General features: G+C 45.3%; 2 non-coding genes across 2 annotated transcripts; both read right to left on the reverse strand.

Annotated features, from left to right (window-relative positions):
* Positions 1 to 266,559: 266,559 nt before the first annotated feature.
* Positions 266,560 to 266,632, reverse strand: trnar-ucg (transfer RNA arginine (anticodon UCG)). Its single transcript has one exon. It is a non-coding gene; the product is annotated as a tRNA-Arg (tRNA).
* Positions 266,633 to 268,759: 2,127 nt separating this feature from the next.
* Positions 268,760 to 268,841, reverse strand: trnas-aga (transfer RNA serine (anticodon AGA)). The gene has a single exon. It is a non-coding gene; the product is annotated as a tRNA-Ser (tRNA).
* Positions 268,842 to 288,358: the final 19,517 nt, after the last annotated feature.

A 288,358-nucleotide genomic window follows, 5' to 3' on the forward strand; every position in this document is an offset into this window, starting at 1 on the left:
CTCACCTCCTCTCTCTCCCACCCTTTCTCTCTGTCAACCCCTCTCTCTCCCACCCGCATCCCTCTCCTTCACCCCTCTCTATCTCTCTCTCCCCTCTCTCTCTCCCCTCTCTCTCTCTCACCCATCTCTCTCTCTCACACCCCTCTTTCTCACCTCTCTTTCTCACCCTCTCTCCCTTTCACGCCCCGCTCTCACACACTCCCTCACTCTCGACCCGTCTCTCTCTCACCCTTCTCTCTCACCCCTCTCTCTCTCGCCCCTCTCTCTCTCACTCCATGCTCACGCTCACCCCTCTCTCACCCCTCCTCCCACACCCTATTTCTTTCACCCCTTCTCTCACACACTCCCTCAATCTCACCCCCTGACTCTCTCACCCCATCACTCTCTCTCACCGCCTCTCTCTGAACACGCTCTCTCACTCCTTTCTCTCACCCCTCTCTCACCCTCTCTCACCCCATGTCTGTCTCACCTCCTCTCTCTCCACTCCCCTCTCTCTCATCCTCTCTGTATCTCACACAGCTGCTCTCTCAACCCTCTCTCTCTTGTTCACCCCTCTCTCAGCCCTCTCTCTCCCTCACCCGGCTCTATCTCTTGTTCCCTCTCTGTCTCTCACTCCTTCTCTCTCTCACCCTCTCACAGTCTCACCCCTCTCTCTCTCTCACCCTCTCTCTCAGCCCTTCTCTCTCTCTCACTCATTTACCTCTCTCTCACCCCCTATCTCCCTCTCACCCCTCTCTCAGCCTCTCTCTATTACACCTCTCTCTCTCTCACTCTCAACCCTCTCTCACCTCTCTCTCTCTTACACACACACTCTCTCTCTCGCTCTCACCCTTCTCTCTCTCACACCTCTCCCTCTCTCACTTCTCTCTCTCTCTTCCACTCCCCTCTCTCTCACCCTCTCTTTCACCGCCCCTCTCTCACACACTGCCTCTCTCTCGACACCTCTGTCTCACCCCGTCTCTCTCACTCCCGCCTCTCTCTCTCACTTATCTCTCTCACTCCGCTCTCTCTCATCCCTCTTTTACCCCCTCTCTCTCTTACACTCCTCCCTCTCTCTCACCCCTCTCATACTCTCACCCCTCTCTCTCTTACACTCCTCTCTCTCTCCCTCTCTCTCCCTTCCCCTCTCTCTCATCCCACTGTCTCACCCCTATCTCTTACATCCCTCTCTATCTCTCTCACCACTTTCTCTCTCACTCCTCTCTCTCTTTCACCCCGTCTCTCACACACTCCCTCAATCTCACCCCCTGTCCCTCTCGCCACCTTTCTCTCTCCCCCTTTATCTCTCCCCCGTCTCTCACCCCCTGACTCTCTCACCCCTCTCTCTCTCACCCCCCTCTCTCTCACCCCTCTCTCAAAACCCTCTCTCTCACTCTCTCTCTCCCCTCTCTCTCTCACACCCATCTCTATCTCACATCTCCCTCCCATCCCATGCTCTCACTAACCTCTCTCTCTCTCACCCCTCTCCTCTTTCACTCCCTCCACACACTCCCTCTCTCTCGAAACTTTTCTCTCTCACCCCTCTCTCTCTCTCACGCCCTCTCTCTCACTCCTCTCTCTCTCACCCCATGCTCTCGCTCACCCCTCTCTCTCACGCCTCTCTCTCTTTCACCCCCTCTCTCACACACTCCCTCTCTCTCACCCTCTCTCTTGCCCGATCACTCTCGCCCCCTCTCTCTAGCCCCATGTCTTTCCTCTTCACTCTCTTCCCCCTCTATCTCTCCCACAGTCTCTTAGAACTCCCTCTCTTACCCCCTCACTCTCTCACCCCATCAGCCTCTCTCCCCCCTCTCTCTCTCCCCCTCTCTCTCCCACACACTCTCTCTCTCATCCTCTCTCTCCTACCCACTTCTCTATCTCTCCATTGCTCTCTCCTCACTCTCTCACTCACTCCCCCTCTCACTCAGTCCTGCTCCCACTCACAGCCCTCTCTCACACAGCCCCTCTCTTACCCCTCTCTCTCACCATTCGGGCTCGCTTTAACCCCTCTCACACTCTCCCCACACTCTCTCTCTCACCCCTCTCTCTTTCTCATCCCTCTCTCTCACCTCCTCTCTCTCGCCATTAACGTTCTCTCTCACCCCCTCTCTCTCAGCCCCTCTCTCTCACCCCCTTCTTTTCCTCACACCTTCTCGCTCTCGACATTCTCTCTCTCACCCCTCTCGCGTCTCTCACCCCCATTCTCTCTCTCTCACCTCCCTCTCTCACACGTTCTCTCTCCCTCGCCCACTACACTCTCCCACTCTCTCTTGCCCACTCTCTTTCGGGCCCACTCTCTACTTCTGCCCCCCTCTCTCTCGCCCACTCTCTCTCACCTCTATCTCTCACCCCCTCACTATCTCTCACCCCTCTCTCTCTCTCACCCCTCTCTCTCTTCCACACCCTCTCTCTCACTCACGCCCCCTCTCTCACCCCTATCTCTCTCACCCTCTCTCTCTCATCCCTCTCTCTCTCACGACCCTTTCTCTCTCACACCCATCTCTTCTCACCATTCTCTCTCTCACACACCCCTCTCGCACTCTCGTTCTCACATCTCTCTCTCTCACTACTCTCTCTCTTTCACCCCCTCTATCCCTCACCCTCTCTCTTTTTTATCCCCCTCTCTCACACTCTATCTCTCTCAGCCCCCTCTCTCTCTCACACACGCTCTCTATCTCCCCCTCTCACTCTCACCCTTCTCTCTCTCTCACCCCTCTGTCTCACCCCACTCTCTCAACCGTCTCTCTCCCTCACCCTTCTCTCTCTCTCACCCCTCTGTCTCACCCCTCTCTCTCATCCCTGTCTCTCTCATCCCCCGCTCTCCTCCCCCTCTCTCTCTTTCACACCCCTACCTCTCTCACCCCTCACTCTCAGCCCTCTCTCTCCCTCATCCGACTCTCTCTCACTCCCTCTCTCTCAACCCTTCAATCTTTCACACCCTCACTCTCTCTCCCCTTCGCGCTCTCTTCCCCCTCTCTCTCTGCCCCTCTCTCACCCCCCTCACTCTCTCCCCACACTCCCCTCCACCTCTCTCTCCCCACTGTTTCTCAACTACTCTCTCTCTCTCATGCCCTTACTCTCTCACAGCCTCTCTTTCTCTCTCTCTGTCAACCCCTCTCTCTCCCACCCGCATCCCTCTGTCTCTCACCCCTCTCTCAGCCCCTCTCCCTCTCACTCCCCTCTCTCTCACCCCCTCTCTTCCTCACCCCCCTATCTTCCTCACACTCTCCCTCTCTTGCCCACTATCTCTCTCGCCCAACCCTCTCGCCAACTCTATCTCACCCACACTCTCTTACCCCCTCACTCTCTCACCCCGTCAGCCTCTCTCCCCTTCTCTCTCCCACACCCTCTCTCTCTCTCATCCTCTCTCTCTCACCCACTTCTCTATCTCACCCCTTCCCTCTCTCTCTCTCTGCATTTCTCCCTCCCTCTCTCTCTCCCTCACTCTCTCACTCTCTCCCCCCTCACTCACCCCTGCTCTCACTCACAGCCCTCTCTCTCACACCACCTGTCTTACCCCTCTCTCTCACCATTTGGCCTCTCTTTCACCCGTCACACGCTCTCCCCTCACTCTCTCTCTCACCCCCCTCTCTTTCTCATCCCTCTCTCTCTCACCCCCTCTCTCTCGCCATTCCCACTCTCTCTCACCCCCTCTCTCACCCCCTTCTCTTCCTCACACCTTTGCGCTCTCGACATTCTCTCTCTCACCCCCTCTCGCGCTCTCTCACCCTCATTCTCTCTCTCTCACCTCCCTCTCTCACATGTTCTCTCTCCCCTCGCCCCCTACACTCTCCCACTCTCTCTTGCCCACTCTCTTTCACGCCCACTCTCAACTTCTGCCCCCCTCTCACTCTCTCTCTCTCGCCCACTCTCTCTCACCCACTCTTTCTCTTGCCCAGTCTCTCTCTTGCTCACTCTCTCTCTCAGCCACTCTCTCTCACTGCCTCCCTCTCTCACACCCTCTCACTCTCTCACCCCTCTCGCGCTCACTCTCACACTTTCTCTCTCGCCCACTCTTCTCTCTCACCCACTCGCTTTCTCACCCACCCTCTCTCTCTCGTCCAGTCTCTCTCTTGCCCACTCTCTCTCTCGCCCACTCTCTCTCTCTCGCTCACTCTCTCTCTCAGCCACTATCTCTCTCACTCCCTCTCTCTCTCACACCCTCTCACTCTCTCACCCCTCTCGCGCTCACTCTCACTCCCTCTTTCTCAGTCCCTCTCTCTCACACACCCTCTCACTCTGACACTCTCTCACTCTCACTCCCTCTCTCTCACGCCCTGTCTCTCTCTCACACCCCTTCCCTCTCACACCCTCACTATCTCACCATTCTCTCTCACCCCTCTCACACCCATCTCTCTCTCCCCTCTCTCTCTCTCACCCCTCTCTTTCTCATCCCTCTCTCTCACGCCCTCTCTCTCGCCATTAACGTTCTCTCTCACCCCCTCTCTCTCAGCCCCTCTTTCTCACCCCCTTCTCTTCCTCACACCTTCTCGCTCTCGACATTCTCTCTCTCACCCCTCTCGCGGTCTCTCACCCCCATTCTCTCTCTCTCACCTCCCTCTCTCACACGTTCTCTCTCCCTCGCCCACTACACTCTCCCACTCTCTCTTGCCCACTCTCTTTCGGGCCCACTCTCTACTTCTGCCCCCCTCTCACTCTCTCTATCGCCCACTCTCTCTCACCCACTCTCTCTCTCACCCATCCTCTCTATCCCCCAGTCTCTCTCTCGCCCATTCTCTCTCTCAGCCACTCTCTCTCTCACTCCCTCTCTCTCTCACACCCTCTCACTCTCTCACCCCTCTCACGATCACTCTCACTCCCTCTTTCTCAGTCCCTCTCTCTCTCACTCCCTCTCACTCTCACACCCTCTCACTCTCACTCCCTCTCTCTCACGCCCTGTCTCTCTCTCACACCCCTTCCTTCTCACACCCTCACCATCTCACCCTGTCTCTCTCACCCTTCTCACACCCATCTCTCCCCTCTCTCTCTCACCCTTCTCGCGCTCGCTCACCCCTCTCTCTCACCTCTCTCTCTCGCCCACTCTCTCTCCCGCCCACTCACTCCGCGCCCTCTCTCTCTCCCACACTCTCTCACCCACTCTCTCTCACACACTCTCTCTCTCGCCCACTCTTCTCTCACACCCACTCGTGCTCTCACCCACCCTCGCTCTCGCCCAGTCTCTTTTGCCCACTCTCTCTCTCGCCCAATCTCTCTCTTGCCCACTCTCAATCCCTCTCTCTCTCCCACACACTCTGTCGCCCACTCTCTGTCACTCACTCTCTCTCTCGCCCACTCTTCTCTCTCACCCCACTCGCACTCTCACCCACCTTCGCTCTCGCCCAGTATCTCTCTTGCCCACTCTCTCTCTTGCCAACTCTCTCTCTCGCCCACTCTCTTTCGCCCACTCTCTCTCTCTCAATCCCTCTCTTTCTCACACCCTCTCACTCTCACACCCTCTCACTCACGCCCTGTCTCTCTCACACCCCTTCCCCTCTCACACCCTCACTATCTCACCCTGTCTCTCTCACCCCTCTTGCACCCATCTCTCTCTCACCCTCTCTCTCACCTCTCTCTCTCGCCCACTCGCTTTCGCCCTCTCTCCTACATTCTCTCTCGCCCACTCTCTCTCTCTAACCGCTTATCTCTCACCCCTCTCTCTCTCACTCACTCTCACTCTCCACTCCCTCTTTCTCAGTCCGTCTCTTTCTCAGTCCCTCTCTCCCTCATTCCCTCGCTCTAATATCATGTCTCTCTCTCACACCCTCTCTCTCTCACTCCCTCACTATCTCACCCCGTCTCTACCCCTTTCTCTCCCCCCTCTCTCTCCCCCCTCTCTCCCCCTCTCTCTCTCTCACTTCTCACTCTCGCCCACTCTTTCTCGCCCACACTCTCTCTCACCCACTCTCTCTCTCACCCCAGTCTCTTGCTCGGCCATTCTCTCTCTCGCCCACAATCTCTCTGCCCACTCTCTCTCGTCCGTTCTCTGTCTCGCCCATTCTCTCTCACCCCCCTCTCTCTTTCTCACCCTACTCTTTCACTCAACCCTATCTCTCTCTCTCGCCTCTCTCGCACCCCTCTCTCACCTCTCACTCACGCTCTCACTCTGTCCGCCTCTATCTCTCTTTCAAACCCCTCCCTTCCTCACCCACTCATTTCTCACCCCCTCACTCGCTCTTCCCATCACTCTCTCTGCCCCGTTCTCTCACCCCCTCACTCTCTCCCATCTCTCTCTCCGCCTCTCTATCTCCCACACACGCTCTCCCTCTCACGCACTTAGTCTCTCACAGCCCCTCTCTCTCTCACTCCTCTCTCTCTGTCACTCCCTCTCTCTCACCCCCTCTCTTACCCCCTTTCTCAGCCCTTCTCCCTCTCACACCTCTCTCTCTCAACCCTTCTCTTCCTCGCCCCTTCTCTTCCTCAGCCCCTCCCTCTCTTGCCCACTCTCTCTTGCCCACTCTCTCGCCTACTCTCTCACCCACTCTCTCTCTCAAACCCCCTCTCTCAACACCCTCTCTCTCTCGCCCCTCTCTCTCACCCCTCTCTCTCTTACTCCCTCTCTCTCACACTCTCTCACTCTCACTCCCTCTTTCTCAGTCTCTCTCTCTCACTTCCTCTCTGTCTCACACTCCCTCCCTCACACACCCTCACTATCTCAACCTGTCTCTCTTACCCCTCTCGCACCCATCTCTCTCTCACACTCTCTCTCACCCACTCTTTGTCTCACCCTCTCTCTCTCTCGCCCACTCTCTCTCTATCGCGCTCTCTCTCTTTCGTCCAAATTCTCTCTCGCCCACACTCTCTCTCGCCCGCTCTCGCCCACTCTTTCTCTCTTACCCACTCTCTCTCTTGCCCACTTTCCCACCCGCCCACTCTCCCTCGCCCACTATCTCTCTCGCCCACTCTCTCTCGCCAGCTTTCTCTCTCGCCCGCTTTCTCTCTCTCGCTTATTCTCTCTCTAACCCACTCTCTCTCTAACCCACTCTCTCCCGCCCACTCTCCCTCGCCCACTATCTCTCTCGCCCGCTCTCTCTCTCTTGCCCACTCTCTCTCTTGCCCGCTCTCTCTCTCACCCACACTCTCTCTTGCCTACTCTCTCTTGCCCACTCTCTCTCTCGCCCACTCTCCCTTCCCCATCCTCTCACTCTCTCCCACTATCTCCCTCTGCCCCCCCTCACTATCACCCACACTCTCTCTCACGTACACTCTCTCTCGCTCTTGCTCTATCTCTCTCTTGCTCTTCCTCAGTCATTCTCTCCCACTTTTGCTCATCTCCTCTCTCTCTCTCACCATCTTCCCCCTCTCTTGCTCCCCCTTTCTCCCCATCATTATCCCCTCTCCCTTCCCGTCTCATATCCCCTCTCCTCCCCTCTCTCTCCCCATCCTCTCTCTCTCTATCATCCCTTCTCTCGTCCCCCTCTCTCGTCCCCCCTCACGTCCCCTTTCTCTCCTGCTCTCGTCCCCTCTGTCCCCCTCTCGTTCCCTCTCTCCCACTCCCTCTTTCTCTCGCCCCCCGACTCCCTCTCCCCTCTCTCTCTCCCCATATCTCTCTCACCCCTCACTCTCTACCCTCTCGCTCACCCCTCTCTCTCTCTCCCACTCTTTCTCTCACCCCCTCACCCTCTCACCTCCACTCTCTTCCCCCATTCCCTATCTCGCCCAATCTCTCTCACCAGTACTCTCTCTTGCCCACTCTCTCTCACCCCCACTCTCTCTCTCCCACTATCTCTCCCTCCCCATCTCTCTCACCCCTCTCTCTCTCCCTCTTTCTCTCACTCCCTCACTCTCTCACCTCCACGCTCTTCCCCTCATTCCCTATCTCGCCAACTGTCTCTCATCCTCCACTCTCTCTCACCCACCATCTCTCTCTCCCCATCTCTCTCACCCTCTCACTCTCTACTCTCTCTCTCGTCCCCTCTCTCTCCTCCTCTCATCCCTTCTCTCCCTCTCTCTTCCCCATCTTTCCCTCTATCGTCCCCTCTCTCTCCCCCCATCGTCCCCTCTGACTCCCCCATCGTCCCCTCTCTCTCTCCCTCTCTCATCCCCACGCTCTCCCCCTCCCTCTCCCTCTCTCGCCCCAATCTCCCCTCTCTCTTGCTCATTCGTCCCCTCTCTCTCCCTCTCTCATCCCTGCTCTCTCCCCCGCGCTCTCATTCTCTCGCCACCACCGTCTTCTCTCTCTCCCCATATCGTCCTCTTTCTCTCACTCTCTCTCCCTCTCTTGTCCCTTCTCTCTCTCTCTCCCACTCTCGTCCTCCCTCTCTCCCCCATCGTTCTCTCTCTCTCTCTCGCTCTCTTATCCTGGCTCTCTCACACTCTTGTCCCCCCCTCTCTCTCTCCTCTCTCTCCCACTCTCTCCCTCTCTCTCCCCCCATCGTCCCATCTCTCTCCCTCTCGTCCCCCTCTCTCCCCCATTGTCCCCCCTCTCTCCCCCTCTCATCCCCTCTCTCACCCCCCATCGACCCCTCTCTCACCCCCCATCGTCCCCTCTCTCACCCCCCATCGTCCCCTCCCTCACACTCTCTCTCCCCCTCTACCCCCATCGTCCCCTCTCTCTCCCCTATCGTCCCTTCTGTCTCCCCCCATCCTCCCCTCTGTCTCCCTCTCTCATCCCCTCTCTCTCCCCACATCTTCCTCTCTCTCCCTCCCTCTTCCCCACTCAATCCCTCATTCGTCCCCTCTATCTCTCCCATCGTCCTCTCTCCACCCCATCGTCCCCTCTCTCCCTCTCTCGTCCCTGTCTCTCCCCATCGTCCCCTCTCTCTCCCTCTCTCGTCCCCCTCTCTTCCCCATCGTCCCCTCTCTCTCCCCCACCGTCCCTTCTCTCTCCCCCATCCTCCCCTCTTTCTCTCCCATCGTACTTTCTCTGGCTCTCTCGACCCCTCTGTCTCCCCCATCGTCCCCTCTCTCTCTACCTCTCTCATCCCCGCTCTCTCCCCCTCCCTCTCCCTCTCTCGCCCCCATTCTCCCCTCTCTCTCCCTCATTCGTCCCCTTTCTCTCCCTCTCTTATCCCCGCTCTCTCCCCCCTCCCTCTCCCTCTCTCGACCCCATTCTCCCCTCTCTCTCCCTCATTCGTCCCCTCTCTCTCCCTGTCTTATCCCCGCTCTCTCCCCCACTCTCCCATTCTCTCGCCATCACCGTCTCCTCTCTCTCCCGGTATCGTCCTCTTTTTCTCCCTCTCTCTCTCTCTCTCGTCCCTTCTCTCTCCCCAGCTCTCGTCCCCTCTCTCTCCCCCATTGTTCTCTCTCTCTCCCTCTCTTATCCTGGCTCTCTCCCACTCTTGTCCCCTCTCTCTCCCCATCATCCCCTCTCTCTCCCCCTCTCTCCCTCTCTCTCCACCCATCGTCCCCTCTCTCTCTCTCCCTCTCGTCCCCTCTCTCACCCCCCATCGACCCTCTCTCACCCTCTTTCCCCATCTCCCCCCCATCGTCCCCTCTCTCTCCCCCATCGTCCCTTCTCTCTCCCCCCATCTTCCCTTCTGTCTCTCTCTCTACGTCCCCTCTCTCTCCCCACATCATCTTCTGTCTCCCTCTCTATTCCCAACTCAATCCCTCATTCGTCACCTCTATCTTCCCCCATCGTCCCCTCTCTCTCCCTCTCTCGTCCCCTTTCTCTCCCCCATCGTCCTCTCTCTCACCCTCTCTCTCCCCGTCTCCCCCCATCGTCCCCTCTCTCTCCCCCAAAGTCCCTTCTCTCTCCCCCATCCTCCCCTCTGTCTCCCTCTCTCGTCCCCTCTCTCTCCCCACATCTTCCTCTCTCTGCCTCTCTCTTCCCCACTCAATCCCTCATTCGTCCCCTCTATCTCCCCCATCGTCCTCTCTATACCCCATCGTCCCCTCTCTCCTCCCCTGTCTCTCCCCGTCGTCCCCTCTCTCTCCCACTCTCGTCCCCCCTCTCTCCCCCATCGTCCCCTCTCTCTCCCCCATCGTCTCCTCTCTCTCACTTGCTGTCCCCTCTCTCCCTCATTCGTCCTCTCTATCTCTCCCTCTCTCTCCCCCTCACTCCCTCATTCTCCCCTCCTCTCCCCCCATTGTTCCGTCTCTCTCCCCCATCATCCCATTTCTCTCCCCCATCGTCCCCTCACTCTCCCTCTCACTCCCCTCTCTCTGCTACATCGTCCCCTGCCTCTCCCCCATCGTCAACTCTCTCTCCTTCTCTCGTCCCCCTCTCTCCCCTCCCATCGTCCCCTCTCTCTCCCCCCTCGTCTCCTCTCTCTCCCTCTCTCTACCCACTCCCTCCCCCTCACCCACTCTCTCTCGCCACTCTTTCTCTCGCGCACACACTCTGTCTCGCCCAACCTCTCTTTCGCCCACACTCTCTCTCGCCAACTATTTCCCTCTGCCCCCTCACTTACTCTCGCCCACACTCTCTCTCGCGTACACTCTCCCTCGCCCACTCTCTCTCTCGTCCACTCTCTCACCCCCACTCTCTCACTCCCACTCTCTCTCTCGCCCACTCTCTCTCTCGCCCACTCTCTCTCTCGCCCACACTCTCTCGCCCACACTCTCTCGCCAACTCTCTCTCTCACTGACTCTCGCCCACTCACTCCCTTGCCCATCTCTTTCTTACCCACACTCTCTCTCGCCCACTCTCTCTCGCCCGCTCTCTCTCTCGCCCACTCTCTCCCACACACTCTCCCTCTCACACACTCTCTCTCTTGCCCACTCGCTCTCATCCACTCTCTCTTTCTTGCCCACTCTCTCTCTTGCCCGCTCTCTCTCACACACACTCTCCCTCTCACACACTCTCTCTCGCCCACTGTTTCTTTCTCGCCCACTCTATTTCTCGCCCACCCTCTCTCTCGCCAACAATTTCTCTTGCCTAATATCTCCCTCTGCCCCCTCTCTCTCTCTCGCCCACTCTATCACTCTCGCCCACTCTCTCTCTATTGCCCACTATGTCCCTCTTCCCCCCCTCACTCTCACCCACACTCTCTCTCTCTCGCCCACTCACTCTATCTCTCGCCCACTCTCTCTCACCCACTCTTTCTATCTCTCGCCCACTCTCTCTCACCCACTCTTTCACTCTCTCACTCTCTCTCTCCCACTCTTTCGCTCGCCCACTCTCTCTCTCGCCCACCCTCTCACTCTCGCCCAGTCACACTCTCGCCCACTCTCTCTCACCCACTCTCTCTTTGACCCAGTGTCACTCTCAACCACTATCTGTCTCGCCCATACTCTATCTCGCCCACACTCTCTCTCGCCCACTCTCTCTCTCGCCCGCTCTCTCACTCGCCCACTTTCTTTACTCCCTCCTACTCTCTCTCTCGCCCACTCTCTCTCTCACCCACTCTGTCACTCTCTCCCACTCTCTCTCTCGCCCACTCTCTCTCACCCACTCTCACTCTCTCCCACTCGCTCTGTCACCCACTCTCTCTCGCGCCCACTTTCTCACTCTCTCCCATTCTATCTCTCGCCCAGTCTTTCACTCTCGCCCAGTCTCACTATCACCCACTCTCTCTCGCCCACACTCTCTCGCCCACACTCTCTCACGCCCACTCTCTCTCTCGCCCATTCTCTCACTCTCGCCCACTCTCTCTCGCGCACACTCTCTCTCGCCCACACCCTCTCTCGCACATTCTCTCTCTCTCTCGCTCACTCTCTCAATCGCCCACTCTCTCACTCTCTCCCACTCTCTCTAGCCCACTATCTCCCTTGCCCACACTCTCTCACCCCCAATCTCTCTCTCGCCCACTCCCTCTCTCTCACCCACTCTCTCTCACCCACTCTCTCACTCCCACTCTTTCTCTAACCCACTCTCACTCCCACTTTCTCACTCACACGCTTTCTCTCACCCACTCTCTCTCATCCCCTCTCTCTCTCTCACCCACTCTCTGTCACCCCTACTCTCTCTCTTGCCCACTCTCTCCCTCTGTCCCCTCTCTCACTCTCGCACACTCTCTCTATCGCCCACTCTCTCACTCTCTCCCACTCTCGCTCGCCAAGACTATCACTCTCGCCCACTGTCTCTCTCTCACCCACTCACTCTCACACCCACTCTCTCCCTTGCCCACTCTCTCACTCTCTCCCACTCTCACTCTCGCCCACTCTCTCACTGTCGCCCACTCTCTCCCTCTGCCCCCCTCACTCTCTCCCACTCTCTCTCTCGCCCACTCTCTCTCTCTCCAACTGACTCTCTCTCGCCCACTCTCACTCTCGCCCACTCTCTCTCACACACTCTCTCACCCTCTCCCACACTCTCTCGCGCCCACTCTCTCTCTCTCTCTCGCCCAGTCTCTCTCTCGCCCGCTCTCTCTCTCTCGCCCACTCTCTGTCTCGCCCACTCTCTCTCACACCCTCTCTCTCTACCCCACTCTCTCTATCGCCCACTCTCTGTCTTGCCCACTCTCTCTTTCGCCCACTTTCTCACTCTCTCCCACTATCTCTCTCGCCCACTCTCTCACTCTCTCTCTCGCCCACTCTCTCACTCTCGCCCACTCTCTCTGTCTTGCCCACTCTCTCTCTCCCGCACACTCTCACCCGCCCATTCTCCCTCCCTCACCCACTCAGTCTCTCTCGCCCACTCTCTCTCACTCTCACTCTCTCTCGCTCACACCCTCTCACGCCCACTCTCTCTCTCGCCCACTCTCTCACTCTCGCCCACTCTCTATCTCTCACCCATTCTCCCTCTCTCGCCCACTCTCCCTCGCCCACTCTCTCTCTCTCCCCTAATCTCTCTCTCACCCACTCTCTCTCTCGCCCACCCTCTCTCTCGTCCACTCTCTCTCGCCCACTCTCTCTCACCCACTCTCTCACTCTATCCCACTCTCTCTCGCCCACTCTCTCTCTCTCACCCAATCTCTCTCTCGCCCACTCTCTCTCGCGCCCACTCTCTCTCTCTCGCCCAGTCTCTCTCTCGGCTGCTCTCTCTCTCTCGCCCACTCTCTCTTGCCCACTCTCTCTCTCTCTCGTCTACTCTCTCTCACACCCTCTCTCTCTGCGCCACTCTCTCTTTATCGCCCACTCTCTCTCTCGCTCACGCTCTCACTCTCGCCCACTCTCTCACTCTCGCCCACTCTCTCCTCGCCCACTCTCTCTCTCGCCCACTCTCTTACTCTCTCCCACTCTCTCTCTCTCTTTCCCACTGTCTCCCTCTCTCACACACACTCTCTCGCCCACTCTCTCTCTCGCGCCCACTCTCTCTCTCTCTCCCACTCTCTCGCTCTCACGCACTCTCTCTCTCTTGCCCACTCTCACTCTCTCCCATTCTCACCCTCGCCCACTCTCTCACTCTCACCCACACTTTCCCTCTGCCCCCTCACTCACTCTCGCCCACTCTCTCCTTCTGCCCCCTTTCTCACTCTCGCCCACTCTCTCTCACTCGCACCTGCACCACCCTCACTCTCTCCAGCCCTTCGCTCTCACTTACACCCTCTGTCGCTTTCTCCCCTCTCTCACTTATCCCCGTCTGTCGCTCTCTCTCGCTCTTGCTCTATCTCTCTCTTGCTCTTCCTGTGTCATTGTCTCCCTCTTTGGCTCATCTCCTCTCTCACCATCTCCCCCTCTCTTCCTCCCCCTTTCTCCCCCTCATTGTCCCCTCTCCCTCACACTGTCTAATCTCCCCTCTCGTCCCCTCTCTCTCCCTCTCTCTCTTCCCCTCTCTCGTCCACTCTGTTGTCCCCCTCTCGCATCCCCTTTCTCTTCCCCTCACATTCCCTCGCTATCCCCCATCGCCCCCCCTCCCTTGTCCCCTCTCTCTCCCTCTCTCATCCCCGCTCTCTCCCCCTCTCTCTCCCTCTCTCGCCCCCCATCATTCCCTCTCTCTCTCCCTGTATCGTCCCCTTTCTCTCCCTCTCTCTCTCTCTCTGCCTCCCTTGTCCCCTCTCTCTCCCCCCATTGTCCCCTCTCTGTCCCTCCCTCATCCCCTCTCTCTCCCCCACTTTACCCCTCTCTCTCCCTCCTTCGTCCCCTCTCTCTCCCTCCCTCATCCCCTCTCTCTCCCCATATCGTCCCCCTCTCCCTCTCTCTCCCTCTCTCTCCCCCCCATTGTCCTCTCTCTCTCTCTCCCTCCCCCTCGTCCCCCTCTCTCTCTCTCATCCCCTCTTTCTCCCACTCTCTCTCACTCTCTCACCCCCCCATCATCCCCTCTCTCTCCCCGTATTGTCCCCTTTCTTTCCCTCCCTCTCCATCTCTCGTCACCCTCTCTCTCCCCCACTCTCGTCTCCTCTCTCTCCCCCCAAACGTCCCCTCTCTCTTCCTCTCTCATACCCGCTCTTGCCCCCCTCTCTCCCTCTCTCGCCCCCATCGTCCCCTCTCTCACCCTCATTCATCCCCTCTCTCTCCCTCTCTTATCCCCACTCTCTCCCCCTCTTGTCCCCGTCTCTCCCCCATTGTCCCCTCTTTCTCCCTCTCTTCCTTCTCTCTACGTCTCTCTCCATCTCTCTCCTCCATTGTCCCCTCTCTCCCTCTCTCGTCCCCTGTCTCACCCCCATCGTCCCCTCTCTCACCCTCTCTCTCCCTCTCCCCAATCCTCCCCTCTCTCCCCCTCTTGTCCCTTCTCTCTCACCCCCGTCACCTCTCTCTCCCCTATCATCCCCTCTCTCTCCCTCTCTCCCCTCTCTCCCTCCCCTCTCTATCCCACTCACGTCCCCTCTCTAACCGTTTGTCCTCTCTCTCTCTCCCTCTTGTCCCATCTCTCTTACCCTCTTTCTCCCCCCTCGTCCCCTCGCTCACCCCTCTCATCACGTCTCTCTCCCTCTCTCATCCCCTCTCTCTCTCCCCCTCTCGTCCCCTCCCTCTCCCTCACTTGCCCCCACTCTCTCCCACTCTCGTCCCCTCTCTATCCCTCATTGTTCCCCCATCGTCATCCACACTCTCTCCCCTATCACCCCCTCTCTCGCTCTCTCCCCCTCTCCCTCACCTCTCTGTCCCACTCTCGTCCCCTCTCTACCTCTCTTGTCCCCTCTCTCTTCAATCGCTCCCCCATCATCCAATCTCTCTCTCCCCCATCGACCCCTCTCTCTCCCTCTCTCCCCCACCGTCCCCTCTCTCTCCCTCGCTCGCCCATCGACAACTCTCTCTCCCACTCTCATCTCCTCTCTCTCCCCCCTCGTCCCCTCCCCTCTCCCTCACTTGCCCCCACTCTCTCCCACTCTTGTACCCTCTCTATCCCTCATTGTTCCCCCTCCCTCTCTCGTTCACACTCTCTCCCTCATTCGTCCCCACTTTCTCCCTCTGTCTCCGTCTCTCTCCCCGCCATCGTCCCCTCTCCCTCCCTCTCCCTCCCCTCTCTCCCCTCTTGTCCGCTCTCTCTCTCTCTGTCGCTTCCCCTCTCTCTCCCCCATCATCCACTCTCTCTCACCCCATCGTCCCCTCTCTCTCCCTCTCTCCCCCATCGTCCACTCTCTCTCCCTCTCTCGCCCCTTCTCTCTCCTCCCCCATCGCCCCTTCTCTCTCCCTCTCTCTCCCCTCTCCCTCCCCTTCTCTTTCCTTCTCTCGTCCCCTCACTCCACTCCTCTCATCACCTCTCTCTCTCCCTGCGCTCTCCCCCCATCGTCCTCTCTCTCTCCCCACATGGCCCCCCTCTCTCTCCCTCTCGTCCCCTTGCTCCCCATCACCTCTCTCCCCCCCATCGTCCCCTCCCTCTCCCCTCACGTCCCCTCCCTCTCCACCCCTCTCGTCACCTCTCTCTCCCCTCTCTCTCCTCTCTCGTTCCCTCTCTCTCCTCCTCTCATCCCCTCTCTCTCCCCTTTCTCTCCCCTCTCTCACCCACTCCCTTTCCCCCCCTCTCTCTCTCCTTCCCTCGTCCCCTCTCTATCCCTCTCTCGTCACCTCTCTCCCCGTCTCCTCACCTCTCTCTCCACCCATCTTGTCACCTCTCTTTCCCCTCTCTCGCCCCTCTCTTGTCCCCTCTCTCTCCCCCATTGTCCCCTCTCTCTCCCTCTGAACCCATCGTTCCCTCTCTCTCCCCCATGGTCCCCTCTCTCTCCCTCTCTCGTCCCCTCTGTCTCACCCCATCGTCCCCTCTTTCTCCCCGCCATCGTCCCCTCTCCCTCCCCCATCAACCCCCTCTCTCCTCACCGTCATCCCCTCTCTCTCCCCCTCTCTCTCCCTCTCTCGTCCCCCTCCCTCTCTTCCCCTCTCTCTCCCTCTCTCTTCCCCTCTCTCTCCCTCCCTTGTCCCCTCTCTCTCCCCTTTCCCCTCTATCACCCCCTCCATTTCCCCCTCTCTCTCCCTCCCTCGTCCCATCTCTATCCCTCTCTCGTCCCCTTTCACCCCCCTCTCGTCCCTGCTCTCCCCTTCTCCTCACCTCTCTCTCCACCCCTCTCGTCACCTCTCTTTCCCCCCTCTCGCCCCTCTCTTGTCCCCCCTCTCTCCCCCATGGTCCCCTCTCTTTCCCCCTCTCGTCACCTCTCTCTCACCACATCGTCCCCTCTCTCTCCTCCCATCATCCCCTCTACCTTCACCCCATCGATCCATCTCTCTCCCTCTCTCTACCCCTCTCTCTATCCCCCTCTCTCTCCCTCTCTCTTCCCCTTTCTCTCTCTCCCTCTCTCCCTCCCTTGACCCCTCTCTCTCCCTCCCTCTCCCCCTCTCTTCCCCTCTCTCTCCCCCTCTCGTCCCCTCTCTCTCCCCCCATCATCCCCTCTCCCTCCCCCCATCGATCCCTCTCTCTCCCTCTCTCTTCCCCCTCTCTCACCCCTCTCTCTCTCTTCCCCTCTATCTCTCTTCCCCTCTCTCTCCCTCCCTTGTTCCCTTTCTCTCCCCTTTCCCCTCTCTCGCCCCCTACATTTACCCCCTCTCTCTCCCTCCCTCGTCCCCGCTCTATCCCTGTCTCGTCCCCTTTCTCCCCCCGTCTTCCCCGCTGTCCCCCTCTCCTCACCTCTCTCTCCACCCCTCTTGTCACCTCTCTTTCCCCTCTCTCGCCCCTCTCTCCCCCTCTGCACCCATCATCCCCTCTGTCTCACCCCATCGTCCCCTCTCTCCCCCCACCGTTCCCTCTCTCTCCCCCCATCGACCCCTCTCTCTCCCTCTTTCTCCCCCCACCGTCGTCCCCTCTCTGTCCCCCTCTCTCTCCCTCTCTCATCCCCTCTCTCTCTCTTCCCCTCTCTCCCTCTCTTGTACCCCCTCTCTTCCGCAATCTCTCTCCCTCTCTTCCCCTCTCTCTCATTTCCCTTCTCTCTCTCCCTCTCTTCACCTCTTGCTCCCCTCTCCCCCCTCCCCATCATCCCCTCTCTCTCCCTCTCTCGTCCCCCTCCCTCCCCCATCTCTCCCACCACTGTCTGCTCTCTCTCCCTCTCTCTACCCCTCTCTCTATCCCCCCTCTCTCTCCCTCTCTCTTCCCCTTTCTCTCTCTTCCCTCTCTCCCTCTCTCTTCCCCTCTCTCTCCCTCCCTCTCCCCCTCTCTTCCCCTCTCTCTCCCCCCTCTCGTCCCCTCTCTCTCCCCCCATCATCCCCTCTCCCTCCCCCCATCGATCCCTCTCTCTCCCTCTCTCTTCCCCCTCTCTCACCCCCTCTCTCTCTCTTCCCCTCTATCTCTCTTCCCCTCTCTCTCCCTCCCTTGTTCCCTTTCTCTCCCCTTTCCCCTCTCTCGCCCCCTCCATTTCCCCCCCTCTCTCTCCCTCCCTCGTCCCCGCTCTATCCCTGTCTCGTCCCCTTTCTCCCCCCGTCTTCCCCGCTGTCCCCCTCTCCTCACCTCTCTCTCCACCCCTCTTGTCACCTCTCTTTCCCCTCTCTCGCCCCTCTCTCCCCCTCTGCACCCATCATCCCCTCTGTCTCACCCCATCGTCCCCTCTCTCCCCCCACCGTTCCCTCTCTCTCCCCCCATCGACCCCTCTCTCTCCCTCTTTCTCCCCCCACCGTCGTCCCCTCTCTGTCCCCCTCTCTCTCCCTCTCTCATCCCCTCTCTCTCTCTTCCCCTCTCTCCCTCTCTTGTACCCCCTCTCTTCCGCAATCTCTCTCCCTCTCTTCCCCTCTCTCTCATTTCCCTTCTCTCTCTCCCTCTCTTCACCTCTTGCTCCCCTCTCCCCCCTCCCCATCATCCCCTCTCTCTCCCTCTCTCGTCCCCTCCCTCCCCCATCTCTCCCACCACTGTCTGCTCTCTCTCCCTCTCTCGTCCCCTCGCTCCCCCATCACCTCTCTCACCCTCTCTCTTCCCCTCTCGCTCTCATCCCCTCTCTCTCCCCCTCTCGTCACCTCTCTCACCCCTCTCTTGTCTCCTCTCTCCCCTCCCACTCCCCCTCTCCCTCCCTCTCTCTCCCCCTCATCCCCATCGTCCACACTCTCCCCCTTTCATTCCCCCTCTCTCTCCCACATCGTCCCCTCTCTTTCTATGTCTCGATCCCCCCTCTCTACCCCTCTCGTCCCCTCGCCCCATCACCTCTCTCCCCCCAACGTCCCCTCTCTCTCCCCTCTCGTCCCCTCACTCCACTCCTCTCGTCACCTCTCTCTCTCCGCTCTCTCTCCCCCTATCGTCCCCTCGCTCCCCCCTCTCGTTCCCTCTCTCTCCCCCTCTCGTCACGTCTCTCTCCCCTCTCCCGTTCTTCTCTCGACCCCTCTCCCTCCCTCTCTCTCCCCCTCATCCCCATCGTCCACATTCGCTCCGCCTCTCGTCCCCCTCTCTACCCCCAGCATCCCCTCTCTCACCCCATCCCCCTCTCTCCCCTCTCGTCCCCTCTCTCTCCCGCCCCTCTCTCTCCCTCTCTCGTCCCCTCTCTCTACACCCTCGTCCTCTCTCTCACCCTCTTGACCTACCTCTCTTATCCTCTCTCTCCATATCTCACTCCCCCTCGGTCTCCCCCCATCGTCCTCTCTCTTTCCTTCTTTCGTCCCTCTCTCTCCCCCTCTCGTCACCTCCCTCCCCCATCACCTTTCTCCCCCCATCGTACCCTCTCTCTCCCCTCTCGTCCCCTCACTCCACACCTTTCGTCTCCTCTCTCTCCCATCTCTCCCCTCTCTGTCACCTCTCTCGTTCCCTCTCTCTCCTCCTCTCATCCCTCTCTCTCCCCTTTCTCTCCCTCCCTCCCTTTCCCCCCTCTCTATCCCTCTCTCGTCCCCTTTCTCCTCCCTCTCATCCCCGCTCTCCCCCTCTCCTCACCTCTCTCTCCACCCCTCTGGTCACCTCTCTTTCCCCTCTCTCGCCCCTCTCTTGTCCCCTCTCTCTCCCTCTCTCCCCCTCTGCACCCACCATCGACCCCTCTCTCTCCCTCTCTCTCCCTCTCTCTCCACACCGTCATCCCCTCTCTCTCCCCCTCGCTCTCCCTCTCTCATCCCCTCTCTCTCTTCCTCTCTCTCTCCCTCTCTTGTCCCCTCTCTCTCCCTCTCTCTCTTCCCCCCTCTCTCTCTCTGCCCCTTTCTCGTTACCTCTCTCTCCCCTCTCTCGTCCCCTCTCTCGTCCCCTCTCTCCCCCCCTCGTCCCCTCTCTGTCCTTCTCTCGTCCCCTCTCTCTCCCCCTCTCGTCCCCTCGTTCCCCCATCACCTCTCTCCCCCCATCATCCCCTCTCTCTCCCCTCTCGTCCCCTCACTCCACTCCTCTCGTCACCTCTCTCTCCCCTCTCTCCCACCTATCATTCCCTCTCTCTCCTCCTCTCATCCCCTCTCTCTCCCCTTTCTATCCCCTCTCGCCCCCTCCATTTCACCCCTCTCTATCCCTCTCTCCTCCTCTTTCTCGCCCCTCGCGTCCCCTATCTAGCCCACTCGTCACCTCTCTCTCCACCCGTCGCGTCACCTCTCTTGCCCCTCTCTCGCCCCTCTCTTGTCCCCTCTCTCTCCCTCTCTCCCCCTATGCACCCATTGTTCCATCTCTCTCCCCCATCGTCCCCTCTCTCTCCCCCTCTCGTCCCATCTGTCTCACCCCATCATCCCCTCTCTCTCCCCACATCGACCCCTCTCTCTCTCCCTCTGTCTCCCCACTGTCGTCCCCTCTCTCTCACCCCTCTCCCTCTCTCTTCCCCTCTGTCTCTTTCTTCCGCTCTTTCACTCTCTTCTCCCATCTCTCTTCCTCTCTCTCTCCCTCTCTCTTCCCCTCTCTCTCCACATCTCGTTACCTCTCTCTCCCCTCTCACGTCCCCTCTCTCCCCCCCTCTCGTCCCCACTCTCTTCCTCAATATCTCTCCCCTCTCTTCCCCTCCATCTCTCACTTCCCCTTTCTCGATCCCTCTCGTCACCTCTCTCTCCCCTCTCTCCCCTCTCTCTCTCCTCTCTCGTACCCTCTCTCTCCCCCCTCCCCATCATCCCCTCTCTCTCCCCCTCTCGGCCCCTCTCTCTCCCCCATAGTCACCTCTGTCTCCCTCTCTCTCCCCTCTCTCCCTCTCTCTCACCCCCTCTCTCTCAATCATTTGTCCCCTCTCTCTCCCCCATCGTCCCCTCTCTCTTCCACCCTCGTCCCTTCTCTCTCACTCTCCTCCCCTCTTGCTCCCTCCCCACTCTCTCCTTCTCTCTTCGCCTCTCTATGCCCCTCTCGTCCCCTCGCTCCCCCCCTCTCATCACCTTTCTCACCCTCTCTCTTCCACTCTCTCTCTCGTCCCCTCTGTCTCCCCTTCTCGTCACCTCTCTCTCCGCTCTGCCGTCCCCTCTCTCCCCTCTCTCGACCCCTCTCCCTCCCTCTCCTCCTCTCTCTCCCCCTCTCTCTTCCCCTCTCTCTTTTTTACCCCTTCTCCCCCCTCTCGTCCCCCCTCTCTCTCACAATCTCTCCCCCTCTCTTCCCCTCTCTCTCTCCCTCTCGTCGCCTCTCTCTCGTCCCATAGTCCCCCCTCTCTCCCGTCCCATCTCTCTCCCTCTCTCGTCTCCTCTCTCTCCACCCTCGTCCTCTCTCTCGCCCCTTATTGTCCGACCTCTCCTACCCTCCCTCTCCCCCTCTCTCCCCCCATCGTCCCCTCTCTCTCCCTCTCTCTTCCCTCTCTCTTGTCTGTCTCTTCCCGCATCGTCTCCTCTCTGGCCACCCATCGTCCCCTTTCTCTCCCTCTCTTCCCCCATCGTCCCCTCTCTCTCCCTCTCTCTCCCCTCTCTCTCCCTCTCTCTACCCTCACTCTCCCCACATCATCCCCTCTCTCTCTAACCCATCGTCCCCTCTCTCTCCCTCTCTCGTCCCCTCTGTCTCCCCCCATCATCCCCTCTCTAGCCTCCTCTCGTCCCCCCTCTCTCTCTCCTCCCCTCTCGTTCCCACCACTCTCTCTCCTCCTCTTGTCCCCTCTCTCTCCCCCATCGTTCCCTCTCTCTCCCCCTCTCGTCCCTTCTCTCTCACCTCCATCCCCTCTCTCGCCCCCATCATCCCTTCTCTTTCCCCATCCTCCCCTCTCTCTCCACCTCTCGGCCCTTCTCTCTCATCCAGTCCCTTTCTCTCTCCTCTCGTCCCCTCTCTCTCCCCCCATCGTCCCCTCTCTCTCCCGCCCATCTTTCTCCCGCTCTCGTCCCCTCTCTCTCCACCCTCGTCCTCTCTCTCTCGCCCTCTCCCCCTCTTGTCCCACCTCTCTTTCCCTCTCTCTCCCCCTCTCACTCCCCCTCTCTCCCCCCATCGTCCCCTCTCTTTCCTTCTCTTGTTCCTTCTCTCTCCTCCTCTAATCCACTCTCTCTCCCCCATCGACCCCTCTCTCTCCCCTCTCTCTCCCCCATTGAGCCCTCTCTCTCCCTCTCTCTTCCCCTCTCTCTCTTCCCCTCTCTCACTTCCCCCCTCTCTCTCCCTCTCTTGGCCCCTCCCTCGCCCACCTCTCCCCTCTCACTCCCACTCTGTCTCCCCCCATCGTCCCCTCTCTTTCCTTCTCTCGTCTCCTCTCTCTCCCCCTTTCGTCCCCTCGCTCCCCAATCACCTCTCTCCCCCCATCGACCCCCTCTCTCCCCGCTCGTCCCCTGACTCCACTCCTCTCGTCACCTCTCTCTCCCCTCTCTCTCCCCTTTCTCTCCCCTCTCTCGCCCCCTCTATTTCCCCCTCTCTCTCCCTCCCTCGTCCCCTCTCTATCCCGCTCTCATCCCCTTTATCCTCCCTCTCATCCCCTGTCTCCCCCTCTCATCACCTCTCTCTACCCCTCTTGTCACCTCTCTTTCCCCTCTCTCGCCCCTCTCTTGTCCCCTCTCTCTCCCATCGTCCCCCTCTCTCTCTCTCTCTGCCCCCACTCTCCCGCTATCGTCCCCGCTCTCTCCCGCATTAGTCCCCCTCCCTCCTGCTCTTATCCTCTCTCCCCCGTTCATTCGGCCCATCTCTCTCCACCCATCGTCCCCTCTCATTCACCGCAACGTCCCCTCTCTCCCTCTCTCTCCCCACTCCCACGTCGTCCCCTCTCACTCCCCCCTCTCTCCCCTCTCTCCCTTTCTCTCTCCATCGTCCCCTCTCTCTCCCTCTCTCTACCGTCTCGCTCCCCCTCTCGTCCCCTCTCTCACCCCCCATCATCTCCTCTCTCACACCCCATTGTCCCCTCTCTCTCCCCCTCCCGTCCCAATTCCTCGTTCGTCCCCCCTTTCCCCCCGACCCTCTCTCTCCCTCTCGCCCCCTCTCTCTCTCCCATCGTCCCTTCTCTCTCCCCCTTTTGTCCCCACTTTCTCCCTGTCTGGTACCCTGATTCTCCCACCATCGTCCCTACTCTGTCCCCACATTGTCTCCTCTCTCTCTCCCTCTGGTCCCCTCTCTCTCCCCCATCGTCCCCTCTCTCTCCATCTCTCATCCACTCTCTCTCCCCCATCGTCCCCTCTGTCTCCCTTCACTCTCTTCCCCATCATGACCTCTCTCTTCCCCATCATCCCCTCTGTCACGCCAATCTCTCCCCCGTCGTCCCCTCTCTCTCCCCATTGTGCCCTCTCTATCCCACCATTGACCCCTCTCTCCCTCTCTCTCCATTCTCTCCCCTCTCTGTCCCCGACTCGCCACTCTCTCTCCCTCCATCGACCCCTCTCTCTCCCCTCTCTCCACCCCTCTCCATCCCCTCTCTCTTCCTCTCTCTCTCTCCCTCTCCATACCCCCTTCCCCATCGTCCCCTCTCTGTCCCCCATCCCCTCTCTCTCCTCCCATCGTCCCCTCTCTCTCCCCTCTCTCTCCCCTCTCTCCTCTCTCTCTCTCCCCCCTTGTCCCGTCTCCCTCCCTCTCTCCTCCCCTCTCTCTCCCTCCCCATCTCTCCCTATCGCATCCCATCTCTCTCCACACTCGTTCTCTCTCTCTCTCCCACTCTTGTCCCACCTCTCTTAACCTCTCTCTCCCCCCTCTCTCCCCCCTCACTCCCCCCTCTCCCTCCTTCGTCCCCTCTCTCTCCACACTCATCCTCTCTCTCTCCCCCCTCTTGTCACCACATCTATTACCCTCTCTCTCACCCCTCTCACTCCCCCTCTCCCCCTCTCATCCCCTCTCTCTCCCCTCTCTCGTCCCCGATCTCTCCCTCTCTCTCCCCGTCACCCCCATCATCCCCGCACTCTTCCCCTCTCGTCCCCCCTCTCTCCCCCATCATCCCTTGTCTCTCTCCCATGCACCCCTCTCTCCCACTCTCGTCCCCTCTCTCTCCCCCTATCGTCCCTTCTCTCTCCCACCCATCCACTCTCTCCCCTCTTGTGACCTCTCTCTCACCTCTCTCCTTCCCTCTCTCTCCCTCCCCAACGCCCTCACTCGACCCTCTCTCTCCACCCTCGTCCTCTCTCTCTCCCCCTCTTGTCCCACCTCTCTTACCCTCTCTGTCCCCCCACACTCCCCCTCTCACTCCCCCACTGTCCCCCCATCGTCCCCTCTCTCTCCTTCTCTCGTCCACTCTCTCCCCTCCTCTCTTCCCCTCGCTCCCCCATCGCATCACCGCTCTCCCCCACAACTTCCCCCCCCTCTCGTCTGCTCTCTCTCCCCCTCATGTCACCTCTCTCTCCCCTCTCTTGTCACCTCTCTTCCCCCTCATCGCCTCTCTCTCCCTCTCTCTCCTGATCACCCCCACCGTCCCCGCTCTCAGCCCTCCTCGTCCCCTCTCTCTTCCACCACCATCCACTCTCTCTCTCCCCCCTCTCCGCCCCTCTCTCCCCCTATCGTCCCTTCTCTCTCACACCCGTACACTCTCTCTCCCCTCTCGTCCCCTCTCTAAACCTCTCTACTCCCCTCTCTCCCTCCCCCCTCTCTCCTTCTCTCAACCCTCTCTCTCCACTCTCGTCCTCTTTCTCTCCCCTCTTGCCTCACTTCTGTTACCCTCTCCCTCCCCCTCTCTCCGCCTCTCACTACTCCACTCTCCCCCATTGTCCCTTCTCTCTCCATCTCTCGTACCCTATCTCTCTCCCCTCTCGTCCCCTCGCTCCCCCCTTTCATCACCTCTCTCCTCGTCTCTCTTCCCCTCTCTCTTGTTCACTCTCTCTCCCCCTCACGTTACCTCTCTCTCCCCTCTCTCGTCCCCTCTCTCCCCCTCTCATCCAATCACTCTCCCCTCTTTCGTCCTCTCTCCCTCCCCCTCTCTCTCTCTCCCATTCTCGTCCCCTCTACCTCCCTCTCTCTCCCGTCACCCCCATCGTCCCTGCTCTCTCCACCTCTCGTCCCCTCTCTCTCCCCGTCATCCCCTCTCTCTCCCCCCATCGACCCTTCTCTCTCACCCCCATCCCCCCTCTCCCCTCTTGTATCCTCTCTGTCCCTCTCTCCTCCCCTCTCTCTCCCTCCCCTCTCTTTCCCTCTCTCGTCCCTTCTCTCTCCACCATCGTCCTCTCTCTCTCCCCTCTTGTCCCACCTCTCCTGTCCTCTCTCTCGCCCCTATCTCCCCCCTCACTGCCCCCTCTCCCCCATCGTCCCCTCTCTCTCCCCCTCTTTTCCCCTCACTACCCCCTCTAATCACCTCTCTCCCCTCTCATGCCCTCTCTCTCCCGCCATCGCCCCTCTCTCTTCCACATCGTCCTCTCTCTCATCCCCAATCGTCCATTCCCTCTCGCCCCATCCCCGTCTCTCCCCTCTTGTCTCCTCTCTCTCCCTTTCTTCTCCCTCTCTCGTCCCATCTCTTTCTCACACTCGTCCTCTCTCTCTCCCCCTCTTGTCCCACCTCTCCTGTCATCTCTCTCGCCCCTCTCTCCCCCCTCACTGCCCCCCTCTTCCCCATCGTTCTCTCTGTCTTTCCCCCTCTCCTCCCCTCACTACCCCCTCTCATCACCTCTCTCCCCTCTCTCTTCCCCTCTCTCCGTCTCTCTCCTCCCTATCACCTCACTCGTCCCCTCTCTCTCCCCCTTTCTCCCTCACTCCTCCCCTCCCTCTACCCCCATCATCCACTCTCTCTCCCCCTCTCTCATCACCTCTCTCCCTCTCTCATGCCCTCTCTCTCCCGCCATCGCCCCTCTCACTTCCCCATCATCCCCTCTCTCACTCCCTATCGTCCCTTCTCTCTCACCCCCATCCCCCTCTCTCCCCTCTTGTCCCCTCTCTCTCCCTCTCTCCTCCACTCTCTCTCCCTCCCCTATGTCCCCCTCTCTCCTCCCCTCTCTCTCCCTCCCTCCTCTCTCCCTCTCTCGTCCAATCTCTCTCCACACTCGCCCTCTCTCTCTTCCCCCTTGACCCACCTCTTTTACCCTCTCTCTCAACCCTCTCTCCCCCCTCACTCCCCTCTCTCCACCATCATCCCCTATCTCTCCTTCTCTCGTCCCCTCTCTTTCCCCCTCTGATCCGCTAGTTCCCCCTCTCATCACCTGCTCCCCCCTCTTCCCCCCTCTCTCTCGTCCCCTCTGTCTCCCCCTCATGTCGCCTTCTCTACCCTCTCTCATCCCATCTCTCCCCTCTCATCCCGTCTCTCTTCCCCCATCATCCCCTCTCTCTCCCCCATCATCCCATCTCTCTCCCTCTCTCGACCCCTCTCTCTCCCCCTCTCGTCCCCTCTCTCTCCCCCCATCATCCTCTCTCTCCATCTCTCGTCCCCTCTCTCCCCTCCTCTCTTCCCCTCGCTCCGCCCCATCATCTCTCTCCCCCTCGCTTCCCCTCTCTCGCTCGTCCCCTCTCTCTCCCCCTCATGTCACCTCTCTCTCCCCTTTCTCGTCCCCTCTCTCCCCCTCTCATCCCCTCTCGCTCCCCTCTCTCATCCCCTCTTCCTCCCCTCTCTCTCTCCCTCTCTTATCCCGTCCCTCTTCCCCCATCATCCCCTCTCTCTCCCCCTCTCCTCCCCTCTCTTTCCCCCTCTCGTCCCCTCTCTCTCCCCCTATCGTCCCTTCTCTCTTAGACCCGTCCACTCTCTCCCCTCTCGTCCCCTCTCTCTCCCTCTCTCGTCCCCTCTCTCCCTCCCCTCTCTCTCCCTCTGTCAACCGTCTCTCTCCACCCTCGTCCTCTCTCTCTCCTCCTCTTGTCCCACTTCTGTTACCCTCTCCCTCCCCCCTCTCTCCGCCTCTAACTCATCCACTCTCTCCCCATCGTCCCCTCTCTCTCCTTCTCTCGTCCCCTCTCTCTACCCCCTCTCGTCCCCTCGCTCCCCCCTCGCATCACCTCTCTCTCCCTCTCTCATCCCCTCTATCTCCCCAATCATCCCATCTCTCACTCTCTCTCCCACTCTCTCTCCCCCTCTCATCCCCTCTCTCTCCCCACATCGACCCTTCTCTCTCACCCCCATCCCCCCTCTCCCCTCTCGTCCCCTCTCTCTCCCTCTCTCCTCCGCGCTCTCCCTTCTCTCTCCACCCTCGTCCTCTCGCTCTCCCCCTCTTGTTCCACCTCTCTTGCCCTCTCTCTCGCCCCTCTCTCCCCCCTCACTCCCCTCTCTCCCCCATCATCCCCTCTGTCTCCCTCTCTCGTCCCCTCTCTCCCCCTCTCATCCCCTCATTCTGCCCCTCTCGTCACCTCTCTAGCCCATCTGTCTCACCTCTCTCGTCCCCTCTCTCTGCCCTCCATCTCGTCCCCTCTCTCTCCCCCCTCTCTCCCCTCTCTCTACTCTCTCGTTCCCACTCTTTCCCCCTCTCTCTCCCTCTCTCGTCCTCTCTCTCCCTCACTCTCGTCCGCTACCTCCCCCATCTCGTGCACACTCTTTCCCTCTCTCTCCCCCCTCTCGTCCCCACCTCCCCCCTCTTGTCCCCTCTCTCCCGCCTCTCGTCACCTCTCTCTCCACCCCTCATCACCTCTCTCTCTCCCTCTTGTCCCCTCTAACTCCCCCCCCCATGGTCCCCTCTCTCTCTCTCTCCTTCTCTCTCCCCCTGTGCCTCCATCGACCCCTCTCTCCCCACCCCCCATTCGTCCCCTTCTTTCCCCCTCTGGCACCCTCTCTCTCCCCCCATCGTCCCCCCTCTCTCGCTCTCTCTCCCCTATCTCTCCCCCCATCGTCTCCTCTCTCTCCCCCTCTCGTACCTTCTCTCTCACCCCCGTCCCCCCCTCTCCCTCTCTCGTCCCCTCTCTCTACCTCCCACATCCTCTCTGTCTCCCCTTCTTGTCCCATCTACATTACACTCTCTCTCCCCCCTCTCTCCCCCTCTCACTCCACTTGTCTCCCCCATCGTCTCCTCTCTCTCCCCCTCTCGTCCCCTCACTCCCCCCTCTCATCACCTCTCTCCCCTCTCTCCATCTCTCTCCCCTCCCTCTCACCTCTCTCGTGCGCTCTCTCTATCTCCCTCTCTCGTCCCCTCTCTCTCCCCCATCATCACCTCTCTCTTCCCCATCGTCCTCTCTCTCTCCCCCATCATCCCTTCTCTCTCACCCCCGTCCCACCTCTCTCCCCTCTAGTCCCCTCTCTCCCTCTCTCCTCCCCTCTGTCTCCTCCCCTCTCTCTCACTCTCTCGTCCCCTCTCTCTCCGCACTCGTCCTCTCTCTCCACCTCTTGTCCCACCTCTCTTACCCTCTCTCTCCCCCTCTCTCCCCCGGTTACCCCCCGCTCTCCCCCATCGTCCCCTCTCTCTCCTCTTGTCCCCTCTCTCCCCTCCTCTCTTCCCCTCACCCCCTCTCATAATCTCTCTCCTCCTCTGTCTTCCCCTCTCTCTCCCTCTCTTGTTCCCTCTCTCTCCCTCTCTCACCCCCCTCTCTCTCTCCCTCTCTCGTCCCCTCTCTCCCCCCTCTCGTCCCCTCATTCCACCCCTCTCGTCACCTCTCTCTCCCCTCTCTCTCACCTCTCTCGTCCCCTCTCTCTCCCCATCTCATCCCCTCTCTCTCCCCTCTCTCGTCCCCACTCTTTCCCCCTCTGTCTCCCTCTCTAGTCCCCTCTCTCACCCTCCATCGTCCCCTCTCACTCCCCATCGTCCCCTCTCTCTCCCTCTCTCTTCCTCTCTGTCTCTCCCATCGACCTGTCTCTCTCTCCCATCGTCTCCTCTCTCTCCCTCTCTTTCCCCTCTCTCTCCCCCATCGTTTCCTCTCTCTGGCCCCATCGTCTCCATATCTCCCCCCGTCGTCCCCCTCCTTCCCACCATCGTCCCATCTCCCTCCCCCTCTCATTACCTCTCTCTGTCACACTGTCTGTCTGTCTCTCTCAGCTCTCCCTCCCTCTCTTGCCTTCTCTGTCTCTCTCGTGCCCTCTCTTTCATCCCTCTGTCTCTCGTTCGCCTCCCCTCTGTTTTGCTGTCCCTCTCTCTCCCACTCTCTCTCTCTATCCCTCTCTCTGTCCCCTTCCCACACTCGTATCCTCTCTCTCTTACTCTTCCTATCTCTCTCTCACTCTTCCTCTCTCTCTCTCTTGCGCTCTCACCCTCTCTCACGCTCTCTCTCTCTCTCTCTCTCTTGCTCCCCTCTCTCGCTCATCTCACTCTGTCTCTCACTCGCTCACTCGTGCTCTGTCTGTCTGTCTGTCTCTCTCTCTCTTCCTCTCTCTCAATCCTCCCTCCCTCTCTCGCCTCTTCTCTCTCACTCTTACTCGATCTCTCTCTCTGTCATCTCTCTACCTCTCACTTGCCCCATTTCTCCATTTTGCTCTCCCCTATCTCTCGCTCCCTCTCCCTCTCTCGCAGCCTCTCTCTCACTCCCCCCTGTCTTTCTCTGTAGCCCTCTCTCTCTATCCCGCCCCCTTCTCTCTCTCTCTATTAATCCTCTCTCATAGGATCATCTCTCTCCCTCTCTCTCTCGCTCTCTCTCTCGTATCTGCCCCTCTCTCCCTCCATCTTGACCTCTCTCTCTCTCGCCCCCTCTTTCTCTCGCTGTCTCTCTCGTGCACACTCTCTCCCCCTTGCTCACCTCCTTTCTTCATCTCTCTGCGACTCTTTCTCTCATTATGGCTTCTCTCTCTGTCATCCTCTCCCTGTCGCCATCTCTCACTCCCCTCTATCACTCTTTCCCTCTCTCTCTATCGACACATCTCTCCCTCCTTTGCGCTCTCATCCCATCTCACTCTCGCTCTCGCACCCTCTCTTCCTCTATCAACCCCGTCTCCCTCTCTCATCTCTCTCTCTCTCTCTCGCTCTCCCTCTCTCTCTCTCTCTCTCTCTCGACCCTCCCTCCCACTCCCGCCTACTCTTTCTCTCTACCCCCCTCTCTCTGTCTCTCTCTATCTCTCTCTTTCACGCCCCCCTCTGTCTCATCTCTGTCACTCGCTAGTCGCCTCTCTCTCACTCTCACCCCGTCTCTCTCACAAACTCTCTCCCTCATTCCCACTCTCTCATCCCCTCTCTCTCGCTCTCGCAACCTCTTCTCCTCTGCCACCCCTCTCCCTGTCGCTCTCTCTCGCCCGTCTCTCTCTCTCCCCCCCCGCCTCTAACTTTCCCTTGCTCACTATCTCCCTCTCTCTCACCCATTTCCTCCCTCCCTCCCCCTCTCTCTCTGTCTCGTCCTCTCTTGCCCCTCACGCTCGCTCTCACTCTCTCTCTCTCTCCTGCCCTCCTCTCTCTGGACCACCCCCCACACACTCCCGTCTCCTTCTTGCCCTTGTTCTCTCTCACCATTTCTCTCTCTTGCCCTCGCTCTGTCTCTCATCCGTCCCGTCTCTCTCTCTCTCCCTTTCTCTCTTGCCCCCTCCCTCACCCCTCTCTCAGTCTCACACTTTCTCTCGCCCACTCTCTCTCGCAACACTTACTGTCATTAACACCTCCCGTGTATCTCTCTTTCTTTTCCTCACCCTATCTCTCTCTTGCCCCTCTCTCTCCCTGCCCCTCACTCTCTCTCCACCTTCTCTCACTCTCGACCCCGCTTCCTCGGTGACTCTCTCTCTCTCTCTCCACCTCCTTCTGTTTCTCTTCGGCTGAATCTCTCTCCCTCCCTTCCTGTCTATCTGCCACACACTGTCTCCCTGGTCCTTCCCTTCCCCTCTGACCCAGAGACTGAGGTGTTTGTGGTGAGGCTGAGTGTGCGATGGTGGGGATGGGATATGGGAGAAGGGGGGGAAATGTGGTAGAGATGGAATTGCAGAAGGGAGACAGAGGCGGCAAGAGAGAGAGAGTGAGGGGGAGGGGAGAGGGAAGAATGGACGCAGGTGGAGAAACCAGTTTTGGGGGTGTTGTGAGAGAGAGGGATGAGGGAGAATGAAGAGGAGAGGTGGTGGAAGATAGAGAGGGAGAGAATTAAGGAGGAAGAGTGGGGGAGAGGAAATGGGGAGGCCAGGTTGGACTGGGGGGGATCAGAGGGAGTTAAACCCAGCTCCTGAGCTCAGGGCGCGGTGCCCTCCCATTCCCTGAGGACAAGGACTTGGGGCTGAGTCTGTCTCTCTCCAGCTCAGCTTCTCCAACACAAAGACACACAACAACATCGGTCACTCTGCTGCTCGGCACGCTTTAATCAATATTTTATTGTTTACAAATGGAAGTGATGGATATAGTCAGTGGGATGGTGCCTTTTCTCACCGGCCGCTGAGTTGTGAGAAACATTGAAATGTTTCCCTGTCACCCCCCTGTGGGATAAAGATGGACAAACCAGCGCTACCCTCAGTCTGTTACCATAGCGACAGGCAGGTCCATCGCTGAAACACTGAACTGAAATGAGAAAATCCCGGATGGATTGATTAATGAGGGAATTTGATGGATGGATGGATTTGGGTGAAGGGATATTTCAGCAAATTCTTCAGCTGCTGCCTGAACTTAGTCTGGGTCACGGCATAAATTGCGGTGTTTGTACAGCAACTGAGGAGCTGCAGCATGAAGCCCAATTCCTGCACAAAGACTTCGAGATACACAGACCGATGCCCAATCAAATACATCCGTTTCCATATCGTATAGAGCATTAACGTTGACCATAACAGGATGAAATTGGCCGAGATCACAAACAGTAAAATGATGGATTTTTTTCGGTTTCTCATTTCAGTGTCAGACTGACCGTCCCCATTGGTGTGAGCGCGGAGTCTCCTGCGGGCTCTGCTGGTCACTAAAATGTGTCTGACGGTGAGAACATTGAGCAGCAGAATCAGGAGAAATGGGACACACGGGTTTAGAATGTAGTGGAGGAACTCGATTGTGATCCAAACCCTGGAGATTCGAACAGCGGCTATTACAAAACAAAACCGGGGGTCGTTCCACAGCCAATACTGAGCCGTGAGCATAAAATACCAGGAAATGTTCTTTAAACAGCTCAGCACAGTCACTGCTCCCAGAACCACAGCCGCCGTTTTCTCACTGCAATATTTACTTTTCAGCTTCTGGCAACAAATGGCCACAAACCGATCAAAGGTGAAAGTGACGGTGAACCAGACAGAGCAGTCAGTGGCTGCATAAAGCAGGACGGCGTGGATATTACACACGGGGACGGAGTACTCCAGGAAATAAAACTGTTCCCGATAAACAATGGGAATGTGTCTCAGGATCAGGTCGAGGATAATGACCAGGAGATCCGCTGCTGCCATGGCCCCCAGGTAACGTCTGACACATGGAGACAATCCACAATCTTTATAAAGCAGGACGTAGATGGTGACTACGTTAACTGTGAGGAAGGAAAACAAACCCATTATCCATCGGCCTGGAGGCAAAGGGACCCAGTGAGATTTTCAAATGTGTCCCTGTATTCAGGGATTTATTAAAATAATTGGAGCTGGAATAACAAATGGGAAGGTTGGAATTACTGACAAAAATGTGACATAAACCACAAGAATCCCTTTTCCCCCAAAATGAGACACATCCATCAGGACAGATGGTTTCTAGAACATTCCCACACACTCGATCACTCGAGAGCAGACACAGGTCACTCCTTCCCAGTTCCTAATATGGAGGGTGGAAACGTTGCTGTCCTGAAGGATTCTCTCCCAGTTTCCTGAAGACAAACGGAGTTTCGGAATTTCTGTATTTTGGTCTAAATTGTGGTCGATCCTGTGTCGGGAAGAAATGTAAACGCAGGGAAAACGTATTCACCCCTTTAACTGCCTGAGGGGCCTTCGGAACAGTGTCTCCTTCTCCCTGGAACGGGATCTCTTCCCTCGGGATCTTATCGTTTGTTCAATTCACCAACTTCTGGCCGTTCACAAACAATGTCAGGGACAGAACGTTCCGGGGAATGTCAGTTATAGAATGTCAGGGACAGAACGTTCCGGGGAATGTCAGTTATAGAATGTCAGGGACAGAATGTTCCGGGGAACTCCTTGACCTATCCATGACCTTCCCCATCCTCTCTGACCTATCACCTCTCCCCCACCTCCGTCTCTTGATCACATTCCCAGCTCCCTTACCCCAGCCCCACCTCCTGCACCAGCCCCAGCCCCCTCCCAATTATCTCTCAGCTCCCCAGCCCACAAGCCTCATTCCTGATGAAGGGATTATGCCTGAAACGTTCATTCCCCTGGTCCCCGGATGCCGCCTGACCTGCTGGGCTTTTCAAGCACCACACTCCCAGTCAGGAAACAGTCCGACACCGTCATACTCACAGGATCAGGCCTGATGGGTAATTTAGATTAGATTAGATTACCTACAGTGTGGAAACAGGCCCTTCAGCCCAACAAGTCCACACCGCCCCGCCGAAGCGCAACCCACCCAGACTCATTCCCCTACATTTACCCCTTGAACTCACTCTACGAACAATTTCCCATAGCCAATTCACCGAACCTGCATATCTTTGGATTGTGTGAGGAAACCGGAGCACCCAGACGAAACCCATGCAGACACGGGGAGAATGTGCAAACTCCACACAGTCAGTCGCCCGAGGCTGGAATTGAACATGGGTCTCTGGCGCTGTGAGGCAACAGTGCTAACCACTGTGCCACCACGCTCACCCATAATGTTTCATGAAGCCCCATCACCATCCCTGGGTATATCCTGAGCCACCGGCAGGATAGACCCACCAGTGGTGGGGACACACTGGGATACAGTCAGGGAAGGAGTTACCGTGCAAATCCCCAACATTGATTCCAGAACCCAGGAAATCTCATGGTAACAGATCATGGTCAAGGAAGTCGCCTGAGGATGGTTGTCTCCTGCACCCCACCCCTCCTCTTGGAAACAAATCAGAGGAAGCACTGAGGGTGATAAGGTCCCAGACCATCCTCTGGGTGTGGGACTTCAATGTCCATCACTAAGAGTGACCCCACAGGCCCACCGCTGCCTGAGCAGGGACAGGCTTGAATACACAACAGCCAGACTGGGGGAATCATTCTCACCAAACTCCTTGTCCCAGATGGATCTGTCCTTGACAGTATCTGTAGGAGCAGCCAGCACACAGTCCTGGCGGAGGGAAAGTCTCAGCCTCATACTTGACATACTCATGATTAGTGTGTTGCTTGAAAAGCACAGCAGGTCAGGCAGCATCCTAGGAGCAGGAAAATCACCGTTTGGGGCAGCAGACCTTCATCACGAATGAGACTGCGAGCCTCCGGGATGGAGAGATAAATCATATGACGCGTACTGCTCACTGTGTGATGTGGCACACCCTCCTGTGAAGTAGTACTTACTTCTCAAGGACAGAGCACATGGAAACTGGCCATCCATGAGGCACTGTGGGCTAGTAACAGCTGCAGCATCAATGGCCTTCCCTTCATCATAAAGTCAGAAGTGGCCTATTTTGAAACTGATGGTTTCAAAATATTCAGCACCATTCACAACTGCACCGATACTGAAGCAGGCTATTCAGCCCATCAAGAGTTATAAATAGGAACAGAATGAGGCCATTCAGCCATTGGAGGCTGTTACTCAGCGATTCGAAAAGAACTTTTAATCTCTCATACCTGTTACACAGGAAATGGAAGGGAACATTCAGCACTTCAAAGCTGATAGACGGGAATACGGGGAGGTGTGCAGACCACACCAGCGCATTGATCTATAAACCCAGACTAGAAATCTGTCCAGGATGGGGAGCTGTGTAGACCACAGCAGTGCATTGATCTATAAACCCGGACTAGAAATCTGTCCAGGACGGGGAGCTGTGCAGACCACAGCAGTGCATTGATCTTTAAACCCGGACTAGATATCTCTCCAGGATGGGGAGCTGTGCAGACCACAGCAGTGCATTGATCTATAAACTCGGACTAGATATCTGTCCAGGATGGGGAGCTGTGCAGACCACAGCAGTGCATTGATCTATAAACCCGGACTAGATATCTGTCCAGGATGGGGAGCTGTGCAGACCACAGCAGTGCATTGATCTATAAACTCGGACTAGATATCTGTCCAGGAGGGGGAGCTGTGCAGACCACAGCAGTGCATTGATCTATAAACCCGGACTAGATATCTGTCCAGGATGGGGAGCTGTGCAGACCACAGCAGTGCATTGATCTATAAACCCGGACTAGAAATCTGTCCAGGACGGGGAGCTGTGTAGACCACAGCAGTGCATTGATATATAAAACCCAGATTAGATATCTGTCCAGCACCGGAAGCTGTGCAGAATTCCGCAGTGCACTAATGTGTGAACCTGAAAGAAATATCCTTCCAGTATGTGGAGCTTCACGGACACTATCTATAAACCTCAACCAGTTAGTCTGACCACCACAGGGAACAGTGCAGTAATCACCGTGAATTAATCTGTAAAAGAGGAGCATTTACCCTCACCGCATGTAGGACTGTGTACACAACCCCAGTGCATTGATCTGTAACCCAGGAGCAGTTACCCTCCCAGCATGTAGGACAGTGTGCACCACCCCAGTGCATTGATCTGTAACCCAGGAGCTGTTACCCTCCCAGCATGTAGGACTGTGTACCCCACCCCAGTGCATTGATCTGTAACCCTGGAGCAGTTACCCTTCCAGCATGTAGGACTGTGTACACCACCCCAGTGCATTGATCTGTAACACTGTGTGAGATCCCTGCCCAGTGTGGGGAAACCTGCAGCCCATGCTGGAAGTGACAGGATGTGCAGCTCACACCAATTTACAGCTCCATATCCCCATTGGGCCATGAAGAGGTGGTGCTGTCGGTGTGAACATCATTGCCAGAGAGAGATGGCGAGGGAGTCAGTTTAAACAATAACTAATAAGAGGGGTTTGGGAAATAGACAGTGAGGGGGAGACTGAGAGACAATGTTATGGAAGGATGTGTTCCCAGGTTTCAGAATGCTGAAATGAAAACATTTTAACAGCATCCTGTAACATAAGCCAGTGTTTCCAGTAATGGTAGGTGAACATGATATTGTTGGTGTACAGATGATGCAGAGTTTTGGATGAGTATTTGTTCTTCAGCTTTGTATCTGGGTGTAGGGTCAGCAGAGTCTTTGACTCATTGGGCTCAATCTCACAATAATTTGTCTCAGTGCAGTTTCATTGACTGTGACAGAGGGATCATCCGCATTAGGCCGAGCTAGTTTCCTGGTGCTATCATATCGAACTCACCTCATTAACTACCCACCCCATCCCATGGTGTCCCTCTCATTCAATACCAGCCCGATTCTTCCACCCATCATGACTGGAGGTACTCACTATCGACCGGGTGCCCCTGGATATTCCGTGATCCCTGGCACTGGGGTCATCTTTAAAAGGCCAAGGGGCACATGGTTGAGCTTTCTCAGTTTGGAGCTGCCCTGCACAGTTTACCCCGAGCAAGGGAGATAAGGGACAATTACACCACGGTTTGTCGACAGGGGCACGGAGGTCCTGGTGGATGGGCTAGTACAGAGGGGGGCCATTCTCTTCCCAGAGGGGGCCACACCACCTGACCCACTGAGCATGGTCTGAGCTCCCCACCCAGCTCAGTGCAGTATCTGGGGTCTGAAGAAATGCCCAGCAATACAGGACAAGCATCAACAACCATCCCCACTCTGTCAGGACAAGGGTCACCGTATTCTCTCTGCTCCCTCATACTCACTGTATATCTGTTATAGCACTGACCCCCGAACAAGGCTCATGGTCCACCACACTCACTGCCGCATGCTGCACCTTCTCTCTCTCTCTGTCTATGTCTCTGTCTTTGTCTGTCTCTGTCTATCTCTGTCTCTCTGTCTCTCTCCCCCTCCCTCCGCTTTACCCCCCCTACACTAATAACATTGCATGGATACAGCACTGTGGACTGACTCCCCTCAGACCCCTCACCATGACCCTGTTCCCCACCTCTTCCAGCACTAACAGCAGGACCACACATCCCGATCCTTCCTCCCTCCACTTCTCCCATTCCAGGAGAAACGGCCTGGAATAGGACAGAAAGGGCCTATCCGGGTGATGGAGTATCCGATATCCATTCCCTCACCCCCTCCCCCCGCCATGTGGGGAGGACCCTGGTACGAGCCGGACAGGACCAGGACGCCTCGTGTGGAGATTCTGAAACATCCACGTCCCACCGACCGAGTAAGGAGCAATGTTCAGTGAAGGGCGATTCTCACTTTAAACCCACTGACAGCTCCGTTTCCCCCCCGGCACAACTTGGAAGCCGTGGCCCTGATGCCATCTCCCTTTTGTGTCGAGCTGGTACAAATTGAATCCCCACGGTCTCGGTGGGCAGGAGGGTGGGCTCACAACACATCGTCACCACCACCTCCCAGGAAGGGAGCACCGAGACTCCCTCCTACACCTCCCCCTGTAAACAGCTCAGATACTGAAACTAATCTGTGATAGTTACTGCTCTCCCCACTTGTCTTGACATCTTCAACAATCTAGGATCATATACAGGCAGCGCCCTCTGCTCCTGCACTCCCTTTATAACGATACAGCCTGTATTAAACTGCCTTTCAATGTCTTTCCTACCACAGTCCATCACCTCACACTGCCCTGCATTGATCCCCATCTGCCTTACACCTGAACACTACTCCAACGTGTCACTGTCGTGTTAGAGTTCCGCACTGTTCTCCATAGACTTCAGAGTTCTTCCAGTTTCGGTGCCACCTACAAACATTGAGATTGTTATAGTGTCACAGTCCCCATGAAAGAACTGAAATCTTGCCACACTCGCGAGTGTGAGCAAGTGAAATACTGATATATTCCTATGGACAGGGTCGAATAATGACATACTGTCAATGGAGCAACAAAACTCCTGACACATACGAGACAGAGTAGATGAAATATTGACAAACCACAGAGCAAGAGAAATCTGATAGGTTCCACTTATCTATATTCATCAGATTATAATGTGATGATGTTGAAAGTGTGTACTGTACCTTTTAGAGAGGGTGAATGCTGTTCTGAACTGAGAGTTTACAAGCACCTGCGATATGAGAGGATGGCAGACCCAGAAACAATATATTGCTATAGAGCTGGAGTCGGGTAATAAGCAGTTAAGAGAAAGGAGGTCCCAGAGTTGTGAATAGTTCATGTAAAATGTTCACTTTCAGCTTGAAAAAAATAAATTGATGTTATTATTTAAATAGTAGAATTTGGTAGGTCTGTCACTCATATTTTAACAGTTTACGAGGCGAACTTATGTTTAGTTTAACTTACCAGATGAGCTTCATGCAGTGTCCTCACAATTCCCGTGTGTGTATCTGTGTGTCTCTGTGTGGGGCAAGACTGTCAGTCTCCGTGGTGCTTAAAGTGATGCAATGCCACCCTCTGCTCGCCTCCCCACGCCACTGCACAGGCATTGGCAGAGGGTGAAAACCAACAGGGATTCATTCAGAGAGGGGGAGGGAGAGGGCTCACCGCATCATCCAAACTGATGTATTATCCATGGACTGATGTAAATGTCCTTTAAACATTGTAACTGTCCCTGCTTTCACCACTTCCTCTGGAAGTTCATTCCACACACAAGCCAGACTCTGTCTAAAATAATTACCTCTCATGACATTTGTGAATCACTTTTCCTCGCATCTTAAAATATCCCTCAGTTTTGAATCACCAACTCTAGGGAAAAGACATCAGCCTTTCTGCTTATCTGTACCCGTCACGATTTTGTAAACTTCTGTGACGTTACCCCTTAATCTCATACTCTCCAGTGAAAAAAAGGCCCAGCCTATCCAGCCTCTCCTTATAGCTCACTCCCTCCATTCCCAGCAACATCCAGGTTAATCTCTTCTCAATCCTCTCCAGCTTAATAGTATCAAGGTCAATAATATCAAAGTGAATAGTCAAGGTGTTTTCTAAGGCTACGGGGGGTCCAAAACTAGAGGACATAGGGTTAAGGTGAGAGGGGAAACATTTAAAAGTGACCTAAGGGGCAACGTTTTCACCCAGAGAGTGGTGTGCCTATGGAATGAGCGGGCAGGGTGACCAGATTGGACACAGTATTCCAGAAGAGGTCTCACCAATGTCCTGTACAACCACAGCATGACATCCCCATTCGGATACTCAAAGGTCTGACCAATGAAGACAAGTGTGTTAAACACTTTCTTAACAACAAGATCTATATGAGATGCAAATTTTAAAGAATTAAACCTGACGGCCTAGGTTTCTGTACTACAGCATGGCCAAAGGCTCTACTTTTAATTGTATAGGTCTTGCTGTTGTTTCATTTACCAAATCCAATTGCTCGCATTAATCCAAACTAAACTCCACCTGCCACCCCTCAGCCCAGTGTGTGATATTAATACCACGTCACTGTGCCCCTTCAATTTTAAAGTTCCCATCCCACTCCAGGAGGCCTGCACACTCCAGCCTTGAGTTTCACAAAAACCCTGAGCTTGGGTTGCCTTGTGTGGTTTGGGGGAGGAGGGACAGATTACACACACAGTCAGTGGGGAGGAGGGGCTGGAGAGTTATCACTGGCCTGGTATCATTTCATGGCTTTCGGAAGTGGGCAGTCGCACGTTAGAGGTGGGTAATACCGCTCGGTGCTTTGGGGCCAGAAATTAAGCTCTTCCTTCGTCTCTGGTGTTCAGTAATAAATATCCATTTGAGACCCTTCATTGGGCAGAGCGTCTCTGCAGGATTTCTTTCCCTAATATTGCAGACGACAGATCATAGCAATTAAAGCTGTTCATAGTTAATTTCGATGGAACAGCACGTGCACTCAATATACGAGTTAAGACAAATATTTTGCATTTGTTTAACAATACAAAGTGATTTCTTGTAACTCAGAAATGGCAACATGATTATAATAAATAGGAGAAAGTAAGGATGGCAGATGCTGGAGATCAGAGCTGAAAAATGTGTTGCTGGAAAAGCGCAGCAGGTCAGGCAGCATCAAAGGAGCAGGAGAATCGACGTTTCGAGCATAAGCCCGTCTTCAGGAATGAGGCTGGTGTGCCAAGCAGGCTAAGATAAAAGGCAGGGATGAGGGACTTGGGGGAGGGGCATTGGGAATGTGATAGCTGGAAGGAGGTCAAGGTAAGGGTATTAGGACAGACATTGGCCTATCGCAGCTACACTGGCACCACCCCCCACCTTTTCCTCCGCTACATCGATGACTGTATCGGCGCTACCTCGTGCTCCCACGAGGCGGTTGAACAGTTCATCAACTTTACTCACACTTTCCACCTCAAATTCACCTGTACCGTCTCAGAATCCTCCCTCCCCTTCCTAGCCCTCTCCATTTCTATCTCGGGCGACCGACTCATTACGGACATTTTCTATAAACCGACCGACTCCCACAGCTGCCTAGACTACTCCTCCTCCCACCCTGGCCTCTGTAAAAACTCCATCCCATATTCCCAATTCCTTCGCCTGGGCTGCAACTGCTCCCAGGAGGGCTAATTCCAATACCGAACAACCCAGATGGCTCCTTCTTCAAAGACCCCAACTTCCCCTCAGCCATGGTTGACGATGCTCTCCATCACATCCCCTTAACTTCCCGTGCCTCCGCCCTTGAACCCTGCCCCTCCAATCACCACCAGAACAGAACCCCATTGGTCCTCACTTACCACCCCACCAACCACCGGATACATCGGATCATCCTTCATCATTTCCGCCAACTCCAACAGACCCCACCACCCGGGATATATTTCCGTCCCCACCTCTATCAGCGTTCCGGAAAGACCACTCCCTCCGCCACTCCCTCGTCAGGTCCACATTCCCCCACAAACCCAACCTCCACTCCCGGCACCTTCCCCTGCAACCACAAGAAATGCAAAATTTGCGCCCACACCTCCCCCCTCACTTCCCTCCAAGGCCCCAAGGGATCCTTCCATGTCTGCCACAAATTCACCTGCACCACCACACACATCATTTACTGCATCCGCTGCACCCGATGTGGCCTTCCCGACATTGGGGAGACAGGCCGCCTACTTGCGGAACGTTTCAGAGAACACCTCTGGGACACCCGCACCAACCAAACCAACCGCCCCGCGGCTGAACACTTCAACTCCCCCTCCCACTCCACCAAGGACATGCAGGTCCTTGGACTCCTCCATCGCCAGACCATGGCAACAAGACGCCTGTAGGAAGAGCACCTTATCTTCTGCCTGGGAACCCTCCAACCACAAGGGATGAATGCGGATTTCTCCAGCTTCCTCATTTCACCTCCACCCACCTTACATCAATCCCAACCCCCAGATTCAGCACCTCCTTCTTGACCTGCAGTCTTCTTCCCGACCTCTCCACCCCCGCCCTATCACCCTTACCTTAACCTCCTTCCACCTATCACATTCCCAACGCCCCTCCCCAAGTCACTGCTCCCTACCTTTTTTCTTAGTCTGCTTGGCACACCAGCCTCATTCCTGAAGAAGGGCTTTTGCCCGAAACGTCGATTCTCCTGCTCCTTGGATGCTGCCTGACCTGCTGTGCTTTACCAGCAACACTTTTTTCAATTCTGATTATAATAAATCCACACCGAGCTGAAAGCGGGCACTAAAATATGTCTCAAAATCTGGGTATGGTAGTGTAGTGGGTAGTGTCCCTGCCTCTCAGTCAATGCTCTGAATTTAATCCAATTCCTGAACTTGTGTGGTAGTGTTCCTAGCTCTGGACTAGAAGGCCTGGATTCAAGTCCTGCCTATTGCAGAGCTATGTCACATCATGTCAGAACAGGCTGATGAACAAACACACAGGAGAATAATGTTCCAGCTTTATGGGTATTGCTGAGTGATGCTAGCGTCCCTACCTCCGGGCACAAAGGTCTAGGCGTAAAGCCCACAGAAGTGTCTCAGGATACATCTGAATAGACTGATTAAAATGGATTTAGAATTGTGACCTGATGGAGAAGGAAGAGGTGTCAGTATTGAATTTCAGGATTTAGGCCCAGTATGACTGAAAGTACAGCCATTCGTGTTGATTGGAGGCACATTTCGCAGCAGGAAAGGTTTATAAAATCAGAATGGTCATGGATAGGGTGAGTAGTCAGGGTTTTTTTCCCCAGGTTAGGAGTGTCAAGAACGATAGAGGATTGGTTGAAAGTGAGAGGGGAAAAGTTTCGATGAGGGCTAAAGGGCATCATTTCACACAGAGGGTGGTGTGTGTATGGAATGAGCTGTCAGAAGAGTTGGTGGAGGCTGGTACAACTGCAGCATGTAAAAGGCATCTGGATGCTGACAGACCTGCCGAGATTTTCCAGCAATTTCTGTATTTCTTGAAAAAATGCTTTTAACACAGGTATTCTATTTAAATTAAACATTTTTATTTTGTAATGACACAGGGACATATAAACATATCTTCAAATCGACCAAGGCCATTTTCTGCTCAGGATATGGCTCTGTGTATGACAGCAGCAATGATGCACCCACATGGAACAGGGAATGTGATGGAGACATAGTTTGGACAATGTACAAGGAGACATCACATGGTCCAGTTTGGGAGAGGATGACATTACTGTGTGAGTCAACTCAGAGAGGTAGAAAATGTCATATACCCGAGAAGGAATGGCCTATTACACTCTCTCTCCTTCATTGTTCCTCATCACAGCAATGTGTGCGAGCTAACAAAAAAAACCTCTACAGTCATCGTTACCATTCTTATTTTTATGGAATCCCTGCAGTGTTGAAACAGGCCCTTCGACCCAACAAGTCCATACCAACCTTCCCAACCCATTTCCCGATACTTACCCCTGACTAATTCACCTAATCTAGAAATCCCTGAACACGACAGACAATTTAGCATGATCAATCCACCGAACCTACACAGTTTGTGGTAGGAAACTGGACCACCCATTAGAAGCTCACACAGAAAAGTGGGGAATGTGCAAACTTCACACATACAGTCACCCAAGGCTGGAATCGAACCGAAGTCCCTGGTGCTGTGAGGCAGCAGTGCTAACCACCGTGCTGCCCTTTGGGTGATCACTGACCAGAATTCACTGGAATCTCCTCTCTGCCTAAAGCAAAGGGAATTAAGCCAAATCCAACTGTCCCAGGATGGAATCCCATTGCTCGCAGCTGTGTGAGTAAAATATCTTCAGAAACTAAATTGCGTTGTGGACAATCTCACAATTTTCCCTTTAGACATGAGTTCCAATAATATCTGAACAGAGTTCGTTCAAGTTAAAAGTGTGTGTGTGTGTGTAGAAAGTGAAATATTGATTATATACTTGCAATACCCAAACCGTTTACCATTCATCTTTCCATCACAGTGTGAGTAACATTGCTCTGAATCATAAATGTGCTATTTGAGCAGATTAAAGAAACTAGCCTGACTTGTTCCTAAAACTGACCCTGACCCAGTCTCAGACCGATATGATCGGCCATATCACAAACCTGGTGACATTTAACATTTATTGGGAGCAGTGGAGGAGTGGGACTAGAAAAGGAAACAGTGACCCCAAAACCCGTGAACTATAGACCGCTGAGCCTGATGTCAGCGGTGGGAAAGTTGTTGGAGGGGATTGTGAGGGATAGCATTTACATACATTTGGGAAGCCAAGGGCTGATCGGGGTAGACAACGTGGCTTTCTGCATGGGAAATCATGTCTCATTAATTTGGTTGAGTTTTTTGAAGAGATAACAAAGAAGATTGATGAAGACAGTTTGGTAGACATTGTCTATATGGTCTTCAGCAAGGTGTTCATTTAAAGAACAAAGAGCAAAGAAAATCTAAAGCCCAGAAACAGGCCCTTCAGCCCTCCAAGCCTGAGCCGATCCAAATGTACTGTCTAAACCTGTCACCCAATTCCTAAGTATCTGTATCCCTCTGCTCCCCACCTACTCATGCATCTGTCCAGACGCATCTTAAGTGAATCTACCGTGCCTACCTCTACCACCTCTGCTAGCAACGTCTTCCAAACGCCTACCACCCTCTGTGTGAAGTACTTACCGCGTGTATCCTCCTTAAACATTCCACTTCTCACTTTGAAAGCACGACCTCTCGTTATTGAATCCTTCAACCTGGGAAAAAGTTTGTCTCGATCCACACTGATTCCTGAAGAAGGGCTTATGCCCGAAACGTTGATTCACTTGCTCCTCGGATGCTGCCTGGCCTACTGTGTTTTTCCAGCACCACATTTTTCAATTCTGTCCACCCTGTCGAGACCCTTCATGATTTTGCAAACCTCAATCAGGTCCCCCCTCAATGTCCTTTTTTCTAGTGAAAGTAAACCTAACCTACTCAGCCTCTCTTCATAGCGAGTATTTCATTCTGATTGGTAGACAGATTAGTAAGGTTCGGTCACATGGGATACAGAGGAAGCTAGTCACAATTGGCTTGAAGGAAGAGGGATATTTTTCAGACTAGAGGCTTGTGAGCAGCAGTGTGCTGTAAGAATCAGTACTGAGTTCACTGCATTTCATCATTTATGTCAGGGTTTTAGATGTGAATATTGGGGCCATAGTTAGTAAATTTACAGATTATATCAGAAAGGTGGTGTAGTAGATTATCTCAGAGTATAACGAGATCACAATTAGATGGAACAAAGGGGCAAGGAGTGACAGATGAAGTTTAATTTAGATAAATACGAGGTTTTGTAGTTTGGGAAGGCAAATCATGGCAGAAATTATACACTGATGTTAAGGTCCTGGAGAGTATTGTGGGAAAAAGGGACATAGGACTGCAGGTACATTGTTCCTTGAAAGTGGAGTCGCAGGTGGACAATGTGGGACAGAACACATTTGGCACATTTGCCTTAATCAGTCGGAGCATTGAGTATAGGGGTTGTGGTGGCATGTTGTATCTGTACAGGATGTTGGTGAGGCCACTTTAAGAATACTACGTACAACTCATTGTCTGCAGAAATGATTTAGACACCGATGTTCCAGGACTGGAAGTTTGAGCTTCGTGGAGAGGTTGATTAGGTTGAGGTGCTTTCTCCTGGAGTTTCAGAGGCTGATGAGTGACATTATAGAGGTTCACAAAACCAGCAGTGGCATGGATATTCTAAACAGCCACGTTCTTCTGCCCAGTGTAGGGGAATCCAGAACAAGAGGGCATAGGTTGGAGGAGAAAGGGCGAATGATTTCGAAGGGACCTGAAGATAAATGTTTCACACAGAGAGTGGTGTGTGTACCGAAAGTGCTATCAGAGGAAGTGGTGAAAGCGGTTACAATCGCACATTTAAAAAGTATATGAAAGAAGTGGGATATTGGTCAAATGCTGGCAAATGGGACTGGATCAGATTTGATATCTGATCGGAGTGAACAGGTTGGACTAACGGGTCTGTTTCCGTTCTGCAAGACTCTCTGATTCGATAAGGAGGATGACGAATAATTCTGAAAGGCCCTTTCAAGTCGGAATCCTCTTCACTGGAAGTTTATTGTGCCTCCATGCTCACATTGATTGAAAGCTGCATTAGTTAAGTATTTGACAGAAGTGTGAGTCATGCATAATGGGATATAGACAGGAAGGTGGGGCTGAGACACCAACCTGATCAGCCAAATCTTAGTGCCTGGTGGAGAAGGCTCAAAGTATCTAATGACCCACTCCTGCTCCTCAGTCCCATGTTTCTGTGTTCCATTCAGCCCATCAAACCTGCTAGACAGGAGCACTTAGATGCTACTTACTGCTATAAACTGGTGCACAGAAACACAGACAATTCAGCCCTTCAAAACTGTCCCACAGACTTTGAGGTGATTTGGGAAGTGTAATTGGAAAATCCGGGCACGGGTATGGAAGAAGCCTCTCATCTCTCTTTACAGAGCTTCCCCTCTCTGCAACTTGTGCTTCATTTGTTGGTCATGTTTAGACCCAAATTCACTCGAAATACAGCCCCCATACCTCACCCAGAGATGGCTCACAGAATCCTCTGGTCTCCCTGACTGCAATATGCAACAACAGAGCATTCATGAAAATAACACCCACTAACTTTCCAATAACAGAATTGGAGAACATCAGAAACAGGGGCAGGTCGTTCACTCCCCAAGCCAGCCTTGCCCTTCACTAAGATCATGACTGATCTGCTCTTGGTCTCAAATCCTTTTTCATACACAATTCTTCATAGCCCTCAACTCTCTGACAGATCAATATCCATCTAGCTCCTCTTCAAATACTTTCAGTCATCGAGCTCCCCAACACTCTTGAGAAGAGAAATCCTGACATTCAATCCCACCTGTCTGAAGAAAACACGTGCTGCTCCTATATCATGGCTTATTGATGTGAACAAAAGAGGTTGAGACAAGGGTTCAGGTAAAAATGACTGGCCCTGATATCAAGCAATGGTTGACTTCTGTTGACATCAAGGAGCTTAACAAAACTTGACTTAATGGGAATCAGAGTAAACTCTCCAGTGTTTGGTGTCAAGCATGGCACAAAGGAAGATGTTCATCATCTCAGTCCTGGGTCAGCTCTGTGAGAGATCCTCAGGGTAGCTTCGTCTCCACAAACATCTTCAACTGCTTCATCAAAGTCTCCCCACCCCCACCCTCCCCACCATAAGATCAGAAGTGGGGATGGTCACTGAAGATTCCACAATGTTCAGAACATTTTGTCCCCCCTCAGCTCCTGAGTTGGTCTGTGTCCGTGTGTAGCAGGTCCCAGACACACTCAGGCTTGTGCTGTTAAAGTGTCGGGAACATTCCTGTAACAGCACTGCCTGACACTGCACATTGCCACAGTAAAACAAGAGTTCATTCAGCACCTCACGCTAGTTTCACAGGAATATGAGGAAGTCATTCAGCCCATTCATATTATTGGATTAGAAGAGGGACAGCCCACTTAGTACCTCCGGCCTATTATTCAGGAAGAGAAGGAGTCTAGTGTGATGGACCACCAGAGCCCCTCGAAAATATTTGAAGGCAGTAGCGTAGACTCTACATTCCCTTTAAAATAAGAAAATATTAAAGTGTCTGTTCCAGATGCAATGTGACAGCAGCAAGAGAAAATTCAGAGAGAGTAGCAGTCAGGAGACATTCCCCAAAGCTTCCAACTCTGTGGAGAACCCAATAGTTTCTGATGTTACTGAGAAACCAAAACCCAGAGATCCTAATCTGTGAGAGCTGGCCACACCCATTCAGGCTGCATTAAAATTAACCTAAGGCCTCCCCGAGCTGTTACCCAAGTGTCTTAACTAACCAGCTTGGTAATGATTGTTCAATCTCTCACTTAAAAGAATCCAGGACAAAATAACCTCTTAAAGCTACAGCATCATCAGACTTGTCAGTAGATCGACCTTTCAAACAGGAACCAGGGATAACCCAGTCAGGCGCTTGGCCTTGTCCAATCGGACGAGGAAGATGCCAATCAGCCCCTTGAGTCACTTATACAGGAACAGCAGGAGGCCATTCCCACCTCAATGCACTTACACGGGGGCAGAATGTGGTAATTGATTCTGATTCCTGATGAATGTCTTATTCTGAAACGTCGATTCTCCTGCTTCTCGGATGCTGCCTGACCTGCTGTGTTTTTCCAGCAATCAACGCTCTACTCTGATCTCCAGCATCGGCAGTCTTAAGTGTCTTCAGATTGATGCTCTAACATGATGAACAATTGGAGCAGAGGCTGCACAGACAGACTGCTCCACGTTGTTCCTCCTGGCTCCGTTGCTCATGATACACATGTAGGACTTTAACATGGTGAGAAGGGAAGCCATATGTCTTGTGTGAAGTCTCAAGAAGGCACCTTCCATCTCCGAGAAGCCAGCCTGGTGTTCTCTATGTAGGGCGGAAGATGGTGGGAATGTCTACCTGTTTCAGATGGAACGTATTGTGGCTGCTGTTGGGGATTGTGAACAACATGACATTCAGTACAGGGTTCACACGCCGACTGCACAATAACGTGGGGAGAGTTAGTAAAGGCATATAAACTATTCGGAAAGCCATGTTAGATTGATGAATGGACTCTCTATTTTCAAATAATGGTGATCTTGCTCGTGTTGATCTTGTCTAGTGCACGTCTTGTACAGTGTAACCTGTATGCCTTACTCGGTCCAAGTCTATTTCCACCCTATGATCTGTCTGGCCATGTTTACTATGACCTGCCCCCACTGCTCATAAGCAAAGTGTTTCCCTGTACTGAGGTACACGTGACAATAAATCAAACCAATCAATCCTGGGTAAAGTATGGAATTTCTCACACTACCAATGTGTCTTTTGGAAATAAGTGATCGCTGCCACTCCTCGTGTTTCAGCGTCACCATTTCTTCGTCTCTCACAGTTCTACAGGTTAAACACTTAGCTTCTTTACTCTATCCTCATGTTACCATCACTGGTATCTGTGGTAAGAAGATCATTCCTTACAAAGGACATCAAATCTGTAGAGAGTGCCCCAAATGCTCTCTCAGCAAGGCTCTACAACAGCAGGAAGATGACATTACTTATGTACTCGAATCATCTTACAATGAAGGACAGCATACCATTGACTGCACCCATTACTTACACAGGGTTTGATTCGGAGCAGTCAGCATAGACTTGTGAGTGGGAGATCATGCTTCCCAAATTTGTTTGCGTTCTTTGATGAAGTGACCAGGAAGGTTGATGAGGACAGAGCGGTAGACATAGTCTCTATGGATTTCAGTAAGGCCTTTGATAAGGTCCCACACGGCAGGCTGCTCTGGAAGGGGACACCACGTGGAATGCTGGGGGAACTGACAAATTGGATACACAGTTGGTTTGATGGTAGAAGGCAGAGAGGGTTTAGTGGAAGGATGCTTGTCAGACTGGAGGCTGGGTCCATAGCTGTTTGTTATCTATGAATTAGTTGAGAATGTACAAGGCATGATTAGTAAGTTTGCAGATGACACTAAAATAAGTGGGAGCATGATCAGTGAGGAAGTTTATCAGAAATTGCAGCAGGACCTGAATCAGGTGGAGAAATGGGCAGAGAAATGGCAAATGGAATTTAATATAGATGCGTGATGTCTTATATTTTGGGAACTCAAATCAAGGTAGGAGTCTCATGGTGAATGGAAGGATCTTCAAGTGTGTAGTGCGCAGAGAGTCCTTGGTGTTCAGGTGCACGGTTCTCTGAGAGTGGAGTCACAGATAGGCAGGGCAGTGAAGAAGGCTTTTCGCACACTAGCCTTCATCAGGTAGGACATTGAGTATAGAAGTTGGGAATTTATATTGCAGTTACACAAGACTTTGGGAAGGCTGCACTGAGAGTGTTGTATTCAGTTTTGTCACCTTGTTACAGGGAGGATGTTATTAAATTAGAAAGAGTGCAGAAGAAATTTTCAAGGACGTTGCCAGGACCCAATGGTCTGAGTTATAGGGAGGGTTTGGACAAGCTAGGACCTTTTCTTTAGCATGTAGAAGACTGAGGGAGTCCTTATAGAGCTGAATAAGATCGTGATGGTAGGGTTAATGCTCTCAGTCTTTGTCCAAGGTTTAGAGAATCGAGGACGAGAGAGGATCAGTTTAAGGTTAAAGGGGAAGGAATAAAAGGGAATCTGAGGGGCCACTTCTTTACACAGAGGCTGGTACATGGATGAGCTGCCAGCAGATATGGTTGAGGGGGTTACATTAACAACATTTCAAAAACATTTGGATAAATATGTGGATAGGAAAGGACTGGAAGGATACGGGCCAACTGCAGGGAATTGGGGTTAGTGTGGATGGACATTTACAACGTAGAGTCGAAACTCCTCTGTTAATTAAAACCAAACACCCAGAAAAGCTGGCCTCACCTCGTAGTCGATTAAAATATGAGTGACACAGATCTACTACATTCCACTATTTAAACAAAAAATTGCAAGTTAGTTTCTTAACTTTAATAGTGAACACTAAACAACAGCTACTCACAAATACAAGCCTCTCTTTTCTTAGCTACTTACTATCTGACACCGACTCTGGAAAAACATTCTGTTCCAAAAGCCAACATATTAAACATTACAATCTCAAGACCACACAGTCTCTATCTTACCCGCAGTGTTCACTCTTCTAGCTGCTGATCTTCCTGGGTCATTTTTTATTGCAAGTAAGTTTAACATGAACATGTATCTTTGATAGAGAGTGTTTGAGGTGGCCAGTTAGCACTCCTGCTCGACAGCAGTTACTCTGCTGTTGGATGGCAGTGGCTCCCCCTCTAGTGTTCCAAATGCTGGGTTTATATACTCCCCATGATACAACAATTCTCATAATTTGATTGCTTTCCAGATGTCCAAACAATAATATTCAAGTTCCGTTGGCTTCTGGTATCCTGAACGTTATTTAAAATCTTTGGTTGTATTTGAATTGTTGTCAAAACAGCAACCAAAACTCAGGTCTCCATTTCCCAGCTAATTGTGACATATGGAACAATCAGACATTTAGCTGGCATCTGTGCTGTACTTTATATTCAACAAAACCCGTTCTGTCTTAAAGTGACTTTCATGCTTTCGACTTCATAAGACCTCCCTCCTTCAGAAAACAAAAGAACCATCAGAATGAAAAGATGGTTTCGTTTCTTTTCCTCTAATTCTTAATCCCATTATTATGAAATACAAAAGTATTAATCTCAATTATGTCATTCATATTAATTTTGTACACCTATTTAAACCGGAATAAGTCAAATCTTATCTAAACTTTTTCCTTTAAATCCGCGATAACACATCTGCTATCACATTTTAGGACCCACAGCATGTACATTTTGTAAGTTTAAAGTTGGTGTGATAAGACTCCAATGAAATACTCTCATATTCCGGTCTTTAACTATTCAAAAAAACGTGAGAGGTTTGTCGTTGTCCACAACCATCTCCGACAATTTATTTGTCTCATAAACATAAAATATTGTCAGGTCAGTGCAAAACTTGATCATTCTTTTTCAATAATGGAGAATGTTGTATTTTCTTTCTGGTGGATATTGCGTTTTTCGACAAGTAGCCAATTAGCTACTCAAATCCATCATAACCTTTCTGTATCAATACATCTCCAACCCCTAAATCCCTAGAAGCAAATAGAATTTTCAAAGGGTTTCAGAATATTTGGTATAGCTAAAACTGGTGCGGTGATTAATCCTGCTTTAAAATTCTCAAATACTTCCTGGCATTGTTCTGTCCACCACAATTCTGTTTCCTTCTTTACTAAGTCCATCAGCGGTGCCAATACGCTGCTGAAGTTTGGAACAAACTTCCGATAGAATCCAATCAGTTCCAAAATTTGAAGCACGTTTTTCTTCGAGGACGGTCGTGGAAATTCCTCAAAGCCCTTCGTCTTTGTGTTCCATGGGGTCAACCTTCCATGGCCAATGTAATGTCCCAAGAACGTCAGCTCTGCCTTCGCGAATTCTGTTTTCTTTAAGTTTAGTACCAAGTTTGCTTCTTGGAATGGTTCAACATGCTCTGCCAACAGTAACGTGAGCTTTCAATCACTTGCTAAAGGTCACTACATCATACAGATAAACTACGCAATTTGTTCATCTGACCACACCTCTGTTCCTGAGTCACGAAACCTGGCTTTGAAGGGAATTCCTATCTCTGGTGGCAATACTAATACGTCATCCCCAAAGGATATCGTCAAAATTTCAGAGTTTTTATCTGCCACGTGCTTCATTCTATGCTGTGCCCTTTAGGTGCTGTTTAGCTAACTCACCTACTCCATCTAATCTCTCCCTCACCTCACATTCATAATCCGAGTGTGAGATCTCTGACTTCAGTCCTGTCAATTTATATTCAAATAATTCCACAGGACCTCTCACTTCAAATATTAACGCAAAGGAAGTAAACTGAGTAGATTTATTTCGGGCAAATAATTTTTCTCCAATGGCAAAAAATTTAATGAGACTCCTTCATTCCAATCATTCCGGTAATCCTGACAGTACACTGTTAATATGGTCTTCAGCGTCTGATGCTAACTTTCCAAGACTCCCTGGAATTCAGGATGGGACGCCCTTGATTTAAACTGCTGTATGCCTAAGCTATCCATGACTTCCACAAACAGCTGATTGGTAAAATGAGACCTTGGTCTGACTGAATCTCTCTGCGGAGCCCACAGTGAGTAAAGAAAGCTACCAACTCCTCCACCTCCCTTTTTACCTTAATACTCCATAATACAATTGTCTCTGGAAATCTGGTAGACACAACCATTATGGCTAGCAAATATTAGTTTCCACTTTTATTTTAGATAGGTGAGCTACACAACTCATCATAACCTACGTGAAATGTTCTTCGAATGCAGGAATTGGTAACAAAGGTTCTGGCTTTATTACTGCCTGTGACTTACCTACCATTTAGAATGTTTGACATGTACGTCAAAAAGTAACCACGTCCGTGTGCATTGCAGGCCACTAGAATTGCCTCTGTACTTTAACCTGAGTCTTCTGTCCACCTAGGCGACCGCCTGCAGTTAGTTTATGTGCTACCCGTAACACTGCACGCTACCTCTAAAACAATCTGGTGCACTTCGGCACATTTCCCTTCTGCACTAACCTATCGGGGTCTCCATTTTAATTTTAACATTCTATCTTTAAGTTAACAACGTTCGACAATATATTTTGATTCCTTTTCTGTGTGTGTGCATGTGTATGTGTGTGTGAATGTGTGAGTATATATCTGTTGTAAGTCCATTAGCCTTTCAGGACTAAACACCTCTGCCTGATCCTCTGCCTGTTCAGGTTTTTCCTGCACCGTGACATCAAACAGGGGGTCAGTTCACTGCACATCAACTCCTTTGGCTTTTTATTACGGGTTTCCTTCCTGCTCTAACTTATGACAGTGGAATCTTGTTACTATACAGTCTGGAAAAATCCTGGGTATTTTTCTTTTAACTCCCGAATTCCCTAGTTTTCCTTTTGCTTTCTCCAATACAAGGGGTGCCACTCCCACCTTGGATCCTGTTAAATCGTTCAAAAGAATAAACTGTATTCCTGAAAATGACACTCTGTTACTGACTATCACTGTTACTTCCCCAAACTTGATTTGGCATTCCATCCTGATGTTACACAAGGGAATACTTAATTTCTAACCCCATTCCACAAATTGTTACGATCTTGATTAATATGTCAGAAAGAGTGAAAATACTTTCATCTCTCACTATTAGAGGCCGAGAGAAAGTGAGGGCTGCAGATGCTGGAGGTGAGAGTTGAAAAGTGTGGGGCTGGAAAAGCATGGCCAACCAGGCAGCATCCGAGGGGCAGAAGCGTTGACGTTTCAGGCATAAATTCTTCATCAGGAAAGTGGGAGGTGGTGTAAGGGAGGGGGAAGGGGGCCGAGAAATAAATAGGAGAGTGGGAGTGGAGCTGGGTGTAAGATAGCTTGGAAGGCAATAGGTAGACGCAGGTGGGGTGTGATGGTGATAGGTCGGAGAGGAGGGTGTTGTGGATAGGTGGTAGCTCAACTAGAACCCTCAAACTAGAACCATCATCAACGTTGACTTCACCAAATTCCAAATCTCCCCTCCCCCAACATCTGCCAGATTGAACCATTTAATCTAACACTGCCCTCTTGAACCGCCCGAACTGGTCAGCTTCCTTCCCACCTACCGACTCCACCCTCCCAACCGACATATCACTATTACTCCCACCTACATCTTCTTATCGCCTTCCCAGTGACCCTCCCACCAGCCCAGCTACTACCCTCGTATTTATCTTTCAGCCCACTTGTCCCCCCACCACATTCCTCACAATCGGTTTCTGCCTGATATTCCATTGTTCTGCTTTTCGGATGCTGCCTGATCTGTTGTGCTTTTCCAGCGTCTCACTTCTCAACTATTAGAGATTGAGCAGATCCCATATCTCACAAAATTATAACTTCTTGTCCTTCTCCCCCTGCTCTTTCTAAGCAAACTTTATCTAATGAGGCGAATTCGTTCAGAGATCAGGTACCGATTCCATACCCAGACCCTGCCTCGGCTGTACACTCTCCTGCAGCTCCTCGCTCTACTTGGGGTCTCCTTTACCAGTTTCACTAATGCCACTGGCTTAGCCTCTTCTACCGCATCTTTCCCCAAAGTGCCTTCCTTCAACGACCATCACAGTGTGTCCCAGCTTACTTCAATGAAAACACCTTTTCCCAGTGCCCTTCTTAAACCATCAGCACTGTCATTTTATGTGTTCCACTCCCTTATACTGAGAACACCTGAGGCCTTTCACCTCCTTTCAACTCCTTTGGGCTTCTTTTTTCACCTGTGGTAAACTATTGTGCGCTACTGTTCGCTTTGTAATGTGTGAACTTCCCTTCTCCCAATTTCTATCCCTCATAGCATGATAATTCTCCTGGAAGCTAAATTTCATCTCATGCACCAATGCATATTTACCTGCTACTTCTGCCGCGCCTCTCGCTTCTTGAACTTTCTGTTCATGCACATGAATTTTTACCATCTCTGGAAGTGAGTCTTTCAACTCCTCCAGCATAATAATCTCCCTTCGAGCCTCACAGGTCTTATCTATTTTAAGTCCAGCACCCATCTATCAAAATGACTGTTGTTAATTCTTTCAATCTTAACATAAGTCTGACCTGGTTTCGTCTCTATTTTTATAAACCTCTGTCTATAGGCTTCTTGTACCAATTCATAACCAATCAAAATAGCCAATCTCTTGATCCCTCATCGGACAGCGCTGCACATACCTCAACAGCTGTGCCCACCAGCTTAGTCTGAACGAGCATTACCCACAAGTTCACTGGACACGTCATCTGCCGAGTCATTTTTTTCAAATGAAATAAAAAAGGTTTTGACATTTTTCTCACCGAAATATGGCAAGGCGCTAACATAGTTGTATACATCCCGACGTTCTCCCTTCATCTCCATCCTGTTAATTTAACTTTCTTGTCTAATTCCCAACTTCTGAATCTCAAATTCTCTCTCTCTTTCTTCTTCCTCTCCTTCACTTTTTCTCTCTCTCTGTTTCCATCTCTTTCTTTATCTTCTAACTTCAGTTGCCATATTTGCAATTTAAGTTTTTTCTAACTCGACTGCACTTGTCTGTTCCTCTGACACATCAAAGTGCTTGACCAACTCCATTACAATTTCAGCTTTCCTTCTGTCCCTGGTTAAACCCAATTCCAACCTATTTGCTAATTCTAAAAAATGTCCTCCTTTTGTCTTTCTAACTTTCTTGGCAAATTTGGGAACCTCTTTAGTAATGTTAAAAGCCTTTTCCCTCACTTTTAATTTAAACCACCACCAGTAAACAAAATTAAACAGATTTTCCGACCGGTTTTATTTGAAGATCTAGGTCACTAATTGCAACGTGTTGGAATTTGCTGGGACATTTTGTACCCGAAATCTGTTCAAATCTGTCCAAGTCCCATACGGCAGGGCCCCAAACTGTGGAGACAGCTATGTCAAGCACTTCTGTTAATTAAAACCACAAACCTAAAAAGCTCACCTCACCTCTTAATGTGTTAAAACATGAGTGACAAAGAACTCCCAAGTTCCACTAATAAAAGAAAAATAACAGTTTGTATGTATGCAAGTTAGCTCGCTGTGCTTGAAGGTTTGTTTTCTGACGATTCGACACTATGACAAGGTAACATCATCAGTGAGAGTCTCTGCTGAAGTGCTTGTGGTATGTTGCGCATCTCTATTTATAGGTCTTGGGTTCTTAAGATGGGTGATGTCGTTTCCAGTTCTTTTGTTTTACAAGAGAATGTAGATGGGATCTAAATTGATGTGTTTATTGATGGACTTCTGGTCAGAATGTCATTCCTCTAAGAACGTCCTTGCATGTATTAGTATGTGTGTGCATTGTCCCAATCAAAGTGGTGCCTTTCTTTGCCTGTATGTATGGAACATAGTGATAATGGGTCATGTCTTTTGGTGGCCAGTTGGTGTTCATGTATCCTCGTAACACGACAACAGGACAGTTTCAATGGCGGAAGAATGATTTTATATACACTGTTTAAATAATGTGTGTGTGCAGATAAGTAACATTTTTCATATGTGCACAACACATTCTAAATGAACAACGAAGACACAGTTAACAAAAAGTGATGCATATGATGTATACAATTTATAAAACATTAAAACATCATTTGATTCTCATCTAAAATGATATGTTCCCCTTCCCTCAACGTTCCCTGTTTTTCTGGAATTCTCCACTCCAATCTCTCATTCTTATCAGGATGTGTTATAAATTCTTGCTTCTGGTGTCCCAACTTATTTCAGTTAATCCCCTTTCTACCAGAATTCAATACATTGGCCTGTTGGATACTTTCCAAAGCTAGTGTCTGTCATATTATTGGAGATAAAAATTCTGGCATCAGAGCCAGCATTTGAACACCTTGCTCTGTTGTACATGCACTATACAAAGGACCACAGCACACAGGAATTGCCAAAACATTGAGGAATGTGCATCTACTTCATTCGATGATCTAGTTTTCTCATTTTTCACATTTCCTCATCTATGTTGTCTCGCTCTTTCTCTCTTTTTATCTAGTTAAGAAATTTACCAATTATTCTTTGCGTCTCCTCTCTCAAAGCTCCTTCTTTCGGTTTATATCTGTTGGTCTCTTCTTGATGTAACGTGATTATAATTGAACAATGTAACTACAATGACATGTGGGAGGAGCTGGCCAGAGTTAATTGGAAGGGGACCCGAGCTGGGCAGACCATGGAACAGCAAAAGCAGGAATTTCTGGGAATATTTCGGAGGATATCAGAAATTCTCCCAAAGGTGATGAAACATACTCATGGCAGGACAAGGCAACCATGAGTAATAAGGCATCAGACCAAAAGAGGAAACATACAATGTGGTGAAGATGATTGGGAATCCAGAGAATTCATTGGCTCGGAAACTACATAAGGCTGGCATCACTGACACTACAGAGCTCTTAATCATGGTCAGGGAGAGAAACAGAGGAAACACATTCACTTTAAACACAGAAAAGGGTATTACTCAAGGAAAAGGATTCAGATGAATTAAACAATTGAATTAAAAACAGTTAATTGGTTTTGCAGAATGTGTCAGATCGAAAGCATGACCCAGGAAGAGACCCACAGCAGAATGACAGTATGAAAATGGAAGTGTCACCACATCAGAAACCAGAGTAGGTCACTGAGTAAATGACTGATGGGTGAATGGGTCTCGATGTGAACTAAGGGACAGACAGCAGAATTGCAATGCAGATATTGCAGCTCAAAACTGCGTATTTATGTAGTGCTGTAGACTACAGCAGCAGGAGAAGCAGAACAGCATTCAACCACAACCTGTAACTTTTAGCCTCGAATAATCTCCCCAGTCTGCCATTACCATCAATATGATCTATGTTTCAGTAATGACTGTGAGTGAACATGACTGGGTCAGAACCACGTGAACCTGAACCTGACGTGAACCCATTAAAGCTACCGCATTTGACCAACAGATCTGATCGAAGCTCCGCAATCCTGTCACATTCTGTCATAAATGGTGATGAATGATTAAACAAATGACTGGAGCAAAGGGATCCACAAATATCCCCATCCTCAGTAATCGAACAGCTCTGTACATCAGTGTAAAAGACCAGGATGTGGTAGCTGCACCAACCTCAGCCAGAAGTGTGGAGTTGATGATCCACCTCACCCTCGCCATGATACCCACAGAATCACAGATGCCAGTCTTCAACCAATTCACTTTGCTGTACGTGACATGAAGAAACAGCTGAACACAGTTCGTACGAAAAAGGCAATGGACCCTGACACCATTCTTGTTATAGGACTGAAGACTTATGCTGCACAACAAGCAATGTCCCTGGGGAAGCTGTTTCATTCCAGCTCCAACTCTAACATCGCCCTGGTAATGTGGAAAATTACTCAACCATGTCCAGTTCCTAAGAGGATTATAATTACAATCTGACCAGTTACCTCCCCCTCAGTCCCACCACGACAGTCAAATTGGTGGGAGTTCTTTTTGACAGAGTTATCAAGCAGCACAGAAATAACCTGCTCAGTATGATTTCAGGTAGGTCCCCATGTAGAGATGGTGCTGCTGTGGAAAGGTCACTGGATTACTAATCCAGACCAGGCTAATGCTCTGGCAGCTGGTGTAAGTTAAACACAATTGACAAAATATTAAGATGCAAAATCTGGTGTCCATAAACAGTGATCTTCAAGCCAATGTCGATTGTACACACCAATTTGCTTCACAAATGTACTTTCAGAAAGTGAATCTCCTGTCCTTTCCTGTTCTGCCCTAAACGTGACTGCAGACACACAAACATGTGATACACTCTTCAATGGTCTCTGAATCCGCCAAACAAGGCATTCTATTGTATCAAACTGTTCCGAGATCTAAAGGATAAAACCGGACAGAACACCCGGCCCCAGCCTCAGTATCGGAAAAAGGGAATGAGAAACACAGTCCTGTTGACCCTGCAGAGACCTCCTTCCTAACATCTGAGAGCTTGTGACAACATTTACAGACTACATAGAAACATCCGGAATGGAGTAGGTCATACAACACATTGAGCCTTCCCCATTCCAGTTCATGTTCAAATATGTACACAATGCACTTTTTCCACACACTGTACACATCACTTAATGTGATTAACTGTGGGAAGCTATAAAGTAGGAAGTGCAGTAGTCCATTTGGTCTGTCGAGTTTGCTACCTAATTCAATATAATGATACATGACCCTTTATTTCCATATCATTCTCCTTCTCTCCCACCATTCCTTTACTGTCTCTAAATCCTTATTTATATTCAGTGTCTTGGCTTTCAGGTTCGAGTGCATTCCCCAGGTTCACCAGTCACTGAGTGCAGACATTTATTGTCATCTCATTGCAGAATGGTCTGTCTGTACCTAATACTGTGGACCCTTGTTTTAGACACCACAGCCAGGGGAATTATTATCCCTGCTTCCAATCCATCTCACCCTGTCAGAGTTTTATAGATCTCACTGAGATCTCCACCCATTTTCCTAAACCCCATGGAATGCAGGCCCAGTCACCCCAAACTCTGCTCCCACAACAAGCCTGTCATCCTAGAGATCGGTCTGGTTATCCTTCACTGCTCTCCCTCAATGTCAGGTTTGTCCTTTATTATGTACTGAGACCAAACCTGCAGAATACTGCACAGTGTTTGAGATAGGGTCACACCAAATCCCTCTACAACTGCAGTAGGACACCCTGACTTCTGGACTCAAATCCCCCTGAAATGAAGGTCAGCACATCATTGATCTTCCTATCTGGTTCTTGCTCCTGCAATATTGCTTTCAGTGACTGGTGTACAGGGAGATCTAGATCCTTTGCAATGTTACAGCTCCCCACTTGGTAGGTCTTTGTACACTGGGCAGCGTGTGAATGCCATTCCCAGTATTGCCTTGTGGGTTCAGACCTCACTGTGCTGCAGGGACCTCGGAGGGCCGCGCAGAAGGAAACAACAAAAAGGCCCATACGTTGCTTTTCAGATCAACATGTTTCAAACAATCCCTTTTCAAACGAAAAGCTGCCAATCTCTTGTTCCCACAAAGGGCACACCGTCACCTCTACCCACCTTGCTCTCCATCTGCCACGTATTTGCCCATTCACTCCACTTGTCTTAGTCACCTTGAAGCTTTTTTACAACCTTCTCACCCACTCACAATCAAACATCCTTTAGTTCTCTCAGTAGGTTGGGATATATTGTATTTGATTCCGACAATCAAATGTTTAATGGGTATTGTAAACAGCTGGGACCTGAGCACCGATCCCTGTGATATCCCAGCAACCTTCCTCTGTTTTTTTAAAAAATAATATTTATTTCCTGAATCTGGGTGTGACTGGCTGGGCCAGCATTTATTTCCTGTCCCTGGTTGCCCCTTGAGAAAGTGGTGGTGAGCTGCCTTGTTGAACCGCTGCAGTCCACTGGGGATTCAGTGTTGGTAACACCATTGAATGCCAAGGGCAGTGTTTAGATTGTATTTTAGTGATGATGTTCACGGTCTGGCATTTGTGTGACGTGATATTACTTGCCAATTGTCAGCCTGGATAATGTCCAGATCTTGTTGTATTTGAACATCGACTGCTTCTGTATCTGAGGAGCAACAACCATTGCTGAACATTGTGCAATCATTGGCAAACATCTCCACTTCTGACCTTATAACAGAGGCAATGTCATTGATCAAGCAGCCTTGAAGATGTTTGGGACTTGGCCACTGCCCGAGGGACTCCTACAGACTTGGAGCTGAGTTGACTGACCTTTATCAACCATGACCATCTTCCTACGTGTCAGATATGATTCTAACCAGCGGGGAGTTTGCCCCTGATACACATTGATTCCAGTTTTGCAAAGACCCCTTGATACCACACTTGGGCGAATGCAGCCTTGATTTAAAGGGCTGTCACCCTCAACCCACACCTGGAATTCAGCCCTTTTGTCCATGTTTGAACTACGGTAATGAGGTCAGGAGCTGCGTGGCCCTGGTGGGGCCCAAACTGGGCGACATTGACCAGGTTATTGCTGAGCAAGTGCTGCTTAAAAGCACTGAGACCTTCCACCACTTTACTGATGATCGAGAGTAGACTAATGGGGTGGTATTGGCCGGATTGGATTTGGTCTGCTTTTTATATACAGGAGATACTTGGGGTAATTTTCCATGTAATCGGAGAAATGTTGTTGTAACGGTATTGGAACAGCTTGGTGAGGGCAGTGACAAGGTCTGGAGAACAAAATTTCAGTACTATTGCCAGAATGTTGTGTGGGTATGTACCCTCTGAGGTATCCAGTGTCTCCAACTGAATCAGGATATCGTGTGGAGTGAATCAAATTGGCTGATGACTGGTAACTGAATTGTTGAGGGCCACTGGAGGAGGCTGAGATGGACCATCCACTCAGCACTTCTGACTGAAGATTGTTGGGAATGAGTGAATGTTATCTTTTACACTGAAGTGCGAGGCTCTTCCATCATTAAGGATGGGGATACTTGTGGAATCTCCTCCTCCGATGACTTGTTTAATTGTCCATAACTATTCTCTACTAGAAGTAGAAGGACTGCAGAGCTTAGATCTGAACCGTTGCTTGTGGGATCAATTAGCTCTGTCTATGACGAACTGCTTATGCTGTTTGGCACACAGGTAGTCATGGTTGTTGACTTCATCAGGCAGACACCTCATTTTCAGGTATGCCTGGTGCTGCTCCTGCCCTCCTGCACACTCCATTGAATCAAGGTTGATCCTCTGGCTTGATGGTAATTGGTGTGAGGGGGCTATGCCAGGCCATGAGCTTGTGTGGGAGTACAATTCTGCTGCGATTGATGACCCACAACATATTATGGAAACCCAGACTTGAGCTGCTAGATCTGTTCAAAGCCTGTCCTATTTAGCATGGTGACAGTGCCACCTAAAATGGTGGAGGTTATTCTCAATATGCAGGTGTGACTTTACCACCACAATGACTATGCAGTGGTCAATCTTACCCGATACTGTCCTGGACAGATACTTCTGCAGCTGGCAGATTAGTAATACTGTGGTCAAATATGGCTTTTCCCTCTGATGGGTTCCTTCACCACCTGCCGCAGACCAAGTCGAGAAGTTATATCCTTTCGGACCCAACCAGCTCAATCAGTAATGTTGCTGCCGAACATTGCCGAACCAATGTCCCTTTTTGTGGACATTGACATCCCCCACCCAGAGTACATTTTGTGCCTTTGACACCCTCAGTGCTTCCTCCAAGTGTTGGTCAGCATGGAGGAGTACTGATTCCTCAGTTGGGAGAGGCTGCTACATGGTAATCAGCAGGAGGTTTCCTTTCCCATGTGTAAACTAATGCCATGAGACTTCATGGGATATTGAGTCACTGTTGAGGACTCCCAGAGCAATTCACTTCCAACTGTATCCCACTGTGCCACCACTTCTGCTTTGTCTGTCCTGCTGGTGAGAGAGGAGATATCCGGGGAAGGTGATGGGGAGTCTGGGACATAGTCATACTCACAGAATCAAACCTTAAATACAATGTCAGGCTGTTGTTTCACGTGTCTTTTTATTTCTATTCACTGTTTCCTGCCAGCTGTCCCATTCTAGAAATATGTCCATATATTCGCCCCAATCCACTAAGATTTGATTTTGCAAACTGGGCTGGGAGCTTTACCAAAATTTTTCTGAAAGTCCATGTGTTTTACATCCATTGCTTCTCTTTCATTTGTCTCCCCGTCTGTTTCTCAAACATAATTCCCATTTTACAAATCTATGTTAGTGTTGTCTATGACCATTACTTTCAGTCCCAATAATTTCTCCCAAACCATTTACTTACTATGTTCTATGTTCCATGCACTATTTCGTTTTCCATACCAGACTCGGTTTTCCTGGTATTGTCAGAAAGTTCTGTGAAGACAGAACTGAAGTTGTGGATTCATAGTTTTGCCATTTCACTGTTTCCCATTTTCCATTCTCTGGTTTCATACTGGAAAAAACCTGCACTGTTTTTTTTCTTACTTCTCGCATTGACATAATTTGACAAGCTATAACAGTTCACTCTTATAATCATTGTGAACATTATCTTCAGAAACCCATCAATTCTTGTCTTAAGCTGCTCAATCATTGACCTTCCACATCATATACTCACAGGAGCATAGTCTCTGTGGAACTGGGGTGAGGTGGGGGAAGGGGAAATGAGAAAATTGTTGAAGTCCACATTGATGCCCTGGGGTTGAAGTGTTCTGAGGCCGAAGATGAGGCTTTCTTCCTCCAGGCGTCTGGTGGTGAGGGAGCGGCGGTGAAGGAGGCCCAGGACCTCCATGTCCTCGACAGAGTGGGTGGGAGAGTTAAAATGTGATTCGTAACTGCCCGCTGGGCAATTAGTAATGGGTAATGAATGCAGGTCCAACCAGTGATACCCTCAACCCGTGAATGAGAACTGCAAAAAACCTTCACTCCTGCTCTCCCTACCTGACATATGCTTCCCTCTTATCCATGACCAGACACTCAATTTCTCCCGTCCTCCAGCATTCCTTACACCTATCAGCCTTACCCTTCACCCTAACAGGGACAGACTGTCTCTGTGATTTTGACATCTCCTTTTTGAAGGCTTCCCTCTTCTCAGCTTGCCCCGTAACTGCGAATATCTGTTCCAATCCAGTTTGGAAGTTCTTGCTAATATCATCAAAATTGGCCTTCCTCCAACTTGGAGCGTTACCTTTTAGACCCAGTTCATCCTTTTCCATATGTATTTTGAAACTAATAGATTATGTGTCTCAAAGTGGTTCCCCACTGATAGCTCAGTCTCCTGCCCTGCCATATTTCCCAAGGGGAAGGTGACGTTGAGATCCTTCTCTGTGATGGAGAGCATTGATCAAGCAGCTGCAGCGTTGTAACTGGGATTGGGGTCAACATTGTCTTCGTCTCATTGGGCTGGATCGAATCATAATTTAACTCAGGGCCATTTTCATTGAGTGTGACAGAGGGATTGTCTGCACAAGGTCGATTTAATTTCCTGGTGCTACCTTATCGAACTCACCTCATTAACTACCTACCCTACCCCATGGTGTCCCTCTCATTCAATGCCAGCCCTATTCTCCCACCCATCATGGCTGGAGGCACTCACCATCGCACTGATGCCCCTGGGTATTCCGTGATCCCTGGCACTGTTGCCATCTTTAAAAGGCCAGTTGAGCTTTTTTGATGTAGGAGCTGGTTTGTACAGTTTACCCCGAGCATGGCAATTAAGAGGCAATTACACCACAGTTTGTCGACAGGGGCACAGAGGTCCTGGTAGATGGGCTAGTACAGAGGGGGAACATTCTCTTCCAAGAAAGAGTAACATTATCAGACCCACCGAGCATGGTCTGAGCTCCCCACCGAGGTCAGTGCAGTATTTGAGGTCTGAAGAAATGTCTAGCAATACAGGACAAGCATCAATAACCGTCTCCGCTCTGTTAGGATACGGGTCACCTTATTCCCTCTGCTCCCTCACACTCACTGTATATCTGTTGCAGCAGCGACCCAGAACAACATTCATGCTCCACCACTCTCACTACAGCTTGCAGTACCTCTCCCCATCATTCGCCCCCACCACACACACACTAATAACACTGCATGGATACAACACTGTGGACTGACTCCCTCCAGACACCTCACCATATCTCCCCCCACCTACACCAGCACTAACAGCAGAGGTACCCACTCGCACCCTCCCTCCCTCCGTCCCTCCCTTTCTCCCATTCCAGGAGAAACAGCCTGGAATAGGACAGTAAGGGTCAAGCCGAGTGGTGGAGTGCCCGATATCCGTTCCCTCACGTCCACCCTCCCCCTGCAATGTTCGGGGGAACCTGGTACAAGCCGGAGAGGACTGGGACGCCTCGAGTGGAGATTTTGAAACGTCCCAGCAACCGAGTAAGGAGCAATGTTCAGTGAAGGGCAATTCTCACTTTATACCCACTGGCAGCTCCGTTTCCCCCGGCACAACTTAGAAGCCGTGGCCCTGATGCCATCTCCCTTTTGTGTCGAGCTGGTACAAATGGAATCCCCATGGTCTCGGGGGGCAGGAGGGTGGGCTCACAACACATCGTCACTATCACATCCCAGGAAAGGAGCACGGAGAGTCCCTCCTACCCCTCCTCCTGTAAACAGCTCAGATACTGAAACGAATCTGTGAGATTTAAACTCTCCCCACTTGTCCTGACATCTTCAGTAACCTGTTCTCAAATACATCCTGGCCCTTTGCTCCTGCACCTCCTTTATAACGGTACACCCTGTTTTGTATTGTCTTTCAATGTCCTTCCTACTAAAGAGCATCACCTCACACTGTGCTGCATTGATCCTCATCTGCCATACACCTGAACAGTACATCAACATATAACTTTCCTGTTGGAGTTCCACACCGTCCTCAACAAACTTTACAATTCTTTCAGGTTTGGTATCTGCAAATATTGAAATTGTCCTACAGTCACACTCCACTTAAAAATACTGACACACACCAAACAGAGCGAGTGAAATATTGACACACTCTACAGGTCTATATTACTGTCAATGTATAGAGAGTGCTTCTATGTGTCTGTATTCGTGTCTGTATCTGTGTGGGTTGGGTCTGGCAGTCTCTGTGGTGTTTAAAGTGATGTAATATCCCGGATATGTGTTCTGAGTAAGGATCACTCGATCCAAAACGTCAACTTTCATTGTTGTCCAAAGATGCTTCCAGAGCTGCTGAGATTTATCTTGTTTTCAATCTCTGTTGCACCCCCACCCCGATCCCCCACCCCCAACGCCACTGTAATCGTGGTGCTAAAGTGTGTAAACGATCAGGGATTCAGTCTGAGAGGGAGAGAGGGAGGGCAGCAGCTCGCAGCAAAATCCAACCTGATTTTTTATTGCACTAAACACACACACACACACACACACACACACAGACACACATATACACGTGGACACACACTCACGCACATGCACACACTCGGTTGGTTTGGAGAGGATTGTCATTGTACTTAGGCCCGCAGAGTGGAACATGTTCGTGTGGAGAAATGTCTCCGCTCCTTCTGTAATGTGGAAATGTTTTGTCACTGGGTAGTATTTCCAACACACAGTTTACACATAAAGCATATTTCCATTGCAATTATATCCAAGCAGTTCCGAGTGAGCCACTTTCCAAGGCGATGAGAGTAATTTTAATGCACTTCCTGTAACTTGGAATTTTTAATGTTTTACTCTTACAAGTAATCTTACATTTGAGAAAGGATTGAAAAGACCTAAACTAGACCAGCAGAGTGTTGGTTTGTATCACTTTTAGAAAAGAGGGAAATGGAGAGGAAGGGAGAGTGGTTGTGACCCAGTTTCAGTGATTCACACCAAAAACAAGAACAGTTCCCATTGCACAGAGATGCAGAGATAGAGATCCACAAACTAACGCAGGAACACATGTAACTACCACAGAGAGCTACACATGCAAACAGAGGTTAACAGAGACATATATAGACACATAGGAATAGACAAACACGAACAGAAATATGCATACACATACTTGGACATGCAAACACACATAGACTCATCGAGTTATACAGGGTATTTGCAAATAGGCCTTTCGGCCCATAGAGTCCATGCTGACCATAATCCCAAGCTAAACCAGTCCCACCTGCCTGCGCTTGGCCCAGATTTGTCCAAATGTTCTCTTATTCTTGTACATAACCAAATGCGTTTTAAATGTTATAACTTCACCCACAATCCATCACTTCCTCAGAAAGTACATTCCCTTCACGAACCACATGCATTGTAAAAATGAATCACCTCACAGGTGCTGATCAGGTGGACCCAATAAATTTGTAGGAAGCTAAGGAAGTGATTGCTGGATCCCTTGCTGAGATGTTGTCATCATCAATAGCCACAGGTGAGATGCTGGAAGTCATGAGTTTGACTAAAGTTTTGCTATTAAACAAAATGGAAAGAAAAAGCCAAGAACTATAGATTGGGGAACCTGACATTAGTGATGGGCATGGTGTTGGAGAGAATAATGAGCTACATGATTTAAATGCATTTGGAAAGGCAAGGACTGATTAGGGATAGGCCAAAGTGAGGACTGCAGATACTGGAGATCAGAGTCTAGATGAGAGTGGTACTGGAAAAGCACAGCAGGTCAGGCAGCATACGACGAACAGGAAAAGCGACGATCTGAACAAAAGCCATTTATATAAATCGTGAAATGGGGGTGTGCGTGGATTATCATGTCACACTAATTTGATTTTGTTTTTGTTGAGAAGTAACGGACAGGATTGATTACGGCAGAACGCTGGATGTGATCTATATGGACTTCAGTTAGGCATTCGACATAGCTCCCCATGGAGACTGGTTAGCAAGATTAGATCACATGGAATACAGGGAGAATTACCCAGTTGGATACAGAACTGGCTCAAGGGTAGAGGACAGAGGGCTGTGGTGGAGGGTTGTTTTGCAGACTGGAGGCCTGTGACCAGTTGAGTGCCACAGGGATTGGTGCTGGGTCCGCTACCTTTCGTCACTTATATAAATGATTTCGATATGCACATAGGACAGTTAGTACATTTGCAGATGACACCAAAATTGGAGGTGTAGTGGCCAGCAAAGAAGGTTACTTCAGATTACGACGGGATCTTAATCAGATGGGCCAATGGGCCGAGGAGTGGCAGACAGAGTTTAATTTAGATAAATGTGAGATGCTGCATATTGGAAAGGCATATCAGGGCAGGACTTATACACTTACTGGTAAAATCCTGGGGAGTGTTGCTGAACAAAATGATCACAGAGTACAGATTTATTCTTCCTTGAAAGTGGATTTGCAGGTAGATAGGGCAGTGAAGAAAGTATTTGATATGTTATTGATCAAGTGCATTGTGTATATGCTTTAGGAGACTGGACTGCGACTGTACAATACATTGGTTTGGGCCACTTTTGGATTACTGTATGCAATTCTGGTCTCCCTGCTCTGTAGGAAGCATGTTGTCAAACTCGAAAGGGTTCAAGAAGGGTTTACACTGCCATGATTGGAGGGTTTGAGTTTCAGGGAGAGGCTGAATAGGCTGAGCGTGTTTTCCCTGGAGAATCAGAGGAGGAGGGTTGATGTTAGAGGTTAGTAAAATCATGGGTACAACGGATAGATTGAATAACCAAAGTCTTTTCCCTTGGTAGTGCAGTCAAAAACTAGATGGCAAAGGTTTAAGGTTGGATGGGAAAGACAAAAAAGGGCTCTAATGGGCAATATCTTCATGTCGAGGATGGTCCATGTGTAATGAGCCTCCAGAGGAAGGTATTGAGGCTGGCACAATTACAACATTTAACAGGCATCTGGATGGACAGATGAATGGGAAGGGTTTAGATGGAAATTGACCAAATGCCGGCAAATGGGAGGAGAATAATTTTGGCTATCTGGTTGCCATGGACATGTTGGACCAAAGGGTCTGTTTCCATGCAATACAGCTCTATGACGCAATGTCTTTTAAGAGACTTCCTCCTCTTATCTTAAAACAATCCCCCACTCGAGGGAAAAGACACCTACCATTCAACGTTACCGATACCTCTTATGATATTAGAAACCTCTAAAAGGTAAATTCTCAGCCTCCTACGCTCCAGTAGAAAATGTCCGAGTCTGTTGAGCCTGTCCTTATATGCAAACACTTCATTCCCCCCAATATCCTGATAAATTTCTTCTGAACTCTCCCGAACTTGATAATATTCTCGATATAACAGGGCGACCAGAACTGCATAAGGTCCTATAGGACATGCCTCATGGATGTCCTGTGCAACCTGAAAATACCGTCCCAACACCTGTACTCAAAGGACAGTCCACTGCTATTCGTCATTTATGTAAATTATTCGAATGAGAACATAGGAGATATAGCTAGAAAATTTGCAGATGGCATCAAAATTGGAGGTGTAGTGAACAGTTAAGAACGTTACCACAGAGTAAAATGGAATCTTGTTCAGATGGGCCAATGGACTGAGGAGTGGCAGATGGAGGTATATTTAGATTAATGTGAGGTGCTAAATCTTGAGAAAGCAAATCAGAGCATGACTTATATATGATAAAGTCCTGGACAGCGTTGCTGAACAAAGAGACCTTGGAGTACAGGGTCATATTCCCTTGAATGTAGAGTTGCAGGTAGATAGGATAGTGAAGTAGGTGTTTAAAATGCATTCCTTTATTGTTCAAACCAGTGAGTGCAAGAGTTGGGAGGTCATGTTGCGGCTGTGCAGGACCTTGGTTAGGCCACTTTTGCAACATTGCGTACAATTCTAGTCTCATTCCTATCGGAAAGATGTTGTAAAACTTGGAAAATTTCAGAAAAAATTGACAAAGATGTTACCTGATCTGGAGGATTTGAGCTGTAGGGAGAGCCGGAATAGGCTGAGGCTGTTTTTTTCTGAATCATTAGGGGCTGAAAGGTGAATTATAGAGGTTTATAAAATCATGACAGGCATGCATTGGGTAAATAAACAATGTTTTTTTTTCCCGGGGTAAGCGAATCCACATTTAAAGGGCATAAGTTTAAGAAGAGAGGGGAAAGATTTAAAAGGAACCACAGTGGCAATTTTTATGCTTCGAGGGTTGTATGCGTATGGAATTAGTTGCCAGAGGCTGGTTAAGGTAAAGTATTTAAAAAGAAACATCTGGATGAGTATATAAATAGGAAGGGTTCAGACGGATATGGGCAGGGGTTAGCAAAATTGACAAGCTGAGGTGAGGGTATCTGGTCGACATGGACAAGTTGTACCGGAGGGTCCGTTTCCGTTCAATACATCTCTATGACTATGTCTATACAATGAAGAACATCAAGTGAAGCACCTTCATAACCATCCTGTCTACATATGAAGCAAACTTCAAAGAATTATGCCTGAAACCCCAGGTTGATCTGTTCTACAATATCAATGGCTCAACATTTAAATGTATATGTGTTTTTTTTGTTTGTTTTACCAAAGTACAATACCTTGCATTTATCAATATTAAACTCCACCTGCAATTTAGCCCAGTGAGTGAGAATACTGGGGAAGAAAGGCTGGAAAATAATCAGTTACCTTGTATCATTTACTGGTTTTAGGAAGAGGGCAGTCACACGTTAGAGATGGGAAACAGTGATCGGTGTTTCAGGCCAGAAAGTAAGCTCTGTTTTTGTCTCTGGTGTTCCGTGTTGATATTTATTCGAGATCCTTCATAGTGCAGTGTGTGTCTGCAGGATGTCATTCCCTCATATTGCAGCCTACAGATAATAGCCATTTAATCTGGAAATAATAGACAAGTACTTAAAGATGTTCATAGTTTATCTCGAAGGCAGAGCACATAAACTCGACATCCTCCAGTTGAGGCAAGTACCTTGCATTTTTTAACAACGTTATTATTTTAACTGGGTAATTCAGTGGAGTGAACCAGATTTCAATAAATCCATACCGATCTGGAAGCTGGAATTTAAAGTTAAAAATTTGGGCATGGTTTAGATTTTGTGCAGTCGGTAGTATCCCTGCCTGTGAGGCAGAGCTCTGGATTCTATTCCAATTCCTGAACTTCCCTGGAAGTGCCCCTAGCTCGAGACCAGATTGTCTGGATTCAGGTGCAGCATGTCAGAATAGGCTGATGAACGAACACACAGGAGAGTAATGCTGCAACTTTTGGGGCTACTGTGGAGTGGTGGTAGTGTCCCTACCTCTGGCCCCTATAGGGCCAACTGGAGGCCAACTCATCCAACTAGAGGTGTTGAATAATATGTCTGAACGCATTGACTAAAATGATTTTAAAATTGTGGTTTGATCGAGATGGAAGAGGTGTCAGTATTGAATTTCAGAATTTAAGCCCCGGATGCCTGTAAGCACAGACCTTGGGTGGGAGACATATTTGCACCTTCTAGAGGTTTATAAATTCATGAAGTGCATGGATAGGGGGTGAATAGTCAAGATCTTTTCCCCATGCTTGGAAGTCCACAATTAGAAGGCATAGATTTAATGAGAGAGGGGAAATATTTTAAAGTGACGTCGGGGCAACGTTATCACTCAGAATGTGGAGCGTGTACATAATGAACTGTCAGACGAAGTAATGGAGGTCGGTATAATTACAACATTTAAAAGGAACCCAGATGGATATATTGACAGGAAGGATTTAGAATGAGATGTTCCAATTGCTGGCAAATAGATTAGATTCCCGACAGTGTAGCACAAGTCCACACCAACTCTCTGAAGAGTTACCCACCCAGAACCATCTCACCACATTCACCCCGACTAATGCATCTGACATTATGTGCAACTTAGCATGGCCAATTGACATAAGCTGCGCAACTTTGGACTGTGGGAAGAAACCCACGCAGACACAGCTAGAATGTGCAAACTCCACACAGTCAGTCAGCTGTGCCAGCAATCAAACTCAGGTCCCTGGTACTGTGAGGCAGTAGTGCTAAGCACTGAGCCACTGCACCACCCCAAGTAGGGCACGATTACTTTCAGAAATCAGGTTGGCATGCACGAGTTGGTCAAAAGTGTTTGCTTCGGTGCTGCACAACTCTTCAGATTCATCAAGCCATTTGATCATGGTCCCTGTGTAATCTTCACTGTCCACTACATAGCCAAACTTGGTTTCATCCACAATCTTTCTAACCACGCCTTCTTTAATTCTCATCTGAATCATTTGTCTAAATGTCAAAACAAAAATGGATTGAGCAGGAGTCCCTGTTGAACACCACCGTGCAGTGTCACAAAGCTGGTCCCTTTTCTCTAAAAGCTTCCTTTTCTCAAAGATACTGTGCCCTTAATTTTTTTTTCAGAGGCGACGGAAATAGTTCTCGGCTCCAAGGTGATTGGTTTGGTACAGAGATTGAACGGTTTTGTGATTAAAGGGATAATGAAAGGGGAGTGGTCAGCTCTCGAGGTGAGCAGTTCAGTCCAGAACCAGTTTGCAGTTTATCTCTGTGGACAGGCTCTCTCTCTCTCTCTCTCTCTCTCTCTCTCTCTCTCTCTCTCTCTCTCTCTCTCTCTCTCTCTCTCTCTCCCTCTCTCCCCCTCTCTCCCCCTCCTTCTGCCCTTCTAACTTTAACGTGCAATCATTTGTTCCATTTGTACTGTTTTTAAGGGGGGTTTGCTTCTTGGGATGGTTGTGTACTTCCAGAAGAGCTAATTAAGTCTAGCTTGAATAGATTGAGTTCTGTAAGGGTTCTTTATTCTGTTCTTTATGTTTCATTGTATAGTTTTGTGAATATTTTTTGTCTATGTTAAATCCTGATAATTTTCACTGTGCATTTACTGAAACAAATTACAAAGTTATAGTCTGCGTTGCCTGCTCAAGAATATTTTGAGTGGTCTGGCCTAATCCATAACAACAGGCCTCCAGTCCGAAAAACAACCGTCCTCGATAATGCTGTCTCCTGCTATTAGGACACACACACACATACACAGACACGTACATGACACACATACACATACACACGCACCCAGACATACACACACAGACACACATTCCTGAAGAAGGGCTTATGCCCGAAACGTCAATTCTCCTATTCCTTGGATGCTGCCTGAACTGCTGCGCTTTTCCAGCAACACATTTTCAGCTCTGATCTCCAGCATCTGCAGTCCTCACTTTCTCCTCGAAGACACACACAGAGACACACACACACACGCACAGACGCACATACACAGATACACACACACAAAGACACGCACACAGAGACACACAAACACATGCACACGCACAGACACACACACCCACAGACAACACATACACACACACACACACACACACACACGGACGCACAAAGAGACATACACACACACACACAGATGCACACGTGCATGCGCGTGCCGCACGCACACACACATCTTAGAGTCTAGGATATAACTCGATAAGTTATGATTAAAGATGGGTTCAAGGATTGTTGTGAGAGGGTAGTAGAACTGGCTTGAAAAACATGTCATCCATGATCAATAGTTCAGTTGACTGGATCTTTCCAAATGGCCTTTTTACTGCTCTAATTTTGTACGCACTATGGTACGTGCATTCGTCTGTGTTAGTGTGTGTATTTGCGGGTGCATGTGTGTCTGCGTGTCCGTGTTTTGGTGTTTCTGTGTTTTTGTGAGGTTGAGTGTGTCTGTGTGTGCACGTCTGTGTGTGTCTTTGAGTTTGTCTATGTGTGTCTGTGGATGTATCTGTGTGTGTCTGCACATGTTTGTGCTCCTCATTACTTTTAGTAATGGAAATATCAATGTACATTTTTGTAATTTCTACACTGTTTGTCATTAACCTTTACATCATAGCTTGAAGAACTTTGTTTTAGTCATGAATTTGTTATTTTAACAGAGAAGGAAATCTACATGACTTCTTCCTCGGACGACCCTGACCCAATGTGTGACCTATATTATAAGCCATATCATCAAACTGGTAACACCGATAATTTGCTGTGACCAATAGAGGAGTAGCAGTAGAAAAGAAAACAGTTACTCAACAACCCAGGGAACTCTGGACCTGTGAACCTGACATCAGTGGTGGGTGAGTTGTAGGACGGGATTCTGAGGGATAGCCAATTGCATGCATGTTCAAAGGCAAGGCTTGATTGGGAAAGTCGCCATGGCTTTTTGCATGAGAAATCGTGTCACACTAATTTGACTGAGTATGTTAAAGTGGTGACAAAGCAGATTGATGAAGGCAATGTTGTAGATGCTTTCCATATAGACTGGAGCAAGTTCTTCGACAAGATTCTGCATATTAGGCAAGTGAGCAAGGTTAGGTCACATGGGAACCAGCGCACCCAAGACAATTGAATAAAAAATTAGATTGAAGGAAGGCGACAGAGGTTGGTAGAGGGTTGCTTTTCAGACTGGAGGCCTGTAAACAGTAGTGTGCCAGAAGGATCAATGCTGAGCCCACTGCTTTTCGTTATTTATATAAATGATGTGGATGTGACCATAGGTGGTAAGGGTAGTAAGTTTGAAGATTACACCAACATTTTTGGTGTTGTGGGTAATGAAGAAAATTATCTCAGAGTGCAATGAGACCTCGATCAGACGGGCCCATGGGCTGACGATTGGCAGATGGTGTTTAATTCAGATAAATGTGAAGTGCTGCATTTTGGGAAGCAAATCGGGGTACTTAATAGAAATGTATTGGAGGATGTTGCTGAGCAACGAGATGGAGAGATGTAGTGCAACACTCCTTCAAAGTGAATAGTATAGTGAACAAGGTGTTTGGCATGTTTGCCTTCATTTGTCAGATAATTGAGTTTCGGAGTTGGGATGTCATGTTACAGCTGTACAGGATGTCAGTGAGGCCACATTTTGGAATACTGTGTGCAGTTCTGGTCTCCCTGCTGTACGAAGGTTGCTGTGAAACTTGAAAGGGTTCAGAAAAGATTTATAAGGATGTTGCCAGGTTTGGAGAGTTTGAGCTGTAAGCAGAGGCTGAATAGACAAAAGCGGTTTTCCCTGCAGAATCACGGACTTAAGGCTGACCATATAGAGGTTTATAAAATCATAAGGGGCATGGATTTTGTAAATAGACAAGGTCTATTTCCCAGAATAGGGGATTCCAAAAATAGAGGGTATAGGTTTAAGGTGCGAATGGAAATATTTTAGATAGAACGTAGAGGATTTTTTTTCATACAGAGGGAGGTGTGCATATGAAATCATCTGCCAGAGGAAGTGATGGAGTCTGGCATCTTGATGGGTATCTGAATAATGAGGTATAGAGGAATATAGAGGAATATAGAGGATCAGATTGGGATGTCTGGTCAGCACGGACAAATTTGCATGCTATATGACTCTTATAAGAGGGATGAGGAGACATTCTAAACAGGCATTTCATGTGGGAATTCTCTTCCCCACAAGTTTGAGATGCTTCTTTGCTTACTTTGATTCAAAGCTGAGTTAGTTGAATATTTGGCAGAGAAGTGAGTCATGGATAACGGGATACAGTCAGGAAAGTGGGGCTGTGACCATAACCTGATCAGCCACAATCTTAGTGCCTGTTGGAGAAGGCTCAAAGTGTCTAATGGCCCACTCCTGCTCTTCAGTCCCATGTTTCTGTGTTCCATTCAGTCTCTCAAACCTGCTAGACAGGGACAGTTAGAAGCTACTTACTGCAATACCCGAGTGCACAGAAACACAGGAGACCATTCAGCCCCTCAAAACTGTCACACACAATTTGGGCTGGTTTGGAAAATGTAATTGGAAATCCCAGGTTGGTTATCAAAGAGGTCGCACATCTCTCTTTATAGAGCTTCCCCTCTCTGCAACATGTGCTTCATATGTTGGTCATTTTGTAGACCCAGTTTCACGGTGAATACAGCCCCAACACCTCAGCCAGAGATGGTCCAGACAATCTGGCAACATTCAATAACAGAGCTTCCAGGAAAATAACACCTTCTGCTTTCCAATAATAGAATGTGAGTACCCCACAATCAGGGGTATGTCATTCATCCACATGCCCCCCTCCCCCCCGCAAGCATGTCTTCACCCACAATAAGATCATAAGGTATAATATCCTCTTTCATGTCCAGTTCTTCACAGCCCTCAACTTCGATTGGTCAAAAAGCACTCATTACCCCCACACTGTGACCTATTGATATGAGTAAAAGACGTGAACACAAGGGCTCAGGGAAGAGTGACCGGCCCTGACATCAAGGCATCATTTAACTAAGGACAGTCTCAAGGAGCCTGAGCAGGATTGCGCTTAATGGGAATGAGTTGGAAACTTCCCTGGTTAGAGTGATTTAAAGCATAAAGCACAATGATTGTGGTTTGGGTACAAAAATCCATGTAGTCCTAAACATATCTGCAAAACATCCTCAAGGTAGCTTCCTCAGCGCAAACATCTTCAGCTGCTTCATAAAGATTAGAAGTGAGGGTGTTCATTGAAGGTCACACAATATTCAGGAAAAATGTTCCCCTTCAGCTCCTGAACTAGTCTGTGTCCATGTGCAGCAAGATCTGGACAACATTCAAGGCTTGTTCTGTTGGAAGTATCGGTAACATTCTTGCAACAGTGCTGCTGGGCACTGCACATTTCCACAGTTAAAAGGAAGAAAATATTCAGCGCCTCACGCTGGCTTCACAGGAACATTAGGAAGTCACTGAGCTCAATTGGCGAAGTTTATAGATAGCCCATTTAGTGCATCCAACGAATTATACAAGAAGAGGAGGGGTCACGTGTTATAGCAGACCGCAGAGCTCCTCAAAAATATTTGAAGGCTTGGCCTAGACTCTATCAACAATGAAATGTTCTGATACAGTAATAACCCATAAACATGTACTTGGCAAAAAGGAAAGATCAGACACAGATTGTCAGATGCAGTTCTCCAATCTAGGAAGGAAAACAAATCCACTGAAGCTTCCAACTCTGTGGTGACCCCAATAGCTTCTAACGTTACTGAGAAACCAAAACACTTCCTGTAATGTGGCTGCCAGAACTGCACACAGTATTCTATCTATGGCCTAACCAATGGCATGTTTAACTCATAATATGTCGCCTCGATGAAGAAACACAATGCCTACAGTCCCGTGTGATTTCTTAACTGGCTATTATACTGTCCAGTCACATTCAGGGATGTTTGGAGAAACACCCTCTGATCTCCCTAGTGTTCTGCTATTTATTGAATTCTCCCTTGTCTAGTTCCTTCATCCAAAGTGCATCACATCCTATTTATCAATGTTCCATTCCATCTGCCATTGATCTGACAATTCCACCTGTATCTTCCCGTAACATAAGGCTTTCCTCCTCACTGCCAACCACCTGGCTAATCTTTGTGTCAAACACAAAATTACTTATTACGCTCAGCCCCCACACCCCACCACCCCCTCCATATTAATATTTACATCATTTATGAATACCACAAATAATTAGATACATTACACTTCTCGCTGTGGTACACCACCAGACACTGGTGTATCGCTACAACCTTCCGAGTGACTTGGGACCACATAGCTGTTTTCTAGTCCTCTAGCACCTCCCTTGTGTGGTCAGATTCGATTAAAACATTTAGGTCAGGACATTTCCTCTCTTGTCTCCAACAGCATCCTGCGATACAACTCATCTGGACTTTCCATCATCCAAAACCATTAATCCCAACTTGCATCTTATATAAATCTGCTCGAGAACTTCCCAGTCCATCTTCTTGAATTCTGTACCAGCATCTTCCTTTCTCAAATAAAACAGATGTGAAACTCTCATGTCACAGTCTATCAATGTTCCCCGGTTTCACATACTGATTACCCCATTGGTTTCGATATGGGTCCGAATTTTTTCCTGGTTATTCTGTTCAGCTTGTTTTTGTAGAACATCTTGGGTTCCCCCTAACTTTGCCTGCTGCACTTCTCCATGCCCCTGTATTAGTCAGTCTGCTGTGGGTGAATTTTCTAAGTTCCCCTGAGATCACCTCTCATTCTTTGAAACAGTACAGAACACAGGTATAATCTCATCCACACTGCATGCAGTCTGTGCAGAACGCCTTTACTTCGATATTCCAATTTCCGTTAACTGAAGGCCAACTTCACTTTTACCTTTCCGTTTCCAAAGTTGCCCCTGAACCACGTTGGTTCAATTTTATTTACTATTCACTTTCTGAACTCTTAAACATCCACCTGAATATCTAACTATATCACATCCAATAGTTCTCCATTGTCTCGCCCTACAAGAAACATCTTCAAACCATTTCAAAAAAAGTTTGTTAACAGTGATTATTCGGGTGAGATCCAAGATGGCGGCGATCAAGTAGGTCAGCCCTGCTGAGCTCTGCACCAGAACCCAGACAAAGTTTTGCATTCACATCTTTTTCTTCCCTATTGTGGTAAAATCGGAGGTTTTTGATCCCCAGTATTGCTCTATGCCATTTTAAGTGAGTAACGGAAAATAACTAAGGGAAAAGGATCATGAGGATCACAACCAGCAGAGCACTTCAGCAATGGATACACCCGCGGCTGTGACGTCGGCCTCTGCGAACGCTCCAGGAGATTAATCTGTGGAGTAGAGCCTGGCCTCAGAGTTCAGAGCCTGCGACAGAAGATTGATTCAGCGATGGAGGAGACCTGAACCAGGCTGGAACTGATCTCAGCCAAGCTGCAGAAGCAGGATCAGGAGACCCAGCGTCTCGGCCCATGCATCGTCGAGGTGGAACAGCGGATCGCGGCTTTGGAAACCATGGCAGAATCCTCGGCGGGTCGTGTCGAAGCCTTGGAATGGTAGCTAAGGGACTTAGTAGAGTAGGTCGACGACCTCGAAAATCAGGGCCATCAGAAGAACATCAGCCTGGTCGGGTTGCCAGAACGAGAAGAAAACGGCCAGCTCGTCAACTTCTTTTCATTTCTCTCACTTACCGCTGAATGAGAAAGTGGGTTTAGCGATGGTGGGGGTGGTTACATTTTGTTTCACCCGGACTGCCTGATGTCAAAGTATGGATGGGACGGATTTAATTTTCTTGTTGTAAGACGCATGCAACTTTTGAAAACATTGTTTTGCCTGGATTTGATGAGCGGATTCAGCTCGGAAGAGCCAGGGGGGATTTATGGGTAATATGTACACCCTCTGTAGGAAGGGGGGATCTCTCCACTTATTAGTGTTATATGTTGGCTCATTTTAGAAATATTTGTGAGAAGTTTTGCTTTGGCTGTTATTGTAGTTATAGTTTCAAGTTTGTATGAACTGTTTACTGCTTTCACTTGACGTGCTATAAATGGGGTTCTTCTCCCAGTGGGTCATGGGCTGCTTCGGATAGATATGGCTAACCGCTTGTTTAATGGTGCACGTGGAACCTCAAGGAGAGTCACTCACTCATTAAGAGAAGAAGATACTTTCAAGCCTCAGAAATGTAGCCTTGCTGCAAGAAACACATCGAACTGATAAGGAGCACTTATAGTTACAGCAGGGAAGGTTCGGTCTGGTGTTTATTTCATCCTTTAATTCGAAAAGTAGAGGAGTAGCTTCACTCATTCATACAAACCTTCCACTTCAGTTGTTTGACCAAATTAACGACGAACGTGAGTGGTTTCTGATCCTTAAAGCTTTAATACATGGAGAGGAATATGGGACATTGTATAATACTGCCGCACCACACCCCCTCAAATGCGCTCTCCAGGTTGATCACCCTTGGGGAACATTGTACAATTAAAAAGGGAGACTTTAACCGACTTATGGACCCTGAAGTGGATAGGACGTCAAGGGGTCTCACGGGTATTTCCCAGCCATCAAGGCAGCTGGTGGACCTGAACAGGGATCTGCGTTGGTGGACGTTTGAGATGTCTTCACCCTGAAGGCAGGGGCTTCACCATTTTTCTAACCCACGTAAGTGCTATACCATGATTGACATTTTTTTGCCCCATTGGACTTTTTAAATTCGATGCTGCCCTGCAAAATTCTGATCATGCAGCAGTGTACGTGAATGTTAAGGCCGATGGCGATGGGACAGGCTCGCAGCACTGGCGCATGGGTCCTTGCCTCCTGAAAGATAGCAAATTCATTGAGTACTTTTCGCGGGAATTGAAGTTTTTATTGGGACATTAACTTGGGTATGGCCAATAATCCATCTGTGTTCTGGAAGACTGCCAAGGCCTATGCAAGGGGTTTGATTATTTCTTACTCGGTGACTCGGAAGCGGCAGAGGGGACAGCAGTAGCGTATGCTCAAGGCTTGGCTGAAGGCAGCTGAGACTGCATTCTTTGACAGACTGTCTGTAACTAAGTTGCAGCAGATTACAGTGCTCTGGGCTTCTCTGAAAACTGCGCTCACCCAGACCGCAAAGAGGGAGATTTCCTTTGCGAAACAGAGGTTATTCGAGTATGGTGCTAAACTGAGAAGGTATTTGGCGCACTTGACCAGAAAGAAGAGTGCCCCCAATCTATTACATCCATTAGAGAGGGTGCTGGTACTATCACCTGCCGTCCCAAAAGGGTTCATGCAGCATTCAGAAAGTTCTACTCTGGGTTGCTCCAGTCAGAGGATTGTGCGGACAGATTGGTGAAAACGGAGTCATTTTAAGACCCTGGACCTCCCAGGTATAACTTCAGAGCAGGAGTCTCTTTTGAATGCCCTGTGACATCCAAGAGATACAGGATGCGATAAAGCAGCTCCAGAGTGGCAGACCGATCGGCCAGATGGCTTGTGGAGTGAGATTTATTAGGAGTTCATAGACATGATGGCTGGACCAATGTTGGATATATTCAATTATATTTGTGGACAGAACTGCCTCCCATCCTCTCAGAGAGAAGCAAACATGTCTCTTATTCTCAAGAGAGGGAAAGCCCCAGAGGATTGCCTATTCGTATAGGCCTATACAGTTATTAAACGTGGAATTTAAAATTTTTTCGAAAATACTAGCGTTGAGGCTGGAGAAGATCTTGTCCTTCATTTTGAAAGAGGAACAGACACGTTTTATTAGGAGTCACAGGTGACCTGTTAATATTAGGAGAGTGCAAAATATTGTTCAGGTGTGCCAGCAAGGTCGATTCCAGGCTTGGTAGTCTCGCTGGATGCAGAGAAAGCATTTGCTTGGGTGTAGTGGCCGTACCTCTTTTATGTCTTGGAGCTGTTTTGCCTTGGAGGTGTCTATGCCTGTTGGATGGCAGAATTATATAGTGACGCAACAGTGACAGGAGTTATCACTAATGGTATAAGGACTAAAGGTATAATTTTAGCCTCGGCAGAGGTGCCCCTTTCGCCGTTATTATTTGTATTGGTGATTGAGCCGTTGGCAGAGGCCACCCAGAGGGGTCCCAATATAACTGAACGGGTGGTAGGGTCAGGAAGGCATGACATCATCCTTGCAAAGATGACGTTCTTCACTCTCTACCTAACCTGATAATATCTTTGCCCCGTTTTAAAGAATTGATTGATTTATTTGAATCTATCACTGGGTATAACATCAATTTTATGAAATCGGACGCCATGCCTGTTGGGTGTTATTCGAGTACCTGATCATGGGGGGTGCAATCCGATTCCCTTTCAGATGGTCACAAGAAGGATTCCTCTATTTAGGTATTTTTATCACACCGGCCTTCTGTCAATTATATAAAGCAAACTTCGTGCAAGTGCTCAAGAAGATAAGCCAGGACCTTCGGCTCTGGGAAGACATTCCAATATCCTGGTTAGGTAGAATACCTCCGGTTAAAATGAATGCACTTCCTCGTTTCTTCTATCCCATGCGAATGGTCCTTTTGATGCTCTCCAGGTCGGTTCTATGGAGGCTTTACAGTTGGTTAAGCTTGTTTACCTGGCACCACAGGTGGCCTCTTATGAAGCTCGCCAAATTGTAGCTTCTGCAGGAGATTAAGGGTGTGAATTTTCTGGACTTTAAGAAATATCAACTTAAGTTCCCTGCAATCGGATGTGGCTGATTGAGCTTGCAAAGACCTGCGGTCAGTTTGGCTGCACATTGAGACATCCCAGGCAAAATGTTCCCTCATTAATCTGTTGTTCATGGACAAGACGAGGATTGTTATGAACCATTGCAGAAATCCAATTGTCCATAAAATAGTTAAAGCCTGTAAAATGATGCGACAAAGTGAGGGCAATTTACAAAAATAATCTTCTCCTTTTATTCCCATTGTAGGATTGGCAGGATCCCAGCTGGGATTGATGGATTATGGCTTTCGGCTCTGGGAGTCCAGAAGAGATTCCTGTTTGAGAGAATTATTTGACGTGGTGGTCATGGTGGTTTTAGAGCAGCTGAGCCAGAAATATGAGTTATCTTGAAGGGGCCACTTTCGTTACTTTTAGATGAGGAACTTTAGACAGAAAAAATGACTACATTAATGGTTAGTCCCCATAGGTCGGAAATGGAGGGAAGAGTGCTTCGTCCACAGGTGCTCTCTCGGTCAGCACCCTCTATCATTTATTAAGAGGTAGTGTCTCAAATGATATAGAGCGGCTGCATGGAATCTGGGCTCAGGAATTGTGGGTGGAGATCTCACCAGAGGAGTGGGAAGATATTTGGGAAACCGTAAGGAAGATTTCAATTTGCAATAGGATGTAGGCTATGCAGTTGAAGGTACTCCGCAGGGTTTAATTGACACCCGAGTAGCCTGTCAAATCTAAGACAGGAGAGTCCCCAATGTGCCCCAAATGTTCAATAGATGTTGGTACACTTACGTATTGCTTGTGATCATGCCACAAGCTTCATTGGTATTGGTGCACTATAGCAAGTGTTTTGGAAGGGGTTTTGGGAACCGAGGTCAAGGCAAATCCGGTGCCCATCCTCTTGTGTTCGCTGAATCCTCCCTCTTTTGACTTGCATGGGAATAAATTGTTCATTATTCTTTCATTTCGTGCGAGGAAGAGCATTCTGATAAACTGGGTTTCAGGAAACCTCCCAGGACTCTGATCGTGGTGTAGGCTAGTTATGGAGCCCATTCCCCTCGACTTCCTTATGAGTATGGGCACCCAAGAAATGAACATTGTCATAGGACGTGGCGGCCCTATTTCAACCATATACACATGGTTTTATTGGCTATATTGGTCAGGACATTTGTGTAACAGTGAGGGCTCTGAGAGGAAGAATTCTGAACAAATACGGGTATGGCAACTCATGCTACCGGTGATGGGGAGCTTTGGTAGGATTGTGCTGGGTGTTGTAACTTCATGTAATTTAATTTATTTTGCCTTGGTTCAGCTCGGTTTAATCTATGTTTTGTTTTGATTTTGTTTTGACATCAGCCCATTGATTTTGTGCACAGGGAAGAGAATGAGTCCATTCAGCCACTCATGCTTCTTACACAGCAACCAGAGTAGGTCATTTCACACCATGTGTCAATTATACAGGATTGGAGGGAATGAAGAGAATATATAGATGTGAAAGCTTATCACATTCACGATGGAATATAAAGTAGCGAGAAAACTGCTGGAATTTAAGAAAATTATTAAAATCGATTATTCAGGAAATAATGAAAGCACATTTACAAAGGGAAGCCACAATCCATCAGAATCAACATAATTTTACAAAAGATGAATCATATTTTCATTATTTATTTGAGTCTTTAAGAATGTGACAAGCAAGCTGCATAATGAGGATCCTGGAGATGTAAAATCAGGACTTGCAGAAGACATTGAATAAGGTGTGCACAAAAGATTAATCTGCAGAATAAGATTGCATATGGTTAGAAGTAATTTATTCGCTTGGATGTAGGATTGGTGAAACAAAGAATTGCATTGAGTTGGAATAACTGATTCATTTACTGTTTCCAAAAATACTATAGGGCTCAGTCCCCAGGCCCCAACTATTAGCAATAAATACTATCACCTATTTAAGGGGATGGACATGCTATAATCAGTTTTTCAGAAGACGCTGACTCAGTTGAGAAATTGTAATGAATGGTTAAGGATAGGTTGCAGATGAAACGAAACAATGAAAAGTATGCGACCGTTTTGGTCAGTGTAACAGAAAGGCAACTTACTATCCAAAGAGAGGGAAACTACGTAGTGCTTAGGTACAGAGGGATCTGGTATCCTCATCCATATCGCAAAAGACACAGATGCAGGTGTAGCAGATAATGAGAAAGGCAACTGCAAATTTGGTATTTATTTCTGAAAGAATAGATTATAAAGCGAGGGAGGTACTGATGCAATAATGCCAGGCATTTGTGAGTTCGCAATTGAGTAATGTGTACAGTTTTGGTGTCCTGACTGCAGGAGGGATGCAATTACCATGGAGGCAGATCAGAAGAGGTTTACTAGACTGATTCCAGAGATAAGGAGTTTGTCCTCTGAAGAGAGATTGAACAGTTCAGGCCTATACTCTCTGGAGTTTAGAAAAATGGGAGGAGAAATCACTGAGGACTGGACAATGCTAACGGTGATTGATAATGTCGACATGCATTGGGTATTTCCTCATGTGGGGCAACCTACAACAAGAGATCACAGGTTTAGGATAACTGGAGAGGAATTAAAGCAGTGATGAGAGAACTTCTATCAAAGCATTTTAAATCTGTGTAATTCACTGTTCCAGAGTGCAGTGGATGCTGGGATATTGAATAACCGAGGGGATATGGAGAGTGGGCCGGAAATTGGGACTGAGACCGAGATGACATCAGCCATGATTATATTCGTTGGTGTAGTAGGCTGACATCAGATATGATTGTATTCAATGATGGAGCTGGCTGACATGAGATAGGATTGTATTCAATGGTGGAGCAGATTGATATCACAAAGGATTGTATTCAATGATGGAGCAGGCTGACATCACATATGATTGTATTCAATGGTGGAGCAGGCTGACATCACCTTTGATTGTATTCAATGGTGGAGCAGGCTGATATCAGACATGATTGTTTTCAATGGTGGAGCAGGCTGGAGGAGCTGGATTGCTGACTGAGGTTCCTCGTCTTTCTTCAGTCCTTCGAACGTGTTACACAGGAATAGGGGAGGGCTGGTTATTGGAGAGAAAGCAGGCACTCCGGATAAATCAGATTTAATCAGTTTAACACAATGTAACCAGTAGGGTCACACAGTGACCAGCGCAGGGTCTTCAGCTATTTACCATCTATATCAATAATCTAGAGGAGTGGAACAAATGTACTGTAACTAAGTTTGCCAATGGAAATAATGTAAGCAGGAAATTAAATAATCAATGGAAGTTGTAGAGTCTGTAAATGGATATGGACAAGTTAATCAATGAATAAAAGTTTGGCAGGTGGGATTTAACGTCATATATAATCTGTCATTTTCTTCAAGGAAGAACGGCAGGCAGTATGTTACTGAAAAACAGAGGGATTACAGGACTCAGTGATACCATGTGTACTGAAGGGTTTACTCTGAGCCGTGCAGATATGGCATGTGTTGCTCCATCACCCTGATCGTCTGCTGCCTGATGTTCCCAGCGGGCCTATTGCTCTCATCCACCATATATATCCTCCGTCACTGAATGATGACCCTGATGTTGAGATCGGAGAGATGATGGAGCTGTCACCCACTCCTGCCTGGAAAGTTCTGGAACATAGAAGCTGAATGAAACTCTGACCCAAAAACTTCTGGTAGCACGGTCCTCCCCTGATGAGAAGCTGCAGGTCCTGTTGAAGGAAGTGACACAGCTCTGTGACCAGCTCCTTGTTCCGTCAGGGTTCCCTCACACTCTGCTCCTAGGTTAATTGGAGCTTGGGAAGCTGTTCCTGGAAGACCGGGGGTGGATCCAGCAGATCCCTTTCCCCAGACACACTCACTGCGTGGTTTCAGAGCTTCCCCCCTCAGCTCTATTTATTGTTCATGTTACAGAGCCAGATGCTGTTACTATCGTCCCCATCCTCCATCCAACTCTGGATCATCAAATGCTCAGGTCTCTCTGAATGTCTGAGGCAGCTGACAGCACAACCTTCAGCAAACCATTCCCAGCACCTCCACTAACATTCCAATAACAGGAGTCAGTCCGGAGCCCCTCAGTTACAAATTCGCTGCCTGGTACTTAACAATAATACTCGAGGGGCTTCCTCGTGTAACCGACCACATGATCACCTGAGAGGGACAAATACAGATGTTCAGTGAACAGGCACAGACCAAGTTTCAAAGACGTTTCTCAAAGGTGCTGGAACCCCCTGTCCACCATGGAGCACTACATGGGACAGACCGGGAAGTGAACAACAGCCCAACACACACTCTACTGTTCATGGAGCACCACACGGGACACACCAGGAAGTGAACAGCCTGAGACACACCTTTTCATTGTTTCTGAGCTTCACAGGGCCAGCTCTTGATGCATTAAGGATCCAAATGGGACCCACAGCCGAGATGTATAGAAGAGCATGAGCCGTGCACTTTGCACATTGTTTCTGAACTTCATAATTACGTTCCCGGGGATTCAGGGATATTAGCACCAACGGTCAGGTTAAGGTGCAGAAAGACGGATACTCGGGTTATATTTGGATGATTACTTGATCAACAAGTTGAACAAGTTGAATAAACATGGCTCTTCTCAGAGAAATTGGGTTAGGCAGCAGAGTCAGACGCTGGCGGGTACAATAACAAGAGTAAAAACATAAAATAAGTATGCTGACAGATCAGCTCAAATGGTCAGTTATGCCCGAAACCAATTCAACCTCACAGAATCAGACATCATAATCCAGATGAGGTATCTATTCAGCGTGAAGCACTGAGCAGACAAGGCGAGTGCACCGCTCAATCCAACTCAGCAATCTGTAGACTGTGCAGACCACATCAGCCCACGGGGAGCTGTGCAGTGAATAACTCTGTAAACCTGGAGCAGTTACCCTTCCAGCATGTAGAGCTGTGTACACTATCCCAGTGCATTGCTCAGTAACACTGTGTTTGATCACTGCCCACTGTCGGGAAAATTGCAGCTCATGCTGGAAGTGACAGGATGTGCATCTCCCATCCATTTACAGCTCCATATCTTCATTGTGCCAGGCGCTTTAGAACATCGAGTCAAGAGGAAGGATGAAGCTGACATAAGGTTGAGGAGGCAAGGGTTAGACACTGAAGAATGAACTCGGGAGAGATAAAAGTGTGCATGATAAAGGCTTGGCGGGTAGAATTAAGGTAAAACCTAAGACGTTCTACACTTATGTCAGGAACAAGAGGATGACCAGAGTGAGGGTAGGGCTGATCAGGGATAGTGGAGAGAACTTGCGCCAGGAGTCGGAGGAGGTAGGGGAGGTTCTTAATGAATGTTTGCTTCAGTATTAACTAATGAGAGGGATCTTGACGTTTCTGAGGACAGCATGAAACAGGCGGATATGCTATAACAGGAGGGTGTGTTGAAAAATTTGAGAAACACACGGATAGATAAATTTATTTGGCCAAACAGGATATGTCCTCGGATACAATAGGAAGCGAGAAGAGATTGCTGCGCATTTTGAGATGATCTTTGCATCCTCACTGTCCGCTGGAGTCGTGCCAGATGACAGGAGGCTAGCAAAAGTTATTCCCTGGTTCAAGAAAGTGAATAGGGATAATCCTGGGAATTATTGGCTAACCAGTCTTACATCAGTGACGGGCAAAGTATTGGAGAGGATTTGAGACAGGATTTATGAATATTTGGAAAATTATAAATGATTAGAGACAGTCAGCATGGCTTTGTGAGGAGCAGGTCATAGATCTCATTGAATTCCTTAAAGATGTGACAAAACACGTTGATGAATTAGAGCAGTGGATGTGGTATATATGGATTACAACAAGGCATTTGATAAAGTTATCCACGGTAAGCTCATTCACAAAATAAGGAGATATGGCATACAGGGAGATCTGGTTGTCTGGATGCAGAATTGGCTGGCCCACAGAAGACAGAGTTGGTAGTAGAGGAACAGATGCAGCCTGGAGCTTGGTGACGAGCTTGGTGATCTGTTATGGGACCTCTGTTCTTTGTGATTTTTTTCACAAGAGAGTTGGATGACGAATTGGAAGGGTGGGTTCATAGTTTCGCAGATGTCACGAACTTTGGGGGAGTTCGTGATTAGTATGGACAGTTGTTGTAGGTTGCAACAGGTCATTGACAGAACTGAGCTGATGCGTGACAGTTCAAGATAACTCTGGAACAGCGGGATCTTGGGGTCCATGTCTATAGATCCTCAAAGTTGCCATCCAGGTTGGTGCTGTTGTTTAGAAGGCGTATGGTGTGTTGGCTTTCACAGCCGGGGAGATCAGTTTCAGAGCTGTGAGGTTATGTTGCAGCTCTATAATCCCACTGTTAAACCCACTATGATGAAGTTGAAGGCTGTTCTGCATTGAGAGCTTGCAAATTCTTGTCATATGAGTAGCTAATATTTTCAGTGTACTGGACTGAAACTATGTAACATCTGGCTGTGAAACAGATATGTTGGGCTTTGGTTGCTCTTTTGGCAACTATTCTAATTTAACCAATCAAGTTGAAATTATGTCCACCTATACTAAACCCAATCGATTTTAAATTTATTGTTTTGCCAACATCAAACCAAGGAGATGAGCTGATGCAGAGGGAATAAAGAGGCACGCATTTTGGAAGTTAGACAGAGAATAAACTACCATCGTGATAGTCTGCCATGAACAACATTCTCTGTGCAAATACATTTTTTTTGGATGAAAAGCCCTTGCATTAAAAGACAAAGTATGAACCAGGGAGATATTCTGTGGAAAGAAGGAGGGCACTGGAGATTACAGCCACTGTCTGGTTTATGTAATTTTAATACAGTTTTTCTTTAATTTGAAGAGTATATTGTTAAAGGTGGAGGAAGGTAACAAACAGTTCAGAGAAAGGAAAGCTTAGAGTTGGGAATAACTGTTGTTGTTCAATGTTCACTTTTAGTTTAAGGAATACATTGATATTATATTCTATTAAGTATTGGCATTTGCGAGCTCTCTGTCACTCGACTTTAACAGATTATGAGCGAGGTGAACTTTTCTGAGTGTTTAGTTTAATTAGCAAAAGGGTTCATCGCCGTGTCATAACACCACACTTGTAATACCATGTTGTGGTCACCTCATTAAAGGAAAGAGGTGGAAGCTATACAGAATTTGCAGAGATTTACCTATGGAACTTCAGTAAGATTGACACAAGCCACACAGAGTGAGTGAAATATTGAGAAAGTCACCACGTGAAAAATAAACACTGGCAGCTTCTCAATGTTTATATAAACATCAGTGTGTCAGTGGATGCAGTGATGACTGGGTATCTGTGTGTGCATGTGCATCTGTGTATCGGCATTTGTCTCTGTGTGTCTGTATTAGTATCTGTGCTACTGCATCAGTCTCCGTGTGTGTCTGTGCATCTACATTCATCTCTGTGTGTCTCTGCATGTCTGATTTTGTCTCTGTGTGTACCTGCGTTTCCGCATTCATCGCTGTGCGTCTCTGTGTGCCTGTATTTGTATCTGAATGCATCAGCATTTCTGTATTCCTCTCTGTGTGTATCTGACTGTATTCACATCTGTGTGTATCTGCACGTCTGTATTCCTCTCTGTGTGTGCCTGTGTGTCTCTGTTCGTCTCTGTGTGTATCTGCGCTTCTCTGTGTGTATCAGCTTGTCTGTTTTTGTCTCTGTGTATATCGGTGTGTCTCTGTTCAACTCTGTGTGTATACGTGTATCTGTATTCGTCTCTGTGGGTATCTGTGTGACTTTATGCGTATCTGTGTGTAACTGCATGTCTATATTTGTCTTTCTAGGTATCTGCGTGTCTGTATTCATCCCTGTGTGCATATGCGTGAGTGCATTCATCTCTGTGTCTGCGTGCCTGTATTCATCTGTGTGTATCTGTGTGTCATTAAATTCGTCTCTGTTTGTATCTGCGTGTCTCTATGTGTATCTGCGCGTCTGTGTTCGTCTCTGTATCCGTGTGTCTGTATTCGTCTCTGTGGGCATCTGTGTGACTCTATTCATCTCTGTGTGTATCGGCGTGTCTCTGTGTGTATCTGCATGTTTGCGTTTGTCTCTGTATGTATCTGCGTGTCTGTATTCATCTTGCGAGCATCTGTGTGTCTCCATCCGTCTCTCTGCATATCTGCTTGTCTTTGTTTGTATCAGCATACCTGCATTCATCTCTGTATCTGCGTGCCTGCATTTGTCTCTATGTCTATCTGCATGCCTGTACTCATATCTGTATCTGCATGTCTGTGTTCGTATCTATGTCTATCTGCATGCCGGTATTCATATCTGTATCTGCATGTCTGTGTTCGTCTCTATGTCTATCTGCATGCCTGCATTCATCTCTGTGAGTATCTGTGTGTCTGCATTCCTCTCTGTGTGTATCTGTGCGTCTAGGTTTGCCTCTGTGTGTCTGTGTTCATCTCTGTGTGAATCCTTGTGTCGGTATTCATCTCTGTGGGCATCTGTGTGAGTCTATTCATCTCACTATCTGCGTGTCTGTATTCGTCTCTATATGTATCTGCGTGCCTGTATTTATCTCTGTTGTGTATCTGCCTGTCTGTATTTGTCTCTGTGTGCCTGTATTTGTTTTTGTGCGTCGCTGCACATCTGCATTTGTCTCTGTGTGTTTCTGCATGTCTGTATTCGCCTTTGTGTGTATCTGAGTTTCTGTATTCAACTCTCTGCGTCCCAGCGTATTGTGTTAGTCTCTGTGTATATCCGTGTGTCTGCTTCATCTTTTTATGTATCTGCGTGTCTGTTTTTGTCTTTTTGTGTATTTTCGTGTCTGTTTTCATCTCTGCGTTTTGTCTGCGTGCCTGTATTCGTCTCTGTGTGCATCTGTGTGTCCATGTGCAAAGAGGATCTGTCAGCCTCTCTGGTGTTTAAAGTGATGCAATGCCCCCCTCTGCTGGCCTTCCCACTCCTCTGTGTTGACAGCACCGCATGGTGACAACCATCAGGGATTCAGACTGGGAGGGAGGGGGAGGAAGGCATCTCATAGCGACATCCAAACTGATAGAAACATCTGCACACGCACACACGTACACACACAGTTTGGTATGTGAAGGATTGTAATTGTACTGAAGACCCTCAGAGTGGAGAATGTTCATCTAAAGTAATATCTATACTCGCTCTGCAATGTGGAAGTTATTTGTCTTTAAAGATGATTTTTGATACAGAGTGCACAAATTAAAGAGTATTTCCACCGCAAATGCATCCAAGCAATTTCGACAGAACGATTTGTAAGTTGATGCAATGAAGTGATTGCACGTTCATTTACTTGAAATCTTTTATAATACACCCCTACAAATTATAAATGAGAAAAGATTGAAAAGTCCTGGAACTGACCCAGTGGTGATGGTAATATCTCAGGAACGCTATCGCTAGGTATCAGACGAAACTGCTCTGTGCTTCCAAAGACATTATTTGAAAAACCAAACAGCCACGCAATGTGAGAGATTGATAGTATTTGATGTCCTCTGAGAGAGAGAGAGAAAAAATCTGACACTTGTGCAGTGGCATGGGGAGGCCAGCAGAGGGTGACATCGTATGACTCTACACTTAACATTGACAAGGTAAAAACGATGACTGCAGATGCTGAAAACCAAATACTGGATTAGTGGTGCTGGAAGAGCACAGCAGTTCAGGCAGCATCCAACGAGCAGCGAAATCAACGTTTCGGGCAAAAGCCCTTCAGTAGAGATAGGGGAAGGGGGGAGGGTGTTGATCTCAGTTTCTGTGGATTTACCACAAAAACCACAAAGGCTGCATTTCCCAGAGATGACGACAGAGATCCACACAAACATACATAGACACATTAAATACACAACACATATAGATACAGATATGAACACCTACACGCTAACACAGGCATACTCCCGCACACAGAAAAAAAATTTCTTTAAGATAGAGATGAATACGTTTTTCATTAATAAGGGAATCAATTGACCAGTTCGTGAATGCAAAAGGTAGCGGCTGAGAAATATTTCACCCTTGATTAAACGGCACAGCAGATGCAATTGGCTCAATGGCTTAATTCCACTCCCATTTCCTATTTTCTGAAGTGATTCATTGTTGAAGGTCGAATTCAAATGCAGATAACATGGTCAAACGTAGCATTCTTGGCCGTGTGGAGGAGCAGACGGACCTTTAGCGCCCACGTCCATAGGTATCACCAAGTTTCCACTCAATTTGATAGGGGTGTTAAGAGCAGTATGGTGAGTTGGTTTTCATTAGCAGGGAGATTGAGTTGAAGAGCCAGGAGATTATGCTGTAACTCTATAAAGCACTGGTTAGATCACACATGAATTATTGTGTTGAGTTCGGTCACCCCATTATGGGAAGAAATTGGAATCATTCGAGAGGGTGCAGACAGGATTTACCAGGATGTTGCCTGTGCTGGAGGGCATGTCTTTTGAAGAATTTCTGAGTGAGCTAGGCTTTTCTCATTGGAGTGAAGAAGAATGAGAGCTTACTTAATAGAGGTGTGCAAGATGCTGAGGCATAGACAGAGTGGACAACCAGAGACTTTTTTTCCCAGGTTCGAAATGGCAATCACGCAGGGGCATAATTTTAATGTGATTGGAAGGAGGCCTTGAGAAGATGTCAGATGAAGGTTGTTTACACAGGTAGTTATTGGTGCGTGGAATGCACTGCCAGCGATGGTAGTAGAATCAGATACATTACGGATATTCAAGCAAATCTTGGATAAACAAATAAATGATAACAAAAGGAAGGGTATGAAGTTTACTTTAATCTTAGACTAGGATAAAAAGGTTGGCACAACAATGAAGGCTGAAGGACTGTACTGTGCTGTACTGTACAACGTCCTAATTTCCTACACTCTTGTGAGCATATGGTATCTGGAATTAATCTAACTTCGATTGAGGCTAAATGTGTTAATTATTTGATTGTCAAGTGTTATAGGAATTGTGGACAGGTTTGAGAGTTTGAATGGTCTATACCTGTTTCTAATTGTCGAGTCCTTGTTTCAAAAGAGTGGTGATTGGCTTGAGGGGGAGACATTTAAAGAATGAGGGCATTCCCATTTCAGACTGAGACAGGGATCCTCCTTTCTCTTTAGGGCTGTGTGATCTGTAGTGTTCCCATGCCCAAGGAGCAGTGAAGACTGGGTTACTGAAAACATTCCAAGGTTGAGTTCCATAGATCAGTGATAAACAAAATAACCCATGTTTATTGGGAACAGACTGGAAAGGGATGTTTAGTTGCAATCACATGCAACCCTGCTGCTCTTAACCCATGTCTTCTTCTCTCATCAAACCCTCGTTGCTTTTACAGAGGGAGAGGAAGTTCCCATTAAGCCCGTCAGCAATGAGGCACGTGGAGACCTTTCTGCCATTCTATGGATTTACAAAGGAAGATGGTAAAGTCATTCAGCCATTTGAGCACGTTATACAGCACAGGAGTAGGCTATCCAACCTTTCTCGGCTGCTACACTGGAGAAGGGAACCCTGGGTAACTCTCAGGATATAGACAATAGGGATTGATGTTTATTTTCAGTTTGGTAAATTTTAACTTGGTGGAGTGCCTTAGAGATCAGTGCAAGATCAACAACTATATCGAACCTGTCAATGATTTGGATGTGGGGACTGATTGAATTGGAGCTCAATTAGCAAAAGACCAAGATAGTCAATCAATCAGGTGTCAAATGGAGGTAGAGAGTTTGTAATGGGATAGAGACAGGGGACGTTAATGTGTAAAACTACAACAGAAACAGTCTAACCTGGGCGAAAGAAATTTATGCTGTGACAAAAGGTTAAAAGAACAGTAAACTACTTAAAAAGGAGAGAGATCACTAAACTCAGTGGTGCAACGGGATGTGTGCATCCTCGTACAAACATCACACAAGGTTAGTATACCGATGCAGTCAGTGATTAGGAAAGTATATGGAATGATTCTACACAATGGAACGGCTATCAGAACACTTTATTGCATCTGTACATGAGTTTTCTGTGGCCACATTTGATGTATTGTGTGTAGTGATGATTCCCTAAACTGACAAACAAATATACTCAATTGATTTAGAAGCTCTGTTAGATGTTTCACTGTACTTGTTCCTGGAAAGAAGACCTTATACCGTCATACAGCAAAGAAACAGATCTTTCCGTTCACCTTGTCCATGACAACCAGATGTCCTCTATTAATCTTGTCCCATTTGCCAGCATTTGGCCCATATTCCTCTAAACCTGTCCTATTCAAGTACCCATCCAAATGGTTTTTAAATGCTGTAATTTTCCCAGCATCCAACACTTCATTTGACAGTTAAATCCATACACTCCGAGAAAAGGTTACCACTTTTATCTCGTTTAAAGCTTTTCCCCTCACCTTCAATCTGTGTGCTCTAGTTTTGACCTCCCCAAACCTCAGAAAATGTCCTTGGTTATTTACCATTTCCCTGCCCCTGATGATTTTATAAACCTCTACCAGAGCACTTCAGGCTAAAGAATGAGAGATTTTCATATTGTACGATATAAGATCTTGGGGAGAGTGTTTCAGGTGCAGGGCTGATGGACATTTCCTCTGGTATGGGAAACTAGAAGTAAGGATTCAAATTTAAGAGAAAAATGCATTAATTTTAACACAGATAGTGCAAAAACATGAATTTATTGGACACAAATATGAGGACATATCCAAATACATCTTCAAATGACAGCTTATAAATTGTTCCTACATGGAGCAGGGAACAGGGACGGATTCATACAGTCACGAGCATGTTCAAGGAGGCTTCACATGGTCCAGTTAAGTGGTCAGATAACATTATTGTATATTTCAGCTAAATGTTGGAGAAGATGCAACCTGCTAGAAAAGTCACGGTTTATTGCTTCCTCTCTTACCTTGTTCATTCTCACAGCAACATATAAGAGGTGAAAACTCAAGAGTAATCTTTAGTACTCATGAAGTTTTCCAGTTAAGGATTCTTTGGAATCTCCACACTGCCTGAAGCAAAGGGAATTCAGACAAATCCAACCGTTCCAGGAAGGAATTCGATTGCCAGCAGCTTGTGTGAGCAGAATGACCTCGAGGCAGAATACAATTTAATATTTCCTTTTGTCTTGAACTTAAATTTTGCTTTGAAAAGCTCTTTCAACCTGATATTCTGCAGAGGTTTTTTCTGTTTGTCTTGATGCATGTGTATGTGTGTGTCTATGTGCACTTGTGTGTGTGACACTGTGAGTGTCTTTTTGTATGTGTCTGCGTATGTGTATATTTCTGTGTATACAAATTGTTTCTCAGTATAGATTGAAAGATACATATTAATGCACATATCTGTCCACACTGCTTGCCATGTATCTTTCCATCATAGCTGAAGCAAGTTTGCTTTGGTAAATTACTTTTTTCCAAATTAAAGATATCTACCTGCCTTGTGCCTAGCAAATAACCTGATCTAGTCTGAGAACTATATCATTGGCCATATCACCAAACTAGTTACATTTAAAATGTGTCATGACCAATGGAGGAGCTGGAGTAGAAAATGAAACAGAGACCTCGCCAAAACCAGTCTGAACAGGGATGAAGAGAAATTCACAAAGGGCTGTTTGAGTGGGAATGCTCTTCCCCAGAAGTTTGTGGTGCCTATGTGTTTGCATTTATTCAAAGCCATGCTACTTAGTCATTGCATGGTAAATGGCAATGAACTACAGACAGGAAAGTGACGCTGAGACCACAACCTGATCAGCCCCAATCTTAGTGCCTGGTGGAGAAGGCTTTAAGTGTCTAATGACCAACCCTTCTCCTCAGTCCCATGTTCCTATGTTCCACTGAAACTCTCAAACCTGATGGACAGGAACAGTTGGAGGCCATTTACCCTCGTAACCTGGTGCACAGAAACAGCAGAGACCATTCAGCGGATGAAGACTGTCACACACAGTTTGACACTGCGTTGGAAAATATCCTTAGGAAAAGAAACGTTCGGTGACGGTGTGAAACATCTCATTCCTCTGTCTTTCCAGAACTGTCTTCATTTCTTGGTCATGTTGCCGATTCAGATTCACTGTAAATACAGCGCCCATATCTCACCAAGAGATGACCCACCAAATCCTCTGGTCTCCCTGACTGCAACATCCAATAACAGAATTTTCAGGAAAATAACGTCCCAATAACAGAATGAGAGAACATCAGATAGCGAATACATCATTCAGCCCTTCTGGCCTGTCTTTCCCTTCATCATGAACATAGCTGATCTTCAAAAGCCACAACTCCTCTCTAATGCTCAATCCCTGCAGTCCTCAACATTCTGATGCCTCATATTCCATTATGCTGCCTTCCAAATATCTTAGTGATCTACTTCCTCAACCTGTCTAGAATACAGAAGTCCCGATAGTCACTACCCTCTGTGAGAAGGAAACACTCCTCACAATCACACCGTGACCTATTCACACCAATAAAAGATATGAACACGTGGTAAGAGCGACTGGCCCTGATATCAAGGCAGGACTAAACTGTGGATGGCATCAAGGACCCTGAACAGAATTGAATGTAATGGGAATGAATTGTAAATTCCCCAACTGGTTAGAGGCATTCAGAGGACAAGGCAAGATGCTTGTGGTTTGTGTGGATCAATTATTTCAGTCACAGGACATCTCTGCCTGCATCCTCAAGGTAGTTTTCTTCAGCTGTTTCAATGTCTTTCCCACATCTTACAGTTAGAAGTGGAGACATTCTCTGAAGATCACACAATATTAAGAATAATTTGTTTACCTCTCCACTGCTGTAGCAGTCCCTGTCCATGTGCAGCAAGACGTTGATAGCATCCAAACTGTGTTGTTAAAGTGAGGGTAACACTCCTGTAACAGTCTTACTAGAAATGTCTCTTTCTAGTGTTCCACAGTTAAATAACAAGAGCTCATTCAGCCTCTCAAGCTGGTTTCAACAGAGTATATTCAACGCATTGAAACTATTAAGTGCGAACAGGGATAGCCCATTCAGTCCCTCCTGCCTATTACACGAGGAGGGAAGGAGTGTCATCAGCACATCCGCGGTGTTAAACAGGAAACAGGAGTTGCCAATCAGGTCTTTGAGGTAAAAATAATGACTGCAGTTGCTGGAAAACAGATTCTGGATTAGTGGTGCTGGAAGAGCACAACAGTTCAGGCAGCATCCAAGGAGCTTCGAAATCGACGTTTTGGGAAAAAGCCCTTCATCAGGAATAAAGGCAGTGAGCCTGAAGCGTGGAGAGAAAAGCTAGAGGAGGGTGGGATGGGGAGAAAGTAACATAGAGTACAATACGTGAGTGGGGGAGGGGATGAAGGTGATAGGTCAGGGAGGAGAGGGTGGAGTGGATAGGTGGAAAAGGAGATCAGCAGGTAGGACAAGTCCGGACAAGTCCTGGGGACAGTGCTGAGCTGGAAGTTTGGAATTAGGGTGGGGTGGGGGAAGGGGAAATGAAGAAACTGTTGAAGTCCACATTGATGCCCTGGGATTGAAGTGTTCCAAGGCGGAAGGTGAGGCGTTCTTCCTCCAGGCGTCTAGTGGTGAGGGAGCGGCGGTATTCTCGTGCTAGCCATTACCATCCAAGAAAAAAGAGTCTCGCAATCCAGCCTCTTTAATATCTGATTATATTATATGTCTGAATTAAGTCACCTCTCAAAATCTCTCAAATGAAAACAGCCTCAAGTCCATCAGACTTTCCTCGTAAGACCTTACCTCCATACCAGGTAAGAACCTAGTAAAGCTCCTCTGAACCCTTTCCAAAGATTCCACCTCCTTCCGTGAATGAGGTGAGCAGAACTGTATTCAATAGTCCAAGTGCAGCTGCACCAGGGTTTTGTACAGCTGCAACATGACACAACGTTTCCGAAACTCAATCCCTCTACTAATAAAAGCAAACGCAACATATGCCTTCTGAACAACCCTACCAAACTGGGTAGCAACTTTCAGGGATCTATGTACATGGGCACTGAGGAATCTCGACTCATCTACAGTACCAAGAGTCTTACCAAGAGACCAATACGCTACATTCCTGTTGCTCCATCCAAAATGAATCACCTGACATTGTTCCGCATTGTATTCCATTTGCAACCTCACAACCCAGCCTCCAAATTATCTCTGTCCTACTGTAACCCACAACCACGTTTGGCACTATCCACAACTCTAGCGACCTTAGATACATCTGCAAATATACAAACCCATCTTTCTATGCCATCATCCAGATTGTTTATAAATATGACAAACAACAGTGGGCCCAAAACAGATCCTTGCAGTACACCACTAGTAACTGAACTCCAGGATGATCATTTCCCATCAGCTACCACACTCTGTCTTATTTCAGCTAGACAATTCCTGATCCAAACCGCTAAATTACCCTCAAGCCCATGCCGCCTTATTTTTTGCAATAAGCCTATCGTGGGGAAACTTACCAAACGTTTTCCTGAATGTCATGTACACTACGTCAAACATTTTACCCGCATCCACCTATTTGGTCACCTGCTCAAAAATATCAATAAGGTTTGTGAGGTCCGGCCAACCCTTCACCAAACCGTGTTGACTATACCTAATCAAATTATTCCTTTTAAGATGAGTATAAACACTATCTTTTTAACAATTTCAACACTTTACCCACAACCAAAGTAATGCTCACTTGTCTATAATTAGACTCTACTCCCCTTCTTGAATAAGGGAACAACATTTGCTATCCTCTAGCCTCCTGCGCCATTCCTGTAGACAATGACAACATACATATCAAAGCCAGCGGCTCTGCAATCTCCTCCCTGGCTTCCCAGAGAATCCTAGGATAATTCCCATCCGGGGAGTTATCTATTTTTACACTTTCCAGAATTGCTAAAAACTCTCCTTTTGGAACATTTATCCTATCTAATCTACTGACCTGTATCTCAGGATTAACGTCGACAGCAACTATTTTCTAGTGTGAATACTGATGAACAAATTCACGTAGCACTTTTCCTATCTCCTCTGACTCCAAGCACAAATCTCCACTACTATACTTGATAGGCTGTAATCTTACTCTAGTCATTTTTGTTTATTCCTGATATAGTTATCGAAAGCCTTCGGGTTTTCCTTGACCCAATCTACCAACGACATCTCATGTCCCCTCCTGGCTCTTCGATGCACAGGATATTCAGAATTAAAAACCACGACATGGATAACACAATGTGCAAGGCCATGGGAAGAACATCAGTAGAAATATAGCTCATTATGTGCTGATACAGAGATTTTTGCCCCAGTAACCACCCGCCTTTGTTATAATAATGATACATAATTTTAAAGTGTTAAAATAAAACATTCGGCCCATCGAGCTGACACTTATCCTCGCAAGAGCATTGCATGCAGCTCCCCCTCCTACACAATTCCTCTATCTCCCATAGTTAAAGCAAATAGTTGCACATGAACAATTTTTCATGTTCAATTAGGAGGTATCAGAAACACCTGGACGAAACACTTGCAAACACGGGAAGAATATGAAAGCTCATTACAGGCGGTGGCCCAAGGGTGGAATTGAGCGCAGGTTCCCAGTTGCTTCGAGACAGCAATGCTAGCCACCGTGCCACCCACCCAAATATGCCACTGTGCTAGCGTATACGTGGGAACTTGGAAATCTTAAATACGAAAGGAAAATGTTGGTGAAACACAGCTGAAGAGTCAGTATCTTGAGAGTAAAAGAGAGTTAACATATTGAGACGAACATGATTCTGCTCTGAAAAAGTCATATCGGTCTCAGAACGTTAATTCTGTTTCTGCTCAGATGCTGCTGGACTTGTTGAAGTTTTCCAGCACTTCCAGCTTCCTTTTGCTTTTGCAGTGTGGATACTTTTCTGATATGAAAGGGAACAGTTAATCTGCCATTTCAGTTAACTCTTGTATTTGGTTATAATCATTGAATGAAAAAATGAAAACTTTTTACTTAACAGAGTCCTAAATATTCATAACATTTTCCGTGTCATAACTCACCATGAAAATATTCAATTCAGTGGCCAGGAATCACTTGATCAATCCTCAAAAGGAAAACAGTTGAATAAAGGACCCCAATGATTGCCTCAATATCACTAGGGTCGTAGTCATTCAGCAAGGTCTTACATTTCTGAAACTTTAGATGAAACTGTGGAAACATAAGATAGATTGGTACAGGGCATAGTCATCCACGGATTTCGGAAAGAACTAGCATGGGCAGATTTTACGTGTGAAACACAATCACTCTGGAAATGGCGACATAGAGCAGCCTACTTGAATCTCTTCTGTCCAAGTGATGCACATACGCACAGAGCTGCACATTCCAAGATGTTTTAACAACTGGTAGTTTAGGAACAGCAAATTAGTTCCTAGTCAGGATGGCATGTAACTTAGAAGATAACTTGTAGAGATTATTTTCCCATTGTTCCCATTACCAATGCAGAATGTTCTCTAATTCCCATTAATCACAGTTTTGCTCAGCATCCTTGATTCCACGCTCAGTCAAGTCTTGCTTCGATTGAAAGGGAAGTCTCTCTGATCTCACCTCAAATTATATTGGAAGATCAGTTGAAAGAACAAGGAGCAAAAGGCAAGAATACTGTTTGTTTGAACAATATCCTCACCACATACAAAAGATAATTGATGCATGGAGTTCCAATTCATTCCCAAGATGCTTGTCCTGTTGGTGATGAGGCTGTTTGGTTAAGTGTTGTGATAAAGGGACCGGAAGAAACTCCACTCTAGCAACAGTTAACAAAGCCATCCTGTTCACGGCGCATCAGACTGTGGCAAACATTCTGTTTTCTGTTGCTGTCGCGCAGTGATCATTTCAAACGCACCATTCACTGATGACATGTAGTAGCACGGAAGTCAGCAATTTCCAGCATTTAGTGTGAGAGCAAAAAGCAAAAGAGAGAGTCAGGGAAGGTGGGAGTGATAGGGAAATGGTGTGATATACAGTGCGTGAAGTGTGAATGGAGATGGTCAGTGGAAGGGTATGTCACAGCAGAAGGGGCAATGCAAGGGAAGTAGGTGGGTAAGGAAAAAATAGGAAGGAGAAGAGGTGGTGCATCAGAAGGTCCATTTGTGGCAGGGAAAACCATGCAGTTGGAAAACTGAGATTGATGGCCAATCAAACATCACTGTTAAGGAAAATTGGGATCTGGTTTCCTTTGAATATGAGGAAAATGTTTCTCATACTTCTTATATTAACGGTATTCTTGTTCATATTGAAAATCCACGCAATGTTTCTGTACCTCCATCAAGTGCAGAAATTTTCCTTTCTCTCCAATTCATTATCTCAACATCATGTCACGTTATGTCACGAAACAATATCCAGAAAGGTAGGTGTTTTGTTTTTTCTATGAATTTGCTTCCAATTCAATGTAGAAATGAGAATGTGTTTTGATCTTCTACTGCATGCTTATAATGCAGAATTTAATTGAATCTTTATCCTCATCACCTTAGTTCTTTCAAACAAACTTCATGAATGAGCCTGCGTCCATCCTAAAGATTAAAACAAGTTCCCTGTACTCTGACGGGATTGCAGCGAATGTTATTTAAAATGAGCTGCAGGCCCATATAAAATGGAAATGTTGCAGTGCATCATGCCAAAAGCGACTACAAGGTTAATGATGTACAAGCCTTATGAATGATACATGCAGAGGGCCGGAGTATAAAAGCAGAACTCGGTTCCATATCCAAAATACTCTTTGTGGCTCTATTTCCTGCATCATGCTACAAATTCACCAAAAGAGGGACAACTATAGACTGGAATTATCAGTACTTCCTCTGCAACAACAACTTTAGAACAGGTAGAAAATCGAGCTGTGTTTCTGATATTCATACACGTTGATGATAAGAATGTGGGAAATGGGGGTGGGAGTTAGAGCATGATAAACAATGTTGTGGATGACACAATGATTATTCCGGTGGTTCAGAGTGAGGACGAAAGTGTTAGTTTACAGGAGGGTACAATCGGATTGTTCCAATGGCCAGATCAATGACCGAAACACTTAACACTGCTTTACATGAGATGCTGCACATTGAAAGAATAACAACAGAAGAGAGTACTCAAACCATGAAGCAAGGCTAGATTTGCTTTTGCTTTACTTTGGAGCAGAGAAGGTTCTGGTGAGAACCTGACAAAGGCGTATAACAGCATGAGAGGTATAGACACAGTGAACAGACAGCAGCTGTTCCCCTTAGTCAAACGGTTAAATACAAGGGGATACACGTTTAAAGTGAAAGACAAGAGATTGAGTGAGGATTTGTGAAATCTGTTTTGAATCCATCGGGTGATATGCTTCTGGAATGCATTGCCTGTGAGGGTGGTTGAGGAAGGAAACAGTACAAACTTGGCAAAACACTTGTATCAGCAGTTGATGGTGCCAGATTTGATAGGCATCTTCTTTATTTTACGATTCCATGATATATTGTGAAGCACATGGTAATTGTTGGTTTGTTCCATTGAACTGTGCTCAGTAAGTGGGGAGATTACAAATCAGCATCACCCCATGGAGCATCAGCACTTCCCAATCCGAGGACAGCCCGTTCATCCCTGAAAATATCCAAGCTAATTCACATGCTCAATGTAAGTTTTGTTCAATAAGCCCACCGACATTATTCCAGCTGTATGACAACATTAGTTTAAGGACACCAATAACATACAAACAAACTTTCCTTCATCGTTATATAGACTTCTAGTTGCAAAGTTGTTATTTCTCTGCAGAATACTAAATTCCTTGCCATATATTCGCTTTGACAAAGAGTCAGTTTTCCTGCGTTTTTCTGCTAGCTGTTCATTAGAGTACAGCGGTTTGTTTAACACTACATCCACCACCAGTAATACTTACTCCCAGCTAAACTGGCACATGAGATGCACAGCTGGTACTCCCTCCCAAAAGCCACTTGGAATGACCAACACCAACTGGGCTGGAACTTCTCAACGGCAATTAATATTGCATTGCTCATTAAAATCCAAAATGAATTTTTGAAAAATCCAATTTCCTCTTAATAACTGAACAATGTAACCATGTTTATTGATCAGATGAGCTTGTTGCGGACTTTGAAATAGTGTGATGCATTTGCAGACACCATTTCGTGAATACATTGAAATAAAAGGCCAACTGACAGCCCAGGTCACGAATAACACAAGTTAATGCAGCATTTAATCAGCAGCTGAATGAGCACAAAATGCCAGAGCAGAGTCGGCCATGCACCTTCAGGTAACTTTCATTAATGTAGTTTGGTGTTTTCTGATTGATGTAGACATATTGCGCTGAATGGCCTGTTTGTGTGCCACATAAGACTCTATCACTTTACTTCTTGAAAACAAGAAATATCTCACTATTTCCATAGCTTGTGAGCATCAGTTGGTGAAGAATATAATCTCCAAGGTCACATTGCATCCTGACTTGAATCGGAACCATTTTCCCTTCACGATCACTTGTTCAGAATCCTGTAACTCTCTCTGAAACATAAATGTTAGTCGTCCTGCACCAAGTGAACCACTGGAGTTCACTTACACATTATGAGTGGAAATTAAACATAGGCAACAGATTTACTAACAAAACTCACCTGACAACAACAACTGAAAGGAAGCTGCACTATTGAGACATCTATTCGACCTTATCTAATTTCTAAAGCAGTTTCAAAGGAGTTTTTCCCTTGTTTAAAAAACATATTTGGAAAGTTGTGTCCATCAATCTGAAAGGAAAAGTCTTCATGTTCATGAGAGTGGTCTCCTAATTTTTCGGTCGCTGAAGACAACAAAAAAGTAGAAACTGGCACCAGGCATAAGTCTTCCTTCCTTGTCCGTACAACGTTAGTTGGTCATACTTAGTCAAGAATCTGCCTGCCTCTGCCTTAGGAATATTCAATGTCCTAGCCTTCATCGCTCTCTGGGAGGATAGTTTCACAAACACGCAACACTTTCAGAGGGCTGAAACAACCCACATCTTATGAAATGAGATATTCTTCAGATTTACTTTCCATCCACTTATTGTAATCTCTCATATAAACTGAGGTATTATTTCAGAACTCAACTTAAAAAGACTATTCGGAATATTCTGAGGTTAAACAAGATCACATATTGTCCAGCTAAACTCCAGGAGATCCAGGGCCAGTCTGGTCAATATTTCCTCCTGAAGTACAATTCTTCACAGGAGTCAGTTGAGTGAATCTTCTCTGGACTGCTTTGCATGTCATTGTGGCCATAGCTCTTTCGATGTGGTCTCACTTCTTCTGAATGAATTCTGTTTCAAAAGAGTTTCAACATTTGTCTGGCCTCTTTAAAACCTTGATGTACACGACATTTTTGTGTGATCCAGGTGCCTGATTCCTCTGTGCCTCAAACCAATCTCTCCATTTTAATAATTCGTGCGTTTCCATTTAACTTCCAACATAATTCAACACAGATACATTTCCAATCTATGCTCCATACACCAATATTTGTTGTTCATTTGACCAATTTATACCTCTTCATTAACTTCTGTATTCTTCATATACAAATTTGAAAAGTAAAAATATTACATTGTCAAGTCCATTGGAATGTGGCGACAGCCTATGTCTTTGACGAAATATTCCGTTTGTACTATGGAAGAATTCAAACATTTGAAATTGTCTGTGTCCTCTCAAGCAGATTCACATGTTTATATTCTTCCATAATGCAAACAGAATATTTCGTCAAAGGCATAGGTTGTCGCCATAGTTCAGTGGAATCCACAATGTCATATTTTTAGTCCATGTCCAAGCTATAAATTAGCGACAATGCTAAAGTGTTTTGCAGTCCCATCACTCAGTTCCCATCACTGAGATATGGACAAATGGTGTAGAATCTGTGTGGGTGTAATTAAGAACCAACAAGGGTTAAAAAGGCAGAAAACAGCGAGTGAGGATAAAATGATCATGTCAGTATGGTAGCTAGTGACATGTGATATTCTACAAGGCTCAGTGTTGGTATGACGACTTATTACTTTGTAAATTAATGGTCTAGATGAATGTTCTAAGGGCATTCTGGTTAACTTTTCAGATGATATAAAGATAGATGGGGAGACAGGTAGCATTGCAGAAGTGGAGAGGCTGCAGAAGGGATTAGACACCTTAGGAGAGTGGGTGAAGAAGTGGCAGTACGATGGGGGTAAGTGTGAGGTCATGCACTTTTGTAAGAGGAATACAGGCATGGAATATTTTCTAAAATCTGGAAAAAATCTTCAGTCTGAAGTGCAAAGAGACTTGAAGTTCTCGACCAAGATTGTCTCAAGGTAAACTTGCAGGCGAACCAATTGTCAGGAAACTTTTATATCATGACTTTTATATCTTTTATATCAGTGTGTCTTAAAATCTTATATTCACCAAAAGAACTGAGTCGACTCATAAACAACACCATCTGTTTATTGAACACAATTAATATTAGAACAATAAATTGGACTATAATGTAATGAAACACACTACAAACTACCTTTTGCTTTAACTTGACTTTGTATGATCTTATACCACCCCAACAGAACGTTGCCTGGCTCCACGTGCTGATTTCTTTTTCTTACGATGCACTTGGAGATATCTTCTGCTTTGCTGGTTATTCTCGGTTTACTGCACTAAGTTTGGTTTTCTGGTAATTCTCATTCTTCAGATTCTTCACCTCATTTTGGGAGGATATGGAAGATCTGTCAACAGAATGACTATGTTGGATAACTCTGATCAATCAGACCCAACCAGGGGGCGACACATTGAAGGCCCAAGGGAGGCATCCCGTTGTCCCATTCAAATTCAACTCCAGGTTTGTACTGCAAGGTCTGTAGCTGTCAGGTTTGTTTACAAACCGTCTGTGGGTACCTGCAGCCTGTCTGGATTCTGCAGCATGTGGATTAGCACAGACAGTTTACTCAAGGCCGGGATCAATTTCCCAGCATGCTTTAATCATTGTTCATTTTTGTAACTCCATGGTAATTTGTTATTGTCCATCACAATTTCATTATTTCAGGTGGCAAGGCTGGTCACGAAGGCAAATACAATGATGATATTTATTTTGAGTGGGCTGGAATATAAAAGCATGTATGTAATTCTGAGACTCTATAAGGCTCTAATCAGACCACATTTGGATTGTTGTGTGATGTTTTGGGCCCCATATCTCAGGAAGGATATACTGCCCCGGGGCGTGTTCAGAGGCAGTTCACAGGAATGGCCTCAGGAATGAAAAGCCTAACATATGAGATCTCTGGGATTAAACTCGCTGAAGTTGAGAAGGATGAGGGGATCGAATTGAATCATGCAAAGTAATAACTGGCTGGCCAGAGGAGATGTCAGAAAGATGCTTCTATTCTTCGGAGAGAAAGGACCCAAAGGCGTAGTATCATAGTTAAGGGAAGACCTTTTATATCGGAGATAATGAGAAAGGTCTTCAGCCAGAGAGTGATGAATCTATGGTAAGGATGGAAGTGTCCTTCCTTAAAGGACATTCGTGAACCAGATGAATTTTCCCTTACAATCGATTCATGATCACCATCAGTCTCTTAATTCCACATTTGAATTCAAGCTGCACCATCTACCATGGCAGAATTCAAATCCAGGGCATCAGAACATTAGCTGGGTCTCTCGCTTAAAGGTTCACCGATGACACCACTGGGTCACTGCCTTGCCCAGTCCTCCAGAGTGTGACTAACTTGTGTAATGTGATTTTCCTGAGACTTTTCCCTCAAGCTATTATTGATTTCCGTGTCAAATCATGGATGATTTTTCTCCAGTGCGCAATTCCTCTTCCTCTCACCAATATACTTTCATCGAGAGGTCATTTAGTATCTCGTTGTGTCTTTACCTTTTTTTTTATCTGTCCTGCCCTTGATAGTTTTGTTTTTTTTTCCTGGCCAGTCCACCCAAGCCAATTCCTTCCTTCACCCAATATAAATATCATTGCTCAATACTAAAACCGCCATATGTGACTCTGTCCTTATACAATCAATCTGAGTTTCAAACTGCAGAATGTTGCTGTCACTGCTTCCAAGGTGCAGAAAAATCGACATTTATTGCAAAAGCCCTTAGTCAGCAATAAGAATGGGATCCATGAGGGTGGAGGGATAAATGGGAGGGGTTGGGGCTGGGGAAAGGTAAATGAGAGTGTGATTGTTGGATGGAGGTGTGGGTAATGGTGATACATCGGAGGGGAGGGTGGAGCAGATAGATGGGAAGGAAGATGGACAGGTGGGCATGGTGGCTCACAGTACCAGGGACCAGTTTCGATTCCAGCCTCAGGCGACTCTCTGTGTGGAGTTTGCACATTCTCCAACATGTCTGCATGAGTTTCCTCCGGGTGTTCCGGTTTTCTCCCGCAGTCCAAAGATGTCCAGGCCAGGTGAATTGGCCATGTTAAATTGCCCATAGTTATAGGTGCATTAGTCAGAGAGAAATGGATTACTCTTCGAAGGTTTGGTACGGACTTGTTCGACCAAAGGGCCTGCTTCCACTCTGTAGAGAATCTAAAAAAAAACCCTTTCGCACTTTAAATAAAAAGATGGGATGGATCATGAGGGCGGTGCTAAGCTGGAAGTTTCGAACTGTGATAAGGTTGGAGGAGGGGAAGTGTGGAAACTGGTGAAATCCACATTGATGCCATGGGGTTGGAGTGTCCCGAAGTCGAAGATGAGGTGGCAAGGGAGTAGCGATGTATGAGGCCCTGGACCTGCATGTCCTCAGCAGAGTGGGAGGGGGAGTTGAAGCATTCGGCCACGAGGCAGTGGGGTTGGTTGTTGCGGGTGTCCCAGAGATGTTCTCTGAAGTACTCAGCGAGTAGAAGTCCTATCTCCCCAACGTATAGACTACCACATTGGGAGCAACGGATACAGTAGCTGACATGTGTGGAACTGCAGGTGAAACCTTGATTGATGTGGAAGGATCTTTAGGCCGGGGGCGGTGGTGGGGGGGAGAGGAGTGGGCACAGGTCTTGCATTTCTGTGGTGGCAGGGGAAGGTGCCTAGACAGGAGGGTGAATTGTTGCGGACCTGACGAGCGCTACCTATCTTTTATCCTGCATCCTGCATTCATATTTGATTGTCCAGAACGAATCGCTTCACGCTTTTCCAGGTTGAAATCCACCTGCCACTTATCAGCCCAGTTATTCCAATCCATGTCCGAGTGCAAACTACAACAACCCTCCACACTACCCACAATTCTACTGACCTTTGTTCCATCAACAAATGTAATAGCCCACCCTTCCACTTCTTCATCCAAATCATTTATAACAACCACAAACAGCAGAGTTCCCAGAATCGCTACCTACAGAACACCACTTTGCACCGAGCCGCAGACTGAATACTTCCCATTACTACCACATAGTGTCTCTGTGGGTCAGTCAATTCTGTATCCAGTCAGAAAGGTTTCTCTGTATCCCCAGCCTCCTTACTTTCTGAATGAATGTACCATGGAGAGCGTGCTCAAACACCTTTTTAAAATCCATGCAGTCTGCATCCACTGCTCTACCTTCTTCAATATGTTTGATCCTATCCTCAATGAGTTCCATAAGGTTTGGGAGGCATGACTTGCCCCTCACAAAGTCATGCTGACTATTTCTAATCAAGCTATGATTTTCCAAGTAATCATAAAGTCTGTCTCTCAGAATCCTCTCCATTACTTTGCCCAATACTGATGTAAGACTGACTGGACTGTAATTCTCAGGATTATCCTAATTCCCTTTCCTGAACAAGGGAGTAACATTTGCCACCCTCATTCATCTGGCACTACTCCAATGGAGAGTGAATACGCAAAGATCATCGCCAAAGGCACAGAAATCTCTTCCCTCTCTTCCTGTAGCAACCTAGTGTGTTTCTCCTCTGGCCCAGGGGATTTATCTATTCTTATGTTTGTACTTCCATTAGTCTGTACTTCATCTGAAATTGTCTACTCCCTGTCCAACCAACTGATTGACTGTTTTCTATTTCAGGGCTATATACCGTGCTGCTTCACTGAGCATGTATGGTTCCCAATATCCTGTGAACCATGGAATGGAAAATATGGGAAGGCATGAATGCACTCGTAATGAAGGGATGAAGCCCAAATCTTTGACTCTCTTGCGCCTCAGATGTTCCCTGACTGGTTTTTCGTTTTCAGTGCCACACGTTTCGACTCTGATCTCCAGCATCTGCCGTCCTCATTTACCCTATTACTGACAGCTGTCCCCTCTGCACACTGAGCAGGGATTTAATCAGCAGAATCTCATTGTATGTGGAGCAGACTGCCCAGTTCTGGAAAATTGCATTACATTAATACATTTATTAAAAACGAAATTACATTTCAACAAATACTAATTCAGTCCCAGAGTTACAGTTTTGGTTCATGAATTGGGCAGCTTGATAAGGAACAGTGAATGACTGAAGAACTCCGAGGTACAGATTAATCCAGGTGTTATATTCCAGGGTGGATGTGCTTTACCTTAATTCTGGGAATGTTATCGGACAGACAGATGTGATAATGGAACAAGATGACATGTGGAAATGTGACATTGCTGCCATTACAGAAATGCGTTTGTGGGAGGTCAGGGCTGACAACTCAGTATGATGTGGTGTGGTACAAGAACTATAGGCAGGACAGGAGAGGGGTAAAATAGGAGGTGGTGTTGCATGATGAGTTATGGAGTCAGTTACTACAGTAAGGAGGGCCAATATCTTGGAAATATCTTCTAATGAGGCTTGGTTGTTAGAGCTCAGGATCATAACCATGGCAGAGGCACTGCTGTGGATATATTATTGACCTCCCAGATAAAAGAAAGTACAGGAGCAGGTATAAAACCAATTTACTGATGCGTGTAAAAACAATAATAGGTTTATTATATACAGGCATTTCATTTCCAAGCATTAATTCGGGCAGTGATAATATTTTAAGAGGGGGAAGATGCCTTGAAATTTCTTCCAGAAATTCTTTGTATCATCATGGAGCTGATACAACAATGGGTGCGATAGTGATGTTCCTCACTGTGGGGAATGAAGCCAGTCAGGATATTGCAGGCAGGATTGGGAGAGCATTATATGGCCAGTGACCATGACATCATGCATTTTATGTTTGGTAAGGAAAAGATTTTTTAAAATGCACTATCAGGTAAATAAAAGGTTTTTGGATTGGGGAGACCGATTTTATGAAAACAATATGACGGAAACTGTGCTGCTGGGTGAAACTGTAGCAGAACACCATGTGGTGGGGGGGTTGGGGGATCACTTGATCAAAATGAAATTAATGAGAGTGTCCGCGCAACGTGTTACACGAAAGATGAAAATTTGGAAAACAAGCCCAGAGAACCTCGGGTGTCATAAAAAAAATCAGAACAGAATTAAAAACGAAAGAGACGCTTAAAGAAGGTACAAAGTGAGCAGGTCAATGGATGCACTAAATAAATATAGAAAGTTTCGGGCTAATCTTAAAACTTCAGTAGAAGAGCAGAAGGGGAATCGTGATAAAACATTAATGGGTAAGATTAACAAGAATCCAAAGACATTATATCAGTTTATTAAGAGGCAGAGGGTAACAGCAGAAAGAAGGTGGGGGGGGGGGGTGTATTAGAGACAAAGGGGCAACCTGTGCACGGAGACACAGGATATGTTAACCACGGGCTTCATATCGGTCTTCAGTTGGGAGAAGCAGTTCCTGGATTCAGGGAGAGTGACAGTGTGCCCCTTGAATGATTTGATACAGAAGTCAAGGAAGAATTGGATGTTTATTTAGGTTAAAGAGTGGACAAATCCCCAGATCCAGGTGAGCTGTAACTTAGGCTGATGTGGAAAATGAGGGAGAAGAGCACAAGCTCTGACATTTTTTTATTTTTCTCTTGTCTCTGGCCACAGCGAAGGTGTGATGGGACATGATAACAAATTACGTTGGCACAACTCTCACACAGAGTGCTAGAAATAAGACATGGGAATAAAGACCATCAAGTCTCCCAATCGTGAGACTGAATTAATTGTAGAAAATTTTGAAGGCTGGTGAGGTTAGATCATTAAACATCTTGAAGGCTGAGGCAGACTGATTATTAAACAAGGGTTTGTTATCGGGAAAATGCAGTCAAGTAGAATGGGGATTATCAGAATAAATATAATGGAATTAAACAGAAAAGCAGACTCAGTGCACGGATAGCAAGAATGTTGCTCCAAAGTCTAATGCCATTCTTTTTCCAACAGCCCTGTGTTCACTGGAACGAAACCTCTCTCCCTTTGGAGTGAGACACAGTTTGGAATGCAATCGACGGATTCAAGGATTTCATAAATGCAGTAGTAATAGACAGAAAGGACCAGGGGACTGCAACAACGCAGATTGGCTGTTGGGGTGAATATTTGGCTCATGGCAGTCACCACCAGCAGGAGGAAGACTCAGCAAGACACCCTCCAAGTACAAGTAATAACGTGCTCTGGAGAGCAGGTCGTCATGGGCTTGGTGTCAAGGAATGTCTAAGGCACAAACATCGCATTACTGTAGTGTCTCCCTTCTTCCCGAAACAAAAGTAAAGGTGGAGGAGTGGAGAAAATGCAGTTGGTAGCAGAGTAAGTAGTAAGTCGTTAGCTTGCGAGGCTTCAGACAGCAGCAGCTCAGAAAAAAAGTACAGGCAAGTTCAAATAAAGTCATTTTAATTTATTATTACAGCAGTCAAGATGGCAGTTAGGCAAGTTGCACGAACATCCTGTGGGATGTGGGATCTCAGAGAGATTTACACCGTCCCTGTTGACTACACATGTGGACAGTGCACCCTGGGAGACCATGTTTGGGAGCTGGAGCTGGATGCACTCAGGATTATCAGAGATGCTGCGAACTTCACATATAACTGCTTTAGTATGGTGGTCACGCCCAAGATGCACACTGACCATGTTTCCGTTATGACTAGAATGGCACAGTACCACATAAATATCCATGCCCTGAGTTCATCAGTCTTACCTGTCTGCCCTGTTGCATTTAAATAAACACAATTTAATCCAACAGGTAGTCCTTGCTCTCTATCATGTTACAGGCAAAGAGTAGGTTTGGAATGGCAAAGGGAGTAGGCAGAGAGTGCAGCTATCCCCTGTGGCTACTCCCCACAAAAATAAGTATACCACTTCTGACACTGTTGGAGGGAATGACCGTTCAAGGGAAAGCAGCGGTAGCCAAATTAGTGGTACTACCACTGGTTTTGGAGCATAGCGGGAAAGGGTAAATTTAAACAGTGTCTTAGAGATAGGAGAGTCGATTGTTGAAGGGACACTTTGGAGATTCTGAGGCCTCAAACGGGAATCCAGCAAGTTGTGCTACGTCTCAGGTGCCAGGTTGCACGAAGTCTCCGTGCGGCAGCAAAACGTTGTCAAGGGGGAGGGTGAGCAGCCAGAAATCATTGTGCACGTTGGCAGCACAAATGATACACGTAGATATCGGAATAAGGTCCTCCAGAGTGATTACAGAGAGCTAGGGGAAAAGTTAAAATCCAAGACCTCGAAGTGGTAATCCCCTGATTACTTCCTGTTTCATGAGATCATGAAAGTAAGAATAGAAGGATATGGCAGATACATGCATAGCTAAATAATTGGTGTAGGGGGAAGGCATTCAGATTTTTAGATCATTGGGGTCTTTTCTGTGACAGAGTTGACCTGTTCAACAGGGCCAGGTGGCACATGCACTGGAGGGGGGAACAATATCCTGGCAGGCAGGTTTGCTCGTGCTCCAAGGGAGGGTTTAAACGAGATTGGCAATGGGTGAGATCTTCAAGAGCAGGGAGGCAAGTGCGAGGCTGGAAAGAAATATAGTAACCAGAAACAGTAAATTGAAAAGACAGGTCAGGCTGGAACACAACAGGGAGCAAGAATGCCTGCTTTTATTTAATTGCATTTATTTCAATGCAAGAGGACTGACAGGTAAGGCCGAAGAACTCAGAGCATTAATAGCTTTGGGGGACTGGGATATTACAGACATTACAGAAACATAGCTAAGGAAGGGACAGAACTGGCAGCTTAATGTGCCAGGGTATAGCTGCTTTAGGCAGGACAGGGATGGTGGAAAGTGGTGGGGGAGTTGCATTTCTGATGAAGGGGAATATCACATCAGTAATCAGAGATGAAGTAACTGAAGGATCAAACAACGAGGATTTGTCGATTGAGCTAATAAATAGGAAGGTGTATGGTGATGTTATAGGGGCTGTACTATTGGCCCCGAAATAGTCACCAGGAATTAGAGTAACTAATATACTGGCAGAGAGGTGGGATATGCAAAAGCAAAAGGATTGTCATAATTGGGGATTTTAATGTTTATAACATTGACTGGCATTGCCAGCGCGTTAAGGGATTTGGTGGGGTGGAATCCGTTAATTGCGCCAGAAAATTTCCCTCAAGCAGAATGTTGTTTGGCTTTCTCGGGAAGCGGCAAAATTTGACCTACTCTTAGGAAATAAGACAGAGCAGGTGACGGAGGTGACAATGTGGGAGCACTTTGGAACCAATGGCCATACTTCTATTAATTTTCATATATTTATGCTGAGAGACAAAACTGGTCCACCGCTTCAATTTCTAAATTGGGGTAAGATGAATTTAGATGGAATTAGGTAGGAGTTTGCAGGGGTTTGCTGGAATAGTTCGTTGCCGGCAAAGGGACCTCTGGCAGGTGGGAGTCCTTTGAACGTGAGATACTGGAGTTCAAGGTCTATTTGTTACTGTGGAGGTGAAAGGAAAGTTGGCAGGAATGGGGAACTCTGGGTGACGATAGATATTTAGGCTTTGACCAGAAAAATAAAGCAGATCCGTTACAGGCAGCTGGATCAAGTGAATCCCTGGAGATATATAAGGGAAACAGGAATCTACTGAAGAAGGAAATCAGTAGTGTGAAAAGGGGACATGAAAGAGCCATGGCTGAGAAGATTAAGATGAATCCAAAATGGTACTTTTGTATATTAAAGGAAAAACAATAACTAGCTAGAAAATAGGACCCCTCAAAGACCAAAGTGACAGGTATGTGTGGAACCATAAGAAATGGGCGAGATCATCAACGGAAATTTCTCCTCTGTGTTTAACATGGAGAAAGGCATGAATACTTAGGAACTTGGCGAAGTTCATGGTGATTTCTTAGGCACAGTCCATATCACAGTGGAGGAGGTATTCGACGTACTAAAATGCTTGAGGTTGGATAAATCTCACGTTCCTTACCAGATATATCCAAGAACACTGTAAGAGGCTAGAGAAGCATTTGCGTGGGACCTGAATGATGATTTTGATCACCATTAACTAGAGTTTAGATGCTGGAAGGCTGGAGGATATCAAACATTGAGCCCTTCTTAAGAATGACTGGAAACAAAGCCTTGAAACTCTGAACAGTGAGTTTAACATCTTTTAAAATTGAGAAAAGTTTGAAGGATAACATGTACATTAATTTGGAAAGACAAGGTTTGATTAGAAATATTGAGAATGGCTTTGTGCGTGGGAGATCATGCTTGTAAAATTTCGTTAAGTTATTTGATGACGTGACCAGGAAAGTTGACTAGGTTGGGGCAGTAGATGGCGAAAAGTGTGGCACTGGATAAAACACAGCAGGTCATCAGGAACAAGAGAATCAATATTTTGGGCATAAGCCTTTCATCAGGAATGTCCAAAACATCGATTATCTTGTATCTCGGATGTTGCCTGACCTGCCATGCTTTTCCAGTACCACACTTGTGGACTCTGATCTCCAGCATCTGCAGTGCTCACTTCCTGCTAGGGTGGTAGATTTAGTCAATATGGATTTCAGTTACACCAGGACAAGATAAGGCTTTTCAAACGTGGGAGCCTGATATACAATTACAGGAGAAGGCCAATCAGCTCATCGAACGTATACAATTGTACCGAGATTTTCTCATGGAGAACCAGTATCCTGTTATGCAGCAATAGGATCAGTCTATTCAGCTACTTCAGGTCAATAACACAGAAAATAGGAGAGGCCACAAACTGACTGGGCTCTGGGAAATGTTGGAATAACACGAGTCTATTTAGCTCCTGAAATCTGCCCTTCCCTTCAGTAAGGTCTTGGCTGACCTCCTCTTGGCAGCAATTTCTCTTTCATGCCCAAATCTTTGTAGCCCTCGACTCTCTCAAAATTAATTGACACCCTCCTCAACCCCTCCCAATCATTTCAGGGATGCAAATGTCTGGGATAGAGCGGCACCAACAATCACTATCCTCTGAGGGAATGAAAGAACCCCCCACACATATACCTTGGCCTATTTAAATGAGCAAAAGATAAGAACACAGCGTCAGAGTGACTGACCCTGACATTACATCAAGATTTGAATGAGCAAGGTTTCAAAGGGTCGGAACAAAACTGAACTTAATAGGAATCAGTTGTAAATTCCCCATTGGTTGCGTCATTCAGAACACAATGTGGCTGATGGACATCAATCCTGTCAGTCCCTGGATATCTCTTCAGGTGATCCTCAGGGTAGCTTCATCAGCACAAATATCTTCAGCTGCTTCATCAATGTCTTTCCTTCCGTCATTCAATCAGAAGTGAAGATGTTCAGTGAAGATCACATAAATCATCAAAACCTGGACAATATTCAAGCTCCTGCTGTTAACGTGCAGGTAACATTCGTGTGTCAGCACTGCTGGACCCTGAACATTTCCAAAGTATAGAAAGAGGAGCTCGATCAGCATCTCAAGATGGTTTCATTGGAATGTGAGAACGCCATTCAGCCCATCGAAACTATTCGATAACAAGAGACACAGCCCATTCACCCTCTGTTGTTACTTATGCAAGAAGAGATTTTTTTTTAAATCTGCAAATGTTGGAATTCAAAGTAGACAGTCAGGACGCCGGAACAACACAACAAGAGAGGCAGCATCAGGAAGTGATAAGTCAACGACTTGAGTCAAAGCCTTCTTCAGGACTGTCTGTGTGTGTGTGTGTGGGGGGGGGGGGGGGGGGGGTTTAAGGGGATCTACATTTAAAGAGGCGGGGTGGGGGAGTTAGATACAGGATGGTGAGGTGGGGATAGGTGAATAAAAGTAGAGGTTACGCCCGGGTTAGTCGATGGGAGGAATTAATCCAGTTGGGAGATGGAAGAAGGGATGATCAGAGGAATGGACGGGAGGAGAAGTGACTGGGAATGTATTTGGGGATTTGGAGGGGAGATTATTAGAAATTGGAGAACTCAATGTTGAGTCACTCGGGTTGTAGGCTGCACAGGCAGAAGATGAAATGTTGTTCCTCCAATTTGCGGTTTGTTTCAGAGTGGCAATGGAGGAAGTCAAGGATGGCCACGTTGGGAAGGGCGTGGGAGGAGAAATTGAAATAGGCAGTGACTGGAAGGTCAACTCAGCCCTTGTGGGCCGAGCTGAGATGCTTAGCAAAACATCCCCTTAGTTTACCGCTTGGGATCACCGATGTAGAGAAGACCACATTGGGAGCACCAGATACAGGTTGGATCCCAACACCTGGCACATTTTCCACAAGGACCATGCCCTTCGCTAATCTTTGGTGCATGCCACACTCCCCACCACCCCTCCAATCCCCACTGACAACTGCCCCTGCAAACATCACCTGTTGGCACACAATCTCTCTCACCTCTATCCAGCGCCCCAAACAGACATTCCAGGTGAAACAGAGATTCACCTGCCTCCCTTCCAACCTACTGTACTGCATCAGGTCCTTCCGATGTGGTCTTCTCTACACTGGGGAGACCAAACATAAACTAAGGACACTTTTTCCCAACCATAACAGTCGGGCCCAAAGGGGCCGACGCGAGCTCCCAATCACCAACCATTTCAATTCCCCTTCCCCTACTCTCCCCACACCGACCATTGCCTTCTGTTTTTATCTGCAGCTCACCCTACCCCACCCCCAATCCTAATGAACGGTTATACCGGAACTATTGACTTCTCCACCTCCTTATGCTGCCTGGCTTGTTGTGTGCTTCCAGCCTCCTGTTTGTTTGTTATTACACAGGACGATAAGGAGTCTGGTCAGCACAACACGCTGGTTAGCAGCTACCATGAGTCACCCAATAATGAACCTTTTCCCTGGGATGAACAGGAGAACATGAAACCCCTCAAGGGGTTGACACACGAAAATAAGAAACCATTCAGCCCCTCCAAACTGTTACACTGAAATGGGAGGATGTCATTGATGCTGCAACACGACAAACAAATGAAGCAGAGACTGCACAGACAGACAGGCCCAAGTTGTTCCTCCTGGCTTCATTGCTAATGCTACACATGTGTTACATTAATGTGGTTTGCTGATGGAGAGGAGCACATCGGATGGCGTGTCCCAAGTCACAAGGAGGCATCTGCTATCTCTGAGAAGACAGACTCGTTTTCTGCATGGAGATCAGAAACTTTTGGGAATGGCCAACTCAATAAGAGTGTAGCTGCTGACATATTTGTGAACAACATGATGCTTAGTGCAGGGCCTCACTTCAACTGTACGTTGAGATGGTGAGAGTTCATTCAGAATCTGCAGCTCTCTCACAACCAACATGGGATCTCCACAGAGTATATAAACGATCAGAGAGTCATAGAGTTTAACAGCAGTGAGACAGGCCCTTTAGCCCAAATTGGACTATGCCAAACAAAATGTCCACTCACATTAACTCCATTTCCCTGCATTTGACCCATATCCTGCTAAACCTTCCTATCAACGCATCTGTACACATATGAATACATATACTGCACGAAAACACGTTATATTTCACGCTATCATTGTTTTGTTATGGGAATAATCAATCCTGGTTCAAAACGCTCAAGTTTTATTGCAATCATTTTTTAATCTTTTGCAGCATTACAGATTAAACACTCATTTCCTTCACACTCTCCTCATGGTACCATCACTGCAGGGATTAGTCTGGTCAAACTCCTTTACACTATCTCACTGTGGCAAGGAGATTATTTCTTATAATGGAAAGAAAATCTGTTCACAGTGCCCCACGTGCTGTCTCAATATCTCTCTACAACTGCAGGGAGGTGTCTTCACGCCTATACTTGAATCATTTTTCAATGAAGGACATTATACAATATCCTGTGCTGATTACTTGCTGCTCTGTCTGAATTCTGTCAGTGACTCATGACCAAGGGCATTCAGCTCCTTTTCACCAAGAGCAATTCCCATCATCTCACCTTCTCAAAAATACAAAATGAGAAGGATGGTATGTTTTGCTAAATCATTACTTTGCCTTGCAAATCGCTATACTTCCAGCACAGCCACGCCAACAGCAACATCATTACTGCCATTGGAGATGTTTGAAGATGCTGAAGAGGCAATGGTCTAGCTGTATTATCTCCAGATAACTATTGGAGCGACACAGGTAATGACTCAGAGCACAGATTCAATTCTCAACGCAGCAAATATTGGAATTTGAGTTCAATAAAATATCACGAATTAAGAAACAATGAAACGATTGTCAGAAAAACCTACCTGGCAGACTGATGCCCTTCAAGGAATGAAATGTATCACCTTCACCTGATCGGGCTTACATGTGAGTCTCGACCCATAGCAATGTGGTTAACTCTCGGCTGCCGCTTGAAATGTCCAAGCCCAACCACTCAGTTATATCACTCACTATAAAGTCTCAAAGAAATTAAACCAGATGGAACTAAGCATTGAATGCTTACAGCCCACAGACTGCAGTGGGTCAGGAAGGCAGCTCACCAACAGCTTCTCAAGGACAACGTGGAAAGGGAATTACATGCTGTCCCAATATCCCATTCATGAATTTTTAAAAAGATGATTACATTCAGGAAAGGAATACAACGGGACATAACTCAATTCAAACCGTGACTTTGATGTATACCATACATGGACAGGATTTTCGTTACAATGGCAACAGGAAAAAATTAAAATGATTAATCATGATTTTGATTTCCACTCCAGCTGGTCATCAACAATTCCTCAATTTGCTTCTTTCTCTCTATCTCTGTCTTTCTCTATCTGTTCAACTCCCACCTTGTCCCATTTACAACAGACATCCCTGTCACCAACATCATTCCCACTATTTCCCAGTTGTGTGCAGTTCTGATGGATGGTCATTAGATTCGAAATGTCAATTCTATGTTTCTCTCGATGCGAGGCTGCTAAAACTGCTCGGTTTCTCTGGCACTTCATCTTTCTCCTGATCTCTCGCGTCATTTTTTTTCCCCCAACGTTTAGTGTTGTCATTGGATAGGTTATCTTCATCGCTGTTAAGGGCACAGTTGACCTCACTAAATGTCCTTTACTGTGAGGCCATTCCTGAAGGCAGTATAGAGTAAAGCACATTGTTGTGGACCTGATGGCATATTTATCCACATCCGGTAATAATGTTAGATTTCTTTACCAAAGGACATCAGTGAAATAGATTAACTTATTGACAAAAGTGGGGTTATATTAGTGCAATTCGTTTTTATTTCCAGTTCCTATCATTTGAGTTTAAGTTCTCTCATCATCTGAGATAGGATTTGAAACAATGTCTTTAGTGTATACCCTGGACCACTGAATGATGTGGCCAGCGACATTACTATTCTGACACAGTGTCCCTGACATGAATGTACTTTAGAGACAAGAACAAGGGCATGATGGAAACTTTCCATGTATAATTGTGTATTTATCAACTGAACAAATGTCAATCTGTGGAATAGGGATAACAAGGAGCTGGTGGTGGGTCTGTTTGTTGATGGAGAGAATGTGAAGACATAAATCAATTAAGGGCGAATAGATACTTCTGGATTGTGAACAGTCTTGTCCTCAGATGTGTGTGAGGGCGTGGGTGTCGGCGGTTTTGAAATTTGTGGTAATTAATGGATTTGTATTTGAAACTGAAGGCAGTAGTTTCCAACTTTGCCAAATATAGTCAACAGAAATAGCACTGAAGTTCACCGTGACTTATGGAATTAATAAATAGATAGAGAGTGGAGACTTACCAGGAACACCAACAATAGCAAGCATGGGATAGTAACCAGCCTGAATAATCACCAGTACACTGTATATCTGAAGTGGTATGTTCCAATACCAGGAAACATAGTAAAGACCCTCGGATAAACTCCTGTCCATTGTTGCAGCATTCCATCCTCGGGTTCTCAGATTCTGAGCCATTGGTGCAGCATTCCAGTCTACTGTTCTCAGATTCTGAACCGTTGTTGGAACATTCCAGTCTACTGTTCTCAGATTCTGAACCATTGTTGGAACATTCCAGTCTACTGTTCTCAGATTCTGAACCATTGTTGGAACAATCCAGTCTACTCTCAGATTCTGACCTCTCCTCTCCCCGTCTCTGCAACTGCTGATTCCTGTTAGTGTTGCAGGTGATGCATCTGCTGCTACAATGGGATAAATCACTGCAAGAAGCAACTTACTAATAGAAGAGGGAAACAATCCAGCGACATCATTAGGATCCATGGAAACTGACATCAATCACAGTCACTGAACAAACAGATCCAGTTAACCCCTTTCAGTCTGGTACAAATAACAATTGGACTTGATTTAATGTTGACATCACTGATTATTGATCACATCTCCCATCACCAATTGCTCTCGTAAAGTTAGTTATGAGGGAGAATGATGGATGTTTCCTTATCACAGGCTAGATATTTCTGCTGTGTTGTCCGTTTGCAATGCTGTAACCACCTGAAAACTGCCCTCCCAACACAGCCACCCACAAAATACGCAATCAAGATGTAGTTAAAGTGCTGATCTCTCCTCAACTAGACCAGACGCCAGCCAATAGATTCTCAGTGAGAATATTTGCCCTGACCATACACAGGAAGTGTGGATCTGTCTGGACATTCTTCGCATTGCTCTAACAAAACAATGTGGAACCTTCAACACATAATTTAATTCAGATTTGTTTTGTGTAAACTCACAAACGCTTGAATACACTTTATTGGCTTCAAAGCAGTAAGACTTACATTTATTGAATTCAGTCCAAAGCCATATGTGGCATGTTGTCACAAAACCGGTCCTTTTAGAAGGTTATGTTGTCTTTATTTTTATAAAGAGGGACTAAATGAACCAAGAGTCCAACATGTCTGAACTTTGAAAGTTTAATTGGGATCTCTTTGTTTTTTTCTAACAGGTAATGCATCAGCCAGAAGGCTTTCTAGTCTTTAACAAGAAACTTGTATGATCAAGAGGACATGGCCAACTCTCTAACTGAAGAGGTCTGATCAGTTCTGGGGTTAGTTCAGTCAGGGTCAATGTTGGAACTGCATGCTCTCCCCCTCCTTCTGTCCTTCTGACCTTACAACCTGTAAGCTTTTGTGTCAGTTTTACCCTTGGTACTGAGGGGTTTGCTTATTTAGATTGTTGCTAGTGTTTTGGAACAGGATCCTAAAGTCTGGATAGCCTGTCCGGTTTATATAGGATTAGTTATTCAGGTATTCTATTTTGGTTTCTTGTGTATCATTTGGTAATTTGGTCAAATAACAAACTGGAACGCCAATATCAAATAACAAATGCTATTTGTTTAAAACTCAGCAGTCTGACCAGCTAATTGACTCAAGGAAGATCCACTCTACACGGGCTTTTAAGAAATAACAAAGTTACGGTCTGGGTTAGTTCCGTGGGCTCGGGCCTGTTCCATAACAGAGTGGGGGCCAGTTGCGGGATTTAAGCAGCGAGTGGCAAGTATTAGTGTCTCCTATTCCGTGTGTTGATTTGGTGGGGACAAAGATCTTTAGATAGCAATGACTTTTGCAGGAACCAAGGATGGTTTGGAGGTGGAAGAAGTGACCTTGGGATTTTTAACAGAATGCACATAAGTCCAAGCTGCAGGAATTAGTAGACAAGCTTGCGTAGAAGCTACCTCCTAATGTGAGGAAAGATGAGATGATTGCAGCAGTAGCTCAGCATTCCAATTTGCTGGAAACTCCATCAGGATCTGTAGAGATGAGCAAACTTCAATTGCAAATGACGCAGTTTGAGTTAAAAGTGGAAATGAAGCATTTTGAGTTACGGCTAAAATCAGAAGTGCATGAAAGAGAATGAATAGGTTTAGCAGAGGAAAGAAAAAAACAATGAATGTTCTTAGCAGGAGATAAAGATAAATAGAGAGAGTTTGTGCTTCAGAGATGGACACTTAAGATGGAAAGTCAGCTTAAATGGATGGGGATGAAGGGGGAAGGTGAGCTTCGTGAAGATGAGCAAAACCATGGTATTCAAAAACCTGGTGAGAAACGTTTTAAATATATTCATGCCTTGCCTAAATTCGATGAGTAAGATACGGAAAACTTTTCCATTTCATTTGAAAAAGTCGCCAAACAATTGCAGTGGCCAGTGACCATCTGGGTTTTGTTGATCCAAACAAAACTTGTTGGTTGAGTTCGGCAAGTATTCGCAACACAACACTATCAGATGTGGGATCTGGGGTGTATGAGGAGGTAAAGAAAGTTCATATGAGTTTGTGCCAGAGTCCGATAGACAACGTTTCTGGAATATAAGGAGGGATCCTAATCAAACATACATTGAGTTTGAAAGGATCAAACAAAGTAATTTTAATAGCTGGAAAAGAGCTTTACAATGCTCGAGAGAGAAAATTACTTTGGAGGAGTTCAAAGATTCACTGCCTGACATAGTGCAAACACATTTAGAAGAACAGAGAGTTAAAACGGCAAGGCTGGAAGCTGAAGTGTCTGATGATTATGAATTGGTCCATAAAACATGGTTTGGCTTGTAGAATCAATTTCAGTCCATGAGGGATAGAAACTGGGGCAAAGAGAAATCCTCACGTGGGAGGGAAAGGTAGATCTCGAAGAGGGTTATAAGGATAACTTCGCACAGGCTAAAAAGGAAACACTTGACGGAAACAAAGACGTTAAAAAGGTTCGGTGTTTTCATTGCAATAAATTAGGTCACATGAAATCACTGTGTTGGTGGGTTTAGGAAAAGAAAATACAGATGCAGGAAAACAGGATAAGCTTGGAAGTTTTGTTGGAGTGGTAACAGAAAGCACAGTGGAAGCTATAAAGCTGCATCAGAGTGTATAAGCTGATCAGAGGTTTGTTAAAGATGAAGTGGCAGACCTGCTTAGAAAACATACCTACAAATGGAAAGTTTACTGACATAGGGCATGTGAAGAGAATGCAATATTAAGGGACACAGGATCCTCTTAGTCCGTGATACTGAAGGGTCAGGAGATATATACTCCAGAAGGACTATTTCCAGAAAAGGTACTGCTAAAGGAAATTCACCTTGAGACAAAAAGACCATAATAATGTAAAGCGAGGATAGAGTCTCCAGAAACGTGTGTAGAAATTGTGGCATGAGTATTGGACAAACTCTCAGCCCTAGGAATACAATCTATCCTTGCAAAACATACAGCTGATTCACTGGTAGGAGGACTGCGTACTCTGGTTGAAAAGCCAGTGGAGACGCAGGTAACTGAAGCAATGCAGGAGTCTTATCCTGGAAGTTTCCTGAGAGTGGGTAACGAAGACCCAATGTGACCAGTTGAAACAGGAGATATCAAAAATGTAAAGTTAAGGAAGCTGAATTGGCATTTAACAAGACTTTGTTCAATCACATAGTTGTGAAAAAATCTATTGAGTAAACAGGGCATCATGCAAATATTTTAGTTCATTTAAACTAATTGAGTTACAGCAGAAAGATAAAAGGTTAAAGCAGTTTTATCAAAAAGCATATACATTAGGAATTTTGAATGTATCCCTGAGTGTTATTACACTAAAAATGATGTCCAAATGAGGGAATGGAGAATATTGCAAACTCAAAAAGATGATAATTGGGCAGAAGGGGGGGTAGATATAGGATTGATGTTAGGGGTAAGTTCTTCACTCAGCGAGTCGTAAGTTCATGGAATGCCCTGCCAGTAGCAGTAGTGGACTCTCCCTCTTTATGGGTATTTAAGCGGGCATTGGATAGGTATATGGAGGATAGTGGGTTAGTGTAGGTTAGGTGGGCTTTGATCGGCGCAACATCGAGGGCCGAAGGGCCTGTACTGCGCTGTATTCTTCTATGTTCTATGTTCTAAATCGTATTGCCAATGGGATACAGAAAAGAGGTGATGTGAATGCTTCATGAGCTACCACCAAGAAGTCATTGAAGAGTGAGGAAAACACAGGCTGAAACACAGAGACATATTTACTGGCCTGGACTGCAACAGAATGTAGTTGAATTTTGCCAGACGTGTCATACAAGTCAGGTAATTGGAAAAAAACGCAAGTGATAATAAAACCTGCGCCTTTCTTAACTATTCCAGCATTTGAAAAACCTTTTACAAGAGTCTTAATTGATTGGCTAGGTCCCCGAACTCAAACAAATACTGGATACCGGTATTCGTTACCAACAATGGATGTATCGAATAGATTTCCACAGGCCATCCCAAGCTGCAGTATCACAGCTAAAAGAATTGCAAAGGAATTACTCTTTTTTAAAAAAATAGACACAGACTACCAATAGAGATACAGTGTGGTCAAGGTTCAAACTTCACATCTAATTTATTCACTATGTCTTAGGAATAAAGCAATTCAAATGGACTGCATGCAATCAAACCTTGCAGGGAGCGCTAGAAAGGTGACATTAAACATTAAAGACCATGTTGAGGGCTTAAGACCAGGACTATCGGGATGATTAGGATAAGGGAATGCCATTTGTGCTTTTTGTGATCAGGGATGCACCAAATTAACAGAGCAAATTCAATCCATTTGAATTATTTTTTGGACATTAATTGATTGGATCATTAATATTGATTAAGGAGAAAGTAGTAAATCAAAATTCAAATGCCACACATTTGGCTTAGGTCTCAAGTTTTAGGAAACAATTAATAGTGCTGGGGAGTAGGCTGGACAGCATTTAAAAGTATTGCAGCACGCAATAAAGCAGGAAGCGGACAGGAAATTTAAAAAAGCAATTTTGCGAACGGGGGTAAGGTATCACTGTGACTTTCATTTATAGGTCAACCATGAAAAGCAAGGTTTGTGGACCTTATCAAATACAACGGATATAGAGTGAGGATAACTACTTGATAGGGACTCCAGAAAGAAAGAAATCTCACGGGCGTATGTCATGTGAATATACTCAAAATGTACTTTGATAGGGAAGGAAAGCCAAAGGACAAGTTGTTAATGTATATGGCACAGAAGTAAGAAACGAAGTCAGAGGATTCTGAAACGGACATTCCTCAAATTAAAGTGGACAATGAGGTACTTGTCTAAAATTGGGATGATTTATTGATTTACCTTCATGAAAAACATTGAAATGATCAGAAAGAGTTATCACTATCACATTATGCAGATATTAACTTGGAAGTAATCACCTAATTGTGCAAAATGTAACTATAGGAGATGCTGCTACAATTAACCAACATCCTTACAAGCCTAATCCTCTAAAGTTGGCACAGGCTCAGAAGGCGATTGAATGCAAGCACTAAGGTGACATAATCAACATGTGTTACAGTGACTGTAAATCACCTATAGTCATGGTGCCAAAGCCAAATGGTGCCCAACAATTATATGTGGACTATCGTAACGTCAATGCAGTTAAAAAGGTTGATATTCAGTTCCACGGTTGGAAAACTGTGTTGAAAATGTGGGACAAGCAACTTACATTTGGTATGTAAAATGTGCCGGCCACATTACAGGGACTAACCAATATGTTGCCAGATTATCCAACCTGTGGTTTACATTGATGACCTTGTGATTTTTAGTGACTCATGGAAGGAAAACTACAGCACCTATCAGACTTGTTCGATCGACTTCGGAAGGCAGGCTTGGTGGTAAACTGAGCGAAAAGTGAATGTGCCAAAGCAAACGTCACCTTCCTTGGCCATGCTATTGGACATAGATGAATGGTGCCATGGAGATTTAAAAGTGATGGTAACTGGGACATTTTGCATCCTGTTGACAAAAGGAGCAGTTCCTGGGATTAAGTCGATTTTATCGAATGTTTGTGCCTCATTTTCGCAGTGTGACTGCTCCACTCACTGAATTGTTAAAGAAAGGCAAGAAGTTTCAGTGGACAGAGGACTGTCAGAAGGCATTTGACGGAATTTGAAATATGTGGTAACCACTGCCCACGATCAGACACACCTGAATATGCAAAACCATTCAAGGTGGATTTAAATGAGAATGATGTGGATTTCGGTGTTGGACTCCTGCAGGAAGATGACGAGAAGACAGAGAGACCTATTGGGTATTCCTCCAAGAAGTTGAATGTTCATTAGTAGAAATATTCAACAGTTGAGAAAGAGACAGTGAGCTTTGTGTTGGTATGACAACATTTCAGTGTTTATATTAACAGTAAGGTATCGGAGACAACCATTTACACTGATCATAACTCAATGAAGTCTTTTTTGAGAAATGTTAGGAAAACTGCGAGACTGCTTAGCTGGAGCCTGTTGTTACAGCCATTCAATTTGAAAATTGTGCACGGGGCAGGTCTTGAAAACATGATTTCCAATGAATTGTTGAGACTTGAGTGACAAATGGAGGCACTCAATGATGGAAGGACCACACACTGAAACAGGATGTAATTGTGCATGTTTACATGTTTATAGTAAACGAATGTACATGCTAATTGTAGAGTACAAACTACTATTTTTGGGAGTTTTGAAAACTGAAGCCATCTTGGATATTGAAGATTCTGTTTTATATTGGGGGAGTTGTCACACAGGTGGTACCTTTACAAGGTTATGTTGTCATTGAATTTTTTCAGAGAGGTTCTAAATGACCCAATGTTCCAACATGTCTCAATATTGAATGCTTCATTCGGGTCATTTTTTACCTAGCAGATAATGCCTCGGGCAGAAGGCTGTCAAGCCTTTTTAAAAAACTGGTGTAATCAAGGGGATGTGGCCAGCTCTCCAGCTGCACAGGTCAGTTCAGTTCAAGGGTTAGTTGAGTCAGGTTCACTGTTGATACTGGACGCTCTGCCTCACCTTCAGTCCTCTGACTTCGTAAACTATAAGCTTTTTTGTGTAATTTTTACTCTTTGTGCTCGTGGGTTTGTTTATTGGGATTGTTGCAATTAATTTGGATCAGCATCCATAATTCGAGGTAGCCTGTCATTATTGGATAGGATGAATTATTCAGGTACGGTGTTTTAGATTCGTTGTGTTTCATTCCTTATTTTTACAAATACATTCTGTTTGTTTAAAAGTCAACCGTCGGACCAACTAATTCTCGCTGGGAATATGCACTATACATTTACCTTCAACAAATGGCAACATTAAGGACTGGGCTACGTGCTTAAGAATGTTTTGAGTGGTCGGTCCTGGCCCATAACAATGTACAATAACCTTGTTTATTAAAAGTCATGAATTAATGAGTAAGGGATGGAATGAATATGATAATGGGTACGAGATGGAAAGGGCTGTGGCCAGTGTCTGAGGAGACCTGAGGGGAGTGCAGTAATATCTCCCAGTCACTAGTATTCAGCCATCACTGTTTCTGACAAATGGAATGAAATGCAGTGCAGAGCAAGATAACAGACGACCTTTGGTACATGGAATGCTGAACGACAATGTGACTGGAATAGGACAATTTTGAATGTGATGTACATCATTATATTTTATACATAGACTGTTTAATCACAGGTTATACAGGTTGTTAAGATTGTTTATATCGGGACGGGATATACAGAAACAAAAAACAGACACAGATTACAAAATGTGTTGGGTTACAGTGAGTTCCAGCAGGGTAAGAGTGAAGACACAGCTCATACTGAGCAGGTACAGTGATGATGGGCTGCATGACAACCATCTTTGTTGTAATTATTCATAGAAACGATTTGAAAATGTGGGTGGAATTGAGGAACCACAAAGGCAAAAAAAACATAATTGGAATTGTGTATAGACCTCCTAACAGTGGTCAGGACCAGGGACGCAACATGTACCGGGAAATAGAGAAGGCATGTCAGAAAGGCAAGGTTACATTGATCATGGGTGACTTCAATATGCAGGTGGACTAGGTAAATAATGTTGCTAGTGGATCTAAAGAAAGGGAATTCATGGAATGCTTACAGGATGGCTTTTTGGAACAGCTTGTCATGGAGCCCACAAGAGAGCAGGCTATTCTGGACCTAGTGCTTTGCAATGAACCAGACTCTATAAAAGATCTTAAAGTAAGGGAACCCTTAGGAAGTAGAGACCATAATATGGTAGAGTTCAGTCTGGAGTTTGAAAGGGAGAAGGCAAAATCGGATGTAATGGTGTTACAGTTGAATAAGGGCATGAGAGAGGAACTGACTAAAATAGACTGGAAGCAGAGGCTATCCGGGAAGACAGTAGAGCAAAAATAGCAGGAGTTTGTAGGTATAATTGAGGACACTGTACAGAGGTTCATTCCCAAGAAAAGAAAGATTAACCGGGGAGGGATTAGACAACCTTGGCTGACAAAGGAAGTCAGGAAATGTATGAAAGAAAAAGAGAGATCCTGTAAAGTGGCTAAGAACAGTGGGAAATCAGAAGATTGGGAAGGATACAAAAGCAAATAGAGGATAACAAAGAGTGTAATAAGAAATGAGAGGATCAAATATGAAGGCTAGCCAGTAATATTAGAAATAATAATAAAAGTTTATTTCAGTACATAAGAAACAAACGACAGGCAAAAGTAGACATTGGGCCACTTCAAACTGATGCAGGAAGCCTAGTGATGGGAGATAAGGGGAAATAGCAGGAGAACTTAACAAGTACTTTGCGTCAGTTTTCACAGTGGAAGACATGAGTAATATCCCAAAAATTAAAGGGTGTCACGGGGCTGAGTTGAGTATGGTTGCCATTACGAAAGAGATAGTGCTAGAAAAGTTAAAAAGTCTTAAAATTGATAAATCTCCTGGCCCCGATGGGATACACCCTAGAGTTCTGAGAGAGGTGGCTGAGGAAATAGCAGAAGCATTGGTTGAGATCTTTCAAGAGTCACTGGAGTCAGGAAAGGTCCCGGATGATTGGAAGATGGCTGTTGTAACCCCCTTGTTCAAGAAAGGATCAAGGCAAAAGATGGAAAATTATAGGCCAATCAGCTTAACCTCGGTTGTTGGTAAAATTCTAGAATCTATCATTAAGGATGAGGTTTCTAAATTCTTGGAAGAGCAGAGTCTGATTAGAACAAGTCAACATGGATTTAGTAAGGGAAGGTCATGCCTGACAAACCTGTTGGAATTTTTTGAAGAGGTAACAAGTAGGTTAGACCAGGGAAACCCAGTGGATGTGGTCTATCTAGACATTCAAAAGGCCTTTGATAAGGTGCCACACGGGAGGCTGCTGAGCAAGGTGAGAGCCCACGGTGTTCGAGGTGAGCTGCTGGGATGGATTGAGGATTGGCTATCTAACAGAAGGCAGAGAGTTGGGATAAAAAGTTCTTTTTCAGAATGGCAGCCGGTGACGAGCGGTGTCCCGCAGGGTTTGGTGCTGGGGCCACAGCTGTTCACATTATATATTAATGATTTGGATGAGGGAACCGGGGGCATTCTAGTGAAGTTTGCCGATGATACGAAGTTAGGTGGACAGGCAGGTAGTACTGAGGAAGTGGGGAGGCTACAGAAGGATCTAGACAGGTTGGGAGAGTGGTCCAGGAAATGGCTGATGGAATTTAACGTGAGCAAGGACTACTTTCTAAATGGTGAGAAAATTAATAAAGCCAAAGCACAAAGGGATCTGGGAGTGCTAGTCGAGGATTCTCTAAAGGTAAACATGCAGGTTGAGTCTGTGATTAAGAAAGCGAATGCAATGTTGTCTCTTATGTCAAGAGGGTTGGAATATAAAAGCAGAGATGTACTACTAAGACTTTATAAAGCTCTGGTTAGGCCCCATTTGGAGTACTGTGTCCAGTTTTGGTCCCCACACCTCAGGAAGGACATACTGGCACGGGAACGTGTCCAGCGGAGATTCACACGGATGATCCCTGGAATGACAGGTCTCGCATATGAGAAACGGCTGAGGATATTGGGATTGTATTCGTTGGAGTTTAGAAGATTAAGGGGAGACTTAATAGAGACGTACAAAATAATACATGGCTTGGAAAAGGTGGATGCTAGGAAATTGTTTCCGTTAGACGAGGAGATTAGGACCCGTGGACACAGCCTTAGAATTAGAGGGGGTCATTTCAGAACAGAAATGCGGAGACATTTCTTCAGCCAGAGAGTGGTGGGCTTGTGAAATTCATTGCCACGGAGTGCAGTGGAAGCCGGGACGCTAAATGTCTTCAAGGCCGAGATTGATAGATTCTTGTTGTCTAGAGGAATTAAGGGCTACGGGGAGAACGCTGGTAAGTGGAGCTGAAATGCGCATTCAGCCATGATTGAATGGTGGAGTGGACTCGATGGGCCGAATGGCCTTACTTCCACTCCTATGTCTTATGGTCTTATGGTCTTATGGAAAATGTTCAGAGACTGGGGAGACAAGTCTAGTCATAAAACACACAGGCAATATCATAATTAATAAAGTATTCCTACTTTTCATCGAGTGTAGCTGTCTCTAAAAGGCCTTTTAAATCAAAATCACATTGGTGTGATCCGCGCATTTATTTTCAGAACTTAAAGAAGAAAAAGACTCCAGTGTAATACATGTGTCACTGACACAAGTGATAGGGACAGGAATGGAGCATATTGTCCAAATATAACCAACATCCAGACCAATCAAGAAAAAGCAAAATATTAGAAATAGTGGAAATCTGAAATGCAAATGCAAAATGATGGAGAAATGCAACAGATGGCACAGGATCTGGGCAGAGAAACAGAGTTAATATATGGAGTCTTATATGAACCTATCTTGAACAAGTTATGTTGGATTTTAAAAAAGTTAATTTCAGTTTTCTCTGCTCCGATACTGCCTGAACAGTGCTGTTTCTCTCCAGCACTTTCAATTGGTGCAATGGCAGGAAACAGAGTAATGGTGGGCGGTTGCTTTTCGAACTGAAGGCTTATGCCCAGCAGTGTTCCACAGAGGTTGGATCTGAGTTTTCTTTGTCATTTATGTAAATGATTTGCGTGAGAATATTGAAGGCATGGTTTGTAAGTTTGTAGATGACACCAAAACTGGTGGCACATTGGACAGTGAAGAATGATTTCTTAGAATACAAAAGGATCTTGATGAAATGGGTCAATAGACTGACAGATAGCAGATAGAGTTCAAGCTGGATGAATGTGAGGTGCAGGCAATAGTGTGTGTTTGTTGCTGTCTGTTGCGCAAGGAATGGGATGATTTTATTCCCCATTTCCTGGGTTCAAAACATCGATGTCCTTCATAATCTTTGAGAGGCCTAACCCTGTCTATGGTTACCCTCTTGCTGTTAATGTAGTTGCACAATATTTTTGGATTATCCTTAACCTTATCTGCCCATTCTATCTCATATCGCCTTTTTGCTTTCCTGATTTTTCTCGAAATAATGCCCCACATTCTTTATATTGTCTAAGAGATTAAATTGAATAAAGTTGTCTGTATCTAAAGTAAGGTTTTCTTTAATTCTTGCATAAAAGCTTAATAACGGTAGTCGTCCATTGTTCCTTAATCTTCCCTTCACTTTAACAGGAACATAATTCCCTCAACTCCCGTCGTCACACTGTTGAATGGCTCCCACTTTTCAGACATTGTTTTACCTGCTGACAGTCTACTCCAATCAAACTTGATAAGTCCTTGTCCCAGGCCATTAAAATGTATGGTACTCCAAATAAAAAAAAGTAATGAACGGCTTCTTCTTTTCCATAACCATTATGAAACTAATAGAATTATGATTGCAATGCACAAAACATTCCCTCACGTTTACCTCTGTCACTTGCCCTGCCTTTTGCACAAAAGAAGCCTAATTTTGCTCCTTCTCTGTTAGAATCATCCAAATATTGATGAAGAAAATTTTTGTGAACATATTTGACAAATTCTTCACCATCCAACCCTTTCACGCTGTGGTAGTCTCCATCAATTATTAGAAAATTAAAATCCCCCATTATCACAACCTTAAGCTTATATATATATCCGAGATTTCCATACATGTTTGTTTCTCAATTTCTTTCTTACTGTTGCAGAGCATATGGTACAATACAATCAACGTGTACTTTCCTTTCTTCTTTTTAATTTCGACCAATATATTTTCACTGGACCATTTTTCACAAAAGAGCATTTAGTGCAATCTGTTCAAAGTTAACTTTATTTTCTTATTTTTAATACTACCTGCATATTTTAACTGGAAAATCTTTCAGAAATGTCTTTCCCTGTTCCAGCAACAATTTATTCCTTAATCAAAAATGCAGACCATCCCCTCCCTGCCCTCCGCATATATTTTCCACCCTTTCTATGACGCTTAACAACTGGAACATTGAATTGCCATCTCTCAGTTTGAACATCTCTCAGGCGAAAGTGAGGACTGCAGATGATAGACGTTAGAGTCGAGAGTGTGGTGCTGGAAAAGCACAGCAGGTCTGGCAGCATCCCAGGAGCAGGGAAATCGACACTTCAAGCAAAATCCCTTCATCAGCCCATTCCTGATCAAGGGCTTTTTCCCAAACGTTGATTGTCCTGCTTCTCACATGCTGCCTGACCTGCTGTGCTTTCCCAGTAATACATTTCTGAGTTGATCATCTCTCAACCAATTTACTGTAATACATATGATGTCCCGATCCCATGTACTTAAACATGCCCCGAGTTCATCAGCCTCCCCTGTAAGACCCCTCACTTGAAATAAATGCAATTTCATGCTTCAGCATTACTATATACTTTTGACTCTCTTGTTTTTCTTTTCTAATCGCTGTGCACTCCTCACATTCATAAACTTCTCCATCCATCCTACCATTTGTAATTCTACTTGGAATATCTCCCTTGTTACCTCTATCACCATAAAGTCTCCCTACATAGAAGGAGCAAATCTCCCTGCTAAGATATTGGTTGCTTTCCAGTTTAGATTAGACCAATCCTTTCCGAACAGGTCATTTCTATTCTAAAATAGGTTCTAATTTCCCAAAAATCGAAATCCCTCAATAACACAGTAGCTCTACAGCCGTTTGTTTTTCTCGGTTAACCTTTTGTTCCTTCCCAGTTGAGTTTGGCATTGGAGTAAACCAGAAAGTATTGCTTTAAAAGTTTTTTTTATTAATACTCTACCTCACCTCTTAAATCCACTCTGTACTGCTTTAATCTTTCCCTAAAACATATCATTCCTGCCAATATCTACAATAATGTTTCTCTACTCAATCTCACCTTGAACAACGTGCTTGAAATGTTTCGAGACATTCTTAATCTTAGCACTGGAAAATAAACAAAGCATCCTGAATTAGCAGTCAATGCCACATAATCTTGTGTTAGTGCCCCTGATAGAAAAGTTCACTGAAGCAATAATTCTACTAAATCTCCTCAAAAGCTGCTGAACATAAGAATCATTCCAAGTGTCCAATAATTGATTACTCTTCCATTTTCCTCAGAGAAACAATCCCCTTCAGCTGTTCTAAAAGCTGAAAAGCATTTTGGTAGAGGAATAGTCATCGGAGAATTTTGAACTACTTTCTTATCTTTCCTGAGAGCCACACACCGATATGACTAATATGCTGGATAGTATTTTTTTTCCAAATCTTCCAGCCGTCCTCTCTGTTCCTTATGAGACCTTAATAATGTTATGCCTAAAAGCAGAACCTTTTTACGGCACCTTCTGTACCTTTCATTACCTACAGACAATGTTAAAATTGAAAAATATATACATACACGTATCAAACATAGAAAAATTAAACAAAATAAACCATTTAACTAATTAAATTAATAAAAATATTCCTCTTCAATAAAGTCCGAGAAGAAAATAGTCTTCTCCAGAGCTGAAAATGTGTACGATTCTCCGGAATGAAGGTACACCTCCTTATTTTACTTAATTAATTTTACAAAAGAAAAAACCTTCTGCAGTATAATAAAAGAAACATTTTAAAATAAAAATACACTTTTCGTTTTCTTTGTAAACCACCCTTAAACAACTCTTTTTTAAAAAAAGTTCGTTTGAAAGAAAATCATGAGTTTTTTTTTGCTGTTTTGTTTGATTTTGAATGTTAATAAAGCAAAATGGAAATAATTATATTAAATTAATAAACTATAACATCAACTGCAAAAAGACTATATTAAATATTTAACTGCCTGCATTCCCAGGAGCAGCTAGAAGATCCACGCTGCTCTAAGAACATTTTTTTGAAAATGTTTTCACAATAAGAAGAAAAGTGTGCATATAATTTATTAATTTGTTTCCAGTTCAAGGTGGACTTGACGATGTGATTTGATCTCCTTCTGTCCGTCTATATACAGAAATTAGCTGAATCTTTATCCTTATCACTCCAACTATTTCAAACAAAATTGTGAATCTGTCACTATCGTAGACACGGAAACTTGCTTCAGCTCTGGCTGTTGCAGGGAACGATATAAAGAACATTTTCCAGATCCACGTGGAACACAAATGTTGCAGTGAAAGCCATCTAAACCTAATCCAATACTAATTACGTACAAGCTAATCAATAAAACATACAGAGGAGCACAGTATAAAAGTAGAATTCAGCTCCATGTCCAATATAAAATTGGTGGCTCCCTCGTGAAAAAGAACTCAACTGCATCACGCTGTAAATTCACCAAAATAGAAAAAAAAACAAGAGAATGGAATTCTCAATGCTTTCCCTTGAACAACATCTGAAGAACAGGAGAAATTCAGAGTTTAGTTGTGAACTTCATAAACGATGAGGAGGAGAATAGGAGGGATGGAGTTTGGAGGGAATGATAAATAATGTTGTGGATGACACCAAGATGAGCTGGTGGTTCACAGTGAGGAGGACCGTGTGAGGGCACAGGATGGTATAAACCTGTTGTTCAGGTAGACAGATCAATCGCTAATGAAATTTAACACTGATTCCTTTCAGATGTTACATGACAAGACTGTACTCAAACTGAAGAGAGGCTGGATTTACTTGATTTTACTTTTAAGCAAAGAAGGCTGAGAGGTGCTCCTGGTGGAAGTGTTTAACAATATGAGGGGTCTAGACAAGGAAAACAAAGCGTAGCTCTTCCACTTACTCGAAGGCTCAATGATAAGGAAATAATTCATTGAACTAAATTCATTGAAATAATACACTGTTTTTTTCCATTCCACTCGTCATTGTGCTCTAATACAAGCACATTTTCCTAATATGATCCAAAGACCAATATTTGCCTGTTCCTTGACATGCCAAGACCTATATAAAGAATTAAAAGGGACTTACCTTGGGAGTCGGGCCACCATTTGCTGAGAGGTGTGAGGGAGGAGCGAACTACTGGGAAGTCATATATTTGTGTGGTTGCGTTACTCAAAACACTACACGGGTAGTGTCTCCCACCCATCTCCTCCTCTGACCAAAAACAAACTTCTGTGCGCTAGATTGGTAAGGTAGCGAGTTTATTTTTTATTCCTTATTTTTCAACAGTCTCTTTGGGAATTTAGAATAATGGATGGAGATGAGGGCAGTTGAATGTTCCTCCTGCAGAATGTGCGAGGTAAGGGTCACCACTCTTGTTCCTGCTGACTACATCTGCGGGAAATGCACACAACTCCAGCTCCTTGAAAACCGCGTTAGCGAACTGGAGCTGGAGCTGGATCAACTTCGGATCATTCGGGTGGCAGAGAGGGTTATTGAGAGGAGTTACCAGAATCGGCAGGCAGTGCAGGGATCCCCTGTGGCCATTCACTTCAACAATAAGTATACCGTTTTGGATACTGTTGGGGAGAGGACTTACCAGGGGACAGCAGTGGGACACAGGGCTGTGGCACAGAGTCTGTCCCTGCTGCTCAGAAGGGAAGGGAGAAGAGGAGCAGAGCAGTAGTCATTGGGGACTAAATAGTTAGGGGGACAGACAGGAGGTTCTGTGGGGGTGAGAGAGATTCACGGTTGGTGTGTTGCCTCCCAGATGCCAGGGTTCGTGATGTCTCTGATTGTGTTTTTGGGATCCTTAAAGGGGAGGCGGAGCAGTCCCATGTTGTGTTCCACATAGGCACTAATGACATAGGTGGGAAGCGAGACGGGGATTTCAGGCAGAAATTCAGGGAGCTAGGATGGAAGCTTAGAGCTAGGACGAACAGAGTTGCTGTCTCTGGTTTGTTGCCCGTGCCATGTGCTAGTAAGGCGGGGAACAGGGAGAGAGAGGAATTGAACACGTGGCTACAGGGAAATGCGGGAATGAGGGTTTTGAATTCTTGGATAATTGGGGCTCTTTCTAGGGTAGGTGGGACCTCTCCAAGCAGGATGGTCTTCATCTAAACCAGAGGGGTACCAATAATATGGGGGAGAAATTCGCGAAGGCTGTTTGGGTGGTTTTAAACCAATCCAGCAAGCGGATGGGAATCAAAATTGTAGTTCGAGTATAGAAAAGATTGAGAGTAGGGAGGTTCGAAATCAAGTTTCAGGGATGCAGGATGGAACCAGCAAGCAAGAAGTTGGTTTGAAGTGTGTCTACTACAACGCCAGGAGAATCCGGAATAAGGTAGGTGAACTTGAAGCATGGGCTAGTACCTGGGACTTCAATGTTGTGGGCATTTCGGACACATGGTTAGAGCAGGGACAGGAATGGCTATTGCAGGTTCCAGGATTTAGATGTTTCAGTAAGAACAGAGAAGATGTTAAAAGAGGGGATGTGTGGCATTGTTCGTCAAGGACAGTATTACAATTGCAGAAAGGGTGTTTGGGGAATCGTCAACTGAGGTAGAATGGGCTGAGGTTAGAAACAAGAAAGGAGATGTCATCCTGTTGGGAGTTTTCTATAGGACTCCGAATAGTTCCAAAGATGTAGAGGACAGGGTAGTAAAGATGATTCTTGATAGGAGTGAGAGAGACAGGGTAGTTGTCATTGGGGACTTCAACTTTCCAAATATTGACTGGTAATGCTATGGTATGAGAAATATAGATGGGTCAGTTTTTGTCCACTGTGTGCAGCAGGGCTTCTTGCTACTGTATGTAGACAGGCCAACAAGGGGCGACGCCACGTTAGATTTGATACTGGGTAATGAGCCCGGCCAGGTGTTAGACATGGAAGTAGGTGAGCACTTTGGTGATAGCGATCACAATTCTGTTATGTTTACTTTCGTGATAGAAAGGGATAGGTGTATAACACTGTGCAAGATTTACAGCTGGGAGAAAGGCAATTATGATGCGATTAGGCAAGATTTAGGAAGCATAGGACGGGGAAAGAAACTGCCGGGGATGGACACATTAGAAATGTGGAGCTTATTCAAGGAAAAGCTCCTGAGTGTCCGAAATAAGTATGTAGCTGTCAGGCAGGGAGGAAGATGTAGAGTGCGGGAGCCATGGTTTACGAAGGGAGTGAAATCTCTGGTCAAGAGGAAGAAGAAGGCTTATGTTAGGATGAGATGTGAAGGGCCAGTTAGGGCGTTTGAGGGTTACAAGGTAGTCCGGGAAGACCTAAAGAGAGCTCAGAAGAGCCAGGAGGAGACATGAGAAGTTGTTGGCAGATAGGATCAGGGTAAACCCTAAGGCTTTCTATCGGTATTTAAGGAATAAAAGAATAACGAGAGTAAGATTGGGGCCAATCAGGGATAGTAGTGGGAAGTTGTGTGTGGAGTCAGAGGAGATAGGGAAGCATTAAATGAATATTTTTCGACAGTATTCAGTCTAGAAAATGACAATGTTGTCGGGGAAAATACAGAGGTACAGGCTACTAGACAAGGTGTGGTTGAGGTTCACAAGGAAGAGGTATGAGAAATCCTGCAGAATGTGAAAATAGATAAGTTCCCTGGACTGGATGGGATTTATCCTAGGGTCCTCTGGGAAGCCAGTGAGAAGATTCCGAACCTTTGGCATTGATCTTTAAATCATCATTGTCTACCGGAATAGTGCCAGAAGACTCGAGGAAGGCAAAGTGGTTCCCCTGTTCAAGAAGGGGAGTCGAGATAACCCTGGTAATTATAGACCAGTGAGCCTTACTTCAGTTGTTGGTAAAGTGTTGGAAAAGGTTATAAGAGCTTTTAGTTATAATCATCCAGAAAAGAATAATTTGATTAGGGATAGTCAGCACGCTTTTGTGAAGGGTATCGTGCCTCACAAACCTTATTGAGTTCTTTGAGAAGGTGACCAGACAGGAGAAATGAAAGCAAACCGGTTAAATGTGGTGTATATGGATTTCAGCCAGGCAAGGTTCCCCACAGTAGGCTATTGTACAAAATGCGGAGTAATGGGATTGTGAGAGATATAGCAGTTTGGATCAGTAATTAGCTTGCTGAAAGAAGACAGAGGGTGGTGTTTGATGGGAAATGTTCATCCTGGAGTCCAGTTACTAGTGGTGTACCACAAGCATCGGTGTTGGGTCCACTGTTGTTTGTCATTTTTATAAACGACCTGGATGAGGGCATAGAAGGGTGAGTTAGTCAATTTGCAGATGACACTAAGGTCGCTGGAGTTGTGGGTAGTGACGAAGGATATTGTCGGTTACAGAGAGACATAGATAAGCTGCAGAGCTGGGCTGAGAGGTGGCTAATGGAGTTTAGTGTGGACAAAGGTGATTCACCTTGGTTTGAGTAAACGGAATGCAAAGTAATGACTAATGGTAAGATTCTTGGTTGTGTAGTTGAGTAGAGAGATTTCATGTCCAGGTACACAGATCCTTGAAAGTTGCCACCCAGGTTGACAGTGTTCTTAAGAAGCATAAATGGTTTCGCTTTTTATTAATAGAGTGATCGAATTCCGGAACCATGAGGTTATGCTACAGCTGTACAGAACTCTGGTACGGCCATACTTGGAGTATGGTGTACAGTTCTGGACACCACATTATGAGGAGGATGTGGAAGCTTTGGAAAGGTTGCAGAGGAGATACCAGGATGTTGACGGGTATGGAGGGGAGGTCTTACCAGGAAAGGCTGAGGGACTCGATGCTGTTCTCGTTGGAGAGAAGAAGGTTCAGGGGTGACGTGATAGAGACATATAAAATGATCAGAGGTTTAGATAGGGTGGACAGGGAGAGCCTTTTTCCAAGTATGATTAGGGCGATTACGGGGGGGGGGGGGGGGGGGCATAGCTTTATATTACGGGTGATAGATATAGGGCAGATGCCAGAGGTAGTTTCTTTACTCAGAGAGTAGTAAAGTTATATAATGCTTTGCCTCCAACGGTAGTTGATTCACCAACTTTAAGTACATTTAAGTCGTAATTAGACAAGCATATGGAAGTACATGGAATAGTGTAGGTGGGATGGGCTTCAGATTGGTATGACTGGTCGGTGCAACATCGAGGGCTGAAGGGCCTGTACTGCGCTGTAATGTTCTACGTTCTATGTTCTATGACTTATATCCACTTCACATCTTCCTGTTCTAATCAATTCAATGTTTGTATTTTCCCACAATACCTTCAACACATTTTTCATAAAATGTAGAGTATGGACCCTTTCGAACAGAATTGGTGACATAATATTTTTACTCAATATCTAACCAAAAACTTGCAACAATGCTGAACTGTTTTGTTGTCCCATCACCCAGTTCCAGCCTGCAGTTGCAGCAAATAGTCATTAAATCTCAAAAGAATTGCCAAGTCTTTAATTCTGATCTAAGTGGTCATTTGTCTCTTTATTACGAAATGGGCATATTAATTACGGACTGTCTATCTGACTGCAACATTTTGATGTGGATTACTCCAGGCAATTAAACATCAGGGGGTAAGACAGGGGGTTCGTTAAAGGATGGGCGTGTTGCTGGTTAGACAGCACACATTGTCTGTCCCTAATTGCCCAGAGGGCAGTTAAGCGTCAACCAGATTTGTATGGGTTTGAAGTCACATGTCGCTCAGACCAGGTAAAGGATGGTGTTTTCGGGACATAAAGAACATTAATGAAACATATTGGTGTTTCCACCAATGAGCAATGGATTCATGATCATCAATATAATCTTAATTCCAGGTTCATATTGGATTTAAATTCCACCATCTGCCGTGGTGGTATTTGAACCCATGTCCCCAGAACATTACCTAGATTAGCAGTCAGCGATACTACCACCAGACAAGAACCTTCATGTTATTGTTGACTTACTTGTTAAGACATAGATTGCTTTTCATCTTTTTACAATTCCTCTTCCACTCAGGATTACACTTTATTTGAGGGGTTTTGACTATCTCACGAAGTAGTTGCCACTGTTCTTCAAATGTCTTGTACTTTAATCTTTTTGACATGTCCATTCAGGCCAAGCCCTTTCTCAGGCCAGTAAAATTATCATTCTCCAACACTAAATCTCTCCTATGTGATTCTGTCTTCGCTGTTACAGTCTGAATATGAAACTCAAACATGTTGTGGTCACTCTTTCTAAGATGATTCTGTACTACAATATGATTTATCACTCCTTCCTCATTATGTAATACCAAAGCCAGTTCTCTGGTTGGTTCCATTACATGTTAATCAAAGAAATAATCCATCATATATTCGACGAATCGTTCTTTGAGGCTGCCGTTGCCAAATTGATTAATCCAGTCAATTTGCATGCTCATATTCCCATAATCACTCTTGTGCTCTTGTCTCAAGCCATCGTTATTTCCTGGTTCATGCTATTCCCTACATTGAATGTAATTTGTCGGGGTGGGGTGGGGGTAGTTTGTGGGCTGGAAATGCTCCTACCAATATATTTCATTCAATGTGTTTTATTTCAAACTAGACTGATTCATCAGATTTGTCCCACGTTCTAACATCATTTCTGAATACAGCCTTGACATAATCCTGAACGAATACAGGCACTCCAATTGCTGTTCCTTCTTGTCTGAATACTGAGTAGCCTGGACATTTAACACCCCAGTCCGGACCTTCATGTAACCACATTTCAGTCATGCCCACCATGCCGTACTTATGTATAACTGTTTGCGCTATCAGCTCATTCATTTTATTCCAAATACTGCACACATTTAGTTAGAAAACGTGTTAAAATAAGTTATATCGATTTATCTTTCTCTTTTAATACTTGTGTGCACAGTCTCTCCATCTTTATTTATTGATCCCTGATGATAGTGAGCCTTACTCCAACTTGCAACTCACATTTTTAAAATTGTTGTGATTAGTTCCCTCAGCATGGTCATTAAAATGGCTCTCAAGTTTATTTGACAAACCTTTACTTTCTGCTCAGTTTCTGACCTGCTGCTTTGGTTCCCAGCTTCCTGTAACATTAGCTTAAATCTACATGATCGAACCTCCCTTCCAGGATGTTGGGGCCCCTCCAGTTAAAGTGCGCACTTTCCTTTTTGTCCAGTTCTCACCTGCCCTGGACATGATCGCAATCATCCAAAAATCAGAAACCCTCCTTCCAAACTAGCTCTTGGCCACATGTTCAACTCGACTATCTTCCTCTTCCTTGACTCACTTCTAGATGCCCTGGGAGTAATCCCAAGATTACAACCCTGGAGATCCTCCTTTTAAACTCACTCCTAACTCCCTGAACTTTCTTAGCAGGGCCTTTCAACGTTTGACTCTTCTTACCGATGTCATTTGTGTCAACGTGAACCACGACCTCTGGCTGTTTACCCTCTAATTTAAATACGCCCTGAGCATGCTCGGAGACATTCTTGATTCTGGCACCGACCTGCATTTTTATAAAGAAATCATAGAATGCCTACGGTGGGGAAACAGGCTATGTCAAACAGCACGTCCACGCTGACACTTTGAAGAGTAACCCATTCTGACCCATTCCCCTACTCTGTTACTCTACATTTACCCCCTGAATATTGCACCTAAGTGGCACATCGCTGAACACTATTGGCAACACAACCCAGACCCATTCTCTATGGTATGTTGAATCAGCTTTCTCACGGGAGATACTGAAAGAACTACTGAGCATTTACAGAAACCTCTGGTTTTGTCACCGATGTTGATTGCATTTTGATAAAAAAACGTATGCATCACGCAATTGAAAAAGAAAAGCTGAATTTAAACTCTCACGCGAAAACTAAATATTTGGTCGTTTAATGATCCCAGTAAAGGTTGATTTCATTACTGCTGTTAGGTCTGTGAACACCATTTGTTCACTTTTTCAAACATGAATAAAGGAGGTTCTTACATCTTTTTTGATATCAGAAAGCTTGGAAACGTTGTACATTTACTCTTTTATATGGGAATGTGATAACATCTCATTCTTTCATGTCAGTCCAATTACAGAGAATTATTCACAAAACACACATATGCATACATATACACACACATACACACACACACACACACACTCACACATGCATACACACATAGACACACATGCAAGCACACACACATACACACCCACGTGCACACATACATACACACACACGTACATACACACACACATTCACACAATATAATTATTTGTCGAAGAGTACTAGTAACATTGTAAGTAATTGGAATGATAACTGGAAAGAAGGATTTAGGTAAAGGAAGGAAGAGAGAAAATGGGTCTTTTTGGAACAGAAAAGGCGAATGTGTGAACTTACTAAGTTGATCAAATTTATGGAAAGCTATGCAGGGCAGATAAAAGTTATTGTTATGAAGGTGTAGAGATATATGTTACATTTAGGAGAGACTGGAAGCTGGCACAAAGTGTTCTGAAAGAAAGTAGTTTCAACATTTGACTGTGCAATCAATAGCTGAGTTGGCACGAAACAAAAACCAATTCAAATTTGGCCAGTTTAAAATTTGCCCCAACAAACTGAAATCAAATTGAGTTTGAAATATTTGATGACATCAAAATCAATGAAATGGTCCAATGTTTAGAGGTGTAAAACTGGACATTTTGAACATTTTGGGGGAAGTACTGCCAAAGGCATCCAGAAAGATAGACTGCGAGCTGAAGGACTTTCTGAAAGGTACCTGTCTGTAAGAGGTTTGCTCAGCAGAACATCGAAGCCAATCGAGAGAAAACGCAACAGAGGAAAGTGTACAAAGGAGAATCGACAAAGTGGACTGGTTTTGAAACATGATAATTTTTTGTAAACCTTATTTTGTTTTTGTTTTATCGGACCAGTATTGTAGAGTGGGAGGTAAAAGATACGTTTAATCGAAGGGAGTTCTAAATAATTGTTTGTTTTATTATTCTCTGTTGTACTTAAATAGCAAAATTGTTAATTTTACTTTAAATTTTGACCTCTGTAAATGGGTCTTTGTATCTCGAAATTTAACGGATTATGGCATGAACTTTTTCTCTGTGGCTGGTTTAAATTAGGAGAGGGGTTAACCCTGTGTTGTAACAGCTTGGGGGCTTTCGTCTACGATATGAACAGGTTTAGATAGATCCAGTCTGAGGTTTGAGCCGATTTATATAGATTTAAGGGATGAAAAGAAAACATAAAGTATATTTAAACATTTGCACGTTCGTGTCTGAGATCTTTAAGTAAAACGTCAGTGAGACAACTTGTTTAATTCCGATGACTTGTGTTTGATTAAATTAAAAGTGAGAAAAATGGCTGTTAAACAGTTAAGAGGGGTTTGAAGATGATTCTCAAATTGGCCACGAAATCTTAGAAGTAAAGATAAAGGCCAAACATTTAGAATTTTCAAGGAAGTTAGATTTGGATTTAATCAAGGACAAAAGTAAAGCTGAAATTGTCTGGGAATTTCTCACATACTAAGGTGTGTTAGAAACACATACAAGTGCAGTAGAGTGACAAAAAAACTTAAATTACAATTGAGGAAAATGCAGTTTAAAGATAAACAAAGGGAGATAAAGAGAGAGAGAGAAGAAACAGAAAGCAAGACAAAACAGAGAGAGAGAAAAAGAGAAGAAGGTTCTTAGCTGACCAAAAAGAGAGAGAATTTGAACTTGAGAAGTTGTGATTTAATCAGCAAAGACACATTTAAAAGATGGAGATTAAAAGAGATGGTACTGTTATATGCAACTATATTGGTGGCACGGTGGCACAGTGGTTAGCACGGCTGCCTCACAGCGCCTGAGACCCGGGTTCAATTCCCGCCTCAGGCGACTGACTGTGTGGAGTTTGCACGTTCTCCCCGTGTCTGCGTGGGTTTCCTCCGGGTGCTCCGGTTTCCTCCCACAGTCCAAAGATGTGCAGGTCAGGTGAATTGGCCATGCTAAATTGCCCGTAGTGTTAGGTAAGGGGTAAATGTAGATGTAGGGGTATGGGTGGGTTACGCTTCGGCGGGGCGGTGTGGACTTGTTGGGCCGAAGGGCCTGTTTCCACACTGTAAGTAATCTAATCTAATCTAATCTAATCTTAGTAATCTAATCTATATTCTGAATTAGTGGTGCTGGAAGAGCACAACAGTTCAGGCAGCATCCAGTAGCTTCAAAATCGACGTTTCGGGCAAAAGCCCTTCATCAAGAATAAAGGCAGTGAGCCTGAAGCATGGAGAGATAAGCAAGAGGAGGGTGAGGGTGGGGAGAAAGTAGCAACTATGTCAATACTCTGCATCATTTTAATGAGAAAGATGTTGATGCCTTCTTTATCTCATTTGAAAAATTTGCTAGGCATATGGAGTGGTCCAAGGATTTATGGGTAATGCTAGTTCGGACTAAAGTGGTAGGCAGGGTGAGTGGCGTATTTTCTCTGCTGTCAGATGAGGGTCACGAGATTCTCAAGACATCAAACAAGCTCTTTTAAGTGCTCACGAATTGGTACCAGAATCATATAGACAGCAGTGCAGAAACATAAAGAAGTAATCAGGTCAGACTTATGAAGAGTTTGAAGGAATTAAACATCAGCATTTTGATCGATGGATGCTTGCTTTAAAAGTAGATATGACCTATGAGGCTCTAATGGAGAATATTCTGCTGAACGAATTGATAAATTCACTTCTAGAGATGATAAGAATTCACGTGGAGGAACAGAAAGTTCAGAAATTGAGAAGGGTAGTAGAATTAGCAGATGAATACATGTTGCTGCATAAGACAAGCTTCCAACCAGAATTTCGTCCTGTGAAGGATCGCATTTGGGAGATGTGGAGATGCTACACTGTAAAATAAACAGTAGAGAATAAGAGTTTACCACAGGTTAAAGAAGATGCCCAAGAGGCCTCAGGTGCTTTCACTTAATAGAGTGGGGCCCAGAAAGCTACAGTGCCGGTGGTTTCAAAAGGGCATTGGGAAAAGATGTTTTCACTGCCATAAGAAGAGATATGTATGGTCACAGCGCTGATCGTTACGAAAGGGACTGTGTAAAAAGATGTGGTAAGAGAAGGTAAGCCAGTGGCATTACCGAAAGTCTTAAAGGAAACCCCAACAAGAACCGAAGAGCTGCAGGAAATTGCACAGCCTTGGCAGGGGCTGGGTATGGAGTTAGTACCTGATCTCTATAAGGAATTTGCATCTATGAGTAATATTTACTCAGAAACAACAGGGGGAGAATAAGAATAAGTTATAATTATGAGAGTTACAGGATCAAAGCAGTTTCTAATAGTAAGAGATGAGCTACTTTGCAGTATTTCTGATCTGTTACCCGAGAGTGTTATAATTTGTGGGATATATGAACAGAAATTAAGCTTTCCTCACAATAAGATGAGGTTGGAGTGCCTTCTCAAGTCTGGGGAAGGAACCGTGGGAGTGACTGACAGAGTGTGAGTTCCAGGAATCCGGTTTGTTCTCGAGGATGATTTAGCAGGGTCCAAGATGGGAGTGATACCCCTTGTTGTGGAGAAGCCCAAGAAGACTAAGAAACTGTGGAGTTAAAACAGAAATATACTGGTATTTTCCCAGACTGTACAGTAACCAGATCCCACTATCAAAAGTAACAGCAGGAAGCACAAACTAAAGACAACGATGTAGGAGTTAAGGTTCTGTTAGCTGATATCCTGTTTGACGTAATGGTGCAGGGAAAACATGAACAAATAGAGGTTCAGATAAAGGTGTTTAATCCTGAAAGGCGAAGGGATTTGCAACAGACAGGCAAGATGCTAAAAGATATATATGTGGATGTGTACTCTGAAAGTGAGGCAGAGTTATTCCTGAGGATTATTATCAGAAATATAGAATCCTAAAACGGAAATGGAGACTACGGCACGTTAGTGCAGAGGGGTAGTGTGCTGAAGTGCACCAGATTGTGTTGCTGGTAGCATAGAAAACAGGAAGTGTTACGGGTAGCACGTGAACTACTTACGGGAGGTCACCAAGGGGCACAAAAGACTCAGGTTAAGGGACAAAAACATTTTTATTGTCCTGGAATGCACAAAGATATGGTTAACTTCTGGCATAAGTGTTATGCGTGCCAAATAGCAGGTAGGCCACAGGCAGTAATGAAACGAGGACCTCTGTCACCAATTTCCACATTCAGAAACCCCTTCATGTGGCTTATAAATTAGCGTGTCCTCCGGAAAAGTACAGGAGGGAAAGAATTGAAGGAACAGGTGCTGAAGGAACAGAGTGAGTAATCAATTCCAAATGGTGTGGATTTTAATGTGCCTCAAAATATGTTAAAAATGTAGAAGTCCTTAAGCAGTGGGATAGGTTCATAAACAATCTGCCTCAGGAGTATAGAACGCAGTTGAAACGTTTGTTATTGCAATATGAAGGCCTATGTAAGAATCATACGGGGAGAACTAATGCCATTGTACCTGAAGTAGACGCATGGAATACTATTCCGATAAATCAACACCACTATCGGCTTAATCGTCTCAAAGTAGACAGGTCCAGAAGGAGGTGGAGGCTATGCTCAATTAGGTCATCATCGAACCAAGCCAGAGCGAGTGAAGTTCGCCGATTATCTTCATTCCCAAACCGGATGCGACTCAATGATTTTGGTTGGATTATTAGAAGCTAAACACTTACAAAATCAGACTTATATCCAATACTGACATTGGAATACTGTATCGAGAAAGTTGGACAAGTCAGTTACACCACAAAGTTTGACTTGATGCGTAGTTTCTGGCAGGTACCTTTGTCAGAGACAGTAAAATAAATTTCTGACTTATCACGCCAAATGGACTGTATCAATTCAAAGTGATGCCCCTTGGAATGAACAACACACCCAACACATTCCAAAGACCCATGAACACAGTTGTGGCCTGATACATAAACTGTGCAATCTGTTTGGACGATGTCGGGATCTTTACTAAGTCCTAGAAAGATCACTTGGTACAGTTGGAAAAGCTCTTTGAAAGAATATGTGAAACAAAACTGATGATAAAATTAAACAAAACTAAATTCACGAAAGCAGACGTGATGTTCTTGGGACAAAACATCGATCATGGAAAATTGACCCCATGGAACACAAAGACAAAAGTTACCCAGGAATTTCTACGACTAACCTCGAAGAAAAAAAGTGATTTGCTTCTTAGGAGTCAGCGGATTCTATCGGAAATTTGTTCCAAATGTCAGCAGTGTAGTGGCACCATTAACCAATTTGCTGAAAAAGAACAGATGGACAGAACAATGCCATGAGGCATTCGACCATTAAAAAGAAATATTGACCACCAAACCAGTTTTAGATATACCAAACGTTTCAAAACATTTCAAAGTTGCCATCGACTCTAGTGACGTAGGAGTTGGAGTTATCCTTCTACAGGATGATGAGATGGGATTGTACTTTTCAAAGAAACTCAACATCCAACATCAACATTCTCAATCCATGATTGTGAAAGAACTATTGAGTTTGGCACTAGCCTTACGACATTTTAATGTGTACTCACAAACAGGGTGTTGGAGGCAGTTGTGTACACAGATCCCAATCTGCTTACATTCGTTGAACGCATTCAAGACTATTTCATTGTAGTCTTAAGTTACAGACTTCTGGTTTAAAAAATAGACATGTAGCATGTCGTAAGGATGTATTCACAGATGCGTTCTCACAGATTTAACTCGTAAAGTTTAAACGAAATTTGCATTTATCCAATGTAAAATATAGGTGTATGGGAAAAATTAACATGATCTTAGATTTCAGTTATCTGTATGTTATAGTAATGTGTTTAAAGAATAGAAAAACAAATGTTTTAATTATGATGGTTCTTTTTTGAGAGATAAGGTGTTATGAACGTGTTAAGGGTATTGTACCTTTAAGAGAGTTGAAGGATTTACAAGCACAGTGAGTTCTGGAAAATTTACAATGTAACATTTGGTTCAGCAGCTGGCAGTACCTGGGTTGCTATGAGACAAAAAATAAAATCAAATTTGTTCAATCCGTTTAAATTATGTCCCAAGAAGCTAAACTACAATCGAGTTTAAATTTGTCGTTTGGCAATATATTTTAAAAAATGAAATGAGCCGATGCTTTGGGGTATCAAGCTGTAAACGAAATTGACCAGTTCGGGGAGAACTGCCACGTCACCAACATCTGCAGACTGCCCGGAGAATAGCTCTCTTAAATTCATCTATATTTATCAATGACCTGTGAAACAGAAACACTATGGAGAATAAAAGAAGACAGAGGAAGATACAAAGAGAAGATTCGAAAGCTGGCAGGTGGTGAAATTTGTCTGCTTTGGTAAATCTGAATTGGGGGTTTTATTGGGCCAGTATTGTAGAAGGGAAAGTAAAAGATAGGTCAGAGAAAGGAGTTGCAAATAGTTGTTAGGTAATTATTCTCTGTTAGCCTTTAAAAACAAAGTTGTTAATTTTTACTTTAATACTGACCTTTAGGATGGTTCTTGGCCTTCCGAATTTTTACAGATTACAGCACTGTCTAAATCTTTTCAGTCTTGCAAGTTTAAATTGGTGTGCGGGATGGGGGTGGGGGTGGGGTTTACCCTGTGTTGTAACACTTTAACTCTGATTTCTCTGCAAAGATACTGCTAGACCTGCTGAGCTTTTCCAGCACATTCCTGTCTTCGATTTCTGGTTTACGAAACCTGCAGTTCTCTTGACTTTCTTATGCGTATCATTGGCAGCCTTGGCTGAAGTGCTGGAGGACAGGAAGCAGATACATGGGACCACCATGTTCGGGTTCCAATCCAAGCCATTTACCGAGCTGATTGGGAAGTATATTGCCGTTCTTTCAGTGTCACTGTTTCAACTTCCCTCCCTAATGGTATTGTAAGTCTACCGACAGCACATGGGCTGCAGCGGGTCAATGTGACAACTCACGCCCACCTTCTCAAGGGCAAAAAGGGACAGGCAATAACTAAGGGACTGGCAATAAATATGATAAGGGACTGGCCTTATCATACTCCATGAATAAATTAACATGAAAAATATTGTCCAGTCCTGCCCAATTTTGGACATTGTACTTTGGGTTTTGTGAACTCTGGCTGGTTGGGTCCAGGCAGTAACCTATTTGTTGTAAACAATTGAAGGAATATGCTGTTTGAACCAATCTGTCAGTCTCTCAGAGGCATTGCCTGCATACCGAGCATCACACAGACACTGACATTCACATCCCACATGACTGAGCTCTGAGACAGACAGAGGCAATTGAAAATATACTCATATCTGACTAACATGTTTAAACACACAGTGATATTGTTGCCACGAAAATGATTATGAGTGAATATTAGCAGGGAGAAAGTGAGGACTGCAGATGCTGGAGATCAGAGTCAAAAAGTGTGGTTCTGTAAAAGCACAACCATTCAGGCAGCATCTGAGGACCAAGAGAGTCGACCATTAGTTCACCATATTAATACAAGGGAAATTAATTGTATATTTTCAAAGTCCTTCCATTTAATAATAATTTGGTCTTGGGTGTGGGAATGAGATTTATCATTTCATTGCTACTTACTGTGAGTTGGACACTGTTTTCATCATATTGTTGTTGTAAAAGTGAATGGAATAAATGGGGGATATGATGCTTATTGGACAATCGAAGAGTTGGTGTTATGAAAGGCTGTCGAAACTTCAGTAAAGAGACTTTGCTGTTAATGGTTAGAACAATGCGGCAAACATTTACACAGAGATTTCCACCTCAAGTCACACACATGCTCGTTGGGCTGGGATCATACTGGCCATCAATGGAGCTGTACAATTCTGTTTGGATACTGACATTGTGGGGCTAACATACACTGGATATGGTTTATGAGGGATTCAATGTAAGATGCCATGTGCTGCAGGAGCCCATTACCTTTACAACACCTTCATTCAGGATCAGGTCCAAGGTGCAGAATTACGGAGTTTAGGTGCCATACCAGAAGGGATATACTTGCAAGACATGGCTGTTTACAGGTCATTGTTACAAATATTGAACTGCGTCTTGATCAGCACCATGCGCTAGTCCATTGACCAGTTTTCCCCACTCACATCTCCCCGTTGTTCAGGTATGTCTATAACCAGTCTATTGTGCCCAGCTCCAGTTTGAAAATTCACTGGACAGATTCTGGCGATGGCCAGTGTTTTGGAGGTCATGGTGAGGTCCAACAACACTGTGTCTGAATTCAGGCTTTTCCTCAAAATCATTTTCAACAGCTATGCTGCCTGCAAGATGGTGTGTTCATTGATCTGTACATCAATCAGCTGTTTACTACAGTCACTGAATTGTGTAATAGTTAGCTATGTGCTCTGGTAATTCAATTATTGTTCACTTCAATTGTTTTCAACTGAAAAATAATGATGTTTGGTTTATTTTAAAATATGTAAGAAACAAAGTGATATTAACTCTTCATTGTACAAAATGTAAAAGTCACCTGTTGTATAAATCCCACAGACTAATCAAGCAACAGTCAGATATTATCTGTAAAGCAGGATTCTGTGAATAGGACTAATACCAGGCAACTTCACCACCCTCTGTGATAGGGTATGTCACACTGACAGGACAAGCCAGGTAGAGGGTATATAGTCAGTATTGTACTCAGCATTGATGCTGGATCCTGTGGCTGCTGGACTGCTCTGCGGCAGGTTATGGGGGAATCAATAAAAGGGAAACATATAATTGACCACATCATCACCGATCTGCCTGCTGCACATACACCTCTCCAATTCAATTATGGTAAGAATGGTCACTGCACATTCCTTATGAGAGACAAGGGATACCTTCACATTTTACTGACTCCCCTCACCATGATATGTAGCCCCCTGGGCAGTGAATAGAACAGTCTTTAAACAGATTGAGAAACTAATGATGATGCATCGATGAGGTGCAGTGGGCCAAAGGCAGGAGCAGAATCATACTCTGTACAACTCATACAGTCTGCAACTTCACAGCCCAACATACCTCCCACTGTACAATAACCATCACAGCCCGACAAACTTCCCACTGTACGGTAACCATTATCAGCGGCACTGTGGCTCAGTGGTTAGCACTGCTGCCTCACAGCGCCAAGCTCTGAGGTTTGTTTCCGGCCTCATGTGACAGTCTGTTTGGAGTGTTAGGTGCTTTAGTCAGAGGGAAATGGGTCTGGGTAGGTTAATCCTCGGAGGGTTGGTGTGGACTGGTTGGGCTGAAGGGCCTGTTTCCACACTGTAGCGAATGTAATCTACCCTCCAAAGTTCAAGCCAGGAATATGATGGAATAATCACTTGTCTGAATGAGTGCAGCTCCAACAGTGTTCTAGTCTGGACTTACGAGCGAGAGATAACACAGTTGTCTGGGGAAGATCATGTTCACAAACTTGATTGATTATTTTCAGGAAGTGACAAAATTGACTGATGAGGGCACGGGGCTGGATGCTGGCCGTCTGGACCTTAGCAAGGCCTTTGATATGGTTCCTTATGACAGGCTCATACGGAAGGTGTAGTGAAATGGGATCCACCGTCAGTTAACAAGATGGATAGAGAACTGTTTGGTCATAGAAGAGAGAGTAGTGGTGGAACAGTGTTGTTGTGACTGGAGATCTGTAAATAGATTGGCGGAGTTGCAGATTGTGAGGATGATTGCCAGAGAATACAGCAGGATGTAGGTCAGTTGCAGACTTGGACAGTGAAAACACAGATGTAACTTTATCTGGACAGGTGCATTTTAGAAGGTCCAATGCAGGAGAGAAGTGGATGGAAAAACTACTGATTGTATCAACATCCGAAGGGATCAAGGTGTACAGCTCCACAGTTCCCTGAAAGTGGTAACACGTGTGGATAGGGTGATCAAGAAGACTGACGGCAAACTTGCAGACATGCATCACAGCATGCAATATGAGAATTAGTAGGTCACATTGCAGCTGTAGATAAACTTAGTTCGAGGAACATTTAGAATATTGTGTACTGTACTGGTTGCCACACGATGTTGAAGTGTTGGAGACGGTATGGAAAAAGTTTACCAGCATGTTGTCTGGTTTGGAGGGTATGAGCCAGAAGGAGAAATTGAACATACATGGTTTGTGTGCACCTGGGCATCATTGACGATGGGGCTACCTGATCGATATTTACAAAACTGTCAGAGGCAGAGATAGAAGGGCAGTTAGAGGCTTTTTCCCAGAGTAGAAATATCAATTACTAGGGACCATAAGTTTTAGGTAAAAGTGGATATGATAGGTAAGTTTTTTTGCTTTTCCAGACAGAATGTGAAAGTACCTGGAATACACTGATAGAGGGGGAAAAGCTAATATAGCAAGGTTAAAGAGGGATCTTGGCACAGACAAGAGACAGCAGCGAACAGAATGACATAGAATGTGCAGAAGCAAAAAGTTTCACTTTAACTGTCAAAGGGTATCATGTGTCAGTGTGGACTTCCTGGGCTGAAGGGCCTGTTCCTGTGCCGGACTGTTCTTTAAGACAAGATTTGAGTGCAGCAGTGGCGAGATGCTGAATGAATGATTCCTGATGATCAATAACCACATTCATGGAGGTCGCTCCTCATCAATTTTCAGCTTCATACCCTCCCTCCCACTGTAGGGAAACTCAATATGGAGAATTTGATATGAAGGTCAGAGCTGGTAACTGGTGACTCCATCTTGCCCCTCGATCCTGCGGCCCTTTATCTTGGACAGCAACATCTTGGGGAACACTGCACTGACAGAAACTGCATGTACTCCACACCCTCCAATGCTGGCATCTGTCACATGCCAGCCTCACCATGCCATCCCAGCAAATCTCCAACACACTACAGTACACTTCTGTACTTCAATGCTGCAGCTCAGGGTGCACTGACAACTCTCGTTGCAATGCTGGTGCAAGGACACTGTGTTCTGGGACACACACCCAGTTCATGGACTGTCCCTCTGGGCTGCTCACTCGGTGTTTGTACACACTCATTTTGATATGCCTTGAGTGTTCACAGAATTATTGCCTTACCTTACCCTGCCCTCAGCAGTGTTTCTCCTCAGCCAGAGCTACCAGGCTCACCCGCCTGCTCCATTGTCTTGGTGTTTCGCACAGACACAAACCCAGGAAGCTTGATACCATTGTCACGGTACCCAGTAGTGAGACAAGGGGACTCTCAGATCCCAGTTTGGGAGCTTAGACATGGTCAGGAAGCCTTTTGTGGTTGTTAGGGTGAAGACCCTTCTCCTGTGAGGGGGTGAGGAGCTGAATGTTGGGGAGACCCACGCCTCTCTTGGCACTTTCTCTCCTATTGTGGGATTGGTCTTTATGGGATGTGAAAATTAGCAAGAGGTATTAAGGGAGATGGAAATGGTTGGTGCAGCTATTAGAGCTGGCACAGCTGGGGGAAAGGTGGCAATGTGTCCTGAGTGAGTGAGTGGGCAACACAGACAGCAGGCAGAGTTGGGTCGAGGAGCAGTGATGAAGTTGGAGAAACTGAGAGACGGTGCTGGATTCAGTGAGGGTAGGTAAGTTCACATGAAGGTATAGGGGTGAGGGTGAGGTGGGAGAACATGAGCCTTGCTGGGAGGTGGGTGCAGTAACAGAGAGAGAGTGAGAGTGAGGTCACAAATTTCAGATGGTGGCACTTACCCTGGTGGGGTGGAGAAGGTCACTGACCTCCTTCCTACACTGCTGAGCATTCACCCGGAAGGCTGGCACCTCACTGACCCAGGGGTCACCCTCGGACCAAGCTGGCAGGGTCTGGTTTCATGGCCTCCTCCCCTGCCATGTCCTGGAGGAAGTTAATGTCCCTCTCATGCAGCATGCCATCCACCAGGACCTCAGCGGCTTAGTCTCAAAGTGAAGCCCCAGTTTTACCCCCTCTGCCATGTCTAGCGCTGTTTCGGATTGATAATCCAAGATTATAATGCATTTTTAAAGATGGCCACTTTAACAGAGAGGCCAGTGCATTCTGGGATAACTAGGCAGTGGGCAGCTGTTGTGATGAAGGGGAAAAGTCGTGTTAGTATCAGATAAGAGGAATACCACCTGGGCAGGGAGGGTAGTTAATGAGGCAGATTGTGAATGGTATCATAAAAAAATACACTTAACCTTGTAGAGAGAAACCCTCCATGAAACTCGATTAAAATGAGATTTGACCAAATCATACGACGGTTTAGTCCTCTGTCTGTCTGAATCAAAATAGGGATGAAATATTGGGAGCAACAAACGTGGAGCGGAGAATTATAAGGAGATTCAAATCCTTAGAAAGGGGTAACACAATGTTCCAGACTGTTAAACAGAGCCGAGGAAAATGCCCTGCCTTATAGTTACCCACATTATCCAATCCTCACTGGTTGCAGGGATGGAGCCGGAGGTCTGGAGAACAGCTGACACGGCAGCTTTGTTTAATGTGGAGTAAGTGACTGACTGAATAGGTCGCGGCTGGAATTCTATGATAGTGGATAAACGGTCACTGAGGAAGTCCCAGGGACTCCAGTCAGTCTGGATTTGTTCCAGGAAGATCGTGTGTAATTAATCTGACTGTATCGGTTTGAGGCACTAACCTGTTATTGCATGTGACTGACTTGGATTTGACAAGAGATCCCATGGCAGATTGTTGAAAAACAGAAACTAAGGGGTCCAGGTGAATGGAGCAAACAACCCAGAGAAGTGCAAAGCAAGGCATTTGGGGACATCAACAATAGAGAGGAATACACAATAAACGAGAATATGGTCAGTGTGGCAGATAAATGAAGGTAGCTGGAAACACCAATAATCTTATTAATCTAGCAAATGGCACCATTTCCTCTATCAGCAAAAGTGCAGAATTTCAGAGCAGGAAGCTTATGCAGGAACTGTATAAATAATGAGCTCAGTCACAGCTTGGGGACTGTGTGCAGTTCTGGTCACCCCATCACATGGAAGGATGGAATTGGACTGGACTCCACCCTGTGACAGTGGAAGTGCAGTTATGGGGAAAGATTGGAACGGAGGATACTGAGAGGAGATTTTATTGGGGTGCACATATTGTCAGCAGCCTGGTATTAAGGGAGACAATACCGTGCTCTTGTTGGAGAGCTCAGTTACCAGTGGTGAATATTTAATGTAATTGGATGAAATATTTGAGAAGTGGTGAGGAAGGTTGTTATTTCACGCAGTTTATGGTTGGGATCTGGGTGTCACACGTGGAAGCAGAGTAGAGGCAGAACTCTCAATCCATTTTAAAAAGGTGGCTGGATCTGCAACCGAAGTCCTATCATATCTGGGGAGACAGAACTAGGGCTTTAAAAAAACAACGTTACATCTTGTCCAATGCAGACAGTAGACAGAGTGATCTCCTCTATACTGTGCGATTTTCTTAAGTTTTCAAAGGTTACCAATATCTGATAGGATCAATATGCAGGAATGAGGGGAGTGGGCAGGGATGAGCAGTGTGTGAATTGATTAGCATCACAATAATACTGATCCCATCCTTTATACACAATGCTACTTCACTTGTTGGCCGATTTATCCTTGCTGTAGAAATGGGGAAAACCTTTGATTATCCAGTTCCCAGTCATGGTCACACTGCAGCCCCATCTCCATAATCCAAGCTCCATCTGACCTGGTTCACACGATTTAAAATTACCATTTCACTGGTCTTGTTGAAAAGTTCCCAGCTTCATTCTTGCCCCATTGAAGGCTGCTCTCAGTCAACTGTTTCTTCCTCTCAATTGTTGCATATCATTCTCTACCATCATCCTGAACTTTACAATAAAATGATCATTGCGCCCCAAAATGTTCCCCAACTGACACTGGCTCCACTTGCCCCACCTCTTTCCCAAGGACCAGGTCCAACAGTACATGGTCTCTTGGGCTGGACACATACTCCTGCAGTCAGCTCTCCTCCATGTAATCCAGGAATACTCGAACCTCGTGACCCTGCACATGTATCCCTGTCTATTTCTGGAAACATTACGTTTCTCAGTATAACCGATCTGTAGTCTTTTCATCACTCTGAAATGCCCCTGCATATTTATTCTCTCCATCATTTATTTGATTGCTGGCTGACAGACTGTACCTCACAGTGTAATTGTATACTTGTTGACTGTACCTCCAGCCAAATTCATTCTGTCCTTGGACGGATCCTCTTTCTGCTGGACCCCTTAACTAACGCTAATCTAAATCAATACTTCTGCCTTCATCCTTTCCCTTCCCTTCTATCATTTTGGAATCATTTATCCCCAGCAATATTTAACACCCAGTCCTGCCATTCTTGAGCCAGCTCTCTGCGATCAGTCCATCAGATTTCAACACACCAATCTGCATCTGGAACTCTTCAAACTCTGAGTATTCATGTCCATGCAGAGTATTAAGGCTTTCTTTCTCACTCCATCTTCCACTGATAAACCTGTTGTTGTAAATTAGTACCAACTGCATCTCCCATTATTTTGAGACTCCTGGTAAGCTCCTCTACGATTCCTGTTTGGATCCTAAGCACACACCAAGTTATTTTCAACCCCTCCCACACACCCCGTGTGACATTTAGTCCCAGCTCTGTCACGTTAGCCCATCCAGCTTGTACAATTGCTGCCGTCCCCAGAATCAGTCCCAATGTCCCAGGAATCTGAAGCCCTTCCTGCTGCACCATCGTTCCAGTCACACTCTCATTTACCTAAAAATCCGAGTCCTGTTCACACTTGGACACGGCACTGGGACTATTCCAGGGATTGTTACATTTGAGACCCTGCTTGTTAACCATCCTCCTAGCTCCCTAAATTCTGATTCACAGACCACTTCACCCTTCCTACCCAGGTCTTTCCTTCCAACATGGACATGACCTTTGACTTTTCACTGTCCCGCAGACACAGTGAAATTCTTCACCCCACTATCCTGGAATTACAGACAGGCTGACATGTTCTTCAATTTCCTGTCTCCCCTGTGAATATTGCTCCTCCTTCTTTCTCCCTCCCCTCCTGGACAGTCAGGCTGCTTGTGTTGCCACAAATGTGGCTCTGACTGCCCTCCCTTGAGCAGCCCGCATCTTCATCAGCTTTAAAACTGGGAAATTGAATTGGGAAGGAGATACCAGGATATTCTAGTATTCCCTGGCTGTTTCTCTGCAATTGCCAAATTCCCCCATTCTCTTCCTTATTCCAGGCCGTCATGTCTGCAGCAGGGTGATCTGGTGTGTGTGTGTGTGTGTGTGTGTGTGTGTGCGCGCGCGCGCGCACGCGCGCTATCCCCCTAACTCTCAGCATCACAGATGTCACATAAGAGTCTCCACTCCCTGTCTGAGCTTCAAGACCCAGTGTCATCTAGGACATGAGCAGGGGCTATGACTTCCCAATCTAACAGAACACATTTTCCATCTGACAAACTTATCTTGCCATGTCTTAAAATGCACCATGTCTGGAGTAACTTAATTAATGACTTAGAATGAAGTTAACATTCGGGAAATAACAATGTGGTTAAGTCCCTTATTCAACTGTGGCTTACGGAGGGTAATTTATTATATTGGCTCACAATTTCACATCTCGCTCTTATTTCTGCGTTCAACCCTTATTTCAGAAGTTGAAAAAATAAATTTGCTAATTAATTTGCAATTAACTGACAGTTGCTAATAACGGTGTATTTATCAGCCAATGAACTAACAGCATTTTCTGTGAAGGCTCTGGCAATTCTGTCAAACTCAGTGCAGGCAGATCCCAGCAGCAGAACGTTATCTCTGTGACTCCCAGGGACGTGTAATCCTCCAGCTCCCACTCTATTCTGCTCCCTCACAGGGTCACCGTCTCTGTAACTCCCAGGTACGTGTAACCCTCGAGCTCCCACTCCACCCTGCTCACTCACATGGTCACTCCCTCTGTGACTCGGTGCTGATTTCGAGCCTCCTGCTCTGCTGTTTCTCCAACTCCCAGTCCCAGTCGGCCTCAATCCTCGCTACTGATTTATATTCACCCGCTTTGTTCTGCTCTCTCTCAGGTTCTCTTCCTTTGTGACTCCCACGTAATGATAGTCCTCAAGCCTCAGCTGAGATTTATAACATCCCATTCTGCACTGCTGCCTTACAGAATCACTGTTATGCCTGGAAGACAATGGGAAAGAGGATGATTAGACAGAGCAGAGGGTACTACAATGATTGAGCGAGCTATGTGGGATGGAACAGGTTATCTGAAGAGGTAGGCAGACCTGCAGTGCCTAAAGCAGGTTAATGGAAGATACAGCGAGAGTTGAAGACACTGAAGAAGGCAAAGGAAATAGAAAGATTGTGGCTTGTTCATGACGTGGCTTTGTAGAGTCTGAAGGGCTTTTTCTGAGCTGCTTACAGAGATGTGTAGACTTCAGCAAATACAAATTGAGAGCCAGCAAGTGTTGTATGGTACTGGAGCTCTTGGATGTTACGGAGTTAGAAGACTTGCAGTAACTGGGGGGAGTATAAACTTTTGGAGCACTGGTGGTGTACAAGGACCCTCAGGACATGAGGAGGTGCAGAGAATTGGAGCGTTCGAAATAGAGGGATTGTAGGGGCTGCAAATCCTGAAATGGATAAGGAGGATAAAAGTACCAATTTAGAACACGCAACCATTGTAATTACAGACATTTAAGGAAGGGAGCCTGTGCTGTCATTATTACAGTTATATGGAGAGTTACGAAAGCTGAAGGGGTTCCAAATTTTAAAAGGAAGAGATTTTGGTAATCAGAATTTAAATATGAATAAAGAAATTTTCGAGATCCCTAGCACAGATGGGAATGGAGGAGGTGAGATAGTGTGAGGAACTATAAGAGTTATAAGTCGGGGAGGATGTCAGATATAAAAGGGAGAGCTGCATTGTCTGTATGCAGTTAGAGACATGAGGAGTGTTGTAGCGCCTGCTGGAGGCTACACGGATAACCACAGTTCCAACGGCTGGTGCAGTGGCTCAGGAAGGCAGCTCACTACCACCTTCTCAGGGACAGCTCAGCCAACAAAGCTCATGTTCATGAATGAAGGAAGGAATAAAAGATCTACAAATAGCACTGGGGTCACTCAGGAAGGCCTTTTCAACAGCACTTCACAATCCCAGAACAACGATAACCTGGAAGGACAGGAACTCCAGGTGCATGGGAATACCAGCATTTCCAAGGTGCCCTCCAAGTCATGCTCCAATCTCCCAGCACTGTGTCTGTCCCTACACCCAAAGGACTGCAGTGGGGCAGCTCCCCACCACCTTCTCCAAGGAATTACAGATGGGAAGGTAATGGTGAAACTCTACTGTTTACAGCCAGCCAGAAAAATAAATCCAGCAGTGGGTGTGAAATGACATTGCCGTTTCAGAACAACATGCTTAATATGGATAGAGAATTTGTTTGACTGGCACAAGGCAGAGAGTGTGAAGAAAGTTCACAATGGGAACTGGTGATGAGGGGAGCTCCACGGGGTCAGTGTTGGGACTACACGCTGCACGTTATACATTAAAGACTGGACAAAGGATGTGAAGGGGTATGAGAAATAGGTTTCCAAGAAAGATTCCAGGGATGAAATGCTTGTCATATGAGGAGCAGGTGAAGTCTCTGGGTCTGCACTTGATGAAGTTTCAGAGGCAGCGGCAGAAACTCATTCAAACTTACAGAATACTGAGGGGCCTGGATGGAGTGGACGGGGACAAGATGTTTCCACGAGCAGGAGAGACTAGGCGCCAAGGGCACAGCTTCAGAGTGAAGGGACGACTCTTTAGAATAGAGATGTGGACGAATTTATTCAGCCAGAGGGTGATTGATCTGTGGAACTCACTGCCTCATGGGACTGTGGATGCTAAGTTATTCAGTGTATCTTACTCAGAGATAAGCAGGCTCTGGGTGAATAAGGAGATCAAGGGTTACAGGGAGTGGGAGAGTGGGGTTGAGAAACAATTCATACACAATCGAATAGTGGAGTAGACCTGATGGATTGAATGTTCTAATTCTACCCCTATACATGATGGTCTTATGAACTGCGCTTATTCCATAAGTTTCTAAGTGTGCAGTTAGTATTTCTGGCATATCATTTAACATACATTCCAGCACTTTCGTGATTATTGCAGTCACTTCTTGGTTTCAGATCAACTGCAGAAAGCTATGCTATGGTATAACTTGGGAATCCTGGTGTATAAATCTCAGATAGGTAGCATACAGGGACAGCATGACATAGAGAATGTAAATGGAATGCTGCCATTGATTTCAAAGGGAATAGAGAATAAAAATAGGGGAGGCTTGTAACAACTATAGAATACTCCTGTCAGCCCGCACTGAGAATACTGTGAACAGGTTTGGTCCCCTATCTAGAGGGAAAATGTCCTTACATTGGAGGCAGCCCAGAGAAGGTTCACCAGGCTGATCTTCAAAATGGAGGGATATTGATGAGAAGAGGTGGAGAAGGTTGAACTTGCAGTCATTAAAATTTAGAAAATGAGGCAAATTTATTGATACACCAAATATTCTTGTGTTCTTACAGATTCGGTACTGAGACATTGTTTCCCTGAGCAAGGATCTGTAACCGGAGATGAAGGGGAATACAGTTACCAGACGAGCTAAGAGAGAAATGCTGGGCTGTAGAGACTGGAGGATGTTACAGAGTTTGGTGATTTGAGATCAGGTGGTTATCGGGCTGAAAGATGTCAAGTAGAGTTACAGGATTATCAGTTTTGAAGGGTTTACAGAGATTGGGAAGAATATAGGTACTAAAGATTACACAGAGGCACTGGAGAGTAGACAGATGGGGTAGTATTGGAGCTACAGGAGTTTATAGAGAAAGGGAGGATTGGAGGGACTGGTGAGTACACAGGTAGGGGTGGTAGTTGGAGCTGCAGGAGTTTATAGAGACCGGGAGGATTGTTGGTGCTGGTAATTACACTGACATGGACAAGAGTTGGAGCTGCAGGAGTGAGTGAGATAGGGAGGGTTGAAGGGGCTGGATCAGTTCACACAGCCAGGGAGAAGCGAAGGGATTGGAGGAGCCAGAGATACTGAGGGTTGTAGGGCTGCAGAAGTTCAGAGAGTTACTGAGGACTGTGAAGGCAGGTTTGCAGCATTCCCATCAGTTACATCGCGATGTGGAGTGCTGTTCTGGAGTGGGTTACAAAAATCAAGAGGGTTGCAGATACTGGAAGATATTACAAAGACAGTGAGCTGTAGTATTTGAGGAGGTTACAGCGACAGGATGTGTTGAGGAGTTGGAGGCTGCTAAAGGTGTTAAACATGCTGCAAGGGATCAAAACCTTACATCGATCGGTGGATTGGAAGCTCTGGAGATAAAGAATGAGAATTGCAGTAACTGAAGAATATCACAGAGATGGGGAGTAACATATGAGGAGTAACATATGAGTTAGAGGAGATATAACATGAGATGGGCTGTATTCAACGGAGTCAGGGAAGATACAGGGAGATCTGAAGGGACTACAGGTGATCAAAAGGACGGTGAGGCTTCTCACTGTCGGATTGGGTCAGTTTATGTAGGCATGGGGTTTTTTTATGGAATTGTGTGACTTACAGAGATTAAGAGAGTTGTATACAGTTGAGGAAAGAACAGAGATATGGAAGGCTGTAGTTAATGAAGACTTTTGTTGATGTCAGATGCTGAGGTTCTGGAAAGATTATGGACCGGAAAGCTGTATAATCTGTCAGAGCTTACAGAGACAGGAACAGCAATAGATCCTGGAGACACAAACACAGATAGGGAGTATTGCAGACACTGGAGGAGGTTTCTGCTTTAGGGATGGTTGTAGGGGAGTGTAATGTTTACACAGATAGGGGTCTAAGAGCTGGAGAAGGTTATGGAGATGATGAGATTGGTGGGGGGACTGGAGGAGCTTACATTGACAGAGCGGGTGATAGCGACGGGAGGATGTTACATAGACAATAAGTCTTATAGAAACTGATCAGGAGAGTCACAAGCATTGGAGCTGGTTCCACAGATCGGGGTTTTACAGTGTCCTGGGAGGATTACGCAGATAGGAAGGTTTGTAGGATGTCCACATTTTCAGAGTGTTTCAGGAATGGAAAAGGTTACCCAGTTAAGGAGGGATGTTTGAGCTGTGGGAGTTCACAGAGACTCGGAGGTTTGAAGGGGTTCGGATAGATGGATATATTTAGGGGCAGTAATATGGAATGCAGAGGGAGAGTTTGGATTAGATTCCCTACAGCATGAGAACAGGTACTTCGGCCCAAGAAGTCCACACCAACTCACCAAAGAGTAATCCACCCAGACCCACTTCTCTCCGACAATGCACCTAACACTATGGACAATTTAGCATGGCCAATTCACCTGACCTGCACATCTTTGGACTGTGGGAGGAAACTGGAGCACCCGGAGGAAACCCACGCAGAAACAGGGAGAAGGTGCAAACTCCACACAGACAGACAGTCACCTAACGCTGGAATCGAACCTTGGTCCCTGGTACTGTGAGGCAGCATTGCTCACCACTGAGCCACCGTGCTGCCCCAAATTACAGAATTACACAAAGAGAGAGTGTTTGAGGTGCTGGGAGGACTGAAGGGAGTGGACGAGCAAACAGAGATGTGGAGTGCTGCTGTGGCTTGAAAAGGGTCTGGAGTTGTTCATATTGGTAAGGAGGTGGGTAGGGTTGGGAGAAGGTTACTGTGGTCGTGTGGTGCTATAGGCCAGGAGGCAGGAGTGTGATCGGACCTGCAGAAGGTTACAGTGATATCGTGTTTTCTTGGGGCTTGAGGATAGTACACAGGTGGGTATTTTGCTTCAGGCTGGAGGATTGTACAGAGACGGCGTTACTGTAAGTATTGTGCAAAACTACAGAAATGGGAATTATTGTACTGAGTGCAGGATGAGATCATTGAGATTGGGCATGTTATTGACATTGGAGCAATTTACATACAGGGAGAGTCGTCAGCATTGGAGGAGATTTCAAATATACAGCAGGAATTTGGGAGGGGTGGAGGTTACAGAAATAGGAAAATTTCTGGGAATTACAAGCATTCAAGGAATTGGCACAAACAAGTTCAACCGAAGGCATGTTTCCTTGCTGTCTGACTCTATCACATGACAATGGAGAGTGTGAGAGGGAGAATATAGTACATAAAGATCCCAGGTTTCAATACCATCTCCTTGAGGGAGGCCTGCTTTCCCCTCTGTTGTACTGATCCTCACTAAGACAGCACAGGCCTGAATTGATAACTGTCAACTTACTGTACTGACATAGGAAGGCTCAGTACAGCAGAGATGAAAATTAACAAGACGGTGGGGTTTGAGCCTGAGACCATCATGCTCTGTGTTTATCCTTCAACACTGTATCTGTGTCACGTCTTCCGGACCAAAGTTCGATCCCTTAAATACACTCTGCTCTGTTCACTGTGAGTGATTTTACCTCACTGCAGGATTTACTGCAGGCTCCAGATCTCACTCTCCATCTCTCGGGCTGACCAACTGTCTTCAGTGTGGTGATGGACGAGACAGGAATTGGGAATTCTGTTGAATCAAGAGCATCCTGAGTATCTACAGGAGCTAGAGAAACAGACAGAATGGGAAATTAGACTGATGCAGTGAGGGTTACACATGGAGAATGGAAATGAGCCCCACAGAGATCGGGAAAATCCCAGTCTCCATCCCTGGTCTGTGTTGCCTCATCTCCCTGGAGTGGAGAATTCTGTTGGCTCAGGATCTGGAGTAGCTGCAAAAGGTGCAGTCACCGGCATCAATTAAACACACACAGTGACAGATACCACATGGAGAGAGACTGTGTGACATCACCAGAGTGCAGGAAGGTATCAGGATCAAACCACAGTCAGGAAGAAGGTGCACTGGGATCAGTATTCAGGGATGAGGGAGCTATCAGTGGACCAGGGAATGACCTCGTGTTACTCTCACTAGACTGTTCATCCAGAATTAAATGCCAGAGTCAGGGATACACATCTAACCACTTAATAATACCCTTTCAGTAAGCAAATCTGTTATAGGCTGCCAGTCTGGCCTACACATGAATCCAGACCCAGGGCAATGGGATTGACGCTCAATTGCCCACTGTAATGATCTGGCAAGTCACTCAGCTCTAAGGCTGGTCAGGGTGGGCATGCGATGCTGGCCAGCCAGAGACAGCAACATCCCATGAGTGATTTAAAATCAACACTGCTGGGAGCAGTGTCCTGGTCTATCATGTCGGTAGGTTTATGGACAGGGCTTTAAACTGACAGAGAGGATGCAGGTGAAAGTAGCTTTCCAAATCCAAAGAGAAAATGTGAAGCCTCAGAACAGCATGGGAATGTGGCTGAAGACAAGCAGAAAGGAACAGGAAGGGACAGAGTTTAACTAAAACTGTACATCAATGAATTAGTTTGTGACAGGACATCGTGGGGAAGAGGAAATTATAATGTTGTTTTGATTTGGAATGGACAAAGTATCTACAATAAGGTAATAGACTTGTGACACAGAGATAAATGAGACTTAGTCACTAGACAGACGTGATTACAGGGTGAACAAAAGGAGGAACATAAATATTCAACAGTAAACAACCTTACAGGATCTCAGGGAGAATGGAAAAGCAAGATGGGAACCCTGACACTATTGGATAACAAAGGCATTACAGAGAAAGCATTTGGCCTCAGATTATGCAGCTGAATCAACCTGAATGCAAATTCTGGGTGCTATGTGTCAAAAACACAAGCAGGAGAACAGTTTTTATGCTGGTAAAAACAATGACTGCAGATGCTGGAAACCAGATTCTGGATTAGTGGTGCTGGAAGAGCACAGCAATTCAGGCAGCATCCAACGAGCAGAGAAATCGACGTTTCGGGCAAAAGCCCTTCATCAGGAATAAAGGCAGTGAGCCTGACGCGTGGAGAGATAAGCTAGAGGAGGGTGGGGGTGGGGAGAGAGTAGCATAGAGCACAATGGGTGAGTGGGGGAGGAGATGAAGGTGATAGGTCAGGGAGGAGAGGGTGGAGTGGATAGGTGGAAAAGGAGCTAGGCAGGTCGGACAAGTCCAGACAAGTCAAGGGGACAGTGCTGAGCTGGAAGTTTGAAACTACGATGAGGTGGGGAAACGGAAAATGAGGAAACTGTTGAAGTCCACATTGATGCCCTGGGGTTGAAGGTTTCTGAGGCGGAAGATGAGGCGTTCTTCTTCCAGGCGTCTGGTGGTGAGGGAGCGGAGGTGAAGGCGGCCCAGGACCTCCATGTCCTCGGCAGAGTGGGATGGGGAGTTGAAGTGTTGGGCCACGGGGCGGTTTGGTTGATTGATGCGGGTGTCTCGGAGATGCTGCCTTGCAGTATTTCATTGCTCATCCCTGCATTAAACAGGAATTCATTACAAATTGTACCAAAGGTGGTGTGATAATTTTTGAAGACTTCAATCTTTTTATAATCTGGGACAGACACATTGGCAAGAGTGATATTATCCGAGATCCTCCTTGAATGTTTTTTGTCAGTGTTTCTTTGAATAACGCATTGTTCAAATAGCTAGGGATGTAATTATCTCAGATCGACCATTGGGTGATGAAGCTGAGTGAATGAGTAATATCACACCGAGATACTCCAAGAAATTATACCGGAATTCAAAGAGTTTATGACATTTTAAAGTGACCATAAAGCACACCCGAGCATCAGTAACAAAGCCCATTATATGATTTTGAGAGAGAACTGACCAAGGTAAACAGGGGAAACAGACTGAAATGTCAGGCTGTAAATGAACAGTGGAAAACATTTAGAGCGTGAGAGACCTAGAGATGTACAGCACATAAACGGACCCTTCGGTCCAACTCGTCCACGCGACCAGATATCCTTTCCTAATCTCGTCCCATCTGCCAGCACTTGGCCCATATCCCAATAAACCCTTTTTATTCATATACCAATCCAGATGCCTTTTGAATGCTGCAATTGTACCAGCCTCCACCACTTCCTCTGGCAGTACATTCCATACATAACCACACTCTGCGTGAAAATGTTGTCCCTTAGGTCCCTTTTAAATCTTTCATCTCTCACCCTAAACCTACGCCTTCCATTTCTGGTCTCCACTACCCCAGGGAAAAGACCTTATCTGTTTATCCTATCCATGCCCCTCATGATTTCATAAACCTCAATAATGTCAGCCCTTAGCCTCTGACGCTCAAGCGAAAACAGTATCAGTCGTTTCAGCCTCTCCCGATAGCTCAAATCGTCTAACCCTGGCAACATCCTTGTAAAACCTTTCTAAACACTTTCAAGTTTCACAACATCCTTCCAATAGGAAAAAGACCAGAGATGCATGCAATATCCCAAATGTGCCTGAAACAGTGTGCCGTACAGCTGCAACATGACCTCCAAACTCCTATAATCAATGCTCTGACCAATAAAGGAAAGCATACCAAACACCTTTTTCACTATCCGCTTACCTAGGTAACACTCACGGGGGCATGGGCGTGGACATGGATTGGACGGTGGGTGTGGTGGGCGGGGGGGCTGTGTTGAATGGGTTTGGGGAGGGGCTGAGGGTGATGTAGGATGTGTCTGGGAAGTGGGGGCAGGCGGCGAGTGGAGGGTGGTGTCAGATGGTTTTGGGGGCAGGATTCGCTGTTGGGTCGGTTTGGGGGGGTGACATTGAGAGGCGGGTGGGCCAGTGTTGGATGGGTTTGGAGGCGAGCGGGGTGTGTTTTTGGGATCTGACAGGGTGTAGTGGGTCACTCATGGCTTGCTGCTGCCTAGTCACCTGAACAGGGAGCAGACTGGACTGAAAACTCCGAGCCCCAGAGGAAAGGTACTGAATCGATTAACCGAATAATCAATTATTCGAACGAAATAGTGCCCGTCCATCTCGTTCAGATAATCGACGTTCCTCTGTAAACCATCTGGAATATACCCTAGTGTTGTGTGAGAGTTTTACCTTCACCCAATCAACCCCTGCTCGATCCTGCTGAATGGCCCCAATATTGGCCCTGTTCCAGTTTAAGACCTAAATCTGTCAACCCGTCTGATCGTTTTCCACAACTATGTTAAAACAAAGACAGTTGTGGTGACTGGACGCAATGTGCTCTCCGACTGGTACTTCAGTCACTTGCCTGACCTGGTTTTCTGAGGAGAGGTCCAGTGTTGCACCCGCCTGAGTAGCGTAGCGCCCTCTACGTATTGATTGAGGAAACGTTCTTGGACACATTTTACAAATTCCACGCAGTACAGGCCTTTTACCCTCTGGTTGACCCAGCCAATCCAGGGGAAGTTAAAATCTCCATCCAATACTACTCTATTATTTTTATAGGTACCTGCAAACTCACTACACATTTGCTCCTCTCGTACCTGCTGGCTATTTGAGGGTCGAGAACACGATCCCAGCAGACTGACCATCCCATCTTTGTTTCTAACTTTTAAATTTACGGCCTCATTTGATGACTGCATAACAGAATTGTCTCGAAGCACTGTTCTTATGTCCTTTCTAATCAAAAGGCACCTCCCCCTCCTCACTTACTTGTCCTTCTGTCCCACCTGTAGTTTCTGTATCCTGGGACACTGAGCTGCCAGTCCTGCCCTTCTCTCAGCCATTTTCTATTATGGCTACAATATCCCAGTCCCCAGAGGTAATCCATGCCCTGGGCTCGTCTGCCTTACCAGTCAGGCCTCGTGTGTTGAAATAAATGCCCTTTAAACCAGATATCTTTCCCTCCCTCGACTGTGCCCCTGGATATCCTGAATAGGTAACTTGCTCTTGATGGCTGATGTATTTCCCATGACTTTTCGATGGTCCCTCTCTCACTCAGAATCTCAACTCCCTGCCAAACTAGTTTAAATCCTCCTGGGTAACACTATGAAATCTCCTCCCTGGGAAACTTGTGCCCCTTTGCTTCAAGTGCAAACCATCCCCTTTGGACAGGTCCCCTCTACCCCAGAAGAGATCCCAATGACCCAAGAACTGAAAACCCTGCCCACTATACCAGCTCCTCAGCCACACATCCATTCGGCCTACCTTTCTATTTCTATCCTCACTGGCACTTGGCACTGGGAGTAATCTGGAGATCATTAAGGTCAATATCCTGCTTTTGTAACTTCTCACCTGACTCCCTGTACTCATTTCACAGGACCCCATCCCTTTGTCTAACTCTGTCATGTGGACCAATGTGCACAATGACCTCTAGATGTTCACCCTCCCCCTTCATAATGTTCAATAACGACTCAGAGACATCCTTGACCCTGGTACCTGGGAGGCAGCACACAATCCTAGGTTCTCTTCTGGAGCCACACAGTCTCCTGTCTGTCCCCCTCACAACTGTGCCTCCTCTCAGTATCACGATCATTACAGAGGATCTGGCAAACAGAGACTGGGAGAAACTCCCGGCAGTTGGGTCCATGTTAGGATAGTGGAGTATTTTAAAGTGATGCAGTGAGAATGCAGGGCCAGTTTGCTCCTTGAAGAGTGAATAGTAAAGGCAGCAAGTCCAGTGAATACTGATCAAGTGATAACGTGAGTTTGATAAAGAAAATACAGTGCAATAAAATCAGGTGAAGCCCTTCACAAGTATAGAGAGTACAAGGGGATTGTGGAAACTGAGGGACAAACAATGGTCATGAAATATATTTGGCAGATACGATCGTGGAAAAGCCACAGGTATTTTATCAGCATCGTGAGAGTAAGAGGATTCCCGGCGAGAGAGGGAGGCCTGTGAGAAACTAAAGGGACAATCTGTGCATGGAGCCAGAGAAAGCAGGTGAGGTCTTCAATGAATACTTCCCATCTGTATTCACACAGGAGAAAGGCATTGTAGCCGGGGATTTCAGTTGGGATACTGAGGTTCCAGAACATGTTAAGATCAATAAAGAGGAGGTATTAAATGTTTTCACAGGCATAAAGGTGGAGAAATCTCCATTGCCCAATGAAATGTACAGAACATAGATAGAACATAGAACAATACAGCACAGAACAGGCCCTTCGGCACACGATGTTGTGCCGAACATTTATCCTAGCTTAAGCACCCATCCACGTATCTATCCAATTGCAGCTTAAATGTCACCAATGATTCTGACTCTGCCACTCCCACAGGCAGCGCATTCCATGCCCCCACCACTCTCTGGGTAAAGAACCCACCCTTGACATCCCCCCTATACCTTCCACCCTTCACCTTAAAGTTATGTCCCCTCGTAACACTCTGTTGTACCCGGGGAAAAAGTTTCTGACTGTCTACTCTATCTATTCCTCTGATCATCTTACAAACCTCTATCAAGTCACCCCTCATCCTTCGCCATTCAAATGAGAAAAGTCCTGGCACTCTCAACCTATCCTCGTACGACCTATTCTCCATTTCAGGCAACATCATGGTAAATCTTCTCTGCACCGTCTCCAACGCTTCCACATTTATCCTAAAGTGAGGCGACCAGAACTGCACACAGTACTCCAACTCTGGCCTAACCAAAGTCCTGTACAGCTGCAACATCACTTCACGACTCTTGAATTCAATCCCTCTACTAATGAACGCTAATACACCATAGGCCTTCTTACAAGCTCTATCCACCTGAGTGGCAACTTTCAAAGATCTATGTACATAGACCCCAAGATCCCTCTGCTCCTCCACCTTACTAAGAACCCTACTGTTAACCCTGTATTCCACATTCGTATTTGTCCTTCCAAAATGGACAACCTCACACTTGGCAGGGTTGAATCCCATCTGCCACTCCTCAGCCCCGCTCTGCATCATATCTAAGTCCCTTTGCAGCTGACAACAGCCCTCCTCACTATCCACAACTCCACCAATCTTCGTATCATCTGCAAATTTACTGACCCACCCTTCAACTCCCTCTTCCAAGTCATTATTAAAAAATACAAACAACAGAGGACCCAGAACTGATCCCTGTGGAACTCCACTTGTAACTGGACTCCATGCTGAATATTTACCATCTACCACCACTCTCTGACTTCGACCGGTTAGCCAGTTTTCTATCCAACTCGCCAAATTTCCCTCTATCCCATGCCTCCTGACTTTCCGCATGAGCCTACCATGGGAAACCTTATCAAATGCCTTACTGAAATCCATGTACACTACATCCACTGCTCTACCCTCATCCACATGCTTGGTCACCTCCTCAAAGAATTCAATAAGACTTGTAAGGCAAGACCTACCCCTCACAAATCCGTGCTGGCTGTCCCTAATCAAGCAGTGTCTTTCCAGATACTCATAAATCCTATCCCTCAGTATCCTTTCCATTACTTTGCCTACCACCGAAGTAAGACTAACTGGCCTGTAATTCCCGGGGTTATCCCTATTCCCTTTTTTGAACAGGGCACAACATTCGCCACTCTCCAGTCCCCTGGTACCACCCCCGTTGACAGTGAAGACAAAAAGATCATTGCCAACGGCTCTGCAATTTCCTCTCTTGCTTCCCACATAATCCTAGGATATATCGCGTCAGGCCCATGGGACTTGTCTATCCTCAAGTTTTTCAGAATGCCAAACACATCTTCCTTCCTAACAAGTATCTCTTCTAGCTTACCAGTCATTTTCACACTCTCCTCTTCAACAATATGGCCCCTCTCATTTGTAAATACTGAAGAAAAGTTCTCATTCAAATCCTCTCCTATCTCTTCCGACTCAATACACCGTCTCCCATTACTGTCCTTGATCGGACCTACCTTTGTTCTCGTCATTCTCATGTTTCTCACATACACATAAAATGCCTTGGGGTTATCCTTGGTCCTACCGGCCAAAGATTTTTCATGCCCTCTCTTAGCTCTCCTAATCCCTTTCTTCAGCTCCCTTCTGGCTATCTTGTATCCCTCCAATGCTCTGTCTGAACCTTGATTCCTCAACCTAATGTAAGCCTCCTTCTTCCTCTTTACAAGACATTCAACCTCCCTCATCAACCAAGGTTCCCTCACACAACCATCTCTTCCCTACCTGACAGGTACATATATATCAAGGTCACGTCGTATGTGGTCCTTGAAAAAGTTCCACATTTCCACGGCATCCTTCCCTAACACCCTATGCTCCCAACTTATGCTCCTAAGATCCTGTCTTTCAGCATCGTATTTATCCTTCCCCCAATTGTAAAAGCTACCCTGTTGCATGCACCGATCTCTCTCCATAACCAAGGTGAAAGTCACAGAATTGTGGTCACGATCACCAAATTGTTCAGACACAAACAAGCCTTGTCCCGATTCGTTACCAAGTACCAAATCTAATCTGGCCTCCCCTCTGGTTGGACAATCTACATACTGAGTTAGAAAAGCTTCCTGGACACACTGCACAAACACCGCTGCAGGTATCCCAGGCTGCTATGTTATTCATAGGAGGACCTCTGCCTATCCTCACGTAGTCTGCACGACATAGCCACAGCAAAGTATTTGCCACCCAATTACCCTCTTCAAAGGCCAAGCAAGTTACTCATTTCAAGGTCAGTTAGGATTGGGCAAGAAAGGCTGGTCAGCCAGAGACACCCACATCCCAAACCTGATTTAATAAATAATCCATTAGGATGGTCTCACTGGAACCGTGCTGGGACCAGTGTCCTGAGCAATCATGTCGGTAGGTTTATGGACAGGGCTTTAAACTGACAGAGAGGATGCTGGGACAGGGTTCAGGTGAAAGGAACTTTCCAAATCCAAAGAAAAAAGGTGCAGCAATGGAACAGCATGGGGATGTAGCTGAAGGCAATCAGAAAGGAACAGGATGGGACAGAGTTTAACTAAAATTGTACATCAGCGAATAGATTTGTGGCAGAAAATTGTGGGAAAGAGTAAGTTTTTTTTTGTTTTAATGGATAACATCGCTGTAGTAAGGTAGATGAATTTGTGACACAGAGATAAAAGAGATTTAGACACCGGGGAGACATGGATACAGGGTGAACAAAAATATTCAATGGGTCACAATCTTGCGGAAACTCAGGAAAAATGGGTAACACTAAAAATAATGGATAACAAAGGCATTAGAGAGAAAGCATTTGGCATCAGATCATGAAGTAGAGTCAATCTGAATGTAAATTCTGGCTACTATTGCCAAGGACACAAGCAGAAGAACAGTTTTAGCCACTGAACAGTATTCCATTGCTCATCATTGCATTAAACAGGAACTCATTGGAATTTTTTAACAAAGGCATTGTGGTAATTTTGGAAAACCTCAATATTCGTATAATCTGGGACAAAAACACGGTCAACATTGATATTGGAAGAAGACTAAGGTTAATTCTTTTCAGTATTTCTTCGAAAAACACATTGTGCAACTGGCTAGGGGCACAACTATCACAGAGCGACCGTGTGATGAAACTTAGTGAATGAGTCATGTCACTGGGAGAGATCCTTCGGGAAATTGTGATAAATTGCAGTTTAAATAAATATAAAGTTTTAAAGTGAATCACAGAAGACAAGCTGCAACTAGAAACAAAAATAGCCAATTATATGTGTGTGAGAGGAGAAATGACCAAGGTAAACAGGCTAAACAGACTGAGACATGTGTCTGTAAATGAACAGCAGAAAACATTTGAAGGAACAGTGTAAAACACTCAACAGAAGGACATTTCATTGAAACAGTAAAACCTCAGCAAGAAATCCCCACTGGTCCCGCACTCAGGACAAAAGGGATCATACTAGATTATGAGGCTGAGAAGATCCCCAAAAAGTACTTAAAATCCTGAAGTGAGAGAGTGTTTTAGGAGTAAATGTTAAATGGATTGCAAAGGGTCTGCGAGCAGGAAGAGGGTTGTGGGAATGGGAGCCACGGTCAGGGTTTAGTGACACGATAGGAACAGGGAGAGGTGAAGGTTCTGGAGGTGGTGAGAGTGTTACAGGGAGTGGTCAGGGTCTGAACGGTGTTACAAAGCCAGTACGGATCATTGCAGCTGGAGGGGTTTGCAGAGGTAGGGAGGGACATATCTATTTTTATTCATTCATTCATGGGATGTGGGTGTCACTGCATGGACAAACATTCTTTGACCCCACTGCTATTTACCCAGAAGGTAGCTCAAAGTCAGCCATATTGCTGTGTGTCTGGAGTCAAATGTTGGCCAGACCAGGTTAGAATATTTAATGTCCTTCCTGAAAGGAAGTAAGTGAACCAGATGAGTTCTTCCTCCTGATCAACAATGTTTTAATGGTGGCCCCACCAATGTCTTTTACAGATTCAACATGACATCCCAACTCTTACTCTTAATGCTCTCCCCAATGAAGGTAACCACCCCAAACACCTTCTTCACCAGCCTGTCTACCTGTGACACCACTTTCAAAGAACTGTGTACCTGCATCCCTGGGACTCTGATTGATAACACTACCCAGAGTCCGAACATTAACTGTACAAGACCCACCCTCGTTTGTTTCACCAAAATGGAACACCTCACATTTATCTAAATAAACTCCATCTGCTATTCTTCAGCCCACTATCCCAGCAGTACTGTTCATCCTGTTGGATCATAGATAACTTCACTGTCTACTTTAGCCCCAATTTCAGTGACACCCAAAAACATTACTTACCAGGAAACCAATATTCCCATCCAACCCACTTATCCAAATGACAAACAACAGTGGACCCACTACACCGCTGGTCACATGCCTTCGGTCAGAAAAACAACATGTCATCCATCACCCTCTTTCTCCTACCACAACTCCTATTTCGTATCCAGTCCCCTAGCTCCTCCTGAATGCCATATCATTTTTACATTGATCTGAGCTTTTTAACCCAGTTTACCAGACAGAACATAGAACACAGAACAGTTCAGCCCAAGGCCCTGCGGCCATGACGCTATGACAACTTTTTATCCGACTGTAAGATCAAATTAGCCTACATACCCTTCACTTTACTACGATCCATGTTTCTGTCTAAGAGTCTATTAAATGTCCCGAATGTGTCTAATTTTACTACCACCATTAGCAGTCCATCCGACCACCTACCATCGATATCCTCTTATCCATCCTCCAATCACCTTAAAATTATGCCGCCATGTAATAGCCATTTATGCCATAGGAGAAAAAGTCTCTGAGTATTCACTCTCTCTTTGCCTCTCATCACCTTGTTCACCTCTACCAAGTCACCCCACCCCTTCCTTCACTCCAATGAGAAAAGCCTTAGCTCCCTCAACCTTTCTCCATAAGAAATGCCCTCCATTCCAGGCAGCATCCTGGTAAATCTCCTATGTACGCTCTCTAAAACTTGCACACACTTCCTGTAAAGATGGGACGATAACTGAACACAATATTCCAAGTGTGGTCTCACCAGGATGCTATGAAGATGCAGTAAAACCTCACGGCTCTTGAAATCAATCCCCTTGCTAAAGAAAGCCAACACAACACATGACTTTTTAGCAACACTATCAATGTGCGTGGCAACTTTGAGGGATCTTTGGACATGGACCCCATGATCTCTCTGTTCCTCCACAATTCCAAGTATTTTGTATTTTAACACTGTATTCTATATTCAGGTTCGACCTTCCAGAATGAATCACTTCACACTTTCCCAGATTGAACTCCATCTGCCACTTCCAGCCCAGCTCTGCGTCCTGTCAATGTCCCATTGCAACCTACGACAGCCCTCCACATTACCCACCACCCCATCAACCTTCATGTTATTGGCAAACTTACTAACCCACTCTCCAACATCCACATCCAAGTCATTTATAAGAATCACAAAGAGCAGAATCCCAGAGCTGATTGTTGCAGATTACCACTGGTCACTGAGCTCCAGGCTCAATACTGTCCATCTGCTGCCATACTCTGTCTTCTCTGGGCCATCCGATCCTGTATCCAGACAGACAGATTTCCCTGTATCCCAATCATCCTTCTTTTCTGAATGAGCCATCAACGTATTCTAACATATCCTCAAAGAATTCAATAAGGTTTGTGAGGCATGACTTGCCCCTCACAAACCCATGCTGACTGTCTCATATTTAACTATGGCTTTCCAAGTAGTCATAAATCCTTTCTTTAGAGTCCTCGCCAATAACCTGCACACCACAAACATTCGACCAAATCTGTAATTCCCAGAATTCTACCTCCGTAACATGGTCCAGACGCTACAAATCTTCTCTCCTCTGCCATGTTCCCCAGAAGGGCACTGGAGGGTGGTGGGGATTATAGAGTCAGGGAGGGATGTCAGGACAGGAGGATTTTGCAGACATTAGGAGGGTTGCAATGCCAAAAGGAGGCTTCAGAAATTGTGAGGTTTCATGGTGATGAAGGCATTTGAGGAGTGAGAGAGGGAGGATTGTAGGGAAATGAGAGGTTTCACAGTTTATGTGTTTCGTTAGGACTGCAAGAGGTTACTGAGTTGGGTAGGGTGTAAGCACTGGTGGATATTACATTTACATGTTGGTTTGGTTGCAATGCAGGAAGAGGATTCTGGAAGTTGGAGAATATGGGGTCTGAATGAGGTTACACAAATGGGAAGGGGGGATCTGTACCGTTGGAGTTGTGTATAGACCTCCTAACAGTGGTCAGGACCAGGGACGCAACATGTACCGGGAAATAGAGAAGGCATGTCAGAAAGGCAAGATTACATTGATCATGGGAGACTTCAATATGCAGGTGGACTGGATAAATAATGTTGCTAGTGGATCTAAAGAAAGGGAATTCATGGAATGCTTACAGGATGGCATTTGGAACAGCTTGTCATGGAGCCCACAAGAGAGCAGGCTATTCTGGACCTAGTGCTTTGCAATGAACCAGACTCTATAAAAGATCTTAAAGTAAGGGAACCCTTAGGAAGTAGCGACCATAATATGGTAGAGTTCAGTCTGGAGTTTGAAAGGGAGAAGGCAAAATCGGATGTAATGGTGTTACAGTTGAATAAAGGTAATTATGAGGGCATGAGAGAGGAACTGACTAAAATAGACTGGAAGCAGAGGCTATCCGGGAAGACAGTAGAGCAAAAATGGCAGGAGTTTGTAGGTATAATTGAGGACACTGTACAGAGGTTCATTCCCAAGAAAAGAAAGATTAACTGGGGAGGGATTAGACAACCTTGGCTGACAAAGGAAGTCAGGAAATGTATTAAAGAAAAAGAGAGATCCTATAAAGTGGCTAAGAACAGTGGGAAATCAGAAGATTGGAAAGGATACAAAAGCAAACAGAGGATAACAAAGAGTGTAATAAGAAATGAGAGGATCAAATATGAAGGTAGGCTAGCCAGTAATATTAGAAATAATAGTAAATGTTTCTTTCAGTACATAAGAAACAAATGACAGGCAAAAGTAGACATTGGGCCACTTCAAACTGATGCAGGAAGCCTAGTGATGGGAGATAAGGAAATAGCAGGAGAACTTAATAAGTACTTTGCGTCAGTTTGCACAGTGGAAGACATGAGTAATATCCCAAAAATTAAAGGGTGTCACGGGGCTGAGTTGAGTATGGTTGCCATTACGAAAGAGATAGTGCTAGAAAAGTTAAAAAGTCTTAAAATTGATAAATCTCCTGGCCCCGATGGGATACACCCTAGAGTTCTGAGAGAGGTGGCTGAGGAAATAGCAGAGGCATTGGTTGAGATCTTTCAAGAGTCACTGGAGTCAGGAAAGGTCCCGGATGATTGGAAGATGGCTGTTGTAACCCCCTTGTTCAAGAAAGGATCAAGGCAAAAGATGGAAAATTATAGGCCAATCAGCTTAACCTCGGTTGTTGGTAAAATTCTAGAATCCATCATTAACGATGAGGTTTCTAAATTCTTGGAAGAGCAGAGTCTGATTAGAACAAGTCAACATGGATTTAGTAAAGGGAGGTCATTCCTGACAAACCTGTTGGAATTTTTTGAAGAGGTAACAAGTAGGTTAGACCAGGGAAACCCAGTGGATGTGGTCTATCTAGACATTCAAAAGGCCTTTGATAAGGTGCCACACGGGAGGCTGCTGAGCAAGGTGAGGGCCCATGGTGTTCGAGGTGAGCTGCTGGGATGGATTGAGGATTGGCTGTCTAACAGAAGGCAGAGAGTTGGGATAAAAGGTTCTTTTTTAGAATGGCAGCCGGTGACGAGCGGTGTCCCGCAGGGTTCGGTGTTGGGGCCACAGCTGTTCACATTATATATTAATGATTTGGATGAGGAAACCGGGGGCATTCTAGCGAAGTTTGCCGATGATACGAAGTTAGGTGGACAGGCAGGTAGTACTGAGGAAGTGGGGAGGCTACAGAAGGATCTAGACAGATTGGGAGAGTGGTCCAGGAAATGGCTGATGGAATTTAACGTGAGCAAGTGCGAGGTCTTGCACTTTGGCAAAAAGAATAAAAGCATGGACTACTTTCTAAATGGTGAGAAAATTAATAAAGCCAAAGCACAAAGGGATCTGGGAGTGCTAGTCGAGGATTCTCTAAAGGTAAACATGCAGGTTGAGTCTGTGATTAAGAAAGCGAGTGCAATGTTGTCTCTTATCTCAAGAGGGTTGGAATATAAAAGCAGAGATGTACTACTAAGACTTTATAAAGCTCTTGTTATCCCCCATTTGGAGTACTGTGTCCAGTTTTGTTCCCCACACCTCAGGAAGGACATACTGGCGCTGGAACGTGTCCAGCGGAGATTCACACGGATGATCCCTGGAATGACAGGTCTAGCATATGAGGAACGGCTGAGGATACTGGGATTGTATTTGTTGGAGTTCAGAAGATTAAGGGGAGACTTAATAGAGACGTACAAAATAATACATGGTTTGGAAAAGGTGGATGCTAGGAAATTGTTTCCGTTAGACGAGAAGACTAGGACCCGTGGACACAGCCATAGAATTAGGGGGGGTCATTTCAGAACAGAAATGCGGAGACATTTCTTCAGCTAGAGAGTGGTGGGCCTGTGGAATTCATTGCCACGGAGTGCAGTGGAAGCCGGGATGCTAAATGTCTTCAAGGCCGAGATTGATAGATTCTTGTTGTCTAGAGGAATTAAGGGCTACGGGGAGAACGCTGGTAAGTGGAGCTGAAATGCGCATCAGCCATGATTGAATGGTGGAGTGGACTCGATGGGCCGAATGGCCTTACTTCCACTCCTATGTCTTATGGTCTTATGGTCTTATGGAAGAGTTGTCAGGAGTGGAGGTGTTTACAGAGACAGCAATGGTCTGATCTGGAGCAGAGGACCCAGATTGGGAGGGATGTGGGTGACTGGAGGAGATTTCACAGGGAAGGAGGACCATCGAGCCACAGGAGGTTACAGAAATGTGGAGAGCTGTAGGGCTGACAGGTTCATGGAGTTAGGAATGTTGGGAGGGATAGAGAAGTTTACAGGGATAAGGATGTTTGTAGCTCAGGGCGAGATTACACACACAGGGACTCTTTTAGGGAGCTGAGCAGATTACAGAGATAAAGAGGTTTGCATCATCTGGCAGAACAAACAGAGATATGCAGGGTCATCGTGACTGAAGATGTTTATAGATATAGGAAGGCTTAGGTTCTGGGGGTTATTTAGACATGGAGGCTTTTTGGTGGAAGACAGTTTCACAGATAAGGGAGCATAGCACAATCAGGAGGAAGTTCGTGCGGTAGGGAGGGTGCGAGTGGAGAGTGATGTTGACGCAGATGGGGGGGTAAGAGCTGGAGAAGGTTATGGAGATGAGTAAATGTTTGGAGATACAGGAGGAGCTTACACTGACAGGGTGGGTAATAGTGATGGGAGGATGTTACATTGTTAATGAGTCTTGTAGGAACAGGATCGGGAGAGGCACAGGCATTGGAATGGGATCTACAGATCGGGAGTGTTGCAGGGACCTGAGAGGATAACACAGATAGGGATGGTGGTAGGGTCTCCACAGACTGATGGCGTTTTAGGGACTGGAAGAGGTTTGGTCGATAGGGAGGGCTGTAAGAGCTGCAGGAGCTCATGGAGAGTTGAAGAGTTGCAGCAGTTCACAGAGGGAGGGTTCTCCGACAGGAGTAGGTCACAGATAGTGAGGGCTGTGTGGCCTGAGAAAGTAAAAGAGAGGGGAGTTTTCGGGACTGGAAGATATTACACCGACAGGGACAGTTGAAGAGACTGTAGCAGAAATGGATGGAGAAGGTTACACAGATAGGGAGGTGAGTAGGGACTGAAGGTGAATACACAAACATGGAGGGTTGTATGGTTAGACGGTGCTTAGAGGGATAGGGAATGGTGTAGGGATTTACACAGATAGGGAAGGTTGTGTTTTTGGAGAAGGTTACACTGATACAGACAGTGTTAAAGAGTGTTTAATGGAATACAGAAGAGCTCAGAGAGAATGTATTATGGGGAGTGGAGGAGATTACAGACACAGAGATGGCTGTCGGTTTGAAAAGAGGTTCTACAGATCCACAGTGCTGTAAGGCTGGAGGGAGGTTACAATAATAAGGGTTACCTACACTTAATGACTTTTTTGATATAGAGAAAGTCTCAGAACGGGACTGCCAAAAGGAAGTATAGACAGTCCAGATGAGTTTACAGAGATATAAATGTTTTTGGGGGTTTCAGGATGGAACAGTGATTGGGAGTGCTGTAATGAATGGAAATAGTAAAAGAGAGAGTTCCAAAAGCAGGATGAGGTGACAGTCATATCGATCTTTGTAAGGACTGGAGAAGGTTACATTGCCAAGGAATGTTGAGAAACTGTTGGAGATTACACATATAAGGAGAGTATTGGAGATGAGGCAAGGTCCAAGAGACAGGGATGGTTGACAGGACTGGACAATAACTTGAATAGAATCTTCACAGTGTGGAAACCGGCCATTCGGCCCAACAAGTCCACACCAACCCCTCTAAAGAGCATCCTAACCAGACCCATCCCTCTTCCTGTCCAATAACCCCTGCATTCCTCATGGTGAACTCACCTAAACAACACTTGCCTGAATACTACAGTCAATTTATGATGGCCATTCACGTATCGTGCAAAGGTTGGACTATGGCAGGAAACCAGAGCACCCGGAAGAAACCCACACAGTCGGAGGGAGAACATGCAAAGTCCACACAGACAGTCGGCCAAGGCTGGAATTGAAGCCAGGTTCCAGGCACAGTGAGGCTGATTATACAGAGCACTGCAGAGATTGGACTAGGTCACAAAGTTCACAAGGGTTTATTGGAACAGGAGGAAAATATAGTCAGGAACACGGGAAGCTTTATAGATGGTGTCCATGAGAGGGACTGGAGGAGGTTAACGCAATAGGGAGGGTTGTGCATTCTCTCGACAATTAGAGGTAGGGACGGTTGGGGAGACTGGATGAAGTTAGTCATACTCAGAGTTGTACACACTCTGAGAAATGGCAGATGGAGTTTACTACTGATCACTGTGAGGTAATGCATTGTGGGAAGTCTCATAAGCGAAGGATGTACATCATGAAGGGTGGGTCCTCCTGGAGAACTGAGTAACACCGGGACCTTGGTGGGCAAGTCCCTGGATGTCTGAAGGTGTCAGCACAGGTTGACAGGGTGGGGAAGGCACCTGAACTGGGAGCAGGAAAGGGACCCACATCCTGATGGGGCGAATTGTTCGAGCTGCTTGAGAGGATATAATCTAATCTGGCAGGGTGTTGGACCTTAAACAGTCATAAGGCCAGAAAGAAGATTGAAGTTGGTGCACAAGTTAAAGACAGCAATTTCAGCAGACAAGGCAGGCAAGAACATAGCAGGAAATGGGGGAGGGGGAACTGATGATTAAACTGCATTTATTTCAATGCAAAAGGCCTGCCAGCGAAGGAAGATGAACTCAGGGCATGGATTGGAACATGGGACTGAGACATTATAGTTATTAGAGAAACAAAGCTGAGGGAGGGGCAGGGCTGGCAGTTCATTGTTTCAAGATGGAGGTGCTACACGAAGCATCGAAGAGTATGCAAGAGAGGACGCGCGGTGGTGGGTTTTCATTGCATGAACCATTTCTAGAGAGGATATTCCTGTGGGATCACCCAGTGACGCTATGTTAGTGGAACTGTGAAAAAAGAATGGGTCATCACTCTGACACGATTGTTCTGCTGACCCCAAATAATCCGTGGCAGACTGAGGAACAAACATATCAGGAGATCTCAAATAACAATCATAATAAAACGCCTGTTATGGTTGGGGTAATTAAACTTTCCAAACCTAGACTGGGACTCCCAGTGTTCAGTGTTTGCAAGGGAGAATTTGGTAATTGAGTTCCAGAAAACTCCCAATCAATACGTAAATGGCCTGAAAACAGAAATGGGCAAAACCTGACCTCCCCTTGGGAGACAAGGTCGGAAAAGGGACTGAGGTGTGAGTGGGAAAGCATTTTGCCAAAGTGACTCAAGTCTATTAGTTTGAAAATAGCGATGGAAAAGGACAGGGCTGGTCCACAGGTTCAAGTTATAAAATGGTGCCAGACTAATCTTGATAATATTAGCCAGGAACTCTCAATAGGTGATTGGGGAGTCTATTTGCAGAGAAAGGGAAATCTGGCAAGTGAGAATATTTTAAAAGTGAGATAAATTGAGCGATCACCACCAGCATGTTCCTGTTTGTGTGCAGCTCAATGCTGACAGCATTCGGAAACATTGGCTGTCTATTGAGGGTCTGGTCAAGGAAAAGGGGGCACATGTCAGGGATAGCCAGCTGGATCAAGGGAATCCCTGGGGATCACAGGGACTTTATGAATACACTTTGGGTAGAAATCAGGATTGCAGAAAGTGTACATGCATTAGCCTTGGCAGAGAATGATCAGGAGAATCCAAAAGTGATTGTATAAATATATTGAGTAAAAGAGTAACTCGAGACAAAATGCTGTCCCTTAAAGATCAATAAGGCCATTGATGTGTGGAACAGCAGGATACGGCTAAGACCTTAAACATATTTTTTTACTCCAGAACTTACTGTGGACAAAGACTGGGGAACTCACGGAACAAGAGTAAGACGTTAGACCACATTTGGCGTTTTCTGCAATTCCAGTATCCCCGCTATAGGAATGATGCTGTGAAATTTGGAAGTGTTCAGAAAACATTGACAAGATGTTGCCAGGTTTGTTGCTGAATAAGCTGGGGTTATTTTCCCTGGAGCATCAGAGACTGAGGGCTGGCCTGACAGAGGTTTATATAAACATGAGGGGCATGAATTGGGTAAACATTCAAGGTCTTTTTCCAGTGGTTGGAGAGTCCAAAACTAGAGGGCATAGGTTTAAGGTTAAAGAGGAAAGGTTTAAAAGGCACTGAAGGGAAAGCTTTTTTATGCACACGGAGCTGAGAGAGAAAGTAGCAGATAATGATACTATGACAACACTTAAGAGATATTTGGATGTGTATATGAACAATAAGGGTTTAGAGGTACATGGGCCAAATGCTGGTAAATGGGATGGATTTATTTACATCTTCTGGACAGCATCGACGAGTTGGACCGAAGGGTCTGTTTCCATGCTGTACATCTCTATGACTTGAAAAGAGTGCTTTTATAGAAGGTTTAAAAACACAAAGCTATGGAAAGCCTCAGGAATTGATTGAGTTTTTCACAGAACATTGTGGAGCCCAGAGCAAAGATACTTGTGTCATTGATAGCCATGTGTGATGTGCTGGAAAGGCTGGAGGGTGGCATAGTGGACAGTGAAAACGTTGTATTCGAGGATAAAGTAGATGGCCCTCAGGACAACTCCATACAACCCTGTCATGGTGGATGCCGCAAGACGTGTCAGATTGTGGATATAGATACCATATTACGCGTGGGAAAACCTCCCACATTGTACATGGCAGGTACTCATGTGACTCAGCCAACATTGTCTATCTTATACATTGCAGGCAAGAATGCCCGGAGGCATGGTACATTGGGGAAACCGAGCAAAGGCTACGACAATTGATGAATGGGCACCGCACAACAATCAACAGACAGGAGAGTTCCCTCCCAGTTGGGGAACACTTCAGTAGTCCAGGACATTCAGCCTTGGACTTTCGGGTGACCATCCTCCAAGGTGGACTTCGGGACAGGCAGCAGAGAAAAAAGTGGCTGAGCAGAGGCTGATAGCTAATCTGGTACACATAGGGAGGGCCTCAACTGGGACCGTGGGTTCATGTCACATTACAGGTGATCACCATTGCACGACACACACACACACACACACACATTCCTACAGACACACTCTCACATACACATGGACACAGGTACACACAGACGCGCACACAGACACCCACACACACCCTTATGGACATACACACTCCCACCCTCACATAGGCACACTTTCACAGACTGAAGACATTCTGCACTCACTATACACACACTTTCGCACACTCACAACCCCCACCCCAGACAGACACACACAGACAGACAAAGACCCACATGCACACATATATTATGTGGGGTGAATTTGTACTTGCAGAGTTACATTGTACTTTGCTTAAAAACTGCATACATTCATGTAGAACTCTGAGCTCAAAAAATGCATGAATTTATGTAAAATTCTTATCTCACTTTTTAGATTAGAATCAATCTAAATATCATGGCATAGACAGAGAACACAGGGGGCCAACACCTTCAACATATTGTCTAGCTATCACCATTGTTAACAGCTAACCCGAGAATGCAACTTAAAAAAAAGTTTTGTGATTTACACATGAAAGAAGTGAAACTATCACTGTATTCTAACCGATGAAAGGCTTAACAGACAATCAATTTTTCAATGTATAATGTCAGTTACATCACACTGTAAATTTTTGCTATACATTCTGTGTTACGATCGAGCCCTCCACATTCACCTGATGAAGGAACATCGCTCCAAAAGCTAGTGTGCTTCCAATTAAACCTGTTGGACTATAACCTGGTGTTGTGTGATTTTAAACTCTCTTCAATAAGGTAGATTGATTTGTGACACAGAGATAAAAGAAATTTAGACACCAGAGAGACGTGGTTACAGGGCGAACAAAAGGTGGACATAAATATTCAATGGATCACAACCTTGTGGAAACTCAGGCAAAATGGGTAACGCTAACAATAATGGATAACAAAGGCAGTACAGAGAAATCATTTGATCTCAGATCATGAAGTAGAGTCAGTCTGAATGTAAATACTGGCTACTACTTGCTAAGGACACAAGGAGCAGAATAGTTTTAGCCACCGAACAGCATTCCATTATTCATCACTGCATTACACAGGAACTCATTGGAATTTTTAAACGAACACTTTGTGATAATTTTGGGAAACTTCAATATTCCCATAATCTGGGACAGTCACACTGGCAACAGTGATATTAGAAGAGTAGTTCAGCGAATTTTTTTGTTCAGTGTTTCTTTGAATAACAAATTGTGCAACTGGCTAGGGACATAACTATCTCAGAGCGATCGTTGTGTGATCAAACTTAGTGAATGAGTAATGTCACCTGGAGAGATCCTTCGGGAAATTGTGATAAAGTGAGGTTTAAAGAAATATAAAGTTTTAAAGTGAATCACAGAACGGACAAGCTATATCTAGAAACAAAAACAGCCAATTACATGGGTTTGAGATGAGAACTGACCAAGGTAAAGAGGCGAAACAAATTGAAATATGTGCCTGTAAATGAACAGTGGAAAACATTTGAAATAACAGTGTAAATCACTCAACAAAAGAACATTCCACTGAAACAGACAAAACCTCGGCAAGAAATTCCCACTGGCCCCTCACTGACGACAAAATGTATCATACTAGATTATGAGGTTTAGAAGATTACCAAAAAGTCCTGAAGAGAGAGAGTGTTTTAGGAGTAAGTGTTAAAGGGATTGCAAAGGGTCTGCTAGCAGGAGTTGGGCAGTGGGAAGGGGAAACAGTGTCAGGGTTTAATGTCACAAAAGGAACAAGGAGAGGTGAAGGTGCCGGAGGTGGTAAGAGTGTTACAGAGAGTGGTCAGGACCTGAACGATGTTACAAAACCAGTATGAATTGCTGCAGCTGGAGGGGTTTGCAGAGATAGGGAGGGACATATGTATTTTTATTTATTCATTCATGGGATGTGGGTGTCACTGCTAATTACACAGAGGACAGCTCAGAGTTAGCCACATTGCTGTAGTCTGGAGTCACATGTTAGCCAGACCAGGTTAGAATGTCAGTGAAAAGGACACTCAAAAGGAGGTCAGTGAACCAGATGCGTTCTTCCTACTGATCAACAATGCTTTTATGGTGACCTGACCAATGTCTTGTACAGATACAACATGACATCCCAAATCCTACTCTCAATGCTCTGCCCAATGAAGGAAACCATCCCAAACACCTGCTTCACCAGCCTGTCTACCTGTGACACCACTTTCAAAGAACTGTGTACCTGCATCCTTGGGTCACAGACTTACAACATACCCAGGGCCCGAACATTAACTGTACAGGTCCCACCCTGGTTTGTTTCACCAAAATTGAACGCTTCACATTTATCCAATTTAACTCCATCTGCTATTCTTCAGCCCACTCTCCCAGCAGTCCTGTTCATCCTGTTGTATCACAGATAACATTCATCACTGTCCAGTTTACCACCAATTTCAGTGTCACTCAAAAAACTTACTTAACTTACTTAACAATATTCCCATCCAAACCATTTGTCCAAATGACAAACAACAGTGGACCCACTCCACCACTGTTCACATTGTCTCCAGTCAGAAAAACAATATGTCTCCCACCACCCTCAGTCTCCTACCATCAAGCCCAATTTTCTGTCCAGTTGACTAGCTCCTCCTGAACACCATAACCTTTTACACTGATCTGAGCTTATTACCCAGTTTACCATACGGCGTGTGGAACACAGAACAGTATGGAACAAGCCATGATGATATGCCAATCTTTTATCCAACCGTAAGATCAAAAAAAAGGGGGCAGATAGTGTTTAATTCAGATAAATGCGAGGTGCTGCATTTTGGGAAAGCAAATCTTAGCAGGGCTTATACACTTAATGGTAAGGTCCTACGGAGTGTTGCTGAACCAAGAGACCTTGGGGTTCAGGTTTATAGCTCCTTGAAAGTGGAATCGCAGGTAGATAGGATAGTGAAGAAGGTGTTTGGTATGCTTTCCTTTATTGGTCAGTGTATTGAGTACAGGAGTTGGGAGGTCATGATGCAACAGTACAACGCATTGGTTAGGCCACTGTTGCAATATTGCGTGCAATTCTGGTTTCCTTACTATCAGAAAGATGTTGGGAAACTTGAAAGCGTTCAGAAAAGATTTACAAGTATGTTGCCAGGGCTGGAGGATTTGAGCTATAGAGAGAGGCTGAAAAGGCTGGGGCTGTTTTCCTTCGAGCATCGGAGGCTGAAGGGTGACCTTATAGAGGTTTACAAAATTATGAGGGGCATGGATAGGGTAAATAGAAAAGGTCTTTTCCCTGGGGTTGGGGTGTCCAGAACTAGTGGGCATAGGTTATGGATGAAAGGGGAAAGATATAAAAGAGACCTAAGGGGCAACTTTTTCATGCAGAGGGTGGTATGTGTATAGAATGAGCTGCCAGATGAAGTGGTGGAGACTGGTACAATTACAACATTTAAGAGGTATTTGGATGGGTATATGAATAGTAGGGGTTGGAGGGATATGGACCGGGTGCTGGCAGGTGAGACTAGATTGGGTTGGGATATCTGGTCGGCATGGACAGGTTGGACTAAAGTGTCTGTTTCCATGTTGACTCTCTATGACTCTAACTTCCATACCCTTCATTTTATTATCATCCATGTGCCTATCCAGATGTATATTAAATGTCCCTAATACATCTAATTTTACTGCCACCGCTGGCAGTGCATTCCACTCAGCCACCACTCTGTATGTAACGAACCTACCTCTGAAGTCTCCCCTCAACCATCAACTAATCATCCGAAAATTATACCCCCTTGTAATAACTATTTATATGAGGGTTAAAAAAAATCTCTATTGACTCTATCTATGACTCTCATCACCTTGTTCACCTCTGCCAAGTCACCCCTCACCCTTCTTCACTCCAATGAGAAAAACCTTAGCTCCCTCCAACTTTCTTCATAAGTCATGCTCTCCAGTCCAGGCAGCAACCTGGTAAATCTCCTCTTTACCCTCTCTGAAACTTCCACATCATTCCTGCAATGAAGGGACCAAAACTGAACACAATATTCCAAGTGGGGTCGAACTAGGGCTCTATAGAGCTGCACCATAACCTCACAGCTTTAAAACTCCATCCCCAAACTAATGAAATCCCACACAATATTTTGCTTCTTAACAAGCCTATCAGCTTAGGTGGCTACTTTGAAGGATTTATGGACTTGGAACCCAAGGTCCCTCTGTTCCTCCACACTGCCAAAGATCCTGCCTTTAACTCTGTATTCTGCATTCTAATTCAATCTTCAAAATGAATGACTACTCACTTTTCCAAGATTGAACTCCATCTGCCCATTCTCAGCCCAACTCTGCATCCTGTCAATGTTCCGTTGCAACCTACAACAGCCCTCCACACTATCAACCACTCCACCAACCTTCGTGTCATTGGGAACTTACTAACCCCTCTTTCAATCACACATCCAAGTCATTCATAAACTTACAAAGAGCAGAGGTCCTGTAACCTCTCCCTGCAGCAAACCACTGGTCACTGAGCACCAGGATGAATGCTTTCCATCAATCATCACCCTCTGTCTTCTGTGGGCCAGTAATCCTGTATCCAGACAGACAGGTTTCCCTGTACCCCATGCCTCTGTACTTTCTGAATGAGCCATAAAGATATTTTGTCACATTCTCAAAAGATTCGATAAGACTTGTAAGGCATGTCCTGCCCCTTAGAAAAAACATGCTGACAAATCTCTAATCAAACTATGGTTTTCCAAAGAATAATAAATCCTGTCTCCCCAGAGTCCTCTCCAATAATCTGCACACCACAGACATAAGATTGACAGTTGTGCAATTCCCAGGATTATCCCTATTCCCTTTCCTGAACAAGGGAATAATATTTTCCTGCCTCCAATCATCTGGTCCGACTCCAGTGGACAGTGAGGCTGCAAAGGTCATCACCAGGTGCTCAGTAATCCACTCCCTTGGTTCCTGTACTAACTTTGGATGCATCCAGTCTGGTTCAGCGACTTTTCTATCCTTATCTTTTACAAAATTCTCAGCACATCCTCCTTCTTAACATCCACCTGTTCACGTACATCAGCCTGTTTCACGCTGTACTCACAAATGACAAGACCCTTCTCAGCAGTGAATACTGAGACATAGTATTCATTAAGGACCTCCCCTACCTCCTGTGACTCCAGGCACAAGTTTCTTCCACTATCCCAGATTGGCCTTATCCTCACTCTGACCATCCTCTTGTTCCTCGCATAAATGGAGAATGCCTCACAGTTTTCCTTAATCCTTCACAACAATGCTTTTTCATGCCCCCTTCTAGTTGCCCTAAGTCCATCTCTTGGTACTTTCCTGGTACCTTCAGAGAATCCCTACAGTGTGGAAACGGGCCATTTGGACCCAACACCTCCATATCAACCCTCCAAACAGTATCCACCCTAGCCCCATTCCCCCACCCTATTACTCTCCATTTGCCCTGACTAAGGAACCAAACCTACTCATCCCTGAACACTATGGGTAATTTAGCATGGCTAAGCCACCAAACGGGCACATCTTTGGGCTGTGGGGGGGGAAACCGGAGCACCTGGAGGAAACACACAGGGAGAATGCGCAAACACCCCACAGACAGTCGCCTGAGGCTGTAATCGAAATGGAGTCCTCGGTGCTATGAGGTAGCAGTGCTAACCACTGAGACACCGTGGCCATCCAATGTAACTTTCTGGAGCCCTGTGTGATCCTTGCTTCCTCAACCTTAAGTAAGCTTCCTTCTTCCTCTTGATTAGATGCTAAAGTCCATGTGGACAATGCTCACTGCTCTTCCTTCGTCTTTCTTTGGCCACCTCCTCGAAGAGTCAATCTGGTTTGTGAAACATGGTTTCCCACTCACAAAGCCATGCTGACCATTTCGAATCAGCCCTTGCCTTTGTAAATGTAAGGAGCTCCTTTCTCTCAGAATCTCCTCCAACAACTTCCCCATCACTGAGCGCACGGGGCTGTAATTTCCCGGCTTTTCCCTGCAGTCCTGCAGTGATGGAACAGCGTTAGCCAACCTCCAGTCTTCCAACATCTTACAGTGCCTGTTGATAATATACATATCTCTGTAAGGGATACTGCAATCTCTTCCCTAGCTTCCCACAATATTCTAGGATTGACCTAATGAGCTACTGAGGATTGATCTAGCTTTATTTGTTTTAAGATTCCAGCACTTTCTCTTCTCTGTTGAGGATTCTTTCCAACACATCACTCTTTATTTTCCCACATCCCCGAGCTTCCATGTCTTTCGCCACAATAAATACTGACAAGACTATTTTGTCTAATATCTCACCCATCTCCTCTGGTTCCACACATACGCGACCTTATTGATCTTTAAGGGACCTATTCTCTCCCAAGTTACTCTTTAGCCCTTATTGAAACTTGCATAAAGGCTTCTGATAATTCAAATACACCATATTCCCCCATACCAGTACACCCCTCCTACACCCTTACAATTCTGCCATTTATATTCACACCGACAAATTAAATCCAACACGCTCATTGATGTATCAGTCGGCATGGAGACCACTGTCACACACAGTTACTGTACTGCCCTTGCCATAAGTACATTCAGTGTCCTGACTGTAACCATATTGACATTCCCATCACTGCTTGGTGCCTACAAAAGAATTCCTGCTAACAGTTGCTGCTGCTTGCTTATTGTCAGCTCAACTTTTCATATTCAGATCCACATGACTGTCTCATTAATGCATTAACCTCATGCTTCCTTCATAACTTGTTGGCTTTTTGCCTAGTCTGCATATTGGGACTAGATTGAGTTGGGATATCTGCACAGCGTGGATGGGTTGGACTGAAGGGTCGGTTTCCATGCTGTACAGCTCTCTGACTCTATCCCAACAACCCTTCAGTATTCTCTTCCCAGCGATGGTCATTCTGCAGCTACATCTCCGGATTGACAGTTCCATCATACCTGTTCACGGTCATTCCATCTTCCTTATGGTGAATACAGGGAATCATTCCTCGTAGTGGGGGGTTGAACAGATGGGTAGAGGTTACAGAGATAGGGAGGCTTACAGGGACTCAAGGATGTTACAGTTAAATAGAGTTACATCTGGTCAAGATGTCAGTGGGACAAAGGGGTTTTGGGATTGGAGTAATTTGCAGAGATAGAGAGAGCTGGATTAGATTCTGCAGATAGGGATAGGGATGGAGATAGGAAGAGGCATAGAGGCACAGACAGTGGGCTGTTTCATCTCGGAGATTATTGTGTATACTAACAGAGATATGGAAGGTTGTCGTGACTGAAGATATTTACAGATATAAGGCGGCTTCTAGGCTCTGGAGGCTACATTGTTAGGAAGGCAATGGAGAATGCCAGGTTACTGGGTTGGAGACAGTTACACAGATGGGGAGGGTTGCACAAACTGAAAGAGGTTCCTGTGGTCGGGAGGGGTATGGTGTAGGGAATGAGGGTAAAATTTAACAAGATTATCAAAGAATTGGAGAAGGATAAGGAGATTACAAATTTTTCACAGCTAAGGAAGGGTTGTAGGAGCTGGAGAAGATTACATAGGTAGGGACAGATGGAGAGCCGAGAATGTTGCTGTTCCTTACCCAGCTCTGTATCTATGTCCTGTCTTCCGGGTCTGAATATAGAAGTCTACTATCTCCACCCTGTGCTGTTTACTGTGAGTGATCTTACCGACTACACGAATTACTGAAGGCTCCAGATCTCCCTCTCCATCTCTCTCTGGCTGATCAACCAGTTTCCATGAGGTATTTGGATGAGACAGGAGTTAGGAACATCCTGATGAACTGCATGAGACAGAAATAGACAGAATGGGAAATTAGACGGATGCAATGAGTATAACACATGCAGAGTGGCACTGAGTACAGCAGAGATCTCGATAATCCCAGCCTCCATCCCTTGCCTGTGTGCTGCATCTCTCTGGAAAGAACAATTCTGTTGACTCAGGATCTCAGGCCATCTGTAAGAGGGAGAAATGCTGACAGAGGCAGTAAATAGACTGACGCAGCGAGGGATACCAGATGGACAGATAGTGAGTAATAGCACATAATTAGACACTGTATTAACAGGGAACTGTTTGAATCTGTAACAAAGGCACTGGGATAATTGTGAGGGGATTCAACCTTCCTATCTCATCATCTTTTTGGCAGTGGCTCACAGATGAGGCTGACTCTCTCCCACTCTCAGTGGGGGTGGGGGAGTCTGGAGTTGTCTGTACAGATTGATGTGGCCTTCCACAGACTCTGTTACACTTGAGGCAGAACGTGAACATGGAAAGGGGGTGGGTGGGGCGTTGATATGACAGCGCGCTCCTTGTGCTGTTTTCTACTGGATTCCCGTTTTCCCCACAGAAAGTCTCGAGGTGCTCGGCACCTTCCCAATGCTCCTTCCCACTTCAGACGGTCTTGGCCGATTTGATTAAGAGATGAAAAAAAAACTGATCAATTCTGAAGTAATCAACATTTAGAAATGTGGAGGAGTGCAGTAGGAAGAGGAAATATTGTCAGTGTTTAATCAGAGTAGCGGAACAGGGAGAATTAAAGGTGCTGGAGGTGGTGAGAGTGTTACAGAGAGGGGCAAAGGCCTGAACAACATTACAAAGTCAGTACGAATTGCTGCAGCTAGAGCTGTTTCCAAAGGTCGGGATAGACATATGTATTTTTCATTGATTCATTCACGGCCTGAGGATGTCACCGGTTGGACCAGCATACATTGCCCTCCTGCTAATTGCCCAGAGGCAACTCAGAGTCAGCCATATTGCTGTGGGACTGGAGTCACATGTGAGCCAGACCAGGTAAGAATGTCAGCTATCCCTCCCTAAAGGACATACGTGAACAAGTTGATTTTTTTCCAGATAATCAACAATGCTTATACAGTGGCCTCACTAATGTCCTGTACAAATACACCATGACATCCCAACTCCTACCCTCAATGCTCTGCCCAATGAAGGGTGACCATCCCAAACACCTGCTTCACCAGCCTGTCTACCCGTGACACTACTTTCAAAAAACTGTGTACCTGCATCCCTGGGTCACTGATTGACAACAGTACCCAGGGCGCGAACATTAATTGTACAAGTCCAGCCTGGTCTGCTTTAGCACAATACAGTATCTTGCATTTCTCCACCTGTTATTCCTAACCTCACTGGTCCAGCAGTAGTGTTGATCCCATCGTACTCTTCGATACCCCTCTTCACTGTCCACTTTATCACCAATTTCAGTCTCACTCACAAACTTGCTAACCATGGCGACTGTATTATCATCCAAACTGTTGATATAAATGATGCACAACAGTGATCCAGCACCGAACCCTACAGCACACCGTTGGTCACAGGCCTGCAGTTTGAGCAGTAACCCTCTATGAACATGCTCTGTCTCCTACCGTCAATCCTGTTTTTTATCCAGTTGGTGAGCGCTCCCTGGTTATGTCTGATCTAAACTTACTAACCAATCTACCATGCAAAACCTTGTCAAAGGCCTTCATAAAGTTCATGTGGACATCGTGTACTGCTCTGCTTTGACCTCTCACTTGTCTACCTCCACACTCAGGTTTGAGGCATGATTTCCCGTGCACAAAGCCATGCTGACGATCATTAATCTGTCCTTACCTTTCCAAATGCACGATGATCGTTTCTCTCAGAATCTCCTCCAACACATTACCACCCCTGCATCAGTCTCACTGGTCCGTAGTAGCTGTTGATGATACAAATATCTCTGGAAGGGGCCCTGCAATTTCCTCCCTCGCTTCTCACAAGGCGCTGGGATACATCTGACCATGTCCCAAGGTTTTATCTAACTTATTGCATTTTAAGACATCCAGCACCTCCTGTTCTCCAATGTGAACTCTTTTCAAGACATCACTATGTATTTTCCCAAGTTCCCGACCTTCCAAGTCTTTCTCCACAGTAAATCTTAAAGCAAAATATGTGTTCAGTATCTCACCCATCAGCAGTGATTCCACACAGACAGCCTCATTGATCTTTCAGGGGCCCTACTATCTACCGAGCTAAGTTTTAGCCCTTGTTGAAACTTGTGAAAATGCTTCTGAAATTTCAAATATCCCTCTACCGCAACTAGCCTCCCCCACCCTTATCTATTCTGCATTTATGGTCACACCAAAATATAGAATCCAACAGGTTTAAAAATATTCCCCTTTTATAAAATCATACATCTCCCATTGTTTCTAAACATCCAGTTATCATTTATTGTCATATTCTTTATATCACATTCCGGCACGTTCCCGACTTACTGTCAGGCTAACACCGTTTGGTTCAGACTGACAGCACAAAGGATTTGAGGAATCCTTGTGTATCAATCTGAAACAGGTAGCTTACAGGATCAGCAGGTCAAAGAGAAGGCAAAGGGAATGGAGTCTAAAAATAGGGAGGTCTTGCTAAAACGATGCAAGGTACAAGTCAGACCAGACCTAGATTATAATGAACAGTATGCGTGCCCTAAGGAAAGACATTCTTGTGTTGGAGGCAGGCCAGGGAAGGTTCACTCGGCTGATTCTGGAGATGGCGGGATTTTCCAATGAGAAGAAGTGGAGTAGATTGACCTTGAACCGAATGGGGTTTTGAAGAATGGGAGAGAAATTGAATGAAACATCCAGGATTGTGAGGGGCTTTGACAGAGTGGATGCCGTGAAGTTAGAAACTAGAACAGTACAGCACAGAAAAAAGTCCCTTCGGCCCACCATGGCTGTGATGACCATGATGCTACTCTAAACTAATCCCATCTGCCTGCACATGGGTGATATCCCTCTATTCTCTGCCTATTGATGTTTCTGTCTAAATGCCACTTCAAAACTGAGTGACAGTCTGCAGAGAACAACAGAATCCACGAATCCCCTTTGCATGTTTCAGGGTCAATGACAAAAGTTTCATTCTTTTAAAAATGACAACTCCTCAATTCCTGCATCTCATAAAACTGCCATTTAAAAATATTAAAATAAAGAACATTCTAAATGAAGGTTTTGATGAGGTGACCTCTGGTCAGTCCTGGAGATCTGTTTGTTCCAAGATGCACGGAGAGTGCTTTTTACCAGAGCACCACCAGGTCAGTGTCAGGCACACAGAGAGAACGGGCAAATAGATTCGCACCTGAATTCACATCTTCAAGCCTGGCAATCTTAAGCTGTGCTCACCATTCCAGTAAAGATCTCTAGAAACAGGACATCAGAGCCAGAAGACTGGAGGTTGGCTATCGTGTAGCTACTATTTAACAAAGGCAGTAAGGAAAGGCCATGGAACTACAGACTGGTGAGCCTGACATCGGTGTGTACGCTGTTGGAGGGAATCGTGAGGGATAGGATGTACATGTATTTGGAAAGGCAAGGACTGATTAGGGATAGTCAATATTTCTTTTTGAGTGGGAAATCATGTCTCACAAACTTGATTGAGTTTTTTGAAGAAGTAACAGAGAAGATTGATGAGGGCAGAGCAGTGGATGTGATCTATATGGAATTCAGTAAGGCGTTCAACAAGGTTCCCCATTGGAGACTGGTTAGCAAGGTTAGATCTCACGGAATACAGGGAGAAGTAGCCAATTGGTAAAGAACTGGATCACAGGTAGAAGACAAAGAGTGGTGGTGGAGGGTTGGTTTGCAAACTGGAGGTCTGTGACCAGTGGAGTGCCACAAGGATCGGTGCTGGGTCCAATATTTTGCATTGTTTCCATAAATGATCTGGATGTGAGAATAAGAGGTATAGTTAGTAAGTTTGCAGATGACAACAAAATTGGAGGTGTAGTGGCCAGCAAAACAGGTTACTTCCAATTACAATGGAATATTGATCAGATGGGCCAATGCGCTGAGAAGTGGCAGATGGATATTAATTCAGATAAATGCGAGGTGCTGTATTTTGCGAAAGCAAATCTTGGCTGGACTTATACACTTAATGGTAAGTTTTGACGGAGTGTTGCTGAACATAGAGATTTTGGAGTGCAGGTTCATAGCTCTTGAAAGCAGAGTCGCAGGTAGGTCGGATAGTGAAGAAGGCATTTGGTATGCTTTCTTTTATTGGTCAGAGTATTGAGTACAGGAGTTGTGAGATCATGTTGTGGCTGTACAGGACATTAGTTAGGTCACTTTTGGAATACTGTGTGCAATTCTGGGCACCTTCCTATCAGAAGGATGTTGTGAAACTTGAAATGGTTCAGAAAAGATTTACAAGGATGTTGCCAGGATTGGAGGGTTTGTGCGATAGAGAGGTTGAATAGGCTGGGGCTGTTTTCCCTGGAGTATCGAAGGCTGAGGGGTGATCATTTAGAGGTTTATAAAATCATTGGGGCGACCAGAGAGAGTTTTATAAAACCATATAGAGCTTTATAAAAGAGGGGCATGGAGAGGCTAAAGAGACAAAGACTTCACCCTCGGGAATGGGAGTCCCGAACTGGAGGACACAGGTTTACGGTTAGAGGAGAGAGATATAAAAGAGACTTAAGGGGCTTTTTTCACGCAGTGGGTAGTACGTGTATGGAATGAGCTGCCAGAGTAAGTGGTGGAGGCTGGTACAAAGATATCCGGATGGGTATATGAATCGGAAGGGTTTGTAAGAATATGGGCCAGATGCTGGTCGGTGGGACTGGATTGGGTTGGGATATCTGGTCGGCATGGACAGGTTAGACCGAAAGGTCTGCTTCCATGCTGTACATCTCTTTGACTCTATGATCGGCTGAATAGTCCAATCAAAGATGATCTGTGGTTCAAATCTTAACATCCTTCAGGGTCCACAACCCATTCTTGGTCCCATCCTGCAGGCTCGATGAATCCCACACTGTCTAACCTCCTGCAGGATCCACGTTCCTTCCGACATTAGTACCATCTTCCAGGTTCTGCAGCCCTTCCTACCTCCGTAACATGGCCCGGTCTCTACAAATCTTCCTTCCTCTGCAATGTTCCCCAGAAAGGCACTGGAGGATGATGGCATTTACAGAGTTAGGGAGGGATATCGGGATTGGAGGATTTTGCAGGCATTAGGAATATAGGGACTTGAGGAGGATTCACAGTTTATGAATGTTATATGGACTGTAGCAATTTACAAAGATAGAGATGGTTTCAGATTGGAAGAATCTGCAGAAAAAGTTTACATGATTAAAGGCAGGAACATTAGCAGTGTGCACGAACAGAGTGATCCTGTGTACCTGAAGTTACCACCCAAGTTGAGAGGGTGTTAAGAATGCATATGGTGTATTGGCTTTCATTAGCAGGTATGGCTAAGACCCTAAACATTTGTTTTCCCTCCAGAACGTGCTGTGGACAAAGACTGGGGAACGCAGAGAACAAGAGTAATACGTTAGACCACAATTGGAGTTCTCTGCAATTCCAACCTCCCTGCTACAGGAAGGATGTTGTGAAACTTGAAGGTGTTCAGAAAAGATGAACAAGATGTTGCAAGGATTGTTGCTGAATAAGCTGGGGTTATTTTCACTGGAGCATCAGAGACTGAGGGGTGACCTGACAGAGGTTTATATAAACATGAGGAGCATGGATTGGGTAAACAGTCAAGGTCTTTTCCCGGGGTTCGAGAGTCCAAACCTCGAGAGCATAGGTTTAAGGTTGAAGGGGAAAGGTTTAAAAAAGGGACTGAAGGGACAACTTTTTCACGCACATGGTGCTGTGTGAATGGAATAAGCTAAGAGAGAATGTAATGGAGACGGATACAATTACAACATTTAAAAGGTATCTGGATGGATATATGGATAGTCAGAGTTTAGCGGTACATGGGCCAAATGCTGGTAAATGGGATGCATTTATTTACATCTTCTAGTCAGCATGGATGAGTTGGATTGAAGGCTCTGTTTCCATGCTATAAACCTCTATTACTTGAAAAGAGTGTATGTTATAGAAGAGGTGGTGCTGGAGGTTTTAAAACACAAAAGAATGGAAAGCCCCAGGCCCTGATTAAGTGTATCACAGGACATTGTGGGATGCTAGAGAAGAAATTGTGGAGCTACTAGCAAGGGAATTTATTCCATTGACAGCCATGTGTGATCGGCTGGAAGGCTGGAGGGTGGCATAGTGGATTTCTAAGATTTCAAAGGGATCTTGATGAAATGAGTGAATGGGCTGAAAAACTGCAGTTGGAATTCAATCTGAATAAATGCGAGGTAATGCATTTGGTAAAACAAACAAGGGTAGAGCTTATACAATTAATGTTCAGGCCTTGGTTAGTGTTTTAGAGCAGAGGGACCTCCGGGTTCAGGTACATAATCCTTGAGGCTTGCATCACAGGATGGGTAAGACAGTGCTTTGCATGCCTGACTATGGCTCAGTCCATTGAATATAGGATTTTAGACGTCATCTTGAGATTGTGCAGACATTTGTGAGGCCTGTTCTGCAATACCCCATCCAGTTCTGGTCGCCCAGTTATAGGGAGGATATTATTAACCTGAAGGGTGTTCAGAAGAGATTTACCAAGACGTTGCTGGGTATGAAAGGCTTGAGTTCTGAAAAATGGCTGGATATGCAGAGTTTTTTTTTGACTGGAGCCGGGAGGTTGAGAGGTAACCTTATAGAAGTTTAAGAAAAAAAGTTGGGATATAGATAGAGTCAGTGGTAGCTGCCCTTTCCTTTTGGTGATTGAGTCTCAAGTGGAGGGGCCACATTTTTCAGGTTAGAGGAGAGATATGTTCAAAAAAAGGATATAAGGGGCAAATAGTTACACAGAGGGTGGTTTGGGTCTGGAATGAACTTCCTGAGGTGGATGTCGGTACAATTACAACGTTTAGTTAAGTACATGAATAGGAAAGGGTTGGAGGGATATCGGCCAGCAACAGGCAGCTGGGACGAGTTTAGTTTGAGATTATGGTTGGTATCAACAGAAGGGTCAGTTTCCATGCTGTACAGCTCTGACAACAATATGGTTTTGATTCATTATTTAAGAAAGGCTGCAAGAGAAAGCCAGGGAACTGAAAACCAATTAGCCCAACGTCAGTGGTGGGTTAGTTGTGTAAGTGATTCTGCCAGACTGGAGTTACATTCGTTTGTAAAGGCAAGGATTGATGAAAGATAGTCAGCAGGGCTTTGTGCATACAAAGTCAAGTCTCACTAACTTGATGGCTTGTGTTGAATTGATGACCAGACATTGTCTACACCAACGTCAACAGGGCCTTTGACGGGATTTAGCATGATGTAGGGTGTAGGTTTGCTCGCTGAGCTGTAGGTTTGATATCCAGATGTTTCGTTACCTGGCTAGGTAACATCATCAGGGGGTTTCACCACAAACCCCAGGAACCCCATCCAGGAGAAAGATATAAATAGAAAGCAGGAGACCACAGCTTCGCTTCACTTGGAGGTCGCCACTGATGATGTTACCGTGCCCAGGCAACGCAAATTCTGGATATCAAACCTACAGCTCAGAGAGCAAACCTAAATCCTAAACCTCAATCTGAGCAACAAACCTTCATAAACCTTGCATTTAGCATGATATACTGGTTCGTAAGATTAGATCACTTGTGATCAGGAAGAGCTAGTCAACTGGACACAAAATTGGCTTGACAGTAGAGACAGGGGTTGGTGGGAGAGGGTTGTTGTTCAGACTGGAGGCCTGTGACCAGCAGTGTGCTACAAGGATCAGGGATGGGACCACTGATGTGCATCATCTACATAAACAATTTGGTTGAGAATATTGGAGTCATTGTTAGGAATTTTGTGGATGATCAAATGAATGGTGCAGTGGGCAGTCAATACGGTTATCAAAGCGGATCTCGACCAACTGGGCCAGTGGACCAAGGAATGAAAGATGGATTTTAATTCAGGTATTGAGTTTTGGACTAACACAGATAATGGTACAGCCCCGGGTAGTGTTGTCGAACAGAGAGAGACCAAGAGGTGCAGTTACATTGTTCTTTGGAAGGAGCATCACAGGTGGACAGGATGGGGAAAGTGGTACTTGGCACACTTGCTGTCATTGGCCAGCACTTTGATACATGAGTTGGAGATATTTGTAACATTGTCTTCAATATTTCCCTTGGACAGAGGAGGCTTATAAGGGGTGACCTTATAAAGGTTTACAAAACCATACGGAGTGTAAGAATGATGAATAGCCAAGGATAAGTGAGTTCAAAACTAGAGGGTATAAACGAGAGGTGAGAAAACAAAGATTTAAAGAGGGAGCTGAGGGGCAACATCCACAGAGGATGGTGCATAGACGGAATGAACTGCCAGGGGCACATGGGAGAAACAAGAATAATTACAACATGGAAAAGAAATTTTGGCAGGCACATGGAGAGGGGAAGGTTTGAAGGGATATGGGCCAAACACAGGCAAATGTGACTCATTCAGGTTTGGGGAAAATAGTCAGCATTGATGACTTGGACTGAAGGTTCTGTTTTCATGCAGCATGACCCTGTACCCAGTTAACGAGGAGGAGAATACGGAGATAAGGCATGTTGTAGACAGTGAAGCAAGGTATAGTCATAGGGATGGTAGTCTGCAATGCAGTACATTTCAAATATGCAGAGGGTCTATATGTAAAGAAGGAGGTTACAGAGATAGCAACTGTTATAGGAGTTAAAAATTATTGAAGACACTGATCCACAAGACATACCATAGGTACAGTGTTGGAGAAGGTACACAGAACAGAAAGATCTCAGGCAGCATTCTCACCCTCTCGTGGGAGGCCTGCTTTCCCCTTTGTTGTACTGAGGCTCACGAAGAGAGCACAGGCCTGGATTGATAACTGTGAACTCTCTACGTTGTCTCAGTACAACGTAAGTTAAAGTAGACGTGGTGATTGAGCCAGAGTTGTGTCTGTACTGTGCTCCCCCTCCAGCACTGTGTCTATGTCATGTCCAGTTAGCTGATGTTTGGATCCCGCACATTGCTGTTTGCTCTGTGCATTGTGAGTGATCTTACCTCACTGCAGGATTTATTGAAGGCTCTAGATCTCCCTGCACTTTGTCTATCTGGCTGACCAACCATCTTCAATGGGGTGATGGATGGAACACCCAGCAGCTGGGAAGTCTATTGTATCTCACTGAGTACCTACAGGAGACAGACAAATAGACAGAATGGAAAATTACACTGATGTAGTGAAGGTTACACATGTAGAATGGCACTGAGTCCCACAGAGATCTGTAAAATCCCAGTCTCCACCCCTGGCCTGTGCTGTTGCATCTCTCTGGAGTGGAGAATTCTGTTGGCTCAGGATCTGGAGTAGCTGCAAAAGTGAGAGACACTGACAGAGGCAGCAATGAGACCCACACAGTAAGGGATACCACATGGAGAGATACTGAGTGATATCACCAGAGTTCAGGAAGGTGTCAGGATCAAACAATTGTGACAGAAGAAAATGTTTTGCTTCATGATGCACTGGTATCAGTGCTCAGGCAGGAGCAACGTGCGAGCAGGTGAAGTCATGGCCTAGTGGAGTTATTGTTAGAGCTAATGTTCAGCTCAGCTAATGTTCAGGGGAGACAGGTTTGAATCCTACCATCTGAAGTGGTGGAATTTGAAATCAATAAATTCAAATATTATCATTAACCATCCATAAATATGTATTAAACCATTCCTGATGTACAAAAAACCCAAACACTTGTCCTTTCGAGAATGACATCTGCCCATACTCACATGGTCTGCACGACATTCCCACAGCAAAGTGTTGTCCAAATCCAAATAGAAAAAGGTGATGCATTGGAACAGCATGGGGATGTGGCTGAAGACAAGCAGAAAGGATCAGGATGGGCCAGAGTTTAACTAAAAAAAACTACATTAACGAAATTGATTGTGATAGGAAATTGTGGAAAAGAGTACAGAAACTTTTTTTCCGCATAGACAAAGTATCTTCAATAAGTTAGCTGGATTTGTGACACAGCTGAAAGAGATTTAGATACCAGAGAGATGTGGTTACAGGGTAAACAAAATGTGGAACATAAATATTCAATGGTTCACAACCTTGTGGAAACTCAGGCAAAATGGACAACGCTAACAATAATGGGTAACAAAGGAGTTAGATAGAAAGCGCGGGGGGTGAGGGTCGGGGGGTCCTTAAAAATCAAAGGGCAAACAATGGTCACAAAATATCCTTAGCAGATACTGTTAAGGATAAGCCACTAGATATTTAATAACTACTTAGAGCGTAAAAGGATCCCCAACTAAGCAGTGGGGCCTGTTAGAATCCAAAGGGACAATCTGTGCATGGAACCAGAGGAAGTAGGTGAGGTCTTCAATGAGAACTTCCCATCTGTATTCACACAGGAGAAAGGCATTGTAGCTGGGGATTTCAGTTGGGATGGAGAGGTTTTGGAACATCTTATGATCAATGAGAAGGTGGCGTTAAATGTATTCACAGGCACAAAGGTGGAGAAATTCCCAGTAACAATAAAATATATCCCAGGCAGTTATGGGAAGTAAGGGAGGAGATTGCTGGGGCCCTGGCGGGTACATTTAATACTTTGCTGGCCACAGGTGAAGTGCTGAATGACTGGAGGATGGTGAATGTGGTTCCTTTGTTCAAGAGCAGCAGGGATAGGCCAGGTAATTACAGAGAAGATAGTCTGACAGCAGGGGGAGGGAAAATATTGGAAACAATTGTGAGGGGCACGATGAATCAGCATTCGAAAGGACTGGAATGCATTAGGGATTGTCTGTATGTATTTGGTAGAGGACTGTCCTCTGTTATTGATGAGGGCAGTGCAGATGATGTGGTAACATGGTGTTTATTAATGTCTTTGACAAGGTCTCACATGGAAGGCCGGTCCAAAAGGAAAGAGCCCATGGAATCCAAGGCAAGTTGGCAAATTGGATCCATAATTGGTGGAGCAGGTTTTTCACGACTGGAAAACTTTGCCCAGCGGGTGTACCACAGGGTTCTGTACAGGAACCATTGCTGGTTATTATGTACATTAATATCTCGGATGTGAAAGCAGAAGGTATCATTGGTAGGTTTGCAGATGACATGAAAGGTGAGGGTGTTGTCCACAGTGAGGGAGTGGACTCAGGCTGTCGTCTGATATTGATCAGATGATAAACTGAGCAGAATAATGGCAGATGGAGTTTATTGTGAGGTAATGTGCTGTGGGAAGTCTAGTCAGTGAATGATATCCATCAAGAATAGGTAGGTCCACCTGGAGTACTAAGGAATACAGGGACCTTGGTGGACAAGTCCTTGGATGTCTGAAGGTGTCAGCACAGGTAGACAGGGTGGGGAATACACCTGAACTGGGAACATGAGGGGGACACATCCTGGTGGGAAGAGTTGCTGGAGCTGCTCGAGAGGATTTAAAATCGTCTGGCAGGGATGTGGGACCGCAAACAGTCGTACAGCCAGAAAGAAGTTTGAGGCTTGTATAGATGTTCAAGAGAGCAATTTAAATAGACAAGACAGGCACGAACATAGCAGACAATGAGGGAAAATTGATTAATTAAACTGCATTTATTTCAATGCAAGGGGCTGCACAGATAAGGCAGATGAACCCAGAGCATGGAAGGGAACATGGGACTGGGATACCATAGATATTACAGAAACACAGATAAGAGAGGGACAGAACTGGCAACTCAATGTTCCACTGGACAGAGGCTACAGGAAGGATAGAACAGGAGGCAAAACAGGAGGAGAGCTGGTGGCTTTGATTGGGGGAAAACATCACAGCAGTACCTCGAGAGAATATTCATTCAGTTAAGACCATAAGACATAGGAGTGGAAGTAAGGCCATTCGGCCCATCGAGTCCACTCTGCCATTCAATCATAGCTGATGGGCATTTCAACTCCACTTACACGCATTCTCCCCGTAGTCCTTAATTCCTCAAGACAACAAGAATCTATCAATCTCTGCCTTGAAGACATTTAGCGTACCGGCCTCCACTGCACTCTGCGGTAATGAATTCCACAGGCCCACCACTCTCTGGCTGAAGAAACGTCTCCGCATTTCTGTTCTGAATTGACTCCCTCTAATTTTAAGGCTGTGTCCACGGGTCTTAGTCTCAATGATATCATATTAGTGGAATGATATAAGTGGAACTGAGAAATAAAAATTGGTCATCAGTTTGCTACGATTGTACTACAGCGATAGGCAATGGGAGATGAAGGAGAAAATATGTCAGGAGATCTCAGATATCTGTTAGAATGATAGCGTCGTAATGGTAGGGGATTTTAACCTTTCCAAACCTGGACTGGGATTGCTACTGTGTTAAGCAGAAATTCCCAGTCATTATGTAAAAGGCCCAACTGGAGAATGGGGCTAAAGCTGACCTCCCGTTGGGAAACAAGGTCGGGAACGGGACTGAGGTGTTAGTGGGGGAGCGCTTTGGAAAGTCACCAGAATTGTATTAGCTTGAAAATAGCGATGGAAAAGGACAGGCCTGGTCCACAAGTTCAAGTTATACAATGGAGCAAGATAGACATGAATTTTTAAAGTAGATCTGGGGAGGCTATTTGCAGGCAAAGGGAAGTGTGGCAAGTAGGAATATTTTAAAACCGAGATAAAAGGAGCGATCAGCACCAGCGTGTTCCTGTTAGTGTGCAGCTCAATGCTGACTGAATTCGGAAACACTGGCTGAGTTCGAGGCTCCGGTCAAGAAGAAAGGGGGCACATGTCAGATATAACTGGCTGACTCAAGGAAATCCCTTCAGGAGCATCAGGGCTGTAGAAATACATTTAGGATGGAAATCAGGAATGTAAAAAGGGGACACGAGATTGCTTTGGCAGAGAAAGTTAAGGAGAATCCAAAGACACTCTACAAGTGTATTAAGAGCAAAAGAAGAGCTCGGGACAAACCCGGTCTCCTTAATGATCAATAAAGGCAACGATGTGTGAAACTACAAGATCCAAAACAAATATTTCACTTTGGAACTTACTGTGGATAAAGACTGGGGCGCTCAGGGAACTAAACAGTGTTTGGCCTGACTACTATTTGAATACTGTGTGCAGTTCTGGTCTCAATGCTGTGGATGTTGTGGAACCTGAAAGGGTTCAGATGACCAAGGATTTGCCAGTGTTGGAGGGTTTGCGCTGCAGGGAAAAACTGCATAAGCTGGGGCTGAATTCACTTGAACATGGGAGGCTGAGGAGTTACCTGATAAAGGTGTTTAACATCATGATGGTCATCGATAGGGTGAATATACGAGGTCTTTTTCCCAGGTTGGGGGGATTGCAAACCGAGAGGCCATAGCTTTAAAGTGCAAGGGGAAATTTTCAAAGGGACCTAAAGGGCAATTGGTTCCGGCAGATTGTATGGAATAAGCTGCCAGAGGAAATAGTGCAGGCTGATAGAAATACATTTAAAAGGCATGTGGATGGGTATATGAATAGGAAGGGTTTAGAGGGATATTGGCAAAATTCTTGCAAATGTGACTGGATACGTCATGCAGGAGTTGGTCTGAAGGTTCTGCTTCTGTGCTGTACATCTCTGTGACTCAATGTCCTGAAATGAGTCCACATTATAGAAAAGGAGGTGCTGGAGGTTTTAACACACAAAGGTAGATAATTACCCAGGACTTTATCAAATGTACATTAGGACATTGTGGAAAGCTGGCGAAGAAATTGTCGGGGCCCTAGCAGAAATATTTGTACCATAGAGTGCTATGTGTGATAGGTAGGTAAACTGGAGGGTGGCATTGTGGACAGTGAAGAAGGTTTTCTAAGATTACAAAGGGATCCTGATGAAATGTGTGAATGGCTGAAAAATAGTAGATGGAGTTCAATCTGAATAAATGTGAGGTAATGCATTTGGTACAACAAACACGGGCAGGACTCATCCAATTAATGATGGAATCAGCGGTAGTGTGTTGTAGAACTCGGGGTTCAGGTAAATAATTCTTTGAAGCTTGCAACATGGAGAGACAGGATGGTCAAAAAAGGTGCTTGCCCCACTTTCTTTCATTGCTCAGTCCTTTGGATATAGGAGTTGGGAAGTCACATTGAGATTATACAGGCCATTGCTGACACCTCTTCTGGAATACTGTGTCCAGTTCTGGTCGCCCAGGATATCGGAAGGATATTATTAAGCTGGAGAGGGTTCAGAGGAGATTTACTGGGACGTGGATGGTTATGGAAGGTTTCAGTTATGAAGAAAGGCTGGACAGATTGGTATTTTTTCATTGAAACCTGAACGTTGACAGATGACCTTATAAAAGTTTATAAAATCGTGAGGGGGATAGATAGAGTTAATGGGAGTTATATTTTCCCATGGACATGGGAGTTTCAAGACAACGCACAACATTTTTAAGTTTAGAGGAGAGACATTAAAAAAATGGGGGCACATTATTACACAGAGGGTAGGTTGTGTGTGGAATGAACTTCCCAAGGAAGGGGCGAACATGGGGAAAATTACAATGTTTAAAAGACGTTTGGATTACTCCAGGAATAGGAAAGGTTTGAAGGAATATGATCCAGAAACAGGCAGGTGGGACGAGATCAGTTTTAGAGTATGGTTAGTGCTAACCAACAGTGCAGTATGACTGTCTGACTGTGATTATAATATTGTGTCATTAATTAAGGAAGGATGCTAGAGAAAGCCAGTGGTGTACAGACTTGTGAGCCAGACATCAGGGTGGGTCAGTTGTTGAAGGTCATTCTGACAGGTATGACTTATTTGCAATGGGAAAGATAAGGACTGATTACAGCCAGCCAGCATGGCTTTGCTCGTGGGAAAACATGGTAAAAACAATGACTGCAGATGCTGAAAACCAAATACTGGATTAGTGGTGCTGGAAGAGCACAGCAGTTCAGGCAGCATATTTCGCTGCGCGTGGGAAAACATGTCTCACAAACTTGAATGGAGTTTGTTCAAGATGTGACCCAGAAGATAGATGAAGGCAGAGCAACAGACGTCAAGGTGTAACATGATCTATTGGTAAGTAAGGGTAGATCACAAGGGATCAGGGAGAGCTCGCCAACTTGATACACAATAGGATGACAGTGGGAGACAGAGGGAGGTGGGAGAGGGTTGTTGTTCAGACTGGAGGCCTCTGACCAGCAGTCTGCTTTCAGGATTGGTGCACCATTTACATAAACAATCTGAGTGAAAATATAGCAGTCTTTGTTAGTATGTTTGTGGATACCAAGATTAGAGGAAGAGTGCGCAGGGAATATAGTTATCGAAGGGGATGTTGATCAACTGGGCTAGTGGGCCAAGGAATGAAAGATGGAATTTAATTCAGGTGCTGGATTTAATTAAGTCAAACCAGGGCGGACTAATACAGTTAATGGTCGGGCCCTGGACTGTGTTGTCAAACAGGGAGAGATCAAGAGGTGCTGTAACATGGTTCGTTGGAAGTGGCATCACACGTGGACAGAGTGGTGGGGAAAGCAGCATTTGGCACACTTGTCTTCATTGGTCAGAGCAATGCGTACATGAGTTGGAGATATTTGTAACATTGTCGTCAATATTTCTCCTGGGCAGAGGAGGCCACTGGGTGACTTTGTAAAGGCTAATGAAACCATGTCGGGCCTAAGTCAGGTGAATAGCCACGGGTAGGTGAGTCCAAAGCTAGAGGCATAAACAGGAGGTGACAGAGCAAGTATTTAAAGAGGGAGCTGAGGGGCAACATTATCCACAGAGGGTGGTGCATAGACGGAATGGACTGCCAGAGGAAATGGTAAAAACAAATACAATTACAACATGGAAAAGACACTTGGGCAGGTACATGAAGAGTAGAAGATTTGAAGGGACATGGGCCAAACACAGGCAAATGTGACTCATTCCATTTTGGAAACCTCAGCCGAAGAGTCATGCCGCACAGAAACAGACCCTGTGTCTCCAGTTGTTGGAGGAGGAGACTATCGAGACAAGGCATGTTGGAGAGACTAAAGCAAGTTACAGCGATACGGATGGTCATCTGGACTGGAGGTTTGAAATATGTGAAATAATTGGTGAGGGGGAGGAGAAGACAGAGATAGGAACTGTTATATGAGTTAGAATGATTGAAGACACTGGTCCACAAGACAAGCCATAGAAACAGTGTTGGAGAGGGAATAGGGAATAGGAAGATCCCAGGAAGCATTAACACCATCTCGTGGGAGGCCTGCTTTACCCTCTGTTGTCCTGATGTTCACCAAGACAGCACATGCCTGGATTGAAAACTGGGAACTCTTGATGCTGTCTCAGTACAAAACCAAACATAAAGTAAAGGTAGTGACTGAGCCTGGTGTGGGTCTGGACTGTACTCACCCTCCAGTACTATATTTATGTTATGTCTTGTTAGCTGATGTTTGGAGCCCTCTCATTGCTCTCTGCTCTGTGCACCGGAATGATCTCACCTGGCGGCCGGATTTATTGAAGGCTCCCGCCTCCCTGACCTTTGTCTCTCTGGCAAACCAACCATCTTCCCAACCAGCAGTTGGCAAGTCTATTGAGTCATGAACTCCCTGAGTACCTGCAGAAGACACATAAATAGGCAGAATGGGAAATTAGAATGATGCTGTGAGGGTTACACATGTAGAATGGCATTGAGCCTCACAGAGATCTTGAAAATCCCAGTCTCCAATCCTGGTTTGTGCTGCCTAATCTCTCTGGAATGGAGAATTCTGTTGGCTCAGGATCTGGAGTAGCTGCAAGAGTGAGAGGCGCTGACAGAAGCAGCAATTAGACCCACACAGTGGGCGATACCACATGGAGAGATACTGAGTCATATCACCAGAGTGCAGGATCAAACAATTGTGCAGGAAGAAAGGGTTTTGATTCATGTTGCAGTGGAATGGGCAACCTGTGAGCAGGCGAAATAACAGCCTAATGGCATTATTGTGAGACAATTAATGCAGAAACTCAGCAAATGTTCTCTGGAGACAGGTTCAAATCCCACCATTGCAAATGTTCGGATTTTAATTAAATGTTTCAGAAATGATTAGATTAAAAACCTATAAATGAGTATTAAATAATTGCTGATGTTAAGAAATATCCATAGAGTGCATTGAAGTCTTAAGTGAAGTAATCTAAGATGGGACTGGGATATCACAGGTATTTCAGAACAACAGCTGAGGGAGGGACAGGACAGGCAGCTCAATGTTCCAGGGGACAGATGCTGCAGGAAGGACAGAAGGGGAGCTGAGAGAGGAGGAGAGCTGCTGGTTCTGATTGGGTGAAACATCACAGCAGGACTGAGAGAGGATATTCCTGCAGGACCGCCCAGTGAAGCTGTGTTCGTGGAATTAATTGCTGGAAAAGCGCAGCAGGTCAGACAGCATCCAAGGAATCCTGAAGAAGGGCTTATGCCCGAAACGTCGATTCTCTGTTCCTTGGATGCTGCCTGACCTGCTGCGCTTTTCCAGCAACACAATTTCAGCTCTGATCTGCAGCATCTGCAGTCCTGACATTCTCTTCGTGGAATTAATCAAGAACAATTGGTCTTCCCTTTCCTCTGATTGGTCCACAGACCCCGAGAGCCCCGCCCTCCTGCACGTTGACCTTCGCAAGATGGCGACCCTCAGGCCCGTGTTCCCTCATCCCTCAAACAAATGGCGGCCGTGATCCTGGACCGTTTCCCTGATCAAAGACTGCCACCTCCTGACCCGGGCCTGAAGGGTCTTTTTCGGGGTTTTTAACCTTTACTTGGGACTTGTGAGTTCTCTCCGCTCCTTTCTCCCAAAGAGGCTCCCACACACCGGCTCTGAGCGCCGCTCTTTGAAGCCGATCGCAGCCACTGCCGGAGAAAGTTGCTCCATGTCTCTCTGTCCTGGTCAATGTGACACTGCGCATGCTCCACATAGAAAGCAAACTACGCGTGCGTCTGAAGTTATCAATGAGTTTACAGAGAATATTCATACCCGCACAGAATCATGGGCGAAATATTAGTCATTAACAATTGCTCTGTCGAGTTATAGTCATGGCGCTATCTAGCATGTAAATAGACTGGTCGCTTCAATTTAACCATACCGGCCAGGTATGTAAATTACCAATTGTTCTGGGAGTTTGAAAAGAGGTTTCTTACTCGAGTTGTGCAAATCGTTTGGAAATATGTACGTTATCAGATTTGCATCTCAACTGTTTGTTAAAATTTCACATAGATGTTTGAGAGAGTTTTCATGCTCCACTATGTTAATGAGAATTATCAATCCTGCAAAACAGTTTGCTTTCTGACCAATCTTGAAGCGTTTACTCCCCGAGAATGCTTTGGCCCTGCACCTCACTCACTTCCCTTCTGGTTGGAGGACCGGCCGCTGCTCGGTCATCAGTTCCGCCCCTTCCTCCCAATTGCAGAGTTGATTCAGACCTGACTCAGCAGGCTCAGCACAAGAAACAATAAGGGACAAGGGAAGTTAGAGTCGATGTCTTGTGATGTAGTGAAAATATCCCGAATCTTGGATCGAGAGGCTTGAGTTCAATTCACAGCTAGTGCAGGTGTGTGTAATAATTACTTTGAACAGGTTCATTAGGAAAAACAAGGGAAGTTAGGAACAGAGGAAAAAATATAGAAAATACATACAATGTGGTGGGGCTCTCAATGCTCAGATTATTTCCGTCTTTACCAAGTGTTTCAGAGCCCCATTGGTCCCAATACATACTGTTGCACTCCTCCTTGTGCACAGCCAGATACCACGATTGTGGGGCAAATTGTGGGGTGGGATATGGAGGTGCTTTCGTGGAATTTCCTCAGTTTTAGAGGTGAAAATGGGTGAGAAGGTGTAGTGTTTTGTATGGAGTTACCTATTCCCCTCCTGTTGCAGCATCATATTATTGCCCTGACTCTACCTCGTACATTGTTGGCAGAGATCGCTGACATTTTGAAAGCCCACAATACAAAGTCCATCACTCTGTTTAAGACAGCAGAAATCTCTTGTAGCACTATAGTCATAGAACAATACAGTGCAGAACAGGCCCTTCGGTCCTTGATGTTGCGCCGACCTGTGAATTATTCTCAGCTCGTCCCCCTACATTATCCCAAAATCAATGATGTGCTTAAGTAAAGGATTGTTAAAATTTCCCTAATGTGGCTGAGTTAACGACATTAGCAGGTAGTGCATTCCATACCCTAACCACTCTCTGAGTAAAGACACTGCCTCTGACATCTGTTTAAATCTATCACCCCTCAATTTGTAGTTGTACCCTCCACACATGCTAGCGTCATCATCCTCGGAAAACGACTTTCACTGTCTACCCCATCTAATCCTCTGACCATGAGGTATGTCTCTCTCAAATCCCCTCTTAGTCACTTCTTGCCAATGCGAACAGGTTCAAGTCTCTCGACCTTTCCTCATAAGACCTTCCATCCAGACCAGGCAACATCCTGGTAAATCTCCTCTGCACTTTTTCAAATGCTTCCACATCCTTCCCATATTATGGGCACCAGAACTGTACACAATATTCCAAGTATGGCCACACCAGCATTTTGTTCAGTTGCAGCATGATATTGCAGCTCCGGAACTCAATCCCTCTATGAATGAAACCTAACACACCGTATACTGCCTTAACAATACTATCCACCTGGGAGGCAACTTTCAGGCATCTATGTAAATGGACTCCAACATCCCTCTGCACACCCACACTACCAAGAATCTTTCCATTAACCCAGTACACTGCCTTCCTGTTATTCTTCTCAACGGCATCACCTCACATTTAGCTGCATTTAACTCCATTTGCCACCTCTCAGCATAATTCTGCAGTTTATCCAATTCCACCTGCAATCTGTAACATTCTTCCACACTGTCCACTCCACGGACTTTAGTGTCGTTTGCAAGTTTACTGATTCAGCCACCTATGCCTGCATCTACGTCATTTATAAAAATGGCAAACAGCAGTGGTGCCAAAACGGATCCTTGTGGCACACCACTACTAACCTGAGTCCAGGCTGAATATTTTCCATCAGCCACCACTCGCTGCCTTCTTTCAGAAAGCCAGTTTCGAATCCAAACTCCTATATCACTCTCCGTTTCATGTCTTTGCATTTTCTCCAACAGCCTACCATGTGGAACCTTATCAAAGGCTTTACTGAAATCCATGTATATCATGTCAATTGCCCTACCCTCATCTACATGCTTGGTCACCTTCTCAAAAAACTCAGAGGTTTGTGAGACATGACCTGCCCTTGAGGAAACCATGTTGACTATCTGAAATCAAATTGTTGTTTGCTCGTTGACTATAAATCTTATCTCTTATAATCCTTTCCAAAACCTTTCCTACAACAGAAGTAAGGCTCACTGGTCTATAATTACCTGGGTCATCTCCATTGCCCTTCTTGATCAAGGGCACAACATTTGCAATCCTTCAGTCCTCTAGTTCCAAACCTGTAGAGAATGACGACTCAAATATCAAAGCCAAGGTCTCTGTTATCTCCTCCCTAGCTTCCCAGAGAATCCTCAAATAAATCCCATCCAGCCCAGGGGACTTGTCTAATTTCTGGAATTGATAACACCTGATCGTAACTAACCTCGATCCTTTCTAGTCTAATGTGTTGTACCTCATTCTTCTCCTCTACAATATTCTCCTTTTCCTGAGTGAAAGCTTATGAGAAATGTTCATTTAGCACCTCACCGATCTCCACAGGGTCCACACTGAACTTCCCACTTCTGTCTTTGACTGGCCATATTCCTCCACTATGCTTTTGTTTCTCACATACCTATAGAAATCTTTAGGGTTCTCCTTTATTCTATTCACTAAAGACTGCTCGTGTCCTCTCTTTGCTCTTAACTCTCTCTTTAAATCCTTCCTGTCTGATATGTAACTCTCCATTGCCTCATCTGTACCATCTTGCCTCATCAATACATAAGCCTCCTTCTTCTTCTGAACAAGAGATGCAATTTCCGCAGTAAACCATGGTTCCCCTACCTTATCACTTCCTTCCTGCCTGACAGGGACATACCTGTCAAGGACATGTAATATCTGTTCATTAAACCAGCTCCACATTTCAGTAGTCTGCATCCCCTGCATTTTGCTCTCCCATTCTATGCATCCTAATTCTTGCTGAATCGCATTATATTTGCCCCGCCCCAACGATAAGGAGGAGGTTAATTAGGTTGTTTCCGGAGATGAGGGGTTTGGCTTAACAGTAGATTGGTAATATATTCATTGGAATTCAGAAGAATGGAAAAATATAAAATAATGAATGGAACGGATAAAATAGAAGTAGAGAGGATGTTGCCACTGGCAGGTGAAGCTAGCACAAGAGGGATCATCTCAAGATTTGAGGCAGCAAATTTAAGACTGAATTCAGAAGGAACTTCTTGACCTCTACGGAATTCATTGCCCAGGGAAGTAGTTGATGCTAGTCCAGTAAACATTTATAAAGGTAAGGTAGGTTTTTTAAAAAAGAAATAATTAATTAAGGGATATGGTGAGAATGTGAGTAAATGGTTCTGCATCCACAAAATGATCAGCCATGGTCACATTGAATGGCAGAGCAGGCTCAAAGGGCAGGATGGCCTTCTCCTGTTCCTAGTTCTTTTGTTATGTTATGCATTCCTCCCTCACTCGACTTGGAAGTGCTGTTTCTGGATTAGTGGTGCTGGAAGAGCACTGTAGTTCAGGCAGCATCTGAGGAGCAGTAAAATCGACGTTTTGGGCAAAAACCCTCCATCAGGAATAAAGGCAGAGAGCCTGATGTGTGGAGAGATAAGCGAGAAGAGTGTGGGGAGAAAGTAGCATAGAGTACAATAGGTGAGTGGGGGAGGGGATGAAGGTGATAGTTCAGGGAGGAGGGTGGAGTGGATAGGAGGAAAAGAAGATAGGCAAGTAGGACAAGTCATGGGGACAGTGCTGAGCCAGAATTTTGGAACTAGGGTGAGGTGGGGGAATGGGGAAATGAGGAAACAGAAGTCCACATTGTTGCCCTGGGGTTGAAATGTGGACTTCAACAGTTTCCTCATTTCCCCTTCCCACACCTCACCCTAGTTACAAACGTCCAGCTCAGCAGTGTCCCCTTGACTTGTCCTACCTGCCTATCTTCTTTTCCACCTATCCGCTCCACCCTCCCTCCGCCCCATCACCTTCATCCCCTCCCCCACTCAACTATTGTACTCTATGCTACTTTGTCCCCACCGCCACCCTCCTCGAGCTTATCTCTCCACGCTTCAGGGTCTCTGCCTTTATTCCTGATGAAGGGCTTTTGCCTGAAATGTCGAGTTTACTGCTCCTCGGATGCTGCCTGAACTGCTGTGCTCTTCCATCACCACTAATCCAGAATCTAGTTTCCAGCATCTGCAGTCATTGTTTTTACCTTAGAGGTGCTGGTGTTGGATTAGGATGGACAAAATTCAAATTCACAGAACACCATGTTATAGCCTAATGGGTTCATTTGGAAGTACGAGCTTTGCTGCTTCTTCATCAAATGGTTGTGTGATTTTTAACTTTGTCACTCACTCTTGTAACTGATAAACAGCAACAAAAGTCATGAAGCAGTGCGTATGCTCTAGCCAAGAATCGGGCCCGGGTGGGACGAGGTTGAGCAATTCATCAACTTCACCAACACATTCCATCCTGACCTTAAATTTACCTGGACCACCTCTGACACCTCCCTCTCCTTCCTGGACCTCTCCATCTCCATTAATGACTACCGACTTGACACTGACATTTTTTTACAAACCCACCGACTCCCACAGCTACCTGGATTATACTTCTTCCCACCCTACCTCTTGCAAAAATGCCATCCCATATTCAAAATTCCTCCGCCTCCGCCGTATCTGATCCCAGGACGACCAGTTCCACCACAGAACACACCAGATGGCTCCTTCTTTAGAGACCGCAATTTCCCTTCCCACGTGGTTAAGGATGCCCTCCAATGCATCTCGTCCACATCCCGCACCTCCGCCCTCAGACCCCACCCCTCCAACCATAACAATGACAGAATGCCCCTGGTGCTCACCTTCCACCCTACCAACCTTCGCATAAACCAAATCATCCATCAACATTTCCGCCACCTCCAAACAGACCCCACCACCAGGGATATATTTCCCTCCCCACCCCTTTCCGCCTTCTGCAGAACCGTTCCCTCCGTGACTACCTGGTCAGGTCCACGCCCCCCTAAAACCCACCCTCCCATCCTAGCACTTTCCCCTGCCACCGCAGGAACTGTAAAACCTGTGCCCACACCACCTCCCTCACCTCTATCCAAGGCCCTAAACGAGCCTTCCACATCCAAAGTTTAACTTGCACATCCATCAATATCATTTATGGTATCAGTTGCTCCCGATGTGGTCTCCTCTACATTGGAGAGACTGAGGCCTCCGAGCAGAGCACTTTAGGGAATATCTCCGGGACACCCGCACCAATCAACCACACCGCCCCGTGGCCCAACATTTCAACTCCCCCTACCACTCTGCCGAGGACATGGAGGTCCTGGGCCTCCTTCAACATCGCTCCCTTACCATCAGACGCCTGGAGGAAGAACGCCTCATCTTCCGCCTCGGAAAACTTCAACCCGAGGGCATCAATGTGGACTTCAACAGTTTCCTCATTTCCCCTTCCCCCACCTCACCCGAGTTCCAAACTTCCAGCTCAGCACTGTCCCCATGACTTGTCCTACCTGCCTATCTCCTTTTCCACCGATCCACTTCACCCTCTCCTCCCTGACCTATCACCTTCATCCCCTCCTCCACTCCACCATTGTACTCTATGCTACTTTCTCCCCACCCCCACCCTCCTCTAGCTTATCTCTCCACGCTTCAGGCTCACTGCCTGTATTCGGGCTTTTGCCCAAAAAGTCGATTTCGAAGCTACTTGGATGCTGCCTGAACTGCTGTGCTCTTCCAGCACCACTAATCCAGAATCTGGTTTCCAGCATCTGCAGTCATTGTTTTTACCCCAGTTAATGATGTCAGTGGTGGACCAATGGAAAGGCAGGGGTAGAGCTGGAGGACCTGGTGGGGCAGTTGGTCCTCCAGTCAATCAGTGAATGAGGGGCGGGGCTTAAATATACCACGTGATCATCTTCGCGGTCGGCGCAGATGTTGGGGATGTATGTGCGGAGTGCTGTTGGTAAGGAAAGAAATAAACAGCCGGAAGTGGGAGGGAAATGGTGTTGGTATGATCTGAGAGGTTTTACAATCATTTGGTACACATCCGAAAATACAAATTTGAAACTTCCAGTCTCATTTTTGAAGCAAACGGGAAAATGCCTTGTTGAGCAATCGGCCCGAGTGAGCGCCGCCATCTTTATTCGGGGCAACGATTCACTGGACACGTGCGCGGCCGCCAGCTTTGTAGGGGGCAAAGGGTGCAGCCTTCCCTGGTAAAAAGTGTCATAGGGCAGGATTTACACAGAGCACATTCAAACCCAGAGAAATGGACTTTTTTCTGGATTTGTTTCGTCATTCATTTAAATGATTTAGATGTGAACAGAGGCCGTATAGTTAGTAAGTTTGCAGGTGACACCAAAATTGGAGGTATTGTGGACAATGAAGAAGGTTATCTCAGAGTGCAGTGGGATATTGATCAGATGGGCCAATGGGCTGAGGAGTGGCAGATAGGATTTAATTTAAATAGATTAGGTTAGCATATCTGGTTGCCATAGGTTGGACCGAAGAAGTCTGTTTCTGTGCTAGACATCTTTGACTGTGGGGTCATAAAAGTGAACTCTGCTCTGGTTCACCTCTAGGTTCTCTGATGTCCACTTGTTCATTATCTAGCTTCCTCAGTCTCTCATGGGTATATTTTTGCTCTGTTAGTATTTTACTGTTACTTTCACAGCTGCTTTGTAAAGGAATTGAAAAATGTAGAGCTGGAAAAACCCAGCAGGCCAGGCAGCATCCAAGGAGCAGGAGAATCGACGTTTTGGGCATAAGCCCTTCTTCAGGAATGTAAATGAATTGTCCACTGCTGCCCGGCTCCTGACCATACGCTGTTCCATTATCAGGTTATTTTTTTCTACAATATCTTTGACAGTCAAGAATTCTTTTTTCCAATAAGCGAGTGCATTTTCCTTCAATTTCTGACAGTCAAATTCTGCACCATTTTCATTCCCTGTAATTCATATTGCACTCACTGAAACATCAACTGTGTATTTCTCCTTCCACAGAAACCAATGATCAATGCCAAAGCCTTGTTGCCTGTGGAGAGGGTGATGTTTGACTTCCTTGTCCTGCTGCAGTTTGTACGGTGAAGGTGCTCCCACAACGTGGTTGGGTAAGAGACATTACAGATTATTCATTCAGCGATATTGAAGAGTAGAAGATATCTGTACAAATCATCATGGTTTTAATTTCACAAAAATATTATTGAGAAGTTTTGACATAAGGCTACAGATGGAGAATATTGTGTCCAGTGACCAAAACCATTGCCAAATAAGCAGTTTTTCAAGAATGCCTTAAAGGAAGAAACCTTAGAGGGTTAGAGTGGGGATTCCAGACCATGTTCCCTTGGAGTCTACAGAAACAGTCACACAGGTGAACTCAAAACTAAACACATCATTGAAAGTCTGAACTAAAATGAGTTATTGAGATATGAAAGGGTGTGTGGTGCAGGGAGATAGGAATGATTACAGCCAGGAATTAATTCAAAGGTGTGAAAGTAAATTGTTGTTGCTTATAAATGGGAGTATTTTGATTGATCAGAAAGTTTTGGTACAAGTGAGCACTTCGGCAGTAGAGGTTTCAATATTCTTGAGATTATTGGGAAGGTGAATGTGGGATGCTGGCCAGGAGTGGGTTCAGACAATGAAATCTAGAGTCAACGAAAGGTGTGAATGAGAGTTTCAGCAAATGAGCTGAGACTGTGGTGAGGTCAGGTGATATCACTGAAGTCGAAATAGTGGTCTTGGAGTGGGTCTGGCCTGTCATCCTATAACAAGCTCATCAAGTCTATAACAAGCTCAGGAACTGAGTGGCCCAGGCAGAACCCAAACTGGGCATCGCTGAGCAGGTTATTGCTGAGTATGTGCTTGACAGCACTGTTGATGACACCTTCCATCACTTCACTGCTGAGCGAGTGTGGACTGATGGAGGGGAATTGGCTGAGTTGGATGTGTCCTGCGTTTTTGTGTTGGAACGTCCCTGACCAATCTTCCACAAAGTCAGTAAGTGCCAGTGCTGGAGAGGTACTTGCCTTGTTGGGCAGCAGGTTCTGGAGCACAGCCAACAGTATAATTGCCAGAATATTGGCCGGGCCCATACCTTTACACTGCTTATCCATTCCTTGATCTGATTGGAAATGAGTTTTCAAACAAGTCGATTCATATCTGTGATGTCAGGGACCAATGGAGAAGGCTCATCCACTTGGCACTGCTGGCTGAAAATCGCTGCTAATGCTGTCCTCTTATCTGTTGCATGAATGTTTGAGACCCCTCCATAGGTAAGGGTGGGGATATCTGTGATGCTTCCTCCAGTGAGTTGTTTAATTGGCCATCACTATTCTTGACTAGGTGTGGCAGAACTGCAGAATTCTGATCTAATCTGTTGGTTATGGGATCACTTCGTTCTATTTGGTGTTGCTTGTGCTGTTTGGCATGCCGGTTTGGGAGCTGCACCAGGTTGGCACCTCATTTTTAGGTATGCCTTGTACTGCTCCTGACATGCCCTCCTACATTCACCATTGAACCAGAGTTGATTCCCCTGGCTTGATGTTAATGGTTGAGTGGGGGATATCAGGCCATGAGACTTCAGATTGGCTGGAGTCCAGTTCTGCTGTTGTTGGCCCACAGTGAGGCAGTAGTTGCAGGGTCAAGAGGGCTGATTGTGTGATTGTATTTTCCAGTGCATTGGTAGATGTAATGTGGTCCATCCAGTTTCATTCCTTTGTTGAGACTGTGCAGTGATTAATACAATGAGTGACTTGATGGGCCACTGTCGGGTTTCTTACCCTCAAGGACATTGTCAATGGCAGAAACACATCCCCAATGGTTCCATGGCAAACAGTAGATTCTTCATTCCAGTTGTTTTTTTTCTTGAATTCAGAGCCAACCTCTACCGATTTGGGATCAAACCTGAACTTCAGTTGTATATTTTAATATTCTTGATAAATGATAAATATGACCGGTTTGTTCACTTATTTTTAGAATCACTATCACAGGTTTTGTTTATTGTTTTCGAGATAAAAACACTGTCCATTATCCTGACTCCTCCATCCTCCCCTCCAACACCAAGAGTGAGGAGCACACGGAGTTTCTCTGTCCATAACATTGAGATAATCCGATCAGCTGCCTCTGCTTCTTTCTTCCCTCTCCACTAGCCCACCGAGCCAAACTGCCTCACAAGGTTGCTCCTCATTTTAGTCCTAAACTTACATTTCCTTGAGTCCCTTGTCAAGCCTTATTAGAGGTCATCTTGACCATTTACCTTAGTGTAGCTAAATCATGGACATTCCAAATCTCTCTCTCATCCTCCTGCTTGTCACCACACTCTGCCCCCACGCCCCCCCCCCACCCACCTTTGCAATTCACAGATATTGTTCCATGATCTATCTGTCTGTCTGTCTTTTTTGGTTATGTCCTTCTCTCCCATTCTGCAAAAACCTAATATTTGACCTCACGGTTGTTGGAAAATCCTGCTCCATCTCTACTCTCCCTTTCCTTTCTGAGTTCATTGTATTTGGTGTCCCTCCAGGATCTATCCTTGGCCCGTCCTGTTTCTCACCTGCACACTGCCAGGAGGTAACATCGCCCAAAAGCACCGTGTTAGGTTTCACATGTAGACTGACAATGTCCAGCTCTCCCTCCCCATCATCCCTCTCCATTACTCCACTATTACTCAGTTATCAAACTGCTTACCACGCTTCGATTAGCTGCAATTGACTCCAATGAAACACTGTAATTGTTAAACCCATTGCCTTCAGTTGCTATTCCAAATTCATTTACCTTCCTGCTGTGTCCCTCCCTCTCACTGGGAAGTGTCTGAGGCAGAACTACATTCTTCAGAAAATTGCTTTCATAATTGACCCCAAGGTGACCTTCTGATCAGACATCCACACATTCACAAACACCACGAATTCCAATCTCTAAAACGTTGCTTGTCTCCTTCTCACCCCAGCTCCATTGCTACTGAAACCCTAACCTGTGTCGGTGTTGCCTTTAACTTGACAAATCTGAAACAGAACCCTTGATTCCGCGACTGACCCAGAATCTGGTTCAAGACTCACCCGTAATGGGACACATCCTCTCCAAATTTTCCCTGCCAAACCTTGACAGAATCCTGTATGTTTCAAAGAGATCTCCTCTCATTCTTCCAAAGTCCAGTTAGTTTATTCCCAACTTATTCAGCCTTTGCTTCCAGGATAATCCCTGCAAAACAGGGATCATCCCAATGGATCTTCTCTGAAATGCCTCCAATAAACTGCTCTATTTCATGAACTAAAGTGACCAAATCTGTTCACGATACTCCAGATGTGGTCTCACTCGCCATTTGTTTAGTTGCCCTAAGGTATATACTCCAAACTCTTATATTGCAAACTCTTTGAAATAAGGGACAGCATTCCATTCCCCTTCCTGATTCCATGTTGTAACTGTGTGCTCGCTTTCTGTGTTTCCTGCTCATTTTCCCCCAGTCCCTTTGTGGTGCAGCTTTCTACAGTTTATCCCAAGTTATAGTCTATTTGCCAACTTGTTGCCCACGTTTCCTGTGAATATCTCTCTGTAAACTGTTTATAATCCTTTTGGAAATTTCCTGTTATGCCTTTTCGAGGAGATTTTCCCCCCTCATTATTTGAAACATGTACTGTGAGCACTGGGCAGTGGGAAGCATGCTCACTTGCTATCTTTCAGTGAGGAAACTGACTGGGAGGAGCTTGCTGCCCATTGGTCAGAATGAAGACATCTTGCCCATCAAGCTGCATGAGCCTTTCACATCCCATGTCTTATTGTGGAGGCACAGCGGCAGAATGGAAGGAAAGAAAAGGAAGCAAATCCTGCTCTCCATATCTCACTGAATCTTGGGAAATTATGTCCCATGTTCAGTCAAATGAAATCCCAAGGTGGAAACTCATAGAAACCTACATAGATTTGCCCTTGAAGTGCCTGCTAACCTCCAACAGGGGTAATGTGTACAGTCCTCGTGGGCCAGGAGGAGGGTATTGTATGAGTTTCAAACTTGAACTGACAGTGACGGATTTTATAAACTTGTATTACAGGCAGATATTCAGATGGTAATCTCAGTCATTGTAACGCCAAACTCTGAAAGAATTACTCAATACATCAGGCCCTGGATATTCGTATTGTGTGAGAGCATTGTGTTCCAGATCAAGACCATTTGCTGAATAAAAGTTCTCCTTTGAATCAAACCATCCTCTCAGTAGATCTTCCCAAATCTTTAACATGTGTCCTGTAATCCTTGTATAATGAGCTGATGGGTATAATGTTTATTATTATAATGTGTAACTTTTGTAAACCGCTTTGTCACAGCTCCCCAAATTTCCTTTGCTACAATGAGAATACTCTCAGTATTTTCCAAACCGCTGATTCCCCAATGTCTGTTTACTCTCTATAAGGTACACATCAGGGTTGTGTTGGAACATTCTCCACTTGCCTGCATCAATGCACCACCCCCCCCCCCAACAATATTAAAGAAAGTGAACATCCTCCAGGATAAAGTACTGTACCTGAGTGATTTCCCATCCACCACCTTCAGCATTCCCTCTCCCCACCGGAGAGGCACAGTGGCATCACTGTGTAAAAGATCAAGTCAGCATTGTCCTCCCCGACCACAGGACTGCTCTCTCATTAGAGAGAGATGTCTGGTAGTGGTTAACTTGAATATTACCACAGCACAGGCAAGGGGAGAGGTTGAAAAGGAGAGTCCATTAATTGCGGATGGTTATTCTTGATGTATATTAGCAACACACATGTCACGTGAACAATTAATGTTAAAAAAGGCCCACAAATTCTGCAACTAAAATCCCCCATTCCTTGAACCATCCTGGTAAATCTCCAGTGCCCCCTGTCAGGGACCCTGCCATCCTTCCCAATCTGTGGGCGATCTCTGGTTCGCACAAACCGTGCTGCTCTGAACCCTGTGGGTGATAGCATCGAGCAACAGTTGCATTAAACCTCACTGTATGGAAGAGAGTGAGAGACAGAAATCCTGAAGGCATTTAAAATCTATTTAGGAACACACTTGCAAGGCCACAGCTGACAGGTCTATGGGCTCTGTGCTGGAAAATGGGATTAAAATAGTTAGCTGGGAGATTTCTTTACAGCATAAATCCAATGGACCACAAAACCGTTTTCTGTCATGTAGACCACAAACGCGTAATATAGGATTATTCTATAGGAGGTTACTCTGAACGGGAGGGTCGTTGGGTCAGGATGAGATTATGGAGATAGGGAGGGTCGTGGGGCCTTTTGGAGGTTATGGAGTTAGGGAGGTTTGTGGGGAATGATTCAGGTTACGTGGATAGGAAGAGTCGTGGGGACTGAAGGAGTTTATGGAGATAGGGAGGGCTGTGGGGACTGAAGGAGGTTATATAGATAGTAAGTTTATAGAGAAGCACAGAAAAGAAGAGCAGGTATCGACCATTTGATCAGAGTAGGTCCCACTATTCAATATGATCACAGAATGGATCAAACCGGTTCAGTATTCAGGCCCAAACAGCATTTTTATCCAGGCAACAGTTCAAATGCTGCCAATTAACTTAAAACGGCACTTGGAGATTAAGGATCCATTTTAGCGTTAACAATATGAAACCAATCATATACTAAGAATTTCTTGTGTCAAGGAGGTATATATAACAGAGAGGCAATTGGACGAGGGGAAGAGTCCACTGCGAGCTGATAAAACGATGACAGGGAAGTGTCATCTGTGAAAGAAATATTGGGATCTCACAACAAATCTCCATGCTCTGCCTAAAAAGCTCTATCCATCAATAAAGGTACACAACACGCTGAGCAAATATTCTTCAAACCAAAAAACAACTGAGAAGGCATTTCAGACAGAGAAAGACAAGAGAATAAGATACAGAAATTTCAAGACAGTCCGTACTGGATGAACTTTGAGAGACTACGTTTTAATTTTACTCTTAGTAATAATGGATTTATGAATGGAATCCGCATTAGTGAAACCGCATATCAGGAAACTCTTGGGTTTTTTTTTCCGGAAAACGTAATTAGTTACAGAGAGATTGTTCAGTTTGTAAGTGTTTCGTTCAGTTAAAGTTAGAATCATAGAATACGTAGAGTAGGGTAGCAGGTCCTTCAGACGAACAAGGATCACACTGACCCTCCAAAGAGTAAACCACTCAGATGCATTCCTCTACACTATTGACTATATTTACCCCTGACTAACGCACCTAACTTACACATCCGTGAACACTATGGGCAATTTGGCATGCCCAATTTAAGTAACCTGCACATCATTGGATTGTGAGAGGAAACAGGAGCACGTGTTTGAGCCCACGCAGACACGAGTAGAATGTGATAACTCCACAGAGACAGTTGCCCGAGGTTGGAATCAAGCCTGGGTCCTTGGCACTATGAGGCAGCAGTGCTAGCCCCTGAGGCACGGTGTGACCCTTAGACAAGCAAATAGTACTTGTTAATTACAGAATGCGTGAAAGGATTCCATTTCATTGAACCATTCCTTTATAACAAACTGGGTTGTCAAAAAGGAGGTGGGTTACATCACTTGTCACACTCTCTTCGCTGGGTTCATTGCTTTTAATTATCAGATGAATGTTGACCTCCACTTCATTATATTATAGAGAGTTCGAAGTTGGTCAAGTGAATGATATATTGGTATATGGGGCATAGCAGGAAACATGTGTCTGTGTTAGAATAGATTGATGATTTGAATGAAAAAGAGTGTATTAATCCAATGGAGAGATTGCAAAGCTGAGGCACAGAGGAATCAGACACGTGGATAACAAAAAAAACACGTTGCGTGCACATCATAGGGAGGCGATATAACTTTGCAAACCTTTTGAAAGAGAATACATTCAGGAGTAGGGAAGATATCCTACAGTTTTGTAGGGTACGGTGAGCTGAGGGCCCAATGACATGAAAAGCAGTCCGGAGAAGATTCACTCAACTGATTCCTGTGAGGAGCATTTATCTCTGGAAGAACATTGTCAGATTGGCCTTGGATCAGTTGGGGTTTAGGCAAATGACGCATGATCCCTTTTAAACCCATAATATTCTGAGTAGTCTATTCAGGTTGAATGCTGAAACAATATTTCAATTTGTGCGAGAGATTTCCAGAAATGGATGGACTCCTGTAAACTGGAGAATATCCCAGTGAAGGAGTTGGTGATTGTTTTAACCACCTCAAAGGGTTCTGCGTCTGTGGGAACTTCCCTCCCAGAGAGTGAATGAAAGGTAAGACAATGAATATTCTAACACACATTCAGACAGTTTATCGGCTATGAATTATGAATTAAAGTTATAGGGCATAGCCACAATCAGATCATCCATGATCTTATCACATGGCAGACTTGGTTCAAGTTGTCCAATCACTTACTCCTGATCTTAGATTCTTTGTAGCTATTGCCTTTAGATACTGACAAATAATAAAAGCAAACTCAAGTGTAAAAAGGCTCTCCCTTTCAGAATGATGAGCACAACTTGCAAATGTGATTTTTAATCAGCACTGTGAAAGCACTCGTGGAAGTTTCATGGAGTTACAGAAAGATCAGATGCTTAGGTCAAAGTAAAAGCCTCATTAAAACTGCGTTAGAAATCAGATAGGTTAGAATGGATGCCGTTAATGGAGCAGATTCCTGTCAGTTGTTCTTGTAAGGTGAATTCCGTTAGCAAGACCAGCATTTATTGCCTATGTCTAATTTCCATTCTGAATATGGTGGTGAACCGCAGTGATTCTCGTGGTGCAGGGACACTAACTGATATGTTTCAAAGAGAGCCATAGAATTCTAAACAAATGACAGTGAAGGGACAATGATATTGTTTCAAGCCAGGATGCTGTGTAATCTTGGAGATTGTATTCCTCCCCACATGATGCTCACAGCGATAGAAATAGTGGGACAATCTCTTGCTGTTCTTATTTTGGGCAATTTACAGAGTGATGTAGTTAAGGTCATTTCTGAGGGAGCCTGAAGTAGCATTTTGAACACAGAGCTGAACTCTCCTTTTACGTACGCTCTGCCAGCTCTGCATGTTTTATTTATAAACCTTGTGAATAATTTAGGATGAAAATGTGTTGCTGAAAAAGCGCAGCAGGTCAGGCAGCATCCAAGAAGCAGGAGAATCGACATTTCGGGCATAAGCCCTTCTTCAGGAATGTGGAAAGTGTGCCAAGCAGGCTAAGATAAAAGGTAGGGAGGAGGGACTTGCGGGAGGGGCGTTGGAAATGCGATCGGTGGAAGGAGGTTAAGGTGAGGGTGATAGGCCAGAGTGGGGGTCGGGGCGGAGAGGTCAGGAAGAAGTTGCAGGTTAGGAAGGTGGTGCTGAGTTCGAGGGTTGGGACTGAAACAAGTTGGGGTGAGGGGAAATGAGGAAACTGGAGAAATCAGAGTTCATCCCTTGTGGTTGGAGGGTTCCTATGCGGAAGGTGAGGCACTCTTCCTCCAGCCGTCGTGTTGCTATGGTCTGGCGATGGAGGAGTCCAAGGACCTGCATGTCCTTGGTGGAGTGGGAGGGGAAGTTGAAGCGTTGAGCCACGGGGTGGTTGGGTTGGTTGGTCCGGGTGTCCCAGAGGTGTTCTCTGAAACGTTCCTCAAGTAGGCGGCCTGTCTCCCCAATATAGAATAGGCCACATCGGGTGCAGCGGATGCAGTAAATGATATGTGTGGAGGTGCAGTTGAATTTGTGGCGAATATGAAAGGATCTCTTGGGACCTAGCAATTAGACTTTCTCATTGCTCGGACTAAATCTAAAGTTGCCCAATCTCTAAAGGATTATGCTATGGTAAATTTAAACTGAGGGGTTGTGGGTGGTATTAATTGCATACTTGTCATTGTACGTTCCCACTTTTGAACTTATGATGGAGGGAAGGACATTGATGAAGCAGCTGGAGATGGCTTGGCCTGGGATATTTCGCTGCAGAACTGGGCCCTTGGAATGCAGTACTTGGAGGTGCACAGTAAAATAGGGCTGAGTCAGCATGACTTCGTCAAGGAGAGGTCTCGCTGACAAGTCTATCAGAATTCTTTCAGATGATAATGTGCAAGTTTGACAAGGAAGGATGTGATTTGATTGGCTAATTGGGACTCTGCGAGATATGAATCTGCCTTAAATTGAATTTTGTTCATCTATTGGTTACAAGTTGCATAAGTAGAGATATAAAAACATTTAAAAATAAAAAAAACCCCACAAATTCAGCACTAGCTAAATACAATAACGATGGTGGGTCGGGGGATGTGTTATTTCTGCAATCCTAACCTACGGTGTGACCAGTTCACTAAATGTGCTATCCACTCCCTCCTCAGCATCGCGGATACTCCACAGTGAGTCCATCCGCAGCTCCAGAGCCGTCATGCGGTCAAACAACAGCTGTAGCTGGACACATTTCTTCCAAGTGTAAGAGTCAGGAACGACAGACACGTTCCTAAGCTCCCACATCAAGCAATAGTCACATGCGACGTGTCTGAGGTCCCCTGCCATTGTAAGCTTAACTTTATATGAACGAACTAAAACCAAACAATGCACTTAAATAAATGAAAAAGATAGATAAGTTATAAAAGCCTTGCCTTACAGGATCGTTTTCTTCTGGTTAGTGGAGGGGGGAGTTAGGGAGATATACGTGTAGTATCTCGGTATAACAACAGCCCAGATATAAATTAAGCCCTAACCTTCCCAACAGCCCTTGCTTCACTCTTCCTCCTCTCCCCGCCGCTCTGGAAAAATGGAGGTCGTTGTCAAGCAGGTTTGGTGGAGGTGATAGATATCAGATCCTGTCATCACTGGACTGATTCAGAGGACTCTTCTTTCCCAGTTAATGAACTCACTCTTAAGTATTTATTGTCAAGTCTGTCCATTTTAAAGACAATGTAATTGCCGGAGTTGTGCTGAAGTGATATTTACATTTTCATGCGACAAGATTTTTCAATGTGCCAATGAGGTGAGGAATAGGATGGAGGTAGAGTTAAATACATGGGCAAAGAACTGTTAGAGGAGGCAACACTTCCGATATATGTATCATTGGGATTCCCGAGTCCCTCTCTCAAATAAATCTCTATAATATTAACATAGCAGTGATATATACTCACCCAAGCTCCAAGTTCATCCGTCTTGCCTGTCATACTCCTCACATTATAATCAGTGTACTTCAGACTGCCAGGCTCATTGTGTTCAGTAACCTCTGTCTGTTTGCTGTTGGTCTTAGCTGTACTTGGATTAGTCACCAACCCGCCTCAGTCGTGTACTTGTGGACCGACTGCTCTGGTTCCCACTGTTCCCCCCTCCCCCCTACGACCACACTATCTTAAACCCTTCTGTTTGACAACAGCAAACCTGCCTGCCAGGAGATTGCTGCCAGTTCAGGTCCACCCCTTTCTTCTTGCGAACATCCTACACCCGCCTGCAAATCCCAATGATCCACATCTCGGAGATTGCTGCCAATTAAGGTCCATCCCGTCCTGCTTGTGTATATCCTTTCGACTCAGGATCTGATGGCATTGGGCTGAAGTGTGTTTATGTCAACGCAATGATTATTATGGGTAAGGCAGATGAGCTTACAGCCTGATTCAATACGTGGAACCATGATGTTGCAGCTATGACAGGCATTTAGTTTGGAGAGGGACAGGACTGGTCGTTCAACATTCCAGGGTATTGTTGTGTTAGATGAGATTTAAAGAAAGGTAAAAGAGGTGGAGGAGCTATATTACTAATCAGGGATCATGTTGCATTTGCACTGAGAGAGGTAGTACTGGAGGACTCATCCACTGAGGCAATATGAGTTGAGCACAAAAATAAGATTGATGCAATTACTGTGTGCGGATTATACTATAGTCCGTACAACAGCCACCTAGACTTTGAGAACAAATGTGTGGACCAGTTATGGAAAGGTGTAATAAAAACAGAGTTGTCATTTTGAGTGACTTCAAAATCACCAATATTAACTGGGACTCCCTTCGACCAAGTGGATTAGACGGGGCAGAATTTGGTGCATCCAAGCAGGTTACTTGAATCGGTATGTGGGTAGTCCACTACAGGAAGGGCCATACTGGACCTCGTATTGGCTAATGAGCCTGGACAGTTGACTGGCATTTCAGGGGGATAGCATTGTGGAATCATTTTGGAAACTCCTTCAGTTTTATGATAGCTAAGAACATGGATAAGTCAGGACCTTTTGAGAAGCTATGGAATTGGATTAAGGCAAGTTATGTCAGTATCAGGCAGGAGCTAGGGAGTGTTAATTGGGAGGAGTAGCTATCAGGCAAATCCACATTTTGTATGTGGAAACTGTTTATTAAATCCTGATTGAAATATCATCTGGCGAACGTCCTCTCGACTGTTAGAATTTCAATCTATTTTATTTGAACAGATATTTCGAAGTCGCTGTATACCAGAGAACAGAAAGAGATAATGGATGATTGTGACCTGTGTCCTTCACTGAATCGGATTGTCTCTACAGGCACCTAATATTTTTATTGTGGGTCAGAGCACAACAGAATTAATAGAGCACAGACGGAAGCCATTCAGTCCTTCGTACATCCACGAGCTCTCCAACTATGCAATCAGAAAGCAGAGAGAGTTATTGGAGATAGACAGAAAGAGAGAGAGAGAGAGAGAGAGAGAGAATGAAATAGAAAGAAAGAATGTGAAGGGAGATGAACAGAGAGGAGAGAAAATGGAGTGACAGGGTGAGTGAGAAATGAAGGGGTGTGAAATGGGGCTGAAATTATGTAGATCAGGAGACAGCATGAGGAGACATAGACAGAACATGGATGTTTTATTTAAACATTACCCTGAACCAAAGGCTCTTTGTTTGGGAGCAATACCCTGTGAGCACCATGCTGATACTGGTTGTGATCCCAGATCATTTATCTCCTATAATATCACAGAGTTGAGTGGCTGACAGCTAAACAGAATCCAATAGACCAATTGACTGGCTCCAGAGAGAAGGTGGATTAATTTCACTAGACTGTACCAAAGGTAGCAGAACTGATAACCCCCTGAGACACTGTGCGAGTGACTGAGCCAGAGAATCTCAGTGAGGGGGATGACTGTCGGAGGGGAAATCATCATCTCAGCTGTGGGTCAAGTAATGACTGAAAAGGTTTGCACCCCACTTCCATGGTTTAGTAATCCACATTTCACTTCATAGAGCTCGATATCATGAGGGTATTTGAACAATCTTATCTCTTTGTACATTTCATATTTTGGTTTGTCGAGAAAATCATTGTGACCCTGTATTTTGTGTTGAATAAACACATCTCATTTCTGGGGAAGAAAGGACCTGTTCTGATGGGACAGCCTTTATCAGATCCATGTTGGGACCAGAGTCCGAATGAATCGCTTAAATAGGGCGATAGGCAGAGATGTGAATGGAATAGGAGTGGGGGAACGGGAATCAGTTATAGGGGTAATTAGAATCCTGAATTAAAAGAGGAGGTAAGAGTGCAGAATTCAGGATAGATTATTAAAATCTCCATCACAGACATAAATAGGATAGAGTATCTAGAAATGATTAACAAACAAACTTCAAGCACACTGGAATAGGAATGACAATGAGAGGAGAGATGGTTAATACAGGACTGACAGCGTTATATCTGAATGCATGCGGTATGAGGAATAGGGTAAATGAACTTGTGACCCAGATCGAAATTGGCAGGTATGGCGTGATGGGCATCACGGAGATATAGCTGCAAGGGGATCAGGATTGGGAGCTAAGTATTCCAGGATATGCAACCTATCCAAAAGATGCGCTGGTGGGCTGATGAGGTGGGAAGCCTTATCAGTAAGAAATGAAATTAAATCAATAGCAAGAAATAACATAAGGTCAGATGGTGTAGCATCTGCATATGTAAAATTGAGGAAGCACAATGTTAAAGCAACGACAGTTGGTGTCTTATACAGGCCTCCAAACAGTAGTGAGGAGAAGGGCCATCAGATATGTCAGGAGATAGAAAAGATGTGTAGGAAAAGCAAGGTCATAGTGATCATGGGCGATGTCAATATTCAGGGGGGAATGGGAAAATCAGATTGGTAGTGGATTGTAAGAAAAGAAATTCATGAAATGTCTACAAGATTTTTTTTGAGTAGCTTGTGGTGCAATCCACGAGGGAACAGGCAATACTGGACTTAGAATTGTGCGAAGAGGCAGACTAGATAAGGGATCTTAAATTGAAGCAAGCCGTTGGAAGCAGCGATCATAACATGGCTGAATTTATACTGCAATTTGAGAGGCAGAAGATAAAATCAGAGGCAACAATACTTCAGCTGAATAAAGGCAACTGCAGAGGCATAAGGGAGAAGTTGGGTAGAATTGACTGGGAGAGTAGGCTTGCAGAAAAGACAGTAGAACAGCAATGGCAGGAGGCTCTAAGAGTAATTTAGGAGACACAGCAGAGATACATTGCAAGGACAAAGAGGCATGGTACAGGGAGGATGAGGCAACTATGGCTGACGTGGGAAGTTAGGGATAGCATCAAAGCAAGGAGAGAAGTATATAATGTGGTGAAGGGCAGTGTGAAACTAAAGTATTGGGATGCTTATAAAGACCAACAGAGGGCAACAAAAATGTTTCAGGAGGGAGAAAATTAAATAAGGAGGTAAGCGAGCCACTTGGATATATAAAGTGCAAAAGAGAGGCAAAAGTAGATATTGGAAATGATGCCAGAGAGGTCTTGGTGGGGAACAAACGAATGGCTGAGGAACTTTGCGTCAGTCTTCACAGTGGAAGACAGGATTACTTTCCCAAAAAAATCAACAGAGTGAGAGGAAGAACAGAGTATGGTGGTCATTACCAAAGAGAACGGGTTAGAAAACTGAATAGCCAGAATGCAGATAAATCATCTGGACCAGATGGACTACACCCAAACCTTGTAAGGGAGATAGCTGAAGGTGTAGTGCAAGCGTTAGTTGTGATCTTTCAGGAATGACTAGAATCAGGAAAGGGCAAAGTGGACTGGAAAATCGCTAACGTGACACCCCATTTAACAAGGGAGTAAGGCAGAAGACAGAAAATTACAGACTGATTAACTTAACCTCAGTTGTGAGTAAGATTCTGAAATCCATCATGAAGGATGGGATTTCTGAATACTTGGATGAAGATGGTAAAATAGGGCAGAGTTAGCCTGGTTTCATCAAGGGGCGGTCATGCCTGACAAACATACTAGAATGTTTTGAGGAAGTACTGAGCGGATTAAGAGAGCCAATGGATATTATTACCTAATCCTCACGACGTCCTTTGACAAATTGCTACACTGGAGGCTATAGAGAAAAGGGACCCATGGTGTCAGAGGCAACGTGCTAGCATCGATTGAAGCCAACAGAGAGTAAGCATAAAATCTGCCATCTCACGATGGCAGTCAGTGACAAGCATTGCCACAAGGCTCAGTGTTGGGAGCACCAAATTTCACCTTATACAGCTAACGATCGAGATGAAGGAACAGAGGGCACCTTGGCTAATTTTTAGTATTAGAATCACTACAGTGTGGAAACAGGCCTTTGGCAAAATAAGTCCTACACCAACCCTCCGAAGAGTAATCCAAGCAGACCCATTTTCTGCTGACAAATAACGTAATATCTGGGCAATTTAGCATACCCATTTCACCTAATCTGCACATGCTTGGACTGCAGCAGGAAACCAGAATACCCGCAGGGAACCCACGCAGATATGGGGAGAATACAGAAACTCCAAACTAGTATTGACCCGAAGTGGGAATCGAACCTGTCTCCCTGAGACTGAACTAACCACTAAGCCACCATGCCACCGACAGCTTGATGCTCAGACAGTACAAAGATATGAAGAGGGTCCGATAGCATTGAAGAGGTAGTGAGCTTGCGTAAAGTTGCTCCACCGATTCTCCTCAGCTTGCCAAACCTCTGTACTTGAACCCCACCCTTCCTACCACAACAAGGATAGACCGCCATGGTCCTTAACTTCCACCCCACCAACCTCCAGATAGAATCATCATCCTCAACTATTTCTGCCACCTCCAGGCAGACCCTACCACCAGAGATTTATTTCTCTCCCACCCCTATCAGCATTCTGTGGAGACCATTCCCTCCACAACTCCCTCATTAGGTCCCCCCCCCAACCCCCCAACCAAGCCATCATCCATTCCCAGCACCTTCCCTTGCCATCCCAAGTTGTGTAAAACATGCGCCGACATCTTCCCCCTCAACTCCATCAAAGGTCCCAAAGGATCCTTCCACACCCCGTAGACATTGTACTTTGTCCATTGTTCCCTGTCTCCTTTACATTGAGGAGACAGTATGTCAACTTTTGGAACGTTTCAGGGAGCATCACTGGGACACACACACACACACACACACACACACACACACACACACACACACACACACACACACACACACACACACACACACACACAATGACCCTACCACCCTATGGCCGAAAACTTAAACTCTCCCTCCCAATCCGCCAAAGACATGCCAGTCTTGTGGCTGCTCCACTGCCAAACCCAAGTCACCGAACACCTGGAGGAACAACATCTCATCTTCCACCTTGGGACCGTGCAACCACACGGTATCAATGTCAATTTCACCAATTTCCTCATCTCACCTTCCCCACCTTATCTCACATCGAACACTCCAACTTCGAACAGTCCCTTTGAATTGTCCAATTTGTCAATCTTCCCTGTCCTTCACGATCACAATCCACCTTCGTCGAACTATCGCCTTCCACGCTAACATTCACCTCTCCTATTTATCTTTCAGTACTCTTTCGCCCACCCTCTTCAATCCTGACAAAGAGCTTATGCATGAAACGTCGCACCTCCTGCTCCTCGGATGTTGCCTGACCGGCTGTGCTTTTCTGGAACCACACTTTTGGGCTGTGATCTCTTGCATCTGCAGTCCTCACTTTCGCCTGCAGAAGGATGTGGGCAGTTTGGGAGATTGGGGAAAGAACTGGTCAATAGAGTACAGTGTGCAAAAGTGTGTGGTCGTGCTCTTTGCCAGAAAGACAAGAGAAATGGACTATTTTCAATATTATGAGTAAAATCAGAAGTCTGAAGTGCAGAGACTTGGGAGTTCTAGTCCAGGAGTCTCTCAAGGTCGACTTGCAGGTTGTCACTAGTAAGGAAAGCAAATACAATGAAGCTATTCATTTCATAAGTGTTTGAATATAAAAGCAGGGATATACTTCTGAGGCTGCATAAGGCTCTGGTCAGACTATATTTGAAGCATTGTGTGCAGTTTTGGGCCCCATATCTCAGGAAGGATGCACTGACACTGCAGGATGTTCAGAGAAGATTCATAGGAATGGTTTTCGAATGAAAAGCTTAACATATGTGTATCATTTGAGGACTCTGGGTCAGTATCTGATGGAGTTTAGACTTATCTGGGGCATCTTATTGAAACTTACCAAATACTGAATGACGTGGACAGATAGGATGTTGGAAAGATGTTTCTATTGATAGGAGAGACTAGGACTCGAGATCCCAGCATAAAGGGAAGACTTTTTAGAACAGAGATAAGGAGAAACTTCTTCAGCCAGAGAGTCGGGGATCTATGGAATTCACGGCCACAGAAGCTGGAGAGACCAGGTCATTATGTATATTTAAGAATGAGCTCGATAGGTTCTTGATTGTCAAGGAGACCAAGGGTTATGGGGAGAAAGCGGGAGAGTGATGTTAAGAAGCTTAACAGATATAATCAAATGGCGGAGCAGACTCAATGGGCAGAAAGGCCACATTTTTGCTCCTATGTCTTCTGGTCTTATGGTTAATGTTGGCTCTCCTCATCCCTTACTATAGATGCATCATGATTCTGACCTAATGATTTATAAAGAGGCACGTTCCAATACTGATGACTGGCAATATCATTATCTCTCCCTCCAGTCGCAGCAGCCATTTCCGCCAATTCTCTCTGATTTCTGTCTCCTCCCCAATGTCATAATCACACAGTAATTGAAGTCTAATATATGATACTTTATCAGAGTTCATTGACATCAATAACATCAACAGCATGACCCTTACTTGCCCCTTCTCATCCTCAAATAACAATCTGAATTGTATTTGTCATGTACAATTCTCTGTTCACGTACAACATATCCATGCAGTTTGCCTGTAAAATCCATGTTATCTGTCAGATGTAAGACAGTGTGTAGTACTGAAGTCAATGACGCTTAACCTACTGCCATCGAAGAATAATCCATTGACATCTCATGAAAGAAATTGATATAATTAAAATGAAACCATTATCATTTGTGAGAAAAAGCCCATCTGCTTGCCTCATGACCTTATGAGAAGACAATGGGTCATCCTTGCCTGGACAGGTCTCCGTGTGACTGTAATCCCACAGCAATGTAGTTTACTCTTTACTGTCCTGTGGAACAGCTGAACCAGCCACCCAGTTTCAGATTGGTATAACATGCTGGTCTGACCAGGGCTGTACACATCCCGTGAGGGAAGAACAAAGGAAAGAGAGCTCCTTCCTCTGCGTGTTTACCATATTCCCACAGCTCATTTCCATTGGGGTAGGTGACCATTCCTTGTTTTAGGTGTATTCTATATCTTTGAAGTTCTTCACAAGAGTGATGTTCATCTCCACCTCTGGTGTTGGCTTTATTGGTGTTGATGTACAGACGGAAGGAACTTGTAAATTTCACGTCAGTCTCAGGGCATAGAGAAGGTATGGCTTTTTCACACCACAGGAAAGAAACAGAGACAGAAAAGTGAGGGAATTCAATTATTGTGATAATCTCTGAGAGTGTTGTTGAGGCATTATTAAGGGTATTGTGAGCAGATTTTCTCTCCTTTATAAGGAATTATCTCCTCCTCACAGAGAGAGTGTGAAAGAGTGTCAACAGACTAATCACTGGGATCATGGTACCATGAGGAGTGAGTGAAGATTAATCTGTAGCGCTGTGACAGAATAAGAGTAGATTGCATTGAAACTTGAGGGGAATGGACAAAAACTCATTATGTTCTAAACAGACACTAAGAACGTGATAAATTCCATTGTTTGGTTTTTTTACGCGGGTTATAATTCTCGATAGTTTAAGTGCCTCTGAGAACATTTCTCCTACTTCAGCCCCACTCTCCATGTCGATTGACAGAGACAGGTTCAGGGTTTGCATACAGTCTCCGACATTAATATAGTGCATTCGGTATGAGTGATTTCTGCACAGAACGTCATGTTACACACAATCCCGACAGCAGCCAAAATACCTTCACTCTAAAACAGTTAACTATCCCCAACAGCTTCTGTCCTGGATGAAGAACATGGGTCTGTCTTCTCGGAGGGGGAAGATGTCTCCTTGAGACTTCGCACAAAATATTTGGCTTCTCTCCTCACCGCCAGGAAACTATGTTAAAATGGCACACGTTCCACATGCAATGGGGCTACGAGGAACATCATGGAGCCGTCTCTGAGTGCAGTCGCTGCTCCTTTTGTTTGTCACATTGGAGCATCAATGACATCCTCCTTTTTCTACATAAGCCCTTGAGGGGATGAATGTTCTCATCCAGGTCACATGGAACACGCTAAACGGTCTGATTGTACTTTTCACGTTCCTGTTTCGCAGTTAGATGCACTGACGAGACTGCTTCTTTTCTCGTGGAACAGGCAGAAGGGTTGAATGGTTTGTCCCTCTTCTTGTTCATTCATTTCGATGGCCTGAATTACTTCCTCATATCCGGGTGCAACCACATTGAGATGCTGAATGAGCTCCTATTTTAATTGTGGAAATGTGCAGTATCAGGCCGTGCTGTATCATGAATGTTACCGACACTTTAACAGCACAAGCCTGAATGTTGTCTGGGTCTTGCTGCACATGGACGCAGACTGGTTCAGGAGCTGACAGTGTACAAAATGTCCTGAATATTGTCTGATCTTCAGTGACCATCACAACTTCTGATCTTATGGTGGTGGAAAGGATTGTTGAACAGTTGGAGCTGTTTGTGTTAAGGAAGCTCCCCGAGGATGTTTTGAAGTGATGCCCTGGAACTGAAAGGATTGATGTCCACAAATCACGCATATCTTCCGTTGTGCTATGGATGACCCCAACCAGAAGAGATATTGTGGCTGATGGCCACTAAATTTAATTTAGTCAGCGTTCCTTGATACCATACTGAGTCAACTCCGGTCTTCATATCAGGGTCTGCCACTCTTAGCTGGGTTCCTGTGTTCACCTCTTTTGAACTCATCAATAGGTTATTGTGTCTGTGTGGGGAGTGTTTTCTTCTCACAGAATGCAATGCATGTCAGAAACTATATGGATGAGAGAGTTCGGGGATCTAGATCACTGAAAGTAGTTACAGTGGATGTAGATTGGTTTTTGCCCACTATCATTTTGTTGAAGGGTGTGAAGAATTGCGAATTGAATGGAATTGCTACCAACAGTGGATCAGCCATCATGGTATACAATGGCACAGCAGGATTGACTGGCCGAATTACATCATCCTGTTCCTTATGTTCTGATATATTGTATCTGGAAAGTTAATGGCTGTAATTTTCCTGAATGTTGCAGTCAGAGAGCGCAAATTATTTTGTGTATCATCTCTGAGTGATGTCTGTGGGCTGTATTCAATCTGGGCTGTAATGTGGGTCCACTACATGACCAACAAATGAACCGCAGGTTGCAGAGCGGAAACACTCTGTAAAGAGACCAGAGGCGTTTTTCAAACCCAGCTTGAATTACGCAATAGCATTTTCCAACCCACACCGTACTGTGTGTGTCAGTCTGGAGGAACTGAATGATATCCTATGGTACTGTGAACTAGGTATTTGGTGCAAGTGGCCTCCATCTGTTCCTGTGCGGGGCTGAATAGAACATTGGAACATTTGAGTGAGGAGCAGGAGTGGGTCATTAACCACTTTGCCACTGCTGTACCAGGTACTAAGTTCGTAGCTGATCTGGTTGTGGTCTTAAAAGCACTTTTCTGGATGCACCATTTCCATTCATTCATTGCTCTGTTCAATACAAACACCTAGACATCACACACTTCTGGGAAAGGGAATTCCCACTTTTACAGCTCTTTCAGAATTTCTCATTCGTGTTCCAACCAATGTTACAGGGTCACTGATTCCTTTTGCAGTCACACTCCTCCACTGGTTACAAGAAATTTCAAAGTTTAGTGATAAGGCCAATGATATAAGTGTCAGCCTGGCTCACCTTCTAGAGAAATGTGACAAACACACAAACGTGCCGCAGCATGCACACATGAACACACACATTTTAAGACCAAACAAAAAAAGAAAGCTTTCCAGAGTTCTTTAATAGCTGAACTCTTCACAAATGGAAAGATGACAGAATGTCCCAAATGTTATTCGGTTCTCTGAAGTTCTTCCACTCACACAAGCTGCTTGTAATGGGCTATCTCCCCGGAACAGTTGGATTTGGTTCAATTCACTTCACGTCAGATAGTGGAAAGATGCCAAAGAATCTTTCATCAGGAAACCTACACGATTGGTAAAGATGACGCAGGATTTTTGTTTCTCTTGTCAGGTGGAAGGAAATGAGAGAGGGGGGCACGAGGCTGCTGCTTCTGTGGCAGGTAACATTTTTATCCCTCCCTGTGTTAAACTATGCAATAATGCCAACTGAACACCAAAAAGGACCACGTGTGATTTCCTTGAAAATTCTCTGCAATGGATGATAAGATCCTATATACAAATGCATCATTACTGCTGTTGTACACAGTACCTTTTCTGAGCAAAAAGAAAGCAAAATCCAAGCTGCATAATTTGATGGCATGTTTATATGTGTCTGCATAATTTTAAGGAATCGGTTGATGTCTTCATTATATCTGCGTTAAAATCAATGTTACGACAGAGTGTGAAGCCCTTCTGCGAATTTAAACCAGACAAACAGAAAAAAATCACCTCGCCTCATAGTCTGTAAAAGTGTGAGTGACAAAGAACGACCAAATCCCTCTATCTATCGAAAGCAATAATAGTTTATTCTTTAACTCCAAGAAAAAAAAGAGAACATTAAACAACAACTTTCTACACTGTACTCATCCTGGTCTGATCAGTTTATCTACTTCCCACTCTACAGCAATGTACTGATCCAATAAAACCATCCGATTAATATTTACAATAAAAAAATTGAACTTCAAAACCCCCAGCGAGTTTTGTCGATTTTCCTGTGTATCTTCATCTGTAGGTTTTCCCGGGTCTTTTCTTCGGTCTTCAACTGCACAGATTTCATAGAAACAGGTACCTTTCAAAGAGCGATTCTGCAGGCAGTCTGCATTTATTAGTGCTTTTTGCCGCCCTGGCTAACTGTTCAAAATGCCCGATTTTATACAACAAAACACCAGAATGTCTCATTGGTTTTATAGCATTAAAATTCAAATTTGTTTGGATTTTGGTTTCTTTGGGCGTAAGTTAAACTGATCGGCCTAAATCGAATTTGTTGTATATCATAGCACTCAGCTCAACTGTTTCTTTCAGTCAAATGTTACTTTTTAAAAAATATTCAGCACGCTCTGTGTTTGTTAAGTCCTAAGCATTTTTATCAATCAACACATTTTAGTCTCAACACTTATTCTGTAGTTTCAAACACCCTAACAAGATAAAATATGTATCCAGCTAATTTTTTAACAAAATCGTGGATGGTTCAAAAAGATTTCGCATCCAATACCTAAACTGGTAATGCTTCTTATCAAAAGGCCTCCCAGGAACGTGTTTACAGGAAGAAGGAGAGGAATGTTTCGGGCACATTCCTGATGAAGGGCTTATGCCCGAAACATTGACTTTCCTGCTCCTCGGATGCTGCCTGACCTGCTGTGCTTTTTCATGGCAACATTTATCGACTCTGACCTCCAGCATCTGCAGTCTCGCTGTCCAGATGCAGTAAAACATTTCTACGATTAAACCCGATCCCCTTTCCCAGAAACAACATCATTTCATCGCACTTGCTCCATCTGCGGACTAACTTCATGGATCGGAGCAGAAGTTGGCCATTCGGCTGCACCATTCAGAATGCTCAGGGCTGATCCGAATGTTCTGACCATCTTCTGGTCTGTTCCCAATAAACATTGACCCTCCTGTCCAGGGAAGATCATTCGAGGTCAGCCTTGAATAGCTTAAAAAACCGCATCTTTTCTACTCTCTGAGGAAAAGGGCAGCACCGATAGCATAACACGAAAGGGAAAGGAACGTCCTTATTTCATTGCAGGACCCATTATTTTAAAACTGGGTTAAACTAACAGGAAATTGCCACCTTTTTTGAAACATAAAGACAGAATAATTCGGAATAGACATCGACTATACAGCATTCTAAACCTGTCCAACATTACCACTGACTCTTTCCAATCTAATATGTATTAAACTCATTCTCCACTCCTGTCCCAGGAAGAGAATACCAGATAGCAGAACACCACACGAGAATTAAAAAAAGAGCAGAATTAGGCAATTCGGCCCATCGAAGCTGAATGTCATTTAATATTGGTTTAGAGGTTTCTGAACATCATGCTAGTGACTTCTCTCGATAACGCTTGGTACCCTTATTCATCAAAAACCTATCTATCTCTGGCTTATAGACACAGTGCCTGCGTTTTTGTGTATCTGCGTGCGTGTGTGTTTGTTCATGTATTTGTGTGTCTGTGTATTTGTGTGTATACATTTGTTCTTCCGTGTATTAGCCTCTGAGTTTTATCTGTTTAAGTCTGTTTGTGTGTGACTGTGTATGTCTCTGTATGCCTCTACATGTGTGCGGGTCCATTTCGTTGCATGTGCTGTGAGTGTTAGTATATTGTGGTGTTTACATATGTCTCTCAGTATTTCTGTGTCTGCATCTTTCTGCAATGAGATATTTGTTGTTTTGGGAGGGAAAGAAGTAGCGGAAAAGACAGAGCGGTTAAAGTGAGAATTGCCCTCCATAAAACATTGCTTCTTACTCAGTTGGTAGGAGGTGGATATTACAGAATCTCCATACGATTCACTCGGTGCTCTCCAGCTCGTGCAAGGGTCCTACCAACATGGCGGGGAGAGGGGAGAGGGGAATGCGAACGGATATCGGACACTCCACCACCTGGCTTGGCCCTTTCTGTCTGGATCCAGGCTGTTTATCCTGGAATGGGAGAAAGGGAAGTGGGGAATGAGCTGTTCGTACTGTTGGAGGTGGTGGTGGTGGGGGGTGGAGGATTGCTGAATGGTGAGGTGTCTGGAGGAAGTCAGTCCACAGTGCAGAATCCATAAGGTGTTATTGGTGTGGGTGTATTGCATGGGCGACAGACAAAATGATGGAAGGAAGGTGCTGAACTCAACAGTGAGATTGGAAGGACATGAACTTTATTTGGAGAAAGAGCGTAAGCCTTGTTCAGGGGTAGGTGCAATAATAGATATACAGTGAGTGTGAGGGAACAGAGAGAATACGGTTATACTTATCCTGGTAGAACGAGGATACAGAACGTCCTGGACATTTCTTCAGATCATCTCAGCGTCGAGGTGAGCCTCAATGAATGTCTTCTCGAAGTCTGTCACTAATAATGCAACCGACCCTGTCCTTCAGATCCCACAGAATCGGTTTGGGAGGATCTTAGTAATGAGAAACAAGCATTGGTGTGTTCTGCCGTGCAAAGTTTGTATATCTTATGCTGTGGAAAATTGGTAATGTTCGTGCTGCAGTAATACTGAATTATCTCACGTTACATCTAAACTGCATAAACTAAGTGACTGCTAATGCTGTGAAAAATAAATTACAGAAGTGTGTATCAGGTAGCTGGAAGAGTGTGTTGTAATCCAAACTAGAGACAAGATAAGTTTGGATTTGGTGATGTGTGCTCAGAAGGACTAATTAATAATCTTGTTCTGAGGAAATGTGACATTAATATGCTGCATTTTACACGGCATCTGCATATAATATTGAATGTTGAACATGGTTGTCAAACATCAGGGAAGCCTGCAGGGTGGAGGGTCAAGTTCGCTCCAGTGAATTGGGAAAGTACAATATGACATTCAGTGGGAGACAAGCAATGGTTGTTAGAGTCATACAGTCCTAAAGCACAACGGCAGACCGTTTGGTCCAAACTGGCCCATTCCGACCAAAATGTGTATTCAGACTAACCCCATCTCCCTGCCATTGCCCCGTAACCTTCTAATCCTCTCCAATACATTAAACTCTATGGAATAGCTCCACAGTAAGCTGGAATTCAAATCAAAGCTTTTGTTTGAGACTTTGACACACGATGAAGCACAGTAAAAACGAGGCACTTTGTTCACTTGTGAACCTGCTGTTGTTTCAGGAGGTTGGATTTCACATAAAATCTCCTCCCACACCAGTGCAGGTGAACAGCCTCTCCCCACAGTGAGATGGCGCGTGCACAGAGAGTCCAATTAACCACTTTAATCCACGCCCAGTTTGGGAGCAAATGAAGTTTCTCATCAGTGTCAACATATTGATGGGTCAACAGATTTGCAGAGATTTTAAGCCGCTTCCTATGTTCAGGGCATTTAAAAGACATTTCTGCTATGCGGACTTGCTGTTGTTATAACAACGTAGTGGATCAAGTGAATTCTGTCCCACACTCGAAACAGACGAATGGCCTTTCCCTCGTCTCACTGTATTTATGTTCTGACTCGGCAGATGATCTGGTGAAGCCCTGCCCACACGTACAACACGTGTACAGTTTCTCCACACTGTGAATGATGCTTTTCCCTTTCATGTTCAAAAGCGAATCATATTCAGGCAACAATCAACTGGATAACACCATCAGATACTGAAGTGATATTTGGTTTTTAGCCCTCGCACTGTAAACCTTCTTCTTCTAATGCCTGGTAAATTCATTGATAAAGGAAAAACAGAAGCAATTGAAAGCCCAGAAAGGAAAGATAATAAGATGCAAGAGCAGAAGTCGTCAATTAAACCTGTGCAGTCTGCTCTCACCATTCAGTGTGATTGCAGCTGATCTGATAATCCTCAGATTCAAGTTCCTGCAATAGCACCTAACCTTTGAATACCTTGCTGATTAAAATCTGTTTCTCACAGTCTTAGAACATGGAACATAGAACAATACAGCACAGAACAGGCCCTTCGGCCCACAATGTTGTGCCAAACATTTGTCCTAGTTTAAGCACCTATCCATGTATTTACCCAATTGCCGCTTAAAGGTCACCAATTATTCTGATTCGGCCACTCCCACAGGCAGCGCATTCCATGCCCCCACCACTCTCTGGGTAAACAACCTACCCCTGACATCCCCCCTACACCTTCCACCCTTAACCTTAAATTTATGTCACCTTGTAACACACTGTTGTACCCGGGGAAAACGTCTCTGACTATCAATTCTATCTATTCCCCTGATCAACTTATAAACTTCTATCAAATCACCCATCATCCATCGCCTTTCCAATGATAAAAGGTCAGCACTCTCAACCTATCCTCGTACGACCTATTCTCTATTCCAGGCAACATCCTGGTAAATCTCCTCTGCACCCTCTCCACAGCTTCCACATCTTTCCGAAAGTAAGGCAACCAGAACTGCACACAGTACTCCAACTGTTGCCTTACAAAGGTCATTTACAGCTGCAACATCACCTCACGACTCTTCAAGTCAATCCCTCTGCTAATGAACGCTAATACACCAGAGGCCTTCTTACAAGCTCTATTCACCTGAGTGGCAACTTTCAAAGAGCTCTGAACATAGACACCAATATCCCTCTCGTCCTCCACCTTACTCAGAAGCCTATCGTTAACCCTGTATTCCACGTTCTTATTTGTCCTTCCAAAATGGACAACTTCATACTTGACAGGGTTGAACTCCGTCTGCCACTCCTCAGCCCAGCTCTGCATCATATCTAAGTCCCTTTGCAGCCGACAATAGCTCTCCTCCCTATCCACAACTCCAACAATCTTTGTATCATCTGCAAATTTAGTGACCCACCCTTCGACTCCCTCTTCCAAGTCATTAATAAAAATTACAAGCAGCAGAGGACCCAGAACTGATCTCTGCGGAACTCCACTTGTAACTGGGCTCCAGGCGGAATATTTACCATCTACCACCACTCTTTGACTTCGAGCGGTTAGCCAGTTCTCTATCCAACTGGCCAAATTTCCCACTATCCCATGCCTCCTGACTTTCTGCGGAAGGCTACAATGGGGAACCTTATCAAATGCCTTGCTAAAATCCATGTACACTACATCCACTGCTCTACCCTCATCCATATGCTTGGTCACCTCCTCGAAGAATTCAACAAGACTCGTAAAGCAAGACCTACCCCTCACAAATCCGTGCTGCCTGTCCCTAATCGAGCGGTGTCTTTCCAGATACTCATAAATCCTATCCCTCAGTACCCTTTCCATTACTTTGCCTTACACCGAAGTAAGACTAACTGGCCTGTAATTTCCGGGGTTATCCCTATTCACTTTTTTGAACAGCGCCACAACATTCGCCACTCTCCAGTCCCTTGGTTGACAGTGAAGACGAAAAGCTAATTGCCAACGGGTCTGCAATTTCCTCTCTAGCTTCCCACATAATCCGAGAATATATCCCGTCAGGCCCGGGGGACTTGTCTGTTCTCAGGTTTTTCAAAATGCCCAACACATCTTCCTTCCTAACAAGTATCTCCTCTAGCTTGCCAGTCCGTTTCACACTCTCCTCTTCAACAACAGCAGCAGAGATATGGAGAAACAGATTGGGAAACAGATTTTGGAAAAGTACAGAAGCCACAGGGTAGTAGTCATGGGCGATTTCAACTTCCCAAATATTGATTGGAAGCTCTTTAGATCAAGTAGATTGGACGGGACGGTGTTTGTGCAGTGCTTCCAGGAAGCTTTTCTAACTCAGTATGTACATTGTCCGACCAGAGGGGAGGCCATATTGGATACGGTCCCTCTCATTTGTAAATACTGTAGAAAAGTATTGATTCAAGACCTCTCCTATCTCTTCCGACTCAATACAAGTCTCCCACTACTGTCCTTGATCGGACCTACACTCGTTGCCGTCATTCTCATGTTTCTCATATGCGCATAAAAGGCCTTGGGGTTATCCTTGATCCTACCCACCAAAGATTTTTCATGCCCTCTCTTAGCTCTCCTAATCCCTTTTTTCAGCTCCCTCCTGGCTACCCTGTATCCCTCCAACGCTCTGTCTGAACCTTGTTTCCTCAGCCTTATGTCAGCGTCCTTCTTCCTCTTTCCTAGTTATTCAACCTCCCTCGTCAACCAAGGTTCCCTCACACGACCATCTCTTTCCTGCCTGACAGGTACATACATATCAACGACACGTTGTACCTGTTCCTTGAAAAAGTTCCACATTCCAATGACATCCTTCCCTGACAGCCTATGCTCCCAACTTATGCTCCTCAGATCCTATCTTGCAGCATCGTATTTACCCTTCCCCCAATTGTAAAACCTACTCTGTTGCACGCACCTATCTCTCTCCATAACCAAGGTGAAAGTCACAGAATTGTCGTCACCATCAACAAAATGCTCACCCACTAACAAGCCCATCACTTGTCCCGGTTCGTTACCGAGTACCAAATCCAATATGGCCTCCCCTCTGGTCGGACAATGTACATACTGAGTTAGAAAAGCTTCCTGGACACACTGCACAAAAACCGCCCCGTCCAATCTACTTGATCTAAAGAGCTTCCAATCAATATTTGGGAAGTTGAAATCGCCCATGACTACTACCCTGTGGCTTCTGTACTTTTCCAAAATCTGTTTCCCAATCTGTTTCTCCACATCTCTGCTGCTATTGGCGGGCCTATAGTAAACACCCAACAAGGTGACTGTTCCTTTCCTATTTCTGACTTCAGCCCATACTACCTCCAAAGGAAGATCCCCCTCGAACTGCCTTTCTGCCACCGTTATACCATTTCTAATTAGCAACGCCAACCCCCTCGTTTTTTACCACCTTCCCTAATCTCAGTGTAATCTTGGATACACTGAGCTGCCAATTTCTACAGCGGCCTGCAGTAAATACTTTCACATATTCAGTCGGCTCGAAGAGAAAAAAATTCCTCCACATCTTTCTTAAATCGGTTACTACTTACTCTGAGATTATGTTCTCTGGTCTTCGATTCTCAGACAAGGCGAATCATTCTCCCCTAAGTTATCCTATCATGTCCCTCATAATCAAATGCATCTCAGTAAAGTCTTGTTACATTATTCTACACTCCAATGAGTACAGGGGCAATATTCTCAGTTTCATCTCCCGAGAATATCCTCCCATATCCAGGATGATTTGTGTTAAATTTCGCTGAACTGCTATTCCTAAAATTTGTTCACATTAATCCAGCTCTGATCTGACTAATGCCATGTGTATTTTGAAAAAAAAATACATTTGTCCCCATTCCGTTTAAATAAAGTGAAACAACATTATTTAACTTCCCGATGACCTGCTGAAACTGGATGCTAACTTTTCATATTTCCTGTACAAGGAAGCGAAGTGCTCTGTATGCTGATGCTTTGTGCTGTGTATTTCCCCACTTAATATTTATATCTGCCAAAACGCATAAGTCTCTCTTTTTTTTGCATGTCATATGATGCTACGTTTTTGAGCAATTGTTTATCCTAATTCTGTCCATCCACAATGTTGCTGTGCCGCCCTCATTACTTGCATCCATATCTATTTTGTGTAATCTCCAAACTGAGCAACAGTACATTAACTTATGTTTTACAGGTGATTAGTACATGTTGTCAACAGCTGTGGCACCAATACTGTTGGGCTGCGGGAATCTGCAAGTTACAATTTACTGTCATGAAAATGCCCTCATTACCTCGCCTCTCCATTCATTCCCCAATCCTCGACTAATACATACCCCCAACTGTGTTGGTTCATGCTTCTATGCTTGTGAAGTGCTATCGTATAAAACACCGTTCTGAATAATTTTAGAAATTCAGATATATTCCATTTACTGCATTTCCCTTTATGTATTGTGCTTGTTACGATCTGAAAATACTTGTAAACGTATTAGGTCTGGTTTCGTCTGCACAAAGCCTTGCGGAATCCATTTTATTCTGTAATGCATTTCTAATGCTCTGTTATTCCAACTTTAATCACAGACTAACATTTTGCCAGTGGCAGATATGCTGTCAACGTGAGCTGAATTTGTCAGGCTGGACACTCACAAGACGTCACCATTGTTGAAAAAAGGTGTTGAGGAACAAATCAAAACGAAAGGTATTCTACATCAGACAGACATCAGGGGTCAAGTGAATTTCTTGTAGCGACTTCAATAAAGTGCAGACCAGGAAGGAAAGAGGGGATATGAAATAATTTAATCTGCTAGGGCTGAAGATAATCCAAAGAGGGTCTACAAGTACATATCTGGCAAGAGAACAACGCGAGAAATATTACCTGAAAGATCAAGGAGGTTGACATTGCTTTTGAGCTCAGCAGATGGAAGAGGCATTAAACGAATTTTTCACGTCATTTTTTATTGTGGAGACAGCGAGACCAAATGTTCACTCTCCATATGTGAAGATGACGATACCTTTTCCGAAACTATTTGACCAAGCATCAAGAAATTGAGATTCGGTGATGTTTCTAGCGGCTGGATTACATTCGACTCTGTCTGGCCTCATGCAACAAAAAGTCTACATGTTCTCAGGACTGGATTTTTAATATAACCAGCAGAGACTGTGTTAGCTTTGCCTTGTCGTACTGCAGCATCGGAGGACGAAGATGATTTTATCGAGATTCATAAAATCAAGAGTGCTCTCGATAAGGCGAACAGCAAAGTTCGTTTTCCCTTGGATCCGGGAGTCCAGACCTCGTAAGATTTACACCGAATGACAAGACATCCTTTTCACACAGAGGATGGCTTGCCCATGGAATCAACTGCTAGAGCAACTGGTATGTAGAGGTGCTGTTACATTATTTTATAAGACATTTGAACGGTTAGACGAAGAGAAAGTATTTAGAGGGATTCAAGGAAGGTGGAACAGCTCAGTTTGGGAAGTCTGTTCGCCGAGGATATGTGAGACTTAAGGAGGCTACAGAAATCGTGGAAATACATACTGATAAACATTTCATATTACACGAAAATAATTGCTGGACATCTCAGAAAATGTAAAAGGCGTATAAAACGCCAGACCCTGGACTGGTGTATTGTTATGAACCTGGTGTGAAAAAAATGAGTTGAAAAGCTGCAATGACACAGAACAACCTGTTCTGACCAAGGGAACAATGTGATATTTGTTTGAAACAACCAGCAGAGCAGGATTGCCATCAGCTTAAATTATGAGTCAAGATCCGAAATCAAAATCAGGTGTGAACTTCACGTTTTGATAATATTAAAGCCAATGAAATAATCCGATGTTTTGGGGTATAACATAGAACATAGAACAGAGAAGAATACAGCGCAGTACAGGCCCTTCGGCCCTCGATGTTGCGCCGATCAAAGCCCACCTAACCTACACTAACCCACTATCCTCCATATACCTATCCAATGCCCGCTTAAATACCCATAAAGAGGGAGAGTCCACCACTGCTGCTGGCAGGGCATTCCATGAATTTAAGACTCGCTGAGTGAAGAACCTACCCCTAACATCAGTCCTATATCTACCTCCCCTTAATTTAAAGCTATGCCCCCTTGTAATAGCTGACTCCATACGTGGAAAAAGGTTCTCACTGTCAACCCTATCTAACCCCCTAACCATCTTGTACACCTCTATCAAGTCACCCCTAAACCTTCTTTTCTCCAATGAAAACAACCCCACGTGCCTCAGCCTTTCCTTATAGGATCTTCCTACCATACCAGGCAACATCCTGGTAAACTTCCTCTGCACCCGTTCCAGTGCCTCCACATCCTTCCTATAGTATGGCGACCAAAACTGCACACCATATTCCAGATGCGGCCGCATCAGGACATTTTCAAAAGCTGGGACTGCGTCAGAGACGTCCAGCTCAAGAGATCCTACAAATGTACCTTCCTGGAAATGTGTTTGCATGGCAGAACATCGAGGAAAACCTGGAGAGAATCTTCCCAGAAAAATCCACAAAATGAGACTTGAAAAAGCTGAGTGGTTTTGAACAATGATTACTTTTAAAATCATTATTGGGAATCTGTTAGAATCGGAATATTATTGCGGAGTGGAAGGTAAAAGATGGGTTTAAGAGAAACTAGCTGTAAATAATTGTTAGTTTTCATACTCTGTTAGACATAAGGAAAAAAGCTGATATTTTCCCTTTCAATCGTGACCTTTGCGAAACGTTTTGACAGAATTTTCACAGATTACAGCACGGGGTAAATATTTTTCTGTGTTGCTGGCTTCAATTAGCATCGAGGTTTACCCTGTTATTGAACTGAATCCCAAAGCATTATGGGAGGTAAGCGCGGAAATTGCAAGACTCGTTGCTGAAATAATTGTGTCATCTCTAAATATGGGTGTGATTTAAAATGACTGGACAATGACGAGCCTTGTTGAAGAATGGATACAGGGAAAAGACTGGAATCTCCAGGCTTGTGACTTTGAAATTAGTGGTTCGTAAGTTTTTTGAGGTGGTTTTGGAAGGTAGCATTTTCAGAGTCCAGGAAATATAGGGGATCATCAGCATGGTTTAGTGAGGTGGAAACTGGGTCTCACAAATTTCTGAGGTTTTGATCAAGTAGGCAAGAGGATTGATGAGGCAAGAACAAATATCTTTGCTTACGTAGGCTTTAGGAAAGCGTTTAACTAGATTCAACATGGAAGATTAACGAGTAAAGTTAGATCAGATGTGGTTCACATTGAGTTTGCAAATTAGATAAAAAATTCAATTAACAACGAGAGAAAGGGTGAGGTTTTGTCAGACTGGAGGCTTGTGACCGGCAGTGTTCCACAGGGATCAGTGATGGCTCCTTTGTTTGTGACTGATGTAAATGTTTTAAATGACAATATGGAAGGCAGGGATCATCAGTTTGTGGTTGACACCAACATGAGCGACATGCATTTCATGAGATGACAGCAGAAGTCTTTGTGTGTACATGAAGAACATGTAAAAAGGCTTTTGGACAAATACATGGATAGCAAAGAATTAGAATGATATGGTCCAAGTGCAGAGAAATACGGTTAATGTGGACCGGCATTATGATCAGTATGTAGCAGTGTGCACCAAACGACCTGTTTCTGTGCTGAGGGACGCTACAACTCTCCATGGTGGGACAGTCGACAGAGAAGAAAGTTATCTGAGGTTATAGAAGATTAAAAGAGACATTGATCATTCGGGTATATGATTAAATGAATTATAAAGGAAAATTATCTTGAACAATTGTAACGTACTGCACTTTGAGTCATAAAGGCATGTAGTACTTGTACAATTACAATTACTGCTTTGAATCGTCCTGCGCAATAGACACGTGAATAGGTCACGGAATGGACTTTGGAAGTCGTGTCGCATATTGTCTGCTTCGTTAAAATGCTATTAGAACGCTTTCATGCGTTGCTCAGTGTTGAAGTTGGGACGTTATCCTGAGGTTGTACAGGATGTTGGCGAGTCATCTTCTGTGTATTGTGTCTATGTTCTGGTTTCCAAGTCGGACAAAGAAGAATGTTAAGCTGGACAGAGCTAAGAAGAGAGTTACCAGTATGTTGCTAGGAATGAAGGGATTGAGCTGTAAGGGGAGGCTGGATAGACTGGGACTCCTTTCAAAGGTGCATAGGAGGTTGACATTTACCGTATAAATGTTTTTTTTTAAATCCTGAGGGGTACAGATTAGCTCAACTGCAACGGTGCTTTCCTTCTTTGGGGTATTTCAGGACTAGTGGGTGTATTTTTAAGGTGTGAGGACAAAAGTGAAAAAAAGACATGAAGTTCACTGTTTTATTTTACATGGTATGCTTCTTGTGAAAAGTTCGAGAGGAAGGAGGAATGTGGATAAAGTTACAACATTTAAAAGACACTTAGATAAGTGCATGAATAGGATATGTTAAGAGAGATATGGGCCCAGTACACCTCGTTGGTACGACATTAGTTTCGGTAAATGGTAGCATGGACTGTTTGGAACAGAGATCTGTTTCAATGCTGTTTGAGTCAATGACTCAATTTATTTGAAATTTACAGAGTGCTGAGAGGCCTGTGCAGAGCCAATGTGGCAAAGATGTTTCACCCACTATGACACACTAGAACCCGAGGGCACAGAGACAAAGTGAAGAGACAACAATTTGGAAATGAGACGTGGAGGAATATCTTCAGTCAGAGAGTGGTGATTCTTTGGAGATAGTTGCTGTAGAGGGCTGCAGGCCCCAATTCAATGAGCAAATGTGTGGCACGGTGGTTCACTGGTTCACACGGCTGCCTCATATCACCCGGGTCCCAGGTCCGATTCCAGCCTCGGGCGACTGTCTGTGTGGAGTTTACACGTTCTCCCTGTGTCTGTATGTGTTTCCTCCGTGTACTCCGGTAGCCCCTCACAATCTAAAAGATATGCACATCACGTGAATTGGCCATGCTAAATTGTCCATAATGTTCGGTGCATTAGGCAGGGGTAAACATACGGTTGGGATGGGTTGATCTTCGGAGGATTGTAGTGAACATGTTGGTCCAAAGTGCCTGTTTTCATCCTGCAGGGAATCTAATCTAATAATTTCAATTCAGATTAAAATAGCACAGGATCTTTTCCCACGACCCAATGCCCTCTGCGCCATGTCAACAGAAGTTTCACCAAGCGAGTTTGGAGCTCGCAGCCTCGGTGTTTCACGCGCCTCTCTACCTTCACAGTAGGACTGCATGCTCATGGAGTTTGTCACTGGCAGGCAGAGTAGATATCCACTCGTTCATTCCACTCTCAATTTCCAATCGGATCTTCGCCACTCCGTACACAGTTTCACTGAGTCCAGACCTGGGAACCGGTGTGATGTGAGTGTGCAATAATAGTTTCTTCCTTGTTACAATGTGAAACTTCATGTTTATTGAAACTGATATTTCAACAATATTTGTGAACTCTCGCCTGTACATGTAATCTTTTATTTTAATCTATCGAATTCAGTCTTCAACATTCTCAATGATGGAATCTCCACAGCCACTGGGGACATCCAAGGTGACCATTCAATCCAGTCTCAGTGGGCTTTCCTGTTGTGCATGTGATGCGGTTCCTCGACTATCTCTGCCATTGCATTCAAGGCTTTTTGTATTGTGCTTTTTCATGTAATCGAATAGTGGTCCGTCCTCTGCGTTGTGGTCACGCAACCTCCATTCAAATCCGAGTATCTGTAATGAGCATTTGTTCCATGTTACTCCACATAACCTGTGCAAAACAAACGCAGAAAGGACACAATCAATTTTAAGATGAAAATACTCACTCAGGTGTTGGTTTTAATGCTTCAAGCCGCCACTCTAAGCACCCAATCTCGGAGATTTTTCTCCCTTTAACAATCACTATTCCCCCTTTCCATCCCTCCTCCCATGTGACTGGGGCATTGGAAAAATTAACATTCACTTTCACATTGACACCGTTAAGTCTGTGCTGCAGCTGTCACTCTTGTTAGGTGAACGTGACCCAATATCACCATCAGGACCATTAAGCCACTTAATGCTATCAGACAATGTGGTTGGGTTTTGAATCCTCACGTATAGTGTTTTATTTGCATGGACCAGAGAACATTGGAGCATTGGGTTCATGAAAATGACACACAACAGTATCGAGGGAATGACTTTATTGGAAAAGACCAATGTCTCTGGTCTCCCCACATTTCTTTCAAGTCATCATTTGTCTCTCGCTAGATAATTGTGTTAATTTTACATTTCACATTATAGCAGTGATATGACAACTGTGGAAACGATGCAGAAGTGATTTACCAATATATTATCTGGATTGAAGAACTTAAACTATTAAATAGTTTAGACAGGCAGGCGTTGATTTTCTGAAAACAGGGGAAATTGAGATGAGACAGTATTGAGATGTACGAAATGATGAGCAGTGTGGATTATGTACAGTTAACGAAACATTTGATGGAGGGATCAATCACCAAGGAGCCATAGATTTAAGATAAGGGTAAAAAGGTTTGGGTAGCTGCACATAAAAAAACGTTATCAAACAACGAGTGGTTGGAATCTGGAACTCACTGTCTCTAAGTGTTGGAACGGCAGAAATGCTCAGAGAATTCAGAGACATTCAGATGTAAATTTGTAATGTTAAAAGCACACAACGTCAAACGATGAGAAATTGGATGAGGATAATCAAGCAGTTATTTTGTCAAGAGCACACACAAGTAGCTTGCAAGAGCAGTTCGCTCTGACGTCCACGGGAGTATGGCGATTTGTATCTTCAGCTGTCATGTGGGATGCAAGGGTACATTTTCCCGCTGGGGCCGCCCTGACTGTTTCAGGGTTTCAAGGTTTGTGTAATGATTTGTAGTTCCAGTGAAGTTTGCAGATGGTGTGGGGATGTTCGTTAGTGTTGGGAAGTTGGTTTGCAGCAGTTTCCTGCCCTTTCTTGGTGACATCCTCAAGGCTGATGAGACTCTTATGAAACTCTGCTGTCCTGTAGCGTTTCGAATTGGTGTGATTTCCTTCCCACTACTTTCAGTTGCTGCTTCTTGTCGTTCCTTGCAGGTCCCGGTATGTTAAGTCCAGGTCAGCATGTTCTTTGATGGAGTCATTGGATGAGTCTCGTCATTCTAGAAAATCTCTGGCTGCCCACTACTGTCCAATTATTGTTGTGTTTTTCTGGTCGAATTTGTTGACCTCATCATGTCTGTGCATTGCCACTCTGAACATCTGATTGTGGTGTTTCCTGGATCCTCCACAAATCCTTTGCAACAATAGGTATTCCCGCAAATTCCTTGCAGACAAACAACGTTAGGAGGGCACCCAACACATCAAGCAAAAATGTCTTGGAACGGACAGCCGTTGACTACTCGGATCTATGAGAGAATATAAACCGAAAGCCACATTTAGACAACAACTCACCAGAACAATGGACCCAATACCCATCATGTACAATACAAATATGGTCAAACAATGTTGCACGTAGTGAGAGCAGGGAACATTATACAGGACAGACAATTCACGACACGCATTCATGAAGATCTACTTGACACGAAACACCACTGCCAGGTGTCCTCAATAGGTTGACTCGTTACACTGAGTGTTGCTGATTCTGTGGCTGGAAGCTTGAATTGTATGACAGTCTGCAGGAATGGAGACGGTGTTGCTGGAAAAGTACAGCAGGTTAGGCAGCATCCAAGAAGCAGGAGAATGGACGTTTCTGGCATGAGCAAGTCATCAGACACATGCCCAAAACATTGATTCTCCTGCTCCTCAGATACTGTAGACCTTCTGTTTTTTCCAGCACCGCACTCTGAGCTCTGATGTCCAGTATCTAAAGTCCTCATTTTCTCCTCCGTTTGCAGCAGTTGTTGGTTCCTTGAGTGAGGGATCAGTTGATATAACCAATGTAAACTTCGATTGCTGATTGAGAAGTATAACCAAGTGTGTAGCTCAAAAGAGTGTTTCTGTTGTTTCTCAGGTGCCGTTCCTGGCACGGCCTCTGGCACTGTAATTATTTTGAGTTTCCTGGCTGTTCAATGTTTGCTTCTATGATCACACAGTTGCCAGTACTCTGGGGAGCGGCTGCAGTTAGCTGCGTTCGCAGCCTAGGTGCAATTGATGCGGTTTGGTTCGTTCTTGATTTGTGCAACAGGAGCACAGTGATGAATCAACTAATATTGCAAGAAGGCAGACAGGCGTGGAAAATGTCGAGGTTCTGGTGATATTTGCACAGTGTTTAGAGATTACCTAGATTCAGGAGAAAAGAATGTTGAATTCCTACGAGTCGTGTTGAAGAACTGTCTGGGAAACAAGTCACCAGCGGTGTGGTTTACGAGCGCACTCACAGTAACCACAATGTGAAATAAAACATACAAACAAATGAGGAAAACAGACGAAGGACGACAGTAAACATGGGTGACCTGACTTTCACTCCCCAGCTCCTCCAATTCCCACTTCCAGCTCCATTATAAACAAATGTTAGAGAGCCATAAGCATCAAAGTTGTCCATTAGAATGACTCAATGCATTCCTTTGTTTTCGATTAGGCTATTTGTTTCATGGTTTTTTACTTTCCTTGGAAACCATCTCTTTCATTGTGAGCATTCGGAAAGGAAGCCATCCTTTTTGTTAGGGAAAAATATGATACTAAACATGTTTGTTTCAGGCATGAGATTCTTCTGTCTCACACGTTTCTTCTACTTTCTCTCGATTTTAATAGTGTTCTTTCTTTTGAATTCTCCGACCAAAGTGCATGACATCGTAATGCCGACATGAAACTGCATCTGACAAGTTAGTCCCCATTCATTCAACCTATCTATATGCCTGTGCGAAATGCCACGTTCTCAACATAATATGCGCTCTCTCGAGTGTGAATTGGCAGCACATTTGTGCACATTTCACTCCACCACTTGCTCCATGCTATTAATAGAGAGATAATTGAAGGATTAAATATACTGAGTCTTGCCAGACATCTGCTGTAAATACTTCTACATACTTGCTACCCGCTGAAAGTGAGAACAACCTCCTCATCTGTGTCCTAGTGGGAAACACCTCCCCCTGAGATTAGAACCTCCAGTCCTGCACTATTCTGGATATAAACCAGAGAGGAACAAACGCTTAAAGTAAAGCATAATCTCACTGGCGTCTCCAGGGCCAGTTCTGAGTGGTCTTTTTTGACCTCTGGTTGAACAAACTGCCCTGATTAGCACTTTAGTTTTGACAATGACACATCTACTTCAAAGTTACTTCAGTGTCTGTGACTGAAGTGGTGCTGAAAGGCGCTGTAAAAATACAAGAACATCTTTGTTACTCGACCATTGCCGTATTGTTAATCTCTCTGCTCATGGAAATGGATCCTTCCCATCCACTCTATCTCTCATCAACACAGAACATGTTTCTCTCACTGTTGATTTTAAATGATTTCCTGTTGGATGAGTTATCCCTGCAACTCCAGAAAACCCGTCTCAACAACTCGACATTTTCTCAGGTCTGCTCAGTTGTTGACATGCAGGAAACTTGTGTTCTGAACGAGAAACGGATCTGACTCAAAACGTTAGCTCTCTTCCTCTATCCACACATAATAACAAACACATTGTGTATATGTAGGTTTCACTGAGTTGATTTGATACAAGTTGTGTTTTCCCTTAAACGTCTTCACTCCTCGTCCTTTGGTCAGTTGCCCTGGTCAGGGGAAGCAGTTCCTCCTGACCATCAACGGCCCATCCACACCACTTCCACCCACATCATGGTAAACATTCCAAAGAAATCTCCTATTAAACTTCCTTGCTCCAAACAAAACATTCCCACAGTCGGGAATCTCTCCACAAAGTGAGATTTATTTATCTCTGGACATAGTGCAAAGCAGAGGGTTGTGAAGAGATTCTTGGAAAATTTTGCCAATTGGCGGGTGGGGAAACTGTCAAGACGCAAAGCAGAAATCCTAGTCTCGAGTTTTTTGAATCTTTATATATTCCTTGGGAAGCGGATCCAGAGGCGAATGAACGATGAACTGTTCGACTGTGCAGACACAGGTTAGAAATCTTTCCGTGCTTGTGGAGGCCAGTGCTTTCACTCTGATGCTCTCCGGACATGAACTGATCTGTGACATTGAAAAGATTCTCGTTCCTGCACGTCAGGACGTCAAATCTCATTTCAGCTCCGGGACAATGAGAAAACACGGTCACAGACAAGACACTGAAAGGCTGGAAGAGTCACAGTCCCGGTTGGAGGAGAACTGGTTCCTGGTGTCATGGTTATGTCTTTAGAGGGTGGGAGCAGACTATTCCCATGTCCTCAGAATGAATTTCCAAAGATTTATTTTCGAAAGGTAAAGCTAATTAAGGAGTACTTCCTATGGGGGAGGAGCAGACTAAAGCTTGCATTGGGAGATCAGTGACGCCGTTGGCTCATCAGTCTATGTGGCGATGTTAGTCAGTGCGTTCGGCTCTTCACTCACAGGTGCTGTTCTCCCACGACCTAGGAAGGGAGCGACAATCACACCATCCTTTTTTCTTCAGCTGCACAGTTCCGTGGTTTTGCCGTGGTCAGGAAATTGTTCGTCATGAGGCACGAAGGGAGTAGGTCCCGGTTTTAGGAGAGCTGGTTCCCGGTGACATGACTGTGTCGGCAAGGCGTGGGATCAGACTGTTCCCATATTCCACAACGAATGCCCCAGGATTCATTTTGGAAACGTCAAACCAATCGAGGGCAATTGTCATTCTACGAAGGGCAGGCGAATTCTTGAAATTCGCTCAGAGTCTTCTTTATGAGATCCTGCAAGGGGCTTGCGACAAGGAATCCCCCAGTCTCTGTGGAGCAATTAATTCTCTCGTTCGGCTGTTAACCGATAGGGTGTTGCCACGCATGGAGCGGTCGCTGTTCCTATCCATCCGAATCCTTTTGTAGGTTCGGGAATATGCTCCCAATCGGAAAACCTATCCAGTGTGGAACGAGAAATGTGTTTCTTTATTGTTTAAAGGCTAGTAAAGTGCTGCGGATGCTGGGAATCTCTGACAAAAACAAAAACTGCTCAAGGAACTCGGCAGGAATGGAAGACCCTGTGAGAAAAACAGAGTTCTGAGAAACTCCTGAAGAAGAGCTGAATCGTTTTCTCAGTTTCTCTATCTCCAGATGCTGCCAGACATGCTTAGTTTATCTTGTAATCTCTGTCTTTGCTTCTAAATGAATGATAATTTGAAATATCGAGATTGATTACACAGACCAAACATATCTTGACATTTTACCCTGTCGAAGTTGTGGTGATTCAATTCAAACAAACCTAACAATGATTGCCTGTTCCTCAGCTCCACAGGGAGGGAGAACTTGAAACCAGTTTAGTAGCGTACTTCTGCAGGTATGGCCAAGTGATTGAGGCGATGGGCGTTAAACCAACTGTGAGTTCCTCATGCAGTGAAGCATTTTGCTGACTGTAATTGAGAGTCGAGAGTGAACTAGAAGGGTGTTTGTTCTCTGCTTTTTTGTTTGAAATCCAAATCGCAGGATGAAGTAAAATGCATATAACCCAGATAAGGAAGCTTGGGAAACTGTAACCAACCGCCTGTCATGATTGAAAAGGCAGAAAACTCCAAAGCATGAAGACCCATATAGTCGAACACTTACAGTGCTGAATTCGTTTGAGCCTTTGAGCAAAGTGCTGCCAAATGAGATAAGTACAATTCAGGGTATTGTATTGGAATGTGCAGACTTAGTGGGCCAAAGGGCATTTTCTGCGCTCGACGCATCCATGGCCAGCTGAGAAAATCTCAGTTTGTGAAGGAACAGGACATTGTTTGCAAAATTCCCCTCGGCGAGGAAGGGGTCGAAGCTACTTTCTGTCAGTCACGGTATTCATTGGAAGATTTTAATTGGTAATAACCGGTACGGTGCCCATTGGTGGAATCAGTCTATACGATAATCAGGACATGAATCCGTGGTGCCTTATTGCCCTGCCGTGAGCAAGCCCTCGCAGCTTACATTCCCTGATTCTGCTTTTGAAATAAAGATCACTTTCTCAATGTGTCTGTATTTGTATCAAAGAGCTCATTGATCTCGGGACTAGACATGAAGAGGAATCTGGAGGTGTGACAGGGACAGAAACAGAACGAGACGAGACGAGACGTGAAAGTGTCTACAGTTTGCCGTGTGTCAGTAGTTTTAGTGAGGAATATTTGCTGGGCGCTATCCTGTCAGATCCCAGGATCAAGGTGCCTTGATTTGGTGGGATTTGTGTTACTGAAAGTTGCACATGCGAAGCGTGTGGGACAATTTCAGCTCAGTAATCTCTTCATATCGCAGCTCACAGCAACGGTTCGCATTTTTTGAGAAATGGCTTGTATTCCACTTAAAACCGCCTTTCACCAGAGAAACTTGCGGACGTAAAGCACATGGATTGCGTATAATGATGAGGACTTTGTCACTGTCAGGGAATGTGCCGGCGTGTCTGCCTCTGTGTTTGAACATGTGAATACTTTCCTCAAAGGAGTTGCAACCCAGTCAACCGTCAGTACCATTGTTGTGTCATTTAAGCTCACAGAGCGAATCTCATTGACATTTTCCCTGGAAAGTCAGAACACTCAAAGTTATGGGGCAAATGCTGCAAACTGGGACGAGAATAGATGGCCGTCTGATAACCTGGTCTGTACGATGGACTGATGGCCCTTCACTGTCCCGCCCCAACCCCACTCCCCCACGCTTTAAAAACTCGAGTACAGAGAGAGGAATTGACCTGACGAGAAAATCTCTTCACAATCTTCCATCACCTTTCTTTTGTTCCTTTTCCGACAAATTTTGCAAATTACTTACGATGCTTTTTATCTTCTCACCTAAATCATTTATTTAAATTTTTAAAAATGAATGTGGGCTAAACATCGATCCTTGTGGGACATCGGTAATAGTTCTCCAGTCTGAAAGCTACTTTCCACGGCTATTCCCAGCTTCCTGCTGTTAATCTAATTTTATATCGAATTGGAAATCTCCTCAAACTCTCTGTGATCTCACTTTTTGAATCAGGCAAACATGTGGAACCTTGAAAAAGGTTTTTATTAATGTTCAAGTGAGCAATATCTACCACTTTGTCCGGATCAATCATATTAATTATGCCCTCGAAAACTCAGTCATGTTTGTGAGATACAACTTCCCTCGCGCAAAAGTTTTCTGGTTATTCCTATTTATTCCTTGTATCTCCAAATGCATTTAAATCCAATCGTTTAGAATTGCATCCAACAACTTACATAAGACCACCGTCAGAAACACAGGTCTATCGTTCCCAGGATTCTCCATGTAACCCTTTCTTCACAAAAGCACAAAATTAGCAACTCCCCATTTCTTTGGCGCCTCACTTATAGTAATAGCTTACACAATTATTTCTACGAAAGCCCCAACAGTTTCATTCCCTTCCGTGTCACAAATTTCTGGGATACATGAGATCAAATCCCAGAGAAATATCCTTCTTCATATTTTCCAAGTCCTCCAGCACTTGCCCTTTACAATGGAAACGACTTTATAAACATCAATATTTAGTTGTAGGGTTCATTTCGTTCTCCACGAAGTGAACATTATATATCTCTCCATCTGCTGTGGTTAACAACAAAAGTGAGCTCTTTCAACTTAAAGTGGTCCTATTTCGTCTCTAGTTCTTAATGTACTTGTGGAATCTCTTTAGATTATATCCTTAACTTTACGTGCTAAGGTGATCTGACATTCTCGCTTGACCTTTATGATGTCCGCATTAAGAATGCCCATCCCCTCCTTATATCATTCAACAGATTAAATTGAAATCATATGTTTATATGGAAATTGTGACCTTTTTTTAAAAAAAGAAATTCATATGACAAAAGCCTTAATCCTTGCGATCAACCTTGTCCTAATAAAATACCTGCAATGTGGAAACAGGCCATTCTGCCCAGGAAGATTCCTTTAATCCTGCAACGGACATCAAACCCAAACTCACACCTCTACCCAATTCCTGTAACTCTGCATTCCACATGGCCAAAGAAGGTCACCGACACATCTTTTGTCTGGGGAGGAAATTCAGGCAGAAACGGAGAGGATGTGGAAACTCCAAACACACCGTCGTCTAAAGTAGAAGTTGCCGATTATTGAGCAGTTCGTCATACTGCACCTCGCCAAAAGCCTTTTGGAAATTCCAGCTGGTCACCTCCACAGGGTCGACTTCGTCTTACTTGCTCATTATCTCCTCACAGATGTCTAATATATTTTTCAGAAATTACTTCCCCCTGAGAACCTGTGCTGATGCTTCAAATACACGTTAAACCCATCCTTCCAATGACATTTGACAATGAATTTAATACAAAGCTGATTTATTTGATTTTTATCCAGAATATCAAAACTTTGCTTACAGATCTGAATATGATGAACAACAAGGTTAAATCGCAGTTGAGCGGGGTCGATGAGAGAGTGAATTATTTCCCTCAGTGGGATCCCTCTTTTGTCTCAGCAGGGTCGATGAGTGAGCTTACTGTGTTTCTCACATGGAGCAATTAAATGCTTTCTGCCCACTGCAAACTTGCTGGTGTACTGAGAGTTGAGATGAACGCTTGAGCCTATTCCTAGAATAACTACATTTGAAACGTCTCCCACATTGTGAAAATGTCGAAGGGACATCAGTTCTACAGAGACTGTTAAGCACATCCCACGGACTATACATTTAATAGGTCTCTCTTCAATGTGAAGACGTTAATAATAAACTGCCACCTGGAACTTTGAGAGTGAATATGTCTTTCCACAGCGTGAACACGTTGATGACACGTTCGTCTCCAGGAACTTGTGCAGCACTTCCTGCAGTCAGGGCATTTAGAAAAACACGTTAATACCGTGAGAAAGGTGATGAGCCATCCGGTCACTAGGACTTTTACAGCAGGTCCCATCGACTTGGAAACGAAGATGTCTCTCCTCCCGGGTGACCACATAGATCAGACGGCACGTCTCCAGAATTCTTAAAAGGTCTCTAATTCATGTGAGCATATTTCTCAGAGATGAAGCACACAGAGGTTTGATAACATTTTCCAAAGTCTGGCGAGATGAAAGGTTTCTAATTAGTATGAGCGTTGTGCTAGACGTTTTAAAGCATTTTCGGCAGTCCAGACTTTGAAATGGTTTCTCCTCATTTTGAACGAGCAGGTGCTGCAGCAGGTCAGAGACAGAATGAATCCCTTTCCACACTCTTAGCAGGTGAATCGCTTCTTCCTGGAATCTTTGCCTCCATGGGAATTCAGCTCAGACAAGGAAATGAATACGCACATTTCCATAGACTTTCCTTAGTATGACTGCATTTGTGGTTTGTGAGCTCTGATGATGGGTAGAACCATTGTCCACACACACAATAAGAGAACGATTTCTCTCTCACTGTAACCAGAGGGTATTTTTTTCCTTTGATGTTCTCTCTCTGATCAAGTTCTACTTGTGAAAAAATGTGCGACTTTATCAGATCACGGCGGAGAGATTGGTTTGTAAATCTTCCCCTTCTAATATCCTGCAAAATTGATGTTATCCAAAAATAAGAGCGGGAAAGCAACTTTCACAAGACTCTGGATACTTTCTAAGATATGGTCTGAGGGTGATGGATTTTTGACACTTAGAATGTGATCAGAATTTCGTCAGAATCTTTCATATACACAGCATCCACCACAGAGAACAAATATATCTGCAGGTGGATATAAACACGGTCACCTCCCTGTTCCTTCGAGGTCAAACGCTGTCCTGCCTTGTCTGACATGCAGTTCTGTTGGAGCAGACATTTCTTAGAATTGCATCGTGGCAAAGCTGAAGCCTCTGTCTTCAGTCCCGAAATCAAAATCCACTGGCTCGCTCCTGAGTCGAAAGTGTGCTGCTGGAAAAGCAGAGCAGGGCAGGCAGCATTCAAGGAGTAGGAGAATCGACGTTTCGGGCAAGAGCCATCATCAGGAAATAAGCTTGTATATCGAGGGGGTAGAGAGACAGATTGGAGTGGATGGGGCTGGGTTAAGGTAGCTGAGAGTGTGATAGGTGGATGGAGGTGGGTGTAGTGGTGATTGGTCGCAGAGCAGTGCGGAGCGGATAGGTGGGAAGGAAGCTTGATACATAGGACAGTTCATGAGAGCGATGGAAGCCCAGGACCTGCATGAACTTGGGTGATTGGGAGGGAGAGTTGAAGTTTTCGGCCACGGGTCAATGATGTTGTTTGTTAATGGTGTCCGGGGGTGTTTTCTGAAGCGAACTGTTATTAGGTATCCTGTTTCCGCACTGTAGATAGACTGCATCAGGAGCAATTCAATGACATGTGTGGAAGTGCAGGTAAAACTCTAGTGGGTGTGGAAGGCTCCTTTGGGGCCTGCGATAGAGTGGAGGTGTGGGTGGAGGTTTTGCAAATCCCGTGTTGGAATGAGAATGGGGCGGGAGGGGAGGGTGGTTTGGTGAGGGGCGTACACTTGACAAGGGAGTCATAGAGGGAATGATCTTTATAGAAAGCGGATAGCGGTGGGGAGGGAAACACATCTTAGCTGGTTGGGTTCATTTAGCTCTGTCCTTGTTGGAGGGATGGGTTTTGTGAGTTGAGTTGCGGCAAATGGATGAGATGAGCTAGAAAGCATCATTGACCATGTGCGAGGAGAAAATGCCTCGTCACTGACTCAATCTTCTCCCTCGCAACTGTCTGAGTCTGAACGAGTCACGTCATAACCATAGTGACATCCTTCACTGCGTTTTGTGCTTTCAACCACATATCGTCATCGTCACCATGTCAGCCTACTTGCACCTCATTAACATCGTTAACTCTTCTCCGTCTCCGCTCTTCTGCAGCTCAAACTCTCATCCATTCATTTGGATTAAACGGTGGTAACACAGTTCCATCCGTCCTCCCAAATTCCCCCTCTGCTCTGGCCTAACTCCCTCTGCCTCTATTCAAGGGTGTACTTGTGTTCAGTTCAGTGTTTCATTGTTCCTTACCTGAATGATATTTTTACCACTGCACATTTTCCCAAACTTGCACTGCTGCCTTCGCAGCTTTATCTTTCCACACGGGCTCCCACATGCTGGAAGGGCAGGGATTGCGGGTTATTCATCCAAAGATGTAGTCCTGTGATCTTTCAACAACTCTGCTGCGCGTGGGAGTATTAACAACAAGGGCTGTTCACCCATTACCGGGCAGCTAAACACAAACGTTTTTATCACTTCTGCAAATCTCTTGACTGTCTTCGCTCTGTCTATCACTGTCATGTCCTCCAGCCCACTCAAGAGCAATTAGTATTGTTCAATAAATGCCAACCCAGCCAGTGAACACGGCACCCAAGATTTTGTTTTAAAACGCACTCTCAGATACCTGCATAGCCTGGAATTCCAATCTCCGGAGTATGTTTGATTTGAACTGTTCCACGTTTGGTGCCTCAACTTCAATAACCAAGGTCATAAATTGTGAAATCTCTTCACGACGTAAATCGCACAATGCTACAGGAACGAATTAGTCAACAACGGAAGAAGAAAAGCTGTAATCTTTGTTGAAATTAAGGGCAATTAATTGCTATCAAAACTACATCGTGCCTTTCACATAATGGAAACTTCAAAGCTGTTCCTCTGGAGGGAGTTGAAACAAATTTTGATCCGAGTCACATTATGAAATATTGGGAAGCTGACAAAGTGTTATATCAAACAAGTGACCAAAGAAATGGGTTTCCAGTTGTGTGTTAAAACAGAAAATGAAGCTTGCATCACGAACCTCGGACAACGGAATTTGCTGTGCTAGAGTTCATCATTTTCTGTTCGTCAGAAAAAACACTTTCCTTGCCGGTGGCTCCATAGCTCAGAGGTCTTATCAACCATTGGTTGTGTATTCAAATCTCGCTTGGGCCTTGCTGAATTTGTTTACAACTGTTGCAACAAACATTCACGGAAGCATTTTCCGTGCTGCTTGGAATTATTTCTGAGGGAACATCGTGAAGTGATTTTCCCCACGGACCAGGCCTCATCTGCTTGACTTTCGAAATCCCCCTCTGTGTTTCTACTTCGAGGAACACAAGGACGACAAGCGTCTGATGCCAAGAATTATCTCGTTTAGCCGAAAGAACAACGTGATACAGTCGAAACAGTAAAGTAACGGTGAAATAGTGGGGAAGGAAAACATACAGAGAAGCGGTTGAATGCTTCCATTCCTTATGGAGGTGCGTGTAGTGGTGATTGGTCGCAGAGCAGTGCGGAGCGGATAGGTGGGAAGGAAGAGACAGGAATCTGATGGAATCCAAATGAAACAGGTAGGAGGCTGGAAGAACACGGCTAGCCAGGCTACCTCAACAGGTGGAGAATTCAACGATGAGCATTTCCCAATTATTCACGATTGTGCCAGTCCTAGAAGGACAGTCGCCTGCCTGTTTACCCCTTTGCTTATGCAAACAGAATCGGGTTTTAAAGCCCGAAGTGAAGAAAGAAGAGGCAAACAGTTCAATTCCTCATTTTCTGAATGTTGGCCTCTCCTAAGGCCTTTGTCATTCTCACAAGATGTGTCTGTATATTTCCCTCTTTGGTTGAAAATGCGGTTCAGTTCTCCCGCAGCTCATGATCAAATTTAAGGGTATCTGACTTCAGTCTCATTCGCTTCTTCACTTGAGATTAAACCTTTGCAGGGAACGTCTCTTTAAGATGAACACTTCAGAAGTCAGGCTGCAGGCTACTGGAAGCTGGAAATGAGAATGGATGGATGTTTAATGGACTGGCATTGACATAATGCATTATTCTGTGCTGTAAAAGCTCGGTGTCACGAATAGTATTTTGGAAGAAACGTCTCATCGCAGGAAAAAAAACTATGCTGTTAAGAGAAGATGCAATTGCACCTGCCGTCCGAAATATCAGCTAGTGGTTACAATTCAGCACTATCACCGCTGTGGTTTGGTTTCATTGCCTGGTCAGGGAATCAGGATTATTGTTCCTGATAAGGACAACAACAAAAGCGGAGCATCTTTGACAGGAAACGCATTTTACACGCTTCCGCATGTGCCTTGAAATATTGCTGCAGGGCCGCAAGGTGGCTCACTGGTTCGCACTGCTGCCTCACAGAACCTGAGACATGGCATGAATCCAAATGGGTCGACTGTCAGTAAGGTGCCTTATTCAGGAACAAATGAAGAGTAATAGGGTAAGGAATTGTTCTGTGGAAGTTAATCCCTGGAGGATTGGTGTGAATGTGTTGCATCAAATGGCCAGTTTCTTATCTGACGGCATTCTATGATACCTTACTGTGTTGTTTTAGCACATGTTCAGAGAGGGGAGAAAAGTGAAGAAAAACAGTCATTTCCCAGTCAGTGGTTGATCCATTGTGTGACAACCAACCGATTGACCTGTGACTGAACTAGCTCCCATCTTCCCTATACTGGTAATGACAGTATACACCATTCGAGCGGGTTTTCATGTGTTGCATCAGAACAGTATTCTTTCTCAAGATGGAATTCCCTGGGATATAAAAGAGATGATAAAAGACATGGATGCCGAAGACTGGAATCAAAAGAAGTTAGGAAGAATGGACAGCGTCTACTGAGGAACCATAAAGAATGGAAAGGAAGCCAACGAAGTACTGGGGCATACGCCATTAGAAAAGACAAGGCGGTGTTTCGTGGGATGGTGGAACAGATGAATAGATCATGTGGCGTGGAACCAGGTAAAACTGAGTTGCGTCCATATGGAAGTTTCCCTGATGATGTGAATTTGCTGAGAGTAAACAGGAGGGAAAATCCTTCATTCAGATGGATCTATAACTAGACTTTCGAACTTCAAAACCAGTGATGAATGATAAGGAAAAGTTCGGAGCACTTTTCTTTCATTCTGCACTAATTGAAATCGAAAATGATTATTTTTCAGGAAAAAATGTGTCAGAAGCTGATTCTAAAGTATTTGTAAAAATGCGTGCAGAAACATAATGAGTGAATTTCACCAAGACATGGAGTCTGGTCGGCCGGGTCGGGTCAGCGTTACGTGCACAATTTCTAATTGGTTAACGTTAATTGGAAATATACCACATATCACCTCCAACTGAGTACGACTAAGTGTAGAAAGTGCTGGTTTTGAAGAAAGGTTTAGCAGCTTGTTCTACGTGAACTTCCATAAATTGTAAAAGAACTGAGCTGTTTCTGTTAGCTCAGCATTAAAGGGAAGTCGGTAAGCTCAGTCCGCTGCATAATTGGTTTATGATATAAAGTTATGCCAACAGAGTGGGATTAATTATCGCAATGTCTCAGCTTACCATCAGAATCCCGATCTCCCCACTCACCTAACCCTTTATACGATGGCGACAATCAAAGTGAAATTATCCTATAGTGACTGGGAACTGACCTGTCGATGGAATGCACCTTTTTTTTCATCTATTGCCTTGGACATTTGGCTGCAATCACAGAGAAGGGAGTGAGACCATTTGCTGCTCACCCATCTCCCCCAAAGTGTCCAGTGACAAGACTCGAAAAATGTTTGAATCCTATTATCTTTAAAGCAGTACTTCAAACATCTTTATCATTTCGGTTCCAGTTTTGCCGACAACATTGTCCAAGGAGATAAATCTAATAATTTTTGGATTGATTTAATGGCCTGTGCGAGGTTGCAACAAAATAAGTAACATGAACCAAATAAACGTCCTTTCCAGAATTTAACACAGCACAGGATCAGCGATATTAGAAAGGTCAACATCTAATCTAATCAAACGTCAACATCTAATCTAATCAAACATCACCTCTATATCTCTATTGAGAGATGGATATTCACTCAGGGAGTATTTCTGCTGGTTGTAAGTAACTGAGGTATTTCCAAAGGACAGAACACTCCACAAAATCATTTTTTTAAAAAACAAATGTCATTTCAATCAACTTCCTTTTGCAACTTTTAAATATATATGTGCACACGCATACATGCAAGTGCACACAAATTTGTGTGTATGTGGCCAATATTAGGAATGGATTGCCGGACCTTTGAAATTTCTTTCTGTAGAATGTGAGAGGTAAGGGTCTTCAATAATGTCCCAGATATCCACATCTGCGGGAAGTGCACCCAACTCCTTCTCCTCGGCAACTGCGTTTGGGAACTGTAGCTTGATGTCAGATCATTTGGAGTCTGAGTGGAATTGAGCGAAGTTATAGGGAGGCAGTAATACTTCACGTACAAGAAATAGATAGATGGGATACAGTCGGGAACCGAAACGCTAACAGGCAGACAGTGCCGGCATCTGCTGTGGTCGTGCCCCTCAGTAACATGTATACCATATTTGTTATTTTTAGGTGGGATGACTTCCGAGGGGAAAGCCGTTGGGTGTAAGTGTTTGGCACAGAGTTTGCCCTTTTGCTCAGAAGGGTGGGGAAGAGAGGAGGAGAGCATTTGTTAATGGGACTCCATATCGATGGGAACAGATTGAGATTCTGTGGATATCGGGCAGACTCGTGATTGGTGTGTTGTCTCCCAGCTACCAGGGTTTGTGATATCTCACATCGTGTTTTCAGGATCCTTAAGGGAGAGGGTGGGCAACCCCAAGTCATTGTCCACATATGCACCAACATCAGTAATAAAAGTGATGTGAATGTATGGCAGAATTTCAGGGATCGAGGGTGACATCTTAAATCTAGAACAAACAGATTTGTTCTCTCTGATTTGTTGCCCATTCTACGTCGTAGTGAGGTGAAGTGTAGTGAGAGAGCATTTGAAAATGTTTTTGGAAGGATGGTGCGGGAGGGAGAGATTCCAATACCTGGATAGTTGGGGCTTATACTGGAGTCGATGAACCTTTACAAACAGGATGGTCTTCACCGGAACTAGAAGAGTACCAATACCCTGAGGGGATAATTTGCCAAAGCTCTTCATGAGAGTTTGAACGAATTCAGCCGCGGAGTGGGAAACTGAATTGTACCTCGAGTTTGCAGGTGGTTGTGAGTGGTTTTGTCATAAATAGCGTTTCAGGTTTACAAGAGTGTACTGGCAAGGATGAAGGTGGGTTGAAATGTGTTTGCTTCAACGCCAGAAGCATGTGGGATAAGGTAGGTGTCATGGGTTGTTACCTGGGACTTCGATGTTGTGGCCATTTCAGAGACATGAACGGAGGACTGAAGAGAATGGTTGTTCCTGGTACCACAGTTTCGATTTTTCAGTCAGAACAGGAGGGTCGTTTCAGAGGGGAAGATGTGGCATTATTCGTCAAGGACAGTAATATGGTAGCAAAAAGGATATTGGTGAGGATGCGACTGAATCTGCTGAGGTGGAATGTACTGAGATTAGAATCCGGAATGGAGAGATCACCACAAAAATGTTCTAGATTTATGGAAGAAAAGATTGCAAAGATGATTCTGGATAGGAACAAAAGTGACAGGGTAGTTGTTATGGGGAGCTTTAACTTTCCAAATATTGATTGGAAATGTTATCGGTTCAGCACCTTGGATCGGTCAGTTTTTGTCCAATGTGTGCAGGAGGGTTTCCTGATGCAGCATGTAGACAGGCCAACAAGGTGCAACGATACATTGGATTTGCTTATTGGTAATGAACTCAGCCAGCTGTTCTCTTTGGAGGTAAGTGAGCACTTTATTGATAGTGACCACAATTCGGTTCTGTTTATTTAGTGATGGATAGGCATAGGTATTTATTGCAGAGCATGTGGTATCGCGGGGAGAAAGGCCATTATGATGCGATTAGACAAGAGTTAAGATGCACCGACTGTGGAAAGCAACTTCAAGGGTTGTGCACCCCTGAAATATGGATTTGTTCAGGGAAAAGCTACTGCATGTCCTTGGTAAGTATGTATGCGTCATGCGGGAAATATGAGGTCGACACAGGGAGCAGGGTTTACTGAAGAAGTTGAATCTCTTGAGAAGAAGGAGAAGGAGGCGTATGTAAACATGAGATATGAAGGCTGAGGTAGCACGCTTGGGAATTAAAAGTAAACCAGGAAGGGCCTAAATAGAGAGCTACTTCGAGCGAACAGGAGGCAGGAGAAGTCTTTGTCTGGCAGGAACAATCCTGAAGCTTTCAATTGATAGTTCAAGAAGAAAAGAATGTCTAACATATGATTATGGCCTGTCAAGAACAGAAGTACGAAGTTGTCAGCAGAGTTCAAGGATAGCAGAGACGCTGAATGTATTTTTTTTCATAGCAGAAATGAAAAAGACAATGTTGTCGAAGAGAGTATTGCGATGCAGCCTATTAGAATAAACGAACTTGACATTCATAAAGAGGAGTTGTTAGCAATTCATGAAAGTCTAAAAATAGGTTTGTCCCCTGGACTTGATGGGATGTATCCGAGGATTCTCTGCGAATCGTGGGAGGAGATTGCAGAACTTTTGACTATAAGCTTTATTTCATCAGTGTTTATGTCATTAGTGCTAGAAGACCCGAGTTTAGCAAATATTGTCCTCTTCTTCACGAAGTGGAGTAGAGACAATGCTGGTAATTATAGAACAGTGATCCATAGCTTTCTTGCAGCTAACGTTTTGGAACAGATTATGAGAGATAGAATTTATGATCATCGAAAAGGAAGAAGTTGATTCGGGATAGTGTGTACGATTTTATGAATAGTAGGTTGTGCCTCACAAACCTTATTGAGGTCTTTGAGAAGGTGAGCAAACAGGTGGATGAGAGTAAAGTGGTTGATGTGGTGGATATATTTTTCAGTATAAATGACCTGGATTAGGGCATGGAATGATGGATTCATAAGTTTGCAGATGACATTAAGATCGACGATATAGTCAATAGTGGCAATATCTGCTGACGGTTACAGAGGGGCATGGATAATCTGTCTAGCTGACCTCAGATGTGGCAAATGGATTTTAATGTTGAAAAGTGTGAGATAATTTACTTCGGAAGGAGCAACAAGAATAAAGAGTTCCTGGCTAATTGTTATATTCTTGGAAGTGTAGATGTGTAGAGCGATCTTGGTGCCCATGTATTTAAAATTCGGAAAGTTACCACCCATGTTGACAGGTTTGTTTGCAAGGAGTACGGTGTGTTAGTTTTTCTTGGGAGAGTGATTCAGTTTCAGAGTGAAATTATCACTTTGCAGCTCCAGAAATTAACTGGGGTGGCCACACTCATAGAGTTGCGTGCATTTCTGGTCACCACATTATACAATGGATGTGAAAGCATTGGAAAGGGTGCAAAGGACATTTTCTAGGATGTTGCCTTCTAGGGAGAGATGGTCTTACGAGGAAAGGTTGAGGGACTTGAGGCGGTTTTTGATTGCGACAAGAAGTTTGAGGGGTGAATTTAGAGAGACATAGAAGATGATCAGAGGTTGCCATAAGGTGGACAGTGAAGGCATTTTTCTTCAAATGGTAATTTTGGCACAAGGGCACATCGATGTAAATTGAGGGTGATAGTTACCGAGGTAGCTTCCTTTATCAATGAGTAGAAAGGGTGCTGAACAATACAACCATTCCATGGGCGGGAATACGATCCGGGCCACGGTGCTGAGACTATCGAATCCTCACAAGTAAATAACAAGACTAGGCGATAGATACTATCGTATTTGGTGAAAATAAAACACCCTTTATGAACATTTTCGTTGCAGATTATGTTCAACTTGTCTTCGTAGATTTACAAAGTGGGAAAAGGCCATTCCGCCTGTGTGCATCGCGGCTAATCAGAGAGCCATCCATTCCAGTCTCAGTTTCCAACTTTGGCCCAAAGTCTCGTGTGTTCTAATGTTCCCAGGGCAAATGTCAATGACTTTATCCTGTGTTCTTAAATGGCACCATAATGGGGCAAATGTATGACACTTGCACAACGACTTGTAACTCTTTTGAGGAACTCATGCTCATTTTCACCCACAAAGGGAGACACACAGAAAGATACCCCCAAAGCGACAGAGGTCTCCGTTGTGGTGAGCTGGAATTTGAAATGGACAATAGGACAAATGCAAGTTCCAAATGTGGAAGCACAGAAGCGAAGTCCCGCCAGGACTTCACAGGGGAGCGTCAACGTGGGGCACGATTAAAGTCAGACATTCCCCTTTGAGCCAGGTAGGACTCGAACCTACAACCTTCTGATCCGAAGTCAGACGCGTTATCCATTACGCCACTGGCCCAAGAGACAGGCTCACTGCTGGCAGAATGTCGATATGTAATGCCATGGACTTTCACGGAATCAGAATTAAAAAGGTGAACAAGCAGCGAAGATAATCACCAACACTGCTTCACTTCGAAGTTTCCAATTTGTGAAGCAGTGCCTTTCACTGGCAAAGGAGAAACATTTGTCCTCAGCTGCCTGCTTCAGGGTCGCCTCCTTCTCTGCTGGAAGTTTCCATCGTTTTATTCGCAGTCCCGACGCGATTTCATGATCCACTCCAGTGAAAACATGTCATGGTGTCGTCAAAGCAAGACCCTGCCGAAACTCTGCGAGAGACATCTGGTCATTTCGAGCTCAGGATGTGGAATTAGACGAGCTGCGTGAAACCTTTTATTGGCGCCGCCACTTCACTGCAAATTAGCGGCTCAAAACGAGCCGTTGTTAGCATCAGCTTGATTTGTACCTTCCTGCAGTGCATTTGCTGAACAACATCAGATAGATCCCATCCGGCCCAGCTGACTTATCTATTTTCACACTCTGCAGTATTTCTAATATCTCTTCCATGTGAACCTCAGTCTCTTCTAGTCTAGATGCAAGTATCTCTGTATCTTCCTCGCCAACATTTTCATTATCTATAGCGAACTCTGTCGAAAAATATTTATTTAGTGCTTCCTCTATCTCCACTGACTCCACACACGACTTCCCACTGTTATCCTTGATTGTCCCAAATTTAACTCTCGTCATTCTTTTAGTGCTGACTTACCTATGGAAAGCCTTAGGGTTAACCCTGATCCTATCTGCCAACAACTTCTCATGTCTCCTCCTGGCTCTTCTCAGCTCTCTTTTTAGGTCTTTCCTGATATCGTTGGAACCCTCGAGCGCTCGAACTGAGTTTTCACGTTTTGTCCTAACATAAGACTTCTTGTTCTTCTTGACCAGGGTTTCCACTTCCTTAGTAAAGCACGGCTCACGCGTTCTATATCTTCCTCCCTCCCTGACAGGTACATACTTATCTAGGACACACAGGAGCTTTTCCTTGAATAAGCTCCACATTTTTAATGTGCTCACCCCCTACAGTTTCCTACCCCACTCTACGATTCCTAAATCTTACCTCATTGCATCGTGATTTCCCTTCCACCAGCTGAAACTCTTGCTCCGTGGAGTACACCTATCCCTTTCCATCACGAAAGTAAACCTGAGAGAATTGTGATCGCTGTCTCCACAGTGCTCACCTACTTCCAAATCTAAAACCTGGCCAGGCTCGTTACCCAGTACTAAATCGAAAGTGGCTTCTTCCCTTGAAGGCATGTCTACATACTGTGTCAGGAAGCCCTCCCGCACACAGTGGACAAAAACTGACCCATCTATAGTACTCGTTCTGTAGTGATCTCAGTCAATATTTGGATATTGTCTTGAGTGTTCCAGAGTTTTTCATTATCCCACAGTCCAGATGAAGTTTGTATTCCTCGCGTACGGGAGCGAGAATTCTTTCAATGTCTCAGATCAGTTCCTGTCTCGAGAAGATCAGAGTCAATGTCCCTTCCTCTACTCGGACTGACAATTTACACTTCTTCAAATTCCTATGATTCCATTTCCCAAAGGGTTTCTCAAGATTTCCAAAGCTGGAGCCTAAATTATATGGTTTGCTTCCTAAACATTTTTCCAACTGCCAACTGACAATATTTTCACAGCAACTCTTCACAATCCTCTGGCTTGCACCATGTCCAGGGATGAGAAGTCCCGTTTGGTGGAGAGAGTTCCTAGGCTGGTGAGTTTCACTTTGGAACAAAGATGGTTAAGTGGCAATTTCCTGCGGTCGTTTGTAATGATGGGAGAGGGAGCGGTGGGGAATGAGCACTCTGACGAGCAGGAGGAAGTGTTGCCAATGACCAGAGTCAGAGAACAGAGGACAAGGGATGAAAGGAATCTAATGAAAAGCAGCACTTCTGCTCAGGGCGTTCAATAACAACTGCAGAAACCCGATGTGTCGAGCAGTGTATCTGGAAAGAGAAACAGAGATCATGTTTTAAATGTGGAGCATTTCTGATGAAGAACTCCAGTTTCTCAAGTCTAATCAAATTACAGGCCTGGTTTGCAAAACAGGCTTTCTGAACTTTGAATAGTTCCAGCAGGAAAGCGTTCATAACGTAGTCAGCAGGATTCGAACCTACGTGGGGAAACCCCAATGGATTTCTAATCCATCGCCTTAACCACTCGGCCATGACTACAGACAGCACCGCCCCCTGAGCATTGACCAAATCAGCCGTGATCTCATTGAAAGCTGCCGCTGACTTGAGTTACATGTTTCCATCTCCATTCATACCTTTGCTGTCATTTGTAAGGTGCGAGACACCAATGTAAAAGAAGAAAAGCACAAAGTTAGGACAAGATATTTGCAGCCAAATTGAGTCAAAATTATTCATTGAAAGGAGCTATTGATCTGAGTATTCTTGGATCTGAAACAAACAAAGGTTAATGACATATTCATTTCTTTTTCTGGCGAAGGAACTGGTCTTGCCAGATGCTCACAATGACAGAGATTTTTCCCAATTAAAGAAGGCAAATAAGTCCCATCTCACGCTGACACCATCGTGAGCGCTGCTGTTTCACAATGCCACGGAGTCAGGGTCAATTCCCGCCTCAATCAACTGAATATGTGGAGTTTGCACAATCTCCCTGTGCCTGCGTGTGCTTGCTCTGCTTTTCTCCCACAGTCCAAAAATATACCGGTTTGTTGAAATGGCCGTGCTAAATTGACGTGGTTAAAGGAGAGGAATGCATTTGGGCTCGGGCGGGTCGGTGTGGAGTTGCTGGGCTGAAGGACCTGTTTGCACATTGTAAGTATTCTAATCTACAGTAATCAATGACCAAGGTATGGCGCACGTTGTTCGGTGGGGCATGTATGAGTTTTCGATTGTTTTTCTTCAAAGTTTCTTTACAATTCAAACAGGAGAGGAAGAAGGGAAATGAATGTCTCCCATAATTCTTGCCTTCTTTTATCATTCACAGGCGGTATTTTTTCCTGTACGTTTTTTGTTACACTGTGGTTACTGTTAGTGTTCTTGTAAGCTGCACCGGCTGGTTTCCTCTTTCCTCAATGTTCCTCATCTCTACCCAAACCCACTTTCCATCCTTATCTCCTGTATCAAAGTGATCTCTAACCATTGCATAATTGCGACGGAAAGTGAGCTTTTCACACGCCTGTGTATATTTTTTCCCAATATTAATTGATCGTTTACTGTGTTGCAATTGCGCACGAGAAGAGGAAAACAAAATCGAGGCCGGTGGTCCTGGATTTCAAACGCACGTAATTGCAGCTCAAACGCAGATTACTGCACACAATGCGATCACGGAAGCATGCACCGAACCGTCAGGAAGCACACAATAAGTACAATGCTGTCTGTCATGTCAGGAACAGGACTAGAAACACAACAGAAATACGTCTCTTGGGTACTATTTTGGACGTATTTCTCAATGAGCTATCGTGTTTTACATATGTTCCATCGGGAGTTACCTCACACAAGGAAGTAACCAGTGCTGCAGACGGTCATATCATCCGAGTTCCAAGTCCCGGAGTCAGAGACACTCAGATCCCTGTGTGTACCTACAAGGAACAGCTGTGCATGGGGTTTACAGGGTAACTGAACTGCCTGAACGCAGCCCGATGGTCGTCTGTCTGCTTCTCCTCTATCGTTTTATATGCAGTCCCTGCGTGCAATCCTGTTAACTACGTTTGTCTGGCACAAGTCGGGCATTGGTCACTTGTCTCTGAGAGAGGCTGTTGGTTTATGTGTTGTCATAATTCCGAGTGTAAGGAGGAATCTGGCTGTCAGTTCCTAGAAACTTACTATAATAAATGGAAGCGTGCTTTTTAACTTGCCGCGTGGCATATACTCGTTGCAAAGTTCGTGCACTGCGAATCACGTTGCGGGACTATCCAATTTTGGCAAAGAATTTGTGTGCAGTCATGAGTTGCCACGACCAGCTATCCCGAGTAGCAATACGGACAAATGGCAAGAACAACAAATTCGATTAGAGCAGCACAAGGTTAATGTGTCAGTGCAAACAGAAGGCAGCCAGAAGATTTCTGGGTGTAGGGCAATCACCCAAGGAACCTTTTCATATGAAAGTCTGTGCATCAGTAGAACCTGGGACCAAAGTAATCTACATTGGTTATTCATATTGCAGACAACTTGCTTTGTTCCTCGTTTACTCTGAAAGTGAATAGACATAGTTATTTCACCGTTATTTCGAAAGAAGATCCTGCATTGAATCTGTTCACCGTTTTTTGATGCTGTGGCAAAAAGGTGGGCAATCGCGATGTGAAACGTTGCTATACTTTCATTTCCTTCATTACTGTCCTGGTGAGGGAGAAAGGTGATTGGCTCTCTCGATCAGATGGGGGCACCGGCGCATTGATGGCCGAATTTAATCACGGATATAATTGGAAATGTCACTTTTAATGGTTCGTTGTTGTGTTTTGTTTTATGATACTTGAGCACTTTCTGGGACTTGGCAATACACTAAATCTCCAGTAGGTTTGGAATTGCATTGCTGTTATTTGTGCGAGCAGTTCATGTCAGAGACGACTCACAGTGCCTCACAGACAGCACTTAAGCTTCGGTGTGTCTGATCATGGTACTGCCTTTTCAGTTTTGATTCTGTTCCACGTTAAGAGCTTTCAGTTTTTGGATTCGCTGGAGAGCAATGTGGGTAATGCGATACGTGAGGTATTTTTCTTCATCCAATATCTTTGATGGCGAACTTGGGAAAGTGTCAAGAAGGATGGTCTTTGGCAGCAAATATCCGGAAAACCTTCATCTCTGGATCGGTTGGGCTCATCCATCCTCCAAACAAAATAACCAAACTCGCTGGCTGAGTAACAAACAACATGCGTTTTTTTTTGCAAATGGTGTATTCAAACTGTTGCCGGTGGCTGGAGCATCTCAGACTTGTCCAGAATGGAAACAAATCCCGCGATCCAACTTGCCCTTGCTGAATAGATAACCGAAATTAATCCATACATTTCTGCCAATATTTGTGCCTTATCTCTCCGAGGTCTTCCTGTCTATACACCCATTCAGATGCCTTTGAAATGTTGTGAGTGCACCAGACTCTGCCACTAAATGTGGCAAGTCATTCTACACACACAAAAGTTCTGTGTGAAAAACATGTGTCCGTCACATCCCTTTTCAATTTTTCCTCTCTCACGTTAAACGTTTGCCATGTAGATTTGAACTCGCGTGTCTTGTGAAGAAGTGCTCCCTGACTATTTACTCTGTCTGTCTTCCTCATGATTTTATAAGCTTCTGTGAGGTCAAACATAAGCACTGAAGCTCCTGGGAATCTGACGAAGCCTATTCTGTTTCGTTCTCATGTCCAAGCAGTGCAAACCTTGCAAATCCTTGTAAAGGTTTTCTAAACATACACTTGCAAGAAGTTTGTCCAGCTGCAGCACTTGTTTGACCGCGTGGCCACTCTGGAGCTGCGGGTGGACTCACTGTGGAGTGTCAGAAATTCTGGAGAGTTATATTGCCTCCCAGGTGCTCAGGCCAGGGATGTCGCCCATCAGCTGAAGAGCATTCGAAAAGGAGATCGTGAACAGCCAGTTGACTTGGTGCATACAGGCACCAACAAAAAAAAAACGAGATGAGGACCTGCAGGGAGAATTCAGGGAGCTAGGAGAGAAATTAAAGAGGAGGACCTCAAAGGTAGCAATGTCGGAATTACTGCCTGTGCCATGTGACTGCCAGCGGAGAAATGAATAAAAAAAAACGGCACGGTGAACACGTGAGTTGAGGAATGGTGCTGCAGGGCGGGTTTCAGATTTGTTGGATTTTGTGATCAGTTCTGGGGAATGTGGAACTATAAGATAATTGATCTACATCTGAACCAGATGGGAACGTATGTCCTTTCGGGAGTTTTTGCTACTGCTGTTGGGGAGGTTTTATACTAATGTGGCAGGGGGCTGGGAACCACAAGATTAAACAAGTCGGCAGTGAGGTGGAAACTGGAAACGCTAAGAATCTGGAAGATAGCATTAATAATGGGAAGAGTAGGCAGAGAGCAGATGAATGCAAAAGAACTGGTGGACTGAAATGCATCTACTTTAATGCATGGATATAGACAGATGAATTTAGGGCTGAGGTTGGTGCCTGGAATATGAGGTTATTGCGATCACAGAGATTTAGTTGATGGAAGGGCATGGTTGGCAACCAAATGTTCTAGGATATGGACGCTTCAGACGGGACAGGGAGGGAAGTAAAAGGGGAAGGAGTTGCATTCCTGGTCAGGGATGATCTCATGGCTGTGCGAAAGGAGGACACCATATAGGGCTTGGGTCGTGAGACACTATGGATGGAGCAGTGAAATAAGAAGGGTGAGGTTAGATTTTTGGGGCTGTATTACAGAGAGCGTGAGGTGTAAGAAAAATAGTTAAATAGACCATGGAAAGACGTAGAAGCAATAATTTAGTGTTGATTGGAGATTTCCGTTTTCCCAACATTGACAAGGATACTCTTAGTGTCAGAGGTCTGGATGGGATACCATTTGTAAGAAGCCTCCAGGTGAGTTTTCTGGAGAGGTATATCAATAGTCAGACGAGGGAATAGGCCATATTGGAACTGATATTGGGGAATAAGCCGGGGCTGGTGATAGCAGTTGCCGTGGGTGATTTCTTTGGGAAGTGTCCAATATTCTGTAAGTTTTAGAATACTCATTGACAAAGATGAGAGTGGTCCTAAGGAAAGAGTACGAAACTGGGCCAAAGCTAACAATATCAAAATTATGCAGGAGGTCGGAAATGTGGATTGGGCACAGCTATTTGTAGGAAAGTCCACAGTTCATATGTGTCAGGCTTTCAAAGATAGGTTAAATATAGTGCAGGATAGGCATGTCCCGTTGAAGGCAAAGGATTTGAGAATTGTTGATGACAGGACAATTGTACGACTCGCCAAGAGGAAAAGGGAAGCACACATATCGCCTCGGCAGCTCACAACATAATCGTCCCTGTAGGAACATGAGAAGAGTAGGACAAGTCTTAACCGAGGAATCAAGGGTGTTGAAAGGGGTCATGAAACAACTCAACGCTAGCACAATTAAGGAGAATCCTAAAGCCATTATTCATATATAAGATGCAAGCAGGTAACCAGAGAAAGGATTGGTACACAAAAGGAAAATTAAGGAAGGCTGCATGTCAAATCTGAGAGAGTGGGTAAGATTCTGAATGATTATTTTGCATCAGTGTTCACTGAGGAGAGGAACATGATGAATGTTGAGTCTAGAGGAAGACATTTGATTAATCTGGATCATGTTGACATAAGTAGGGAAGCTGTATTGGGCAGGCTAGGAGTAATTAATGTGGACAAATCGCCAGGAACAGATGGGATCTATTCCTGGTTCCTGAGTGATGTGAGAGAGGAAATAGCTGGGGCCCTGACAAATATCTTCGTGGCATCCTTCAGCACAGGTGAGGTTCTGGCCGACTGGAACGTTGCTCATATTGTCCCCTGTAAAAGAAGGATAGTAGGGATATTCCGGATAACTACAGAACAATGGGCCTAACATCAGTGTTGGGAAAGTTGCTGGAGAAGGTACTGAGTGATAGGATCTATTCATATTTAGAAAATAATGTGCATATCAGTGAGAGGCATTGAGTTTTTCGGGGAAGTGCCTAAGTTGATAGATGAAGGAAAGGCTGTTGATGTCATATACATGCACTGCAGTAAGGAGTTAGATAAGGTTCCCCATGGTAACCAAATACAGAACGTAAAGTAACATGGTGTGCAGGGTGTTCTAGACAGGTGGATAAAGAATTAGTTGAGCAATAGGAGACAGAGTGGCAGTTGAATGGAGTTTCTGGAAATGGAGAAAGATGACCAGTTGTGCTCCACAGGGGTCAGTGTTGTGGTCACTGCTGTTTGTGATATACTTAAATGATCTGGAAGAGAGCACTGTTGCAATAATCAGAAAGTTTGCAGATGACTCGAAGATTTCTGGACTAGCAGAAATTATAAGTGACTATTAAAGAATACAGGAGGATATAGATATACTGGAAAGTTGGGCAGAAAAGTGGCAGCTGGGGTTCAAAACAGGCGAATGTGAGGTGACGCATTTCGGTCAGTCTAATTCTAGATGGGGTTATACAATGAACGGAAGAGCTTTGGGGGAAAAAAAGTTGATGGATAGAGAGATCTGTGAGTGGAGGTCCATTATACACTGACGTTTGCTGCACAGGTGGATAGAGTGGTCAAGCAGGCATAGAATATGCTTGGCTTCATGGATGGGGTATTGAATAAAATGGCGAACATTTCATGTTAAAACTGAACAATACATTGGTCTGACCACACTTAGAATACTGTGTAAATTTGTGGTCGCCACATTACCAAAAGGATGTGGACGCTTTGGAGAGGGCGTGTAAAAGGTTTCAGCGGATGTTGCCTCATATGGATGGTGCAATCTAGGAAGAGAGGTTGAGTAGGTTATGTTTGTTTTCATTAGAAAAAAGGAAAGTTTGAGGGAGACCTTTTTGAGGTTTACATAATCATGAAGGGTACAGACAGGGTAGTTACAGAAAAGTTTTATTTCCCAGGTTGAAGGATTAAATACCGACAGGTCACGCTTTCAAGGTGAGACGTGAAAAGTTTAAGAGGGATACACGCGGCAACTACTTGACACAGCAGGTGGTGGGTGTCTGGAGCGCGTTCCCAGCAGAGACGGGAGAGGTAATCACGGTAGATATATTTAAGAGGCGTCTGGACAGATGCTTGAGTAGGTGGGGAGCAGAGGGATACAGATGCTTAGGAATTCGGTGACTGGTTAAAACAGTAGATTTGGATCGGCTCAGGCTTGAATGGATGAAGGGCCTGTTCCTTGTCTGTACATTTTATTTGGTATTTCTTCTTAAATTACGCCAATTTCATTACAAAATTTGCGAGGTCTAAGTGTCTGAAGTGAATCCATGCTGAAACACTAGTCATAACAAATCTGAGTGCTGGCTTTTATATGATAGCGTGGTCGAGCGGTCTAACGTGTTGGATTTTCAGCTTCAGTTTCTATCGAATCGTGTCTTCAAATACCAGCATCGTCAGTGAGCAACTATGTGAGAGAACTGCGCATGTGTGGATGCCTTTTAATTTGAGTGTTTGCAGTTCCTCAGTGTGCTTACCCTCTCAGTGATAAAATCAGCGACCGTCTCTGAAAACAACGCAAGTTCCTGCTGTCGGACAGATCCTCACATCCCGTCGGTAACTTTGCTTTTGGATATCTGCGTTGCCAGTTTCTGTATCTCAAATGGTCAGTGCATTTGGCTGAAATGATGGTGGTTCGAGCCCACCCAGGGAATAAGCCTCAAATATTTCGGCATAAGCATTTACCCCGACCATGTATTGATATTATAACCGGGAAAACTCATCCATGATTCACCCCAATCCGCAGGGAGTGAGACGTTTACACGCAGCAGAATACGACATCACTTTCTCCAAGCTCCCGATGCCAACAGAAAGCGGCCACTGCAGCTTCAATCAGCGACTTTCTGCCAAGCCATGGGAAACAACTCGTGTAAACTCCTTCCTTAGTAACAGCTCTTTCCGTGTGAAAGGAGCAAAACTTTCACTTTAAATTGGAAAGGGCTTCAGGACATTGGAATGTTGCTCCACTTCTTCGAACGTGTTATAAATAAAACTCCTGACTTGAAAATAAGAAGTGGTAAAGGTTTTAGGTAGAAAGAACAAATAAAGTGTTCATTCAGACGACTCTGTCTCGTCAGCAGATGGGAAATGCCCCAAACTGTAAAGGGAAATGATTGGTTTCCTTAGGTAATTGACCGACTGATTTACTGTCTGCCAGAGAGATTGGAATTCACATCAGCGACAGAAAGTTGAGGGTAAAAATATGAAGATATTAAGGTTGAAACTTAAATCCCGGGACAAGTGGGGAATAGATTGTAATGCTTTGAAGGAATAACTGAAGTGAAAGGTGTGAATGATATTTTTGTGATTCGGAGGAATGAACTGGATCCTAACAAATTGCTGATGAATGATGCTCACAATGTCATAGCAAACTAATCCACAGCGCACGTGCTTGGTTAGTTATGTTGGTGCAGTGTGAGATGCTTAATCTGAGGGTGGTGGGTCCAAGCCTCACAATGGGCGCTTTCGCTGCTTAATACAATTCCGGCTCTTCGTTCCACGTGCAGTATTGTTGCTGCTTTCATTGACACATCTGTCCACCTGCTTTTGATCACACGTCGGTTTCTGAGTGAACACTGTTTCCATTTTACTGGTGGCGCCAGAGACAACTTTATCAGTGCAGCCGAAAATACAATGAATGATGTCCGTTTGAAAACGTGAGGTTCCAAACCAACCATGCACCACCCAAAGTGTTCAAAGGCACGGAAAGCGAATGGCCACTTGCGAGGGGTCTGACTGAGACGGATCAATGTCACATGGGTCTGAACCAATTTTCAGTGATTCAGATTGTTCTGATGGAAACCGAAGGGTACTCTCCCTCAACGTTTTGCAATTGTTCTTCTTGTGTTTAACGTAATGAACAGTATATTGTCAGGAACGAGAATGGAGGTGCGGCAGGATCGTGAGGTTTCAGTGTGGGACATAGACACAGTATGTCAAATATACCCAGAGCACGGGAGAGCTGTTTGGTCCAGGATCACTGCCATCTTCTGTTTCAGAATCAACAAATGAAATTACTGGAAAATCTCAGCAGCTCTGGTAGCATCTTGGAAATATAAATTGATTTAAGACTTCAGGACTAGTGGCACTTCTTTTCCATGTCCATCTTCACCTGTTTTTGCACACTCTTCCTTTTTATTGAATGTCTCCTGACTTCCAACTTTATATTCAGCTTCTCTTTTATTACTTCCTCTCCAACAATTTTCCCAGTCTCCAGTTTTGAATCAGGACTGTTCAATCTTTCACATTGCCCAGGACTTCGAACCAACAAATAACTGTTTCTATTCCCTTAGATAGCAGATGGCCAGAGACTGGAAGGCAGCATTGTTCCGAAAACTCATTCATGATTCACCCCGAATACAAAGGGAGTAAGACGGTTACACGCAGCAGAATACGACACCATGTTCTCCAATCCCCCGATGCCAATTCAAAGCGGCCACTGCAGCTTCAATCAGGGCTTCCTGCCAAACCCTGGGACATAGCTCGTGGAAACTCCTTTCTCATTAACTGCTCTTCCCGTGGGAAAGGAACAAAGCTTCCATTTTAAATTGGAAACGGCTTCAGGAGATTGGAAGGTTGTTCCTGTTCTTGGAACGTGTTATAAACAAAACTCCTGTCTTGAAAATAAGAAGTGGTAAACGTTTTAGGCATGAAGAACAAAGAAAATGTTGATTGTGAGGACTCTGTCTCGTCAGCAGATGGGAAATTCCCAACACTGTAAACGGAAATGATTGGGTTTCCTAAGGTAACTTTCTGACTGATTTACTGTTCGCCAGAGTGACTGGAAATCACTTCGTATGAAAATATTCGGGTTGAATCTTAAATGCCAGGACAAGTGCTAAATAGATTGTAATCTTTTGAAGAAATAACAAAAGTGAAAGATGTAAATTATATTCTTTGTGATTGGGAGGAATGAGCTGGATCTTTGCAAATTGCTGTGCCAGGTGAATTGTGCTCAGAATGAAATAGCAAACTAATTCGTCGTGTGCCAAGCCTGCATATCTCAGTTCGATGAAATGTGAGGTGTTTTATCAGAGAGTCGTGCGTCCAAGCCCCATAATCGTCGTTTTCACTGTTTAATAGAGTTCCAGCTCTTCGTTCCACATGCAGAATTGCAAACCAACGCTAATGGAGCATTCTTGTTGCTTTCATTGACACATATGTCCCCCTGCTTTGATCACATGCCGGTTTCTGAGTGAAAAATGTCTGCACTTTACTGGAACCGCCAGAGACAACTTTGTCAGTGCAGCTGAAAATGCTATGAATGATGTCCATTTCAAAACGTGAGATTCCACTACATCCGAGCACTCTCCAAAGTATTCAAAGACACAGAACGCGAATGGCCATTTGTTAGTGGTCTGACAGAGACGCTTAATGTCTCATGGGTCCTGAACAACAATTAACTGATTCAGAATGTGCTGATTGAACGCAACGGAGTTCTCCCTGAACGTTTTGCAATTGTTCTTGTGTGTGCTCGTGTAAGTTTATGTAATGAACAGTTTATTGCCAGTAACGAGGGTGGGGGTGGGGAAGGATTCTGAGGTTTCAGTGTGGGACAAACGTGATGTGATCGAACGGTTAGTCAAATATTCCTAGAACATTGGAGAGCTGATTGGTCCAGGATCACTCCCATCTTCTGTTTCAGAATCAACAAATGAAATTGCTGGAAATTCTCAGCAGGTCCGGTCGCATCTTGAAAATGAAAACCGAATGAGATTTCGGGACTGGTGACACTTCTTTTTCCATCTCCATGTCCCTCTGCCTTTCTACAAACTTCCTTTTTATTGAACTTGCCCTGACTTCAAACTTTATATTCAGCTTCACATTTATTGCTTCCTCTCCAAACATTTTCCCAGTCTCTAAAATTTCCTTAGATACCAGATGGCCAGAGATTGGAAGACATAGGAGGACGGTTAGCGCTTTCAGAATATCTAGCCTGCTCCGCCATTCGATTTGGCTAATATCGTTCTTAACCCCATTCTCCAGTCCTCTCCCTGAACACTTAATCCCCAGTCTTAGGATCCAGTCTTTTTCCCAGAGCGGGTCCTAATCCGTCCCAAAACCCTCCACATGTGTTGGCAGCTGTTACACCATATCTACGTGTTATCAATCTCAGTTTCAATGATTCTCGGCAAACACGAACTGTTCTGAGCAGCTCGATCGGGTCTCTGGCCCCACTGTGATCCTGCGGGGGAGCAGTAATCATCTTCATCTCCTACGGAAAGGATCGGCGCTTCAAAAAAACCGACAGAAAGAAAGATAGGCTTGTGAGTCAAGATATGTGGATGTAATTGCTTTCTGACCTGGTCAGTAAACCTTACTCTATATATTCCCGCACATTCCAGCTGCTGTGGTGAAAGGGAATGCAAGTCCAATTAATTGCCATCGACACTTTTTTTCGATATGTATTCTTCCTTGTTCTGAATATGCAGCGATGTTTCCAGCACTGATGGTCACCATTTCTAAGAGTGCATGCCGCGAGCCCTGATCTTTTCTGGAGAGTAGCAGTAGCAGTTTGTGCGAAAGTGGCCCAGTACTAAGCTTAGAAGAAACATTGTTGTTCCCTCTTTACGGATGACAGTCTTTCATATCATGATCGATGGGGCTTTGTTGCATACTCATCAGCAAGCCTTGTTTTGAATTTACTCGCCCAATACTACTGTAGCGGTGGAAAGAATATAATTCCGAATACCTGCTGCGTGAATTTCATTTTCAAATTTCTATTTGCAGTGGTCCTTCATATGTGGCGATGTTTCTATCACTGCTGGCCATCCTGTTTAAGAGTGCAGTTACATATGTTCCTCTGTCTTGTCACTGCAGGGGAAATTGTCTGCGCCTTTTCAGCCAATATTTCCTGGATATGTCAACATGGTATTCTTTATTTTTTCGATCATGTCCACTTTAAGGACACAGTTACCGGGCACTGATCCTTTCTGCAACAACAGGACCGCATTTGCTTTACATGCGAAGGTGGCCTGGATCAGTAACAAGGAGAGCATTCATTTCCTCCTGTCACAGCGAACACTGGATTCATGGTGTTAGTCTCTGTCAAATGCATCCGAAAATGTGCTCTGAAAGCTTCATTTGAACGCTGTCTGGCGTTTCTCAACGTGTGTCAACCAAAACCAGAAATCCTCGATCATAGTTTGGAGCAGTTCACATATTCGAGTTTCGAAGCAGCAGACACGGATACAGTTCAGTTAGAATGAAAAGATTTTCAGGCACAGATGAACTATCGATTCTTGTTCTCATACTGTTCCTAATATTACCGTGTGGCCTGAAGTCTAAGCCATGTTGTAATGGAAAATGAGGAAATCACAGACAGGCTGCCGAATGACAGTATGTATTTTGTTTTCTTGTTCTCACAGAGTTCCAAGAAAATATGACAGCGAGGGAGAAGAATGCAAGTCACGTGCAGCTCTGGTGAAACACCTTCTGTTTGATTCAGTCATCAATAAGAAACGTGAATGTGACTAAAGCGGGAAACCTTTTCACAATCGAACAAAGAACAATCACGAACAGTGACCACCTCTTTGACATCTCAGATCGCCTTTGACCTTCCCTGAATATGTATAGGAACTAATTTTTGCACACCTCAAAGTGAGAACTGTTTGATCTACCCACCATAAGTGAGTCACATGTCCTTGATTCCCACATAGGTTTCCAACTCAGCTTGCAGTCAGGTGGCAGTTCCTCATGGCTCTGCTGGATAATGCACTATTATGGAAAAATAAAATGAAAGTTGGAACTCTTATTGGCTGTGGGTTTCGAATAAGCTTGCTACGTGTTCTGCCATTCTTGGATTCCAGTGCTAAACCAGTTTTTCAGTTCATCTGAGCAGCAGGAGAGTCGGCGTTTCTGGCAGGAGCAGAATTCATCATCTCCAGTGATCACGTTATCTGAGGAGAGAGAGAGAACAAAGTTTCACACAGCGACTAATCGGAATTGCATTCTGTTTCAGCATGGCAGCAGATATGAGCTAGCAAATTCAAAGCCAGATTTGCTGATGAGAACAACAAGCACGACCGCTCAGATAGAGCAATTCCTTCCCACCGCTTATTCTGCAGAACTGGTACAGTTGCTGTGAGTATGCTGCAGGGTATCATCAGGTACATGCTCTTGGGTTTCCGGTTTTGGCCTGTGTGCTCGCGTGGCTGAGCAAGCTGAGACTCTGTTTTCAGATTCCACTTCTTAAGAAGGCTTGTGTTTGTATCCCTACGCGGCCACGTGTGCTAATGGATTAAGCTGGCAACGTTTTGCAGGGATGAGCTGTGTTAAAGTTGAACAGGAAAAAAAAAGCAGTCATTTCTTCGAACCCGGCTGTGATGTGGCACAGCAGAAAACAACCAACATGTCAGTGCCCACGCTGGTTTCCCCTTCTGCTGTAGTTGTCACGTTCCCCTCCAGCTCGAAAGGCCACCAGCATAATATGCGACTCAAAAACAGGCTGCGCCAAACTTTCATATTCCAGACAATTTGCATTTTTCACCGTTTCTCTGAAGGTGAATGGAGATATTTATTTCCCAGTTGATGTGAAATTTGGTTCTACATTGAATTCGCTCGCAGTTTTCTGTTGTTGTTACCAAAAGGAGGGAAATTGCGATATGAAACTTGGTTACTTATCCCTAGTTTCCTTAATTTCTGTCCTGATGAGAGAGGCTGGTGATTGGTCCTCTCGATCCGGTGGAGACATCAGCCAAATTGTTAACCTCATCTAATCGAGACTGTAATTGATAATCTTCACTTTTCATGGTTCATTGTTAGTCAGTTCTGATTCGTGTTACTTGAGCACTTTCCTGGAAGTATTGGTGCTCTAAGGCGCCAGTACGTTGCAAGCACCATTTGGAATTGCCTCGCTGCAATTTGTGTGAGCAGCTCATGACCCAGACGACTCGCTCTGCCTCACAGACAGCATTCATGAGTCCGTGTGTCTGAAAATATGTTCTCTTTGTCAGTTCTGCTTCTGTTCATGAGTTGTCAGTTTTTGGTTTCGCTGGAGAAACACACACACAGACAAAGACCCACATGCACACATATATTTTTTGTGATGAATTTTTTTGGTACTTTCAGGGTTACATTGCACTTTACTCAGAAACCACATACATTCATGTAGAACTCTGAGCTCAAAAACTGCATTAAATTATGTAAAACTCTGTTATCTCACTTATTGGATTGGAATCAATATAAGCATAAGGTCATAGATACATAACTCAGGGGGGTAACACCTTCAACATATTGTCTCGCTATTACCATTGTTAACAGCTGTCCCGAGAATGCAACTTTTTATAAAAAGGGTTTTGTGATTTACACATAGAATACAGTGATAGTTTCACTTCTTTCAACAGTTGAAAGGCTTAACAGACAATCAATTCTTCAATGTATAATTTCAGTTACATCACACTGCAAATGTTTGCTATAAATTCTGTGTTACGATCGAGCCCTCCACAAACACCTGATGAAGGAGCATCGCTCCGAAAGCTAGTGTGCTTCCAATTAAACCTGTTGGACTATAACCTGGTGTTGTGTGATTTTTGACTTGGTACACCCCAGTCCAACACCGGCATCTCCGAAACACAATTTATTCCCGACAGCTTGCAAGTGTTCCCTTAGAAACTGCAGCTTTTGGAAACGTATTACTGGGACAAAGTCAATGCTCAATGTGATGGGGTGCACCGTCAATCCCTAATTACTCGAGAGATTGAGATTTTGAGTTACTCCGCAGAACTCTGGATGTCCTCAGTAGAGGGGTAGAGGCATGATGCCATGAGGCAAGGATTTAGAAGTAGTGACATTGAAGAAGCAGCGAAGTATTTTCGAATGGGAAACGTGAAAACCTTGGAGGGGTAATTGCGGTGATAGCTTTCGCTTATATTTGCTGCCATTGTCCTTCCAGACAGATGCTGATCGATCACTGAATTGTTCTGGCAGGATCCGTGTGTGTGTTCTGGGTGCAACCAGGATTTAGTTTTCCTTCGGATAATTCCCAAGAAGAGAATTAAATCTTCATTTCCTGACTGGGAATGAAAGCCTGTTCTGGGCAATGCAAACTCAGACTCGTATGCAGGGATGTCCATTGATACTGCAGTAGCCTTTGGGACCTGTACAAACTCTTGTGCCTGCTCTTCACGTCATAATCGTCTTCGTCAGCAGTGTTTTTCTCTCCAAGGTTTCAAGTCGGTTCATATTATCACCCTTGGTTTCAATGTGAAGAAGGCAATGCTGTGATAATCTGCTGTTGTTCAGCAGATATACTGCAGCAAGTTAAGTAAAGACTGATGCTAACACGAGCTCGTTTTGAGCTGCGCTGATGTGTTGGCAGCAAGAAAGGCAACGTTCAACTCGCCTCATTCCGGATGACGGGCTCGAAATGCCCATTGGTTTCTCGCTGAATTAGTTCAGGCTCTGGAATGTAAAAAACTTCAAGTATGAAAGTACAGTGAAAGGAAATGTTTCACAGAGTGGGGCATTCCAAGTGAAACAGTGACGGTGATTATGTTTGCTGATTTTTCACCTTGTGAATGCTGTTTCCCTGATGTGGACGATTACATTACCTGTAGACAAACTGTCATATCCAAATCTGGTCTTTGGGTTCGTGACAGAATTGGTAACACGCCTGATGTCGAATTAGGGGATTGTCGGTTCGCATTTAAAATCACGAGGATGCAGCGTGCTAGTCCATTCCTGTTGTCTGTCAGGAACGGAAGGGTTTGGGTTTTTGAATTTACAGTTTCTTTTGTCCAATTCAAATTCTAGCTCAGATCAACGTCTCTCATTCTCTGTAGAACTGGCTTTGGTTTAACCAAAAGCTGCCTTTTGGAGGTTGAACTTACATGTTGGAGCGGACATCTGAAATGAAGCACAAGGAGCTGGTCAAATCCTGAGAACTCTGCCCCTCTCGGGGAATCTGTCTGTGTGTCTCTTTCTGTGGGAGACACGACGTGGGTAATAACACAGTGTGACTATGTCGATCTTCAATCCCATTGTTGTGTCATCTAAGATCAAAGCGAGAACCTCACTGCCATTTGCACTGGGAACATCAGAACACATAAGGTAATGGATCAAAGCTGGAAACTGGGAATAGAATAGATGAATGTCTTTAAACCAGACTGCACCATGGGACAAATGGGATTTTCCATTCTGCAAAACTTGGAGACGAGTAGAAACCAATCTGCAGTTAATCTGATCAGAAATGAAATGGAAAATCTATTTCATTGAGAATAAGTGCAAGAGTGTCTTCTTCATTCCGTGTAATCTTGTAGTTAGGATTTGGAACTCTAACTGCAATAGTGTTGGTTCTATTCTCGGACAGGGAATGCATGTTTTATTGTGCAAATGTATCGTGGTACCAGTATTTCTTACCACTGGTCCGAACCTGGTAATGCTTGGTTTTGTGCCAGGTTATCAAAAATCAAAAAGGAGCAGGTTTTGGAAATATGAACTAAAAACGAGAATTGATAGAGAAACCCGCTACACCTGGCAACATGTGTGGAGATAAACAGGTTTTTTTCTTAAGATGGACAGGAAATAGGTTAGTTATAGATTTCTAGATTATACTGTTGGGAAAAGGATAATCTTCCCTGTCGAATCAGGATATTTATCAAAATCACTCTTGAGCTTACAAACATCGAATTTACAATCTTAAAAGTACTTAATCAGCTGTCATGCTACTTTCATTTTCCTGAGCTGGTGGAAGGCTATGTTCTATTGGCTACATTTCCTTTAGGTTCCGTTATGTAGCAGTAACGCCGAATGGAGAATTGTTTCTTTCAGTTTCTGCCTCAATATGTGTCTTTGTTTTTTCTATATTTGTCTTTGTATCCTCCTGGGCCTTTTCACATTCTCTGACTCTCTGGATCTCCATATCCCTCATTTCCCATTTCTGCTCTTGAAAAGCCTGACATTCAAAGACAGTTTGAGATTCGAACTGCTGAGAGGCTTTCTGAGGTCTGGCTGGAGTCGGTCGAAGTAGTCTCACATTCTCTGGATAATGCGTCTGTCACTTCGACCTGAGGCAAGGAGACATTTCTTCCTCAAAATCTAAAGACCCTTTCGAAGTTATAGTTGTATTTCTTATCCATCAGTAAAAGAAAGTAATTACATGATAGCTGAAGAAGAACAACAATGCATTTACTATTGGTGTACAATGAATGAATAGTGACAGCAGAGAATGAGGGTGATCATGTCGTGGTGTCAGTGCCATTACCACAACATTTCCCGGGAATGCTGTAGTGTCTCCTGCCTCACCACTTAATTTCCACAAAACTGGGAATGAAGGAATGAGAATAAGAGGATGAGAAGCAGAAGTGCTTGTGGAACTGCGGGAAGAATCTCCAGGTTAAAATAATAGTTAAAAAGAGCAACCTACACGACTGGATTTAAACCAGGAAAATGAAGCCGGAACGCGAAATCAGAATACACAGCAATTCAAACAGGACACTGAGTTTCTCGATCAGCAACACAATACTTGCAAGAAATAACGAGCTTTCAATAGAATGAGCAGGCACCAGTGTGATGGGAGCTGCTTTCACCAGCTAAGCCATGGCGCCACCTTAAGAGCCAGATTTCTCGTCCATATGTGCAATGCCTGAACCACTTGATCACAGGAATTCGAAAATGCGTTTTCTGTATTAATGTTGCTCAGTATGAATGGCAATCAAACTCTACTTGTGCTAAAACAGACGTTTCAATGCTGAGCATGCCCCACTAAAAAGGCACAGAAAAAGACAGTATCCTCTTGCATTGGCATCCTACAGATATTTTCGTCTGTTTAAACTGACAGAATAAAGAGGATGTGCTCATCTCCTCTCGCGTCCCATTAACCACGTTAATACACACGCAGGGATTTTCAAACCAAGATGAGCAGGCTCATTGTTGTGAATTGACAGCAGTGGTGTGTGAGTCATTGCGAACAGTGAGCAATAAATGCTGAACCATTAGCACTGACACTGAGCCTTACACCATCAGCTCCACACTCACATCTTGTGTCATGTCTCCTCGGCATTAGTGCATTTGACTTTAACTATTCTACCCTGCACCTCTCCTCAATTTATTCTCGACCGCTTGCAGTGTCGAATTAGAACATGCAATTATTAGAAATGCATTTCTGGGACATAGTTGTCTTTCAATGAGATAAGATTCACTGCCCATCACTAATTATCCCAAAGATGTAGGGGACGAGTTACTTTTGTTAACTCCACAAATCCTTAGTATGGAGGTACTGACAAGAAACCGCTAGAGATGGAGATCCTGGATTGCGGAAAGCAAACTGACCCCAAACTGCTAACGTAACTCACCCAGGGAAGAGCAGATGGACCCCACTCTGTCAATGTAACTCAACCAGGGGACAGAAGTCTGACATCACACGATCAATGTAACTCAACAAGGAAGTTATGACCTGACCGCACGCTGTTAATGTAATTCACCCAGGGAAGAGTAGACTGACGCCACTCTGTCAATGTTAGTCATCCAGGGAAGAGCAGACTGACCCAACACTTCATATGTAACTCACCCAGCAAATGGCAGACTGACACCACTCAGAGAAGAACAGGCTGTACCCATTCTGTCTCTGTCACTCATCCAGGAAAGAACAGGCTGATCTGATTCTGTCAATGAAACACAAGCAGGTAGACGAGCATGACCCCACTCTGTCAAAGGAACTCATTCAGAGAAGAGAAGACTTATTCCATTCTGTCTGTGTGAATCATCCTGTGAAGACAGTAATGAAACCATACTTGCTGTTAAACTCAGACAGAGAAGAGCAGACTCTCACGATTCTGAGAAAGTAACACGCCCGTGGAGGAGAAGACCGACACCACTCTCTTTACGGAGCTCACCCAGGGAAGAACAGACTGTGTGCACTCTGTGATATTACTCACTTAGAAAGGAGCAGACTGACCCCATTCTGTTAATATGACTCTCACAGGGAAGAGCATACGAAGCCCAATCTGTCAATGTGACTCAACCGGGGAAGAGCACTCTGACCTCACACGATCACTTTAACACAACTGGGAAATTGCAGACTGACGCCACTTTGTCAATGCAACTCACCCAGGGAAGAGCAGACTGATCCCACACTGTCCAAATAACTCACTCCTTGAAAAGCAGACTGAAGCCACTCTGTCCATGTAACTCGCACAGGAAAGAGTAGACGGATGCCACTCTGTCAATGTAACTGACTGAGGGAAGAGCAAACTGACGCCACTCAGTCAGTGTTACTCACCGAGGGAAGGGCAGACTGACCCCACAATCTCAGTGTAACTCAGCAGACTGATCCCACACGGTCAATATAAGTCATTCACTGAAGAGAGGTCTGACTACACTTTACCAATGTAACTCGCCAGAGAAGAGCAGACAGAAGCCAGACTGTCAACATAAGTTATCGAGGGAACGGAATACTGAACCCGCTCTTTCTGTTTCACTCAGGCAGGGAAGAGCAGACTATCGCCACTCAATGAAAGAAATTCGCCCAGGGAAGGGCAGACTGACCCTACTGTATCTGCGTGACTGACACAGGTAAGAGCAACTAATCCAACTCTGTCAAGAATACCCTGACCCCTCTCTGTCCATGTAGCTCACCCAGGAAACAGCAGACTAACCCAACTCTGTCTATTTAAGTTCACAAAAATCCTCTGAAGTACGTCCTATCCAGACAATCTCCACATCACTGTTTCTGTAACCGTGTGCGTTCAATGGCGAATACAAAAAACCTGCAAATGTTCAGAATGTGGCAGCAAACCAGAGCTACCACACAGAAATTGGGCGAATGTGCAAACTTCCATCAGGCAGTCACCTAAGTCTGGAATGGAAACCAAACCCGACAGCAATCATGATTATAAAATGGCAGAACAGAAACCCAGCAAAAAGAATTGCGTCCCTGTGTGTTGCAACGATTCTGAGTATTAATTAAGCAACTGTCACTGTAGTTAATTTCCATTTTCATCACTGCCAACCTTCTTCAAAGCAGAGCACACACTTTCTTTTTTCAGACTTCTAATATTCAGCTTTCATCCCGCTTTTTACCTAATCATATTTCTGACTTTACAATCTACGTCATAACA

Source organism: Chiloscyllium punctatum, chromosome 29, assembly GCF_047496795.1.
Source record: "Chiloscyllium punctatum isolate Juve2018m chromosome 29, sChiPun1.3, whole genome shotgun sequence".
NCBI lineage: Eukaryota > Metazoa > Chordata > Chondrichthyes > Orectolobiformes > Hemiscylliidae > Chiloscyllium > Chiloscyllium punctatum.